Source organism: Pelodiscus sinensis, chromosome 8 (genome assembly GCF_049634645.1).
Source record: "Pelodiscus sinensis isolate JC-2024 chromosome 8, ASM4963464v1, whole genome shotgun sequence".
Lineage (NCBI taxonomy): Eukaryota > Metazoa > Chordata > Testudines > Trionychidae > Pelodiscus > Pelodiscus sinensis.
In genome coordinates this window covers 42,302,406-42,590,763 of record NC_134718.1, presented here as the reverse complement: position 1 = coordinate 42,590,763, position 288,358 = coordinate 42,302,406, and the positions used below count along the sequence as shown (strand labels likewise).

At 42.3% G+C, this 288,358-nt stretch overlaps 3 protein-coding genes and 1 long non-coding RNA gene across 9 annotated transcripts; all 4 read left to right on the top strand.

Moving 5' to 3' along the window:
- The first annotated feature begins 45,110 nt into the window (after positions 1-45,110).
- On the top strand, positions 45,111-258,045 carry EXOC6 (exocyst complex component 6). Of its 6 annotated transcripts, XM_075935163.1 has the most exons (24): positions 49,467-49,552; positions 58,311-58,371; positions 92,944-93,115; positions 94,431-94,478; positions 94,578-94,668; positions 95,664-95,709; positions 113,124-113,328; positions 118,072-118,227; positions 122,410-122,478; positions 130,194-130,277; positions 130,377-130,423; positions 130,821-130,941; positions 135,110-135,181; positions 135,492-135,589; positions 136,857-136,962; positions 142,508-142,617; positions 153,074-153,185; positions 157,353-157,487; positions 179,715-179,894; positions 183,514-183,543; positions 194,875-195,016; positions 214,226-214,299; positions 255,493-255,605; positions 256,838-258,045. In XM_075935163.1, exons 3-24 carry the CDS (start codon positions 92,984-92,986, stop codon positions 256,968-256,970), a joined length of 2,304 nt encoding a protein of 767 aa, XP_075791278.1. In that variant the 5' UTR covers positions 49,467-49,552; positions 58,311-58,371; positions 92,944-92,983; the 3' UTR covers positions 256,971-258,045. The 6 variants fall into 6 exon arrangements, with proteins under 6 accessions (XP_025035574.1, XP_025035571.1, XP_006113240.1 ...); XM_025179786.2 differs by lacking the exons at positions 49,467-49,552; positions 58,311-58,371 and adding an exon at positions 45,112-45,306; XM_075935162.1 differs by lacking the exon at positions 58,311-58,371 and having other exon boundaries at positions 49,395-49,552.
- On the top strand, positions 95,723-107,941 carry LOC142830417 (uncharacterized). Its single transcript, XR_012905634.1, has 2 exons — positions 95,723-99,519; positions 101,573-107,941. It is a non-coding gene; the product is annotated as an uncharacterized LOC142830417 (long non-coding RNA).
- A 292-nt stretch (positions 258,046-258,337) lies between the features above and the next one.
- On the top strand, positions 258,338-279,165 carry CYP26C1 (cytochrome P450 family 26 subfamily C member 1). The gene is made up of 7 exons (XM_014581831.3): positions 258,338-261,047; positions 261,650-261,930; positions 262,340-262,564; positions 262,814-263,089; positions 267,231-267,386; positions 273,237-273,857; positions 274,905-279,165. The coding sequence occupies exons 2-7, from the start codon at positions 261,727-261,729 to the stop codon at positions 275,292-275,294; spliced, it is 1,872 nt and encodes a 623-aa protein (XP_014437317.2). The 5' UTR covers positions 258,338-261,047; positions 261,650-261,726; the 3' UTR covers positions 275,295-279,165.
- A 2,304-nt stretch (positions 279,166-281,469) lies between these two features.
- On the top strand, positions 281,470-285,337 carry CYP26A1 (cytochrome P450 family 26 subfamily A member 1). Its single transcript, XM_075935165.1, has 7 exons — positions 281,470-281,938; positions 282,124-282,348; positions 282,456-282,743; positions 282,979-283,128; positions 283,761-283,895; positions 284,207-284,362; positions 284,552-285,337. The coding sequence occupies exons 1-7, from the start codon at positions 281,750-281,752 to the stop codon at positions 284,891-284,893; spliced, it is 1,485 nt and encodes a 494-aa protein (XP_075791280.1). The 5' UTR covers positions 281,470-281,749; the 3' UTR covers positions 284,894-285,337.
- Positions 285,338-288,358: the final 3,021 nt, after the last annotated feature.

Here is a 288,358-nt window from a genome sequence, read left to right as displayed (position 1 = left end):
ATGCTCTGCCAGAGTCCTTTCTACTGCATATATTCAGTGTTCACCTATATCATATGGTACAGCTCAAATGGTCCCAGGCTTGTCTCGGAATAAAAAACAAGTTGCCTTGCCTTATAGTCTGAGGCCTAATAGGCTCAGAGCAGCACATTTGATAATGCATAAAATACCTCAAATCTGTGGGTCAAATTCTCTTTGTTGCTGTGTTCCTGGCATAGTCATTTAAAGCAGAGACAAGTGAGTGCAGAATGCTGCTAAATAGAACTCTGATTTAGATTCACTTTGCACTGACGTAGGTTGCTACCCAAGATGCGAGGCAATGGAAAATCTGGCCCTTTGCACTTGAAATTTGCCATTCTGTCAAACACAGACACCCAGCCCCCACCTCCAACTGGTGCTGGAAACAGTTGTCCTGCTGATATGGACAGGGTCAACCGAATTTGACAGCTAGGTGTGTATCTAAGTGGGCTAGAAACCTGGGAAAGTGGAGTGTCTAGTATGCTTTTCCTATCATTGAGTTTTGAACTCAGATGATTCTGTTCATGTGAGTGGCACAATTTCATCTAACATTGGCATAGCAAGAGAAGTTGCTGTGGTTGTTGCCCAATATCAAGAATATCAACGTTACCAGTTTTACATGGCAATATCCTTAAACGTAAGCAAGGGGAACTACAATTATAGCATTTAACAATATGCTTAAGGTCAGGACAGGGCACAATACGAAACAATAAAAATATAGTGCACAGAAAATACATTACTTAAAAGTATCTATGCTATTGCATAGTGAAAGGACAAGATAAGCTTAATAAAGTTACAACCCCCCATGATTTCTTAGAAATCATGGGCTGAATTCTGTCTCAGGAAATGACAACCCTACTCAGCCAGCATGAGTGAGAATAAGAGGAACCACCTGGCCTTTCTTTGTTCTAGCTAATTTACTTCCTCTGGCCCATTCCACTCCCCCCGCCTTTCTTCTGGAGGACTGAGGTGAATGCCGTTGCATCCTTGCTGCCTTTAAATATATATGATTGAAGGAGGAGGTAAGTTTATGTAGTTATCACCAACTGACTTCATCATGTGCTTAGGGTATTGTTTTCTTATAGCTGGGGTCTAAAATTCAAGAATGTGGGGAAGCCTAGCTGTTAATGGAATTTTTGCCATTTGTTTGCAGTTTTCACAGACGTTGCTCCATAATGAATTCACTCTTCAGCTATTCAAGACTTCATCATATCATTGGAACCAAAAGGACCACGAGGAAATTATTGTAACATTGGGCCAAGAAAATTAAAGACTTACCATTGTCTGTCGTAGATGATTTTCAATTGGTTTAGTTCTACTAGGAAAAAGAAAAGTAAAAAATTACAGGCAAAAGTCATATAAAAGTTTATGAAATAAAAAGTAAAAAAACCAAAATAAACAAATCAACAAAAACCCTACCAACCACTAACTGGAACTTCAGAAAAATCATGCAACATGAAATTTAATATGAGTAACACTTCCTGTTTTGATTCAAATGGCTCAACAAAGACGGAGCTAGCAAATAATTTGTAGTGTAGTTAGTTTGTCTATTCTGCTCAAAAAACTAGTTTGACTCTTTTATTTTTAAACATAGAAAATTTACTCTGTTTAGCACTGTTCTATTGGCCAATTGAAAGCTACCATAAGTGTGAAAGAATATATGTCCTCTGCAAAAAGAACAAGAGTTTCCATAAGCACTAAATATTGTTTTATTCAGGAAGTTGTTCTTATGTGTATGTTTCCACAAGAATTATCAGTAGAATTAGAGGGTAGCAGCAATGTCCACAAGTTGTTTGGTTTCCTTCCCACACTATCAGACACTGAAACAACATAGATGAAATGCTGTGGGAAACGCCTTTAATTGCAACACATGTGGCTTTCCAGAAAAGATTTAAGGAAATTGTCTTTAAAGTAGAATTGCTGAAGGGATATGGGAGAGAGTTTTGCATGAAATGTTTTATTTGGGTAGAGCACTGTAAGGGACTGTTGGGCCAAATTCTTTCCTGGTGTGATACTACAAAAGACATGTTTGGGCCATGAGTATATTCTGATGTTAGTTATGCTAGTGTAAATTTGGAGTGACCGTTTTCAGAGGAGGTTTTTCTGGATTTATGCTGAGTTGAAGCCAGCCAAACATTTCTATATCTTATGGGTCATCTCTGAAAAAAATGATTTGTGTGAGTGGTTTAATTAAGATGCAATTGATGCTTATAACCTCTGTTGTGTCAGAAGTTACTGGCTGTGGTGCATAGCAGAAAAGAACTAAACTTGCTTTTCAGATCTCAGGTTGATTTTTCAGGGCTCACAGAAAAAAAAAGTTACTTGTAAATGAAGCTAATTTGATAATGGAGTAATTAAGAAACAATAAAAAAATGGAATGCCACTGTACTATTTTACAGATTAAAACAACATTTTAAACTATCATTCTAATGAGACATTTTCATATTATAAGTTATAAAACACAGATTTAATTATGGCTTTTCCTGTGTGCGTGTTAAGCTCTTACATGCATATGTAGCCTTACTGCATTACTTACCTCACCTGGCATAGCCCTTATTTTACCTTTCTGAACACTATGGCTCTGGTGTAGGGACAGAGAGGATGAAGCTTGCACGTGCCTTATTCAGAGGTTATGAGGACAGAGTGGCTTCCAGAGCAGGCTAGGAACCTCAGAGGCTACAGTAAAGTGTCTCGTTCTTGAACTGGTCCTTGGAGTCTTTCTAGGGTGCAGAATTGCTGGGGTGCAGATCTGTCCTGGCCATGTTACTTTGTGCCCCACCTCCAGCTCATTCCTCCCATCCCCCTTCCACTGCAGGCTGCAGCAGAGGCAGTGCAGGGACTGGCTGAAGGGTACTTATATTGGACTTGACTTTACACAAGCCAAAGTGGCATAAAGAGGTCCAAGAACAATGATTAATCAGGCCCTATAGATCAAAGCTGCCTTTTTATGTTACTGTCCCTGGCAACTTCATACACTTATATACAGCCATGCCTTCTTGTACAAGACATTTCTAATTCTTCCTTAGTGTCCTTCAACTTCCTGGCCACTAAAACATTGACATTACTCCTCCACTGGTAGCTGTAGATGCTGTTGACAACCACTGAAGAACATAGCTGTATATACCCCAGCAAATAATTAGCAGAGTATATTCCAGGAACAGAAGCATTTTGACCACAAGGCTATTTTCAGGAATGCAAGGACAAGCTAAGGAAACATGTGCGTCTTTGACATAATAAAGCCCAATGCTGCTATTTTCTTGCCTTAAAAATATATGGAGAAAACAATATAAATACGTGTTTTTCCTCTATCATTTCAAGCTCTAAGAATATTGTTTACAATCATGGCTTGGTATCCGTAATAACCTATCAGCTTCTCGATTTTGAGTCTAATTTGTTTAGACCCACAAAGCAGCATATCTACGAAAGCACAGAATGCCATCAATCAACAAGAAAACAGACAAGGTGTGAAATGAGCAGTAAATGCTGGGCCAAACTCTGTTACTCCAGATTTCCTTTGAGCTCATTCAGAGCAAGCCTTGATCCTTTTAAAGATTAAATTTATATCACAAATTGCTCTCTTTGCATCAAACCAGTTAGAAACTGGGGGTGTGGAGTGAGGCGAGAAAAAATATGATTGTTATATGAACAATAAAGTCTTGGTTAAAAAGACCTTTTCTAAAACAAGATGGATGTGCACCCATAAATAAAATGATAAATATTAGAGGTGGGTGAAAACCCATTTGCACGCCTATAATGTTGACCATCTTTACTTGGCTTACTCAGTCCTTGTCACCTCTCTGATGCCACCTCAAAGACTCGGGTTAACTTTTCAACCTTTATGGTTTTCAAGGAAGGAGATTGCTCAATTACTGTACTGGAGGCTCTAAAACCACAAGATAAAAATACCCTAGCGTGCAACATACAAGACAGGCCACACAACAGGTGAATTCTTTACTTCTAACCATCTCCACACAGTGACACTGATTTTTATCAGCTTTTCTGAGATCTGATTCTCCACTGCCATGCCCCTTGAGTAATCATGTAAACCAATGCAAGTGAGTGCAAAGTGAGTTCAGAATACTGCCATTCTTATTTGGTAGCATTTTATACCCACTTTACACTCACTTTGCATTGGTGTAAATGATTACACAGGGTGCAGGACAATGGAGAATCAGGGGATTGGTGTACATCACCCACAGCAGGACTCTGCATCATCTAGATCATCCCTGACAGATGTCTGTCTAACCTGCTCTTAAATATCTCCAGTGATGGAGATTCCACAACCTCCCAAGGTAATTTATTCTAGTGCTTAACCACGCTGATAATTAGGAAGTTTTTCCTAATGTCTATCCTAAAACTCCTTTGCTGCAATTTAAGCCCATTGCGTCAGGTGTGTCTAAACTACATGGCTCCGTCGATGGAGCCATGTAGATTAGGCTGATCAGCAGAGGGAAATGAAACCACGATTTAAATAATCGCAGCTTCATTTAAATTTAAATGGCTGCCGCGTTGAGCCGACAAACAGCTGATTAGCTGTTTGTCGGCTCAGCGCACTAGTCTGGACGCTCCCGCGCCGACCTGAAAGCCCTTTATCGACCTCCCCGTTATGCCTCGTAGGATGAGGTTTACCGGGGAGGTCGATAAAGGGCTTTCATGTCGACAGGGGAGCGTCCAGACTGCCCTGATCTGCTGACAAACAGCTGATTGGCAGAGCGGGGCAGCCATTTAAATTTAAATGAAGCCACAATTATTTAAATCATGGCTTCATTTCCCTTTGCCGAACAAACAAATCTACATGGCTCCGTCGACGGAACCATGTAGTCTAGACGTACCCTTCTTGTCCTATCCTCAGAGGTAAAGGAGAATAGTTTTTTTCCCCCTCCTTCTGGTAACACCCTTTTAGATACTTGAAAGTTGCTATCTTGTCCCCTCTCAGTCTTCTCTTTTCTAAACTAAACAAACTCAGTTGTTTCACTCTTCCCTTAGAGGTCATGTTTCTAGGCCTTTAATTGTTTTTGACATGTCCTCTAGTCAATATAGTTCTGTCTATTTCAGGGGCTAGATCGGTATAACTATGTCATGTAGGGTGTGGATTTTTCCACACCACTGCGTGATATAGTTATACTGACATATGTTGGTAGTGTGGGCCAAGCCTTACTCTCTTAAAATGGTCACGTTAAAGAAAAATAAAAGGACAGAGTCTTTGAATCATAAATGACCTTCAAACTAATCAAGAGTCTACTTTTCTTTCTAGCTGTGGGCAAGGATTTGCATATTTGAGCCTCTGTGTAAAGAAAAGCATTGTTTTCACCTACATGCTTGAGGGAACACTGGGGAATTCAATATTTTTACGTTGTTTCAGGCACGCACTGAAGTAATGCCACAGCATCAGCCAATCATAGAATCATAGAATCATAGAATACTAGGACTGGAAGGGACCTCGAGAGGTCATCGAGTCCAGTCCCCTGCCCTCATGGCAGGACCAAATACTGTCTAGACCATCCCTGATAGACATTTATCTAACCTACTCTTAAATATCTCCAGAGATGGAGATTCCACAACCTCCCTGGGCAATTTATTCCAGTGTTTAACTACCCTGACAGTTAGGAACTTTTTCCTAATGTCCAACCTAAACTCCCTTGCTGTAGTTTAAGCCCACTGTTTCTTGTTCTATCCTCAGAGGCCAAGATGAACAAGTTTTCTCTCTCTTCCTTATGACACCCTTTTAGATACCTGAAAACGGCTATCATGTCCCCCCTCAGTCTTCTCTTTTCTACACTAAACAAACCCAATTCTTTCAGCCTTCCTTCCTAGATCATGTTCTCTAGACCTTTAATCATTCTTGTTGCTCTTCTCTGGACCCTCTCCAATTTCTCCACATCTTTCTTGAAATGCGGTGCCCAGAACTGGACACAATACTCCAACTGAGGCCTAATCAGTGCAGACAACACCTGTTAATGCACCCCAGAATCATGTTTGCTTTTTTTGCAATAGCATCACACTGCTGACTCATATTCAGCTTGTGGTCCACTATAACCCCTAGATCCCTTTCTGCCATACTCCTTCCTAGACAGTCGCTTCCCATTCTGTATGTGTGAAACTGATTGTTCCTTCCTAAATGGAGCACTTTACATTTGTCTTTATTAAACTTCATCAGGATAATTTCATGCCATGAAGTCACTCCAAGAAGTAAATGCCCATCAGGTTGTTGTTTTCTGCAGTATCACTTTTCAGAATAACTATTTTAGGGTGGTCAGTACATCAGGTAGTCTGATTCCTTGAACCACTTGCAGATGCTCAGATTCACTGTGATTAAAGGTACCCATCTATTTTTTTCTGATCTGGTTTATTAGCACCAGACTGTGCTAATAGAAATAGGAATTTGAAGCCTTTCCCCAAGTGAATCACCATTACCGAGCTATATTTATTTTATACATTTATTATGATGATCCCTTGGAGATCTATTTGTTTCTAAATTACATGAAATGTGCATTAAATGGGAGGGGGGAAAGGTTTTAAACAATGCTCGAATGTATTATGAGAGCTATTTTAAATAAAGAGGGCATGGTCTGGTAGTTAAAACACAGAACTAAGAATCAGTGTTCTGTTCTAGCACCCACACATGATGTTTCAGTTTCTCTGGGTTTGTCTCCATGTACTCCATGATCTATGCAGAGACCAATCTCCTAGGGTTTGATTTAATGGGTCTAGTAAGGACCTGCTAAATCATCTGCTGATTGTGCCCCCATTGACTCTAGTACTCCACTGGGTCGCAAAGAGTAAGGGAAATTGATGGGAGTGCCTCCCGTCAACCTGCCACAGTGGAGACAGCACGTAAATTTGATCTGAGGTACGTCGACTCCAGCTATACTATTCACATAGATGGAATTGCATCTCTTAGGTCATCTTTCTACCCTATTGGAAATATTGTCTCCATCTACACAAGGAATAATATCCCAAGGCTTGTTGTGAGCTTGGTAAAGCCATGTAATATCCTCATTAGGAGGTGACATAGTGCATTATGTAATTTCAAAACAGTTCAGTTGCAAGTTCTCTTATCAAACGTTAGCAATACACTAGGGAATTAAATACTTGATAGTTCTCTGACTAGCTTGCTTGAGCCGGCAGATTAAAAGCATGTGTTATCCACCGACAACCTGTGCACTGGTTACATTTATCTGATAGCATCATCAATCTTCAGTGGCCCCAGACCTGCGATCTTACATCTGCTCCCGAACACCGACCTTACAGTGAGTAGGGAAACTACTATATTACTTGACTACAGCATGGTTCCACACAATTAAAATCTATGCTACTGTGTTATTGTCAGGAGTCTTCTTTTGTAATCCCTTGAAGTGAGTAATCCCTTGATGAATTAGGAAGACATTATCATCTAACATTTTGAAAGCCAAGGTTTGAAAGCCTTTCAGACATCACTTAACACTTCAGATACAGTTTTCTGGAACAGAAGGCTAAAAAGAACATGAATAATGCCTATATTTGCAGATGTCCCCACTGGTGAGGGCTCTACTCCAAGATAACTGAGATAATGTAAATTATGCATTCTGAGCCAACATTAGGGGCACCGAATGCTGCCAAGGTCAGCTAGCTTGTGACCATTACAAAGGAAGTCATTTCTGAAAAAGTTCACGAGGGTTAAAGGACCATTGTTTGTTACTAAAAATTTCTTATGCTATTATTAAAAATACTGATAATATTTTTGTGCTCTTTAAATGTTTTTTCAAAAGTGTGGACAGCCAGTGTCACAGAGCAGTTCACTACATGAGTATACTAAACATATTTTTAACACATACTAAAACTTTTCTGGAAATGAAATGGGATTGATAGATTCTGTAAATAAGTATTCTAATCTGTAAGAGATATTAACAAACATTCCCAAATAAATTAAGATACATTGCCAAGGCTCATTTTATCTCTATAGTTCAGCTTGGTCAAAATAGTCTTCTGGAAAGAATTCTTCAGAAGATCGCAGTAATTTTAAGCCCCAATGTATAAATGCAATGCACTCTAACCTTTCATTTACAATGCCTTTTGTATATATAATTATCTATAGCAAGGAGAGCTAGAAGGGGAAGTTCCATCTCTGATTAAATAAAAACTGCTGCAGATGCTGGTTCTGCAAAAACAACTCCTGGGCAGTGATAACATTTTTTTTACCTCAAAGAAAGCCCTTTAGTATGTATAAGAAACAGCTAATGGCATTCAATTGCACTGTTGATGGACTAACCTACTGTGACAGAACTAATGCAGTGCTCAAGCAGAGCAACTGGTGTACTTAGGTTCTCTTCATCTTTCAAGGAAAATAAGTAAAAATAATAAGACAAATCCTATGAAGTCCTTACAAAAGCATTTGGTACCTATCTCATTGAGCTTTTAGGAAATGGCACTTGAGTGTTTAAGGAGAAGAAAGTTCCAGGATGAAACATATAAATAAAGACTACAGTCTGAATTCTGTTCTAAGTTAAACCAGAATAATACATCTGCAGTAATGCCATTGAAGTCTGTATACTTGAGAGCAGAATGTGTCCCTGTTTATAAAAGTGTATATAAATAAGTTCTGATGAACTTTCAAGCAACCCTATTGTTTTATCAGTTTTGTAGCAGCATTACTTCACCATTGATTGCACTGGGAGAGTCTTAACAATTGAAGACATGATATGACCCCAGATATTGAGATAAATGAAAACTAAAAACTTAAAAAAAAAAAAAATGTGGCCAGACGATATCTGTTGTTTTCTTACCTGCCTACCATATGTCAAGGATCATAAAGATATGTGTGACTCTTTGCTCAATAGAATTGTGAAAAATGTTGCTTTTTTATTTATGCTTTGGATGGGGAGAGTATTCATGTATTGTCTTTTAAAGGAACCTTAAAGATTAGTGTGGGGGTAGGTTTTAATTTTCCATGGAGATAGAGAACCAGTTTATATCACAGCTGTTTCATTATTCTTTTATCTTCTTGATGACTTGTAGTAGAGGACAGAATTTGTTCCATGAGAACTACGGTCAGAAAGTGCTGTGACAAAGCTAGATAACTGAACTGTGTAATTGCTATTTGTACAGGTAAAATGTGTGAGAGAAAGGAATACTGCTTGTAGATGATCTTGCTTCTTAGAAGATGTATACAATTAACTATTACTTAAAATTCAGCTTGCACTCAGCTGTCAAGATTTAATAGTTTAGAAATGTTTTTTTAAAAATATTTTTATAATGGAGATTGCCTATCTCCTAGAACTGGAAGGGACTTTGAAAGATCATTGAGTCCAGTTGTCTGCCTTCACAGCAGGACCAAGTACCACCCCAGACAAATTTTTGCCCCAAATGTCTAAATGGCCTCTGCAAGGATTGAACTCATGACCCTGAGTTTAGCAGGCCAATGCTCAAACCACTGAACTAGCCCTCCCCCCAAATGTATGTTTTGCATAACCCCTATTTCACTATATTTACAAAATTAGGATGTGTAATATGCTCTTATTTTAGATGAGCTAAATCATTCATTATGTCATCTTTTTCCTCTCATTGAATGGAAAATTTTAGGTAACTTCTTACATTGATAATACCCACCACATGATTTGACATGATGGATTACAATGACTTTTCTATACATTGACATGCTGTGATCTTACAACTGGACATTTTTACAGGTGGAAGATCATGCGTTCCAAGACATAGTGACACTTGTGTTTTGTTTGAACTTGGCAATGGTAAGAAATAGGAGACTGTTCTTTACCTTGGGAGGTGAGGGAGAGAGGAAATTAAAAGCTAAGCATATTTGATTTACCCTACATATAACTAATATTACCTACAATGAGGACCTCCTACAGCTGTCATCAGCTCTGATTCACATTAATTACTAATTTGTTATATTACACCTAGAATGCAAAATTAGTAAAATAATTTTTGGCAATTTGAACATTCATATATCTCTCTTTCAGTGCCTGGCAGCAATGTTCTTTTGTGCATCCACTCAAATGCTGCCCTGCTGATTTGCACATACCTAGGTGCACATACAAAATTTATTTCACACATGAATGGAAAAGGTTATAGAGGGGAACATTGCCTGGCAGCCATTGCAGCATTGTAATAACATATTAAAAGTGTTCTTTATGAGCTTCCCGAAGGTTTCTGAACACTATGATTAAAATTAATGGGATAGATTCTCTGTTCCAACCAAGTTGAACTCAGAGAAGAATGAGAACAAAAGTGGCTTTAAGCCACTCTTATATACCCAGCTCCTAAAGCTGGCCACATGTAAACCACTTTATACCCAGTTATCAATGGCACGGAGGAGTTGTGCCTGCATCCTGAAATCTCTGCAATGTAGTCATGGTCTGAGCATGCTTCTTTTCTCCCAGACGTACCTCTTGTTGCACAGTCAGCTGGGACAGAGTAGGAGGTGCTATTATGGCTCTACCCAACCTAAGGAATCCTATATGCAGGACCCATTTCTGTTGGATTTACGGCTGCTTTGCGTGCTAAAGCTGGGCCCTGGAATTTGGAACCAAGAACTGTAAATTCCTTGGCCTGTATGCTCCTTGCCGTACTCAGGTGACTAGTTCCACTTAAGTTACTGTGTGCCACGTGAGTGTAGAGATCTACACTTGCTTTTCTTTTATAAGCTATAGCATTTTGCAATATAATATTAAAACAGATTCAAGCAAGGGAAATTGTTGATATTCATGAAAAGTTTCTTTTATGACAAAAGCTCCTCACGTGAAAATGATTGAAGGGTTATCACAATTAAAACTAAATATAAGGCCTGGATAGAAATACAATATAAATATTCCCAGGAGAGATTCTCAGGGCTTCTCATGGAGAGCTAAGATCTACTTCACCACACTCTAAGACTGTTGGCAAAGTATCCCATTTGCAACACTAATATTCAAATGTTTTCTTAGCAATTTTTAAGTGACATTTTATTTGCTTTCTTAAGCATAAGTTACTGACGCACAAGACACTTCTCTGTCTACTGATTCACATCAGATGAGTTTTCTCTCTATAGTTGCTGCTGTCTACTTTGCAGAGTTTGTTTTGCAACTGAAAAAGCGATAATTCATTCACAGAATGTCTAGATAAAGGGCCAAAGCTCATTACCAGATTACCATCGCTGCAAGGATTCACAGTTGTATTCATGTTAAGGGAAAGAGAGGGGAAAGGCTGAAAGCATCTGCTACTATAGTTCTATTTATCTATTGTAGCTTTTTCTAAGGTGTCCATCACTACGCAATCTAAGTATGATGTTATAGTCATTCAAATGTTGTAATACTTTGTTTTTCACTTTGTTTTTGAGATAATCTACTTCAGTGAAATGAAACCTGTTTTGAAAATGATAAAATGTTTAATTTATTTAAAATAGTCTCTTTCTCTTGTAATTCACGTGATTTGAAACCAAGTGATCAGTACTTCTGGACTCAGCTGGAAAAGTCTGTGAAGTCATTGCCATTTATCATCATCCAATGCGTGAAATCTACTAATCATTACCCAGCTGATTGCATTGTTTTATCTGCAAGTGAGATCACTCCAGAGGAGGGCATGTACATGAGCTCAGAATAAAAATAGGAAATATCTGAGAGTAAAGGGGAAGCAATCACTTTTAAATTAGATTACAAATGATCAAATCTCCATTTTTGCAAAGTAATGTCCAAAGCATGGAAATCGTATGTAAATCCCTGCTAGTTTTGTCCTTTTCTATCTATGAAGCACCACTTTCACCCCATAATCTTGGGACAATGGTGTTTATTAGTACAGTAGAAGTCAACATGTCTATATAATTTAGTTCTTTGCTTGAACACTAGCATCATCCATGATGTAATCAGGAAGATTTACAGCTCTCTAGGGAGTATCATTTGTTAAATCTGCTTTGGTGAATCCATGGGAGTGAAAGATCCCAACCTAAGCCCCAATCTCCCCTATAAAATGTAACCATGTCTGAACTCAGTTGCCAACAACTATTTTAATTGATCTGGGCCTGAACACAGGTCAATGTGGATTTAATCACAGCTAGCTGATGTGATTACTCTTGTTAAGTTGTAGGTCAGCTCGCATGATTTTTTTACAGCAGTATTTAGACATGGTAAAATTGTGTGTTGTGGATTAGTATTTGTAGGAGTCCCCTAAAATAGAGTCTAGAAAGAATCTGTTATCTACTTGCTAGTGTGGTGGAAAGAGGACTTCCGGGGCCTATTCCTGGTTCCAACAACTTGCTATCTGATTCAGGGCAAGAAATTTCATCCCTTTCTTATATTTCTGCAATCTAAAAAATGAGCATAATAATATATCTCTAAGCATACAAGTAATAAAAAATTCAGCTGTAGAATTTTGCCTCTCTTTCTGTCCATATTATGCTTGTGAAATTCTCAGATTTATTTGATCAAATTATTTGTGAATTTCTGGTGTTCTTCTGATCTGAATACCTTGTAAACAGGTCTTTGTGAACTGTTAATATTTGAAATTCAAAATTTGTAGTGTGTTGCTTAGGCATGTACCATGTAGTAATCTTTCCACTCCCTGATCAGTTGACTTATGTAACTATGTAGCACCATACAATTTTAAATTTCAAATATTATCACCTAATATGCAATTTAAAATTCATTAATGCTGTATAATAATTCCTCATTTAACACGGTAGATACGTTTCAGAAAATGATCGTGTTAAGTGAAAACGTGTTATGCGGGGTCAATTTTCCCATTGAAAATAATGGAAAAGGTGGGGGTCGCGTTTCAAGCGCACATGCACTCACAGCTCCAGCCTGTACTTGTTAGCAGCTGGGACCGGAACATAAGGTTGAGGGAGAAAGGGGACTGGGTTATAGCAGGGAGGGAAGGTGTTTGGCTCTGGAGAAGGGAAGGGAAGGACAGGGGAAGGGGCTTGCAGCCGGTGGCTGGGTTTCCCCAGCTGGCCGGTCACCGGCAGCTGCGCGGGGCTTCCTCTGCCTCCTTACAAAGTGGCGGAGGTTTGCCGCTCACTGCGTAGTTTCCCGGTGACCCTCTCTGGCCAGATGCCTTGTGTCCAGCCAGAGGGGGTCACCGGGGAACGGCGCTGCGAGCAGCAAACCTCTGTTACTTTGCAGGGAGGCAGGGGAAGCCTTGCGCAGCTTCTGGCCACTGTCTGGCCCTAAGGGAAATCGTGTTATTGCGGGGACGGGGTCGTATTGTTTGAAAAATGTTCCCTAAAAAAAAATCATGCTATCGTGAAAATGTGTTAAGCAGGCACGTGTTATGTGAGGAATTACTGTATATTTGAGCATCATGCTCAAAAACTCACTTTTCCACAAGAATCTATCTAAACTTGGAAATCTTGGCTGCCCAAATGTTCACAGATTTTGAATGGCAATTGAACATTGCAAAGAAACTCTTTGAGGAGGAACTAGTGGAGTTTCCTGTTGCCTATGAGGGTTTTTCTTACCAAAAGGACAATCTGGCCTTACATTTCTTGGTTTTCTTATCACTTTATTTAGCCAAATGGAGCTCTTCTTAAATGGAAAGGAAAATATTCAGTGCCAAAAAATACCTGAGATTTAGAGTTTGAACTGCATCATACAATACCTCATTAGAATATATATTTAAACAACTAACTATTTAACATAGTTCATCAAAGAATTATTTCAGAAATGCATGAGTGCAACTGCTCTGTAGTTTGTTCAATCTTAGTCACTTGTGCTTAGACTTTTGCAATAGCCACGTGAAAAAATAAAGGGTTATTTATTAAGAGTAGAACAGTTCCCTTTTAGTTCTGTAGCAATCATGTCTCTTTTTTTCCAGTCCATGGAAAGTGTTATCTCAGGCAGCTTTGTGCAGGAAGTTCTGTTTATCACTTCCTCACAGTTGCACTTTGTCTAGGACTTAAATATATGATATCAGATTGCATCAAAATGTGGGCCTTTGTGTGCTTAACTCATCAAAGGAGTGGACCCTCAGGACTTGATATCACTTCACTGCATATGCAGTCATGTAGCATAACAAAAGTCTATCTAAACAGGACAGAAATATTTCTGTTGGTGGTGCAGCAAAGCTAGCTGTAGAATTGGTATAGTTTCAGGTATCTGCACTGTTTCACTTCTTGTTTTTATATTTATCACTTTTTAAGAAGCGATATATGGTTTGTCTGCTTTTACTATGTAAACTAAGACAAAGACCAAAAGGTTATTTGCACAGAAAAAAACAGTTGTTTTGCATTTTATAACTCACTGAGAAGTCTGCTTATATTACAGAAATATACACTAAAACTTTGATTCTACTTCTACCAGTGACCGTTTCAATAAATCCAAAACAGTTAATGGTCATCTACTCAGGTATGTGTCAAATAAGGGTAGCATATGGCATTCAACAGCAAATAAAAACAGCAACCTTGAGAACTTTGGTGATAGTTTATAAAGCTGCTCTTTCACCTTTGTGGTTATGCTTCTCTTTTCTATCACCCCGATAAAGGAGTTCCTTATTTAATATAGCAGGCTGCATTGCCAGATGCTAGCCTATATTGGCAGCCACAGGAAGCCTATTCAACTGTGTAGCAATACTTCTGCTCTAATCAGCAGCTCCTCCCTGCTGACTCTAGTTTGTAGTGCCCGTGCCTCCCCCTAGCCCTTTCAAAGTCTCACCTAAAAGGTCTAGCACAACTGCATTCAGTTTGTAGGGATGACAAGTGTCTGTCAGTTTCAGATCCTAATTTCTTCTTGGCAATCAGAAAAGAGAGATGCTGTCTGCCTGGGTTCCGTCTCTATCCCCTCCTCCATGTTTGTGGCTGTATGTGTTAATTATGTGGTACATGCAAAAGCCCAGTAATCAAAGAATGTGGATTCTACTTGACAGCAGACACCTTCATGTTCATGATGTTACACACCCTTTATTTGCCAGCACCAGCTAACACTAAAAAAAGGAAGACTCTTAGATTTACTGAAATTACTCAGCAGTAGAAGACAATATGGACAGAGAGGAAAAACTGTCATCTTTAAGTCTCTTTTCTTACCTGGAATAAACTATATTATTAGTAAACTTGGAAGAATTTGGTTTTTATTTTAATTACACTGGATATTGGAATTTGAAGCTACAATGAAATCTGTACAACAGAGATTTAAGAGACTGCCCCGAATTAGCATGCCCTTCCACACATGATATTGATCAACTGCAAGGGCAAGTTAATGGCAATGCAACTCCAGTGGGAGTTATATAGCTATGTTAAGAGGAGCCAGTAGACTTATATATGCAAGATGGCTTCTAGCTTCATGTAGAAGGTGAAGGTCCCTTCCTGGTGAATCCCAGAAATCTGCATGGTTAGGAAGCAATGAGGCCTCCCAATTCCTCAGCTCTGTAATCACTTCTCTTGTGCCAAGGAAACTGTGAAGGGTTTCTTGCTGAGTTTTCCTCCTTTATCTTGCTGCCTTCTGCAATTTTTTTCCACTGGAAGGGCTGATTTAGGCCTTAGCTATCATCGGTGACTGCCAATTTGGAGGCAAATTCAGAAGTGAGTAATATAGTTGATCTTTCTCACAGCTTTGTGGGGAAAAAAACTCTCCGCTTGCCCAAAAGCAAGCCAATCCTCAAAATTCAGGTATTTTTTCCCAAGTAAGCCAGACTTTTTCTCTTCTTTGTCTCCCTGACTTGATTATTTAGAAAAAGCAAAATTCAGTTGCTGAGGTACGATCCTGTCATTCAGCTCTACAATAGATTTGCTCTGAAAATAGTCATTCTTCACATGGCTGAATGTTTTTGCCCCCTGATAGAATATTTCCATTTTCACTATTGAAAAAAATAGTATTTGTTTGTAATATGGTGAATCAATGCTTTGGATCAAATTTACAGATAACATTTTTCATGTGCATACATTTAGAAAATGAAAGGTGGACATTTTTACCTAGTTCTGCCCCGTGAAACTTCATACCACGGGAGACTTGCTGCCTTACGATCCGATCCAGCCACCTCTTGTTTAAGGTAGTTACGATGAGTTTAGTAACTTTCCTGTTGTCTGTAACTCCTTGAACATGCAGTCATATACACAGACTAATCAGTTCTTCTAAAGCATCAGAAGGCTTGGATATCTGAGTGGGCAGACATCTAGGTATTGTGCAATCTGGTGGGGGAGCTCTTCCACCAACATGTGTTCCTCAGAAGAATTCTGGCGCAGACCTGAGCAATCTCTCCTGAGAATCCTATGGCTGCATGGGTCCACGTCTCCCCTCCAGTGCAGTCTGCTGCATAGACTCACCTGTATATAGTTAATAAGGTACCAGCATACGGGATCAATCCTGATCCCCCTTTGTGGTCCTAATTCAGGAATGCCTCCCTATTCAGGAAAGCACTTAACAAGGTCAGAACATGAAGGAACATGTGTCTAAATCCAATTGAGGTCAATGGATGATTCAGCACATGCTTAACTGCTCTCTCAATCCATGTGTTGAGCTCTCATGAGTATGAAATCATGTTATATCTTGCTGGTAATAGAGAGAGCATGGAATGTACGTATGGTATCTAGCTCTTGTACACTAGCAATTCTTAATTATTATCGCTGGGGCTGCTGGCTGTTATAAGTTGTTTTTGTCTTCCTGGGTTGTTACAGTAACTGGCACAACAACTCACTTTGTAATTTGTTGCCACTGGAAGCCAAGCACTGGAGCTTGTTTGGTCATCACAATGTCAATGAACCTTATTGTTCATGGGTGTACTCTATCGGGGGTGAAGTTTGTCAGCGATGTATTACTGTAATACACACCTGTCATAGAACAGCTGGTGCCAAAGAGGGTTTCCTAAATTACTTGTTGTTGTAACAGACTGGAAAAACACCCTTAGCACGTAAAAGGAAGGAAGAAATCTGTGTAAGCAGTCTAGAAGATAGAAGCTATTTATTTATACTTCTGATCAGACTTTCCTCCCAGTGTCTGGCCATGTAACTTCACAGTTCCTTGCTTACTTTCCCTTTTGTGTTGTTTTGGATGCAGCTTCTTGAAAAGGAAGAAGTTTAGACCCCAACTCATTAGGTTTTCCAATTAGTGATGGGTCACTACAATTAGTGATGGCTCAGATTAAATAAAATAGGTCCTGAACTTTCACCTTGACATTTGAACCAAAGTTTTTTTTCTCTTCTTTTTTTGAGGTTGAAAAAGTTTGGTTAACTTTCTATTTGTTTCATTTTCACATGCTTCTCCACTTCCTTATTTTGGCTGAAATACTTCCAACCCAGATAGAACCAGGAAGTATCAGAAATATACCAGAGAGATTGCTCTCATAAAGGAAGGATGTTCTTGTATTTAAGGCACTGGAATAGGACTCAGGAGATCTATGTTAAATTCACACCTCTGCCACAGGGTTCCTGTGTGATATTGGGTAGGTCACTTAATAAGATCTTTGTGTGCCTCAGCTCCCCATCTATAATATGGAGATAATACTTCTCTACTTCAAAGGAGAATGGTGAAGGTAAACTCATTAATGTTTGAGGTGTTCAGAAATTACAGTGGTAAGAGCTACAGAAGTATGTAGAGAGAGATTTCCCGAACAAAAAAAAAAACCCAGGTATGCTTCTGAACAGCACCATGTTTATCTGAACATATGCTTTTTTAAGGTTCACTCATCATTACTTTATTTTGGTTTAACCTGTAAAGAATAACGGATATAATTTAATTTTGTATATTTCTTTAACAATAAATAAATAGTTTATATTACAAAGTATGTTGTGATGCAGTCATAAGATAATTCACTTCCATGAGAAGCATTTCCTTCCCCTAGTCTTATTCCTTCCAATCACCATACATGGACCCTCATTAAACCTGAAAATGAGGTACATTTAACAAATATATGAGCTAATATGTGTTAGTTGACAGTAGGCTTTTACACCATACCTCTTTTATGGGGAGCCTAGAGTCAATCCCAATCAGCTAACCTGGGACTTAAACTGGTAAACACTAAGGCTATGTCTATACTGCAATGCTATTTTGGGATACCAGAGGTATCCCAGAACAGCTATTCCATGTCTTTTGAACACGTCTGTTATTTCAAAATATAACAGGCTCACTATTCTGATGTCCCTGTAAGCCTCATTCCATGAGGAGTAAGGGACATTTCAGAATAGCGATTTATTTCAAAATAAGTATTGTGTAGACAGCGCCATATTTTGAAATAAGCTATTTTTAAATTGACTGGAAATGAGCTATGCAATTTGCGTAGCTCAAATTGTGTAGCTTATTTTGAGCTACGGGCACAGTGTAGACACACCCAAAATCAATCTATGCTATGTCCTAAATGGTGTTTCAAAGAGGGCTACCTAATGTACTGTTTCCCCAAGTCTAGACAAGGCCTGCAGGTTAGCATATCTTGAGCCAACCAGGATAGACATGTTTCACATGTCAGTGTAATCCAAAGGTAAGAGTCAGTGTGTGTTACATGTCACACCCTCTGCATAATCCACAAAGGCTGTATGCCCATTACAGCCTTCACCTACTGCTCCTGTCTGTTTATATCAAGCTACAGAATCTAATGCTTTCAATTCTGGAGGCCCTCGCCTCCCCCTTCATTCCCTGGTGTAGCAACCAATATGCCAGTCATCACAGCAACTCGTGATATTACACTACTACATCACAATCAAGTGTAATTTGGAGGAAACTGAGGTTCCTTAATGGATAACAATCATTCAGTCCCAAAAGGATTCATGTCAGTTCCAGGTCACTGGCCTTGTATGTTCTAGAGAAGTTAAGAGTATTAATTCTTGGCCTGCTATTAGGTTTGTGGCAGCCCTAGGAGATTGCAGGATGAGGGGTTCTGAGAAGTACTATTTCTCATGACTGCGGCTACTTTCACTCTGATAACCCACAAAAGGAGCGGAGCTTGTCGTAGGTGATCCACAGATGGCTCACTATAGGTGTTATTTCGGGGGAGGGGGGGATGTTGGAGAAGCGATAGCATCATCTGGAGGAGCAAAAGGTACATTTCCCACCAGTAATCCATCTGGTGTTAGAATGGGGGCACTTCTGGGGCTGGGCAAATGAAGAAGACTTGCCAGCTAAGGAAGCTGTTGTCATCCATCTACCCTGCACTTCTTTCAGTGACTGGTCAGCTCCTACAGGTATAAAAAACTAGTCATTCCTTCTACTGGGGGTGGCTCTGAAGCAAGAAGCAGAGAAAAGCAGTTATTAAGGGCTGGGCAACTGCCAAGTTTGCTGAAATGGAGAATGTGCCACATTGGTTTAACAGTTGCCATCTGCAGCAATGAAGAAACAGGCACACGTGGTACCATGTGGTTCCTGGTGGAGGAGAAGGTGCAGAAGAGAGGGGAGATGGTGCTTGTGCACTCCAGCTTCTTTTCACCAATTCCTAGCTGCTGTGGTTGAACTGGCTGGGGTGGGAGTGTGAGGATTTATCTTGCTTGTAGGTAGTGTTGGATGGGCAGCCAGCAGATTGTGTGTTAAAATAACAACTTTTCAATCCAGGGGATCCCTGTACAGGACACACTCATCACGTGCACTGTCTGTATCATCTGAAAATGAGAATCAATAAAGCCATTACAGCACTGCCAAACAGCAGCATATTCCTTCTCAGCAATACCTTGCTCCAAGGAGCAGACTCTTCTGATACCTAAATGGGCAGAAGCTATGAGATTATGAGATAGCTGCAGAGTATCTGCTGCACTGTCTCCCTATTTTGTGGTATTGGTTCATGGATATTTACTACCTGATAATGTTAGTAGTAATCAGCACTCTTCCACTTTTTTGGATTATAACATTTATTCAGGTCAGCATCCTCTTATTCATTGCAAACTGCATTGGACTGATGTCCATCACTCGGTGAAGTGAGAAGCATCAGTCTGGTAAGTCAGAACCGTATTTGTATTGCATTTTCTTAATGCTATTGAACAAGTGTCGTAAGGTGGGCTTTTCATTCATATTTTTAACTGAGAGATACCTCTGGAGAGTAACTCACAGTGTGACCTGTCCCTTATTAATGATAAAGCACCTGGCAGACTGGTCATATGAATGCACATGCAGTAGTTTATTGGAACTGAAAGAATTCTAAAGTCAAACTTACTTCCATCCTTGAAGATGGTTTGTTTATTTTTCACTTCCTCGCTTAATGAATACAATTAAACTGATCTGGTCTGGTGATACCGATGACACTGATCTGTGGATTAGATCTGAGATACATCCCATTTCTGGGGGCAGTTGAAAGATACAATTCAAATGAAAAGATGTGGGCTTCTTTGGTTTGGATAAAAAGCATTCAGACTTTTTGTATAAAACCTTTCCTGGAAAGTGAGGACTGGGGAGTCCTCATGTTCAGAGGAAGCATTGCTAGAGAATACTTGATTGTTGGCATGTCTGGATGCTTCCATCTCTCTGCTCAACCACACCATTCAGAGCACAATGGCCTGAGAGAGGGAGTATCAACTGGAATTAGGGCACATTTGGCACAAGGAGCACATGCTGTTAGTGGGCTCACTTTTTTGTAAGGCATTTACCACCATTTCTGGATGTCTTGCAGAATATCAGCTCTGGCCAAGCTTATGCTAAAGAGAGCAGAATGTGACTAAGCTACGATACTTCACACGAATAAAGCTTTCACTACTTTCTCTCCATTTACCTCTACAATACATACAGGGCTGGATCCTAATCTCTGGTGCACCTGGGGAAGGAGGGACAAATGTGTCTCTACCAGAAGGGCTGCCAGGGGCTGAACTGGCCTTGGTTCAGGCTGAATATTCTGAAGGTCCTGCAAAACACAAGTTGTGGTTTAAACAAGTGTAGCCAGGCCAGACAACAGGAGGAGGGGCAAAAGGGGCAACTGCCCCAGGGCCCGGCAATTCAAAAGGTGGCTCCCAGAGCCCTGGGTCCTTTAAATTGCCACTGGAGCATCCTGCAACGTGCTCCAAGAAGCTCTGAGGGCTGGAGGAGGCATGCTGACATCAGGCAGTGCTCAGGGGTGGCTGCCCCTGGTCCTGCCCGAGGCCCGGAGCACAGAGCCATCCCCCCTTGCCCAGGAGCAAGACTGACAGTTCCCCTGAGTGTAACTAGAACACCTAATCCCACTCTTAGGTACCCTTGCCATGTGCCGGGTAGCTCGAAAGCTTGTACTTCCCACCAAGATATTACCTCACCTACCTCATCTTTCATGAATTAAAAATGTAATCCATAATCAATAAAGCCATACAGCACTGCTAGACAGCAGCATGTTCCTTCTCCCCAGCTCTTAAAATATATTGTAAAACAAACTCTTTTTGATCTTTCTTCAAATTTCCAAAATTAAATGTCACCACAATTGCCTCAGCCAGTGGTCCTCAGATGCTTGTTCAATAAAGATAGGTATTAAAATGACTAAGTGTTACTAAATATCTAGAATAGTTAGCTATTTCAAAGATATCTGGCTTACATATTTGCTTCCCTCTTTGTGTCGAACATGAACTCCAGTTGCTTTTGAAAACTATTTTCAAATAAAGTAAACACAGTGACTGTTTTCTTATGCATCTGCAGTGTTTTATACACCCATTAAAAGAATCATTTTACTTCACCATTGCACAGTACTTTGTCAGTTGTTCATATAAGTATGACTGCATAATTATAAAGCAAAACAATACAAAAATGGTAATGAAAATAGATATTTATCTTTACAATTACATTTTTGTTTTCTCAGAACAATGTGTCTATAAAACTGTCTTTGAAAAGGACACAAAGAGAGATCAGCTATCACTACACAAGTTTAGAAGGGAGGATTAATGTGGAATTATTAGATCTGACTGGATGCTGTTCTAAAGATGAACAAAAAGTTACCTGTGAAAAGAGTAAATTGTATGACCTAATTCAGTTTTATTTCCAGTTGTGTCTACTGGCCACAGACATAATAATTTATGATAAATGCAAACTGGATATTAGAATGTTTGGTATTTGGAAGTGTTGAGAAACCCAAATGCTGCAGTGAGTATGTATTGGCACCCCAACCCATGCTGCCTCTCTGTGCCAGGTCCCATAATCTCCTGGCTTGCATTGATTGTTTGGGGAAGGGGTCAAGGACGCAGATCAGGGGTGGGTTGTGGATAGACCAGGAGCAGGGCTTGAGGAAAGGGTAGAGCAGGAATGGGGTAGGGTTGAGCAGAGGCAAGGCGGGGTCAGTGCTTGCAGAGGAAGGAGGTTGCCCCCCTGCTGGCGCTAAAGCATTTTTTTGCTTTAACAACTGACACAGCAAGCCTTGAGGTGCCAAAACGATGAACTGCCAAGTGTTGGGGTGTCGGAGACTCATCCCTGATACAAATTAAGCACTGGGTTTGCATCCTGCTCGGCATTCACCCCACACTGGTGGCTCCCTTCTCCTATGTGGTGGGGTTGGCTCGCTGCTCAAGGCTGTACAACCACCAGGGTTGCTGCACTGCACAGGTTTGGCTCAGCCCACCTGACTGGACCAAATGTGTGAGTGGGCTAGTGAGCTGGCCCATACAGTTACAGAAATATAGAATATAAATATAGCCTGCCTGACCTCCCGTCAGCATGTCAGCTGAGCCAGCTGAGGTGAAGCAGGGAGGCTAGTGCTGCCAGCCCTGTGGGACCAGTGCCACAGGAACTGTCCCATAACCCTTCAAAAGATGCTGGTCAACCAATGCAGGTCCTGACCCCGAGTTCAGAAACCCGGCCTTACAGTACCCATTCTTGCCTGAAATACGGGATTTGTATGCCACGTGCTTGGTTTAGTGTTGGATGGCTCTGATTTGCAATGATTGGCATAAGGAAGAAAAACTATGAAGGTGCTTTGGACCCATAGAATGTGCTCACATGTGTATGTTCATAGTTTGTATATGATTTACCTTTTAAGATTCACTTTTTAGACAATGCACAAACAATTCCTACATGCACCAAACTGCCAAAATCAGCTGAAATGGCCAGTGTTCTTTCTGATATTTTTTCCTATGGGTCCTGCATCTAGTGCTGGAACACTGCCTTACGGTAGGAGGGTAGGAACGCTCCCGGTGCTTCTGCATTTTACACAATTGAACTCAGAAATCTGTTACAGCGTTCTTTCTTTTCAGCCTCTTTTGAGCCAAAATTAGGAGTATCTAGTGCCCTCTTACCTCTCAGCACATTGTAATAAGCAGCATGTATACAGAAACCAGTTGTCAGTTAATTGCATAAATGCCACGGGGGGTGAGGAGCTCATCTTTGGGCCCAGAGAGGTGTGCTCTTACTTCTGGTTAAAAAAAAAAAGAAGTGAAGACACAGTAAATCATCTTTAAACAACTTAGTATTTCAAGTTCAACCCCAAGCTACCCTGTGGGCTTAAACTCATGCTACTAACTCCAGTTAAAAGCTGAATTGACAGGTATCCACTGTTACTTTAATACAAGTTAACTAAAGGATCTTCACTAACCCGAGTTAGAGAAGTGTCTTTTTTTTTCTTCAATGTAGACATGTTGTTTGGTCAACTAGCGTTCCAGCAGAGGGAACCAGTGAGTAAGTATGGTCTGCCTGTCTATCAGCAGAAGGCAGTAACTCAGATACACACCAGCCAACATCCCTCCTTCAGGACAGAGTGAAGAGGATACGGGGTTTAGCTGTGCTGTGCGTTGGTGCATAGGTATGACATCATCAACATCTTACTTGCCAATTGGAATATGGCTTTAGGAAACCAGTATCCACAATAACACCCTCCTAACCATTAACTGTGAGAGGCATCAAGCACATAGTCAAACAGTTCTGATTTAATCCAACAACATACCCTCTTGTTTGTTCATTGCTACATTCAATCCATCTGTATTTTGGCCTGTAGACAATATTACTTTTGTATTTATTTTTATTGATATCTGCATTATTTAAAAAGCTATGTCTGACTGTTACCTTTAGAGTCTATTCATAGTGACTTTATAAAGGAGAGATTACTATTTATTGAATTTCATGTGCAGAAGCAACGCTTTAATGAATTATGGAAAATCATAAATCACCTGTATTATTAAATGAAGAATTGTTTATTGGAACATCACCGATTCATTTTTACAAAACTAGATACCAAAGACTCTTGATAATCACTATGCAATGAAGCTGCTAAGATGAGTACTAAGTCAATGCCATACCATTATAGTCTACTGGTAATGTGAATGCTTTCTGTTAAAACTGTACATTATATTATTACCCTTATGAAACACTCTGATGTTTCTGTCGTCAGCCAGCTGTCCCACCAGAACTCTATAAAGAAGGATAATCTGGCCACAATAGGGATTTTTAAAAGATTTTTGATCCACAAATGTGACTTTTACTATCTCAGAATTTGTCATGAAGATCAAGTTAGACCAGTAGTACTCAAACTTTTTGGCCCACAGCCTACCTCGCTCAATGTAGACCTTTCTGCAGACCACCAGTCAACCACCCATGATGATATCTCCTGGCTGGGAGATAGGGCGCAGGAGCAGGCTGGAGGTAGAGGTCTGGCAGGGAGCAGGCTGAGGGTGGGAGTCTGGGAGGGAGAGTGCAGGAGCAGGGTGGGGTTGGAGGTCTGGAAGGGAGGTGCAGGAGTGGGATGGGGGTGCAGGATCTTGATGGGAAGGGGTTGCTTGAGGGAGATGGGAATGCAGGGTCTGGGCAAGAGGGGAATGTGGGGCACTTATCTGTCTCTGTGCCTCCTGCCACTCCCAGGTACTGCCCCCTGCTGCTCCCATTGGCTGGAGCAGTGGGGAAAGCCTCCAGGCAAACAGTTTCCCGTGCTGCAGTTCCCCATCAGGGGGAGGGGGAGCAGCAGCACATGGAGTCATTTCCTTTTCCCCAAGCCAGATCTGGCCCATGAGGCTCACTTCCTTCTCCCCCTTCAACATGAAGCTGGCACTCGTGGGAGGCGTTAAGTAGGGACAGGGATTTTTTAATAATTGCTGTACACCACGCAAAACCCAGACAATTCTAAGTTCTGCCCCTAAAATGTTTCCTTTCATAGTTTTGGTAAATGTGGCATGTATGGAGTAACTGGGTGGTCTGCTTCTTTAAGAGCCAGAGGCATGGAATAAGCTATCCATCTCCAATTATCCCAGCCCATCACTCCTGTGATGAGTGTGGGGTTTAATTAGTAGAACTAGGTGGGTATGGAGGAACTGTTCTTCTATAAAGAGCAGCAGGAAGCTACAGAGGGGAAGAGAGATGCAATTGGTATAAGAGACTTCAGCAAAGGCAGGGAGGGGCTGCTAGAAGTGTGATATCTGGTGGGAATTGAGAGAAGTTGTTGGAGTGAAGATATAGGGTAACCAGGTGTCTGGTTTTCAACTGAACACCTGGTTGAAAAGGAGCCCTCTGCAGATGAGAGCAAATGAATGAGAGTGGATAGAGTGACAGAGGTGGGGTCTCAGAAAGAAAGTGGGATAAGGGTGTTTGCTTTTGTTTGATTAGAAAGCTGGCAACCTTAAGTGCAGGAAGGCTTTAGCAAGGAACACTGCTTTCAGAGAAAAGGCTCCAGAGGTGGCAGGAAAGACTGAGAGTAGGGACTTGAAAGAAATTGGAGAAATTTATTTTTCTGTCTCACTAAATCTGGTTCCAGGGAGGACTGTTGCTGACCTAGGGAAGAGCTTGTGTTGGTAGCTCTGAGTGCCCTGAAAAGTAGGGAAATAGTGGCTAGGTTCTACTAGGTGACTTCAGTAAAAAGGCATCATATAGTGGAGGTGGGGAGATAGGGGGTATGCCCATTCATACATGAAAACAATGGGGCAACTAATTTGTGGTTAATCCATCCAATTCAGCTGTAGTGGGGCAGAGATAACACTTAACATGCCATGATATTACTTCTGTAATGTGGGATTATGGGGTCTCACCCTGATTGCTATTGTGTTGCAAGTTTCCCTTTTTGTCCTCAACCATTAGAACTCCGAGGGCTGTTGCTCTATCAGTTGCTGTGTCTATGGGATTTTTTTTTAAAATTTCTCAAATCTGTCTACTTCTTTCCTTTTTCCCCTGTAGTGGATATCTGAAATACTCTTGAACCTGGGAGAACTGTTTCTTTGGACTGTGACTCCTTGAAAAGTCTTTATCTGACTGACCTAATGTCAGAACAGGGGAGTTGACAGCCTCTGTGGGCAAAATGTGTGTGGGGGCAGCTCTACCCTCCTGGGAGGGGTGGGGCTGGGGACCGTCAGCCTTCAGAGCTGTATAGGGTCAGGTGGGGGTGTGGCTCTTCCCAAGCCCTCAGACCTGCATTGATTTAAAGGGTGTAGGGCCCTTGCTGCTGCAGTGGCAGCAAGCAGGAGTCTCATGCCCTTTTGAATCACTGGGTTCAGAGGCAGCAGCTCTTTGTCCTCACCACCTCCTTGGGGGCCTGTTTTCGAAGTCAAGATTGTGAATGTGCTCAGTGAACCTTAAGCACCAGGACATGAATGACCAGAGAGAGCTTCCTCTAGCTCTCTGCTCCCTTAAAATCTGTGGCACTTCCAAGGGAACCAGCCATCACCAAAGATCTGTTGGGTCCTCAATGCTAACCCAAGCTACTCTGCTAGTTTATGGCATTTCTCTTAGAGAAATGACGGAGAAATCCCATTGGGGCTGTGCATTTGACATGAGGTAAGTGGGATACACACAAACTTAAGCAAAATGCCTTAGCTCAGGATTTGCAGTGTTATATGTTATATGGATCACAGAGTGTACTGAATTATCTTTAAAAAAACCTCACAGGACTAAGTGGTACAAGTGCCACTGCTGAGGCAAACCAATATGCTTCAACATTGAAAGCACCAGTTTTGAAAATGGTAGAATTTGACCCTTGGCTTCCCCCCCCCCCCCCCAAATGTATGTGTCTTTTAATAACCAATTGATGCCAGAAGTGCACAGGATACAGTGTGTGCCTCCTCTGAAAGGAGGGAGTCTTTAAATTCCTCTTCAATTACCCCTGTATCTCCACAAGAATTGATGGGTTCAGTAGGGTGTTCTATCCTGCCCTTCTCACCCTGTGGGAATCACTGTGATCTGGAGCCTTGGAGGACCCATGGAAACAATTCTGCGCCATATTTCCCTTTTTTAAATTTGCAAATGGGTAGCCTGAACTTAGATCTGATAGAAGTGGTGAACTAACAGCTCTGGAACCGAAAGACATTAATTTCCTCACAGAATAGAGGCCAGTTGCCCATACTGGCCCACCAATATTTTTTCAGTCCTGAAGTAAAGGATCACCTCTAAGCCTCAAACGGTAATCCTATCTTGCACCACCTCAGGGAGTACCAGTAGTCTTTTGTGGACAGCCGGTTCATTGGGAATTGAAGGAAGGTCACCAACTTTATTTAACTTGCACCACTAAATAACTCATTTGCTACTAAACACGGTTGGATTTGAACCAGCAACTTAAATCTTAGGACAAAGGCTTTTTCTGTTCTACTCCCAATCCTGCTGACACTTAAATATTTTAACCAGTAGTGGTTAATGACTTCTTTCTTACTACACCAATAAACAGTGCCTCTCCCCTCCTCCAGTCATGCACCATAGCACTTCACTGGCTAAGAAGAGCAGGTAAGGAGACAAGGCTGGCATCTCACCAAAAAGGTTTTTTAGCTAGTGATTCATTAGTGTGTGTAAAAATAGCTAACCTTGTTTAAAGGCACTTCTTACACAAAAAGAAAAGGGTTCAATTACCATAACTCATTTAAAGTGAAGATTAAACATTTTAACCAGGACAGTACCCTAATCCTGTGAATCTTATTTATGTCCAAATGCAGTGCTATTGGCAATAAACAGCAATTTGAGAAGTCATAACCCAAGAAAATCATTGTCAAGTGACTTTAGAGCTCCCTATAAATTTCTTCTTGTTGACCTGTGCACGGTGGACAACTGCACAGTTAAATATTTGTATTAGGTACTCCTGCCTTTAACTGACTAATTAAAAAGATAGAATCAAAGAATGCCATCTCAAATCGTTTTAGTTCTAATCTCTCTCAAGCAAAGCCTCTCTATAAATTGAACTAAAAGTATTTTTTTCCTGAATAGGGACTTTACAGTGTTGCAATAAATTCAAGCACTGGGAAACTAAATGTAACTGAAGTACTCTTAATGATGCTATTGTGTAGATGTTATGGTTATAATACTATAACCCAGACATTTACCTTGAAGGTTATAAATTCTTTGAGAAATTATTATAATGGGGAAGAGCCTTACTTAAGGAAAGCAGTGTGTTCAAATATAAGCAAAAAGGGGTTAGTTTAAGACTTGGAATAGGAAGTTACACAGACTGAAGTAATTGGGGAGAAATTGACTTCCTGTCCATCCTATAATCTGTCCAAATTTACATTCTCTCAGAAATGTTTAATGGGAGTTGAGAGGTCACTGAGAAAAATCTGTATTGGATTAATCAGTAAATCACAGCTCCAGGTAAATGGATGCTTGAAGATACAGACTTGCCTACAGTCTCAAGCAGGGGTGTAGCCATGAATGGGTCTGGGTGGGCTGAGGCCCACCCACTGAGCATACAGGCCCACCTACCCCTAGCCTTTCCTCTGCTCCTATTGGAGTGTGGCAAGCTTGCCCTTCTCCGTGCAGTGCTCCAACTGGGCCAGAGAAGTGGAGCTAAGGGGCTTGTTCTGCCCTGCTCACTCCTGACAGAGAGTGGAGTGTGGGGGCTTGCTAGCCGCCGAGTGCCAACCCCACTTTCCAGCTGGAGCGCTGGGTGTGCAGGGCAACCCCCAGCCCGTGCTTCCCTGCTGGAGCGCTGGACAGGTTCAGCAGGGCGAGCCCTGACACCCCTACCACCTCCTCTCACTCTGCCTGTTGGGTGCTCCTGCTGGGGAGGGAAAGTGGGAAGGGGGTACAGGATCCACATTTTTACAGCACCTTCCAGTCAGATCATCGATTCCTCCCCTTCTTCCAAAGCCAGATGGGAAGGAGAGGTGGCCCCATTGGTCCTCCCCCTCCCCCGAGTACTGCCCATCCACCCAAAGTAAGGCCCACCCACCTCTCCTATTCTGGCTTTACCACTGGTCTGAAGAGCTGCAATTTCTCATTTGCGTCGCAGGATGCCTGGAGGCCCAGTCATGGGTCAGGGATCCATTGTGTACTGCACTGTACACACACAAAACACCCCCGGCACCTTACAGTCTAAAGTCTTGATCCAAAGCCAATTGAAGTCAGTGAAAGACTTTCTGTTGATTTCAATGGGCTTTGCTTCAAGCCCTTAAGTAAATATTCTTGAGATGGTACCACTATTGGGCACAATTGATTAATATTTTCATGTGCTTCTATTGGCTGCTTTGCCATTGGTGAGAAGACTATTTGTTACGGACAACATCTGAATTTTTAACAAACTGATTTGACTTACTTTATTTTTTTTAGGCCCACAACAGCTCATATTGACAAAATGTCAATTTAGCATGAGATTAGTTACTGAAAATGGTTTAATTGTCACCCACAATGAATTAAAAAAATAAGTGGAGCATCATTCTAACCCAGTTTAGTTATCTTTACTTATAAAGTTAGGCATCTCTTCATGTAAAATGAGGTGTATTGTGTTCATTGCATGTATAGGGTTTCTTTTTGCACCTATATAAAAACCACCACAAAAAGGTTAAATAGTTTGAGGAAAAAGACCTTGAATTTGCATTGCTGTAGTATGATTTGATCTTATGGCTATCTGTAGAAGTGATAGTGGAAGATTTAAGAAAGTTCTTCTAGACTGTTGCTGTCAGTTGCAGAGTCAGAGCATTCATTGGCACATCAGTAGCTCTCCTGAGGGGTGAGAAATAAGGAGAGAGTGGAGGAAATGGTGACAGAACTTAGGGAAAGGTAAAAATCCTACAGGCACCCTTGACAAAATTATTCCATTGTGTTTCTGGTGCCTGATGATAAAAGGAGACTGATTCTAGAGATGAAAAAGCAGAAAATAAGAGTTGTCCTTTAACTATGTTATAGCATTCCGAAACCACTATGGTTAAATATAATTTAGCAAACTGTACTAGGGGCTTATCTTCATGGACTGTTTAGTGTGTATTGAAAATACCTGCATGTACATGTCATGGACACTGTCATAATTTTTTTTATTTGCTGTGAATTCTGAACTCTGATTTCAAAATGGAAGAAATTTGATACTTGAATTCAAGTGGGCTGTTGATGTGCATGGAATGCTTCTGTACATTATGCTGACAGTCCTCCAACTGGTATCCCACACTGCTTTATTGGTGTCCTGGACAAACTTGTCTGTCTGTTCCACTGCACTGGAGTCTAGTTTATCAGATATCCTGTCTTCCATTTTTAAAACTGAGGGGCTGGGATCTGCCCACTTGGCTCCTGGAATCCAGTATATGAGCATTACACAATATTATTGCAACAGCCATAGTGAGATCCTTGGTCTTTTCACCATCTGTGGTGAGACATGCAATATAATCTTGTGATTAACCACTACAATAAACAATGATCTCAAAGTTTCAAAACAGATGGCCGAGAAGGGTCACAACTGGGATACTGATGGTGCCATATAAAGTGCAAATACCTCAGGAAAATATACATGCCCCCCCTCCCGCCATACATACACACACTTAGGGATGATAGAAACAAGTCTGGCAGTACCTGTTTGTAACCTGTTTTATAAGGGTTTTTTTTTGCTGGCATGCCACTACAGAATCCAGCGCCCTCGAACAGAGGAGTCCCTGACACTGACAGCTGAGGAGGCTGCCCGCAAGGAGGACCAAGAGTCATTGGGGGGAGGAGGAGCAGGACTGTTAGGGGTCTCCTTCATAAGCCAACCTCTCTTCTGAATTCAGGGTCCTGAGGGCAATCGTGTAGGAAGCCAACCTGATTTCAAGCCCAGCTCATAGGAGAAAGTTGTTCTTGAAGGGAGCTAATGTACATCTCTATCACTACAATTTATTATTACGCTCTATTAACTTTCTTGCAGGTGCCCCGTGGCTGCTGACGTTTTGGGTAGATGTGAGCTTGGAGCCTCTTCACGTCTCTAGCTTCTGATTCCCCTTTTCTTACACTGTGCTGTTCCTCTTCAGTTTACTCCTAAGATGGTTTTTAAAATGGTGGCTGAGCCAGGCAAACAGCTTCTCTCATGTTGTAATTCCAACCATCAGATGTTAACCTATTCCATGTGAAAGGAGCACACACCTATCTTCCTTTCCTGTGTCTCTCCTGCCCAGAATGCTGCCCTCCTCAACCCTGTTTGCATGCTCAAAATGATGGCCTCACAGTACAGCTGAAACCTCTACTTCTACCTTCTTGCTTCACAGATTCAAATGGTGAAACTACATTTTGTGATATTTAATCATTTGAGAGAGTCTTTTACAGGAAAAAATGGTCTGGTTAACTTTCATTTTACATGAGATGTATGTGCAGGCATTACAGGACTGCAAAAGCAGTAAGGGTACTGTAGCTGGAACCTAAAGTCCTGTAGCTGGGAACTGTAGAGGGAAAGAAGAGGTTAGGAACAGCATAGCCATACAGCTTTTAAGACAACTGGCTGAGCTGTATCAAATACAAGTTCATCAATACTGAAGTCAAATCAGGGACTTTTCACAGGCATCCATATTTCATATTGACTGAAAGTGTAACTGCTCCTAAATCAGTACAGAATTCAGTCTACTTTTCTCTATACTTTTTGCAGGGGAGGAAAAGTAGCATCTAAAACTGAGAATTTTTAAGTATAGACATTCAACAGAATTGGTGCATGATCACTGTCCTCAGTTCAGCTTGTGACTCCTTTCCATTCCTGCAGTACTTCTGGGGGACCATCTTGATGAGTAATATCACAGTGTATCTCAATGGTCTGCCCTTTGTGGCAGGTGACTAACTAGGAGGCAGATCAGTGTAATGTCATCCAGAATCAGGACTGTAAAAAGGATCACTATCCAACCCCCAATGCCCATCTCCTGACACCAATCTTTGCCTTATCAGGACATTTTTGCACCTATACAAGCTTCTCCAAGGCACAGTGGGAACTGTAAACCACACACTGGGGCGTGCACATCCTGACTAATGTCCAAGACAAACATAAAGTGTAAACCGAAACCAGTAACCTAAGTCCCAATATCCCAGTCTAGCTCCCATGCAGAGACATCTCTGAGGTGTCCCAAGACTGCGATGAATCTTGGGGGATGGAATTCATAAACTACAGATTAAAAAATGCTGTCAATGCTTCTAGGGAAATGGTGGTAACGAACAATAATTTCTCTACTCCTAGCTGCAGCACCTGTATCCGTAAGGCTCTCAAGGAATGGGCCTTTAACAATGGCTAAGAAGAAATACAGTGTAAGAATGAGGTATTTGGAGCCTTCTTGACAGACATGCAACCCCCCAGAAACCTCCTGAGAAATGAAGGGTGGAGTTGATGTCTGAGAGGGAGAAAGACAGGCTGCTATCCAGGGTCAGTACTGAAGTAGTATGGAACAGCATTGCCATGGCCACAGACACTGGGGATAAAGATGGGGATATGCTGAAGTGATTCTTAGAGGCAATGCACAGGCAGACTGCTCAGCTGAAGTGCACATTGCTATTAGTGCACTTCATTGTTTGAAGGCTTCACCCAAGACCCACCCATGTTCTGCAGCCCATGGAAAACATAGGATTAAGGGGAACACCAACAAATATTTCCTGCTGTAGCCCTGCAGCTTTGCTCCTAGAGGCAATTCCCCTCCCTGACCCCAGCACAAGGCAGTGAGAATAACAGCATGCAAGAGCCCAGCACATTTGAGCCTTCCAGTGCACCTGGCAACTTTAAGCCCTAGCATTTCAATCAAGGAGTAGAAGTAGTAAAATCAGGATGTTCTCCCATCTGTGAAGAGAAGCTCCTCACCAGGTTATGTACTTCCCCCTTGAGCATACTTTATTTGAATCTGAGCTGGTCTGTTTTAAAGCTGTTTCATGTGGCTTTAATCACTAGGAACAAAGTTTAATATAAAGTTTTTTTTTTAATTTAGGTGGAAGATTACTGGCATAATTTGTGTAATAGTAACTGCTTTAAAGAATCATAGAATCTGCCAGTTCTGGTTTACAAACCACATGTTCTTTTTTACAAATGCAAAAAAGTACACAGTCACATGTGATAAACAGCACAATTTCTAGTAATCAGAAAATCAGTTTTGATGCTTACTCTAACCACTACTCCTTTGGAAACAATAGTTCATACTGTTTTAAGATAGTCAATTAGTAGAATTCCAATATGATTACTATTCCTCTAATAAGCAGCATACCCATGATTTTCCCATTCCGTACAAATATTGCCTTTTGTACCTTTATTTGGTGTTCCTCTCAATTCATTATTCTTTTGACAAAAAAAAAAAAAAAAAAAAAAATGAAACAAATCTTTTTCACAAACTTTATTTCCTAGAAGCAAATGTTAAGTCTCTTAGAGATTCTCTGGTCCACAAATGTAAACTGCAAATATCACCATTTATAAAGTAACATAGTTTACATGTATTCATAACTGCCAAATCAATGCAACAGGCTAGCTTTTTTATTGAATCTATATAATCATTCATCATACTGCCCTCTACTGTAATATCTTTAATGGCTCAATCAATCATAACAAAAATGCAAATCCCATGTAAATCTTATCAGCACCACTAAAATAATGGTTTTTTTGTTTACAAGGTGTCGATTGGGTTTAGAACCTTTGATAATGACTCCAGACAGTCAATAAATACAGAGACTTTTACATTGCCAGTAGGAGCCTAACTAAACTATCTAATCTTTAAAATGACAGACTACACAATGAACTCTGAACTTAATCCCTCCAAATACGAAGGAGACAGCTTAGTGTTTAAAGTACTATTCAACCTGAAAACCTACATAGAGGAAAAGAAATCATTAAAGGGTCTGACTTTAACACAAAAGACAAGTGAAACTTATAAGTCTGCAGCTCCCAGCTTCCTATCATTCCCATTGTGTCTAGATACTGTAGAAGTCTGGTATTCATTCTTGATGGTGACATGGGCTAGAATATCAGCCATCTAAGCACCATCTTATACATTTTCAGGTATCTTTTTAAAGCAAGTTTTGAACATATAAGAGGGGAACACAATGCATATGGAACAACTTAGCTATTTTGTTTCCCGACAATATAAAATGGGAAAATAGATTTTTTTCAAATCTGGTAAGGAAGGTAAGAGCAGGGGAAAGAGACCTATGTGGAAAGTTTATGTGACAAGCTTTGGCCAACTGAATTTATACTGATCTCTTAAACTCTTAAACAGGAAATTGGCATCATACATGACAATGCTATAACAGCAAACTAATAAGTTTGTCTTCACATTCTAAAAGGACATTGTTTTAAATGGTTTGATTTAGGGGGGAAAATCACATCTCCTTTCAATTTGTCTGTAACAGAATGGTTTGCTTACTGGGTAAATCTGAAACCTGTTTTTGTTCAGAAAAAATGGCGAGAGAGGTGATCTATGTAATTTTTAGAAAAATTGGAATTCTTTCAAAAAATCAAAATGAGACCTCATATATGAGACTGGATGGCTCAGGAGTTTGGTAACCAGTGTGTTATTGGTTCAAATCAAGGCTAAGTCAGTAGCATGAGTGTATGTCTATAGTACAGAGACTATACCAACATAGTTATGATACCATAACCCCATAGCATAGGCAAAATACCCTCTATGGGCCACATCCAGCCTGTGGAGATGCCAGATCCAATCCACAAATGCAGCATTGAGCCTCAGGCAGACTCCCTATCTACCGCGCCCCACCCCCTGGCTGCTGACAAAAGCAGCCTTGCAGGGCTCTTTTTTTGAACAGCTGGGAGCCCAGGGGAGTGGGCAGAGGCTTCAGGTACTGCTCCTGCCCCCAGCACAATCTCATTGGCTGGTTTCTGGCCAATGGGAGCTGCCTATTGTCAACAGGCAGCTTGTGACTCACTCCCTCCCTCAGGTCTATAGCTGTTCAAAAACCACATGACCCCTGCAGCTAGTGCAGGGGTGGGGCTGGTAGGGAGTTTGCTTGAGAAGGCTGCTGGCTGTGAGTCAAGAAGGTAAGTCTCCCCACCAGAGCCTGCCTCTGGCACCCCAACCTTTTGCCTCCTCTATCCCATTGTGACGGGGCGCGCCGCCCCCGCACCCCATCCGGCGGCTCGCCCCGCACTCAGCCCGCGGTCGCGCTGTCCCTCCTGGGCGCCACCCAGGAGGCGCGGCGGTACTGCGGGGCCTGCTCCCTTGCCGCGGCCCGGATAGCAGGAGGCGCGGCGGAGACGGGGCTTCGTCCGGGCAGTGACGTAGGGCGGGGGCGGGGCCTCGGCGGCGTGACGGCTGACGTCACCGGGCACCGACGCACGGCGGGGGCGGAGCCTGATGACGTGGCGCGTTGCGTCGCCCCGGCTGGACGCCGGCGGGAAATTAAAAAGGAGGAGGGAGCAGAGAGAAAGGGGGAGGACGGAGGAGCAAGGAGGAGGAAGGAAGGAGACATAGAGCTAACGGAGGAGGAAGGAACAGAGAAGGAGGAAGGAGCGGAGAGGGAGGAGGAGGAAGGAATAGAGGAGGAGGAGAGAACAACGGAGGAAGAAGGCACGGAACACAGAAGGAGAGGCACGCAACACAGGAAGGAGGGAAGTGGGGTAGCACCAGGGGTAAGGGGGACTACGTAGAAGGTGGGGGAAAACAGAGACAGCGGGGAGCCGGACGGGCGCACCCGTTACACCCATATAATGCAAACCCTCTGCCCCCATATCCCCTCCCTGATCCTGCACCCCAGACTCCTGTCCCATTTCACAACCTAAGCCCCCTGCACTCCCTCCTAAATCCTAGTGAGTTCCCCCCAGGTCACAATCCTCTCTTTGACCAAGGTCACAACCCAAACCCCTGCACCCTAGTTCCCTAACCCAGGTCACAACTGCCTCCTTCACCCAAACTCCCTCCCAGACACCCACCCTTTCCTGCACCCTAATCCCTTACCCAAGCTCCCTTCTGCACCCAACCTCCATCCCAGACCCTGCACCTCCTCCATTAATATGTAAGAGTGTGGCCCTTGACCACTTTCCAAATTCTTGGAGTTCCGCCTCCATCAAATGATTACACACCCCTGGTCTGCACTGACAGAAGGGTCTTTCTGTCAGTGTAGCAACACCACCTCTCTGAATGCCATTACATATCTCTACTGAAGCGTTCTTTCAGCAGTATAGCTGTGTCTAAACTGGGGGCTTTGTTGGCATACGTATCTTATTTATGGGTGTGGTTATAGCACACTTCTGACCAGCGTAGCTATGTTGATGTTTTTCAGTGTGGATAAGAAAGAAGCTGCTATCTTATTTTTAAGAGACATTGAAACGGTCCCTGCTTGGGTTCAGGTGGCCAGTGTACAGCTTCATAAGCCACGGCACAAGGGGGTAGGCCACATCCCCCATGATGCACAGTGGCATCTCCACGTTCCCAACCCTGACGTTGTGCTCGAGGAAGAAAGTGCCAGCTTCCAGCTTCTGGTACAGGCTGGAGTTGTGGAAGACACGGGCATCATGCGCCCTCCCTGATCAGCCAATGAAAATGTCAGCAGTGGTGGACTAGGGCCTGCAGAATCATGGAAAAATATCCTTTGTGGTTTATATACTGGGTAGCATGGTGTTCGGGGGCATGGATGGGGATGTGGGTTCCATCAATCACCCCATCCCCCACAGTTGGGGAAGCCCAGGGCAGCAAACCCGGCCACGATGGGCTCCAGGTCTCCAGGCGGATGACGCTGTGCAGCAGGACAGTGGATATGGCCCTCACTACCTGCAGAAGGAGACAACAAACACACAAAACAGAGAATCAAAGGGGGTGCCTGAGTCCTTGGGAGGTTCCCTTCACCCCAGGAAGCACCCCCTATGAAGCCTGCCTACCGCTGCAGGGCTGTGTGAGGGTGGGACTGCAGAACACCCCAGAGATAAGACTCCCCCCACAAGCCCACTCTTTGCACCCTCAATGCCCCCTTTCCCTAGGATCCCCCTTTCCAGTACTCCCCCCCGCCCAGGGACTGCAGCCTGAGAGTGCCTTACCTCCATGAGGAGGGCCCCAACGATGGACTTTCCCATGCCGAACTGGTACACATACTGGTAACTATCTGGCGTGGCAAGCTTCCAGAGTATGATGGCAACCGGCTTGTCCAGGGGGTGGCGGGTCACATCTGGGTGTCATGTAGACAGAGGGAAGGGGTAAGCCAAGCACACTGCTCCATGAACATCTCCTTCCTCATACGGAAGTTATGGAGTCACTGCTGGCTCTAGTTGGCTGCCCGCAGTGTAGACGCCATGGCAGTTTGGCTTAAGATAAGCCGATTCCAGTTCTGCATTTTATGTAGCTGTATGGCATACCTTAAGTCGAACTGTCTGGTCTAGTATAGACCAGGCTCTAGAGAGTGGCAGTCTGCAGCATGGATGGCAGGCTAGGCTGCACTGTGTTGGTACCCAAATCCTGCTCCTTTGGAATAAAATTAATACCAGTTCTAATGCATCAGTTAACTTACATGCCCACAAGAAGGAAATGGGTGATGAAACAGATTTTTCCTCTGATAAAAACGATGGCCATCTCACTGCTTAATTACCAGCTGCACTATAATATTGCAAATAATAGTTCTACTTCTTTAATTGATAAAAATCTTTATTTTATAACCATGAACTCACTTTGTTTTTGTAATGTTTGTGTTTTTCATAAAAAATTAATTATTTCCTCAAATGTTGTGAGAACAATACTGTATTGGAAAGTTATTTTATATGAAAATACTGTTGATTGTTCCTCCCCTAGAAATCTTGCTTGGCAGTTTGCTTCCTGCCAAATGAATCAGCAAATGCTGCTAATGGGAAAGTTTTTACTTTATAATACAACAGCCAGTGCTGCACTTGTTCCTCATAGCCCTTTTGTGATCAATGATTCACATCACCTTTTGAGTACAGTTTGAGAGCAAACAACTTCTTAATCTAAATTAATGGCCTTGGTCTTTTTTAAGTAAACATTCCCTTTTGTTTAGCACTATTTCCTATTTTGTTAACAAAACAGTTTTGTGGTAATTGTTCAATCTAAGTGCTGGGAAAAAATAGCCATGTACATGGTAAAAACAAGTGACTAATTTCAACACCAGAAAAAGGTGTACAAAATCTCACTTATTATACAAATATAACTGGGATGGTAGATACATTACCAAAAAGTAACTAGCATCATGTTACACTTTGTCAGAAATAATCATTGCCATTCCTTTAGTAGAAAAAGAGTCTACATGAATGGCACTATGCTAACATGGTACGCAACTCCAGCTATTCATGGATAGCTGGAATCGGCTTACCTTAAGCCGAGCTGTGGTCACATCCACACAACAGGAGGCTGATGGGAGCACACACTCCTCATTCTGCAAGGAGTAAGGGAAGCTGACAGGAGTACCGGGCACTTGTGGAGCCTACATTTTACATGGCTGCTAAATCGAATGCCTGAAGATCGCCCTCTAGAAGGTCTATCTTCACGCTAGTGTAGACATGCCCCTGTGTACCTATTCCTTGTCTAATATAACTTCTGTATGGAAGAAAACTATGAAAAGCCAGCAGGAATTTAAAAAACCCACATATCAGCTGTTTGTGAAATTCCCATCTAAACATTTTCAACTATTCTGAAGAAGAAAGAAAAATTATTTCGTAGAAACTCAGTTATTGGTAGAACCCCCCCCCCCCCCCCCCAAGACTATCTCAAACAACTTGATACTCTATTGACATATGTCTTGCATCTCACCGCATGGAACTCATGTAACTAAAGGTTGTATGCTGCATGTAGTAATGCCAATAGAAATTGTGCAGCCCCAATGAATGTTGTATGCATCACTCAGTAGGATAGGACAGAAGATTTACTCCCACTGGAATGATAGTTTCCCTTGACTGAAACACTTTTTTCTGTGTATTTACCTAAAAAAATCTGGTAACTGGCAAATACAATTTTTTTTTGTAAGATAGAGATTGTGTCAGTGGTGGTCTAACTGTTCAACATATCAGTTCATCTTCTTTATATAGCCACTTAAATTGCCCTCATTACCATAGTATCAGAGTACCTCACAGTTTAAGAAAAGAATGTGAACAAAGTAAATTTTCTCTCCTCTATATGTAGGAATAGTTGGAACCATTTGCACGCACCGAAAAAGAATGCATTTTTGCTAGGACGCTGCTTCACTGGCCAGCCTTCTCTGGTTCCAGCAGTATCTGGGGATTCCTTTGACCTCCTAATTTGAGGTGGGAGGAGCAGAAGAGACAACACAGATTTAGATATGAAAAGGCAATACATGTATTGATCCAAACATAACATAAAAATTCTATGCATAAGATTTGTAAACTCCACAAGGTTCATTTTTTTGACCTGAGACTAAACTAATTCCTTCAACTGACTGTACTCTGGCAAGCAGTAACAGAGTGCGTGGGCTTCATAATAATATAATGTATGACAAACTAGAATATAGTATCTCCTGCAACCCCTTATCATGACAAGGTGCTACTGGAAATAAGTTATGATTCATCTCTAACAAACTGCTATGAAAGATACACCCCTCTCACACTCCAGAGGACTTCTAACCAATATTTAAAAGGTTATCTGTGTAGTTCCTACAGGTTTAATATTAAACTTATTAATTTGTCCAAACTGTGTTAATCTCAAAAGCAATGGATTGCAGAAATCAAAGTGTTACAAATACATAACCAACCTTCCCTGTCATGGAAGTGTTTACTTCATAATTAAATCCTATTCTTTATACAATTTCAAGCTTTGTTTTTCAAAATCTGTTACTTTTAGAAACTCACATAACATATAGAACCCTGACAAGTATGAAAGATATGTGGCTAAGTAGCTCACCTTTAACAGTTAACCTTTTGATTTGCCCCTCTGTTTAAAATCTTGTGATCAGTCTCATTCAAATTAATGGAAGTTTTCTGTGCAAAATAGCTGTATGAAGTAGTCAAGAATATTACAGAAAATGCTCCTGGCTAGGAATTTATCTTTGTTGCATTGCTAGTTTGAGTTAGTACACTTGAAGTACTCCACTTGAGCTAGCCTTGTTTGAGAGAGACAGACCACACTGGAAAGGCTAACTCAAGCCATCTTTGAGTTATTGTATGCACATAGTCATGCTGACTGAAGTGAAAGCACTTGCTTTCTAGAGGCACATCCCATTATGCTTAGTGCTGCAGTACTCTGGCTGCTCCTTCCAATGTCCCTAGTGTATTTAAACCGTTCTTGTCATGTGGGTAGAAGTGGTGTTCCCATGGTTACTTATTACAGTACACACCTTCCACTTGTGTTCATTGTCTATTTTGCTGGAAAGCCATAAATACCACACAGAATACTTGGAAAAATTCTGGGTAAGTTCTTGGTCTCTTTGCCTGGCTTATAAGGGCAGAGGAGGTCTTTATGAAGCCATAAGTATCAGCTCCAGGAGGCCAGATTATTTTTACTCCATGCAGATCTTGGTGCCCCTGCTACCTTGGAGTGGCAGGGATGGCTGGTATGTTCTGTATCAGTGTTCCTACCCAGGAAATTTTGACTGTGGATTTATTGTGATAGTGTTGCTAAAATAAAGTGGCGGTTATTAAATACCCTTCCCACCTTAATGCTATCAAAAACAAAGGGATTAAACAAAACAATATTTCATTCCAAGTCAATAATGCTATGGCTATGTCTACACTGCACTCTAAACTCAAAATAAGATACACAATTTGCGCTATGCAAATTGCGTACTTATTTCGAGTTTATTTCGAAATAGGCTATTTTGAGACATCCCTTAACCCTCGTGGGATGAGGGTTACCGAGATGCCGAAATAGCATGCCTGTTATTTCGAAAAACATTTTAAAATAATGGGTGACTTGTGAAGACGTGGGGGAACTATTTCGGGATACCTCTGGTATCCCAAAATAACTTTGATGTATAGACATACCCTATCAGTGCAGATGCTTCAAGAACAGAACAGGGAACAATGCTAGCAATCCTGCTGCTTTAAACAGTTAACATTGACACAGCAAACAACTATAGCTGTCCCTCTGCCTACAGCATTTGTGATGTGCACTGGGGCAAAATGCCATGTCACACATACGGGAAGTGCACTAGGAATGTAAAATCACGTTTAATCAGTTAAACGTTAGGTTAACCCTAATGTTTAATTGGTTAACTGACTAGGCAGGATTCCTGGGCAGGAGACCGTCCAAGCCCAGCTGGAACAGCCCTCAGCCCCATGCAGGGCACTCAGCTCCTGGCCCTCTGAGGGGCTGGAACAGCTATCTGTTCACTGCAGGCCATGGGCAGCAGGGCTGCTTCCGGGTACCAGTTATCTATTACCTGGTGAGCATCAACCAGTAAGCAGTTATCTGTTCACATCCCTAAAGTGCCTATAGTCAGGATACCCCTTCCATGCACAGGAGTGGAGTGTTGAGTGTCCCTGGATTGGCAAATTCCCCTACCCAGAGATTGTTAGCTGCAGCTCATTGTATTGTGCAGAGAGTTCATGGTTTCAGGATGAGGCTGGATATGAACTAGGAATGGGTTGTTCTGGCACCTCATAGCCATAATGCCTAGAGGGCATTCAAACATGGCCATTACTGCTGGCTGTGGCTGGCAGTCTTTCTCTTCCAAGGCATAATTATGGATGAAGGACTTAACTAGCATTCACTGCTCCCATTTTCTCAGGTGATTTTTGCTTCTCTCCACAGCAGTCGAAGTCCAGCTCTGTATTTCTGAGAGACTTTTGGAGTTACATAGACTTTATATAAAAATGGCTTTACACTAGCCATATCTGGGACACTAGTAGCTTTAAAAGTTTGGGCTGCCCCTTTAAATGCTCAAATGTGTGCCTGAGTGACAGAAAGCACACTGCTATATATGCACTCCATAACTGCTTGTGCCTACACCTAAGCCTGCACTTGCAGGCATTTGTACATTTGTATGAGTGCCTGCTTTGCACATATGCAGCCAGTGGCGCTGGAACTACGTGTGCTGGGGGTGCTGCTGCACATCCTCACTTGAATTAGTAATAACTCCCACCAAATACATGGTTTCCATGGTTTCCATCATCAGCACTTCCACTTGCCTACAGGAGGGTGCTTTACAACAAAGCTCAGTTAAAATGTTTAATGTTTCCCCCAAGTCTTGACCTCCAGCTTGATGGCACTTGCACACTGTGGGGTGGGGAACAGTGCATTCTGGGGGATGGGTGCAGGTATGGCAATTGTCACAACAAACAGGGAATATCAAGCATCACTGCTTGATGCCAAGGGATGGGGAGAGATGCTGGGGCAAATGGAAATGCTGGTTCCATTAGATCAGTGGTCACCAACCAGTAGATTGGGATCTGTGGGTAGATCCTAGAGCCTCTGCCAGGTGATCCTGACTTGTTTGGCAGGGAGGCTATGAAATGCCAGCATTTCAGCTGTCCCTACCCCCACTTCCCACTGCTGTCCTTCTCCCACCCTCTGCCTTGGAGCTGCCCCCTGAGAGCCTCCTGCACAGCAAGCAGGATGGGGGAGGCAGAGAAAGGGGAGCTGGTGTTAGGGTGTCCCTCCCTGCTCACCTTATACCTCATCTCCATAGAGTGAGGAGGGCGGACCCTTGGATAAGGCGTGGGGCAAGGCAGGGCCTGGGAAAAGAAGTGGGGAAGGAGATGTGGGCAAGAGTATTTGGGTTTGAGGTAGATTCTGGACGGACAAATTCAAAAAGGAATCTTATGCAGTCTTCAGTAACTTTTTAAAGCACTAGACCTGCCCTGCGTATATTGGGGAGGAAGGATGATACTTAGGGGCAGAGTTAATGGTAATTTCCAGGACTAGCAGAGACCACAGAGACAGCAATATCTGAATCCCATTCTCTGACTGTCAGGGTGGGATTAAGAAAGATGCAGGCTGTGGAGTAAGGGGTGGAAATGTCAATTCCTTTCCCAGAAGGGAAGCTACAACCAGTATTTGCCTGCCCTCCATCTCACAATGAGGCCTAGTACAGATTAGTCCTCTACAGCATTGGTTCCCGAACGGGGGGTGGGGGGCGGGTGCAAAGAAATTCTAAGGGGGTGCGTGAGGCTGAGAAATCTATGAATTGATTTTTTTATTAAAAGGGGAGTTGGAGGATGGTAAAGAAAAGGTGGGGAGGCATGAGGATTTCTCAAAAATTAAAAAGGGGGCGTGATTCCCGAAAAGTTTGGGAACTGCTGCTGTACAGGTACTGATGGGTCTTCTATGCCATTCTCTCCTCCTACCTTCCCCCCGCCATTAGAGTTAATTGAGTCCTCACTTAGGTGAGATAATATTGGTTCCTCCCTGGCCCATTCCTCCCTAATCTGTTTCCTATCACCTCTCCAGAGACTTGATCTATAAGTAGGCCCTTTAATTTCAGGTACTTAACACAGCCCAGATAGATATCTAACAAGCAAAAAATGGATTTGTACATTATGTGATAAGAATGTTACATATCCAGTGAATCCATTAATCAACAGTAGGTGCGCTTATCCTTCAAGAATAGACAATAACATAGATGTGAGTATAAGATGGATGCAGAGACCTTTATAAAAATTAACCACATTGATTTCTGGACACAGTCCTAAGTGGCTGGATCTAATGGAAGTTGGAGTCCTGTTGTTTCATTTATTATGTCTTGTGACCTTGAATCAGAAATGTACTGTAAGTAGGCAAAACCAGAACAGGTAGTTGTGACTAAGGGCACTAACTAATCATTTTAATAACTATTGTTAAGTATTAAATTAACTTCTAATGTCCTCAAATTATTTTAAAAAGTAAAACCTAATCTCCCTTCCTATTGTTCAAGATTAGAACTCTTAGTCAAGACAGCCTTTCATCTGGATTTGTGTGACATCCAGTGGCTGGATGGGTCAATCACAAGTGCATATTTACAATTAATGATCCAAAAGATGACTCCCAAACATTAGGTCAGGTGTGGAGAACTTTTTTTAGAAGCCACTGACCCACAATAAAATTAGTTGGGGGCTGCACACAAGTGACAAACAAACAAACAAACAAACAAACAAAAACCTAAACTCTTACTGATGTGGCTCCCGACTGAGGGGCGCAGGCTAATAGATTCTGTGTGCTGGAGGAAGAACATCGAGTCCCAGGGACTGGATCCAGGCAATCCAGAGCTGAATTCAGCACCCAGGCCTTAGGTTTCCCACTTTTGCACTAGGTGTTACACAACAGTGAACACCTCGAATGTTTCTTACAGAGCAGTTAATTTTTATTTAAAAAAATAAAGGCAATAGATAGAGAAGAAGCTTGTGCAAGACACTGCTGTTTTTAGACAACTAGGCTTTTTATAAAGTGTCATTAACTGCAGCAAAGCACAGGATTTGGATCAAAATCAAGTTTTTATTTAAGTCTCTGAGTGAGATACCAAAATTGGTAAGCTATAAAAAGACTGCCCTTTCCATGCAACACTGCCTGTTGGCATTAGGTTTGATTCTTGATGAATTTAGCACTTCATTCTCAAGTCTGACAAAAATGGATGAGATTGAGATTCATTTGAGGAAGTTGTACCAAATATTTTTCCATATTGTAGATTAATGGTCAGACTATGACTTTAAGTAAGTGGTGCTCTGAGTCTGGAGTCTCAATGCAGGATTGAGGCCTACATAATGTATTAGTGTGAATTTAATTTATAGAACCAAGGGACACCATGAACTTAAAAGCCACATTTCTATTTGAACAGTTTATCTAACACTGTAAAAATGACACCTAAAATTGCTGGAGCTGAAAGAGAAAAAAAAGCATAAACATTTCTCTGCTTTTTAGTGGACTTTGTGCTTTTCACAGCCCTTTTCCCTAAGGAGTTTCTGTTTGTGTGGGTCTCATGCAAAGCAACAGGGACAAGACAAACATTTGGCAAATAGGAAAATAGTTTTCAAACTGACAATAATTGACAAGATGAACTCAAAGGTAGGTGTCCTGTATGAATTCACGTGTAAATTATAATTTGAAGATAATTAACTTACAAGATGAAAGGGGACACCAAAAATCTGAAATACTTTTCACCAGTGAACTGTTTTAAATATGTTTATAAAGTGTTATATACTTTTCACAAAATCTCCCTTCTGTTTTCAAGAAAAGACATTAATTAAGTGGGAACAGAGTAATAGGCACATGTTACCAGAAGATAGGAAAACAGCAGCTGTGCAGCATGCTTGGACACAAAGTCCTCAGGAATCACAAGGTCAGCCCAGGGTCTAGTTTTTCACTGCTCTTTTGCTGACTATGGAATCATTGTGGTAGTGATCGTAAGCAGAATAAAAGTCCTGCACTAAAGTTAGAACTGTTTCATGCTCTGCAATGGCTAGAAAAAGCAAATTAAACTTGTTGGAGCTTTATTCAGAAGAAAACAAAGATCAAATATATGAAAATGTCTTGGCTGAGATTGAGTCGTTTGAGCTGCCTCTTGGAACCAGTTTGAGGTAGGCATGGTTTATATAATATTTTATTGTACAAACTGTTTTTGTTGTATTTGTTGGCTGTTGTTTTCCCCACCCTCGGGTACTGGAGACCTAATTCTGCACACACTGAAAGCCATAGGAAAACGTCCTTTGAATTCAATGGGAGTAGGATTTGACCTTAAAGGAACAAGCATAGACTCTACTCAGCCCCTTCTCACCAGAACAAAGAGTGACTTTACAGACTTACCCAGGGGTGGGCAATAAGTTTTGCCCACTGGCCGCTTCAAAAAAATTTTAAGTGGTCACGGGCCGGCACGGGGCCTAATTCGGAAGGGGCGGGGCCAGAATGCTTCTGGGCTTCCCCACCCCCAGACCATAACTGGTTTGGGGGTGGTAGAGCCCATTTGCCCCTCCTTCCCACTAGGCACCCATGCCCCTGGCAGGGTGGGAAGAGGCTTCACACACTTCCCTGCCTCCAGGGCCTGCAAGAAACCATCCTGCGAGCAGCGCATGCCAGTTTGAAGTGTTGCACACTCTTCGCAGGGCCAGGGCAGGTCGAAGGAAGCTTCAGGCAGCTCTCCCACCCCTACGCCCTGATTGGCCTGGGGGCGGGGAGAATGCACGAAGCCTCCTCTTCCCACCCTACCCCCTGCAAGGAACACGCGGCATTTCAAAGTGCCACACGCTGCTTGAGGGTGGGAGGAGATGTCATGTGCTCCCTCGCCCCCAAGTCCTGATTGGCCTGGGGGTGGGGGAGCGGCAGGGCTTCTGCGGGCTGGATCCAGCACGCAGAGGCCCTTTTGCCCACCTCTGGACTTACCAAGTGCTCCATGAAGAAATAAATTACTTTTATAAATGAAACCAAGAAACAATGGCTGTTTTTCCTTAATGAAATGATTTAATTAAAATGCTTGAAAAAAATAGATGGGTAACTTTTAATTCGGATATTTTAAGACAGACACTACCCTTGTTTATCATCAAAGTCCCCCCCATGCACTACTAAACTTTATTTAGTGAAATTCCCACATGCCTTTGAAAAATTTAGATATAATGCATTTACAGTTTACTGAATTTTTGTGGACATGAAACTTATATATTAAAGATTGTATGTTTAGCTTTACTGGTGTCTGCAGCAGTGTTAGGATAGCTTGTCTGGTATTGCAGATGTCAGTTTGCAGTAAGGATTATACTAAAGAAAGAAACCATATATCTTTATTTAGAAATTTAATTCTTCCTGAAAATTGAATTTATTACCCTATTCTGTAAATAAAATTGGTGATGGAAAAAAGAACGTGGGAAGAATTTCACTATATTTCAATTATTTCTACAGGGAAATAATATAGCTAAGGTAGCTAAAACCTGTAAACGGTTTCCTCTTGAGTTTACGGTTTCCAGCCTTGTGAGTAGGGGGTGTATTTTTTTTACTACTTCCCTAACTGACATAGCTATGCAGCAAAACTTTCTACTATAGACCAGGGTTAACAGTATATTTCTAACTATTGACTGCACTAGTTTGTTGGACTCAGGAGTAAGTAAGTAGGCCAATTTGCAATATCTCTCTTCTGTATCACTGCCTGATCTGTACTTTGCAGGATTTTCTTTACAGTTAGAGAAACTCTCTGTAGCTGACAATGGATGCCACCAGTAGGTTCAGCTGAACATGATTTAGCTGCAACTGTAGGTGACACCCAAACTGCATTCAGTACTGTTTCATTAACTGTGGCCTAGTGCTTGATGATGGCTTAATTACTGTTTGTGCATTAGCTGTAATCATGTTCAGCACCATTTCACTTTCTGGGCTGTTCAGCTGCACCGGATGCTTTTAACTGTTAGCAAAGGTTAGCTTTTCTAGTCTATGAAACACCATAAATTCACTTTTAAGGATGAAATTTTCTAAAGTTGGCCTCCATTTGTGCACAGATGATTTTGCATTGTAAAAATATCCAGGTCTGGCCCATGAATGTTGGCAGTTTTTGGAACTCAAACCCAAATGTATCATAAAAAGAGAAAACAAGTATAAAAGCTCCTACTTCTCTGCAATAATAAGGAGCCTGATTAATGTTCCCTCTAATTTTTTCCATTCATTTGCAGAATAAATGTTCTTATGTGCACCAAGACATGTACAGATGTGCACCATCAGTAGAAACACATGCTTCTGGCTCTGGGTGCTTTGCTAATCAACTGGGCAGCATTTGAATCTCTCCAGGTGGCCACACATGTGCTTATAGGAAACACTAACCCTGATGTATCTGAGTCCAAAAGCAGTGGAAAACATGTATCTAGTACCCAGAGTCAACGGAATCTTGCATATTTTTATACCCAATCTGCCAAATTCTATAGGTTAAATAGAGAAAAAATTAAGCAGTTCCCATGAAAATAAATAACAATACTGAAAAGAAATCTATACTTAAGAAACTGATCTTGCAGTACCAAAAAACACCATCTTCTAACACCTGCATCTTGTTAGATTCAGTTTGTAATATTTTTATCCCACATACAAAATTTCTACTAGCTAAAGTGAAAAATACTACGAGCTGCTCTAATTCCACTGCAAAATGCATCACTGATCAACGGCACCACAGAGACATATATCCAGTAGCTGGAACTTGCTGGAGCCTACAATTTTGGCTGAAAACCCCCAACCTGTACAGGTATTGTCAATATAGACAGTGCATGTTTTTATTTCTGCTTGAACAGAAAAATTCAAGTACCAATAGATCCCGCTGCAAAAGCAACACAAAACTACAGAGATTATGCCTAGATCTTGTTGGCTCTAAGAAATCTTGGCTGCAGGTCTCTAAAGGTACGTCTGCACTGCATGGCTATTTCGGGATACTGAGGTATCCCGAAATAGCTACCCTGCGTCTACGCAAGTCGCCCATTATTTCAAAATATTTTTCAAAATAATGGGTGCGCTATTTTGGCATCCTGGTAAATCTCATTGCAAAGGTTAAGGGATGGCTCGAAATAGCACATTATTTTGAAATTTGGTGCTGTGTAGGCATGTCAAATTTCAAATTTCAAAATAGATTTTAAATAAGATATGCAAATTGTTAATCTTATTTCATGATGTGTAGACGCACCCTAAGTCTACTCCACACTTTAAAGAATCCAAATATAAGTCTGGAGCCAACAAGATCTAGCGCATTTTTCACCTGTCTCCAAAGTTATCATGGCTTCCCCCAAACACAATTAAATCAGATACAGAGTTATCTGATTTTAAAAAGATAGCTACCCCTGCTGTCTGTTTAGAATGAAATGAGGATAGAGGTGAAAAATGGACCCTGTTGGATACTGGTCCATACTTTGATTAAGAGCTTTTGTTCCTGAGTGTAATAGGGGTCCAGATTTTTAAAAGGCTTAGAAGCAGATAGAAATGATCTCTTTATATTGTAGATTTTAGAGATACATGGCAAAAACAAAACAAAACAAAAACCTCACAAACAAGCAAGACAAAACAAAAAACCCACCCACAACAAAAAAATCAAACTGTTGGCTTGGGCACACGTGGGTGTTTGCAGCACCTATGCACAATACTTTTTGGTGCAGAAGGAGTAGCCATTGAATGTCTGGTCACTGAGACAGATTTAGCAGAATCCACGTGCTGGAAGAGAGCGCGTTTGCAGCTGGGCTGTGTGAAGGTTTAGGGCAGCAGGAATAGAGCCGCTAGACCGGTGTATAGACAGAAGTGCAAGTGTATAGACAGAAAGTGCAACTCGCTCGCTGCACCGGCTCTCAGTTTAAGCATTTGAATTCGGAGCAGTGGGCTAAAATTTGGCTAAGTCCAGGTGCTGGTTCCTGGTTTTTGACAACTCGTACTGCGAAGTGTGCCCAGAGTGGACGATGTGCGGTCATCATGTGTTATCCTCTATCTGCCGAGGGTGCGGGAAGTGTGCTGTTTGCTGCTGCATCTGGGAGCTAAGAGCCACAGGTCAGCAGAGTCCCGTTGTGCGACCGAGGCAGGCTTTTACCCTTCCATCACCCAGGGCGCGCACCTCTCCCCCGCTGCACAGCGGGTGGGCTTGGCACTAGCGGCGCCTCCAGGCTGCCCCGGCGGGACCCCGCGCTGCAGCTTTCAGGGTGGGGGCGAGGAGCGCGGGGGCCAGGTCCCCGGCAGCGGCTGCAGCGCCGCCTCCCTAGCGCGTCCCGCGGCGGCGCCGCTGCCTGGTTCCCTCCCACCCAAGATGGCGGAGAGCCTCCCCGAGCATGAGCGGATCCTGCAGGAGATCCAGAGCACGGACCCGGCCTGCGTGGGGCCCACCCTGCGGTGAGGGGCTGTGCAAGCGGCGAGGGGCCTCCCGCCCGGCGAGACCCAGGGACTTGGCAGGGCCCCTGCACTGACAGCTCCCCCCACAGACACCCGGGCTCCGGCGAACGCTGTGGGGGCGCAGCTCTTTGGGGGTCGCTTCCGCTGAGCCTCGGGGCCCCTTCGGTCCACTCGGGGAGGCCGTCCCGGTGTCTACAAAGCCCTGCCCCTTCCTGCTCGGGCCCCGGGCTCCCCGCTCCGGCTCTCGGCGGGGCCCTGCTCGAAGCGCTGCACCCCGGCCTTGCGGGAAAGGGGCGCTCCCTACTGGAGCATCCCCTACTGGCGGCTGCCCCGTTCGCGGGGCCGCGGGAGCTGTCAGAGGGAAGGTGCTGGCGGCGGCAGCTAGAGAGCTCGGGGACCCCAGCAGGTCCGGGTCTAGCTGGCTATTTCAGCAGCACGGGACAAGCAGCTCTGCAGGGCCTGAGCGCTGCCCGGGTCATAGACACGCTGCTAGATCCGTGCCATATGTGCCTGCCGTAGGCTGCAGCATCAGCCTGGCTCAGTAGGGAGAAGGACTTAGCTTGGCACATTCCCTTCCCACTGGGCCGGGGCAGAGCTGGTGCAGTAGGAGGGCCCGGTTTGTCCAAAGTTAACGTACTCTACATGGGGGGAAGGGCGCAAACGTGCCTTCAGTTTGGGGCTTGTTGCTGTTTGTATTTGGGAACTGTCAAAGGCAGTGGGTGTGGCTGGCTGCTGGTTTCCTCATTGGCTTTGGGATTCGGGATGCTCCCTTTGAAGTGGTGTCAGCCTCGCCATCCCATTTCGGATCTTAGCTTTCTTATTGTCTCTGGGTCTGTAGTGACAAGCGGTCACAGGGTAAAATCCTAAACATGTGGTGAAACCATGTCCTAGGGGCATGGTTTAGTGAGGTGCAGCAGTACTCCACTCTTCATTTAAAATTGAGGTTAATTTCTTCACTGTGAAACGCCTTAATCTCCTCTAACATCACCCAAGTGAAAATGATTTCTCTGAAATGTCCCAGCATCTTATGCCTTGGTAGCGTTTTCATCTGGTAGTTTGATAACCTTCAGAAAAATTTTGACTCATCCTGGTGTCAAAACTATTTTTTTCAGCTATCATCTCATTCAAATGGTTCTGCCTGCAAACAGGTTTTGTTTTCTTGGCCTTACTGAGGAGAAGTGTCTTTTGTGGCAGGGGAACATTTTAGGTTTTGTTGCAACTGCAGGTCTGATGGGGTAGTAGAAAAGGCATCATACAGGTAGGCAGGTATCCAGGACATGGAGAGAAAGTGGGAGACCAGGAGGGATATGCCCTGCCTGGAACTGTACTTCCTGATCTCTGACGGAGGGAATCCAAAATTGCTGGGAGGAAAGGGAGCCTGGGAAAGGGCAGGAGACTTGTCAAAGTATATAAGGGGTGAGTATCAGGGTACATGTGATCTGTGGTGGAAGATAGGAAGTGAAGGGTGGGAATAAACAGAAGTTTTCACAGTGGAGAAAGGTGAACAGAACAGCATCCCAAGGATCTGTATTTGGTACCCATGTTCACCATTACTCAGTAGTAGTCTGCAAAAAGAGGGTGAACAGTGAAGTGATAAAGTTTGCATATAACACAAAGCTATTCAAGGTACACTTGAACCTCCTCAATTTGGCAACCCTGGGAAACAGAGGATCCTAGATTATGGAATTCCCCAGACCATGGAGGGCACTGTGAGGTTTGGGCATGAAGGAGATGGGGGTGAGGTGCTTACCTGGTGTCTTGCTCTCTGGGGGTACACATGGTTCCCTACCCCCTACTACTCTCAGGCACTGCCCTCCACCACTATGAGAGTGATGGGAAGAAAAGCCTCTGGACCAGCACTTTGCTGTGCTGTCATTACCTCATTCCTCCTTCCCCACCAGAGTCCAAACCAGGGTCTTTCTGGATCAAGGACACCTGGATCCTGGAGGTTCTAGTGTAGTTAAGTTCAAAGCAGACTGTGAGGATCTACAGATGCATCTCACAGAACTGAGTGGCTGGGCAACAAAATGGTAGATGAAATTCAGCATTGATAAGTGCACAGTAATGCACATTATTTTTCCCTATCTCGATTATAAATATGCAATGGTGGGTTCTAAATTAGCTGTTCCCACTCAAGGAAGATTTCAGTGTCACCATGGATACATCTTTGAAAACTTCTGCTCAGTGCTTAGCAGCAGCTAAAAAGGCTAAAAGTATGTTAGGAACTATTAGAAAGGTCATGGGAAATAAGGCAGAAAATGTTATGCCACTGTATAAATCCATGGTCCCTTAAATAGTGTGGTTAGTTCTGATTGCCTCATCTCAAAAAGAATGTAGTGGAACTAGAAAAGGCTTAGCAAAGGGCAGTAAAGATGATCAAACATGAAATGACTTCCATACAAGGAGAGACTAAAAAGATTAAGCCTTTTCATCTGAAAAAAGCGACAACTAATGGGGAATCTGATAGAGATCTATAAAATCATGAATGGTGTGGAAAAAGTCAACAGAGAAGTGTTGTTTACTCTTTCACACAATAAAAAACAGAGGTCACTCAATGAAATTAATAGGCAGGAGATTTAATACAAACAAGAGGAAGTACTTTTACACATAACTAGCCTATGGAACTCATTGCCATGGTATGCTGTGCAGGCCAAAAATGTATATATACATATGGGGTTCAAAAAAGAACACACACTCTCTCTCTCATATATGTTAAAAATTGTGTAATAGGGTAACTGTGTTCCTGCTGAAAATCTTAGTGGTTACACACTTACCCACGTGCAGCCCTTGCCCACCTGGCTCCCTGCCACAGGAAAGCCAGCTGAGTGTAACTGACACCATTAACCAATAAACATCAGCCTAACAGTTAAATGGTTATACTATAACATTCCTGTGTACTATATATTTTATAGAGTTTGTCTGTTCAAGAATTCCTCTTAAATGGTAAGAGCTAGGACCAGGAATATACAGCTTCTTTTATCATAACTTCTTAAAGCAAGGTACGGGTTAGGTTGTGCCTGAAAAATGAGATGTGCCTAGAATGGGGTTGCTTCTCATACAAAAAAGAGACAGAATCACCAGGCAGGTGAAAGGGACTGGCTGTGGGTGTGTCTCCTCTGTGCAAGACTATGGCAACCCTGGGTCTCCCACCCCCCTGGTGCCCTTTAAGGAGGGTTGGGTGAAGCTTCCCCTCCCCCCCTCAGATTCATATGGCAACATTGCTGGCTGTTCCCCTTTATCACTGTCAGAGAGCCAGGAAAAATGCACAACTTTAATTGAGTAAAGGATCTGCTGTATGTCTCTAGTCCAGTGGTGGGCAATCATTTTTGAAGGGGGCCACTTCAAAATTTTTTGAAATGGTCGTAGGCCACTGTGGAAAAGGTGGGACCTTCTGTGTTAGGGGCAGGGTCTTTAAAGAGAAACAAGGAAAAGAGCTCGCTCCTCCCTTATGGCTCTCAGGCAAGGTGGTGGGTCCCGGAGCTGTGAGCCCTTTCAACTGCTTCTATTTAAAGGGCTTGCACCTTGGCAGCCACTGGGAAGGCGCAAGCCCTTTAAATAGAAGCAGTTGAAGGGGCTCGCAGCTCTTGCACTCCCCCCACAATGTATTGCCTGGGAGCTGCTGGGAAGGTGCATCTCCTTCACTTGTTTTTATTTAAAGGGCTTGTGCCTGCCGGGCAGCTTGTAACACATTATTTGGCAGCCTACCAGCAGGTGCAAACCCTTTAAATAGGGGCAAGTGAAAGGGCTCACACCTCCCCGGTGCCTTCTGGCCCCGCCACTAATGTGTTACCTGTCAACCGTGGGGAAGGTGTGAGCCCTTTCAACAGAAGCAGTTGAAAGGGCTCACACATTCCTGGCTCCCAGGTAATGCATTAGGGGGCAGGGCCGGGAACTGCTGCGCAGGCCAGATAAAAGAGCTAGGTGGGCCAGATCTGGCCTGCTGACAGGCTCTTGCCCAGCCCTGCTCTAGTCCTATTATTTCTGGTATGCAACCTATTTTTATTTTCGAGGTATACAGCAATGCAGTGCTTTAACTTCAAAGATATGATCAACCAAATTGCAAGAAAAATTGGTATTGTATTTATATGATTCTCCCTTACAGCAGGACACCTTTGATGTGTTTTACCAGTACAAAGAAGCCTTAAAGTCTGATTAGTAAGTGTTAGTAGGTTGACCACAATGGAGTGGAAACATCAAATAGCACAGGACCAGTATAATGACTTCTACACCATCCCTGCTCCCCAGAGTCAGTGCAAGTAGGGTTGCCAGGTGTCTGGTATTGGCCCGGACAGTCTGTATTTATGGCCTTTGTCCGGTTAAAAAAAAAGAAGAAAATACTGGACATGTAAAATGTCCGATATTTTTTGTTTTTTCTCGGATGGAATGTTGCTTGGGACATACCTCCCCTGCTGCATCTGGCAGGGATAGCCGGAGTGGTGAGCGAGGGGTTTTAAAGGTGCAGTGCTTCTTTTTTTTTTGTTTGTTTTTTCCTCACCCAATTTCTCCCCCCTCCCCCATGTTCAGTATTTTTTCTGAAGGTATCTGGCAACCCTAAGTGCAAATAAGAAGAAAGGGGGCATGGCAGCGATGTCCCCACATCTAGTGATCTCCATTCAGTTGCTGTAATAACCCCTTAGGGTTGATGGCATAAGTTAGAGCAACCTAGAAGCTCCTGGAATCTACTTTAACTTGCACAAAGGAACCAAACTGTTGTAGAGTGGCCTCAAGATCAAGGGAGCAAAGGTTGCTTAAAACCATCCCTGCACTGTCTTTCCTAACTTGTAATGAAAGCTCCTTAGCTTCAGCTGAGGATCAGCAATCACAGTATATGTCATATAATCATAGAATATAAGAACTGGAAGGGACCTTGAGAGGTCATCAAATCCAGTCCCCTGCCCTCTTGGCAGGACCATGCCTACTGTCTCTAGACCATCCCTGATAAATGTCTATCTAATCTACTCTTAAATGTCTTCAGAGATGGCGATTCCACAACCTCCCTAGGCAATTTATTCTAGTGTTTAACCACCATGACAGGAAGTTTTTCCTAATGTCCAACCTAAACCTCCCTTGCTGCAGTTTATCCTGTCATCAGAGGCCAAGGAGAACAATTTTTCTCCCCCCTCCTTGTGACACCCTTTTAGATATTTGAAAACTGCTTTCATGTCCCTTCTCAATCTTCTCCTTTCCAAACTAATTGAACAGCCAATTCTACTGTATAGAATATTATCCAAGCCCTACAGATTTGTCAAAGTACATAAAATCACCTTGTCAATACTTCATCATTTCTATGGAATGTTTATGACCAGTCCTCCTTTCATGTTATATTATGAAACTGAAAGTACAGTATGTTGACAAAAGGCAGGAAGGACAAATTATGGACGTCAGTAAAATAATTTGCAAATACAGTAGTATTGTAGAATTCATGCGTACCTCAGATTAAGAAGACATTCATCCACAGTGACATTTGTACATTCATCTGTATTAAACTATTGCTTCTTCAAATCAGGAATTGGCTGCTCCTGTACTCACAATAGCTAGTATTAGGAAGGCTCTGAGGACACGTCTACACTACACGGAAGATTGTTGCTGCCGTGGTGAATCTTCCGGGATTCAATTTAGTGGGTGTAGCAAAGATCTGCTAGATTGAACTCAAAGGATGCCCCCATTGGAGCTGGTAATCCTACTCCTTATGAGGAGTAAGGGAAGCCGATAGAAGTATTTGTTCCTGTCAACCTCCCTGCTGTGTGGAGAGGGATTTAAGTTATGTCAACTCCAGTTATGTAATTTACGTAATTGGTCAGGTGTAGACCAGGCCTGAGATTGGAGAGAGGAAGAAAAGAAGCTTTGTCTTCCTTCTAGCAGACAGAGGCTGCACGTTTCAGAAAGCTATTAGCAAAAGGCTGATGCCAAAGATCCTAGCCCAAAAAGGGTCCAAGAATAGCACCATAGAAAGAGCTCAGCATCTTCCATTTTTCCCAGGATAATGTAGGGGAATAGGAGTATGTTACTCATCAGGTTGTCCCAGACCTCACTGGAATTGCCATCCTCATTTTTTATATTGACTCATCGTAGTTTGTATGGTAATTTTTTCAAGTGCTGTACATAATGGATTGTGGACTATAGCACACATACACACACACATTGAGGAGAGAGGGTGGGTAGGAAAAGGTTGACCACATTGTGCATGATTATGTTAGATGTCAAAGTTTATAGCTAACATTTATAGACAGTCATTTATTTTTAAAACATTCAAAATGTTACAAACATAACAACAACAAGCCCTTCAAAACAAATGCAAAAACTCAAATATAGCACACAACATTGTCAAGACAGCTATCTTTTACTCCGCTGTGCTCTGCTGAATTTTCCATTTATTTCGGCCAACATCTCTGTAGTCAGCAGATATACTCCCCTCAGAAGTCTACAGCCTGAAAACTGAACAAGAGGTTGGCTTAAAGATGACTTGTAAAGGGGTTTTAAAAAGAGTTTTTGTCTTTTAAAAAATTCTGTAAAGAAGGCCTAGTAGGTCTTTAAAAATCTTTGAAGTATTTTTCTGTTTGTTTTATACTTTAGAAGCATTAGGAATTCAGAGTCTGGTCTTCCTTGATTTTGGAAAGACCACTGGGAGGCATAGGGGATATTTATTGCGAGTCTTAACTCTAAGGGAATGGGTGAGGATGATGGAATTTTAAAAAACATTTCTATTAATCAAAATTTTATTTAGTCATTTAAGTTAAATAGGTGTTAACAAAACAAAGTTTTTACATACCTTTACAAACCTTTTCCTGCTTGGTCTACACACAAAGTGGTACTGGCAGCTGTTTAAATAAAGGTGTGTTTTTAAGCCAAGCTACATTGGTTTAACTTGCATCGATAAATTTACGGATGCAAGCTAAACCAATTAAGTGTGCCTACACAGAGTTTAAAAAAAAGATTTCAGTTAAACAGGTGTAACGTCTGTGTTTACACAGAGGCCTTACATAGGCCTTAGTAATTCAACGTTCATTCCATTGTAATAACCACTATTTCGCTAACTCTCTGCTTATCCCATCTAGACAGGACCTAATGCAGCAATGAACAACCTACACTAGTGAGTGGGTCACATGAGTGGCTCTCCGTCATCTCAGGGGCTGCAAGACTGTCACAACAAAGATGGTCTCCTGGAATAGGGTAGTTTTGCTACCTCTGCTTGCATACCTAGAATTTGCAAGATGTGTGGACTGAACCATACTTTGATTGAATGTAGAGGGAGCACATGACTCTCACAGTCAATGCTGTGTGCAGTCTGCACACACCTAAGTTCATGTGCCCTTGCTTTACGTGTATGTCATGTTAGTAATATTGTTAGGAAAAAACCTCTGTGGACAGGAAACAGTGGAATATGGCAATCTTATGCATGGAAAGTGGTAAACACAACGTCTCTGGGGCCACACATAGAACCCCAGTGGGCCTCATGTTGCCATCGGGCTGCAGGTTGCCCACCACTGATGCCTGTCTATGGGAAGACCACTATGCTTACACAAAGTCACTTGAAGGAACTGAGCCATATATTGTTTGTCTTTTACACCCACTGTGTTCCAAACATTTTACTCAAGTTCCATTTGATATTATCTGTTGCCATTACAAATTTAGTACAAATATTGCTGCTGTTAGAAGCCCGAAAAGTTGACCTTCATACATAAAATTGTTAAAAATGAGAAAATTTAAAATGTGGTTCCATGTAGTCCACCCCCAAAATAATATATTTGTAAAGAAAGGGGAATAAAACATTACAAAACCCCATGAAATCTATAAATGAGTACTGCTGCCTATAGAGATTTCCTCATTTACCTGCCATGTAGACTTCCTCATTCACAGCCACCACACTTTATTTGCATTAACTACTCAGCCCTTTTCTTTTGCACTGTAATAGGAATACATTATTGTATATTACTTTTGTAGATTATACATGTATCAAAGATTGCAGAAAGAATACTCTAAATTATGTCTGAGTTCTAAAAGTTTTCCAGCAGTGTAATGGGTTAGTGGATTGGAAGGATATTTTTATGAACGTGGAATGGCTGCTTGGTGTTATGAAATCTGGTTATTAAATGGTGTGGTAGGATTATGCAAGTATACGTAGGACTTGCAAGTTTGTCTTTTTATCTGTATTGTGTAGCAATTTTGCAAATGCAGATTTTTCCATAGAGACTAATATTGCATTATATCTTAGTATTATAGTTTACTTGAAATGGGTCCCTTGATCTGGGTATGGAAATGGGGTTTTATAATTTCCTTGTAACGTGACGTTTTAAACTTGCATACCAATTTGCAAATCCAATCCTTTATTAGTGTTGCCTTCTGTTGCTCTAAAGCTATGTCTTCACAATGGGGAAGATCGATGCCATGATCGATCTTCTGGAGTTCGCTCTAGCGGATTTAGTAAAGATCCACTAAATTGAACTCAGAGAGTGCCTCCATCAGCACCGGTACTCCTGCTCCTTTTGAGGAGTAAGGGAAGCTGAGGGAGCATTTGCTCTCATTGATCTCCCACTGTGGAAACCACACAGAAACTTGAATTAAGGTATATCGACTCCAGCTACGTAATTAACATAGCTGGAGTTGTGTGTGTCAATTTTACTTTCCAGGTAAGTATAAACAAGGTCTAAGTACTTACTGTGATTGTGTCTTGAGTGTATTTTGTTCCTAGTTCCCCTTTAAGCCGTACATAGAGGAGCTGGAAAAGTGTTTTATACCTGGTCTCTTAACTTGTGTTTAGATCAAGTTCTGGAGTGTGCTTTGCTGCAGACACAGGCATCAACTTGTTTTGATTAATTGTGGTAAGCTCATATTTTGCTACTGCAGCGTTACAGGACAATGTGAATAGTATTTTTGCTGAGAACAATATATCCTGAAAGACGGGTGGCTTCATCAGTAATGAATGTATATGTTTAACAATGCTTTTGTCATTTGTTGTGAAATTGATGTTAGGTGTCGAGTAAATGACTAATTGTGTACTTGATACAATTTGTATTGAGTATGTGCTTAATTGATAAGGGGCCGCTATGGTTTTGTGGTTTAAATGTAATAGGAGCCAGGCGGGCAGGCAGTCTGGCTCCTCCTACATTTAAACAACAGAGCCACAGTGAGATTAGGTCTGTGATTCACACAGGTCTCGTGCTGCGCCGCTGCCTTTTATATGTAATAAGAGCCAGGCTAATGCTTATTGGTGACATAGGTAAATTCTTACATCTTTAGAATCCACTAACTAGCATGTAGCTTTCTGCGTGTGTTTCTGAGACATTTCTCTAAGAGTCTTTGAAATTATTTCTATGCTTTCATTGTGTGACTGCCAGTGTAGTTTGGTCTAAGACAGGGGTGGGCGATAAGCGGTCTGTGGGCTGGATGTGGTTCGCCAGGGTTAGTCACAGATCTAATCCCTGCTGATGCTTTAGTTACCTTCATGTCTACAGGTATGGCTGCTTGCTATTCCCATTGGCTGTAGATTGCCTTCCCTGGTGAATGGGAGCTGTGGGAAGTGGTACAAACTGGGTCACTGCTTCCCACAGCTCCCATTGGCTGACAGTAGTGATCTGTGACCAATGAGTGCTGCAAGTGGCCGTACCTGTGGACACACCATGTGGTTTGCTGGGGTTAGCCCTTTTGGTCCACTAGGGGCAAACCCTGGCAAACCATGCCCACAAACTGCTTATTGTCCACCTCAGTCTAAGATAAGGCTATTTTTGACCTGCAGGTTAGAGTATTTAAGAATTTTTAAAACTGAAATCATGTCCAGTGACTGTAAGTGCTGCTAAATTAGGTTGCAAGCTGTTGAATGTCTTCATGTTGTATTTCATGGAGCAGTGTACCACTAATAGGAGATTCTTTTGGGCAGAAAACAAATTTTTTTCTTCAATGTTTTTAACTAAAGATGTTAACTATCGTGTATTTGTGTAAATGTGGAATGCTGGATTTTTTAGCAGTTACACATGGTGGGGGAGGCAGGCGGGAGTCAGAGCTCTCAGAGAGCCAGCTTTTCACCTGGCTTCCCATGAGCATCAGCTCCCACCTGCCCCCCTGCTGCCTCTGATAGAGGCAGGCAGCGCGAGAGGCCACGGATATGTGCAGGGAGCCGTCTTGAAAGCTGCTTCCCGTGTGTACCTGTTCCTGCCTGTCCCCACTCCCCATGCTGATGCCTCTCTCTCTCTGAGAGGCAGCAGGGGAGAGGGAGGCAGCTTTGCAGAAGCTAGCAAGCTGGCTCCCAGCATATACTGGCTCCTGCTTTCCCCCCTCCGCACTGCTGCCTCTGTGGGAGGCAGCAGCACATGGAGGGGAGGGCAGGTAGCTCAGTGGGAGCCGATATATGCGGAGAACTGGCTTGAAAGCTAACTCTCTGCACGTGCTGACTCCGCAAAGCTGCCTCCCACAAAGGCAGCAGCAAGGAGGGGCATATGGGAGCTTGTGCTCGGGGGGAGCTGGCTTAAAAGCCATGAGCACCAGCTTCTGTGGAGGCACCTGTCTCCCCTGTGCTGTTGTCTCTGATGGGGTGGGGAGATCAGTCAGGAGCTGACACGCATGGGGACCTGAATTTTAAGCTGTCCCCCTCCTCCCCCCGAGCACCAGCTCTCATCTGTCCCACTCTCAAAGGCAGGAAAGGGAGAGTGTGTAGTTAGAATTAACCAGTAAATTCAGGTGTGTAACTGACTACATGCTAACATCCCTACTAGTAACATGAGCATCAGAATGCGCTGTTATAAAGGAAGCAGCAGTACATTTCTGAATGACTTATACCCATCAGTAAAAATATTGTTCATATAAAAGATTGTGATTTCTGCAAACTTCAGAGTATTTAATCTGTGACAAAATCCCACAAGTGTTTAACTTTTTATGGATTCTGGGAAGTGTTTTATGTCACATTCTTTCTTATATTACTTCCATGGGAAGAATCATGGTCTAGTGGTTAGAGCACTGATCTGGATTCTGCCCTCGGCTCTGCCATTGATCTGCTGTATGAACTTGCCCATCATTTCACCTCTCTATGCCTCTGTTTTTCCCCTCCTGCCCTTTGTCTGTATTGAATATTTAGAGGGCACTCTTATTGGGCTCTATATCTTTGTACAGAACAGAGCGAAAGGTCCCCAGTCTTGGTTGGAGCCTCTCGTCATTACTGTAATGTAAATAAATAAATGTCAGCATTCTCTTTTTTTGCCATGTGCTTTATACTTATTTGGCCCAGGCATTCATCATCAGCATCAACTGATTAACCTCCATCTCTACTCCTGTCGTGGTGTGATCTCTCCTGTGTTTCTAAAATGTTTGAAAATCAACCATGTCCGTGTGTGTTCATAGTTCTTGTACAGATGTGTTTGAACTAGCATAAAGGATTTGAAATGGAACTGCTTGGTGGCAGAAGAAGCTAAGCTTGTAATTGCAAGACTGTAAAGGTTGCACCTCCCTAAATCAGGACTCTCTGGTCCAACAACGTTTGTGGTCCAACAGGACCACAGATGTTCCTGGATAAGAGAGAGCTGGGGCAGAAGGGCTAGCAGCTGGGAGCCTGACACAGCCTAGTGGGGCTGTGGCAGCTCAGGTGGCAGCAGCAGCATGGCCAGGGCCCTGGCAGCAGAGCTGGGGTGGTGGCAGTGGGGTGGGAGCTACAGCAGCCTGATTGGGGCTGCCTGCCACCTGGAAGTGGGGCAAGGGCTGTGGCAGCCCAGCAGGGAGAACAAGGTCAGAGTTGTGGCAGCACAGCAGTGGGACTGACACACGGCAGCCTACCAGGGGAAGCTTGGCTGTGAAGCTGGGGCTGTGACAACCTGGCTGGGGCTGTGGCAGCCTGGCCAGGGCCATGTGCTGCCCAGCAGAGGAGCTGGTGCTGTGGCAGCCCAGTTGGGGCTGCGTGCTGTCTGGCAACAGGGCTGGGGCCTTGGAAGCCCAGCCGGCAGCAGGGCTGAGGTAGCTCGGCTGCTGGGGCTGAGGGCAGCGCCAGCCAGCAGCCAGCCCGGCTGGGCCAAAGGAGCCATCAGCGGAGAGTGGCAATGGACTGAGGAGCCAGTGACAAGGGACCTCCGTTGGTCTGGCAAATTCCCTCATTCGGGACAAGTCACTTCTTCAGATGAATTCTGAGTCCTTCCAAAAAGCAGTTCTGACTGCTGCAGAAAGTAATCAAATTATATTGTATTGTAATACATGGCCTGTTCTGGCTCAGTAGGTTGCTTTATGGCTACTGGCTGCCTGTATCTGAAAAAAATCTAACCCTAATTTTTGTCACCATAAACCTCTGACAAGAGTGCTTGACCACACATTCACACTGATGCTCTGCATTTCTCTTTGGTTTTGCTTCCTTCTCCCAATGAGTTACTTCTTCAATTATGTCCTACCCAGGAAGGAGTTAATAGTCTATGTTGGATGCAGGCTGAAATCCTTCCAGCCTTTGCGAGTAAGATAAAGTCTGGAGGGAACTAAGATACTCCAGCTAAGGGACTAATAAGGAAGGAAACAAATTTTAGAGCTCTGGTGCCCTGATGGAAAAATCTGGAGTTTGAGGTAGAGGAGCAATGAGGTAGGTTGAACTGCTCTAAGAGCCTGCCGTGAAGGCGGTGACTTGTTTATTATTCATTTGTTTGACAGTATGGGCATAATTCAAGAAAAGTTTCGACCTTACACAGGACGCTGGGATTATATTTTAGGACAAGTGGGAATATTACCTGCTCACTAATCCCTGTGACTGCAGATATTGTAGTCCTCACAGATTACAGAGATATCTAAATGTATGTGCTCTAGTAACTATTTATAATGGGGAATGTCACATGAGACATTTCAACATTCTAATCTATTAAATATTTTATAGACACATATTTTAAAAAACAAACAAATATATTGGACACCTGTGACAATTTCAGCATTGTTATGGCAATAGATGGCTATGAGTTTACATCATGGAATATAAACTTTCCTACAAATAGCTTGACTGTGAAGAAGAATGTGTATTAGCCATGTTGCTTTAGAGAGGCAAGGTGGGCGGGGTAATATCTTTTATTGGACCAACTTCCGTTGATAAGATAGAAGCTTTTGAGTCCTGCAGAGCTCTTTTCTGGTCTGGGAAAGATAATCTTAGTATCACAACAAAATTGCAAGGTGAAACAGATTGTTTAGCATAAATAGTTAGCGTATATTGTAAGGCATTGGTTCTCCAATTACAGTCACAACCCAGTATGTGGTTGCAGAATGTCAAGCACTGAGTCTTGTTGCTGCAGGGTGATCTGTGGGGGTGCTAAGGCAGCCTTCCTGCCTGTCCTGGCACTGCAGACTGCCCTGCACCTTAGAAGCAGCCAACAGAAGGCCCAGCTCCTAGATGAGAGCAGAGGGCTGAAGAGCACACAGCACTTGGCACACTGATCCTGTCCTGAGCACTAGCCTCCCATTGGCTAGAACCTGCTGCTGACAGTGTGTGCAGTGCCAGGACAGGCAGGAAACCTGCCTTTGCACTCCTGCTGCAACACTGACCAGGACCCGCTTGAGGTAAGCCCCTCCTGCCCCAACCCTGCTCCAAACTGAAGCTGTCCTCCTCAATCCCACCCTGGAGCCCACACTTTAGTCAAATTATGTTGGGTCATGGGCATCAACAGTTTTCTTCAACTGGGTCATGAGAAAAAGAGTTTGAAAACCATTGCTGTAAGGGGCCATTTAAATTGACATCTTTGCTGTCATAGGTCAAAAAAAGGAGATTAGCGGGTTACAGATTGTTGTAATAAGGCATAAATCCACTGTCTCTAATCAATCCATGGTTGTTACTGTTTAGCAAAGTGAGGAATTTAAGTTCCCAGGCTCATCTTTTGAAAGTGTTGTGCAGGTTTCTTTTGAGGATGAGTGAGTTGATCCCAGAGAGTAGTAATTGCCAGGTTTCACCCATATAGTTATTCCTGGGGCATTTAGGGCACTGGATGAGGTACACCATATTGTGTGAGAGGCAGCCATTGGTTCCACAGATATTAAAATGTGTGTCATGAGGAGTGTTGATCATTGTAGAAGTGGAGATATGTCTACAAGTTTTGCATCTGTTATTCTGGCAGCGTCTGGTGCTGTTTTGAGTTTGTGTGTCCTGGTTGTAGGAGATTGCTTTTGATGATGAGCTTGGAGAAGTTGAGGGTTGCTTGAAAGCAAGAAGAGAGGCTTCAGGAAAGACTTATTTCAGGATGGGATCCCCGTTGAGTGATGATTGTGGTTGCTTGATGATACCCCATATGGGTTCCAGTGTGGGGAGAGAGATGACATTGGAGTGTGTGGTTGAAAGGCTTTCATTTTTATAGTGAAGCAGGTTCTGTTGAGGTATTTGGGAGGCTTGTTCCATAATGCAGTCTATTTCTTTGGTGGAGTGTCCTTGTTTGGGGAAGATGGTTATTAAGTGTGTTAAGGTGCATATCCCAGACTTTTCCTCAGACCATATTCTGTGATATCTGAGTGTCTGGCTGTAGGTAATAGATTTCTTGGTGTGTTTGGTGTAGTTACTGGATCTGTGAAGGAAAGTGTGTGATCCTGGGGTTTATTGTATATGATTGTTTCTGTGTCATGGTGTCCAGGAAGTTGATGCTAGTGTGGGAGTGTTCCACAGAGAGTATAATGGATATGTGATGGTTGTTGAAGTTGTGGTGAAAGTCTTATGAAGGCATTTAAGCTGTCTGTCCAAAGGATGAAAATATCATCAATGTGTCTCGGATATATCATTGGTTTTGTGATGTATCATTGCTGTGTGTGTATGTATGTGTAACTAACATATATTTATTAACCCTTTAAATCCCTCCTAGACATGCAAACTTTTATTTCTGCATAAATCCATTACTTCTGCTATTGAATGTGGTTTGGGTTGTAGTCTGTGGAACACACTGGTGAAAATGTTGCCTTATGGACTTTGCTTTCTATTGTCTGTGATTATGAGATCTTCCCAGTTAATTGCATTATGTGAACATACGTATTTAGCACCAGGGACAAACTTTGTTTCTGGTTACATTTATGTAGCTACTGCTGAAATTAGGGGGAACTCCACAGGAGCAGAATTTTTTCTAGTGTCTTTTATGGTGCACCAATACAGCAGGAAATTAAAAAAATAGTGCAGCACTTGTTTTTCAGTTTCTCATTTCATACATCACTAAGTAGTACAAAAGCTTAGCAGGAAGAGACATCTCCTTGGTCAGCAATGTAAAAACAGGAAGGAGGAAGTCTATTGCAAATCTGGGTTTACTGATTATCAGTTCATGTTTCGCTGCAGAGGATGTCCATTAACAGCCATCAGCGTGATACATTACTTATCCATAGTGAACAATGTCTGCTGTAGTGTCACTACTACAGAATATTGACCCTGGTTATAGGAAGTAATGTTAACTAACAAACTGTACTCAGCCCTTTCCTGCTCATAGAAACAGGATACTATTAGTGAGAACAATTCACAGAAATTGCACATACAGGAAAACAAGGCAAGTAAAGCATAACGACTAAGCTAAAATTAATAAAATCATTTTTGTGATTTGGCCTTAGCTTGAGTTCTGCATTGTTTTGGTATATAATGTGATCTTTTAAAAGAATAGTGACATGTATTTATAAATAAGGATGGCAGAATTGGGCCCATAGGTAGTGTGTGGTAGTAGAAAGTTTGGTTAGGTATTAAGAAATGTACTTATTAGAATAACTTTAGTTGAATTACAGGAAACAGCTGGTCATTATTTTATGAAGCATTTTAAGGGTGTATGCAGCAAACTACATAAAATTACTTAATGGAAAAAATAACACAAAGTTTGCAGTTTATGTAAACACAGAATATCTTTGTATATTATAGGACAAAGGAAATTGCAGTGTTTCCTGTGGAATTGGTGTTCAAATTTAACGTGTGATACAGTATTGCATTAGTGACACTACATTTGTGTTTGAGATGGCATTTCCATTCTAGGGCCTTGGTCCTGCACTGTGATTGAATGGGCCTCTGTTAGGGCATATTATTGTGTCTGCACTGGGCCCCATTGAAATCACAGTACAAGATGGGGCCTAAATAGCTTTATTTTATAGCTTTCTCAAAGTGAAACTTCAGCTTTTTCTCTCATGAGAAGCATCTGTAGTTTATACAAATCTATTTGGACATTTTTTGTTATGTACATCTAGAGGTGTAGAGAGTCCTGATGAACCTCTGTAGCTTTCATAAAAAATTTTTTCACATCAGGAGAAATGACTGACACAAGAAAATACCATATTGAACATGCACTGTGTTAAATAAGGGCTTGCTTTTTAAAATTTCACTTTGAAAATGACTGCAAAATGTCACTGTGGAGTTCCTTTTTGTGACTTCTGTATCAAAAGTTATCAGTGTGAGTTTTGAAAAAGTGATGTTTTACTAACTGTCCACCCTGGAACGCTATTTTACGAGTTGCAGACATTTTGAAGGACAGAATTAGAATTCAAAATGATCTTGACAAATGGGTGAATTGGTATGGATTCAACAATAAGAAGTCTTGGACTTGCTTTCTCAAGGTTCCTTCCAGTCCTACATCCCTATTAAGGATGTAAAAGTTAATTGGTTAACTGGTAAGCATTAGCCTTACCAGCATGCTTACTTGATAACCAGTTCAGTGGTGGCCCTGGCCCAGCTGGATCAACTCCTGACTGTGGTGCAGTAAGGCAGGCAGGAGCAAGCCCCTCACCTGTGGTGCATCCAGGCTGGATCAGCCAGAGCAAGGCCCCCACCCACAGGACTCCAGCCCTCCACGGTTAACCAGTTAAACATTTTGTTTAACTGGTTGATTTTTTTAATGGGCATTTACATCCCCAGATTCTCTAAAGCAGGAGAAGGAAACCTTTTTTGGCTTGGGGGCCGCTGACCCACAGAAAAATCAGTCGGGGTCACACACAAGTGAGAAGCAAAACAACAACAAAACCCCAAATTCTCACTGACATAGCCCTTGACAGAGAAGGAGAAAGACTCTCCCCATATTCCCCTCACACACCAGGCTAGTACATTTTGCTCCAGCCCCACAGTGGGGCGATGGGGAGGAGGAGGGAGAGGCTGGAGGGTCAGCGTGGGCTTCACAATGCTGGGTGGTAGAGGAGAACTCTGAGCCTCGGAGGCTGGATTCAGGCAAGGGTCTGCATCTGGTCCCCAGGTCTTAGGTTCCCCATCCCTGTTCTAAAGTCACATCATACATCCCTTACAGCCCAACTTATCTTTTCTGTTACATAGGCACAATTCATTCATCTTCAGAGTGTTCAGATGTATGCAATCCCCATTATCTTCACTGTGTTTACATAGATGTAACTGATTGGCACTAAATAAATGATTGTCAGTGCACTAGGAGGAATATGTGTATGCAAGTTTTGAGTTGCTTCATACATCTTGTGTAATCAGGAAACGGAAGTCCTCTTTGACAATGCAACTAGCGGGTTTGAAATTTTTAGCCCCTCCTAGGGATGAAGGGAAGGGTGGTGGAAGGCAGGGTATTGCTAATGGAAAGGTGCTATCTTGCCAACTCCCCTTGCAGCTCTACTAAAGATGGAAGTGACCCCTCTGTAGTTCGTAGATTCGTAGTCATTGTGACCATCTAGTTTGACCTCCTGTATCGCATAGGCCATAGAACTCCCCCAAAAGAGTTTCTAGGACAGATAATTTACAAAGATCCTGGTGTAAAAATTGTCAGAGAGAGAAAATCCACAGTGACCCTTTGTAAATTGTTCCAATGATTAATTTCTCTCTCTATTCAGAACTTATGCCATATTTTCCGGTCTAAATTTTTCTAGCTTTCACATCCAGCCATTTGGTTGTGTTATGCCTTTCTCTACTAGACTTAATAGCCCATTATTAAATATTTGTTTTCTGTAATAAATACTTATAGACTATAATCAGATCACCCTTGAACCTTCTCTTTGTTAACATAAATATATTGAACTCCTTAAGTCTATCACTCTAAGGATTTTTTTCTAATCCTTGAGTTAGTCTTGGGCTCTTCTCTGAACCCTCTCCAGTTTATCAACATTCTCCTTGAATTGTGGACATCAGAAATGAACCCGCTATTCCAGCAGTGTTTGCATCCGTGTTATATATAGAGGTAAAATAACCTCTCTGCTTCTGTTCAAGATTCCCCTCTTCATGAATCCCAAGATTGCATTGGCTCTTTTGACCACAGCATCACACTAGGAGCTCATGTTCAACTGTCGAACCACGGTCGAACCCCAGATCTTTTTCAGTCACAATTTCCCAGGCTTTAGTCCCCCATCCCCTGTAATTATGTCCTACATTCTTTGTTCCCAGAGGCATACATTTACATTTAGCCATATTAAAATTGTATTTTTTGCTTGTGGCCAATTTATCAAATGATGTAGAGTACTCTGTATCAGAAATAACTTCATTATTCACCATCCCCAAATTTTTATGTCATCTGCAAGCTTTGTCAGTGATGACTTTGAGTTTTCTTCCATGTCATTGATGGAGACACATAGTACTGTAGGGCCAAGAACTGCAGTACGCCACTGGAAACATACTCATTAAAAGATTATTTCATACCTACAGTTAAATTTTGAGATCTATTAATTAGTTTTCAATCCATTTAATGTGTACCATGTTACTGTTATATTGATCTAGGTTTATAAACAAAGTGGCATACAGTACCAAGTCAAATGCTTTACTGACATCTAAATATATTACATATACTCTAAAATATATTACATATACTATAAAAGGCCTGGGCAAAATACGGGCCTGCAGGCTGCATCCAGCCCGCCAAGACACCGGATCTGGCCCATGGAGGCAGCGGGGAGCCCCAGATTGCCCCGCAGACCTGCACGCCATGCAGAAATGAAACTGCATGGCTCTGTTTCTGTTTTAAAACTGGATGGGAGGGGGAAGTTTTAGGAGCCACCCTACCCCCAGCACATTCCCATTGGCCAGTTTCTGGCAGAAAACTGCCAATGGGAGCTGCTTGTTAGAATAACAGGCAGCTAAGAAGAAGAACGCTCCCTCTCCTGGGATCAGTTATTCATGAAGCATATGGCCAGGCAGGCAGGCTGTCTGGGAAACATTTTAAACTCTGCAGGCAGGCAGGCTAGTTTAGCAGCTGACAAGTAAGTGGGGGTATGTCTACACTACAAAGTTAATTCAAACTAACAGACGTTAGTTCGAATTAACTTTGATAGGCGCTACACTAGCAAACCGCTAGTTCGAACTTAATTCAAACTAGCGGAGCGCTTAATTCGAACTAGGTAAACCTCATTCCACGAGGACTAACGCCTAGTTCAAATTAAGTAGTTCGAATTAAGGGCTGTGTAGCCACTTAATTCAAACTCCCCAGCTTGCCCTGGTGGCCACTCTGGGCACCACCAGGGAAATTCTTCTGCCCCCCTCCCAGCCCCGGAGCCCTTAAAGGGGCACGGGCTGGCTATGGTGCCCATGCCAGGTGCAAGCCTGCCAGCACCCAGCCAGCAGACCCTGCACCTGGCACAGCTTGAGCCAGCCACCCGCTGCCACCCATCCCTCCACCTGGTCTAGTGCGGTCATCGTGGACCTCATCCACGACCTCCGCACTAGGCACAGGAAAGTGGCCGTCTAGGGCAGGATAGCTGCCAGCCTGGCCACCCAGGAGCAGGTTTGCATGAAAATCAGGGTGGTCCAGTGAGACCCCTGACCCTGAGCCCTGAGCTTAGAATGGCCATACTGGGTCAGACCAAAGGTCCATCTAGCCAAGTAGCCTGTCTGCCGACAGCATCCAACACTAGAAACCCTGGAGGAGATGGACTGAAACAATGACCAAGCCATTTGTCTTGTGCTATCCATCTCCAGCCTTCCACAAACAGAGGCCAGGGACACCATTTCTACCCCCTGGCTAATACCACTCCATGGACCCAGCCTCCATGAATTTATCTAAATTCTCTTTAAACTCTGTTATAGTTCTAGCCTTCACAGCTTCCTGCAGCAAGGAGTTCCACAGGTTGACTATTTGCTTTGTGAAGAAGAACTTTCTTTTATTAGTTGAAGCCTGATACCCCATTCATTTCCTTTGGTGTCCTCTAGTCCTTCTATTATGGGAACTAATGAAGAACTTTGCTTTATGCACCCTCTCCACACCACACATGCTTTTATAGATCTCTATCATATCCCCCCTCAGTATCCTCTTTTCTAAGCTGAAAAGTCCCAGTCTCTTTAGTCTCTCTTCATATGGGACCTGTTCTAACCCCTGATCATTTTAGTTGCCCTCCCCTCTCCAAGCCTCTCTCTTCCCCTCTCCCACCTCCTTTTCCCAGTCTCCCCAGAGGTTAACCCTCCCCCCCATTTTGTTAAATAAAGAGAGTTTCTATTTTTGAACATGTGTCCTTTATTTTGTACATCAGGAAGGGGGGCTAGGGAGGGGTAAGTGGAAGGAGGTGAGGGAAGAATGGGGCACGAGCCCCCAATGGGGAGGACTGGGGTGGCTCTGCGGGTTCCTCGGGGTGGAAGCTCTCCTGCAGCCCCCTGATTGGCCCCCCCCAGATGGCACGCTGCGGCAAGTGCAGCCGGGCTGATGGCCGAGTGCTGTGATGTGCCAAGTGTGGGCACTCAGGGCACTCCAAGCCAGGACTGCTTTGCTGTCCTCCATTGAGGTAGACAAGCAAGCGGGGAACCCTTGAGAACTGTCTGTCCGGGGTGGGGGTCGGGTCTCTTTAAGCACAGCCCTCGGCTAGCCTGAGACAGCAGCTCCACGCTCTAAGTCCTAATCTGATGCCGTGCCGGCACTGCTTCCGGCCATCCTTAACCTCAGTTCAGGGTCCACTCAATGTGGACATGCTAGTTCGAATTAGCAAAATGCTAATTCGAACTAGTTTTTAGGTCTAGATGCACTAGTTCGAATTAGCTTAGTTCGAATTAACGCATTCGAATTAAGTTAGTTCGAGTTAGTGCTGTAGTGTAGACATATCCTAAGTCTCTTGGCCACAGCCTGCTTCTGGCACCCCAGCCCTTTCCTGACCCAGCTCTCTGCCCTCCCCCCCACTCAACATTCCCAAACCGTCTGTCCCCCTCTTACACTCATACCCCCTCCCAGATCTGGCACCCCAATTTCCTGCCTCAGATCACAATCCACTCCAACCTAGGTCACATCCCAAACCCCTGCACTGTAGTCCCCTGCCCTAGGTCAGAACTGCCTCCTTCCCCCGAACTCCCTCCCAGTCTCCAGTCTCTCTCCTGCACCCCAGTCCCTTACCGCAAGCTCCCTTCTGCACCCAACCTCCATCCCAGACCCCTCATCTCCATTAATATAATAGAAGAGTGCGGCCCTTCACCACTTTCCAAAATCTTGGAGAGACCCCGCATCAAAAATTATTGCCCATCCCTGCTGTATAATCTTTATCAACCAAACTTGTAACCTCATCAAAAAAAGATGATGTTAGTTTGACAGGATCTATTTTCCATAAACCCATGTTGATTTCCATTAATTACCTTGCCCTCCTTTAATTCTGTTTCTGCCTTAGCCACGCCTCTTTCACATTCAGCCTGGTCAAGGTGGGGAGGGAGGCTCCACACTCCTAAAAGGAGTGGGGCAGGGCGGGAACAGTTGGCACTTAACCTGTCCCGGATCATGGCATGGCCCTTCCCGCAGTGCTGCCTGGAGCATGCTGCGCCCTGCCTCTGCAGGCAGCCATAAAAAGCTACCTGGAGCACACTATGTGGCACTCTGGTAGTGATTTAAAGGGCCCAGGGCAGTTGTCCACTTTGCTTTCCCCTCCTCCTACCACTCCTACTCCATCAGCGGTCCTGTTCACATTCCTCCTTCCCTCTGTCCCTGATGTATTCTAAATTATTTTCTCCAGTTCCTCACTACCAGCATCTCAGACTTGACACTACTAGCTCATTTCGCTAGACTTCTGATTTATACTCAGTACTGTGTTCCAGTCAGTACTGTTACCAGGTTGTTCCTGGGCACAACCAAGTGCATTTTCTCTCTTTCTCTGTTCTTGTCCCCACACACTAACAAGTTTAAATTACCATGCATTTTCCAAATTTCCTAATCAGTCCACTAATTCTTAAAAGTATATCTTTGCTACATCTATTCTGCTGCTATTGGAACATATAAATATTAATGCCCAGATCTCTAGGAAGAAAGCAGTCTATCAAAAATTTAACAGGCCAATTGTCCATTTATAAATCTTAAAGGGAATAGTAAATTGCAACATTATTTTTAACCCTGTAAAGATTTACTATACATTATACTTTCCTAATAGGCTTGTCTTGGCACATTTTTTTAATTGGGTCTTGATCATTTAAGTTCAGCCGGGAAGTTGTTCTGTCCTCTGAATGTTCTTGTTCAGCCGAAAGTCTGTAGTTTCTCCCTTTCTTGATATTATCTTTTTAAAATCAACATATTTTTGCATCCAGTCTTCCTTTTAGATTGTGAGAATGATTAGACACGCAAGTCTCTCCACTCCCGCTACAGGCTTTATAATAACACCTTATCACCCAAAGGTGAATTTACTAGAGGCAGAAATAATGTCCTATGAATGGCTATAATCTCAACTGAGATGTTTTTCTCTTCTTCCTTTGTTTCACAACAGTGAGCAGTAGATACTTCTCTCTCTCTCTCTCTCTCTCCTTTCCTCTCTATTCCAAACTATTTTGCAGGCCTCTTTAGATCTCATAATGTATGTCCTCCTTGGCGTCAGACTTCTAATATTCCCTCCCCCTCACTTTTCATTGTTTCAGAAAGTTAGTAATTTTAAGAATTGTGTTTCCACTATATCCACAGAACTAATTGTTTGAGATATTGTAACTCAAATATATTTCATAGAGTTACACTGTAATCAGTTGTAAAGTGGTCCATGATATGTATGAGTGATACTATGCACGAATGAAATATCTGACAGTTTGTCTTGTAATAGCTCAGATGAGCTGAGAAGTGAGTTTTAATCAGCATACCTTCAGTTGGAGTACCTGGGCACGTGTTGGTAGTTCTGTTTGATTAGTTGGGATAGTTATCTGAAATTTAACTCTGTAGTGGTCAGCCTCTTGTAACTTATTATTAGCAAGAAGGTATTTTTGGGTGCAGTGATGCCCTCTAGTGTTCTTATAGTGTGACTCAAGTCATAAAAGATTATGAAAAGTTAAGTGAAAGCATTTATTGAATATACTCTTCACAGCTTGCTATGCACCAGTTTTCAAAGTGAACATCTGTGTCTGCTTTAATAATATTTCAGAATATCCTTTAGTTTACAAATAAATGCAGAATACTTTTAAAAATGGCAAATATTTATTTGAAAAATGGCTCCTTCATTTACTTGCTGAGAGCTGACTTTGAGGTTCTGCATTTGCCTCTCTCTCTCACCCAGCCCAACTGGCCAGAAGAGATAAGAGCAAAAAGGTCCTTCCAGCAGTATCATTGTGGTGCCACTGACGAAGAAACTTATCTACCTTTTTGCAGGCCTTTCAAATAAGCTGTCTCTAAAGTGTGTAGTTTTACACATAGCTCCCCGCTCTGCTCCTGTCCTCTGGAGTCCATAATGATCCCATTCCTCACGCTGGCTTGCAATGTTAAGGAAAGCAGGGCTTAAAGTATGTGGGAGTAGGGGATGAAACCCAGGAGCAAAATGCTGAAGGCTCAAAGGGTCATTAAGGAGCACAGAGCCTTACTTTGAGTTGCTACTTCCTACAGTGCTATGGGCTCCACTCCCCCGTGGGCAGGCGCTGGCCATATATAGGCCAGTATGCCATCACAAGTGGGCATGGTGTCCCTGAGGGAATGGAACTAAGCCAAGCCTGGGGCTGGAAACTGCAGGAGTCTGAGGAGTGGCACGTAGCAGCTCTGGAGTAGGGAATGGTCAAGTACCCTGCCCTAGCTGCTCAGCACTTCGTTAGGGATAGGCTTGGAGCTGGGCCAACAGGGAGGTACAGGGGTGGGAGGGCATGGTGGGACAGCAGCAATGATAGGTCCTGGAAGCTCACTGAGACCTTCCAGTCCCCACAGAGTATGACTATAAACCCTCCTTCAGATATCCCCCACCTCCATTGTTAGGGCACACCCACACCCAGAGAGAGACCCCCAACTGTCACTGCACCTCCACTCCTAGCCACTCCTAGAAAGGAATGCCCAACTCCACTGTCATGGCACCTCTACCATTATTGCACTCCCACCCCCAGACAGGGACTCCAAATCCCACTGTTACTGTACCCCATCCCTATTCACAGAGGCCCGTTCCCACTGTCATTGCACCCTACCCCTGAAGAGAACCCCCCACCCACCCCATCCGTACAAGCTATCACTATGGTCTCAGTCACCTATCTCCAGGGTTCCATAGAGACCCTAAATCCCAGAGACACTGCCATCCCCTGATTGTACCTCAGACCCTATCCGTGTAGACCTCCAATCCCATTGTCACTACATCCAAACCACAGAGAGGTACGCCCAAACCCTCTGACAGTCACTGCATCACAACCCCCAAGACCCTCAATCCCACTGTTACTAAATCCTCAACCCCATTGTTACTTTATTGCCATCCCCAAGAGAGATCCCAACTACACTGACTCTAACTGTACCTGAAGCAGAGACGCCCTCATCACCACTGAATCTCACTGCACACCTCTGTTCCCTGCCCTAGGGAGCCACAGTCCCATTGAATTTCACTACTCGCTCAGCCACCTATGCCCAGAGAGACCCAGTCCTTATTGAACCACACTTCTTCTCCAAACTCAGAGGCAATATTTGTTTTAATACAGTGAAACCTTTGTTATCTGGGAGTCTGTTAACCAGAAAAATTAACTGGCATTGACCCCAGCCACAATACTGTCACATCTTCAGGCGCACAGGCCTGGCTTGGTTTACCATGATTGGTTTACTTTTTTTATTTAAGAAGTACTAATAATCTTTCACTCAAAATAGAAATGTCAGACTAACTGCCTCACACTACTAAACTACCAATATTAAACACTTGAGTTTTACTGTTATTGTCCATTGACTTTTCCTAGGTTGATGGGACCCTCAGATAACCAGAATTTTTAGATAACCGGAATGCCCTAATCCCCGAGCGTGTTGGATAACACAGGTTTTACTGTAATTTGTATGAGGCCTGTAGCCTCAGCTGAAAACTATAATATATGAGTATAAACAAAACAGCATGTGATTGTTTTTATATATGTATAAATAAAACTGTGAATTGTCTGTATAAAGTGCATGCAAATTTACTTTGGTTGAGGTTATAATATATCTCCCACATTTTTCAGACCACTTTAGCATTGAAGAAATCTATATACTTCAGAAATGTGCGTCTGTCTGCCCAATCATTTGAGAGTCCATTTGTTTAAGAACTCCTCCTAACTGGTGAGAGCTAAGACCACCAAATTTAGAATTCAGCTTCCTCTTATTCTAACTTAGAGCAAGGTCAGGGTTTGGTTGTGCCAGACAAATGGGATCTGCCTGGAATGGTATTGTTTTCCATAACATGGAAAGGGAGGGAGCTGCTAAGAGGGACAGTTACACTGCATAGTGACCATAGGGGAGAGGCCACACTACTGACCCCCTCTACTCTGCCATACCAAGTCCTGCATTTCTGCGCCCCTCCCCCCCCCTCGAAAAAACAGGGACCTTAGCAACACTGGGTACATCTGCTAGTTTAAATATAAAATTAAGCTTTCTACTGAGTTTGGCTATTCTTAGTGTTTCCCACTTCAGGACTGTTCTGTCCCAGCCTCTTAATTTCTCCTGGATTAGATAGGTATTTCTCTGTACATCTGGACTGTCTACCTGTCTGGCCTATTTGCTAGAGTGCGTCTGAAGAATCTCTCTGAATCTCTTCTCACATTGCTAGAACCTGACTCCTGTTACATTTCCAACCCAGGAAAGATTCCTTCGACTTGCTTTCTTCAAGGATGGACTGTTTATCACGTAAATTGAAAATGTCAATAGTACCTGCCTCTGTCACTGATTCATACTCATCACACCACTTAATCAGATTCCAGATTTGAATCTGAAGAGATGGTCCTGTGTCTTCCTCTTGCCAAAATCAAGAACAAGCCCCTATTTCATAGCTGCAAAAGTAATAGTTTATCTGAATCCTATCTAACCCATGTTTGTGCAAAACTATATTTCACAGTAACATCCTGTGTGTGTGTGTGTGTGTGCGTGTGCGCTTATGTAATATGTTGGAGGAGTGCAGTTTCCCTGCAGCCTCTTCCAGAATGCCATTTCTCAGGAGTCCCCTATCTCAGTTGCTCATCGTATTCTTGGAAATAATCCGCTCATACCTAAGAAATTGAAATATAATTTCTACTCCTTCTCTAGGACTATTAAGCATAGTTTAGTTTCCTTTAACCTGCCCCTAGTTCCAGAGCTAGGGATGTTATTAGCGGTTAATTAGCTAATCAAGTAGTCGATGGAAATTCCATTGAATACTTGATTAGTCAATAAGGGGGGACACTTGCTACCCCCACCACAGGTCTGCAGTTTAAATGTAGTAGGAGCCGAGTGCGCAAGCAGCCCGGCTCTTACTACATTTAAAATGCAGAGCTGCAGCAGGGTTAGCTCCCATGGGCAGTGCAAGCCAGGACTAAGCAGTCCCGGCTCATGCCAGCTCTGGGGCTACTGTGCTCTGCCTCCCCTACCTGCACCGTGGAGACAGTGTTGTGGGGAACCAGCTTTTAAGCTGGCTCCCTCAGCACTAGCTCCTGCTCCCTCCCTCTTTGCTGCCTTTGATACAGAGGCAGCAAGGGGTGGGGGAGTGAGTAGTCGAGTAGTGACTGGACTACCTGATAAGCCTAAACTTATCAGATAGTTGATTACTGAAGCAGTTGCTGACATCCCTATCCAGAGCCCCACAGTCTTCCTTCCTGGGGCTGAGTGGTTCAAATCCTGGCCTTGCTGGCTTCAGTACTTTCCCTTTTAGTCCAAAGTGTAACATGGTTCTCCTTTTGGGACTTTTTGTGGCAAAGTCTTCCTCTGAGGAAGCTCTACCTTATTGTGCTTGGAGCTTCCCCCCATCTGACCACTCCATTGACCCTTTCCAAGTGGGTATCACTACCCCAAATAACTATCTGGGGGAGAGAGGAGTCTTAGCTGCATCCAGTTTACATGGCTACTGGTCCCAGACCTCTTAATCTGGGCTGGGTTTTCCTGTAATGTCTGTCTACCAGCCACTGTTCCCTAGAACCATCTTCTCACCCAGCATCTGTTATGGTCATTTCTTCAGCTGCCTGGAATAGGGTAGCTTGCTTCTCAAATTACTTTCTAGAGATTGTAAGGCCAAGACCTCTTTATAGTCTGCATAACTAATATTAACTGTATTTAAGTTAATGTTACTAGTTCAGGCAGTTTGACAGCTTTCTCTTGCTTCCTACATTCTATTACAGCTTTCTGTTAGAAACATGGAGCTTTTTAGAGTGAGAAGTCCTCTGAGATTATATCTTTAGAAAAGAGATAATTACCTTTAAATTATTTTCTGAAGACCTGCATGTTCATTGAATGTAATTAATTCATTCTACTCCATGTAAAACTGAGGATCTGTAACTTTCCTAATGTCTTTAAATTTTAAATTTGCTTTTAAGGGAGTATTTTTTCTCATAATTGAAAAGAACTAACTGTTGGAACACTAGGGACTGCCCAAGTACTTAATAACACAGTGCCCAAGTATTGTGAGATGATGTCTCTGTGTACAACAGCTTAGATCTCTCTGGGAGGGCTACGGCCAGAACTGTGTGCAGTCCCACAGAACCCTAGAATGGTAAACCATTGGCATATATATCTTCAGAGAACTATTGCAAGTAAGTAATGAATTCTTTAATTTCTTACACTCCAAATAACATTTCAGATACAAGTGTGGAAGATAATTTTAAATGTCAGATGTGTATAGGACAATACTATATATGCAAGAATGTGTAAAGCATGTATTCATTGCCTAAATTGTTTACAGTTTTGAAATTAAAGCATTAAGTTTTACTATGATTGTCACAATAATTACTATTATAGCTATGTAATCATGTGAGTAGATAGTTGCTTAAAAACACAGAAGAAATACATTGAATAGTTATGATACAGAGATACCAAAATTTTAGCTGAAGTACTTCTGATGAGTGAGAAACTAAACATTTCATTTCATTTAAGTAGATACAAACACCTCATAGGTATTTATTTACTTATTGATTTAGTATGGATACATTTAAGTTTTCCTGATACACTAAAAAATATATTTTGAAACTGTTCAATTAAACTGCTTAAATCATAATGCTGTTTTTAATAATATTGAACACCATGTAAGATGATATACATCAGGTAAGTAGTTTTTAAAACTCGTGAAAATTAATAACTTTTTCAGAGTAATCTTATCTTTGTTTTTGTTACACTTGTTTGTAAAATAGTACAAAGGGAAAGTTTCCATTTAACTTAAATTTTTAGAATAATTAAAGTTCTGTGATCCTGTATTAACATTTATTTCATGATGTCACAATTTGAAAAGTAGGCTATAATTTGATGGGATAACTAAAGGAAGTAGCCAGGTTCTGTAGAAAACGGTGTTTGTTGGTGATACTTTGAGTAGAAGTTTTCTCATTGAGAAGACTACTGTACATCAGTGTCCTAGTGTGAACTGTGAAGGAACATTGTGCTACTGGAGCTATAATCTTTTGAATGAGTCTTGTGTGCTTGTGGTCATCAAAATACATAGCGTTTTTCACTGAAGTAGGACTGTTCATGCAGATTTTTAAATGATTTAGGCACTGCTGCACTCAGCATTGTAATGCTTAACTGATTTAAGAGTCTAAATCTAGCGTTCCAAAGGAATTTAGGCAATTAGGAGCCTAAATCCTATTGATTGTCACCGAACTGCCTAAATCTCTTGAAATGAGAAATAGGCTCCTAAATTGGGTAAGGGTTGCAATGCTGAATGTAGCAGCACTTAAATAGCTTTGAAAATCTGGGCTATCAGCTCTTGGTAAATGAAATATATCTGTGGAAGTTTTGTTCTTCTACTTTACTCATTCCCTTTCTTGAATTCACATGCTAATCTCACCTCTTGAATTCAGCGGTCCTACACCAGTCTGCCTGTCTGTCAGATTGTTTTATCTTCACAGCTAACTTTAGATTGAAAACTCCAGAAAATTTTTCTACCTTTTTTACTGTAAAATGCCTTTTACTTATGGGGTTAACAAAATATTATTAAGATGCTATTACAGAATTCATACTAGACACATAACAAACCAATTGTAATTTAATATGTTTAGGCTGTCATTTACCATGTCTAATTTACACCAACTAAATTTGCAACCTCTTTCAATTCTGACCTAATAAATTAAAGTAAGAGTGATGAGAACCTACGTTTTCAATGTCAGTAACTTAATGGTCTTATTTGAAATTGTTGTAGAGCTTCTATGTCCGACTGAGCAATAATGGATATTGAGGACTTAGAGTACTGAAGTATAGAACATGTATATATCATGATTTATTATTCAAATGGATAGGATATAAATGGAGGACACTGGAAAATATTTATGTATTTGGGTGGTCCAGGCCTGTACTTACAGAAAAATACTGTAGTCATGAGAAGTGTGATGAGACAGATAATTTTTCGGTATAGAATATAGTCATTTTATAAAACATTTCTATGTATGTAGAAGTTATGGCAGGCTTAGTTAATTAAAATCTGTCTTTGATTTTAAAGTATACTTTAAAATAAAAGAGCTGAAGTATTATGGAAATAATAGAGTCTCATAGGATGCGGGAGAATAAAAAAGCCCTCTGCTTTTACTTGGATACATAATTAACTGTAATGAAGTATTAATTGCAAAGGAAAGTGCTTTTCTGTGTTGCACTGTTTCAACTGACCATTAATGTTGATATTCAATAAGTCTTGGAACATGGAGATGTGCCAGAAGACTGGAAGAAAGCTAAAGTTGTGCCAGTATTTAAAAAGGGCGAACAAGTTGACCTGGATCATTTTAAGCCTATTGATCTGCTATTCATCCTTGGCAAAATAATGGAGCAACTAATATTGGATTCAGTTAAAAAATAATTAAAGGAGGGAAATATAATTAATGCCTATCAATATACGTTTGTGGGAAATTGATTGTATCAAATTAATTTGATATTTTTGATGAAATTACAAGTTTGGTTGATAAAAGTGATAGTGCAGGTTGGACCTCCCTGATCTGGCACCCTTGGGACCTAACTCGTCCTGGTTGGACCTCCCTGGTCTGGCACCCTTGGGACCTAACTCGTCCTGGGTGAGGGATTTTTTGGACCGTGGAGGTCATTTCTGGCCCTGATGCTGCTGGCTTCCCCGCCCTGCCCCCCCATAGGCTTCTTGGCTTCCCCTGTAGTCCAGCTGAGCTGCTGCCCACCCCCCTGCAGCCCAGCTGAGCTGTGCACCTACTCCTACCCCCCTGCAGCCCAGATGAGTCACATGCCAGCTCCCGCCTCACCCACAGCCCCGCTGAGCTGCACCCCATCTACTCCTCCCCCCAGGCTTGCATCCCTTCCTCACAAAGTGCCACGCTCCTGGTCCCTCTACCCCCCATAGTGTACCAGGACACTCTCATCCTGGAACATCTGTGGTCCTTTGGAATTACGTATGTTGCTGGATCAGAGAGTTCTGGTTTACAGAGGTGCAACCTGTGCAGATATAATATACTTGGACCTTTATAAGGCATTTGACCTGGTAACACATGACAGTTTAATTACAAAATGTGAAAGATATTGTGATGGATAGGGGAGTGCTGGTCAGCAGTCGGTGACTAACGCGTTAAACTCAGGTAGCTAGGGTATTGTTGGCAGGGAGCCAGAAGAACCAATGGGATAAAGTGCTGAAATTTAAATTGTAAATATATACCTGTTGCCATTTGTCTTTGTATGAGTTTTAAGCCAGGAGTTGGGAGAAAGAGATTGATTTAAACCTAGACAGGACAACCATGCCTCCAAGGAATTTGGAGCATGGAAGTGGACTTGACCATGAAAGGATTGTAAGTGAATAAGGGGAAATGTATATTTAGTCACACTCAGGGTAATTTTCTTTGTTTTAGTTGTTTGGTTAAACTTCTTTGTGTGAATTCATTCATGCCTTTCCTCCCCCATTCGCCATATTTAAGCTACAGCCCAGAGATACCATTTTCTTTGTTTTAACCTGTTCTTTTCTCAGTTGCTCTGGAACACCAAGCAACCAAGCATGCTTTATCAAGTATATTTTTTTTCTTTTGTTAATAAATTCACCTTTTTTAAGGCGATGATTTGATTCTTATGTCGTGGAAGGTTACAGGGAAGTCCATGTGTGTGCCTATCTAGCTTGAGAGGTCAGCTATCAAGGGACACAGTTTTTCTGCTGATATTTTTGTTTCTTTTTCAAGTTTTCTTGTGGCAAGAAAGCCACAAGAAATAAGTATTGTTGGGAAGAATTTCAAGTATTTCTTCCTTTTTTAATTAAAAGCTGGCTAGATGATGGGTCTTACAATGTAATTGTAAATGGGGAATCTAACGGTATCTTGCGGAGATTGGTTCTTGGTTCTATGTTATTTAACATATTTATTAATAAACTGGAAGTAAACATAAAATCATTACTGATACATTTTGCAGATGACACAAAAATTATGGCAGTGGTGAATAGTTAATAGGGCAGATCACTGGTAGCGAGCGCTGGACCTCTTGGTAAGCTGGGCGTAAACAAACAATATGTGTTTTAATATGATTAAAAGCAAATATATACATCTAGGAATGAAGAATGTAGGCCATACTTACAGGATGGGACACTCTGTCCTGGGAAGTCGTGACTCTGAATAAGGTAGTGTGTGTGGAGTGAGGGGAGTTTGAGTTGGATAATCAGCTGAACATAAGCTCCCAGTGTGACACTAGCCAGGAGTGCTCTGGCAATTATTGGATGCATAAACAGGGCACCCTTGAGTAGGAAGTTTATTTTACCCTTATATTTGTCAGTAATGCAGCTGCTGCTGGAATACAGTGTCTAGTTCTGGTGTCCACAATTCAAGAAGTGTGTTTGAACTCTTTGATTTTTCAAGCACCACAAGAATGATTAAAGGATTAGAAACATGTATTATAGCAATTCAAATAAATAAATCTATTTATCTTAACAAAGAGAAGATTAAGGGGTGACTTGATTAGAGTCTCGAAATATCTAAGTGGGAAACAACTATGTAATAATGGGCTCTTCAATCTAGCAGAGAAAGGTACAACATGATCCAGTGTCTGTAAATGGAAGCTAGACAAATGCAGACCAGATATAAGGTGTACATTTTTAACAGCGAGATGCAGTTTTCCAAGAGCTATGGTGAATTCTGCATCACTGCCATCACTGACAGTGAAAATTGGATGTTTTTCTAAAAGATATGCCCTAGCAATTTCTTTGGAGAAGTTGTATGGTCCGTGTTCTACAAGAGATCAGACTAGATGATAATGGTGGTCCCTTCTGGTCTTAAAGTTGATTAATGTATTAAATAAAGTTTGCAATTTATTATGAGTGCGCATTTATGTGTCAAGGAATTGTATTGGTTTTAAAATATGTTAGACTGATCTTTATCTCGGTGCAAAATTTATTCTTTTTCTTGCTAAATACAGAATTTTAACATTTCTAGCTTTTCTGTTTCTGCCTGTGAATGATTTATAAGTGGACGTACCACATGGCAGGATAACACTTGGTAAATATCAATGGAAATGAAATAGAAATCAGTTTGCCTTTTGCTGTAATGATTTATTAAATGATTTTTCTGTAATAATTTTCAATACAGTGTTAAAAATGAAGTTTGAAATTATAAACTGAGAAAATGTTCTTTGAAATAATAACTTTGGTCTGTTCATTTATTATTTAAAATAATTCCTAATATTAACTATTTAGCTATTATGTTTCTAGTCTCTAGCCCCCTTCATTTAATCTTTAGTATTATACATAAAAATAAAGTCTTGTGTTTGGGGATTTATATGTTGAATAAACAAGACTAAAATTTTCTGATGTGGGATAACAATACCATGCCTTGACATGCAGGACTTCGTTGTCTCATTATAATAGAATGTACATGGTGGAGGGAAGGGGAGGGGAGGGGGGCAGATTATATATTTCTGCAGTGAGAACTCTTGGAAGCACAGTGCCCCCAGAAGCATTTTTAAGGACAGCATCTTAAACATCCTTAAGGAATGTTCAATGTAAACTCTTCCTTTCACATCACTGGTGGTCAGTGGAGAGTAGAATATGGCTTTCCTGTCCTCCTTTGCCTCTTTTGAAGAGACTTATTAGTGCTGCTCTGAAGAGTTCATAGACTCCTTAAACACCAGATCTATAGTTGTGCACAATCCACAATATACAATAAACCAAGTTCCTGAGTAAAGTTCTTCTGGCATCCTGGTACTAACACTTTACCTGTCTGTAACACCTTTGATCTCAGGCTATTAAAGCATTTTTATAAAAACCTGAGTAAGTCCTGTATTCCCACATTACAGATGAGGAAACTGAGGCACAAAGAAATTGTTACTTGCCTGGAGTCACATAGCATGTCTCACCTATTTCTCCTGATGCTCAATCCTTGGCATTTTCCAGTAGAATGAGAGTTATAATAGAAATACATGAGGACCATATAATGTTAAATGCTAAAAAGACCTTCTAAAATAATGTTATTTGGCCCTTGAGACTTTAGAAGCTGGAAATTCAGTGGAATGGATGCACTGAGTGCATGCAGAGGGAATTCCTTGAATTACAGGTCAGTGGCCACTTTTATATAATTAAGACTATGGTCTCTTTAATTATCTTCAGTGGCTGGGGCACACCTTGCCCAGGATGTGAGGGAATAAAGATTAGAAGATAGTGGTGAGATCTTCAGGGCTCTAATGCAGGTGTGAACGGCTGTCCAAGGAAAATGATAAACTTAAAAAACAACAAATAGTCTGATAGCACTTTATAGGCTAACAAAACATGTAGATCAGCGGTTCCCAAACTTTTCGAGCATCACGCCCCCTTTTTAATTTTTGAGAAACTGTCACACCTCCATACCTCTTCTTTACCATCTTCCAACCCCCCTTTTAATAAAAAATTCAGTTCGTAATTTTTTACACTGATAAACATTTTTTTCGCTATGAACATTTCTCCATCTCACCCCCCCCCTTGGAATTTCTTCATGTCCCCCCAGGGGGGCGTGCTCCCCAGTTTGGGAACTGATCATATAGATGGTATAATGAACTTTCATGGGCATCGCCCACTTCTCATTATACTATCTACATGTTTTATTAGTCTATAAAGTGCTACCAGATCATTTGTTGTTTTTTAAGTTTATCTGTACAGACTAACTCAACTACCCCCTGAAGCCAAGGAAAATGAGTGCCTCTCACAAGAGGATTTGATGGTAGAACTATCAAGAAATTGATGTCTTTGTATAAGTCTGTAAAGCTTTTCTCCCTATGAGTTCATGTGTGAAACTAAACAGAAGTATTAGGGTTTTGTTCTTGAGCTCCAAACCCTGATGCTAAAGATAAAAAGAAAGTAACTGGTAGAAAAGTGAGAGTTGACATGTACTTGTGCTCTAGAACCTAAGCTGTCATTTAAAATGTAAACAGTTAGCTCCTGTATTTGCAAAAGATATTTTTAAAAATGTGATTAATGCTGACTACACAGTAGATTTAAAAAAGAGAAAAGGAAAGCTTTATAATTTAATATCTAGTTTAAAATGTACTTATTTGGTAATATTCTTGAAGTGGTATATGCCAGTTGGTCAGCAAAGAAAAAATAGATGCAGATTGGATTTCTATGTATACTACCTTATTGATTAATGGTACCTGATAAACATTATGTTTAATGTCTCCTATTTTTTATTTATTTAGATAATAAAGTACATATTTATTTGAAACACTGTGATATAATTATAACTTGTCTGATTTTAGAAGATCACTTTCATGTTTTCTATCACAAATTGGAGAAAAGATTTAATTTATCATCATTCCCACAAGATGGAGCTCTTTACATATGTATCATAAAAACTGTACTGTGATGGTCATGTTAGGGTCATTTTATAATGTAACTTTCTGTGTTACTTGCTGAAGCTTAAAGATAGACTGTCAGATAATGTTTCAGAGAATATATACACCAGCATTTTGTTAATTTGCTTGTATGGAAAGGCATGATGCAGTACAGAGAACAGCAAATATTAGGTGTCCTTATAGAAAGGTAGAATGGTCTTGTGGTTAAGGGACAGTACTAGAACACATGAGATTTGGGTTTTCTTCCCGACTCAGCAACTGCCTCTCTGTGTGACTTTTGGAAAGTCGCTTAATCTGTTTATGGCTCAGTTTTCCTTCTGCAGTATGGGAATAACAATACTTTGCAACCTCTCATGAATGTTGTAAGACTATCCTCTCCTTCCTTCTGTGAATTAGGAAAGTGTTAACCTGAATATATATGAAGTGTTTAGATATGAAGATGATGCGCTCCATACAAAAACTGGTAAATAAAAATAAATACTGAACACTGAACCATTTTGCACCTGACTAGGTGCTTCCAAGAATTTCCTGATTGAACACTGTTTTGTTGTGAATTGTATTGATAATGTCTTCGATATATTGCCAGTCTTTTTGTGCCCAATTATTTCCCTGTTAATGTATCTGAGTAGTAAATATTTAGTGTATGGAGTTTGTTTCATCACATCATATTTCAAAATCCTTTTCTCCTTCTGAGTCTCATCTATATTTTTAGCCCTGCTTTTTATTAGTATTAAATCATGATAAATTAACTTAATAAAACCTCTCATGAACACTGTAGATGAATAACCTTGGAAAAGGAAGTTCTTTCTTAGTCCACATGCTATGTATAGAACTGGCAATGCAAGGTTCCCACGTCTGTCCCTCCAACATGGCAATACAGCCATACAATTGACTGGGTAGCGTATATTACAGAAAAATCTGTACATTTGTACTCCTTCATTGAACAGTCTCGACCAAGAGTTTCACCTCTGCCAATTGAACTTGGCAGAGTGATAATTTTCTTGCTTCTGAGATCCTCCCCACTCCCTAGCCAACTATACTCCTTCTACATGTGACCTTGAAGTCATCTTCTGTTTAGCTCCAGGCAGATGGCTTCAATTTTTCATCGAACAGTCAAGCTTGCTGGATGGGCAGAAAATACCAGAAGTGTGACCATGTCCAAATCCCTTTTAATAGTTTGGCAGTAGTGATGTCTTGGTGCAGGTGTTATGTCCAGAATATCTTCCATGCCATGTTTTGGTGGCTTCTTTTTTTTATCAGCATCTTCATTTCCTGCTTCTGCTTTGCAGGTTCTAGCACTTCAGCTCCTTCCTTTTCTTGGAGAGGCAGAATCCTGCTTAGATTATTGTCCCATATTAGGACCCTGGAGTACCACAGCATTTGCTGTTCCAGGTCAAGCAGCTCACAGGTTTGCACATGATGTGGTAGGGAGGTAGAGACTAAGCACAGTTCTTAGCACCCTGAATTACTTTCTTGAGTGTATTAATGGATAGACTCTCTGGGAGTCCAGGGATTTTCTTGCTCTTGAGAAACACTTCCTGTCTATGCAGAGCTGCTCAATACCTCTCTTACTCCTGATGTCAACTACTTAATCCAGCTGGATATTTGCAGGGAAGGCCTATACTACAGGGGAAGGTCGAATTAAGATACGCAACTCCAGCTAGGTACCTTAATTTGAGTGTCTGTGCAGTCTTTACAGCTTCCCTTACTTCTCACAAGGAACAGGAATACTGGCACTGCTGGGGGCACCCTCTGAGTTGAGTTAGCGGGTTTTTACTAGACTCGCTAAATCAAACTCTGGAAGTTTGATTGCGGCAGTGTTGATCTTCTATGTAGTGAAGACATGGTCTAAGTATAAGTCTGGCTCAAAGTGGGAAACCTCCAGTAATTCAAGGCTCTTCCTTATAAGAAAGTAATAGAGATGTAGCTGTGTTAGTCTGGTCTTGCTAAAACAAAAGACAGGACTCCTGTCTTTTCTTCCTATAAGAAAGGGCAGCTATCATATCTTCTCTGTCCTTTTTCTTGTCTGAAAAGCCATTGTCTTGGTAGACATTTCAGTTCTAGCTTTATTAAGCAAATAAGTTTCTATGACTCTAGTAAACCCCCAAGCTCCACTGTTCCTAGAGAATATAGTCAGAAGAAGGATTTCAGGATGGGAATTCATACTTCCATGCAGCAGTGTGGAAGGATAGGACTCTTCCCCTCCCCATGAACTTGACCAAGAAGGTTACAAAGTTTTAGAGAGCTCCAGATGCTATATCCCCCAAATATTGAACCTCAGACTAACTCTACAGTTTCCTTCTAGACACAGTGAAATACTGTTGGTCTTCTTCAAAGATTAGTCCAGCAGTAGTAGGTCTTTGGGGAAAGAGGAAAATTCGTCACGTTTTAGAGACTAACACTTCCCCTTGTACTCTGGGGACAAATACATGGACACTATCTAAGAATGCAATATGAATCTGCATTTAAATGCTTCAGTAGATTCTTTTAGTATTTTGTTTCCCGGTTTTCCCTCTGTGGATTAAGGAGTTCAACAACGTTTTTTTTAAAAGAATAAAGCTAACTCTCTTTGCCAAAGAATGAGAGAGGAGGGGGAAGGACATTTTTTTATAGCAGAAATACATCCAGTGCAGAAAGCTCATCCAAGGGACTCTGCATCACATTAAGCCCTTTGTTAAGGATTTAAGTGGTATGGAAGATCTTGAGCAGAGCTTGCACTGGGGTGAATTTCACTCACAGCAAATATACTTTTATAAACATTTGAAAGCTAAGTTTTTATAGTAAGTTACAGAAATAGGAAATCATATGCTATCATACATGAAGATTATTTTAACGGCATGTCTGAGAGAGTTCTTTTTGTAAGACAGAAACAGAGCTGGCCAGTCCATAGAAGGGTTTGTGGCTGCCACCACAGGCCTAGTCCTTTGGGGGACCCTGTGGCAGCTGCTCCAACCGTCCTATGAATGGGTTGGTCCCCTCAATATTAATATTAGCCTGTACAGCCCAGGGCAGCTTGAGGGTTACCTGGGGGGCTTGGCATGGGGTGACAGCAAAGATGCCCCCTCCCTGCACTCACTGCAATGATCGGAGCTGCAGAAAGCTGAGCAATGCAGCAGCCTGCTCTGCTGCCATCTCCCAGCCAAGTTGCGTCACTTCACTGCGGTGGCGGGAAGCGGAGCAACTTAGTAGCCTGCAGTGCTCCCCCAAATGATGCAAGATTTGGGGGAGCAGAGACCAGCGTGTTGGGGCCAGGTTGTTCCACATTCCATGGCTCCCGCCTCCACGGTGAGTGGAGGGGTGACCCTGTGCTAAGCCTCCTGGTAATCTCGTGGATCATGTCTCTTGGGGAGGGAACTTCAGGCCAGAGGTACAGTGGGAGAAGGAGGAAGTGTAACAGGGGCTGGAAGAGGTGGGGAGGGGTGGGGCCTGACAAAAGGTGGGTTGGCTCAGGATCCACACACCTCCCTCCCCCCCCAAGGATGGCCTTGGAGAGAACCAAAGTTTGCTTGTAAAATACATGCAGTAAAGTAAAAATGAAGTATCAAGAATATTTATACGCTTGTGTACTGTACTATTTTGACATTCTAGACCAGCAATGGGCAACTTAGGCTAGTAAGTGGGCCGCATGAATGACCCTCCTTCATCTTAGTAGGCTGCAAGATTGTCACAAACAAGATGGTCTCCTGGGATAGAGTAGTTTTGTTAACTGCGCTTGTGTACCTAACATTTGTAGGGTGTGCTGACTGCAGTGCTTTGATTGAATGCCATCAGCAAGCACCTCCCTTCACATGGCAGTCTCTAGGGAAAAAACTTCATGGACAGAAACCAATGAAATCTTGGAACTTTGCACGTGGGATATAGTAAATAAAATGTCTCACGGGCCACATATAGAACCCCGATGGGCCACATGTGGCTCTCAGGCCACAAATTGCCTGTCACCATTCTAGACCATAGTCCAGACCAGCAAGGGGATATGTCATCCCTGCCCTGAATGCTTGGGTGCCTCATAGTACTTGGCAGCTCTAGCTGCTGCTCAAAAACAACCTTCCAGCATGCAGCTAACACCCTGAATGTCTGTGGTTAGATGCATCTTGCTAGGCACACACAAATCTCACTCTGGCTTACATTTCTAATCCTGGATCTCCCTCAGCCCTCAAATGTATGTCCTGTACTGTCCAGCCCTCTCCTGAACACAGGTGTGTTTCCCTTTTAAGGTGTGTGGAACAGTCTCCTACCTTAAGGTTTTAAGTGAGTACATGTGTGACGGCGCGTTGGGGGTTCCCCGTCTCCTGCACCCCGAAATGGCACAAACAGACTGCACCAGCCAGTGGAATTGAGGGTGGTTTATTGCTCCTCCAGCACAGCGCAGCACAGATGTAACCTGGTTACAGGAACTGGGGCTAAGAGGCCTCAGTGTCCCCCCTTGAGATAGGGGAGTCCCAGACCCCTCCCCAGCTCCTTATTCTCTGCCTTCCAGACAGGAACTAAAAAACCCTCTCCAAGCCCTGCCCCCCAGCCAGGGCAGCATTCCACCTTCCTTTTGTTCCTCTCCATGGGGGGTGTCTGGCCACTGGTTCAACAAGTTTGGCATTACCTCTGCCTAGTGAGGCTTTCCCTGCTGGGTCTTGCTCCAGACAGCAGGGGTCACCACAGCCCAGCAAGTACCCCCACTACGTCACAACATGTATAAGACATTAAAGTTGGAAATTGTTGTAAAAGCTATACAGACTAAACTTAACAAACTAGCCTTGATTCAAGGTGAAGTCCCTTACCACATTGTGGCGGGGTAGCCCCTCCACCCCCGGAAACCCCCACGGGCCCGCGGCAACCCGGGGGCAGAGCCGGAGCCGTACCAGGGCAGGCAGCCCCGGCCGAGCCAGGACGGGCGATAGCGGCGCCCGGATGCGGGGATGCCGGGGGGGGCCGGCGCCCGTCCGGGACCGCGCCGGGGGTGACGTCACCAGCGCGCCCCGGGTGCAGGGCGCAGGCCGATGACGTGTGGCGGCCCGTCATCCCCCCGCGCCCAGCGGGGAATTTAAAAATGGACCCCGGACCAGGAAAAGGGGGAGGCCCGAGTAAGGGAGGAGCGGCCCCGGCGGAGGCAGATGGGACGAGGTACTGGCGGCCCTGGGTGCAGTTTAACCCGGGGGGTCAGGGCTAGAGACAGACTCTGGCTGGGGGGGGGAAGAAGTGGCCCAGGGCGGGGCCGTGGAACCCGTGAGCGGGGGAGTTTAGGATTCCCAGACCCTCCCCGTTTTGAGTGAGGACAGGAGTCCTGACTCTAGGGCCCTGGGTCGGGGTCCGGAGCGAGGGCGGGCCCGGACCCCGTTCCCCCCGGCCAGCCAGCCGGGTAGGTTGGTGCGTGGCCTGGGCGTTGAGAGGCGCAGCGATACCAGGCGTAATTGAAGTTATATTGGAACGAGAGGGGTGACCAGGGAGAAGGGTTACTGGGGGGAGGGGGTTCACCCCCCCCCTTCTCCGCTGGGGGGACGCCTTACACACATATTTCCAGAAAAAGTGCAGACCAAACATTCAGGCCAGGACCTGTTGCCAAAGTACAATGGCTGTTCCTTTTGTTGTCTTAGTTGAAAAGGAGAGAGATGTATGGGAAGATATCCCCTGGGATATTTCTTCTGCTCACTTTCATAATTCAGTCATCCTTTTATCGCATTTTCCTGAGGGTTAACTCTAGATGAAGTTCATTCCCACTGTGAGATTGGAGTTACGGTATTTTGTGCTGAAAGATGTTCCATGTTATTGTTTGCTAAGATGCAGATCTGTTTGTTTTTGATCCTCTTCTTTGACAAAGAATGCACAGTTGGTGGATGATGGCCCATCAGCTTTGATGACACCTGCCTAAACGTATCAGGTTATCCTTACGGTCTTTGAGAAACAGATTTACCCACTCCCCAGGCTTGTCTGATAAACACACCTCAGTTATAATTCCACCTCCCGTTTATATCTTTACATATAATGTTACTACACACACAGTCCTTCGTGACATGAATGACTAGCGAGTTATTCATTTTCAAATGACACCACACAACGCATACCTTGTGCAAAGATTATTATAGTAGTTGTAGGATATGAATGAAGGGATGATTTTGATCTTTGCTTATTTTAGCCTTTTCCATTATTTTGGTTTAATTTTATTTCCCTAATAATGGAGGAATAATGCAATAAATAACTATAGTGAGGGAAATGAAGGTTGAGACTTCCATGGAATATGATGTGCCCATGGCTCTCTTTCATGCTATGACTGTGTTTTCCTATAAACGTCAGCAAAATGGAAAACATAGTTAGATTTGTGACTAAAATATTCAAAGTCCAGGTGTATGATCTGTCTGTCTCTACAAATTACAGTATCTTGGTGTTTTTCTTTAAAGCCCAGGTAAGGTGATTATAGATGGGGCGTTAGAACAATTTTTATAGTGGGGTGCAGAGAAGCACAGAATCAAACTGCAAACCCAGAATATAATGGAAACCATTTCAAGCCAGTGGCTGTGGCAGAACCCCTAGTTCCAGCACCTATGATTACCTGAGAATCTTGGCTTTTCTTTTGGGAGGGAAATATTAATTTCCCATCTTGGCTTTCCTGGTGGTGGAGAAAATTTTGAAAATATGAAAAGACAAAAAAATTATAAGGCAAATTAAAATGTCAGTTTTAAAAAAATCTAATTTTTAAGCCATATTTATTATGAGTTTGTGAGCTTGATTGATCATTTTTGGATTCTTTGAGTTGACAGTACTAAAACTTTCTTATTGGCTTCCTCGACTCTTGCTCTGCTCCTTTCAATGTTGCCATTCCAACAGTTACCTGTCTAGGCTGCCATTGTGACCATGTCAAGTCACTATTCTAATCTTTTGATTGCCTTTCCCTTGCTGATCAGGAGTATCAACATCTTCAGATGTGGATGTCCATGGGTGACTCTGTAGATGTGGATGCAGATACAAATTTTGTATCTAGAATCCTACAAATTTGCGGCTATCCACTTTATATTTGTAGATCCTTTGGCAGAAACAGGTACCAATGATGTATCCACATAAGGCTCGACTTGTAATTCTCACTTTGGTTTGCATGTCCCTTCTAGTGAAGCTTAAAGATTAACCACTCAGTATATCCCTTCCTTGTCCATTTCCTTGTCTGTGCCTTCTTCCTGTGACTGGTATTTCTCTGAGCTGTCTCCATTTTCAGTTTTTCTTTAAGAGATTTCTTCCATGAAGTTCATTAATTCTAGTCCTACCTTCAAAGAGTTAACGAACCAACCCCCCCCTTGCAAAAACAGCCCACAAGCTGCAAAACAATGTTTTATTAAAACAGATGGAACTAACAAGTTATCAGCTTCTTGTAATGTGAACAATCTGATTCACTTTTTTTCCTCTTTTTTTTTTCTTTCCCTCTTTCTTTTCCCCCATGCCTTCCATTATTTATTATTGGATCTGGAGTTTTAATACTCCAGGCATCTGAAGAAGTGGGTTATGCTCACTAAAGCTCATGATACCATCTGCATGTTTTGTTAGTCTTTAAGGTGCTGCTAGACTATTTGTAGTTTTTAAAGTTTTTCCAGTTACAGACTAACTCGGCTATGCCACTGAAGCTTTGGAACTAAAGAACTACATTCTTAATTTTGCTTTTTATTGTATCTGCTTCCCTAGTCCTCATTTGTCTGTCTTCTGTTGAATTATAAGCAATTCAGGAAAAACCCAGACTCCTGACTAGTGTGTGAAGTCCCAAGGCCAAAGTTTTCAAAGCTGCCTGAAATTAGGCAGCTAAATCCATAGGTAGGATCCTAAATAAAAACAGTGTGATTATCAAAAGGGCTGACTTCAATAGGAGTGATGGTGGCTCACCACTTCTGAAAATCAGACCACTTTCAGGTGCCTAAACATAGATGTAGGTGGAAACTTTAGGTATCTGTGTTTTAAAATATTGGCCCTGTTATACACTTGGAACTGTATATAACTCTTTTTATGAAGGAAAAGATCACATTTTGTTAGTCATATTGATAGTAGTCCACTAGAGGGCTGAATGCTTCAGGGTATTTCTTAACTGTTTTGCTAGAGGCTTGCAAAATATATTTATTTGGGCAAATATGCTGTTAGGCAGGCATACTAGAAGAAATATATAGTACACACACCCCTTTTTATTTTTAACAAACAGTAGAATTTGATGGAAAAGTGACCCATTCTATTTAAAGTGGTCAGAAAATCTGAGTCTTTTGTACTCATATTTGAGCATAGGGGCATAAGTAACTGACCAGTGAGGCTGAGGTCAACCATGAGATAGTTGGTTAGGCACTGGGATTAATGCCATAAGGGTCAGATTCAGAGCTTGGTTTTGGATTACATCTTTTGTTTAATAATTTCAGCAATGTGGTTTACATATTAGGTAATTGTGGCATCAAGTTTGAATTTAAAAGATGAAAATTATTGAGAAAAAGAAAGTTATGTTTTGTAATTTATATTTAACAGGTCTGTGTACGATGACCAGCCAAATGCACACCAAAGGTTTATGGAAAAACTAGATGCTTGCATACGTAACCATGACAGAGAGATAGAAAAGATGTGTAATTTTCACCATCAGGGCTTTGTGGATGCAATTACAGAACTTCTTAAAGTAAGGGCTGATGCAGAAAAATTAAAGGTAAGAAACCATTTACGTATACATGTGCACATATGTTTATTATTGATTAATACTAGATGAATGTTTCATTTTAAGGGATAAGACTTTTATGATGTACATACAAATCCTGATGTTTACAATTAAAGTTTCAAAAATTAATAAAGGTATTTAGGAATGTCTTGTCTACTGTGATAATACAATTGCCATGTTAATATTTTAGGTCTCATTTTCTGATTTCTTCATTCATATTTTTTTTAAAACATTGCCAAAATCAATTCACCATTTTATGAAGTAATGCTGGAAGACTTTTAGAAGGCAAAGTATTGGTAAAAACAATATTTCTTTTAATAGACCTTGGGTTTTACTCTGTTTGGTTACCAAATTATGTATCAGATCTCTCAATTTAAGATTTGGAAAAAATATTGTTAGAAATCTTGATTCTTTCGGAGGGCCTCCACTTGCAGTTGTACATTTAAAAAAAATAATATTCTTGTGCTCTCTAAAATAGTAGGTGGTTGTGGTGGTGGTATTCATTAGAAGTGAGACTAAGGTTTACTCAGAAGTCAGGTTGCAGAATAGTGAATTGTGAGACCTGTCCCTTTTAGCTCTCTTTACACTTTGGAGAGCAAAATATGCACACCAGACAGAATGAGCGTAGTTCACCAGAGGTTATGATTAGAAGAGCATTATATAAAGGATATTCAGATAACAAGAGACCAAATACAGCGTCAATGAGGTCATTGAGCATCTTTGTTTGGAAATTAATGAGATTTTTAATAAACTAGAATGTGCTTCCTTATTATGATGACCTAATGAGTCACTTAATATGTGGGAAAATCTGAGGTTGAGCTTTGCCTGCACCTGCAGCATTAAAATGTTGCTGTGGTTTGGAGATTTCCACGTTTGATGTTAATCAACCACCCAGTGTTTGCATTCAGCAAAGTATGAATGTTTAATTACCATAAAATGCAATCACCATTTCTTACAGACAATGAATGGCACATAGAGCTTATTGAGGTTATCAAAAAGGGACCAGTGGTCAATTGGGTCAATGATTTGAATTGTTTGACAGACCTACAGAAACAAGTAAAGTTCAAAAATCCCAAGTAAATTTGAGAAGTTTGCCACAGAATCTGTTAGAAAGAACTGTCATAAGTAATTGAAATTAACAAAAGCCCTTTGCGATCAAAAGTTCAAGTTCAAGCTGTAGAGTTAATTTGAATTTGCATTTCTTTGTTCTAAATTTCTCATGAAGCATGATCTAATTACAAGGGTGAGCAGTTACATCAGGGCAATATATGCATATTTGTCTAACAAAGGTGAAATTATTTTTAAGGTCCAAGTTACTGATACCAACCGAAGGCTTCAAGAATCTGGGAAAGAGGTGAGAAAATATTTTTAATTGAATATTTGCAGCAAATTAAATTTGTTTGCATAATTTAATTGTTATTATTATTATTATTTTTTTTACAAAATATCTAAGGTGATAGCCCAAACAGAGGAAATAATCCGATGTAGAATTCAGCAGCGGAATATCACAACAGTAGTGGAAAAACTGCAGTTGTGTCTTCCAGGTGAGTTACAAATATGTGTGTAATAATGACATTTGTCTAACTACAATGGTAATTAAACGATGAGATAAGTCACTATACCTAAAATGCTTCCGCAGTTTTATTTTTCCTTTCCTTTCAATATTCTTTAATGTGAAATTTATAGATGAGTTACTAGACTCTTATAAATATGTCCAAATCTAGGTCTTGTGATGATATATTTATTCTTTAATAATTGTAGTAGGGTAAACATAGGATAAACAGGATAAACATACAGCTTTGTCTAAAAATTAAGCCTGTGCATCTTTATCATACAATAAATATGTTTGTATTTAAACCATTGAAGTTGCAATGTAATATTTATTTTCCTGTGTCTAAAAGTTTAAGGGAAAACATTAAAAAAGTTTGTGAATATTATTTATAGTAATAATTTCAACATTGTGCACTATTACAATAGTATGTTTTTGAACAGCATCATTTTCATATATATAGTTTGAGAACATTGCATTTCATAGTGCACATTTATAATATATATGATATTGGTAGATAGGTTTGAACCTTGTCTTTGTACTACCAAACCTTTCTGTTGTGACTTGGGATAATGACAGTAGATGGTACTGTTGCCTTTCTATGAATTATTCCATTATGGGAATTCATATGAAATTCCCCAGATTTTTTATGGAATTCTGTAAACATAATTGGTTGACAGACATTTAAACAAAAGTTAGTGTGTTTACATTTAAAAATATTTGAAATTACTGTTGCACTTTTAAATTCTTTACTACTTCTCTTGAATAGTTTACTTTCCCTCCTCTTACTCTGCAGTTTGGAACCTTATTTTTGCTACTTTTAGTTGTTTGTTTTGTAATAGGTAATTGAGAAAAGTGTGTAAGTGAATCTAAGACTAAAATAATATACAGTATATACTTTAAAATAAAAAGTATATATTTTTTCTTAACTACAGTATTCAGTTTGCAATAAGATCTAAATGGGTTGATTTTTGTTATGTTTTTATGTAGTACTGGAAATGTACAGCAAACTAAAAGAACAGATGAAAGTAAAAAGGTGAGTGAATTTCTTTCTGTAAACTGAAGTGTAACTTTTTTAATGAATGGGTTAAACTTGTCTTTTATAATTATTGATAGACTACTAAAGACTAGTAAGATCAAGACATAATGAATCATATAGTCAAGTCTTTTTATCATTCAGTGCCTTTATTTCGAGTAGTCTCTTACAAATTAACTGACATTGTGTGAAAAATAAAGCAATTTTAGGATCTTAGTTAAGAAGCTTGAGAAAACAGTTTTTCTACTTAAACAAGCAAGAATGCAAGGGGAATATAGACACTTAATATAAATATTTATTAATACTCTAAAACAATTTAAGAACTAAGAATTTAAAAAAATCCTTAAGGAGTAGGAATGGTAAATTAATGGTTTCTTTTTGGTTCATTAATACCAGGTAATCTATCACACTCCATGGAAATGTATAATTCAAGAAGTAAAGATGACTGATTTTTCCATTTATCTCCTCTAGTGTCAGAAGTGTTGCTACTCTCTTATTTATTTGAACAATTAGTATAATGTGTGAAAACGTTCTCTTTACTATAAGCATGAAAATGCGAGCTCTCTCCACATCAGCATTTGGATTAGTGCTCACTGCTTTCTACCTGTGGGCTAGATCAGCGGTTCCCAACCGCCAGGCCGTGGACTGCTGCTGGTCTGCAACCTGCTGGCTGCCAGCCCATGTCGGCTGCTGAAGCTCAAGCTGGCTGCTCGCAGCAGCTCAGCTCCAGCAGCCATGATGACTGAGTCACGGCAGGAGGAGGCGGAGCAGGAGGAGCCTTCCTCTCACTTCTCTCCTTCACGCCTGAGGAGGAAGGGGCATGAAGGAGGAGGGAGCACGTGCGCGCCAACCGCTGCTTCACCTTTCCATGGGGCAGTAACAGCCATGCTCCCTAAGGGGGCAGCCTCACTCTGGGGAGTGTTTGGAGGGAGCAAAGGGGTGTTGGGTGAGGGCATGGTGAGGTCTCTAGGCAAGAGGATGTTGTGATGGGCTACAGAAGTCAGATTAAAGGGTCAAAAGGCATGGGGCGTAGGGGTGGGGGTCAAAGAGTGTTAGGCACTGGGGATCAAGGGTCTGGGTTGGGGCGAGGTGGCCAAGCAACATTGCATTTGCATTATTTATACAATGAATATGTAAATATGCAAATAAAATGTTACTGGTCCTCCAAAGATTTGAGAATGGGTTTGTGGTCCCTGGCATAAAAAAGGTTGGGAATCAGTGGGCTAGATCACTGGCTTGCAGTCCTCTCAGAGTAAGTGGCAGCATGTTGTTGTAGTGCCTGTGGAGCCACCTGGCCAGGAGACTGACTCCTTGAGTCACAGTCTCCTACTCCAGTGTTCCAACAGTTCTGAGAAGAGGAAGTAAACTCCCTGGACCTACACCCATTGCAGTTTAAACTCTCTAGCATACAGGTAGCACTTTCTGCTAGCTAGGACCTACTGTGGTTTCATCTGTTCTGCAGGGCTTGCTGCTTCCTGCATGCTGCAAGTGGTAAGATAGCACACTAGTTAAAGTGGTCATAACCAGTGTTCTCTCTAAGCTGTGGGGCAGCCCAGCTTCACAGGTGATTAATCACCTCAGCCCAGTCAGAGGCTCAGGGCTACATGCACAGAGCTGACTGGGTGGGGCTGATTAATCACCTGTAAAGCTGTCCTGCCACACAGCTTAGAGGGAACACTGGTCATAACCTCTCACTTCCTTGCACTGTTGCACAGGACAGGCACCGTCTGTCTTTATAATTGGCAGGGATGTTAAATTACTGAGGGGCATCATGGAGTGATTACATAAATCAGATGCAATGGCAGTTTTTAGTGGCATTTTGTAGGGATATGAATGACTAGTCCACATGCTAGTTGCCTCGTTGCTTCCCCCGCTTGCTGCTTCTGTCAGAAAGAGGCAGCAAAGAGGGAGACAGACCCTGGGCTCCACGTGGTGCTGCCACTTTGAAATGCCACGTTCAGCCTGGGGCCAGCTGGGAAGTCCCCCGCTGACCCTGGGCTCCATGCGTTGCTGCTGCTTTGCAACGCCACGGGGAACACAGGGCCAGCGGGGGACTCAAGCAGTCCCTGCTGCACTTTTGCCTTTGAAGTGTAGCAAAAGTCCTGGGGTTGTTGCTACACTTCAAAGGTGGAGGCACCCTTATTGACTAATCAAATAGTCAATGCAAATTGCAGCGACTATTTGATTAGCCAATTAATTGAAATTTTACATCCCTAGCATTTTGATTTCAGGTAATCTATTATTTTTGTAGTTTCACTCATTGGGTTTTGGGGGTTGATTTTTTTAAAACTATTATTGAGAAGTCATCAGCACTTTTCAAAAGTTAAAAATAATCTTCAGTCCTCTAAAGATTTAGGGCTGTGTCACTCCTGTGGAAGAATTTGTAGGAGAGGAAATGCTACATGGGAAACTGCATGCCAAAAATGATGGCATTGCGGATGTATCAGACCGTTAGAGTAGGGGTTAGAACAGAGGTGGGGAACCTAAGGCCTGGAGGCCAGATGCCTTTTTCCTTGATCTGACCCCCCGAGGCTCAGGGCTCCCCCCACAGCATTGGGGAGCCCACGGGGCTGGAGCACACAAAATCTACTAGTCTGGGATTGACTAGGCTCTGGTGTTTGAGGAGAATGTGGAAAATGTCTTTCTCCTTCTCAGCAGGGGGCCACATTAGTGAGAATTTGTTTTTCTGTTTTCTTTTGCTTCTCAGTTGTGTGTAGCCCCCAACTGATTTTTCTGTAGGCCAGCGGCCCCTGCCCAAAAAAGGCTCCCCACAACTGGGTTAGAACATGTCATCACCATCCCACTAGAAGGAGGAGGAGCATCAGTATCCTCAGAGCTGCATTGACATCCTATGGAGGTCCAGAGCTTCTCAAACTTTCTAGACTACTGTAGGTATTCCTTTCAGGAATCTGATTTGTCTTGTGTACCCCAAGTTTCACTTCACTTAAAAATGACTTGCTTAGAAAATCAGACATAAAAAGACAAAAGTGTCACAGCACACTATTACTGAAAAATTGCTTACTTTTTCATTTTTACCATATACAGTAAATTGATTGGAATATTATTATTTTACTTATTTCAGTGTGATACTGTATAATGGTATGTAGAACAGTATAAACAAGTAATGGTCTGTATGAAATTTTGGTTTATATTGCCTTTGCTAGTGCTTTTTATGTAGCCTGTCATAAAACTAGACAAATATGTAGATGAATTGATGTATCCCTGGGAAGTCCTCTGTGTAGTGGGAACCACTGCCCTAGAGCATACAAGCTGAGGAATTGTCTTCCTTCTAGTACAGGGTGTCCTTCCTATATGTCTCCCCGGTATACATCCATTCCACACTAACGTTGTTGAAGCTTGTAGGAACTGATGCATTATAAGTCCTCCCATTCACCACTCTGAAGTTGGGCAAAAAAGCTTCTCCTCCCCTCTCCCCCCCCCCAGTTTGCGCAAATGGAGATCAGCTGCAGGAAAAAAATTCTCTTCATAACTTGTTTTGCTATAAGTCCAAGTTTTTTGGAACATATCTTGGACTTACAGCAAGGACGGCCTGTACTCAGGTACTTTTCTTCTTTGTAGTACAACATTTTCGTTAACTACATGAGTTTTGTTTCCTTATGACTTACTCTCTGTGTTTCCACACAGGGAAGAAAGACTATGGAGTGGTATCCTGTGGAAGTTGAGGTTAATTGTGGTCATTTACTGTGACTTGTCAGGCATCAAAACTAAAGTATAGAACAGGGATCAATATGCTGGATCAATATGCCGACCATTTGGGACTGTCCCGATTTTAAATACTCTTGTCCCGGTGTCCCCATCAAGTAGCGAAATGTTACTTGATGGGGATACTGGCTTGTGGGGAAGAAGTGACTGAGAAATGGCTCCATGCCATTGCTCCTCGCGTGGGCAGCAGCCCCCTCTCCCCACCCCCCGCAGCAGAGTGTGTAGGCAGCTCCATTGGAGCTTTGCCGGCAGGCAGTCAGGCTGGCTTCTGGTGGCACGCATTTTCCAGCCACTCTGCCACGGATTGCCCCACCACTATGTGCTGGCCGGCTCCCTCCCTTCCCCCACGGCACTGCCTCTGTTGCATGAGAGCCCCAGTCCGGCTGCGCTGCCTCCTCCTCCTTCAGGCTGCTTGTTGGTACAGCGGTCGTCTTCACCACTGTTGGAGGGACCAGGTGGGTCCAAGGTAAAACCCAGCGGAGCTGCTCCCGGGCTCCATGACTTGGAGCTTCCGTTTCAGCCCTGGCAGGTGCTGCACAGAGCCCGGCTGGGGTGCTGCGGGTTAAGGCACACTTGGGCTGGGTAGGTGCGCTCCGTGCACTGCTGCTCTCTCACCCCTTCCCACCCTGCTGGGGAAACAGCAGCGAACTGGGTCTGGCAGGGAAGGTCAGGGTTTCTTCACACACATACCCCTCCCCCGCTGTGCTGGGATCCCCGCTGTGTGAAGGAGTGAGGTTTAGCTCCATCCCTCTTCCTACCAGGCTGGGGGAATGGCAGCATGCAAGGGGATGCGAAGCCAGATAAGTATCCCCTCTCATTCCCAGACCCCCACACTCCAATTCCCCTCACTCACTCCCCTCCCCCACCAAGACTCTGTACCCCCAGCTTGCTCCGATACCCTTCCTTGCTCCTGCCTCCTCCCATCTGGCCAGACACACTGCCCCACACCTCTCCTGGCCAGACACCCTACCCCCAGCCTGCCCCTGCACCCTCCATTGCTCTGTACCTCCCCCCTGGCCAGACACCCTACCCCCAACTTGCTCCTGCATCCACCATTGCTCCTTTACTCACCCTCTTGGCCACTTACTGCACCCTACCTTGCTCCTGCTCCTCCTCCAGCCGGATACCCTACTTCTAGCCTGCTTTTGCACCCTACCTCCCACCCAGACCTCGCAACCTCTCCTCCATCCTGCACCCCATCCCTACCCCACTCACTGGCAGACCTATCCCGCACACTGAACCCCTTATTTTTGTCCCCATCCCACAGATTAAGAGGATCCATAAAATCCACTAACCCTGGAACCCAGAAAAGTAAATCTGGTCTATGGGAAGACTTGAACCTCCATCCTCCCTGTCCCGTCCCCTCGTCCTGTGGGGCTAGAGCACCAGAGGAGTGAGGTTTCTCAGTTGGGGGCCATATCAGTGAGAGTTGGGTTATTTTGAGGGGTTTTTTTGCTTCTCATTTGTGTGGCCTCTGACTGAGTTTTCTGTGGGTCAGTGGCCCCCAACCCAAAAAAGGTTCCCCACACCTGCCATAAATAAAGAAAACATTGAAACCTTTTGTGATGGATGTAAATTAATATTTTACTTTATTTAAAAGGAAGTTTGATAAACTAACATGATAAAGTTAAAATGCTTAATCTGTTTAATAATCTAAATTAAACCATTCTCCCCTAGCTGCATCTGGTTCAGAAAATATGGTCACCGTACCCAGCCTGCCCCTATCCCACCTTCCCCTGTTTTCCCCCGGCACACAGATCCTTAAATAGAAGTGCAGAAATTAAATCTTGGCACCCCATTTCTGAAAGGTTGCTGACGCCTGGTATAGAGTGCCTTTATACTAGTTACGGTCCCCTTAATACTGCAGGGCTGCGTCTAGACTGGCATGAATTTCCAAAAATGCTTTTAACGGAAAAAGCATGTATAGATTGGCAGGATGCTTTTCCGCAAAAGCACTTTTTGCGGAAAAGCGTCTGTGGCCAATCTAGATGCGGTTTTCCGCAAAAAAGCCCCAATCGCCATTTTCGCGATCGGGGCTTTTTTGCGGAAAACAGTACCATGCTGTCTACACTGGCCCTTTTGGGCAGAAGTCTTTCGGAAAAAGACTTTTGCCCAAACGGGAACAGCATAGTTTTTCCAGAAAATCACTGACGATCTTACATGAGATCGTCAGTGCTCTTCCGGAAATTCAAGCGGCCAGTGTAGACAGCTGGCAAGTTTTTCCGCAAAATCAGATGATTTTGCGGAAAAACTTGCCAGTCTAGACACAGCCCAATGGTACTGCTGGAGGGGCTTCCATAGGGCCAGTGAAATGCTGCTGTTGTGGTTCCTCTTCCTTCTCTCTAGTAGTTCTGGTCCTATTGTAATGAGGGACCAATGACTTTATCCTATATCTGCCAAGCAGCCATGATAGTGTGTTCTTTAAGTTTTGCAATAGTATCTGACTAACAGGAATTGTCTCCATAGGCATCTTATGTCACAAACTCATGGTGTGTAACACAAATCCAATATATTTACTAATAATTCAGTATATATTGCTGCCAAAAGATTGTACATGGTTCAAGCAAATGCTTATTTTCATACATTAGAATATTTGGAATGTTAAAAATGACCAAAGAGCTGAACAGGTGAGCACTCAAAAATGACATGCTAATAGAAATTCTGGAAGCCATGAGGCACAGGGTTTTTTTTCCACAGTGGAGTGTGAAGGTACATGGCCATGGTTTCCAACCAGTTCTGAACTAGCCACACTCTCCTGGCCAAATGGCCACATGTGGCTAGTGGGTTGGACACCAACGTGAAATTCAATTTGCTACTTTTTCATTTACAGCCATGTTTGGTAACACAGAAAGATATTTCACTGACTTAAAGGCAACAGGCTATGGATTTTTTTAAAATGAGATTTCTCCTCCATTTTTGTCTTTATGATGCATAAAGGAGGTCGGAAGCTTTTTTCCCCTCTCTTATTTTTGTAAACAGTACATATATCAGGTCTGGTCTTCCTTTTTTTTTTCAGGAAGAACTTCTTGAGACTGTCAGAGCTGTATAGCAGGGGTTCCCAAACTTTTTGACATGGGGACCAGTAAATCCATTCACGAACTTTTGGAGGACCAGTAACGTTCATTTGTATGTTCATTAATCAAATGATGAATATTCAGATAAGTTGTTTCTGGTCCTCCCAAAACCCCCAGTGCCAACTTTAGCAAAGCTTTTGATATGGTCACCTGCAATATTCTTGCCAGCAAGTTAAGGAAAATGGATTGGATAAATGGACTGTAAGACAGACAGAAAGCTGGTTAGACCAGGGTTCCCAAACTTTTTACTTTAGTTGGAACCCTTTTTTTTCAGTACTGCTTTTTGCAGCCCAAAAATATAAACACATAAAAAACAAACTGAGAAAATACCAGACATATAACATGTCTGGTATTTTCTCATTAGATAAGTTTTATTATTACTAGATGTATCAGTTTGTAGTTTCGAACTGCCTGGCTGGTAAATGTGCTCAGGCTGCATGAGTGTGTCTACTAGCCAGACAATTCGCAACTACTCGAGGGATGTGTGTGTGGGAGGGGAGGGGAGACAATAGAATTCTGGGCCGGACTAACTTGTGCTTTGTGGTATGCGGGGGGAGGAGGGGAGTAGCACCCCGAGAGCTACATATGGCCGGGTCAATCCCACTCCCCGCAGGCCGATTCATTCCTCTCCCCTGCTTCCCCCCGCTGCGCATCTGGCCAGCCCCAGTTCCCCCAACCCCTTCCCGGGCAGCCAGTTCTCCCCCGCTTCTCCTCCCAATCTCCCTTGGCCAGCCCTGCTGCCCGCATCCAGCCCTCCTTCCGGCAGCCGCTTCTCTCCCCCCCATCTTCCCCGGCCAGCTCCCTGCCCCCAACCTCGCGCCTCCTGGCAGCCCTGCTTCCACTGGCCCCCCAATCTCACCAGTCCTCCCCGATTCCCCCATCCAGTGCTGCTTCTGGTGGCTGGTTCTCTCCTCCTCCTGGTACCTGCACCTTCCCTTAGCCCTGCACCCTCCTGGTGCCTCCCCCTTCCCTTACTGCCCCTGCCCCCTTTGCCCTCTTTTTCCCTGATACCCACCCCCTCACCACTCTCTGCCCCATTCCTCTCCTGCCGGTCTGTGCCCTCACACATGCCTTGCTCCATCCCCACCTCTCTCATGCCCACCCCTTCTTTCAAGCTTTCTCCCATCGCCTCCCCTCCAGCCCTCAATGCCCTTCCCCTGTCCTTTCCTCTCCCAGCATCACTCTGTCTTCCCTCCCACTGACACCTCCCCTCCTATCCTTTCCCTCGTTGTCTGCACTTGGGCCCCTGGCATTTGTCTCTGCTGTACTCTGTCCCTTGGTGTCTTTCCCTCCTCCCGCCCAAGCCCAAGCCCCTTCCCTTCCCCCCCGCAGCCATCGCCGCTGCCTCCTCTCCTCTGCTCTCCTCCCCTCCCTTCCCCCGCCGCCGCACAAGCCTGTTCCCTGCCTTCCACGTTGCGGGGCCAGAGGCTGTGTTCAGGCCCCGGAGGCCGAATCCGGAGGCAGCCCTGCAATGTGCCTCCGAGGAGTTTTAAAATCCCGGGCTGTGACATCACATCCCGCCCGGGCGTCCTCCCCGTGCACGTGCAATGCAGCGCATGGGCAGCAGCAGCAGGCGAGGAGGAGCCGCGCACGGCAGGGATGGGCCAGGGCCCACTTCAGGCAGAGCTGGGGGAGAGACCCAGCTCCACATATTGATGGAGCAGGGCCCCCGACTCTGTAACTTGCCGGCACTTCCGGGTTCAGAGGTGCGAGGCCCGATTCGACCGAATCGGTCAAATTGGCCTAAGGCCAGCCCTGCTGGCAACCACCAAGCACGCTGAGGCCTGGTATTTTTTTCCCGCGGCCCAGTACCGGGCCGCAGCCCATAGTTTGGGAAACACTGCTGTATAGTATGAATTTTCATACCTTAATTGAAAAGATGAATGTTTACTCTTTAACAAAGACATTTTTTCTCACAAGAGTTTGGATAGTAATGTTAAATGAATGTTAACAAAACTAAGGAGTGAATAAAAATACTTTTCCTTCTCAATTTCTAATCTTTCTGTCTTTTTTAAATACTGTAATTTCACTAGTACTCCAGTTTCCATAAAATCAAAGACATGATCAGAATTGTTAATGTCAAAGAAACAAGCAGGAAAAAGGTATGGCATTGTTTGTTTTTAGGACAAAATCCTATTAGGACTTCCTTCTCGAGACATCACCTTTAAGACAGTGCTAAGTATGGGTCTGGATGTTACTTTACATTGCCAGTTTGCAGTGGATTCCAAACAGCCATCTGTTGGTAACAATTTTTTGTCACTACCAACCTGGGCTGGACTTGAACTGGTGACCTAGGGGTGAAAGGCTCTGTATCCCATTTAACTATCTCCTGAGCCATGTATAATGCAAGTTGACAAGAATTATTGTTGTGAGAAAAAATAAATGAGGAGTCTGCTCTAAGCAGACTAGACCGGTTGGAGAGTTTTATGGAGGGGTTAAATCTTGGGAGAATGGGGCTTAAGGAAAGGGGTATTGGTGCTCCCACTGTTTAATTACCCACTATGGGTTTATAGCTTTGTAATGAACCTTCCAGATTTTTTTCTTTTAAAGACTAATTTAAAGTGACTTAATCATATCATGCTTTTCATTTAACCATATTATATCTTAACCTGTGGCTACCTATATGAGTCTTTGTATAAAGTTATAGACTTTATACTCCAGCAGGATTTGTTAGAGAAAGAGATACAAAAGCACTGACATTGTTAGTGTACTGTGAAAAGCACTTACTACTGCAGTGACTGCAATAGAATTTCCTGTAAATAAATAAATTGGTTGCTAAGACTGTTGTTAGACTTCATGTAAGTCACTGTAGGAAATATGGACAGGACTATGATCTTGTGGGTAAAGTTTAGTGCTGGGATTTCTGGGTTCTTTTTCTGGCTTTGACATTGACTTTTTGTGTAACTGTGGGAAAGTCACTTAGCCCTTCTGCACCTCAGTTACCCATAATTTGCCATGGAGACAGTGGTTCCTTCTCTCACACAGAGTTGAGATTAATACATTTTACCAAGAGTTTGAGTTCCTCAGTTGAAAGGTGCTGTATATAACTACAGCACAATGGGAACAAATTCCATAATAGCAACTCCTAAAATTTGTGGCAATGTAAATTTATTTTAATCCCCATTTATCCTGTTCCCATGCAAACAAACATAAACAGTTGAAATATATGAAGTGACCGTAAATCCATTGTTGATTATTTTCAGCTGTGACTGTTTTTGAAGGTGGGTTTTTCATTGTGCTCTCTAGGTGGTCCAGCTCCATGCCACTGTTCCCATGACATTCTCCAGGTAGTCCAGCTCAGAATTTCCTTTCCCAGAGAAGGGGAAAGCTGATAGTTGACTACTGTGGTTAATGTCTGTAGTTGAGCCATGTTGTTTTCTAGATCACTCAGCTCATCAGCCTGTGCATGTGGTTCTTTTGTTTGCGAGCTGGACTGAAACTCTGCCTTCTTATCCACTTCTGCCTAGCTCCATGGAGCAATGCAGCAAGCATGCAGTGTAATTCAAGTAATGGTAGGAAAAGCTGGAGAGCAGGAGTCGGATATAGGCAGGTCCTGGCAGTGCAAGGAGAGGGGGGAAAAGCTGCTGAGATTTCTGGTTGCAGCAAAATGGTGATGTCCTTAAATGCTGAGTTGCATGGACTAGTGAGAAAATACCCAAATTCTGGAGAGCATTGAGTTCCTCTTTAGGATGAATGGGGCAGTTCACACATCTCGAAGTTTTAGTTTTAGACACTTTGCAGACTCAGGCAAGCATCCTTACTTTGGTTTGTGCTTGGTTTGTGTTTTCCATGTCATCTCTACAAGAACTTAGAACCATTATTTTTAAAATGAAAGCTGAGAAGCTGGGACACAATTCTATGGCAACGAGTGAATTTCACAACAAATTATGTGTTTGAAAGTCACAGGATCCTCATAGTATGGTATTAATCATTATACTACATAGTCAGTGTTGTTTTAGAAAGACAAACTATAGGACAAACAAAGTAATAACAGATTTCAATAATTTCACATCCAAGGAAAAGGTGATGGCTTAGTGTTGTAAAACAAAGATACCTAGTAAAGTTTTTAAAATTGATAGACTGATAGTTTCTTAAAATAAATTATTCACAGTGGCAAAAGGTTAAAAAAGTAGGTGCGCCTCTTAAAAAAAGATGATAGTGGGAGTGATCAGGAAATAAAAACAGATTATCCTTCCCCTCCCCCCCCCGAGAAGTTATAATATACGTAAAAAGAATATGACAATGGAAAGTTGGTCAACAAAGAATACAAATGAGTTTGAGATACCTGTTCCTTTAGAAAGGAAGGGATTTAAGGATCTGGTTAAAGAGGAAAGTTTTGAGCAGGACAAAAGTAGGCAAGTATGTTTAACCAGGTGGTGCTTTGCAGATTTTTTTTTAATTTGAGGTGACTCAGAAGTTCAGTCTCTGTGAAGAAAATAGTTGGAAACAGTTGCTGTCTTGGGAAATTTACAGAAATTTCAATCCCTATTGCATCTATCCTCATGGATTTCTTGAATCCTATTTTTAAAGGAAGTGCTTTAAATCTAAAAGTTTTTAAGCAGTATTGTTGGCTGTAGTGTCCCTCAGTGCCTGATCCATGGATAGACGCTAGTCCCTGAACTCTCTCTAACACAGTTTAGGAAGACAGTAAGAAGCATTGCCTCATATCAGAAAGGTTTAGTAATACTGGTTGGACCTCCTTGGTCTGGCACCCTTGGGACCTGACTGGTACTGGGTGAGGGAATTTGCCGGACGATAGGAGGTCCCCTGACACCAGCCCCTCAGCGCACTGCCTCCCTCCCCACCTGCTGGCTCCTTTGGCCCAGTTGGGCTGCCTGCTGGCCCAGCCCCATTGCTGGCTGTGCTGCCCAATTGGGTTACAGCAGCTCCAACCCCCCTGCTGGGTGGCATGAACCCCCAGCAGCGCTGATTCTACCAGCGTGCTGCAGTCCCGGCCAGCTTCCCCTCCCAGACTGCTATGGCTGCAGCCTCAGCCCTGCTACCGCGGCAGCAGGCAGCCCCAATTACATTACCACCACCGTCCAGCCTGTCCTGCCACCGCCTCCCAGGATAATGTGGCCCCGCCACCCCCTGGGCTGATGCAACCCTGGCCAAGCTTCGCCTCCTAGACTGCTGTTGTCCTGGCCCAGCTGCCACGGCTGCAGGCAGCCCCAATCGCGCTCCACCGCCGCCTGGGCTGCCCTAGCACTGCCGCTTCCAGGGCTGCTGTGGCTCCACTGCTACCAGACTCGCAGGGCTGCACCAGGCTCTCAGCTGCTAGCCCTCCTGTTCCAAGATTCTCTCACCCAGGAACATCCATGGCCATGTTGGACCATGGATATTGCCGGATCAGAGATTCCCAGATTTGGGAATTGCAACCTGTACTGGGCTTCAGGGATTCCCTTTATGGTGACTGACTTTTTTTTTTTTTTAAACAAATGTTTGTAGTGTACCTGGGTGATATGGCTTTCTTTCTCTTTTAGCACGGATCATTTTAAAATTCAGCTTATATGAACACATTGAATGTGAAAATCATTTTATGTAAGGCTGTTTTTTCAATTAGTTTTTGTTATTTATATAGCACCAGCAGCAAACTAGTTGTTTTGTAGATTAATATAAGGTGATTTCAAGCTAGTGATAACCATGTGATGTAGAGATCTTAAAATAGCAACTTTCTAGATGAATTTTTTGCTTGGAATTCCTCAGTGACATTTTTATAATCAGGTAGTGGGTTTATGTAGCGGAGTAATGTGGTCAGCAAGGAGACATACACCTTTTCAAACTTTTTTTAAAATGTGTGCGATGAAGCGTCCGTGTTTTCCAGCCCAAGTGAACATTCCTTCTCTGTTAGGGGTCAATTCAGTATCAGAACAAGATGGGAAACTCAGATGTACGTAACTTTTATTGTTTGTTTTCCCATCATATCTGCTTCCTTACATTATTAGAAGTTTATGTATTTTGGAATTCCTAGTGGGAATCAACTCAATACAACTGATAGATTTCTGTCCTTGGGAAGATTTATAAACTCTCTGCTGTCTTCTGTGATATTTTACATTTGTATATCCCCATAGTTTCAAAACTTGGGAATTAGTAAACTTACTCTTGCAAGTCTTGCTCAGAGAAGGCAGTAAAAAGGAATTCTATATCTTATAAGAGGAATTTTTAAGATGTTCAAAATAGTTGCTTAACTCATTTATATTCAACAAGTAGTCCTTTGGCACCTTAGAGACTAACATATATATATACAGGCAGTCCCCGGGTTACGTACATGATAGGGACTGTAGGTTTGTTCTTAAGTTGAATTTGTATGTAAGTCGGAACTGGCGTCCAGATTCAGCCGCTGTTGAAACTGACCAGCAGCGGCTGAATCGGACACGCCTGGGGCAGAGCAGCTGGGGTGCTGCTGGGTTGGTCCAGTAGCGCCGCACCTCGGCGCTATGGGACCAACCTGGCAGCCCCCCAGCTGCTCTACCCCAGGCGTCGACGAGAAAAGCCTGGTCTGCTGGGGGGAGGGGCGCACTAGCTGCGCCCCTCCCAGCAGACCAGGGAGACGCGGAGCGGCTTTTCTTGCCGCGGAGGACGCGGGCGGCGGGACCACGGCGTGTCTCGGCGGTCCCGCCGCCTGCGTCCTCCGTGGCGAGAAAAGCTGCTCCGCATCTCCCTGGTCTGCTGGGGGGGGGGGAGGGGGCGCTAGCTCCGCGTCTCCCTGGTCTGCTGGGGGGAAGCGCCCCCCGCACCGCCAGAGGCGGCGACAGTGAGGGAGGCACCCCACACTAGCGGGGCCCCCCCGCCCCGGTTCGTAAGTAGGGGTCCGACTTAAGTCGGACTGACGTAACCCGGGGACTGCCTCTGTGTGTGTGTGTGTGTGTGTGTGTGTGTGTGTGTGTGTGTGTGTGTGTGTGTGTATATATATATATATATATATATATATATATATATTATCACAAGCTTTTACGGGCAAAACGCACTTCTTCAGATAATACTATATATATTTTTGTTAGTCTCTAAGGTGCCATAGGACTACTCGTTGTTTTTAAAGTTACAGGCTAACACTCTGAGTCACTTGTACAAACTGAAAGTTATTAATATATTTCATTACATTTGCTGAGAGCTATTAACATTGTTATCAACTGTTCATGACAAAGTTCCTTTGGCCCATTATGCATAAATACTATTTTCTAGATAAAAAATTAAAATAACTCACAACCTGAAATGCCATGCAAACATCTGTAGCTTAAATCCTGACCTGCTGGTGACCTTCAGATTAAGTCTTCAGTCCTTTATCAGAACAGATGTTTAAAAGGCAAGGTCCTCTGTGTGAGAGTATATATGCAGCGAGAGAGTGAGTGCACACATACTCAGGACTTTATATATATAATTAGTAAGCAACTCTAGAATGGGTTGAAAATGGATTATGTTAATTATGATCTCAGAGACGGCAGTGAAAACCTTCCAGATGAACTAACTGTGCTCTGATAAGCTGATTTGTATTATTTAAATAAAAACCTTTTATATGATTTTGATTCTGTTATTGACTTAGTCCTCCTTAAAAGCCTCACCATTTGGCCCTTGTGGACATTGCTATTTTTAAAAAAGCAAAAAAACACACATTCACACACAACTCCCCAAACTCTTTTTATTGAAAACATTCCACTTGTTTTATATAAAATAAAGAGAAGGCTCAATAAAGCAAAGGCTCCAAATTTACAATTGAAATCACTTTGTTTGCAGTCTGCTGAAAGCAGTTGTGTTTTTGGAGAGAGAAGAATTTTTCCCATCCTTTGGCTATACTGAGTTCTACTGTCTTTAGTTGAGAACATTTTTGTTTGTAGAATGAGAATTTACAGCGGAAATATTCAGATAGTTTTTGCTCATGTATTTACAAAAGTTAAAGTGATCTCATCAAGTTGAATCATATTTCTGCTTGACAGTGTTTTACCTACTATTATTTTGACATACACTGAAGATTACTATAATTGAAAGTGATTTTTTTCTAGTTTTATTTTGTAAATTTGAAAGAACTTTGTGTATATTGAATATATTGTGTACATTAGTATATATATTTCCCCCATGTAGTCAGTCAATCAATTCCCTTATTGGTTGTGTGGGTTTTATAAGGAGAAGGATGAGCCAGAAAAATGTAAAATTGAACCAAAGGTACTATCTTGCATTTTTAGAAAGGAAAAGATTACATTTGGAAAACATATTAACTAAGCGTGACCTAAACTTGACCCCTTTTCCTAGTTAATAAGGTCTTGAGTAGAAGGTTTCTGTACCACCTACTCTTGAATTATGAAAGTTAGGATACAGCCCAAAATAAATATTTTTTAAAATTTATTTTTAAGTGGCTTAAATACCATTATAAGGTCATTAAGGCTAACTGGCTCTCCCCCAAATCCTTTAAGGTCCACTTACATGAAGAAAGAGAAATAAAAATCCTAATTTTGTCTCTTAAAATTTGACATGTTAAAGGAATACAGATAGCTTAAAATTCACATTATTTTCTTTTTTTGTTACAAATCATATCATATCTAAACTCAGATCTTGCGAACATGCACACTTTATTCATGTGAGTATTTTTTTATGTTAGTGTGGTGGATTATTCACATACATAAGGATAGAATTGTCTGCAGGGAGAGAGGCCATATATAACTTTAATCAAAAGAGTAGAGAAAAATATATTAACCAGTTTATTTTGTGCACTGTCACTTTGAGCATAGAAAGTTTCACTGTATTTCCTATAGTCAATCATTTTTTATTATTGTTCATGTGGGGACTTAGCAGCAACTGAAATTAGTATTAAATCCATTTTTAAATGTATTACATTTCAGTGTTTCTCTTTAAATTCAATTATCCTTACATGAGGTTTCACGACATATTTAACTATTAATGTACTGTAAAACATCTTACTTGCTTCCTGTAAAACATCTTCAACAAATCTTTCCTCTTAATAGCTAAGATAAATTGTGAAGTGTTTTTTCTTTTCTTCATGCCATGAATGTTTTCCAAGCCTCCGCTAACATCAATAGTTTATTTTAAAGTGTATAGGTTGGACCTCCCTGGTCTGGCACCCTCGAGATTGACTGGTCCCAGATGAGGGATATTGCTGGACCAGGGATGGTCATTTCTGGGCCACCTCCTGTCACGAGTCCTCCCACCCCCGAGCCATGGTCTTGCTACCAGCCTCCCAGCCAACTTCTCCCTGCTGCCGGCCCCTCAGTGCAGAGCTCCCGGCCCAGCCCTGCACTGTGTCAGCCCCGCTACTGCAAGCACAGTTCTGCTGCCGGGCTCCCAGCCTCGCAGGGTAGTCCCCCTGCTGGAGTCCAGTTGTGCCACCAGGCAGCAGCCCTACTTGGATTTCAGCCTTGTTGTGCAGGCTCACTGCTTCCCAGCCTCACCTGGCAGCTCTGCAGGGTAGCAGCAGGATTGCTGGGCTCTTTGCTGTGCCACTTGGCAGCCCCACTCCTGGCTCCGTGGCCCCATGCCTCCCAGTCCTGCCGTGCAGCTGAGCCACTGGTGGGTAGTGGAGATGCAGGATTCCTGGTTGTACTGCCGGGTGGCCCCACTTCCAGGTTCCTGGCCCCACCGCCAGGCAACCCCACTGCCTCCCAGTCTCACTGGGCAGTTTTGCTGGCAGCCCTGCACCCTCCCTCTGCAGTGTTGCCACCGGGCCGCAGTCCTGTTGCTGAGCTCCCAGTTTTGCTGCCACAGGGTAGCCCTGCTACTGGGCTCCAGCCCTGCTGCAGGGCTCCCAGCCACCAGCCCTCCATGGGACTCTCTGGTCCTGGAACATCTTCTGGATCAGGGATGTTGCCGGACCAGAGAGTCCCAGTTAAGAGAGGTTCAACCTGTAGTACTGTCAAAGCTTAAGCAAATTCATTGCTTGCAACAAAAAGGTGCACCGTTAAAGAGATTATTCATAGAGGAAAAAGGTGGTGTATAAATATATTTATTTCTTTAAGAAGAAGGATACGTTTGGGGCAATCCTTTCTTTTGTGATTTTTAAAAAAATGTATGGAGATGGTACCCCAAGCACTGGATGCGTGCTCACCATTGTATTTTAAAAAATTGAAGAAATTAATAAAAATATGGTTAGTAGTGCTGAGACAATAAATTAAGCTAAATAAACAGCTAACTAAATTTCCTTATAATATTAAGGTCTTCAGGCATTTGTAGGTAACATAAAAGGTCAGTTTGAGCAGAACAGTTTGAATAGGTGGAGCCTAATTTTGTATTTAAGAGTACTTTTAACTCTTTTGAAAAATGACTATTTCAAATTGACAGGGCCACATTGGCTAACTTTTTGTAACTAAAAACTTAGAAAAGCTTGTCTTGTTAGCTCATCTCTTTCACCAGCTCATCTCTTTCACCAGCATAAGTTGGGCCAATAAAATATATTAACTCACTCACCTTGATTTTATAACTAACCTAACATTTTTCTAAGACTGACCTTTTTAATGTAACTCTTTTGTAAGTACTGTATAAAATACTTTAATCATATACTGTATATGAATAATATATGTGATTCTGATGGATTATAGAAGCAAAAATAACAAAGAACGCTTCCTTAAAAATTAAAATGATGTCTTCATAATCTGTTTTTTAAATTCTTTACAGATATTATTCTGCATTAAAAACAATGGAACAGTTAGAAAATATGTACTTTCCTAGAGTTAGCCAATATCGTTTTTGCCAGATAATGATAGAAAACCTTCCAAAACTGCGTAAAGAAATTAAAGAAATTTCCATGTCAGATCTCAAGGATTTCTTAGAGAGTATTCGAAAACATTCTGACAAAATAGGTGAAACAGCTATGAAACAGGTGAGTTACATGAAATATTTGTTTTATTGTGAAAAATTATTGAATTGTTAGACATAACATCAATGTATTAACCTTCATTTTTTATAGATACATAAAAATATGCTTTTTCCCCTTGTGCTCCTCTTTCCATTTTTTTCAGTTTTTCTCTTTACAAAAAAAATTTAAGCACATTTATTTAAAGAAGCTCAAAATTCAGGATATGGTATGTACAATGATGAGCAAATGTATTCCTTTATAAACACAAAATTCTAATCTCAGAATTTATAATTGCAACATAAAGTGTGAATTTTATAGCTAGTGAGTCTCTTTCACCCTATAATATTTTAACAAAGTAGGAGTCTATTGCTGTTTAAGTAATAAACTTGTTTAAAAGTGACTGAGGTCCTACTCCTGTGAACCACTTAAACCTTGCCTATCCTAAGAAGAATGAGATACATTTTTTCAATTGAAATAGCTAACTTGATTAAGTTAGCTTGACTTGAAACATCTTTTAACACCTATAATATGTCTACATTTCTTGACATACATTCATGTAGTCATGAAGCCATAGCCCATAGGCAACTCCTAGTACAGAATGCTACAAGACCTCTCCTCAGTAGCACAGATGACCTTGATCACTCAAGCTCATCCTCTGTTCCATGTAGTGGCTTTCCATAGAACACTGAATCAAGTGTAAGATCTCAGTTCTTATCTCCAAGTTTCTCAGTGGCCTGGGCCCAAAAGATTTAAAAAATTGCTTAAAGCTCAGGGATGAAGTCTGTGATCAACAACTGTTCAAACTTTGGCTCAACAATGCTTTCTTCCACTAGGGAAAGGTCATGTATGCAGAAGAAAGATTTCTTGCAGGCTGCTCTGAAACTGTGGACCTTCACAAAATTTCTGCTCCAAGTGCAAAGCACATTTCTTTGCCTTCTCTAGCACAAATCAGCTTGTCCATTAAAAAAACCATCCCCACAGGAATAATTAAAAAACCTTACTAAAACAAACATTTTTACTGCACATGTGTTTTTCCCTTGACAGAAGGATGAGAAAGAACTAATCACAGTTGACAGATGTTAGTCATGTTGTTCGGTGTACTACAAGACTCCCCAGTCTGCACTATGGGTTTATTTTGAAATAACCTCAAAATATTTGGTCGAATTTATAAGCAGAGCCTCCACACTACCAAGCCCAATATTTCAAAATAGGGGTTGCTTATTTTGAAATCTGTACTCCTGTTTTTCTCGGGGAATAATTATTATTTTGAAATAGTTATTTCAAAATAGTGTTAATGTGGACACTCTGGTGCCACTATTTAGAAATAATTACTCCTCAGAGTAATTCAGACTAATTACTCTCCAGTGCTTCCTAGGGCTCTAAGTTGAGATAGCGCATCAATATTAATGGAGCCTGCCTCGGAATAATTTGGAGACTTCCCCATAGTGGGGACGCGCTATTTCAATTTTGTAAAATTAGGAGTTATTAAATCAAAATTAGTTATTTCAAAATAATTTCCTAGTGTAGATATGCCCGAAGGTACTCAGATGTTATGGTGATGAGAGCAGTATCTCTACACAGCATGATTAACCTGGGTTGGTGGGCTCTGAGCTTGTGGATTGTGTTTCCAAACCCACACTTCAGTGTCTGTGCTGCATCCTAAAACTGGATTTATACTTACTGGACCTGGGTCTTATCACTGTGCTACTATATCCATACTGCACTACGCAGATCTTCTGATATAGGTCTGTGGCTTGAGCTATGGTCATACAGCTGAACAGCAATGCTTGGCCTCAACTCTCAGTTGAACTCGGGCTCAAACCTACTCTCCTGGATGGGACCAAGGAGCCAGGTCCTGAGTGATTGCCAACCAGAGTCAGACAGATTTATAGGTGGACAATAGGGGACTTTGGGCTCAAACTTGATGAGTGGGCCTGGGTTTAAAATGCAGTGTAGAGCAGAACAGACTTTTTGACCTCATGTCAATTGATTACCAGTTAACATGTTTGTAAAGCTAGTATGAACATTCCCCAAATATCTGTTAAGATTATCAGAATTTGTTTTTTATGCTAGACTGGGTCAACATACATTAAAACCACAACTGCCTTTTTTTAGTACAGTTTTAACACATTTAAAATACACCTTTACTGTAGACTCTGTTTAACATCTGTATAAGTATTTTTGCTAGTCAAACATAACCAGTAGATGCACGTATGTAGTATTAAACTGTGGCTACACTAGGGATTTGTCTTTACTTAGGGAATAAATGTTTTCTTAAGTTAACAAATTCAAGATAAAATCATTTTAGTTTTTCACACAAGTTAACAGATCAAGTTAAAGACTAGGCTCACAAATTTACATATACATATAAAAATTCATAATGTGTGCTGAGTTTCATACTGTACATAATAGATTTTAAAGCCCTATAAATCAGTCTGTCTGTGTACTGAAAGAAAGAATAAATCTCATTTGCGGTACATATGAGAAGTTCCTAGTTGTCATTCCAATGGGAAATTTTGTAACAAAAAACTTTTGTGAAAAATTGCCCTGTTTTTAGGCAAAATATGGACAAGATTTATTTTCTTGCTTACTGATTCTCTATTGAAAGCCAGATTTCTTTTTGTATTTAAAATAGCAGTGAACAAAGAACAATAGGTTTGAAGGCCCAGTTTAAACAAACATTCAAAATTTCATATTCTTACTGAAAGCTTATATGAATGTTTGAGGCTATAGCTCCCAGAACCTAAAATTCATTCTTCATATACCATGATTCAGTTTGTTTACTACACATTCTGCCTACATTGTCTTTTTGCGTGAAAAGGGAGATGAAATCCAAGGTACCTTTTACTATCTCCTATGAGCATCTTGCCTCTTAAGCAGGAGACCGGGACCTACTATTCACCTCCAGCAGTGGAGACCTCGCTGTTTGCTGAAGCCACTGGTTACTATCTTCCTTTTCAGAGGGAGGCCCAAGCTTATATTATCCTGACCCATCAGTTTTCCTTCCTTTTATTTCCCTCAAAATTCCGCTCTTTGCTTCTCTTATCAAGATGTAGCAGAACTTCCAAGTCCTCCACTGTGATACTGCTGGTTCATTTCCTAATCACTTTGAAATGTAAAAGGAACTTGTGAGGTTTGTAGCCCTGAGTGAGGTGCAATATTACTATTTCTTAGAGTAGATAAGATCCTTTCCTCCTTTTTAATATTACTGTTTTTTATGGAAATGGAATGAGAATTGTTGCACTTTGACATTCCTAGTTTCTTTGACATTTTAACACAGTGGCTACGTCTACATTGGTATCCCTTTCTGGAAAAGGGATGCTAATGTGACGAGTCGGAATTGCAAATCCACGGGGGATTTAAATATCCCCCGCGGCATTTGCATTTACATGGCTGCCGCTTTTTTCTGACTTGGGGATAAGCCGGAGAAAAGCGCCAGTCTAGACGCCATTCTCCGGAAAATAAGCCCTTTTCCGGAGGATTTCTTATTCCTACTTGAAAGGTTTGAAAGTAGGAATAAGAAATCCTCCGGAAAAGGGCTTATTTTCTGGAGAATGGCGTCTAGACTGGCGCTTTTCTCCGGCTTATCCCCAAGCCGGAAAAAAGTGGCAGCCATGTAAATGCAAATGCCGCGGGGGATATTTAAATCCCCTGCGGATTTGCAATTCCGAAGTGTCTAATCTGCATCCCTTTTCTGGAAAAGGGGTGCAGTGTAGACACAGCCAGTAAGTTTAATGAAACACAAGGAACGGGATTATGGTATCTTTTTGCACCAGAGCAGGCAGATCCATTATCTGGTCTGATAATTATTAAGACCTAAAGGTAGTTTTGGGGGCGATAGGGAAGATGACTGCCCTCAGGTACCACCAATGGAAGAAAGAGAGAGCAGATTTCTGGCATCTCGTTTAGGAGAGAGACTATAAGAGTCTGGGAGTGAACTCTTAATCAAAGTGGTAGCAATGGTTTGGTGTGTGATGTGGTGGTTGAAATAGGTAGGTTAAAAACTTACCTATTTCAACCACCACATCACACACCAAACCACTGCTACTACTTTGCTCAAGTGGCAGATAATTTTAGTTGTTAACCAAACCTTTATGATCTTCCCAAGTTCAGTTTGCACTGGTTATTTTTTCAAACTAGTTTTCCCTTCTATAATTTAAGCTGCTTAGTTCTGTTTTAGTATACAGGGCATTCTGTGTTGACTTTCAAAAGACATTTCTGTGTAAATGTAGCTATGGTATCATAGATGAAATATGTTTACAAGATTGTACTGAGTCACATTTTCATATTACTTGTAACAGTAGAAAGAATAGCTATATAAAATAAGTTCTAGATTTCTATAGATGACTCTTCTCAGTTAAACTATCTATGGCCAACCTGGAGACATTAACTAGGTAACAGTTTTTATTATATTTAAATATTCATATTTTATATGAAGTATCTGGTTAGAAAGATAATCTCATTATAATATTATGATTATTTCTTTAAAATTACATGTTGAGAATTTAAAAAATGAAAAGGTCAGCCTTTGAACTCATTCTTGTTGCAAGTTGATTAATGGCATAATCTTCTGTATTTGCATGACATGTATGCTTTAGAGTTATACTGATATGTGCCCACTAAAATAAATATATGCCAACTGCATACAACATCATAGTCTGCCTTTATGGCCAGAGAATATATTCAGTTCTGGGATCATTAATGAAATTTTCAGTCCCTCTCTATTGATATTAAATATATGTTTTGCTATATTTTTTGCTAAAACAGGCACAGCAACAGAAAACCTTTCATACAGCTCTTCCAAAACAGAATAATGTAAACTATGGGAAGAATATGTATATAATTAATGGCAGAGTTCCAGAACCCAAGTATGAAATTACATCCAAGCCAACACTTGAGGAAGAGGATGAACATGAAGAAGAGGTAACTTAGTATTAAGTTGATATTGATATCATTTATTTAAAGTGAAGTCTATAGCATTAATTGAATATTTCTGTTGTGCAAATGTAGGCCTTTGGTCCCTCAATAAGCTCAGCATAGATGGGGTTCTCACCCTCCTAACTGAAATCCATTGGGCTCTGTTAAGACATTTGCTGGAGCAAGGTCTTGAAAAGAAACACATCAAGATGTTAATTATATTCATGCTGCTTTTAGTAACAATTTTATTAACATTAACATAAATATAACTTGGAATTTTGTAGGAGATTAATCGTAACTAATCACTTATTGTACCATAAATATGATAAAATATTTTCAAAGGGGCAGCCGTGTTAGTCTGTAACTGGAAAAATTTAAAAAACAACAAATAGTCTTGCAGCACCTTAGAGACTAACAAAAATTGTTTATGGAATCATGAGCTTTCGTGGGCACAAACCCCTTCAGATTATTTGTTGTTTTTTATGATGGAATATGGTAGAATTGTTTGACGTGAAAATATTCTGATGCATCTGTAGACATGATGCTTCTGAGTTCTCAGTGGATATTAACTTGTGTTAAAAGAACAAATTTTCTTTGAGTGCTGGTCCCTAACTGTGTTCCATTGTGAGTGTGCATGCGCATCATGCTTCTGAGACTGGAAGGTAAGAATGTTAAATTTAGATTAATCAACTAATTGAATAGTCAATGTAATTTGCACCGACTATTTGATTAGTCGATAAGGGCACCTCCACCTTTGAAATGTAGCAAGAGCCCTGCCAGCTCTTGCTACATTCAAAGGTGGAAACGCTGTTGGGAGCACGGCCAGCGGGGGACTCAAGCAGTCCCCACTGGTCCCCTGATCCCTGATTTTGAAATGTATAAGAGCCCCAGGCCTCTCAGAGTCCAAGATATGTATAAACCTTTTTGAACTCTGAGCACTCCACAGAATTTGTGAACATTGTCTACTATACATTTCAGCAAGGCATGTGCAAGTATGATTGGACAGCAAGTTGATGATACTGTGTATTTAACAGCAAGTGTTGCAGGATCCGCCCCATTATGCACAAAATGCTACAGGACATTAATTATCCTGATTGTACCCAAATGGTGCTCACAATTCTGGTTCTATAGCATTTTCTAGGTATCAGCACAACCACACAGAACAATTAATTCCTTCCCAGACACACTAACTCTGAATGAGGGCAAGGTTCTGCCCCAAAATTTCTCCTGTTGACTTCCCACTGTGGGGCCACCCCAGAAAATCGATGCTAGGTATGTCAACTCCAGCTATTCAATTCTCATAGCTGGAGTTGCGTATCTTGCATCAATTTTCTCTGCCAGTGTATGCCTGGAAATAACATATTCAGAGACTTTTCAAATCATCCTCAACAATAGTGAAGAAGAATCACAGTCTATCAGCAGCAACAATTAACCTAAGAGAAGGTGGACATTTCCAGCCTTCTAGAATATGAGCTATCCTTTAAGACCCATGGGCTTTCCCATAGTTCCATCTGGCAGCTGTAACCAAACTCTGCCCCCATCACTAGACAACTATTCCGTTTTCTTCCATACAGTGATGTTTCCCTTCCTAAATGAACAGATCAGAACCCCTCCACTTAACGTAATCTGTACCAGCCTGGGACCTAAGTTTAGTCCTGGCAACATTAACAAAGGTCTATTTGAAGCAATGGCCTCTTACTCACTTTTCTGAAAAGATTACATTCTTCATCATGATAAGCAGGGATCATAGAAATCCATTTTCCGTGGAAAAACATGGAATTTGAATATATACCAGGAATCTTTAATTTTTATATTTCATGAAAAAAATAAAAGTTTATATTAACAATTAATAACATTTTACTGAAAGTACCAATATTACTTATTCCAGTGGTGCCCAGACTTATTACACAGGAGGGCCACATAAACCTGAATGCAACATGCTGCTAGCCAAATAGATTCTACAAATTTTAATTTTAAGATTTCTGCTGTCAGTGGAATCTCTGCTGCCTGGGTCTAACAGTGAGAGTGTTATTTTTTGTGCATTTAATTTTTTTCTGAAAATATTGAATACAGACATTTGGTATATGTAAGAACAACAAATTGTATTTCTGTTAATTTTACATTATTATAGTGATTGATGGCACTGGTAGGCTTCAAATGTGCTTAAAAATTGTAACTATATCAGTAAAGCATTGTGTTCAACTGATAACTATATAGTGTGGTTATGGAAATTAAAGCTCAGTGTTTGATTTTAATTGCAGAAAAACATGGATTTTTTTATTGCTTTTTATCAGAGAATTGGGAGGGGCATCATGGAAAACTGGGATTCCTAGTCATAACATCTGCTAGAAGGTTAGGGGAACAGAAAGCCCCAATGGCTGACTCCCCCCTTACACTGTCTTTCATAAAGACTAATTTCACTGAGGTTAAGCCCCAAATTTACAATTAAGGTGATCTCAGAATTTCATTAAACCAAACCACCTGTTTTTTCACCAAAGTCTTACGATATCAGTGTAGGCAGGAGGAGTCCCACATCAGATGTGCAGAGTGTTAGCATTTTATCAAGCTAGAACAAGATATTGTAGAAGTCCCCTAGACTGTTTACATCCCTTTAGGAATTTGTGGAAGTTGAAGCGATTTCTGCACAAAGACAGTCCAAAGGTATCTCTGTTATATCCTGCTGTATTATGAACTGACCAGCATCCCTGCTCTACAAGATGTCAGAATCTACTCTACTAAACACAAGCACTGTTGGTGGACTCTCTGAACTAGGTGCCTCTAGCTGAAATATGCAACTTGAAGTTCAGTTAACATCTTCACAAAGACATTATGCTTTGATACTGGCCTTGGTAGCTGGTGCTCGAGTGGGCTCGGCAGTCTTTCATTTGTTCTGTGGAGTCCCTGCACTCTGTCAGAAGAAACACTGCGTGTTAGTCACTGATAGTTCAATATAGTTACGGACCATCCCTTGAAGAAGGAGGAGAGGTTAGTTTCGTGTCTGTAACTTGAGTTCTTTGAGATGCATGTTTCCGATCTCTATTCCACTGCCTGCCCTTCCCTCCCCCCCTCCTTGCCCTTGTGTTTGTGGTAGAAAAGGAAACTGGAGAGGGAGTCATTCTATATGGCCACCTATATCCTCCATCAGCTGCATGAGGAGAAGAACCATAGAAGAGCGAATTGAAGGACATTTGTAGCAATTTTCTGAGTGTTTCATGATACTCATGCTCACCCATGGTGGAATACCAATAGGGATCCCACATCTCAAAGAACTCATGTTACAGAAAGGTGAGCAGCTTTTCCTTTCAGCTACTGTGCTGCTACTTATTCATGAGTTTGGTCTTGTAAATGAATCATGATGAACCCCCCCACTGCGTTTTCCTAAACCTCAGGATTATTAGAGGATACCAGGATGTACAAATTGGATATTAAAAGAGCATTAAATAATAAGAGTGATACAAGAAAAACATTGTATTGATCTCCATAACTATACTTTGTTTGCATTTGGCTCCCCCTGGGACTAGAATTTCATTTCTAGATTATCTAAATCAGATTGATTGAATAACCAAAATACTTACGAACTAGAAGGTGTATAGCATACCCCAAGGTGAAGAACTCACTTGATCATGAAAATGTTTGAAATCCTAGTCACTGTCAGGCTACTTTTAACCTAACTCCTATTGCTCTTTTGGTAGAGCAGGACTATAGTTTTAAATATTGTGGCCACCGAGAGGGATTTAAAGAAGCGATTTTCAAAAAGAAAAAGAAAAGTTACTCATAACAGAAGTTCTCAAAGTATATTAGTTTTTCAGTTCCACCCTTTTCCCCTCACTTTTCCTAAAGTCTAGTGTACGAAAATGGAAGTTAGTGGAAGTAGAGTCTCTTTCATCATAGCCTTGCTCCACATGTTTGGATCTGTAAAGAGGTGCTCATGTTGCCCCAGTGTTCGCTACTTTGAAGGTAGGTGCTCAAGGTGCTGAGGCCTTGCATCCCAGGAATGTTGAGCTGTAGTAGCTTTGCACTTCAAACTAGTCATTGGCTATTAACCTTCTCATTTGGCCAACCATCTTTAAAATGAGGCAAGCTCCTTACCTTTCCATTCATGTTAAGTATAATCAGCTGTCAAATTTACTGATCAGGTTCTGTTCATAATGCATCAAGTTGTGAAACTGATTTTTTTTCTTCTTGCAGGTTTTAACTGCTCATGATCTTGTAGATTTTTCTCCTGTTTACAGATGCTTGCATATCTACTCAGTTTTGGTATGTATTATTATGACTTAAAATAATCAAGAATGGTTATATATTTAAAAATCTAAGTATACTTTCCTGTACCTTTTGCATATTTTCAGTTTGACTGAGCAAACACATGTGAGCACATTTCATTAAAATCCAACTAGTACTCACAGGACAGTCTCAAATGGTTTATTTTTAAAACGGCTAGCAGTGTAACATTTAGGTAATTACATAAACATTTGTAAAATCACACAATGTATGTATGCCTCAATACAGAGTGATACTAAAAGTCCTAGTCCCTATCTGTTCCCAGTTATCCTTAATACCTAAAGGATAGCAGAGTAAAACTTAAAATAAAAATTTGCCCTAAAACTCACTAAACCCAGGTTCTGGTGGACCACCGAGCAAATGCCAACGATTGAGAGATGCTTGCTACCAGACTCATAAGTATTTTATGCTGTGAACCAAGAGAAAAGGCATGATAACACATCCCACCTGCTATGAGAGACTGAAAAATGATGGGCAGTGCAGAGAGTAACTATGGCTAAAAAGAGTGTTTGTTGATTTCCATATTCACTATGTCTGAATAATTTTTGTACTCATTTCATGTGTAATGTAATTTTTAAAAACTCCAAATCTTGCAAACTCACCCTGCTGGTCTGGTCAGTCTGCAGTCAGCATGATCCCTGCATCCTTACCCTCTCCCCAATCCCTGACTGAAGTCCCAGTCCTTGGCGTCCCCCTCTGTTCCCCATGGGGTTAAACCCTTGATCCCTGTTAGCCTGCTCCCTGCAGGACTGAAGCTCCAAATGCCAGCAGTGCTCCCTCTCCCCACAGGGCTGAAGCCCTGATCCCCAGAGGTGCTGCCTCTCCTCCACAGTCCTGCCAGAAGCACAGTACCCTGCACACCACCCCTACCCAGTACCCACCTTCCCAAAGCCCTACCACAACTACCTAGAACTCACCACTCTATAGTCCAGTGTTTCTCAACCAGTAGTATGAGTACTCTTAGGGTACTCTTGAGATAAGTCTAAGGGGTACGTCATCACAACTGAAATTTGGAGAAAACTGAATTTTTGTTTTAAGTTTTATAGCTCTTTATTATTTTTGTACTTTTTACACCCAAAAATTTCATCGCCCACCCGGCTACGAGTAAGTTGTTTAAACAAATGTGTTGCAATGGTAGAAAAAAAATTGCATGTCTGAAAACTGTAGGTACTGGGGGTACTTATAATTTTTTTTAAAAAAAGGGGGGTACTTTATAAAAAAAAAGTTGAGAAACACTGCTCTCAATACAAGTGTATTGTAGTCCACCAACAAACACATCTTTCCCACTACCTTCCCTTACCCTCCCTCCCCCCAATGCCCTAAAGACCTACTACTGCATGCCATGCCTCCTGGCTGCACTCACTGGCCCTGTCTGGGAGGTAACTTTATCTGCTGAGCTAAGCTGACAGTGTTGCCAGAGCTGGTCCTGGAGCAGGAAATTGCTCCAGACCCTTATCCACTTAATTAAAAGTATATATATTTAATTTTTACCTATTATTAATGTTATAATAATGCAGTATTTCTTTTTATGGGTGCTCAGCCAATTTATTATTTATTTTGAACATTTGTACTGCATGGTTCTGATTGAGTGCCGTTGAACTTCCTTAAATCCGAGCAATTTTACCAGTTGTCCTATATTTGGTATAGGGAAATATAGTCACCCTAACCTGTACAATCTCATTGTCTTCAGATTATGCTCCCCAAAGACACCTGCCTATGCAGTTTTCCCTTCCTCCCTGCTGTTAGTGGGTTTGCACAAGTGTAACTGATTGAAATTTAATAATAAAAAGTCCTGTGATACAAAAGGACTAGACTGTATTGGTTCTGCAGTGTTAACACACATAAGTAGCAGTGGAAGCTTGTTTTGTCACTGAAGTCAGCAGGGTTGAGTGACTGCACAAAAGGAGGAAATGTGCAGTTAATTGCTATTTGTCTATAGTCACTTTTCGTAAGAAAACTAAACATTAAAGAGTTTTAAGGTAGAACCTCAGAGATACGCACGCTTCAAGAGTAGAGGTTCCTGTTCAACGCTTCTGAAATGTTCATCACTTCTGAACAAAACATGGTGGTTCTTTCAAAATTTACAACTGATCATTGCTTAATACAGCTTTGAGACTTTACTATGCAGATGAAAAATGCTGCTTTCCCTTTATTTTTAGTAGTTTGCATTTAACAAAATACTGTACTGCAGGGGTTCTCAAACTTCCTGATACCATGACCCCCTAAAATGCTAGATGAGACCCCACCCTCACTGCCCTGGGTCGCTTTCTCCCCCCTTCTCACCAGACTCCTTGCCCTCCTGGGGTTCCTTCAAGGTGTTTGTGGTCCTCAATGCCCTTCCCCCCTGCAGGCTCCTTCCCCCCGTCTCTTTCTCCTCTGTGCCTCTTTTCCGCTCCACATTCCTTTTCTCTCTTCTCTCCTCTCCTCTCCTCCTCTGACCCCCCATACCCTTATTTATCTCCGGGTTCTCTGCCCCGACCCAATCCCCCAGCCCACTGCCTGAGGGACCCCTCCCTCTCCCAGGTGGGGAAGTGTTCAGTCGCCCGGCAACCATGCCCTGGTCAGCCTCTCGTGCGTCTGCTCCTGTGCCGGTGCTGGCCTCACTCTCCCGCCTCCTGCTGTAGCTGAGATGCGCTCCTGGAGTCCCGTGGTCCCGGCCATGCTGCGCGGCTCGCTGGCAGCTGCCTTCCGCTGTCATGCTGCTCTTCGCGGCCTGGGAGAGAGGGGTCGCAAGTGAAAAACTGAATCCAGCTGTGACCCTCCTCTAATTCAGGGGGGTCGCGACCCACAATTTGAGAAACGCTGCTGTATCGTATTTGCCCTTTATTTGGTTTCTGCTCTCTGATTGCTTCTTTCCAGTTCTGTATGAGGTATATGGGAGACAGGTTAGTTTGTAACTCTTGTTCGTAGCAATGAGGTTGTATTGTACCAGCACTTTGAATTGTGAAGAAATCAATAGGGAGCCTGTACAGAGATTAGAGAACTGTTCTGTGCTCATAGCAAACCATCCCACTTAGATATGCCTCTGCAGCATTATCTGTACTCATGGGTGGTTGGTGAAGGTAGTGCTGGGCGAGGCAATCCTCCAGCTCCACTCCTCCCTGCCCCCTACCACTTGGAAGCAGTGTGCCATGTGCACTCCTCCCACTACCACAGGGGAGGGGGCAAGAGCAGGCACATGTCTTCAGCCTCTCCAGTTCCAGAGCACAGGGAGGGTGGGCGGCACACAGCTCCAGCCTCCCTGACCCTGGAGCACACGGAAGACGGGCGCTTGAGGGCAGCAACACACCACACCCAGAATGCCTACTGGAAGTGTTCTTGTGGTGGACTGTGGGCAGGGCCACTCTGGTGGTTTGGGAAGGCAGTGCCCTCCCCTGCCTAGGATACAGGCTGCCCATGGCTGTACTCCAGCTCAATCACTAAAAAATCTAAGTGAGGATGCTGCAGTGCTTTAAGTTCTGCCTGCATGAGCCTACCTGATACCCCTCCCCTTTGGGTACACACTCATGTGCCCAGATGGTGCTGACGCCCACACCGCAGGATCTTTGCTTCTATTTTTAATGAGCTAGCTGGAGTACAGCTAGGGTAGGACACCTACACAAACTGTAAATCTTACTGCTGCAGTGCAGATATACTCTTGGGGTACAGGTAGTTGCATTCTATATCAGCTGACACTTCTGGGCAATTTGTGAGGCTAGCAATAATAGGTGTGGATACAATATAAGGAGAGTAGGAGACATGGATCTGGGGGTAGCTGCTCAGCAGGTAGGGCAAAGCAGTCTGATCTATTGAATCTAGTCTATAGCTCTTGTCACCTCCCACTTCTCTTTTGCATTGTGGGCATGGTACCTTATCTCTTTCCTTGAACTAATCATCTTCAGGCTCCGTGATTCTGATGTAGATTCTGTTCATGTTAGAGTAAATGGCTAATACAAGGCTTCATAGTTTGAAATAAGAATGTTTAAAGCTTATAATTATACTTATAAATTCCTAAATTTGATGTCTGCTCTGATGTGCCAGATCCTGTGGGACACTAAACTCCATCCTAGGGGTCTTCCAGCAATCTTTATTTTAATGGTGCCATTGTCAGATTTTATTACATCATCCTGTCTCAGTGGCGAGATGGCAGGAATTGATGAGGCCGCAAGATGGTTGAGAAATGTGCAGAGAAATTAAAAAGACTGAGACTGTTTAGTTCAGAGAGGGATTGGCTCCTTTTTTTTTTTACCCTGTCTCATAATACGAAAAGGGAGCAATCAATAAAACTGAAAGGCAACAGATTAAATTTAATAAGGTATAATCTAAATTGAAAAGATCACAAATAGGTAACATATTATAATTTATTTACACAACACATAATTAACCTTTGAAAACTACTGGTCATTAGATATAACTGAAGTAAGTGTCTAAATAAGATTTTTTTTAAAAAGCTTATCCATTTGTATTCTCAAATAATATTGGATAAAACATTAAATTGGATATGGATAACAAATTGGAGAGATGTTTAACCTTCTTGCTTCAGGGCATAAAGCTAATTAACTACTCTTGGGATTGGGAAGAAACTTCCCACTTGAGACAGGCTATTTTCATAATGTCCATTATGAATGTTTTTAGTAATAGCATATTATGAGAATCTTACGCCTTCCTCTGAAATATCTGGTGCTAACTTCTGTTAGAATCAAAATACCAGACTAGATAAATCACTGGTCTAACGTGGTATAGTAGTTTCTGTGTAAGGGAGAACTCCAGTGTAAGATGGCAATTTACACTTATAGCTCTTAACTATGTTCTAATGAAGTTCAATTTTTGCTTTATCTTTTCCTGTCTTTTTTTGTTTATATTTTTAGTAGGCTAGCCTATATGTAGAGTGTGCATAAGCACTCTAAAGTAGCAAAACTACTGCTCAGTGTAGTCTGTAGAATGCTGTATTTGAATTCTATAGGAAGTTCCTGCCCTCTGCATTTCTGTATAAATGCTAAATTCTGAAGCAAATAAAAATCATATGGCAGCATAAAATGGAAAAAATTCTGAAAAAGGATTTCATATATGAGCAAAATTCCAATAATTTATTATCCAACATAAACTGATTAGTTATTTGTATGTATGCAAATTTAGGAACTTTTCAAAGGATGAAAAAGTTGCCTTCATTATACTTGGCATTTTTTGTGTTGATTCTCCTTTGCTACTCCTGTAATTATATGGCACTCCACCATGGCTGTTGCTTTAGTCTGTCATTAGGCAGGCAGAACATTTATTAGAGTATTTTCTATTACCAATTATTATCTTAGCTGCTTCCTAGTAATCCTGTCTATTACATGATATGTTGTGGTGTTTCAACACCCATCGAGTATTTTACATATCAAACTTTATTTTATGCATTTGGAAAGAACAACGGTTCTTTTTCAAAATAGACTCCACTAACTTCATGCATAAATACAATATTAGAAGTAGATTCTACAATTCTCCCAATTACTTTATTCTGCATTTAAGAATTACATCACAACTGTTTGGCTGGAAATTACAGATTTACTTTGATAATAAATGTAAGTGATAATATCCTGAATAAAATATCACAGCAATAAAAAGTGCTCTACTTAAGATTTGTCATATAATAGAATAACTTGCTTTTTAAAAGCAAGGTCCTCCACCCCTCTTTTTTTTTTTCTTGTAAAGCTTTGCTTCCTTCTGTGTTAGGGTATCTGCATTTTGGGGAAAGAAAGCAATATTCTTTGGATACTTGAAAATATTAATATAGAATTTTATTTGGATTATTTCTTAATGATTTAAGAATATCTAGCCTCTTTTATGGTTTGATTTTAAGCTTTTTGGATACCCAAGTAATGGAACTCTAGCTTCAGACCTAGCAATAATCTCATGCAGTAAAAAATGAAACTTAAAAATGCTAAGCTGCTTAATTCTGTTTGCATACAGATTATTTTGCATTCAGTAGGTAGATGAGTCAGTGTTGTAATGGTTTCAAATGAACAGATGGTTTCCACTGAATGAATCATCTTAATGAGAATACTGAGATGTCGTGAGGTTTTAACAATGAAATCAATAAGCATGTTTATTAAATTTTGAGGACTGGGTAGGACTAAAATCCTAATTTTTAGTCATTATATTTACTAAATACCAAGAAAGGATGAGCAAATATTAATCTTTTGTTTTATATTTTGCTCAAGAAAAACCAATGCTTTCAAGAGTCAGGGCTACATTATGAAGTACTGTAACATTTATCATATAACTAAACTTTACAAGTCACAAAAGTCAATATAAACTAAGTTTCCACTATATCTTAAAGAAAGCAATACAGGTAGTCCCCGGGTTACGTACAAGATAGGGACTGTAGGTTTGTTCTTAAGTTGAATCTGTATGTTAGTCGGAACTGGCGTCCAGATTCAGCCGCTGCTGAAACTGACCAGCGGCTGACTACAGGAAGCCGAGGCAGAGTTGCTCTGCCCCAGGCTTCCTGGAATCAGCCGCTGATCAGTTTCAACAGCGGCTGAATCGGGACGCCAGTTCCGACTTACATACAGATTCAACTTAAGAACCCCAGGCGTCCCCAAGTCAGCTGCTGCTGAAACTGATCAGCGGCTGATTCCAGGAAGCCCGGGGCAGAGCAACTCTGCCTCAGGCTTCCTGTAGTCAGCCGCTGGTCAGTTTCAGCAGCGGCTGACTTGGGGACGCCTGGGGCAGAGCAGCTGGGGTGCTGCTGGGTTGCTCCAGTAGCAGTGCTCCTCGGCGCTACTGGACCAACCCGGCAGCACCCCAGCTGCTCTGCACCAGGTGTCCTGATTCAGCCGCTGCTGAAACTGACCATCAGCAGCTGAATCAGGACGCCTGGGGCAGAGCAGCCGGGGTGCTGCCGGGTTGGTCCAGTAGCGCCGAGAGTGGCGCTGCGGGACCAACCGGCAGCACCCCAGCTGCTCTACCACAGGCATCCCGAGAAAAGCCTGGTCTGTTGGGGGGGGAGGGGTGCGCACTAGCTGCTCCCCCCCCCCCCAGCAGACCAGGGAGACGCGGAGCAAAGCCGCGGAGGACCCAGACGGGGGGACTGCCCAGACGCACCGCGGTTCCGCTGCCCGGGTCCTCCGCGGCTTTGCTCCGCGTGTCTCTGGTCTGCTGGGGGGTCTCCCCCCAGCAAACCAGGGAGACGCAGAGCAGCTTTTCTCGCCCCGGAGGACGCAGGCGGCGGGACCACTGCGCGTCTGGGCGGTCCTGCCGCCCGCGTCCTCCAGGGCAAGAAAAGCCCTGTTCGTAAGTGCGGATCTGACGTAAGTCGAATCCGCGTAACCCGGGGACTGCCTGTATTGTAGTGTTTTAAAGCAGGTGTATTTAAGTTACAAAACAGGAGTTAAGAGTTTTTTAATTTTGAGAATTTGTTTTATATTGTTACTCATTTTTAAAAAGTTTGTATTTGTTATCATAGCATCATGATACGACTAAAATGTGGACTTAAAGGTACAATTCTCCTCTCCTACGTAGACTGTGGATCTCTTTCATATGCTTTGCACTCATTTCAAGTATTCAGAACTTCCACTGATATCACATCAGTGGAAGTTCCACATGTGGAACAAATGCAAAATATTTGGTTGTGAGGAACAGTAGAGAACTTTGCCCTTAACTTCAGAAGTGCTTTTTCATCATATGAAGAACATTCCTTTTTTAACCATATTCTGTTTGTCTTGTATTAGGGTGATGGAGATACATTTGAAAACTACTACAGAAAGCAAAGAAAAAAACAAGCAAGATTAGTTCTGCAGCCACAGTCAAGCATGGTAACCTATATTATTTTTATTAAGTTTCATTGACTTGGAATTTTACTTAAATATTTAGTGGTATTTTTATTCTTCAACGTTTTTGTTTTTTATTTAAAGCATGAAACAGTAGAAGGCTATAGAAGATATTTCAGTCAAATTGTAGGGTAAGTTTTCTAAATGGAAATATGTTGTTGTTATTCTTATCCCCCACAATTCTCTCTTCTGTGTAAAACCCATGCCATCTATAGCCCATTGCTACATGGATAATGCATCTCTGGAGTGGAGAGTTCATCTGTCCTGCACCACATCCTTCTAGTGTCAAAGTGACAGATAAAAGTCTGTCCAAGGAGCTGGCCTCCAATTGACAGCTGTTGTGCTTCCCACATCATGTCCAGAACAGCATCAAGGGTCTGATGCAAAACCATTGAAGTCCCAAATGTTCTGTAGGCACGGCCTGCCCATGTTTATGTGCAAAATGGTAGGATTTGCTCCATGTTATAATAATTACTTGAAAATAACTGTTGGTTATTTAATTTAAATTCTTATAAATATTTGGTTTAGTTTTTTTGTAGTGGAAGATCACATTTTACATGTAACCCAAGGACTGGTTACTAGAGCATACACTGATGAACTGTGGAACATGGCACTGTCAAAGATCATTGCTGTTCTTAGAACCCATTCGGTAAGTGAGAAGGCCTCGTGCAGGGTAAATCCATTAAAAAGTGTCTATGTGTTTAAAAGTATGATAATGTCAAAGTGGAAAAATTACACCTACATCATGGGGGCGGGGGGGTTGTAATTAAAATTGCTCGCATTTAGGTGAGAGACTGTCATGCTTTTGTTTTTCTCAGCAGTATCAGGCTGTGAGACACAGCCATGGGCTTTTTGCATAATCCTCCACTGATTTACAACTCTCTAGGTCTTCCAGAAGTGCTCATAGTCCAGCAGTTTAGAATATGCAGAGTTAATCTGCTGTTGTTATTGCAATCTGTCCTCATTAGTTTCAACTGACCTCTTCATTAGATCAGATTGAATAGTTCATCACTGAAAGCACCATCAGGAAATAATTCCTAATTATCATTATAGATACTCTGTTTCCAAAATAAACTCTATCAGTAAAACCCTTAGAGCTATCCATTTAGTGCTCCTAAAGTAGTATGTTGTTGTTGCAGTACATGCATTACTAAAATCTTGAAAACGTTAAAATGTTATAAATTTAATAAAGGTTGAACCTCTCTAGTTAGGCACTCTCAGGACCTGATGATCTCCGAACCAGAGAATTTGCAGAACAGTGGGAGGTCAATATTGTCTAACAGCATTACGCACACTTCCATTGCTTACTGGGCTCTTAAAAGACATTTAGGGGTAAATTAGAGCTAAATAACAGCACAGAACACTGAGAGCCAGGACTGATGGCTCTAAACAAACTCTATGGGACCCCAGGAATCTAGGCTACACCCATGGTAAGTAGACATCCAGTTAACTAAAATCATGCAGGATCATGGATGTTGCAGGACCAGAGAATGTCAGACTAGAGAGGATACAAGTTATGTTATATTTATGTGAATATTTCAGTATTTTAAAAATGTGTTAAAATAGTGAATATTATTTCTCTATTATTCACTCAAAAGAAAACTGGCTACCAGCATGCTATTTCTGACTCCTTTTGAAAAATATTGATTTTGGTTGACTGCATTTTATCCTGGTAAATTACTTGAAAATTTGTCAAAGGGGTCATAGATGGCATGGCATGTTCAGGAAGAAAAATAGATGATTTGTAACCTATACAAAGTGCTCTTACTTCATGTCTTGACATGCCCTTCTCAGTGTCCACTAATCTCCAATCATTTGCTCAAAAATATGTACTTAAATCACATAGTTTGAATTTTGCTACCATTTCACTATTATTTACACCTTGTTTTAGATTTGAAGAATATTTTATATTTTGCACCTATTTTAGGAATGGCAGAAAACAATTTGTTTTTTCAAATCGCATCAGGGACATTTCTGATGAATGCTAGTTTTGTTTCTAATCCACAAGAAATTTTAGAAGGCACTACTAGCAAGTTAAATTGTTTAGAGATTTCTAAGCCACATATTTTTCAAAATAGGCTAATGTTTAATCTGTTGATTGACACACATTTGTAAAAAAAGTAATGATTTAAAGCATTCAAATGTACTTAAAATCTTGTTTCTTATAGAGTTAGGACCCTTCATTAAAGATTTTCTGATATAATTGAAATGGATGTCATTATTTGTTCTCAGGATGCATAACTTCCATCACAATCAATTATCATGCTAGTCTGTATTGAGGTGAAGTGAGTGACCAGTGCTTAGATAAGTGTATCTTTTCTTGTGTGAAAAGTATTTCTTGCAAGAAGCAAAACCATTAATTTTTTTATATAATTAATGAAGAGTAAAGACATTTGGGCTGCTTTTCAATCTGGTATTTTCATCCTGCATTACATTGCATTTCCATAACTATTTTTGTATGTTTCTTTATTAAAAAAGATAATGTTGAAAACCAAAATATTCAAAATTGGGGGCATAAAGATAGAAACATAATTGCAGGATAAGTGTAGCGTAATTTTTTCAGAGATACATCAGCAACTCCCCTTTGATTTCAGTAAAAGCTACAGATGCTCAGCCTTTCTGAAAATAAAATCTTATAGCTATAGCTGACTAACTTTATACTTACAAGTTTGCAGATATTAACGTAATATGCACACATTTTTGCTTACAACTTTCTCTCTGAAATGAGTCTTGAAAGTGCCATAGAGTTAATGTTGGTTAGATTGAGGCTTAGTGTTTGAAAGTACTACAGTGTTAAGGTTCCTGATTTAACAAAATATTTACTTACGCATGTGTTTAGCTCTTATTGACTTCAATGAATGGGCCTCAAAGCATCTCATTCATGGTGTGCATAGGCACCAGCTCCATGGGTGCCTCAATGCTGTATCACTCATGGGGAAAAAAAAGTGGGTGCTCAGTACCCACTGACAGCCACATGGGTCAGCACCTCTCTCTCCTCCCTGTACTTCCTGCCTGCTGACAGCCCCACAAATCAGTTCCTCTGCCTATTGCCCTCTGTGATTAGCAGTTCCACAGCATGCAGGAGGCACTGAAGGGCAGGGAGAAGAGTGAGGGAAAAGAAGAGGTAAGGGAGGGGGCGGATGGGGGCAGGATAAGGGTGGGAAGAGGCAGGAGTGGGGCTTGGACAAGGGGGTGAAGTAGGGGTGAAGTCTGGGCAGAGTGGGGTTTGAGCATTGTCCAGGATCTGAGTCATTAAGCGCCTATGACGTTGTGCATCACTTCTCATAATCCAGGTGGTCTTGTCTTATCTCTTCCTGTGAGATCAAAACTTTTAATAGCTTTGTGATCTGAACAAATACTGTATATAACTGGACTAAATCTAGCAAAGATAAGTTAAGTAGCATCTTTTATTGGACCAACTTCTGTTAGTGCAAGAGACAAGCTTTCGAGCTTTACCAGAAGCTGAGAATTGCAACAGGAAAGGGATCACTTGATGATTTCATGTTCTGTTAATTCCCTCTGGGACACCTGGCATTGGCCACTGTTGGAAGACAGGACACTGGGCTATATAGACCTTTGGTCTGACCCACTGTGACAGACCCCCCCAAGGCAGAAGAGATGAGCCGGGGCTGCGTCCGGCTGCGGCAGCCCCGCTCCCCGGCTCAGCAGGGCCGGGGAGGAGCGGGAGGATGACGCAGCCCGGCTGTGCGGGGGGCAGGCCCACGTTACGTCGACTCTCCCTGGGGCATCACAGGGTGTCGTGGCGCGGGGCGCCATCACTGGGCGCCTGCCCCCGGGCCGCTTAAAAAGCGGCCAGGTGAGCAGGCTGGAGGCGGCCAAGGAAGGAGCTGCCAACCCCCACTCAGGAGGGAGAACATCCCGCCCCACTGGAGGGATGGAGGAGCAGTGGGGGGGGCCCCTAGGACAGCAGCAGGATGGGGCTGAGGAGCCAGATTTGGTGAGTGCCCTGGTCGGGTCCGCAGGGGGGCCGGCGCTGGATGGGGAGTGGAAGGAGCCTGGGGCAGTCCACCTCTGGCGGCTGTGGACAGGCGAGTTTCGGGGAGTAACCCCGCCTGTCGTGGAGGGAACGCACTAATCCGTCCACTTAGGGCCCTGGGCTGGGACCCGGTGGAGAGGGAGGGCTCGGGTCCCCCGCTCTCTTTCCCCCCTAATCGCAACCGAACCAGCCCACCGCGTCATCTGGGTTTCCCGGACGCGAGCAGCCTCAAACAGAGCTCTAGTGGTTGTTGCCCTTATAGGACGGGCATCAGGGGATAGGACCCCAGGACCTGTGTTGGGGTGGAACCTCAAACCCTTATCAGGGACAGGACCCTAAGACCCTTACCGGGGATGTAATGGTGGGTTCGCTGAACCCCGTTGCCAGGCCAGCAACGGGTGATCACACCCACAAACCCCATCAGAGGGGATCGGGCCTTGGGACCCAAAAACCCGATCTAGACGGTGGGTCCACTGAACTCCCCTGCTCACCCGAGAGGGGGCGCTTGCACCCGGTAAATCTGTCACACCCACTATGGCTGCTCTTATGAAGAGTTCTATGTAAGTTTGGAAACTCACTAGCAGAAGTTGGTGCAATTAAAGATACTGCCTCACTCACCTTATTTCTCTAATATCCTGGGACCAGCAACAAAAATGCATACATATATTAGGACACGTAAGACCAAATTGCTTTTATTAGCATAAGAACTTAACTGGTGGTATAAAACTAATAAGTTTAACCCATTGCACCACTGTCATTTTAAAATGTATTTACTGTTTGATTTAAATTACTTTTACAAAATCAATGTTTTTATTTCCAGTCATATTGCACTGATCCTGATCTTGTTTTGGAGCTGAAGAATCTCATTGTTGTGTTTGCTGATACTTTGCAGGTTGGTGTTATTTTGATAATTTAATTAAAACACTGGGAGCCCAATTCTGCCTTTGGATGTGCATGTGCAGCATTTTAAAGAAGTTGGTCACAATTTTCCACAAAAACTTTAGTATGTCTAAAATAAAGAGATTATCAGGTTTACACTTTAGTAGATCATGTTTAATAACACCTTTACATGTGAACTCCTGTAACTTGTACAGGAATGGTACAAATATGATATAAAATAACCCTTCTTAATATATTGAAGCACTGCATGATAAATGATGATAGTTTTTGAATTTTTTGTTCTTTTTATTTTTGTACTTTAGGGTTATGGGTTTCCTGTGAATCGACTGTTTGATCTTTTATTTGAAATAAGAGATCAGTACAATGAAACACTACTTAAAAAATGGGCTGGGTTGTTCAGGTTAGTATTGCAACAAGAAAAAAAAAAGTCTCAAAATACCTTGTCTTTTGGGATTAATTTAGCTGCTAAGTAATTGTGTCTTTGAATCAAATCTACTTTTCTGTCAAATTTCAAATGTCTTTAATTAAAATTTAGAAAATTAGTATTTAACCAAGTACAATGTATTTCTATTATGAATCGACCTGAATCAATGTAGAACTTGCAAATATAAAAATTTAATTTCCTCCAGCATGAACATTTGCATTCGTTTAATGCAAACATTTATATCAGGTTGGGTTATTTTGCTAGAGAAAGGTGGTAAAACGAATAATCTCTTTCCTGTTTCAATAAAGCTATGACTTTTTCTAGTTTAAAAACAACATTGAAAACAAAATATTACAGATTTCCATAGATTCAGTTGGGCTGATGTCATTGTACAATAGTTCTAGGCAATATGACATGGGAAGGCTAATCCTCAGTTCTTACATGTTATGCTATTACAGGAACATCACAAAAGTGATGCCTGGAACTTGAGTGGGAACAAGGATACAGAAAAGGTTATTGTTTTGTTGTTAGTAAGCATTACTTTGTATTTCTCATAACAGAAACTGGGTGCTTTTGATGCATTTGCTCTGCTTCTATGTCTGCCTTAAATTTAATTTGAGAGGGAAAATGATAGACCCAGAATGAAAGGGGTTTGAGCACTTTAGTCTGAAGTTACTGTTTCAGATGGAAAATGACCCGTAAATGTTCCTTGGGTGCCTTTACAGTAGGGAAAAAAATACATCTGTGTTAGAATACGTGTTTACTAACACAATGTTAAATGTTCAGTGTAGACCAGGACTACTGTATTTATTGAGTTAACTATTCAAAGTTAACCATAGGGTAGGGCAGCTAATATGAAGCCCTTGTCAATACCTATTTCTATGACCTGAAGAGAAATAAGAAAGTGCTAAGATGTGTTTTGCATTACATTAATTAAAATCCGTTCTAAGATGGTGTAATATTCCAGTATGGACAAATCCTCCAGGGTCAGGTTAAATGTGGGGGAAAAAAGTCATGGCATGAATAAATATGATCCCAGTGCTGCAATAAGTATTACTCAATTCTTTCAAATGCTTTTTGGCATTCTTGAGCGATATTGAATTCAATCCTCCACTTTTGGAATTGTACATTCAATATAATGTCAGTGAAAATCTTTATATTAATTTATGTATTCACTTATTTGTGATGTTTTTAAGTATTAACATATCTCCTGAGTATGCTGACTTTTGCTAACTCTAAACAGGGATATTTTTGAAGCAGATAATTACAGCCCTATCCCTGTAGCAAACGAAGAGGAGTATAAAATAGTGATTAGCAAATTTCCTTTTCAAGATCTAGAACTTGACAAGGTAAGAACACGTTTTATATTACAAAATTTTACTTAAAACCAATTAAGCTGAGTTAGGACTGTAATGAATTTTGTAATTAAAAAGTAATTAAAGTTTGAATAACAAGGTAGATTAAGAGGCTAAATCACCTTTTTCCATGGGTAATTACCTAGTTATAAATAAACATGAAAATTCAAGCTGTAGTCATTTAATCTGACGTTGTAGTGAGTAATGAAGCCTATAGTTTTGTAAACAAATTAATAATCAACTTGTAATAATGAATACAGTTTTTGTTTAATGACAGCTTTTAAGTTTTGCTGTAGCATATCAGGTTTCATCAAGTCTGTTATGTACTGTAGCATTACAAAATCCAACAACCAGCCGCAAGGTCTATTAAAATGACAGTTTTTGAAAAGTAGTTGTTTGGGTTCTGCTGAGTTTGTGATGTGGGGCAAAATATACCCGAGGTTTTTCCCTGTATGAACTATTTGTGTTCCTTTGAGGCATTTTCACTCTAGCGAGAGTTCTTGTAGATTTCTCTATGTACAGCTACACAGTTCTTAAAGAAAAGTAGGGGCTGCGCTCCCTGCTTGCTGCACTAATCAACCGTCATCTCACGGGGGATAGGCAACCCCGGCTCTCCCCCCGGCAACCGGGGAGGGCTGGGCTGTGGCCAGGCCAGGCCCTTCACTCTCCTCCTCCCCATCTGTGTCACTCCGGACCCCTTCTCCCTCCCCCAGCCACATCATCCCAGACCCTTTTTCCTCCCCTCTCCCCCCGATCTTTGGTCCTTTCTCCCTCTTCCTCACCTGTGCCCTTCCCCCCAAGTCCTTTCTCTCCCTTGCCCCCTCAGCTGCACCAGCCTGGGCCCTTTCTGTCACCCCCCAAACCTCAGGCCACAACCTAAGCCCAATCTCCCCCCTTTCCTAGCCAGGGTGGGCCCAGCTTTCTCCTGCTGGCCGCCGATGGGAGGCAGGGGGCTCCTCTGAGGCCTTGCAGGTCCCATGCTCTCCCCGCCACCGACCTAGGGGGCCACTTAATCTCCATGTGGCAGCTGAGTACTGGGGAAAGGGGTGTGGGGGAGGAGACAGGTGGGATGCAAAGTGATATGATGTCACTGTTGTCCTTCAGAAAAAGTTTTTTTTTAAATTTGCTTCTTCAAAATAAGATGAATAGTATGTTGTGTAGATAGTAGCAGGCTAGAAGTAAAAGACCCAGTGTTGTGGTGTTATTTATATCTCACTAGTTCCTAGAAGCCCCAAGCAAAACTGAGATTCAAGTAGATAGCTATTCCTACTGTTTACCATTAAATAGTTTTCTCTAGGGTTCACTAGAATAGGTATCTTCTTATTTTTGCTGATATTTTGCACCTGCGAGTCAGCTGTTATTTATCTTTACAAGTATAACTGAATACTATTTGTATGTAACTGCAGTGAAGAGAAAAAAATTAGAGAGGGTTTTTATGGAGGTTAATGAGCATGACTCTAAAACATAAGCTTTATTTACCAATGAACATGTATGATGGGCTACAAAAATCTGTTAAAATGTTAGTATGGCCATGACTCTGATAATACTTTTATTCATTGTCATACCATGTTTATCTTTTCAAATAGTTAATTTGTATTAATATTCTTCAGTTTTCTAAGCTATATAATAATAAAGCAATACCAAAATCAGAAACATATAAATAAAACACAGTATCAACAATATATAGTACACCACATAGGCCTTATATTTAATCTTATGACAAGTATTTATCATGACTGACTTAGCTAATAGGTTGCCTTAATTTTATATTGTATTAAACAACTGTAACTATTTTATTACTTATAAAAATACAAAATCTTAGACCATCTGCCATGCACATAAATGAGCCATGAGAATTCAAAAATGAGTATTTTGTCAATGAAGGTAGCTTGTCATTCACTAAAAAGGGAATTCATTCTATGAACCATTAGTTTTCAGTTTGATTTATAGCCCATAAAGGCTCTGCCATTTTATATTGAACAACACTTGGTTTATAGATTTTTTTTTTGCAACCCAAATATTAATGATATTTAGCCTGCAGTCTCGTACACTTGATAATACAGTTGGAAATCGAGAGTTTCAGTTTCTGTTGCCAGCTCTGCTATTGATCTGCTTTGTGGCATTGGAAAAGTCTCTTTACATCTGAGTGCCTCTGCCAATTCATCTGTAAAATGGGGAATCACGATTCCTACACATTTGTAATGATCTTTGAGAATTATATATCTAAAGCACTACATACTCTAGGGTATTTTAAAAAAAATATGCTTTAGGTCATTTTTCTCTTGTGTATTCATTTCTTCTTCCCCAGAAAGAGCTATTGCTCTTGTGTGTTCTTAAGTTGAAATATGCTTAGGTTCATAATAGGGGGCTGCGGTCCCTGTTCACTACACTCACCACCACCCCCAAGCAGCCTGAGAGCCCACAAAAAGTATTTTATTTTTTTTGTGACTGTTTTGGACACATCCTTCTCTAAGGCACAGGGGTTTGCAGGACATTGTGCAATTTGGTTGAATCAGGCTGTCTGTTTACTTGACCACAAAGGCAGGGTATGTTCTGCAGACATGTGAGTAACTTCATCACAGAATACCCTCTGTCCTAGAGGCAAATGCACTGAGCTGAGAGCCAGGGGGCCAAGACTTAAGATACCCCTTTGTTGACTACTCTTTAGTAGTAGTCTTTATATTCCCATATATTTCATAGCCCTCTGCTGCCTAAGGCCTACAAGTCTGTCAGATATTAGTCTGCATCATTTTACAAATAAGTTAACAGAGAGGTTGATAAGTACACTTCAGGCACTAGTTATCCTGACTTAGATTGAGTGTGCTCAACATATACCACTTTGTTAATACCATTTCTAATCACTCCCCTCTCACATTCAGGGCTATGACCCATCATTTCTGATCACTGTTACTCTCCTGCTGTCTAGCAAATACTTATGTAACTCATTGGGCCTCCTATAGAGGTAATGCCAATTGAGAATTATCATTGTCCTTGCAGATGAATTAAATTCTTCAGTCAACAGAAGTCAGTGGTCATTTAGAAAAGGCAATTGTTTGTTGTTTGGGGGTTAATTTCAATTTTTTGTACGAACCAGGACTCTCTGGTCTGGCAACATCTGTTCCAGGATCAGAGTTCCCGTATGCTGCAGTATGGGGGAGGGGAAACCCATGCAATGCAGGGGTTGGGGAGGCTGGTAGCCTGGCATGTGGCCATAGGGTGTGGATGGGGGGAGTCAGGATGCCTGGCCGCATGACTCAGCTGCGCTGCTGGATAGGGGGAAGCCAGGACGTCTCCAAAGGTACACGCAGGGGCCTCCCCCACTGCTGCTCTGTATCAGATGCAGCATCATGGTGAGATGGGCAGACAGGAGCCAGTGCTTGTGGGGAGCCATCTTTTAAGCCGGCTCCTCATGCATACTGGCTCCCATAGAGCTGCCTGTCCCCCCTTCCCTCCTGGTGCTCGCGGGGAGCTGGCTTTCTGTCTCTGCAAGCACTGGCTCCTGCTTGCCTCCCCCCATGCTGCTACCTCAGATACAGAGGTGTCTTTTTTGGAATGGAAAGTGCATTTAAATGATCATCAAACACAAGGAGACTTGTCTGACCATAGAGTTAAGAGCTCAGAGTAATTGACAGCGCCAGTTCCCCCCAGCACCATCTCTGTGGGCAGAAGGGGCTGGGGCACAGCGGGAGTCTTGCTACATTTCAGAGGCAGAAGTGCCCTGATTTACTAATCGAATAGTCGATGTATTTTAATTTGTATTGACTATTCGATTAGTTGATTAATCTAAATTTAACATCTTTACACCACCAGATAGACCTATACTGCTAAATGGAAAATATTTTCAATCTGATGTGGTCACTGGCAGCTGCAGTCTATTGTCATTCAGATCCCTGTTGTTAGACTATTTACCCTTGCTAATAGACTCTAGTTTGGCTATTAGCTTGAGCAGGTTGCAGTTAGTAGTAATTTCTGCCCATCACTCATCTGTTAAAGACTTCACAGTGATTTTCTATCCTATTATGACAATATTCTTCCAAAGTCTCACTAAGGGTTTTCCACCAGAAAGAAACCTTCTCCCCCGCTTGGGATTTTACCAGGGATTAAGGTGTTGAACAACAGGTATCTTAAACCAACTGCATTTGTCTACGTCTCTACGAGAACCTCTTTTTTAGTTGTATTTATATCAGCCAGATGGATTGGGGACATACAGGCCCATATGATGGATCCACCTCATACTATATTTCACCCACCTGAAGTAACATTTAAAACCTGTCCCAAATTCCTGCCCAAGTAGTTAAAGACTTGAATATAAATAAAATAATCTGCTTTCTGTAATTTATTCATAAATCATACCCTAGTAAGGAAAAAGATAGGCTGCATATTCTATATTCAATGATCCTTAGCCTTCTGTTTACAGAAGATTAAACCTTCCAAGGCTTCCCTGAGATTATTTGTTCCATCTGCAGAAAGAACAAAGAGGGTCAGCCAGTATCTGCTAAAGGTTACCTGGATGGGTATAGGATTGTATTAAGACTTATTATGACATGGCTTGTCTAGATCCCATGGTTTAGACTAGATTACATTCTGCTGGAGTTCACTTACTTGCTAAAAGCACCCATTTCAGACAGATGCAAGGCAGCCACTTGGGGTCTGATTCATACTTTTACAAAACACTTTTTTACTGGAAAGGCATCTCAAAGTCTGATATTTCTTTTACAGACCTGTATTGCAACACTTTTTAAACTGTTATATGAAAGCTCAGATCAGGTTGCTGCTTATGAGCCACCAAGAATGCGATGGACATGAATATATGGGCAAGCCCTTGAAGAAAGAAAAGTTGCTTACCTTTTAATAACTGAAGTTATTTGAGATGTGCTGTTTATATATGTATTTTCCATAGTCCTCCCTTCTTCCCTGCTACTAGAGAGTCCAATAACATCTGGATTTTGTGGTAGCAAAGAAACTGTATGGTGGTTGGGCCACATCATCCATTATTCTGACAATTCAGGAGCACAAGAAGCTTGGCTTATGACAACTCCAAAGGATGCACTCCAAAAGACTCCGATCTCAAGTGACTAAGGCACATGTGCACCAAGAATCAATCTGTCTTTCTCTTTCTCTCTGTATATGTGTATGTATATATATAGAGAGAGAGGGAGAGGAAGAGAGAAAAAATTTTGAACAAAAGTTACTGTAGGATAAGAAATATTTTTTATGCTTCTTTCCTTTCTATTCATTTTCTGGCCTATTTAGACTGAAAGTTCTGTGTGTTTGTCTAGTACACAATGGGATGTCAGTCTTGGCTGGAATTGTTAGGCTTTATTGTAATACAAATTAACGATATTTTTCTGTTATAAATTATTTTCAGAAGTGTGAAGATCGGTCTGATACATGTCCTTGTTTATTTTTGATGAAAAGCAAAAACAAAAATAAACTAGATTAATTTCTGGTATTTTTAGATTGCCATGTGTAATACAAAAATATCTAGTAAAAATAAAAGTTTGAATTGTAATGTAGATTTAATATTTTGTTTCCATAGCAATCTTTCCCAAAGAAACTCCCAATGTCTCAGTCGGTGCCTCAGATCTATATCCAGGTTAAGGAGTTTATCTATGCAAGCCTTAAATTTTCAGAGTCACTTCACCGCAGGTAAGCAATGAGCAGTATATATATTATCTTGGCATAAGTATGTTATTTTTGCTTCATAATTGGAATATAATTAACTGTATAATTGTACATATAATGTGATGAAATTTAGCATGTGTATATCATGTGTATGACAGTTTTGCAAAGAAAACAATCTAAAATTTTAGTATTGTGTTAGACAACATTTACTGGTTTGAATTGTGTGGTTATTTTCTTTGTTTATAAAAGCATGCAGTAGTTGAAAAAAGTAACCTGGAACTGGATATTTCAGCAAAAGCTTTGTTTTGCTAATGTAGATGGTTTTTGCTGTCATATGCAATACAGTTGTAGAAATTTTACTGAGAGAAGATCAGTTAGAATAGAAAACTTTTAAATAGAGCACAAGAAGGAAAGGGAAACTGACATACAGATAAATAATTAAATGTGAGGAGGACAGATGAAAATGTGATTAAACGCAAGCAAGTGATCCTGACAGTTAGTTACAAATATATGTAAAAATTGGGTTAATTAATCTTTAACCTGCTCAAAGTTAAGAAAATGCAAAAGTTAGCATTCTAGTAGTAACACTCACTTGGTTATGTTACATACACTGTTTGTTTTGTGGAATATAATTTACTGTATAAACACTAATATGTCAAACTACACATTGTAAACAAAAATACAGGAAAACACTTAATATGGGTACGGTAACCAAGGGTGCCATTTCAGGAGGGTAGGGGGGGCAGCTCCAGGACATGGCTTGCCTTTCATTCTGTTCCCCGGATGTTAAAGGAATAAGGGGAAAGTACTTGAATTCCATGCATACCTCTCACACCTGGCTGATGAGTCCCTTCACCAGCCAGGTGTGAGAGGCATGCACGGAATGTAAGCACTTTCCTCTTACTCCCTTAGGGCTCGTCTACACTGGCCCCTTTTCCGAAAGGGGCATGCTAATTTCACAGGTCGTAATAGGGAAATCCGCGGGGGATTTAAATATCCCCCGCAGCATTTAAATAAAAATGTCCACCGCTTTATTCCGGCTTATAGAAAAGCCGGAAAAGAACGTCTACACTTTGACTTTGAAAGGGCTTTTTTCCGGAGGATCGGGGCCAGTGTAGACGTTCTTTTCCGGCTTTTCTAAAAGCCGGAAAAAAGCGGTGGACATTTTTATTTAAATGCCGCGGGGGATATTTAAATCCCCCGCAGATTTCCCTATTACGACCTGTGAAATTAGCATGCCCCTTTCGGAAAAGGGGCCAGTGTAGACGTAGCCTTAGTGTCCAGGGAATGGGATGAAAGGCAAGCCACATACTGGCTACTACCACCCATCCCCATTCTCCCAAAATGGCGCCCTTGAAAGTAACATTTGGTCTTGCAATTTTTATGATTTTTTAAAGTTGTACAACTTTGGCATAGCATTTATGCATGGTTTTTACATTTAGTTTTCTAACTGTAACGGAAAATTAAAATAAAAAAAAAAATCAGGAGCTAGTTGGCTTGCAAAGTTTACTTTCTTTGCTGGCAAAGTTTGTAACCTCCTTGCTTCCAACAGCTTTTTAACTTTGGAGCTAACAACTCTCAATACTGTTGACTTAATCATACTGCGGAACTGATAAGCTGCCCAGGGTTTTTACTAGTGATTTCCCTAGCAGAATTTTAAGGTTTTTAAACCAAAAGATGATCAAGAATGCATGACGCATCTGCGTTCAGCAGTACACCTGTGGATTTCATAGAGTTTTCTACTGCACAGTCTCACTGTAACAATTTCATTATTGTTTAGTTGTACTTGTTTGGATACCAAAAGATAGAACTTTTGGATACAAAAGTTTTCCTGCCAAAAGACAAAAACAATTTAATCATTGTTTCCAAGACACTTCTTGTTCACCTTCACATCAGAAATAGGGATGTAAGATAGCATGTAATTGAATAGTCGTGTAAATGCATGAAAAGTTAGTGATTACACAACTATTTGTTAGTTCCCGGAGGTGGGGCTGGAAGCCAGTATGCTCCTGGCCCCTTTCTCACAGGAGCCCCCTGCGATCCCATGCTGCTGCCTTTCTGTCAGAGGCAGCAGCATGGGGTGGCAGGCAGGAGCCAGTCCACCAAGGGAGCCAGTTTAAAAACTGACTTCCTGCACAGACCAGCTCTCGCCTACTGCCTTGCGCTGCTGCAGAGACAGCAGCGTGGGTGGCAGACGCCCCTGTCTGTAGGGGGGTCCGAGCTCCCCATGGAAAGAAGCTGCTCCGCAGCAGCAGCCCCTGTCCATAGGGAGTTTGGACCCCCTCCTCCCAGACAGGAGCTGCCGCTGCGGAGCAGCCTCTGTCTGCTGCGGCCCCAGGCTCATCGCATACAGAAGCTGCACCGTGGGATGCTGGAGCAGCCTCTGTCCGCAAGGAGCTCAGACTCCCAGCGGACAGAGGCGGCTTCTTGGCAGCTGTCCTTGGACCACCCTCACCCCCCGCCCTACTATCTCTGATAGAGGCAGCAGGGCAGGTGGAGTGGGAGGAGGTGACACCACAGAGCTGGTGCTGGGGGGAACTGGCTTTTAAGCACTGGCTCCTGCCTCCCCCCCACTGCTGCCTCTGTAGAAGGCGGCAAGGGGGGGAGGTGGGTCCGCGAAGTTGGTACGCACTGGGAGCCTGCTTGAAAGCCGGTGTGCATATCAGCTCCACCTGCCCCCCTCACCCTCTGAACTGCTGCCTCTGCTGGGGATGGTGAGGCAGGCAGATCTGATGCTCGTGGGGAGCTAGCTTATAAGCCAGTTTCTCATGGGCACTGGCTCCTGCCCTCTGCATTGCTGCCTCTGATACAGAGGCAGCGGGATGGAGGGAGTGCGTCTAGACGACAAGATTAACTGATAAGCCCGGGCTTGTCAGTTAATTGTTTAGTTGTCTACACATTTACATCCTCAATGAGGAAAAGACCGACAGTTCATGGGACTAGATAATTATCAAAAAATTGATGGAGTAAAATGACCAAAAGAGATACAGTTTTTTCATATGATGACACAAGACTTCCTTTTGGGCCATCTGAAATATTTTGATTTTTTAGTTAATAGAAATGTAGGGCTATAAAGGAACCTCAGAAGGTCATTTAGTCCATCCCCCTTCTCAGTTTTTCTTAAAAACCTCCACAGCCTCCCTAGGTAAATTATTCCTGTAGTTATATATCCTAACATCCAGAAAGATTTTCTTAACAGCTGAACTAAATCTCCCTTGTTACAAACTAAGTTAATTGCTACCCTCAGTAGACAAAGAGAACAATAAGGCATTGAATTCCTCTGTTCCAGAGAGTGCTCAATCTCCCATGCTGCCTCAGGCCCTGCCCCCATCTGACCACCTTTCTCCAAAATTCTCATCCTGGTTCTATGTCTTCTTATCCCTGCTCCACCCCAAATCCCATCCTACTGCGCCCCTTCACCACTACCCTGCCACTTCTCCACTTCTTCCCACCTTCTTCCTTGAGCATGGAAGATGAGGTTGTTGTCTGCTTCAGACCACAAAATCACAGTAGAGAACAGGCTGAGCAGATCTTCAAGCCCTCATCTTTAATGTGTAGGGAGACAAAACTGTTTTATCATGGGGGGACTTAAATCTGAGTGACATATGCTAGAGGTTTCATGTTGGAATTTCTGAATTATAGATGACAATTTCCTAACTGAAAAAAATGTTGCATCAAATTCTGTAACAGACAGTATACTGGTCTGACCAAGTCTTATTGTTCTCATGTTCTTAACTCTGGCTCTGGAACCAGTTATATGCCTGGTCAAGGAGAATAAGGCTGATGGGTGGGTAATGACCTTCCCTTGTGTTGAAGTTTAATAAAAGTTACATCCTTAATTTTATGCATGTGTCTGGGTTCACATTAACATGATGCATACTATAAAACCATAGCATACTTATATACTTTCTTCTTCCTCCTTGCCTGATGTTTATTTTCCCCAATCATTCTCGCTTTCTTATTTTACTTGGACTGTGAATGCTTTTTGGCAAATAATATATCTTTACTTCCTATACTAAAGCACTGTGCACACTAATGGTGCAGTATGCAAGAATAAAATAATAATGTAGTCTCCCATCCCTAAATCAAGCCAGAATTCTTGAATATATGTCAAATTGTACGTACTTTGAAGATTCTCTTTGAAGTCAACTTTAGAGAGAGTTTCTGATAAAAACAAAACTAAATATAAACTAAAAAGAAACCTCTACAAAATTACTTTTTTTTCTGTGGAAAATATTTCAACACTTCCATTCTCCCCCCTGCTACCCTCCAAAAGCCCAGCTTGGTTTTAATTACATAAAATAACATTTGTAGATGAGCCTTGAAGGCTCAAATTTGCTATTCACAGCTGGTCATCCACTTCTGCTCGGTTAACAAATGTAAATGACTCTCCTTTCACACATTCTTAATTGATACTGTTTATAATTTACACGTACTAATGAGTACCTGTTGACCCCCCCCATAGCTAAACAGTGACTCATTAAACACACAAATTACTCTTTCCTAACTGCTACGCTAACAAACCTCCAAGAGCTAAAAATAAACAGATTTTTGCCGTCAGTGTTGAAATTCAGTTAGTGGTACTGGGTAATTGAGTGGGTGAATGGGGTGTTTGGTGAAACAGATCATGAACACTGGACTTTTTTAAATTGAAATTAGAACTGTTTTCTTGTCATAACAGTCTTTATAAGTATTACCAAATTGTAAACAGATATACAGCCTGGATATCACCCAGGGTATGAGAGAGTCAGCATGGGTGAGGTAATATCTTTCCAAAGTTCATCTCTTCCACCAACAGAAGTTGGTCGAATAAACGGTATTACCTCTCCCACTTTCTCCTCCTCAAAGGTGTTTTCTGACTTTCCACAAGTTTGGGGTGCATGTTTATATATATTTATAGTAAGTGGACTGTGCATATTAGTATTTTATCTTTTTTGAAATATTAGTATTTTATCTTTTTTCCCGGTTGATCTCTGTCCATTGTATTGTTGCAGCATGTTTTTAATAAATGTAAATTCTTTTGGAAACTGTTCTGAGTGAGAAACATTGCATCCAGGTCATAGAGGCTGGTATCACTGAATGTCATTTATTTGAAGCACTAGGTTTGGAGATTTGTTCCGCTACTGTTGAACAAGTTAAAAAAGTGAGGGCTTGGGTTAAATTACATGTCTCTGTAAGTGGAACTAGGACTCTAAGTCTTCCTTGAATTGCCATTCCTCAACTCTGTCTGTCAGCTTTCCAAGACTGAGGAAAAATTGGCTTAATTTCAAGATGTATAATTATTGATATAATGTCTCATAGAGCCATTCACTGTTGTTATAGCAAGGCCTCTTTATATCATATAAAATGTGTATCCCTAGGATTTTGTTATGTGAGACAAGTGTTTTCAGATGATGATTCATTTATTAAAGACACAATTTTTCTTTTAAGTGTTTTGCCTGGTATATTTCTTAAGAGTACTGTAGATGTATAGTACAAATTTAATCTGAAATGGCAACTGCCATTTTCTTCAAATGTAAAATTTGAAACAGTTCAGCGATTTAACACCACGGCTAATTTTGTTCCCATTCACATTTGATATATTGAAAAATAAGTATTTAAAGCTGGTTTGAAAGCCAGCCCTAAGTTATTGCCTAGTGGAAGAATTTGCTGGAAACCAAAGATGCAAAGGCAGCAAGGCTGCATGGCTGATTAGAGCTGAAATACTCAGTTTTAGGGAGAATATGCTGGCTAACATTCATTTGTAGTCTTTAAATTTGAATTCTAGAAACTCTACACACTTAATTTGATTGATTTTGGTGTAATAAAGGGCTATTGAAATTCTATTTGTATTTTTCAGACAAATGAAAAGTTTTGGAATTGATGCTTTTTATGATCTCTTACTATAAAAGGATAAAATGGTTCACCTTCAAATTATTCTTTGTGTTTTGAAATTATATATTTTATTAAGAATCCTGAGATCTAATATATGAGACTTATATATTGTTGAAAAACTCATGGGGGAAGAGAGAATAATTAAACTGCAGTGTAATCTTGAGCACCATGAGTTCATAAATAGAAAATATTTCTTTTTCGGCCCTAATTTCATGTGCCACCGTTCATATTTTCTTCTGCTATTTAAAAATAAAGAATGTAAACGTAACCTAAAAAACTACGGTTTAGCGCACATAAAATGCTGCAATATGGGTTATTATTAAACAAAGTAGAAAACCAACAACCAAAATTTAATGTATTTGTTTTCTTTTTTAATATTTAGTTTAATTTCTTATAGTTTAGTTTCATAGATAATATTACTGAAATTGCTATAGGCTTCATTATTACTATGGATTAATTTGTATTACATTAGCTCCCAGAGGTCAAAAACAAGATTGAAGGCCCCATAACAGCATTTCTTCTGACTGAACAGGAGAGAGGTGTTTCCATGATGATCATCATCAGGATTCAGCAGTAGTATTTATTGCCAAATACATTCTAGAATCTTAGTGCCCATCTCCAATTGATTTTCCAATGGAGAGTCTGAGGGTACGTCTATACAGCAACATTATTTCAAAATAACTAACATTATTTCGAAGTAACTTAGTTGTGTTTACACAGCAGGCAGTTATTTTGAAATGATGTTGAAATACTGTCAAGCTGGAGGACTTCTTACTCCGACTCCTGTAGCCCTCATTGTATGAAGAGTAAGGGAGGTCAGAGGAAGGGGGCTTTATTTTGAAATAAGTGCTGCGTAGACAGCACCAAAACTTGAAATAAGCTATTTTGAAATAAGCTACACAATTGACGTAACTCAATTTGCGTAACTTATTTTGAGTTAAGTCCTGCTGTGTAGACGCACCCTAACTGTGTTAGGCTTCTTGAGAATCCCAGCCTTGATTATTAATTTTAAAAGTAAAAAGAAGCTGAGTGATTCCCTGAAAAGATTTGGGATGTGTATGTTGGAAAGTGACTTTCTTTGAGCAGCCAATAATTTTTAGTCCATTACTTAAATGTGCTTTGCACCCATATTATTTCTTCTTCTCTGTCAAACAGTACTGAGTTTTATTAGCAGTTTGACCAAGTATAGCTCTAGTAAATCAATCCAAATTAGTTTCCAGCAGACTCTAACTCATATTAAAAATGCATCAGAGTAGCACTGTATCTAAAATATTCCAGAGACTCTCTCAGGACAAAAATTTTGAATGTAGATGATCCAAGAGTTTAATTTTAGGACACAAAACATAAGTGGTAAGAATGTAAATGTGTTAGGAGGGCATCCAGATGAAGAAAAAGATATTAAGTGTAAAATATTGAGACCAAAGAGTCTTCACAATTGGAAACTCTAACTCTATGGTGAATCCAGTAAACAGAAGTATACATTTCAGCAGGCTATATATGAGGGAAATTAGGAAGATTTAAATGAATATGAAACAGCAAACAGCTAAAGATTTTAAAATATACAACATTCTTGAAGCATATCAGAAAAAGAAAGCCTGTGAAAGAATCAGTGGGTCTGCTGGATCACTGCTGTGGGGCGGGAGGGTAGCGGGGAAAGGGGAGAGAAAGGGCAGAGGTAAAGGGAGTAATTAAAGAAGATAGGACATTTCTAAAAAGCTAAATGATTTCTTTGCATCAGTCTTCACTTTGGAGAATGTTAGAATACGTACCCCAGGCCTGATTGGTTTTGATAATAAAGATATGATTCTATCAAAAATTGAGTTATCAGAAGAAGAGGTGGAAACTGATGATTTAAAAAGCAACCAGTCACTGGCGCCCAGTGGGTATAGCTCTAGGAGTGCTGAAGAGCTCAAGCTTGAAGTGGATGAACTGCTAGCAAAAGTATGCAGTGCTTCATTTAAAAGAGCCACTATTCTAATCTCCAATCTCCTGTAATGTTGTACCAATTTTAAAACGCCTTTAGGGAAATACCTGGAACAGAATAATTAATATATGATGGCATCTATCCAGCATGATTGCTGCAAAGAAAACATTTATCTCACTAATCTATTAGAATTTTTGAATGTGTCAATAATATTTGAAAAAAGGTAACCAGATTGACATCATTTTAGGTCTTTCAAAAGCTTTTGACAAGATCCCTTGCAAGAGGCAATTAAAGAAACTAAATTGTCATGTGGTCAAAGGCAAAATATTATCACAGATCAGAAACTGGCTGAGACAGAAAACAATAGGAAAAAATGCTCAACTTTCATCATGCCAGAAGGTTAACACCAGCGTGCCACAATATAGATTTTGTATTACTTTTAGCATTTAATATGTTTAGTAATGATTGCAAAGGGGGACATGCAGTGAGGTGGTACAGTTGACAAATGATATGGTTATAGTCAAGACTGGAGAAGACTGTGAGGGACTTCAGAAGAAATTAGGAAAACTGGGTAAAATATGTTGGATTAAGTTCAGTGTCAATAAATATGAAATAATGCACATTGAAGGGGAAAATGTGCATTGATTATATACCTCTTAGGGTTCTAAATTGACTATATCAACTGAGAAAAGGGATCTGGGCATCTCTGTGGACAACTCCATAAAGACCTCTGCTCAGTGTGCATGTGTACTCAAAAAAGCAAACATTCAGTGAAATTGCAGGGTGGCAAATTCAAACCTGATCATAGGAAACACATTACATAGTATATAATCAGATGGTGGCACTCATTGTCACCAGATATGGAAGCCAAGAATTTAGGAAAATTCAAAGACCTATTGGATGTTTAGATGGATAAAAAATAATAATAGTTAGTAACAAAAAGGTATGACAAACTTAAAGTAATCTGTTACTATTCTGGTTTAAGATGAAGCCTTTGTGAAGGAATAGATTATCCCAATTCTACCTACTGCAAAGTTTCTCCTACCGTACCTTCCTTTGAAGCATCCAGTTTTGGCCTCTGTCAGATACTGGATGTGGACTATGGGTCAAATCCAGTATAAATGTTCCTATGTTTCTGTTTTTTAAACTCTTTAGTTGCTAATGACACAGTGCTAGTAGTGTGTGTTCTGTTCACCTGCACAGTTTTCCTGGCCAGTTCTTAATTGCCACTATGGTGTTTCATTACTTGACAGTACATGTAGCAGTTCCTTGATTATCATGTTTGTAATGTTAAATGCTGGAATTAGAGGGAATGTTTTATTCATTGCAACAACAATCTTTGTGTGTGTAAGTGGGGGGGGGGGGAGACAGGGGAGGTGCCATTCTGAAGACCTCTTCCCCCCAAAAAAAAGTTTCTCCTCGTGATTGGCTGGTAAAATAAGTCTCAAACCAGTGACTTCATATTGGAAGCAATTTAATGTCCTGATTGTCCTGATGTCTGCAAAGCTGAATTCTGTTGAAAAGGGTGTTAAAAATACTTTTGTCTTTGTCAAAGGAACAGATTAGTCACTTTAATTATACAGAATCTGATTAAATTTCTTTAACTATTCAATCAAGTCAATAGACAGATTTTATTTCTGCATAACGAATAGTTATTTCCTGTCTCCTTCTTGGCTTCTGATCATCACATATTACCTTTATCTGGTAATGAGGGAAGGGAGCCACTTCACATCTTCACTTCCACCAGTGACATTTTTATGGGGACACTGACAGGTTACTAGTTAATGTGATGACATAGCCTGAACATCTGATACCACAAATATTAGGCTAAGCCAATTAATGCCTTTCCGTAAGTGGCTGTGAAGCACTGTTGATGCAAGCTCAGAAATTCATACTGCATAAGTACAGTGAATTTTTGAGCAATTTTATCCTGGGCTACGTCTACACTGGCCCCTTCTCCGGAAGAGGCATGCTAATTTCTAACTTTGGAATAGGGAAATCCGCGGGGAATTTAAATATCCCCCGCGGGATTTAAATAAACATGGCTGCCGCTTTTTTTTTTTTTTGCAAGTAGGAATAAGAGATCCTCCGGAATAGGGCTTTATTCCGGAGGATCGCGCCAGTCTGGATGCCCTTTTCCGGCTTTTCCCCAAGCTGGGAAAAAAGTGGCGGCCATGTTTAATTAAATCCCGCGGGGGATATTTAAATCCCCCGCGGGATTTCCCTATTCCAAAGTTAGAAATTAACATGCCTCTTCCGGAGAAGGGGCCAGTGTAGACGTAGCCCCAGATTTTGGTGTTAGGAGTTTAAATACATCCATATCATTCTGGGATATGTTGAATATTCATCTGTGGCACAGCCATATGCTGTTAAAGGAGAAAAGAACTAGGACGGAGGAAAATAGCGGGGAAAGGCCTGAAACAATGGAAGGACTGTAAATGCTAGTGCTATTTAAATAGATGCAGTAGACAAACATGAATAGAGAAAGAAGTTGACCAAGGCAGCTACAAGATCAGAGATGAGGGAGAGTCAAAAATAACCTTAGAGTCACCATTGAAGAGAGGATTAGTAAGCCATATTCAATATGCTAAGCATGTGAAGATGTAAAGATGCTAAGTATTTCAATTAAAGTATTGTAACTCTCAGTATAGGTTTAACGGTATCCAAAACTTTGTTTTTCAGTTCAACAGAAATAGATGATATGCTTAGAAAATCTACAAATTTGCTGCTAACCAGAACTTTAAGCAGTTGTTTACAAAACCTCATAAAAAAGCCACACATAGGTTTAACAGAGGTAAGTTATGAAATGCATCTCCCAAGAATTTGTTTATAAAGGACAAGTACTTCTAAACATGTTTTCATAAATCCAGCTATAGTGTAGTACTAAACTTCATATCAGGTTAACAAATTAATTGTTTGGTGTTAAACTGCATGAAACAATTTTATGTGTGAATTAAAGAAACAGAAAAAGAGGAAGATGTATAGATGTATGTTGCCATATGAAAATGACGAAGATGAGAGGGTTGAGTCTAACTATATGTTTATATGGGCATGTATATTGAAGGAAGGATTGCACTGAAGAAATCCTGGTCCACATGACACAGGTGTGCAAGGAATGAGTTAAGGGCTCCAGCCTTGTTGATTGCATATTATTCAGTGCAGAGCATTCATATGCTATGTACAGATAGATCATGGTAGAATTTCATCATATTTTTAAAAAGCCTCACTCACTCACTCACTCACTCACTCACTCACTCACTCACTCACTCACTCATATACGCACGCACGCAAAGCAACCTTAACTTTGTCCAAGAAATAACAAAGTTAAGGTTCCCTACACCTCCTTCCCTTTTTTTTGTATGTGCATGCAATAAAATATTTTATTACATGATCACATTTTTTCCCACAGGAGTCCAGCTTCATTGGATGTGTGTATTAGATTGAAAACAGGACAGGTTTGGAAAGTAAATTAGTGCTTGTGTACATGCCAAGTTAGTGCGCAGCAATTCAGGGGGTGAATATACAGTGTTTTGGCTAACTGTGTCCTAATGTCCCATGTCCAGGGCCGGACAGGACACTGTTACGAGCAGGTGCCACAAGAGGCTTGAGCTTCCCCTCACTGACTGCAGTGGGATTTCACTTGACTGCACGCAGCACAGATTCCTCTCTGGCCCTATCCAGTGCAGAATTGGTGGCTTCCCCCAACTGCAGCCCTCTGGGAAACCACAGTGGTGCAGACCACCACTGCCTGGAATGTAGCAAAGTCCCTACCTGCCAGGCTGTGCTGCTTAGTCTGCTAGCAAGGAGGGGTGAAGGCTGCTGGGTGATAGACCACCTTTATGCAGCCAGTGGCATATGCTTAACATTGCCATGCTGGACTTTCCACATTTATTGACAAATACAATTTGCAGATTTTTGCAAAAGTTTAAAATATTGTACACAGAATTTTTAATTTTTGGTGCTGAATTCCCTCAGGAATATGGGGTAAGTAGTTGTGAGGGAGAGGGGGCTGTAAAAATGGTGTTGAGTAATAGGGGGAGTCTATGCATGGGAGAGTACTGGGCATGGGATTTGCTAGGCCTAAGTGAGTGGGAAACTTGGCAGGCGGGGGCTGTAATGAATTCTGGCAGCGCAGGGTTGGGATTCAGGGTGCAGGTGAGAGGGAAGTATAGGGTTTAGGGGTAAAGTTGGCACTGTGCAGTGGTTCTGGGCAAAGTGGGCACAATGCAGGGGTTAGAGGCAGTGTTCCCATTAACATTTTCTGTCCTTGGGCTGGAATTTTCTTTTAGGCAGGTTGAAATTTTTTATGTGCACCACCAATATTGAGGTAGTGTGTGTGTGGTTGTGCACCTCCAATACAAACAAAACACACACACACATATATATATTTTTAAGCACTCTAAGTGTGGAAGAAAACATATTAAAACAAGGGATATTTAGCAAGCAGCAATGCTTATGGTATTTAATATGAAATCAAATAAAAAAGAAAATTAACACTACCCTGGGAGCACATGTATCATTAACTTTTGTTACAGCTCAAGCTAGTACTTGCTACTTCTGACTTATAAGAGCCAGAACTCTACTACATAGCAAAGATCTGGCCTTAATGCAATACAACATACTTAATGACAATATGTATTAATTAATAACATAGGATTTTAAGGAGCTTCAGGGGGTAGCCGAGTTAGTCTGTTACAGAAAAAAACAACAAATGGTCTGGTAGCACTTTATAGACTAACAAAACATGTAGATGGTATCATGAGCTTTTGTGGGCACAGACGACTTCTTCAGATGACCGGAGTTATGAGTTGGGGATATGAAAACTCGAAATAAATAGGAGAAGGGAAGGGGGAGAGGAGTAGTAGAGAAAGATGCTCTGTCTCCCACTCCCCTTCCTGTTTACTGGAGAATGGGTGATATCATTCAGATCAGAGCTTTAGATATCTGCAACACTCCAAAAAATTCTGTTAAAAAAATCTTTTTCTTTCTTACCTTAAGCCATTAACACTATGTAAGCTTTGTTTGAAATATAATCATGCAAATGTCCTGGCACTCATGCGCTTACAAGCACACCATGCAGCCTTCTTTCTCCCTCAACCCTGCCAGACAGAGAGGACTGCAGCAGGTCAGAATCCCCAAACAAACTGCCCCCTGCCTCCACTTCCCTGCATAGATGCCAGCACCTACTTACCCCATCTTTCCCCACCTACCCTGAAGTCCTCTCCTTATCTCCCCCTTCCCAACAGGCTTGGGATTGCTCAGTTTCTGTGTCTCTCTCTCTCACGCAGTCAGGACTCTGCAAATTCCCCTCCCCTCTGAATCCCCCTCAGCTATTTATTTACTTACTCACTCATTCTCTCGCTCTCACTCTCTCCTCCTCTTTTCCCCTCCCCCAGCCACTTATTCCCTGCTTATCTCCCTTTTTACCTACTTGAACTCTGGGAGCTGCTCAGTTTCAAGCACAGAGCAGCCCCATTTAGATGCTTCCTCAGCGAGAGGACATCTCTCCTTCCACTGGTCAGCTGAGCTCCCTGCCTGCGTGGGAGCTTTGAACTTCTAAGCGGAGCTCAGAAAACAGCTAGGTGATCACACAGGCATGCAGCTTACAGGGAACTTAGGTTAGAGGTAAAGGGGGCACCATACTGGATTCCAGGGGCTGGGGAGCCCATAGATGTCAGGGGAAATGGGGGATGCTATGCTCATGGGGCACAGAGGCGCCTAACACAAGTTCACCAAGGACGCCATTTTCCCGAAGGCCAGCCCTGGTTTTTCATTCTGCCATGTCAGTGACCACATGGGATGTTAGTGCACAGAAAGCTGGTGCACCGTAGATCATGCCCTGCCTTGGGGTGCACACTCTGTGTAGATGAGCTCTTGTTTCATTCCCTGCAGTTACATGCTGTGCTGTGGTGGCAGTAGGGTCCACTGAAAGCTGATGAATGATATTGCAGTTTAAGAACTAGGTTGAGGCCAGGAGATATAAATTCTAGTCTATGGATGCTATATTATCTTGAGAAGTGACATAATCTCTCTGTGTCTTTGGCTTTGTCTACACTTACTGGCACTGTCAGTCTACTTCACCTATGCAAATAGCACAGCTGAAGTTGACATACTCACTGTGGCATCTTGCATGCAGTAAGGTCAGTGGGGAGGGGGGAAGAGGCTGCTCACCCATCAATGCCAGCTACTCTTCTCATCTTGGTGGAGTACTGGCATTGACACGTTCACACTCAGAGATCATTTTATCCTGTCTAAGCAGATGCAATAAATCAAGGGCTGGTGGATCGATTGCTGCAGCATTGATCCACTGCATAGTGTAAACAAGGCCTTAGTTCAACATCTGTAAAATAGGATAGTTCCTGAACTCTCAGGGACAATGTGAAGATAAAATATTGTATTTGAGGTACTTAGTTACTAAAATGATTACGGGCCATAGAGAAGCCTAAAAAGACAGAGATGATTTAAGAAATGTTGAAGTGATGTTTCATTAAACCAAGTCCTATCTGTTTTGTGTGCTGAACAAAGACATGGGTCTAGTAGAGAAAGAATATATCTCATAATATTGGTACATAGTTTATACACAAAGGAGCAATCTCAATTTTGAAATTTTCTACCTTCTGTTTTTTACTTTGTGATCTTAACATTTCATCTAATGCAGAGATTTTTCTGGTATGAAATTATTAATTTGGCTATGGTGATCTTTTTTCCATACAATTTTTTTTAAATTGATTGGTGATTGTAATATTTGTTTTTAAACTTTTGACTCTTTGTGAGTATGCTGTAGTATGACTTACAAGCAGTATTTGCATTCTGACTTTAAAATTGGTAGTTACTCTGTTGTAGCCTGTAAAACTATAATTATCTACTAGCAACGCAGTGACTGAAAGCAATAACTCTTACAAAAAATCAGCTGATATTTATTGATGCAAGGGCATTTTACTGGACATTTGTTCTTTTGTAGCTGGTGCAAATCATCATAAACACAACACATCTGGAACAAGCCTGTAAATACCTTGAGGACTTCATAACTAACATTACAAATATTTCCCAAGAGACTGTTCACACTGCAAGACTGTATGGTCTTTCCACTTTTAAGGTATGTAATATGTCAACATGTAAATTATGAAGTCTAAAAATCTTTGCGTTAAAATCACCATAAATTAACTGTGAAAAAGAAAGAAAGAGGACCAAAAGAGTTTGTACAGTTTTTAACATGAACAGGTTCCTAAATTTTGAGAATTAAAGAGAAATGACCAGTATTAATAGGACACAAAAATGTGTTTGTGTACATTGAAACAATTGGCAAACTCTTGCAGATAGTTCATGCCTGAAACTTGGGGTAACTTGTGGTTTTAGTATTGACCACACCATAAACTTTAATATATTGTATCTCACATACAGTAAAATGTTTATTTCAGAACCTCATATCAAACAGGTTTGCTCAAAAGGAGTGTGTGGGTGTATATAAAGGTTTGCTTTTTCTGCTATATCAGTTCTTCACAATGTATTTTTAAGCATTCTGACGTAATAATGCAAAAGAAACACAGACTTTAAAAAATGAAACTGTTGTAGTATACTTACATTTAAACCTGAAAATGAAAACATAATTCTGATATTGCACTGCTAGAAAACACATTATTATGGAAGCTCTTAAGCAAGCAAAACAAAATGTAGAATTTCACTTGTGCAGTTTAAAAATGCTTTATAAAACAATAATAGTTACATATTTGCCTTGGTAGAATTGGGTTCTACTGAATTTTCATTTAGATTAAGAAATAAGATTAATGCACAATAATAAATGTAAAAATGTATTTATGAATGGCGCTGTACCACATGACTTTATTTATACTGATGTTTGTTGTCCAGAACTTAAAGGTTTGAGTCAATACAATTCAATGATTGATAGTATTTTAAATGGAAGGGGAGGGCAGAAAAACTGGGTTGGGGGAGGCTATGGGCAGAAACAATTATTGATTCCTAAATCCTGATATTAGCTGATCATATGAATCTAATAGTGTACATTGAGGAGTGGCTACCTTATAGATAGATGTCGGTCTTATAGCACACAAAAAGAGCTACGTGTAGAAGGTTAATGAACTTCAAGTCTAGACCCAGAACATATTTTCATGGCAGTTCATCAAGCTCTGAGGGTGTGTCCCAGAACAGGCAGGCAGACATGCTAGTGCTAATTGAACTAGCACACCAGAAACAGCAATGTGGCTATAGAGGCTGAAACTAGCATCCAAGGCATGGGGCAGGATTGTACTTGAGCACCTAGTCTGAGCTGCCATCCAAGTCACCATAGTCACACTGCTATTTTTAGCATGCAACCTGTGTTGCTGTCTAACCATGCTGGGAAGCCACTCCCAGCTGCTGTGTAGTTATACCCTTTGCCTGTTGTGTGGCATCATGGTTCTTCTATTGATTTTAACAAGATGATTTTCCAGGAAGTGTTTATCTTATTGGGAATATTGTGTTCTTCTGAAGGCTGGTTTCTAGTGTCAGGTAAACAGTAGTATAATCTAGATTATAGTCATTATGGCATAGTCCTGAATCACATGTAAAATAATTGTTTTATTATTTGTATTATATTAGTGCCTAGAGGCCACCAGTCAAGCATCATAGACCCATTATCTGAGGTGCCATGCAAATATCATAAAAACAAAGTCCCTGTCCAAAGGAATCTACATATACAAAGCTAGTCTGACAACTTTTATTCTCTATTAGAATACTCATTTAATATGTGAGAATCCAGTAAATTCTGTAGATCTCTCCATTATAGCTTCATGTGTCCATATATCTTTTTTTTGGAGGGGAGGGTACTTTTACACTCATAAATCTGTTTTTTTTGCCACAGTTTGATCTCTAAAATATTCAATTAGACAAGAATTGTCAAGCCAGATTATACCAAAGTTCTGTCTAGTCAGGTATCTTGCCTCTGGCAGTGTCCACTGCCTGATAAATACGTTCTGGAATGTAGGTGCTGGTCAGTTTATTGCACATGTTACTTCAAAGTACATATATCAACACCTTTCCACCTGCTTGAAAATACTACTTCACTTCCACTTGCATAAACTTAATTTATTCAAAGGATGAAATGGGTAAACTAAATTTCAGGAATGTGAAAAGAACCATCACATCAGAGCAATTGATAGATGTAAACTCTTATTCTTGGCCCTTAGAGGGATTCATGGCTCTTTGCTGATAGCCAAGAAATAATGTTGAAACTTGCGGTGAGTGGTCGTGATTAAGCGAACTACCCCCTTCCCTTGAGTTCGCTAGGACTGTGCAGAACTCTGGTCTGCCCCCTTGCTTACCTGGGGAGTTGTCAATAAATTTAGACCAAGTACCAGTTTGTGTTTTAATTAATGAGCATAACTTTATTGATGTTGCCACTTAATGAATAACAAAGTTAAAAGATAACAGCTAAGAAATAAAAGAAAATGAATAAAAAAAGAAAAATACAAAAAGCAAATTGTTTCTGCTGGCGTGATTACAAGGATACTTAGTGGCGTCAGCTAACTCGTTATAAAGTTTTTTAATTTCTTCTAGATTAATTATTTTTTTAAAAGAACTGCAGCTATGAGGATCCTCGATCTTATAGGTTATCAAGATTATTTTGTTTTTCTTGATTTGATTTTTTGACACTTTGTCAGATTTTTTGACTCTTTTTGTTACATTTTTTTTTTAGAGTCTTTTGTTAAGTTTTTTTTGACTCACCAGATCAGGTGTAGCAGCATCTCTCTACTAACCAGGTAGAGGATGACGAATGCTGTTACAATGCCTGCCTCGGTATGGACCTCCTGCCTCTTGTCGTCAGAGAGCAGCACGTGAGTTCAGTTTCCAGAATGAGTTGTAGATGATGAGGTACCTGCAGTTATTACTGCAGGGTATTTATGGCCTGATCTCTCATTGTCTATTCAGTTCTGTGGTTAATTTGAGATGCAAATAATTTTTTTCTTTTAAAGGCTAGCGAATTAGCTGAGGATCTTGTAAGTAGATGCAAAGAATGTTTTTTACTTACACCAAATTTGGTGTGCTACTCAATAGCTAGCGAATGAGATGAAGCTCTTGTAATTAAGATGCAAGGAATTTTTTCTACTTGCACCAAATTTGGTATGTTGTTGAAGAGCTAGAGACTCAGGTGAGGATTTTTACTCTTACAAATTTTACTGCTTATCCTAAATTATCATGTTTCCTAACACATTTCCTAATACATTCCTTCTTAACAGCAAAAAGACAATTCATGTAGTCTGTGGTTAGGCTACTTCCTCTTAAACATAGCTGTCTGTGCTTTTGCTATAGAATTAATTTTAAAGAGCTGCTAAGCACACATGACAAAACTCAGAAACCCTTGGCTCACTTTCAGGTTTTTAGGAGGAGTGTTCCCTAGTGGTTATAAATCTTTCTGCCTCTGTCCATCCCCATCCTGTCTCTGTTCTATCCATTCCACATACCAACTACTACGTCTGTCTCCCTCTGCTCCTGTCCCTTCCACCTCTCTGCTTCTATTCCTGCCTTTTCTCTTCTTCTCACTGCTCTGTATTCAAGTCAAGCTGCATCCTCCTCTTCCCTGCCAGGGGCAAGCAGTGGGTACATTGAAGCACATGAGATGCTGTTTTTTCTCTCATTTCTGGTGCCATGCACCACAGAAGCTCTCAGCTACCAAGAAGAACAATTGCAGGGAAAGTACTGCTCAGCACCTGTAGCTTTGGGATGGAGCATCCAGGTGCAGTTTGTTTGGTACATTGCAGCTATGCAGGGATGGAACATGCTCAGTGCAGATGGATTCATCAAAAGAATTTAGCTGCCAGACTCTCAGCAAGCTTCTGTTGATCATGTATAACTCAAAACATTTTCAGAGGTTATAACTTGGCCAGATTTGAGCTGATTTACATAGCACTGCAGAAGATACATCTCTGACAGTAGAATAATTCCCTTCGCCATCCTGGCAGTTGTCAAGTCCCTGCTTCATAACACAGAGCTTCTCAATGAAACACCTCAAAATAAATAAGATTGACGAAACAACCGATTTCCTCCCCATCTGTGCCTCAGAAATGGCTGGATAATTTTAGCTGAAATGTGCTGATAAAGTTTTGAGGCAGATGCTCATCATGGCAATTTCATCTTCAATCGTTACTTTGACAAAGTTTAAACTACTAGAAAAAAGATAATTTAATGGAAATATGTCCCGTTCTTTACCTCTCCGTAGGTTCTTAAATGGCCCTCAACAGCATAGTAGCAGACTGCCTCCCAGTTAATGAATTTATTGTTGTTCCACAGAGGTAGGAAAGTACTATGTCTATTTTCCAGATGGGGGACAGACACTAAGGGTGTGTCTAGACTACAGGGTTTTGTCGACAAAAGTGGACTTTTGTCAACAAAACTATACCTGCATCTACACTGCCGCTGAGTTCTGTCGACATAATGTTGACAGAACTCAGCAGTTTTGTTGATGGCGCTAAACCTCATTCTACGAGGAGTAACGCCTTTTGTCAACACTGTTCTGTCAACAGAAGGCGTTATTGCATCTACACTGTCCTTTGCGCCTACACTGTCGTGTCGACAAAGCGGCTTGCTTTGTCGACAGAACTGGATGTAGTCTAGACACTCTTTGTCGACAGAGGCTTTGTTGACAGTATCTGTCGACAAAACTTCTGTTGACAAAAGCCTGCAGTCTAGACGTACCCTAAGTGACCTACTGTTGTCACACAGGATGTGTATGGCAGGATGAAGATTAAACCCGTGGAGTCCAAATCCACAACTTGAATCGCAAAGCTATCCTTCCTCCTCAGTCAGAAGTAGAGTTGTCACCTCTCCCTGTTTCACTCCCTGTTTCACTCCCTGGGTGTCTCCTGGAATTGGGCTCCATCCCCTGGAGGCTCCTGAAGCAGACCAGCCACTAAAAGCCCCAAGCAACAACTCCACAGCTCCCCTTGGCTGGGAACTGCAGCTAGTGGGAGCTTCAGGGGCTACATGTAGAACTGTCTGATCTCCAGCCAAGGGGTTATAGGAAGGGATATATGGGCCGCTTCTTATAGTGCCATGGGATCAAGGAGCAGGCAGGGGACCTGCCTTAGCCCTGCTGCACTGCCAACTGGGACTTGGAGCCACCCAAGGTAAGTGCCACCCAGCCAGAGCCTGTACCCTGACCCCTTCCTCCACCCTCACATCCTGTCCCTGAGCCCCATCCTACCTAAACTCCATCCCATACCCTGCATCCCCTCCTGTTCCCCAACCCCTTGCAGCAGCTTTGGGTCCCTTTTTTCACCCAAGTTCCCTCCTAGAGCCTGCACCTCTCCTCCACTCTTGTCTCATCCCTGAGTCCCCTCCCAGATCTTGCAGCGCAACCCCCTGCCTTAGCTCTGAACCCTCCACACCTAAATTTCCTCACAGAGCCTACATCCTTCCCCTCATTCTGTACCCTAACCACCTATCCCAGGCTCAGGCCAGAGCCCCTTCCCACACTCCTAGCCCCTTGGCCTCTTCCCACCTCCCCAACCTCTTACCCCATCTGGTGGGGAAGAGTGAGCAACAGTGGGAGCGGAGAGGGAGTGAGCACTGGTCAGGCCTCAGAGAAAGGATGGAGCAGGGGCTGGGCCTCATGAAAGGGAAGGGGCAAGGCGAGAGTGTTTGGGTTTTGTATAATTATACAGTTGGAAACCCTAGTTGTAAGTCAGATAGGTGTATGTGATTGACTCCAAGGGTAGGTCTACACTACCAAGCAAAGTTGAAAAAAGATATACAAATTGCAAACCACAATTTGCATATCTTTTTCTGCTTTTCTTTTGAAAGAGGCTTTCCTGAAATTTGGCCCATCTACACAGCACCAAATTTTGGAAAAAACTCTTCTTTCAAGCCATCCCTTCTTCCTCATAGAATGAGGATTAAAGGGATGGCAAAAAAACCACGTCCGCTTTTTTTGAAATTGTTCCGAAAAAGTAGACACATTCCTTGGACACAGCATAGCTTTTCCGGGCTACCTCTGGTATCCCAGAAAAGCTCTGCAGTCTAGACATAGCCCAAACCTAGCAACACAAACTAAATCTTTAAAGACAGTTTATGTGAGCAAGTTCCATTCTAGCCAAGTAATTCAAAATGTCCACAACTAAGAAAAATCACACCAGAATCTGGCCCCTGCTCAGAGTCAGACTGTATTGTACCACAGTGACACATAAAAGCCAGAAAGATGTTCACCTGGAGATTCCATATGATGTAGAGCCAGTGTAGTGGCACTATGCTGTAAAGTTTTCTGGTCCTGACATGGGAGCTGAAAAGTTTGTGTTTCAGTGGTCTCTGGCTGCCAAAAGAGTCCCTTGAAATGTGGTCAGCTGTGCATAAAGCAGAGCAGGGTTTGGACTGAAAATCAGCTGAAATAATTTGGTTTACCTGCCATGGTCAAGATCCTTACAAAGTTCGGCAGAAAGTTGACTCATAGGAATACTGCCATCAGTTCTTCTCATACAGTTAAGGAAAATATATATGCATGTATTACTCATATAATTTATGGGTACCTGGGAAGCAGCTTGAAGATGTCAGATACATAGGAGCCATATGTTTATTGGAACTTTGGAGTAGAAATCAGTTTCTCTCACAATAATTTGAATAAGAAGTTAAATGAACATAACGTGGGTTTAGAGATGCTATTTCAATATGATCAGTTGCCTTGTAGCAACTATTAATTTACTTATACCTTTAATTTACAGATAAAATAACATACCCTACCAGATTTTAAAATGAAACAGTGTCTGAAGATTATGTAGAAGTTATTAAATGGACTTACATTAATAATGAGCTTAGCCTTACAATGGTAAACATGTCAGGATATGAAAGTCATGTCTTTCTTGAGAATTACATAGTGCTATAAATTAAAATGTCATGCTTTGGGTGAATGAATAATAATCCCATTATAGATCATTCAGAATGAACAACTGTATCTTTGTAACTATTGATGGGTTCATTTTTTAAGACACACAAACTGGAAGATAGTTTATGTCAAACATCTTTGAAGTTACACCTAAACATTTCTCTGACTTGGTTATGCACGTTGGCTGTTATTTTATATTTGTTTTAATTTTTAATTGTAGTTAGTTCATAACAAAAGAGGAGATACATTAAATGTGACTACTATACTTTATCTGAAAATATATTATAATTGACAAATGTCTGTTTGTTGAGCAGTCTTCCAAATGATAAAAGTCTTTTCTCTCTCAAACTTTAAAAAAACAAACAATATAAATTCATCATAACACCGTGGAAAAAGCAGAGATCTCACCTACATTGTGAGTTACAAGTCAGAATAATTGAATGGAAGATGTTCAGAGCTACTAATAGTGATCCAGTTAACTAATTGTCAATTAAAGTTAAAATAAAAATACAATTATCTATTTTTTAAACATGGGATAATTCATCTCATAATTATCTTATTATGTTTGTATGGAAGCTATGATCTAATAGTTCAGAAGATGGGTGTGGAAAATCATTGAAGAATCCTCTCAAACACTAGAAGCTCTCCTATGAGAGGTGCCAACATAGATTTCTGTTCTTGAGGATAAGTGCTCCTCTTTTAGATCAGCTCCTGGAGAAACAGTTGGTAGTAGCTGAGGTTCAGATGGAGTTCCTACATTTTCTGCAAGCATCATACAATGTCTGTTGTACTTCTGCCAGCTTAATGACTGTGGCAGTTATGTACCGATGCGTGAGAGTTTTTTAGGTCTATGAAGAGAAATGGAAAACGTGGAGAAAGGTCCACAAGAGACATTTCTTTTCTCTGATTCTCTTTTGACAGCTTGTGTGATGGTAGAAAGAGCTGTGAAGTGAGAACTGTATATGCGCTATTCCTATCATGTTTTGATTCTTTGGCAACAGGTATAGTTCTGAAATCCAATATTTAATAATACTTGTCTAATAAATTGTTGACTATTGAAGTAAAAGAAATTTTATTGGGTACAGTTGTGAAACCATAAAGACTTTGGTCGGTTCTCACATTACATTTATACAGACATGATTTGTAGATTTTTATTCTGGAGCGCCATAGTGTGGTGATGAATTCCTTGTTATGACATACATTTTGAATGAATATCTTTTTATTGTTTTGAACATCTAAATGAAAGCAAAGCGTAGTAGGTTAAGTTTATCAAAGCAGAAGTTAAGGATGTTTTAAACTTCATGTATGAGCAAATTTTAAATTTATGTATGTTCTTCTAAACACATCCTGTAAAGTGTGTGGGGTGAGTTTACATTCTCTCCAGCAAAGGCTGGGTTTGTTCAACTTTTATTTTTTTGGTAATTACTGGGTAATTTTGGGTAACTCTTAACCAGTTGCATATTGAATTTTAGGTACATAATAAATTACTTATGTATACATTGGTACACTCAAACAAATATATATATTATGTAATGGGTTGGAGTGGCCACCCACTGACCCCGAAGGGGAGGCGCCCCTCCCAAAGCTGACCATCTTACATATTGGTACACTCAAACAAAGGAACAGAATTTCTTAAATTAATGCAATATAAAGAATTAATCCTGTTGAGTAGTTCTGTCTTCTATACTTCTTTTTTATACCAAAATGCAAGACTAAACTCATCCAATTCTAATATCACCTCTGGCACAGATGTTAAAGGATGGGTGAGGTACAGTGAGATATCATCATTGTAGAGCGGTGCATTTATATTTTCCACCTGGAGGCCTGCAATTTTCCCATTAGCTCACATTTGTTCTGCTTTTGGTTTTGAAAGTAGAGTAAAGAGCAAAGGTGAAGAAGGCTCCCCTGTAGCGGGGCCTTCCAGTTATGTCTCCCATGTGAATGAGCATGTGTGTATGTTTATAGATATACATTTTATTGGATATTGGTATAGATTTCTCCATCCAAGTATTTAAATTACCCATTCAGTCCAACCAAGACTTTCCACGATTCAAGAGATGAGAAATAATTCAGATATTTTAGTCTGGCCAGGTGAATACAGTTTAATGTTCACTCAAATTATCTGCTGATTTCATTCTTACAATTAACTGTGTTTAACTTTCCTATGAATCTCTCAGGCTTTATTAGAATCCATCACAGAAATTTTGTGTCTGTGTTTAGTAAGGTTATTAGATAAGCTTACTAATCCATTAAAATTCATCCTTCAGTTTTGTTTATTCCACACTGCATGTATATTCCTCTGTTTTTCTTATTTATTTGTAACTTGTTCTTAATATTTAAACAATTCTTCTCCGTTAATATATTATAAAAAGAGATGTCACCTGGCCAAGGGCATATTCTAGTTTGTATGAGCATATTTCTACATCAAATTTTTATTTGCTTTTGCTGCAGTTCATTTGGGCACAAAATGTTTATCTAAATAATTCTGTATCAAAGCAGTTTGTTTTGTATATTCTGGAAGTCAACTAAGTTTTTAGGAGCTCCTATTATCACACAACTCTGCTTCCTCCTATCACTATAGTGTCCTTTCTTTAAGTATTGTGGCTAAAGGTTTTAGAACGAATGGTGGTAAAACACTCTTATTCAAAATCAGTATAAAGGCACAACACTGCATTTCTTATCTCAGTTTTTTCTGATTCTTTTGTCCTGGAAGAATTGAGTGCAACCTCCTACCAGAGTACTTTTGCTCTTATTCTTTTTCTAAACTCTTTTTACAGCTTTAGTACAGAAGAGAGACAACAAAAAGACAAAGAAATTCAGAAAGAAGAATATAGGAAATATGGATACTGGAAAAGGAGGGAGTGGAATGTTTTGCTGCAGAGGTCCTTACAGATAAGGTCATATAAGAAAATGTTCTTCAAGAAGTTAGTTGAAAAATTTGCCATCTTTGTAAGTTCCCTCTGGATTCTCTGCCTTGGGATGTGTCCAAAGTAAAGCAGACTCTTTGAAGTAATAAGTTGTTCTTAGGGCTCAGTTTAGTTTCCCTGAAGTGCTTCCTAGCTTTTTTACCTGCTTATTCAGCCTGCCATAAAACTTGAGAGGTGATCATCCTTTTGTGTCCCTCTTGAATCCTGCCTGCCATTCCAGCTGCCATGGTCTCATTCCGGTTTTTTAGACTCTCTGGGCCTCTGGACTTCTAGTGTGATCTCTCCCTCACTTCTGCTGTTACAGGTTGGTTTCCTCCTAACAGGAACATTTGTTGTGCTACTTCTTCTGCAGTGGAAAACAGACTGTAGGATCTACCCAACTGATTTAGTTCTGCTGTACTTCCAAAGAAAATAATTTCATGCTGGTTAGGTCCATGTGTGAATCACACTCAGATAGGGTCCTTTCCTCCTTACCTCACACATCCCAGCTGAGCAACCATCTGTATTTCTTCCAACTTCATGTTGCAACTAATACTTCCTGTATGACTGTCTTCATGACTAATTTTGCATACAAGGACTCTCACTGGCTGGTAAGTGCTTTCATAACCAAATTGTCCAGTGTTTCTCTCTCTCCCCCTTTACCTCCATTCAGGATCCATAACCAGGTTGTTCACAGAGTGGGATGTTCCATTGCTTCCCAAACCCAGCAGTGTGGCTGCTGTTTCTTAGCTATTAGAACTTTCTCTTCTTCCTTTTGATGGCTGTAGTTTAGACCTTCTGTCAGTAAAGAAGATTCTGACTATTGCTGCTACTGAGAAAGAAGTTTGCCTTAGCAGCTCTCATATATACTGGCCTACATCTTTCTCTTCTCACTGGAAGTGTGATGCCTGTAGAGCCAGTGTATTTTAGGAGCTCTTCTTCCTAAGGATACTGAAGTTTGGTGCACAGCTGTCCTACTCTTGCCCCTTCTCAGCACTGTCTTTTTATTTGGTGAGGTGCTGGGCATGCATCTCTTCCCCTATTGAATGATAAAAGACTACTCCAAATTAATCCTTAATGTCAGATCATTAATAACCACCTAAGTAGGGCTTCCAAGTATATAAGGAATGACTGGACGTAGAATATCAAGGAAGTATTTTGTGGCAAAAATTGAGTTTTCTGTCTACAATCTCTAGTAAGAGGTAACCACGGTCATCTTCTAGGGTGGTTCCTTTTACATGGCATAGTTTCTCTTTCAATTGTTTGGTCCAGCTCTTGCTGTGGAGTTAGCAAATTTTCATTTCTGAGAAATTTAGCCTTCTCTTTAACCACAGTAGTTAGTTTTAGTGCCGCATTCAGTCTAGCTTTAAGTAAGGAATTCTACAGAAATGTCACTTAACTTAAATATGTAAGTGTTAGGTTCCTTCAGTTCTGCACTTTGGAATTTCTTGATGCTTGAGGCCACTGTGATTTCCCTAGGTGTTCTATTTTTGGGCTCAGTATTGAGAACTTGAACATATAAACTATCTCTCACTTATGTCAGAATTGTGAGCTGCTAAGCTGCTTTTCTTGGGTTGATTCCCCTTCCAACATTTCTTAGGCAGAACTGATCATGTTAAACTTCATCACACCAACTATTTTTTCTATTCTGCTTTCTCCTGACCATGTTTCTCATTCAGAACTAATTAAATCAGCCAAATCTTCTTCAGAGTGTCAAGCAGGCAAGAGAAAGCTTTAAACCTTCAGGGATGCATATGGGATGATGCCTCTTTTTTCTGTGTCTGAGGGCTGATTAGCTCTTTGACAGAGAAGGCTGGTTATAGTGCAATGTCATTCTCTGGCTCTAACTTTCAATCTTTAAAATTATGTCTTGCTAAATAAATTGTTCACTAAGTCACATTGGAGCAAAATAGGGATGGAATGTATGCTTTTTTGGCAGCTCCACACGGGAATCCTTCCTAAGTCTTAATGTTTGCTGAATTCACAGACTGTAAAGATGTTATCTTAATATTTGGTGTAGGATGGGGATGAGAAAACCCAAAACAAGGGGAAATTATTTATGGGAAATGAGATTGCTTCTCAAATTGTGTTATCTCTTTCATATTTTTCTGTTCTCCTGCTATGGAAGTCTTTTGACTGAAGTTAGAATTAGGAAGATTATGTTAGTTGACTGTTTTGACTGGTGGGCAAGCCTTTTGCTTTTAATGGAAGGACTCTGTCATGGTCTCTCACTTTCCCTACACAATAAATAGAATTTCAGTGCTACACTGTTGCTGTAACCCTGTTGGTCCTTGGATTTTAAAGGGACAAAGTGGGCAGGTAACCTCTTTTACTGAAGCTACTCCTTTTGGTAAGAGAGACACACTTTCCAGCTGAAGAGCTCTGAGTAAGCTTGGCAGCTTGTCTATTGTTTAAACAAAAGATCCAATAAAATATATTCTCATCCATCTTGTCTCGAGAACTTCAATGATGAATTTTTCTTATTCTTCATTTCAGTCTTTGTCAGTATCTTTTTTCTTGTCCATGTTATGGTCAGGTATCGATTTACTAAGTACTCATTTGTACTCTATCTGGAGTGTACTGTACATAGTAAATTCAAGGAATATTAATTTACATGTGTTGTAACTTTTTTATTTGGGATTTAGACAACAACAATATAATTTCTTGTTTATAGAGCAAGATGTACTTCTTTTAATTATCTAGGTGCTCATACTGTGCCTATCACTATGGTATCTAAGCACCGGAAAAAATATAATAGAATTAACTATAAACACAGGCAACAAGATTATAAGATACTCTGTATGGTCTCTCTCCTCAGCATGACATAAAAGTATTATTTTTTCCCTGGGGAACCACATTTTAATATAACATGCTTCACATATACAGGAAAATCCTTTTTTGATTAATCCCTTTTTCTTTTTATGAAAAACTTCATATACCTCACTTCAACCATTCTGCAATTTGGTATGTACCATTGTTATTAAATACATCTCTTGGAGGTAAATTATATCAAATCCCATACATTTTAAGTGATGAAGAATATCGTTTTCTTTGTTACTCTTATTGATCTTACTTACATTCCATAAGATAGGTTTATAAGTGCCTGAACCCTATGTGTTAATGTTTAAAAATACAACCTCAGCAATGTAGAAATTTCTAAGGGAGATTCACATATCTCTCATCCTTTTTAGGGTGGAGGAGTCAGGGAGGAGGTTTTGAAACAAATTGATAAATTAAACTGTAAAAAGTTACCAGGACCAAATGGTATTAATTCAAGAGTTCTGAAGGAATTCAGATATGAAATTGCAGAACTACAGGTTGTATCTCTAAAATCCGGCACTCTCTGGTCCGGCAACATCCGTGGTCCAGCAGGACCTCAGATGCTCCTAGAGCAGAGAGTCCGGGAGCCTAAGGGCAGGACGGCCAGCCGGGCGGGACATCAGAGTTGGCAGCATGGGACTAGGGCCAGAGCCCTCCAGCAGCCCCTGGAAGCGTGGGGCCAGGGTCAGAGTCCTGCAGCTACCCCCAGCTGTGTGGGGATGAGGCGGAGCTGTGTGGGGACAGGGACAGAGCCCTGCAGCTTCTTCCAACTGTGTATGGTCGAATTGGGGGTACGTGGGATGGGACTGGAGTCACGTGGCTTTTCCCAGCTGTGTGGGGCTGGGGTCAGAGCCCTCGACTTTCCCTGGCTGCATGGGGCCAGAGCTGAGGCTGCATGAGATTGAGGTTGGAGCCACAGCTTCATGGATGCACAAAAATGGAGCCTCATGGCAGGAGGCAGAGCCTGTGCCATCTAGGGAGCCAGCAGTAACTGGGCAAACAACCCAGCCAGGTCTGGGGTGGTGGTGGGAGGGCAAGACAGGTTTGCCTCCTGGCGCAGCCTGCCAGCAGCAGATGATGGGCTTGGGGGCCAGTGGCAGGAGATGTCCCCTGGTCTGGAAAATTCTCTTGTCTGGGAAGTCCCTATGATGCCAGACCAGAGAGGTCCAACCTGTACTAACTGTGGTATGTAACCTGGTTTTTAAATCAGCTTCTATATCAGATGACTGACAAATAGCTAATGTGATGCTGATTTACAAAAAAGACTCCTGAGGTGATCTTAGCAATTACAGGCCAGTAAGACTGACTATAGGATCAGGCAAATTTGTTTTAAACTATAATATAGAATGATAGAACAGAATTGTCAAACACATAGATGTACATATTTTGTTGGGGAAGAGTCAACATAGCTTTTGTAAGTGGCAATCAGGCCTCAACAATCTATTACAATTCTTTTGGGAAGACTACTAACATGTGGACAAGATTGATCCAGTGGATATAGAATACTTGGACTTTCAGAAAGCCTTTGACATGGTCCTATACCAAAGACTTAAGCAAAATAAGGAGTCCTAGAATAAGAATGAAGGTCTTTGCATGGCTCAGTAACTGATTAAAAGATGGGAAACAAAGAATAGGAATAAACAGCTAGTTTTCACAGTGGATTAAGATAAATATTGAGGTCCCTCAAGGATGTATACAGGGATTTGTAATGTTCAGTATATTCACAAAGTACTTGGAAAAAAGGGTAAACAGTGAGGTGGCAAATTTGGATGCCAATAATAAAGTATTCACGAAAGTGAAGCCCAAAGCAGACTGCAAAGAATTATAAGGCGATTTCACAAAACTGGATAACTGATTAAGAAAATGGCAGATGAAATTCTATGTCGATAAATGCACAGTAATGAACATTGGAAACATAATCCCAATGATACATACAAAATGATGGGATCTAAAGTAGCTGTTACTACTTATGAAAGCAATCTCAGACTTCTTGTGCATAGATCTTTGAAAATGTTCACTGTGTAGAGGCAGAAAAAATGATTAGTGATATGGAACAACTTCCAGATGAAGAGACTGGAACTATTCAGCTTGGAAAATTGATGATGCGGGAGGGGGGAAATATATGATAGAGGTCTATAAAATCATGAATGGTGTGGTGAAAGTGAATAAGGAAGTGTTATTTACTCCTTCACATAACACAAGAACTAGGGGTAGCCCAATGAAAGTAATAGGCAGTAGGTTTAAAACAAACATAGGGAAGTATTTCTTCACATAACATAGAGTCAATATGTGTTGTTTGTGAATAACAAAAATATAACTGGGTTCAAAAATTAATAATTATATGGAGCAGTGTTTCCCAAATGGTGTTCCGTGGAACCCCAGGGTTCCATGAAATGAAAATAAGGGTTCCGTGAAAAAATTCCATTACAATAACATTTTATGATTTAAAAAAATTAATATTTAAGCATTTATGAATTTTATTGTAAACAATTTTCACTTGTGCTTGCCACGATAAGTGTCACTGTGAAATGACAGCTTAACCAGAGAGTGGGGATGATGATGTTGCTACTCAGCACTGCACGCGCAATGAGTGGTGCAATCGTCTGTTATATATCACTGATATTGGATTGTACACATTAAATGTGATTTTTGTTTTTAAATATGTGCAGTTAAACTAAATGTTGATCTCATGACCTTGTTTAGCATTTGTTTATTATTATCCTTATTTATTTGTGGTCTACTTTTTCAGCTCCATATATAAGACTGTTACTAGGGGTTCTGCAAAATTCTTTCAGGTTTAAAAGGGTTCCATGGCCAAATAAAACTGGGAAACGCTGATATGGAGGATAGGCCTATTAATGGCTATTAGTCAAGATGCTCAAGGACACAACTCCATGCTCTGGGTGTCCCTAAACCTCTGATTGCCAGAAGATGGGACTGGACAACAGAGGACAGCTCACTTGATAAATTTCCCTGTTGTCTTCACTCTCTCTGAAGCATCTGTAGCTGGCCACTGCTGGAAGACATGATATTGAGCTAAGTGGACCATTGGACTAACTCAGAAAGCCATTCTTATTTTCTTAAAATGTATTCCACATTTAGCCTTTTAGAGGGTTACCTATTTCTCTTCATGATGTCACTTTCATGTATATCTATTTGAATTTTTTAGGAAGTGATTAATTCAGATAGTAGGTGAGTGGTTCAGTCTGGGTTAGACAAGATATATACATAAAGCTGAGTGTCATCAGCATATTGAAACCTATGTCTCTCATGAAGGCAGGGGTGGGTAATACTGGTCCACCTGCTGGATGCGGAGTGCCATGGTTTGCTCCTGGTGAGCCCCCACTTCTATATTTACCTTCACAGCCTCAGGTACTGTTGATGACAGTTCCTGTTGGCCATGGATCACTGTTCTCAACCAATGGGAGATGTGGGAAGCGATTTCCTGGTCTGTGCAGCTTCATGCCAATCCCATTGGCTGGAAACTGCGATCTGCAGCCAACAGGACCCCCGATCATTGGTACGTGTGGTTGTTCAGATAAATATAGCAGCAGCAGACCACAAGGGGCTAAACCTGGTGAACTGCCTCCATAATATTGCCTATCCCTTCACTACGGGATTGTCTACATTGAGAAGTTAATTCATCTTAAGGTAGGGTGTGAATTTAAAGTTATTAACTCCCAATGTGGGTGCTCTTATTCTGCGATAGGAATGCTTTATTTCACATTATTGAATCTAGTGGATTAAAGTAATTCAGACTAAGGCATTCTCATTGCAGTATCTGAGCATCCACACAGGGAGTTAATTAGGAGCTATTTCAAAATGAACTCCCTATGTAGTCAAGCCCTACATTTCCTAATGACCCCATTCAAATGTTGAAGGGGATGGTGATAAAATGGAATCCTACAGTATACTACATATGATGCTCCATACTATGGAAGAGCTGCCCCCGGGACCTCTCACAAAGAAAAGAGCAGAGCAAAGCCATTAAAGAAATCAGTCCTTCCCATCCAACTGACTGTTCAGATGGTGCGTAGGAGTTTTGGGGGCTCCCAGAAGTCTCTTGTTAACATTCTGATACTCAAATGAAAGAGAGTTGAGGGGATTTTTCCTTCCTCTGAGAATTGCTCCGTTACTAAACACTCATAAATCACACCTGTTTGATTTATCCTTTGGGATCACAGCAATATTTCTGAAAACTAAACTTTGCCTTTTGAGTGGACTAGATTACCGCCTAATGGCTGGTGTGTTCAATATTTTACCTGGGTGAGAATATGGAGTTGTTATAATATTAGCAGCCACTACTGCTATTGTAACTTGATAACCAAAACAAAATAGGTAGGTGTAACCAAAATCTGGCTGCAAGAGACAAAAAGGGGGAATGGAGCTGTAACTGTTTAAATAGACCTGTGCCATCTGTTAGATCCAGTTATCAGGCAGTAGGCTACAACCAATCCCTCAGTGCCTGCTTTTTTCAAACCATCAGTCACACTAGGTTCAGGAAGCTCATTCCTGCAATAGTTAACATGCAGTTCTTGTTTTTACAGATTATTATGAATTAAATGTAAAGACCAAGTAAAGGTTTATCATTAACTGGTGTTTTTACAATCATAACAATCTACAAAATAGTAAATGTCAATATAATACTTTGACATTTTAACAAGTTGCTAGACTCTTAAATGTCAAATTAAGAGAGCTGTTTGATGCTTTTACTGGTTGTTTTGATCATAAAATGCCATTTTAGGATAAGTTTTCATTTGACATTTTTACACGTTGAGTAAATGCTTTTCCCCCCCATTTAAAGTTCCCCAAGGAAACTCTTAAGCAAAGAACTGTAAATGTAAGAGAAATTAAGATACTCAATTCATGTGCCTTGTATTCTAATGAATAAGAAAATTGTGCAGGGAATAGAACGGTAAATTTAGTTGTGTGTCATTTGATTTATATAATCTGACAATTGAATAATACCTATGTAATATACATTTACCTGTGTTATTACTACTTGTTTTTATTAGGTTTTTCTCTGCACCTACATAAGTTTTGGGCAAAGCTGTATGCCATATTGTTCAATATCATGTGATGAAACAACAAAAGACCATATTGGCATGTCCGAAACTAGGGCCTAATCCTGTTTCTTTTTAAATCAGTTGGAGTTTTGCTGCCAACTTGAATATTGGTTTGTCTGACTTGACCAGTCTGGGCCTGAATGGAGGAAGAGCAAATACTTAATAACTACAAGCAAAAGGGTAGAATTAAGTGTGCATAGAATATTTAGTTATGACTTTTCCCCCCATTTAAAGTTCCCCAAGGAAACTCTTAAGCAAAGAACTTATTTCATGGAAACAATGAGATTCTGTCATTCAGAGAAAAATATTGTTCTAATGAAAATCTGCATATGTAGGTGAGAGCTTTTTTCACTTTCATCCTGGAGCATTTTTTGGAGATGCTTGGAACAGTATAGAGTCATCATTCATTCTTGACAATGGCTTGTTCTTCCATTATCCCTAGCATGGTTATGTCCCTGCCTATGACGTCCCATCATCTAGTTAGTGGTTGGCCTCTACATTGAACTAGCATTATTTACTTTGGTATCCTGCCATCTGCTCGTCTTCTGCAGTGTCCCCATCACTTTAATACTGTAGCCTGATTTCACATCCACATTCTAACTTCTTCATTTATCTTAAAATCATTCCACTTTATAGCTACCATCTTTCAAAAAACGTACCTTCCCCTCTACTTCAAGCCTTCTGAGGTCTGTTTCACATAATGCAGCTGCTTCCAGACCACACAGTAATACTGAGTGCGCATTGGTTTGATACATTTTCGCTTTAGTACCAAATATAATGTTTGTATCAGTCCATAATTTCAGCCATTTCTGTGCAGCACTTGTACTTAAAGCATATTACTTTGTACCTCATCCTTGATGGAACTGTCCACACTGATCAAGTGTCCTAGGTATTCACAAGATTCTGCTTGTTCTATTACTTAGATACTGCACTTTATCTATAGTCCCTTTTCAAAGATACAATGATCGTTATAAAATTGACGACACCAATTTTCAAGGAGAGTGAAGAGTATCATCATTAAGGCAAACATGTCTGCCAGTTGTGCAATGTCATCTGTACAAGCTGAGGACCTTAACTCTAGATCATACAGTGTTACATCCTCTAACTTATTCTAATGTTCTTCATATCCAGTTTAATTACATGATGAACTTTGACTGTAATTCTATGCCCTCTTCTCTTACATCAAACTTTGACTCAAACCAGTTGCTTTAGTCCTCACCAGTTCTTATGACATTGCAGGAATCTTTGCATCTAGTTTTATAACTGCAGTTATCTTATCAGGAACTCAAGATGATTTTGATACTTTCCACAAAGCTTCCCTGAATCAAATGCCTTTGTAAAGTCAAACATCTTTAATTTCAATTTTTGCTTTTTTCATTAACTGTCAGAGCTAAGGCCAAGTCCGAAGCCACACTCTTCCTCATTTCACTTCTTCCTCTAAAATTGTCTTTAATTGTTGACATTTACTTCGTGATTTTTCTGGGTCCCAATCATAAACTTATACCACTCTAATTATTGTATTGGCAGGATTTCCTTTCTTCACAATGGGAACAACTACCATTTTTACACAGTCATCTTATACCGCCTTTTCTCCCATACCTCCTTTCTGTTGTTTTAGCATTATTATGTCATTGTCCTGCCAGTTTTTAGCAGTTCATCTATTTTACTATCCCTGCAATAGCAAGTTAGAGCAGCCTTATTAGATTCTACTTGCCCATTCACCTGACAAAAACAGAGAGAGAGTCCATTGTTGCCTAATTCCAGAGTAATAGAGATCTGGCTTCTGTTGGAGCTAGTCTCCCTGTGATGTCAGATGCTCCAACTTTATTTCAGTTTTCAGATTACGCAGGAAGAAAAACTCTCAGCCTGTCTTGCCCACTTCCATGCCTTTTGGGAAAGAGCAGACAATCACAGCTATTGAAGAAAACTTTTCCCATTCCCCTGAGAGCGCTCAAGAGAGGGGGAAGAAGCAGCAGCAGATGCCATTCCTACAAGAAAGGAAAGAGGAAGTGAGAGCAGAAAGAAATCAGTAGCTCAGAGCAGTTCTCAGTCTCTACGCCTCCTCTCCTGTGAGCAATATATCAGTTCCTCTGCATTCTTCTCTCTTCCATCTCCCCTCTCCTTCTCTCTAATATTGTAACACCAGATCTGGGTATAGGAAGGTGGAATAAAGTGCTTCCAAAGTTGTAGGTGAGCTGGAAATAAAGGGACAGATGTGAGGTTGTGGGACAAAATTATTGTGTGGGTCTATGGTTAGAGTACACATGAAAGATGGGGCACTAAACTGATGTAAACAGCTATAAAGAGCATGACTCCAGGGATGAGGACGGGTACAAATGCCTTTTTCCAAAAAGGTGGCAGCCTCCCCTAAGGCTCACTCCTCTAAAATCTTGAAGATGAAATCTGAACCTGATGTGCCCATGCTGAAATCCAAGATGGCACTGATGATTCATGTAGAAAGGACCATGTGGTCTTTGGTACCATCATCAAGGACCCAATGTTGGCACCATCCACTTTGGCTCCAAGGCCCATTATTGTGGTTCCACCTGAAACCCTGCCTGTGGTCATCCATAAGATTTTTATTTTGGTATAGAGACCTTTCTGAGGGATCTGCAATTGAGTCGCTTACTATTGATAGGTTATTGCCAAACCACCCTTCATGGCCGAGTGAAAGACAGAACAGGGCATTTCTGAGATGATTGCCCCACTATGGAAAGATGTGCGTTCATTTTCCTCTTCCTCAGAAGAACATAGCAAACTTTTCCTTCTCCAAACATAGCCCTGATCCCCATGGTAACACAATGAGTTTTTCCAAATGTAGTGGGAAGAACCCTTGAGGATTACCAGGGCCATTTGTTGTGTTTTAGGGACTCCTCAGAACCTCTTAAATATCTCCAAGCAAACAGGCAACTGCTTGTTAGTTACAAAGAGTGGAGTCTATGTGAACAACGATTCTAAGAAGAAAGAACAGTTATTTACTCTCCAGTAACTATGGTTCTTTGAGATTTGCATGCAGATTGCATAAAATGGCCTCTATCCCTGCTAATCAGGGGCTGCTTTTATGGGATTTTAATTGGTAATGGAACTGAGACAGTTGTGGACACTCCATCCTGTTCCCTGGGCATTGAGGGCTGAGCTGTCACTCAGGGCACAAGCATGGCCCTAGTCGATTTCAATGTTTGACCCAGTCTGATCTTGTCCACTTGGGATGCATGTGCACAAAGAGTAGCGTCTGTGTGGATAACATATTTCAAAGAATCACCATTTCCCCGCTCCCCCATACACATGAGTTGTATGAGAGGTTCAGGTGCTATGTGGGACATGACCTGCTCTGGGATCTATCTTATATATATATATTTGGCTCCTGTTAACATAGTATCTGAGCACCTTGCAGTCTTTAATTTATTCATCTTCACAACACTCTTGTGAAGTTAGAAGTTGCTGTTATCCCCATTTTACAGATGGGGACTGAGGCACACAGAGGCTAAGTTATTTGTCTAAGATCATGTAGAAAGTCTTGGATAGACCAGGGAATGAATGTGGAACTTCCAGGTTCCAGGCTAAGACCTTAATCACTGGACCATCCTTGTGGCTGTCAAGTAATCTATGTTTACACCTCTTCTGGCAAGATAAAGTCAGAGTTTTATGACTGACATGGAAAAAAAAAAGATGTTGCTGAGGACAGATTGATAATGGATGATATATTCTGATACCTGGTGTGTTATACACTGATATTTATTAAGAGGAAATGCAGATTAATAAAATGTGCATTTTTTATTTGTAGGGTGTATATTTTTATTGTAAAATCTTGAGATTCCTAGACGTTCAGCCATAACAGATATGATAATTAGGTTTTCATTATTGGTTTCCTTTGTAAAGGTGGGCAAATAAATTTGTTCCTTGTCCAGTTAATTTACATTATAGTTTTCCAAAATGGAGTTAAAGATTTTCAGTGGAAAGAAGAGTAGCAGACTGATTTTTTTTTTATTCTGACTCCAAGTCTCCTAGATAAGTCTGCAGGATAATGATGTTACTCTGCAGTGAGATTTATCAACACCTTTAGGGTGCGTCTACACTGCACCCTTAGCTTGAAATAAGCTACGCAATTTGAGCTGTGCAAATTGTGTATCTTTTTTCGAGTATGTTTCAGAATAGTTTATTCCATAATTTGGCGCTATCTACATAGTGCCAGATTTTGAAATAAACAGCTATTCCAAAATGTCCCTTAAGCCTTGTGGAATGAGGTTTACAGAGACGTTGGAATAGCGCCTCCGTTATTTTGAAACATATTTCAAAATAATGGGTATGCTGTCGAGACACGTAATAGCTATTTTAGGATACCAGAAGTGTCCTGAAATAGCACTGCAGTGTGGAGGTACCCTTATAGTATACATAATCATAGTATCTGAAAAACCATATTCAGAATGGTACTATGTTGATATTCTTCTAAAAAAATTACAAAACCAAGTATTTAATTAAGTTGTCACTGGCAACTTTGTGCTTTTACACCACAGGTTACAAAATGGATTTTAAAACTAATTAATGTTTTATTGATTCCCAAAAAAGGTCATCTGCTCTGTTAAATGACTCATCTGTCCAGGCATTTATATCCATTTTAATAAAGTTTTGAGTTGATAATTATGCAGTATTGGATTATTTTTCAGGATGCAAGACATTCAGCAGAAGGAGAAATATATACCAAACTGAACCAAAAAATTGATGAATTTATTCAGCTTGCCGATTATGATTGGACAATGTCTGAGCCTGATGGAAGAGCCAGTGGATACTTAATGGACCTCATTAATTTCTTAAGAAGCACATTTCAAGTTTTTACTCACTTGCCTGTAAGTATACAAAACAGACTTTGTTTTCAAATGACTAGGGTTTTATTTTCTTTAAATTTTAACTCTTTCTGATTTGGAAAGAAAATATATTTGAAGTAAATACTTTAGCAGGGTAGCTATGATTTCATATTGTTTAAATTTTAACTGATGCATTATTCAGTGTAGGTTATATATATATCATGATTAACAAGGATTCTAAAATATTGGTGACATATTTTACTTTCAAATAACAAAATAAAATACAACATCTCTAAGCTTTTTTAAAAAACCTAAACTACTAAAGTTTCATACTGTTTTTTAGATTTTAAGAGGTCACTTCAGGCCAGATTTTCAAATAAAAGTTGAACCTCTCTAGGCCAGCATAAATTTACCTAGCCAGATGTCCATTTATCATGGGTGTGTCATGGGTGTGTCCATTTATCATGGGTATATCCAATTTTCCCACGGTCCAATAAGGTTTGTTTACAGCCACCAGTGGACGTATTGGTAATGCTGCTAGACAATATTGACCTCCTGTGGTTCAACAAATTATCTGTTTCAGCATTGGTGAGGTCTCGAGGGTGCCAGGTTAGAGCGGTTCAAGCTATATCTATTTTATTTATGCCTGCAAATTCTGTGGACAAGTCCACTGACCGACAGAATGAAAAACTGATTCAACCCATGTATATTGTGCATGTGAGTTTGAACAGCATCTAAAATTTTAAACCCAAAGTTCTGTTTGAACTAAAATTTAAAAAGTAACTCCAAGGAAATCAGTGGAATTACTTCCCGTTTATACCGGTGCCACGTTAGAATTTGGCCCAAAACACCTACCCTTCATGGATTCATTATATTGTGCTTCAGCTTGTTCCCTGCTCCTGCTGTTTGATGTGTGATTGTTTTACCCATATTTAGTGCCTCTGAATGGCTATACATTCTTTAATAAATATATTTCATATTAGTCAAGATTTTCTGGGTTAGACATTAAATCAAAAAAATAATTTAATCTATGCATATTATAGTACTGTATAATTACAGTAGATAAAAGGAATTTGAAATTTTTTTGCTTTTCTCTGAAGCATCATTTGTAGAGGAGACAAGATATTAGAACTTTTGGAAAAGGGACAGATTTGATATTCCAAATCTTATATTAAAGTAGCTTTGATTTTCCTCTGTCTTTGTTTTTTCCCCACTCTTAAAGTATTGCTTTTTGGCACGTAAGATTAATATCTGTTTGAAATACAAGGGATATGGAACATTTCTAATCTTCTTTTGGGGACTATGCCTCATTAGTCATAACTGATGTATGGTTTCTGGTCGTTTGCACTCATGGTGGGGTGCTACATTTCAGTTCCTTGCAAGAAGTTGCTTCTCTGTGCCAAGATGGTAGCAATGAATGGGAAAGAAGCAGTTATTTCACTTAACAATTGTATAAAAAGAATGGAAAGGATATTAATGTATATTTTAGGGCATAACCTAACCTCTAGCTGAGATCAGGAAGAAACTTCACCTGATAAACAGGTTATTCTATAATTCCCTACTTTGAGATTCTTGCATTTGATATTGGCCATTGTACTAGACAGGCTACTGAACGAGATGGACTACCAGTTTGATCCAGTATTACAGTTCCAATCAAATATAAAATAAAATATCGTTTTTTCTTATTCTTGGTACCTCTAATAGAATAACCTATGACACATTGGCTTGATCTGGTTGATTCATTGATTTGTGAACAAGTCAACAAAATGTGGAAAACTGTTCCATAAACCTCTGTATGTAAATATTAGTATGTGAGAGTTGTACAAAAATGGTGTAGTATTTAATGCTTTTCTTTACCATTGGTATCAGAGTTTGATTTGTAATAGTAGAAAATATTTGTTCTAAAAAGGATGTTTATAATAAAGGTATTTTCAACTGACAAGCCCACAAAACTGCCTCGTTTTCATAATCTAACAAGATAATAAAACATAAATAAAGCTAATCATAGAGATTTTGATGTCTTAAGCAAAGCTAGATTGCAATATGCCATATATAAAATTTTGGATGGGATAATTTTAGAAAGAATGAATTTTCATTAACAAAATAAAAGCATCATCATTTTACTTTAAGAAATATTGGCACCTTATTGCATTGGTAGTAGAAATATTATAGATATTCAGACATACCATATTAATAGTTCTATTTGTAGCCAAACACAATAGAACAAAGTCTTGCTCCTTGGATTGTGGGCATGGTGAGGGAAAGAAGAAGGTACAGGAAACTTCCTTATCCTCCACTGCTTATGTATCCACATAACAACAAGGCAGAATATAATTCAGGTGTTTGCTAGCCTGGAGGCATGGTCACCATGATCCTATGATCTCTCCATAGCCTGATTCAGACGTGATGTGAAGTTCAGCCTGTTGGGAGATGGTTAGACTCCATCTGCTCGTGACTATGCTTTGGTATGTGTATGCACTGCAGAATGTGTCACATTGTGATTCCTGGGAATCTGATATTAGAACCTATTTCATTTTTGGTAAAATCTAATGACTTCTGTGAGCACATGTGCCATGCTTGCATATGGACATATACTTAAATGTGTCTGCATTGATGGGAGCATTGCTTTAAAAAAATGGAATATAATATGTAAAAATTTGTTTTTACGGAGTTATACTATTTCATGTTTGAATGTAGTAATTACAAAACCGGCTCACTATGAGCTAAGTTACTACATCTAGGTACTGCATTGTAAAGGTACGAGGCTTTGCTTTCATAGCAATTGTGGCATAACTGGGATGTCTTTCTAGTTCTGTTTCTCCTTAAAGTTCTCATAGGTGTACAGTACTTTAGCAACAATGTTAGCATAAAAGGCTTAAAAAGGAAAATGTTTTTATATTTGTTATTCCATCCAATTACCATTAATAGTAAAAATTTTGAAAAATTAAATTACTTCTGGAACAGAGACTTTATTTAGCCTTGCATTGTCCTATAGCATTCAGTAAGTATTGCTTGAAGAAATAGATTAATAATTTATTGATAATCATGTGCTTTGTAGATGGGATGCTAAATGTATACAATGAAAATATTTTAGGAAACCATTTAAGTTTTGTTTTAAATATTTAATAAATATATAATTACTTATTATAGTTAAGACTTTCTAGAAGATCAACTCAGAAAACATTATTTGTGGAATATGTTGCTTTGGATTTTTATTTTGACATACAACTCACTCCCACTGAAAAATACAAAGTTCATATGCAGTCCCCTTATTTCAGTTTATTCACCTTTTTGTTTCTCTTTGCACAATAATAGTTTTAAATTTGCTGATACCTTTTTTCCTTACATTTTCCAAGGAATTTTTACTTTCTTTGAATTTTAGAAAATGTATCAGTTTGATCTAGCAAAATATTTTTGTCTTCTGTGAGTGTTAATGAAATCAAAATTTTATATAGCAAATGATGCCTTCTTAAATCTAGATATTTTCATTCATGTAAACTATGACAAAATAATTCTAGTAATTAATAATTAAGTACCAAGACCCATAAATAAAAAGTTTTCTGAAGAGTTTTTTTCCCTTTTGCTGATGCCAGAATTTCTTCTGATGTTGATAGTACTTTTTAACTTTTTGTTTTGATTGCCTTACTGGTTTCCTTCTCAGAATAACAACAATGACCATGCAGCTATGTCGGTAAGTAGATGCAAGATGAAGAAAAAGCATGTAAATTAAAAAACTATGAACTGCCTGCAGGCTTATTGTTTCAAAATTTAATCACTTAAAAAAACTCCTCACCCGCATAAATCCTTCCATTTACTTTGATGACTCACTGGGTACCTTGTTGTGTGGCTGCATGCAAGAGAGATGTTAATTACTAACATAGGTCTTTCCTACTTTGGGACTGACGGAGCCCTAAAAGCCTTGCAGAAACATGATAGGGTGTGCATTGCATCACAAATGAGATAATTCAGAGGAGACTTTAAGACCTTTTGGAAGTGAGGTCAGGTGTCAAAATGCAGCTGTGGGATGTGCATACAGAATAAGTTTAAAATGGAGAAACAGTGGCACAGAATAAAGAATTGGTGAAGTTCTATATCCCTTTTGGTGCACATGCCATCTGGAGTTGAAGGAATGTGTGCACTCAAATGTTTTTGTGTAAAAAGATGATGGATTGCATGTAGGGATTCGTCCATGCCCTGGTTATTTTCAGGTCATCAAGTTTTTTAAAAAACTGTTTACTTTGATCCACCACAGACTATTACCATGATACTGAATAATGAAAATTAATAAACTGATATTGGAGTTGTTAGCAATTGTTTTAGAAAATGGAATTGCAGAATTGACTTTTGATTTTATTTTATGTACATGAAGAGTTTTGATTTCTCGTATCCAGTTTGGTTTTATTTGATTGCATTGGGCTCAGATGTTTAAAAACAGAAGATTTTGTAAGGCATTTATTATGTATGATTTTGAAGTAAATGTTAAAATATTATTTTGTAAGTTAAATACATATTTAATATCTTTATTTTAATTGGAAAATATATTTGAAATAGAGTGTGATGCTGGTTATTTTGTTTTGGCTGAATCTAGCAAAAGTTTTGCTACTGAGTATCCCAAGAATTTCTTCTGTCCTTCTGCCATGGTATATATTTTTTACAGAACATAAATGTAAAAAGATGTGTAGAAAATGCACTACTGAAATTATAAAATATGATGTGCTTTTAGTAAAATAGAAATGAAAACACATATATTAAGCTTAGGGATTATGTCAAAGTTTTGTGAGATCAAAATTATTCCCTTTAAATTTTTTCCTATAGTTTTTAAGGTCAGGATTCCTCAGCATCTCATTCAGAAACAGTCCGTTCAGTGGTGAGATATTTAAAACTCCATCATAGTGTCTATGTGTATATAGTAGTTCACAGCTTTATATCTGGTGCAGCCAAACTGTTGGATTATATTTTAATAACATGTCACTCCTGGAACTGACTGTCAAAAGCAAGTTGGAGGAGTCCTGATCTCCTAAATTGAAGGGGAGAAGAGCTAACCTTTCAAAGTAATTTTGAAGGCAGGGGAGTGCATAAACCTGGATAGTGTCCCTTAAAGTGTTGATTCTTTTCATAAGTGGAAAGGAATTTTTGTTGAATGTGTATGAAGTTATATTTTTTCCTCCACTCTCCCTTACCTTTTTTACTCAAATCTGTTTAGGATTATTTTCATTTTATTAATTTCAGTGTTTAGCATTCATCCCAAGTTTACTGTATTTTATGCAGTTAAAACTAATACTTGATGGATTGCCAGTATTCACCAAACCTCTTTTAATAACAGTCACCAACCAAACATCCCACCATATCCCATCAGTCTGCCTTCCCCAAAACCAAAAATGTGGACTTTGAAGAATGTTCAGAAAGTAGACTCAGACCCAGATTCCTCATGAAAACTGCTCTACCAGCAGCCTTCTCTATTGTGTTTTGAGACAGTTGATGTTTGAGTATCTCTACTCAAAGTCACAGCCTTGAACTCCACCCAAAAATATATTGGTGGGCAGTGTGGATACTGGAACACTGGCAGTAATGTGCATCCTCTGTGAAATGTAACCTTAAATAAACAGGCAGTCATATTCTGCACTGCCTTCAGTTTTCAAATGAGCTTAGTTTATAGCCCAGATGCAATACATTACAGTAATTTAATCTGCAGCTGATAAAGGCATGCGTACCTGTAGCAAGATCTGCTTCCAAAGGGCACTTCTTGCAAGTCACATCTGGAAAAATTAACTTTTGACCAAAACTCTTAACTCAGTATGCAAGATTAGCCTGGAATCTTAACAGGACAAATACCTGCCTTTAATCAGAGATGCTTATATTAATTGATAATGCTTCAGCTGCTTCCCTCCACACCACTCACATTATGTCTGTCTTGTCTAGGTTGAGCCTTATCCATAGGAGAGGGCATCAGCATCATGTTGAATGCACCATTGCCTTTGTCCCCTCTCACTTAACTTCTTAACCATCTCATAACACACACAAACTTAATTTATCTCACTCTTAATGGCTTTGAAATTATTTCTGTAGCAGAGGTCTCACAGCAGCTTCCTTAAAAATAGCCAGCATGTCACCCACTACCCCTAGAGAAACATTAACAATCTTCACCAGCAAAGATGCTCTAGCACTTCCATGCATCACCAGTGAGAAAAGACATGGGTCTGATTTGGTGCCTGCTGGCTAACACTTACAAAGAAAGCTTGATACATGTTGCCTTGAGATACTTTCCTGATCCCACAGTGGTAAAGAGCTCACTCCATATTTGAACAATTTGTTTTCTTCAAAGTAACTTGAAAATTCTTCACAGCAAAAAAAGACTCTACTGTTTACTTAAGTGGCAGAAGTCCAAATAACCAGACTGTCAGCCACTCGGAAGACTCCCCAGGAAAGTCTTTGCATGTTGTTTTGGAGGTGAAGACAAGTTTCTTAACTTTCTGCACAGTCATTGCTGTTGTTTGTTATTTGTGTTATGGCAGCACCTTCATGCCCCAGTCATGAACTAGACTCTCATTTTCATAACAAGGAAGCAGCCCCTTCCTGAAAACATTCCATGGCATAAGACTTTAAAAATAAAACTGGAAACTGGTCAAGTCATCTCCCTTGTCATTTAACAGGTTGTAGGTTATCTGTAAGCTGCAGTAACCCAAGAGGATAAAGACAGCACAGTGGGGACTTAGGTGCCACTATGCAGAGAGCAGAAGATAAAAATTAATTAAACCATTATTCCTATTTCCTTCTTTACTTCCTCATCGTGGATTTTTCTCTTAGCATCTGCTAGAAGGGGTGCTTGTGAGGTGCCTCCTCCTTCTAAATTCTGAGGCCTCTGTAGTATTCCCAGGGCTTCACATTCTAGTCATGACTGACCATGACCCTCCTGAACCATCAATATGTTGAACATTTTATATGGAATATTTTCTATTAATGTTGCTGGTGTAGATGTCTCTAGACAACTATGAATTCTGACCTCACACGTGGAAAATATCCACCCTAAAATTAGATTTGATTGTCTTGTCTGTGAATCCCAGGATGGGGTTAACGTGGGGGCAAGAATTAGCATACAGATTGTTTCGCTGCACATATTCTGTGATGTGGAGTTGCTGAGACCTATCAACCATGGGGACTTCAAATGTTCAAACAGATAACGATTCTTCTGAATCAACTTGGGATTTCATGGCTGACAGTCACCATCTTTACTGGCCGTGTTACGCATGGAAATGAGCATACTGAGTCTGGTCTGGGATTAAATTGAATGGAGTTAACTTTTACATTTTTTGTCATGATTAGACCATTATAATTTTCATTTGAAATTAGGCACTTTCTCCTGTTTGGGCAAGAGATCTGTCATGATGGTCTACCCTCCAAAATTGATGGAACTGATGAGTTTCCAGAAGATCTTCAAGAAAATACTCTGAAACTAATTGACTGTGTGAATACTCAGAAATATTCTCGTTTTTGAAGAGAAGAAATAAAATGTCTTAAAAACCACAGATTATTATGAATTATTTGTATTAAATTAGTGCCTAAAATTGGAAATCCCAGCTAATGGGCCTTGTGCTATGCCATGGAAAAGAGATCCCCTGCTCTGAAAAGCTTGCAATCTAAATTAAAAAAACACAGATAAAGTACAAGAAAAAGGAAGTGTAATTATCCCAGGTAATCCATAGAAGACTAGCTTGTTCAGCAGAAAGTTGCTGTACATTGGAAGAATCCCATTTCCTTTTCCTACACAGGAAACCACAGACAGACTTATAGCTGAAATTCCATGGTGTAGTCCACAGTGCTGGACTCTTGGTTCTTCTTTCATCTACATTCCAAAACCTACCTTCTCTTTCAATGGCAAAAAATATTCAGTCAGCTCCAATTAACATAAAAAATTAATGGCCATATTTAAATTGTGAACTCTTTTCATGGAAACAATCTCTTACTTCAGTGAATCATCTATCATACATTTAGGTGCTATCAATTTATTGTTATGTAGCAGTGAGGGAATACAAGCCTCAGCAGATCATGCAAACCAGCTGTGCCCAGGACTCACTAATCTGGAGTCACAAAAGTGTTCTGATAAGGGCATATTCTTCAGCTGTACATATGAGAGGATTGGATTAGGCAGAGAGTTTGTGTAAATCAGCTTCCCACTATGTTGAAGGAGCTCAGCATGTCTACCACCATCAATACTCTTTGCTGCTGGGGTTGAAGAAATACTAAGGCCATGTCTACACTAGGAAGTTATTTCAAATATACTAAATTCAATGAATGAACTCCCTAATTAACAAATTTCAACTCCTATGTCCTCACTATGGGGAAACATCGACATTAGTCTGAGGCAGGCTCCATTAATGTGGACGCGCTATCTCAGACTCAGAGCCCCAGGAAGCACTCTTTGGAGTTGTGGAAGGCCTCCTGGGGACCAATTAGTTCAAATTAGTGGCACCAGAATATTCTTACTAATGTTATTTTGGATTTACTAGTTTGGAATTAGCATTATTCCTTGTGAAAAGCAGGAGTACAGAGTTCGAATTCCATGGCCTCTTATTTGGAATAACCGGCATGGTAGTATGCACTCTCTGCTTTCAGATTTGATGTTGAAGGGGGATATTTTGGACTAAGGTCCTAGTGTAGATTGGGCCTATGTGATTTGCAATGGACCAGGATCAGGTCTTTTAACTAAAGATATGGTTGGTTTTGCAGCTGTTCAGCCCTTGTCGTCTTTGAAGCGCCTGCTGCCACTGCTTTGCAGAAGCTACTAGGATTGGCCTTTTGAGTTTACTTTATGCCAGAAGAAATATTAAGGAAGATTAAATATTCCATATAAGCTTAATTGTTGTGGTTTATAATGCTGTTATACCTATAAAAACGTAGGTCTTCATCCTACCAAATAATATACATGTAGTTTCATTATATGAATGGGATTTCTTCTGTGAATAAGAGATGCAGACTTGGTTCTGAATTTGGAAAGTTCAGGCTATATTATAGCTTAAGTGCTGAGAAAGTTAAATTTGGAAACAATAGTGAATAATACCTGTTTCACAAGATGGGAATTTTTATCTAATACCATATAGTTGAGTTTTTTCAACAGATATGCATGTATTTTGTTAGTTCAAAGTTAGACTCTTTACTGTTTTAGGGGAAACTAATTGCTAAAAAAAAAGAATTACAAATTATTTCTCTGCATGAATATTTATTTTGATCACCCTGTTGGGGAGGAGGAATGACATTAATAGTAATGAAATTATGTATTTTTAAAATTCTCCAAGTGTTTTAAAAGAGGAAGTTTAATCAGTTTATCAAAAGTTGGATTTTGCTAGTGCAATTTTTAAACAAAACTATTAATTTAATGTGACTACTGAAACACTAAAACTGCAAGAAAACTAAAATATATAACATGTTTAAAATTTCTTAATATCTTTTAGTATTGTTAAATTAATTTTGAAGCTTAACTTTTTAGATTTAACAGACAAGTTTTCTTATTTTCTTTTTCACTGGGGGATGGTACTTTGTGTTTTATTGTTCTTGTGATTGGCAGTGAAAGCCTTATTTCACAGCTTGCAGTGAGGAACTATTGGGTAAAGGGTGGTGGTGCTCCACAAGCTATAGTCAAAAGCTGTCAATCAAAAGCCCACATAGGCTACTTAGAGAATGGGTTTTCTTACTGACTTCTCCAAATGTCGCCTCATGCTGTCTTTGATTGGCACTGCCTGGCAGGGAGGATGGATGAATCTGTCACCGGCTGGTTAATTGTGTTGCCGGTCTTAGCCTGACATCAGGTCTTTGACTCTTAAGTGGCTCAATACAAAACAAATTAGCAGATTGTAGTCATATTTCTCATTCTATATGCTTTGACTTTGTTGAATGCAGTCCATAAATCATATTGACTGACACCCTAGTGAATGATGAAAGCTGCTTTTGAGACAGCTAGCAGGGATGTAGAAAGCAGTACCGTGAAGGTGCCATGGAAGGATGCATATGGCTGACCCTTTGGGAATTTCCTAGGAGCCAAATGTCTCTTTACTGCAATTGTTCTTAAGAGAAAAGCTTTTGGGTACTACAGAAAGGATTTAATATGTCAGCAGATTCTTTTTACAAGCTCCTTTGAAATATAAGAAGTTTGTCTAAAGGTTTTCTCTTTTTCCGAACTTGTATTTCAGCAAAATGTAAAGGGTGGGTAAAAGTAGTTGCCTTTAAAAATTCTTAGCAGGTGTTTTTCGCTTATAGAATAAGGTCCTTGTTTCCTGAAATTTGCATTGGTGAAGTAAAAGAATATGCTTAGTAGCTAGTGGCAATTATAACTCATGTGAAGATGAGACAGTAGTAATTTCTTAGCAGTGTGCTAGAGCAGAATTCAATAAAAAGTTGAATTTCTGCATATCAGATATGTTTATTTAATGTAATTGCTTGACAGAGTAATTTCAAAAAACCCAAAACATACAAATGCTAAATATTAAGAATGCTTTAAAAGTAACTGAATTAGTTTTATTCTGTAGTAATACATTACGATAATATTCATTGACCTCAAGTTTCCTTTTTAAAACATCCATTTTGAAAACTTTTGAAAATAGGGATGAGAAATTGTTACATGATATAAAGTGGAATATAAATACAGTCAGACCTTATTTGTCAATTATGAATATGAAATTATGTTTCACATTTTCTAAAAAAAATTACTTGAATTTTCATTTTATCTTCAATGAATAAATGTTATAGCTCAATGCATTTTGAATTTGGAAATACTGAGTATTGCAAAGTAAATCTATAAAGGAGTTTAAAGTAGTTTAGTATGGGTAATAACTCAAATTCTTGTGAGACACAGACAAGAAAAACTAAGGCTAAATCAATTAAACTTACCGACATTTACAAAAACCTAGTGATCTCACTGAATAGTTATAAATTGTGTACAGTAAACGCCTCACCATATTACTCCTTGACTGTACCATGAGAACAATAAGCCTGTAGTTCATGTGCATAGTGAGAAGTAATTCAAATATTAGGATGTTTGCATTTTGTCATTCAAAATAAGCATTAAATGCACATATATTGATACTTATTTTTAAACATCCAAAGAATTATTTCACATCATGTATTTCTGTATTGTAATCCTTATTGTGTGCTCCAGTACTATTGATATATGCCAGTTTATTTACAACAGTTAAGTTCAGAGGTTTGGTCCAAAAGGTAAAATGGAATCTTTTTGTTTATAAGATACACAATATGTTTGCATATAAAATTAATTGAATGTTAAAATTTTTCTTGACAACCTATTAATCTGCTTATAGTGTTATTACATTATAGTGGCAGCATAAATAGGACATGGAGCTGATTTGATGGAGCAGTACATTAAACTGAAATGCACTAGTTGTTCCATTAAATCAAAATGACATTTCCATTAAATATCTCAAACCTACTACATTGTAATTAAATGAATTGTGTCCCATTGGTTACCCTCCTCCCTTCTCACCCCCCATTCATATTGATGTTGTTTTGCTTGGGGAATAGAGCTGCATGTCTCCCAATGTAATTACTGTTGGATTTGGGAGACTTTTAAGCATGCTGTTCTTGCATTGTTTGTTACATTCCTTGTTGGCAGATCATCTGTTTCGATCAAATGTGTTATTTGCTCTTGCTTTACTTTTTTAAAGCTTTCAACTAAGAAGTTGACATCTCACTTTAGATAGGAAGCTCCTTACTGGTCAAGGTGACTGAATACTAAAGAGATATTAGTGAAAGTTGTTTAAAGTTCCAGTATGACATCAGAACAGAGTATATAATGTAATACCCATGAGCAAAAAGCTGGAAAAGCTCAAAAGTGATAAATTGTATTATGTATATATTGTTTTGATAAATTCAATGATAACAGTAAATTTATGTGAAAGCAAGGCAAAATATTCAGGGCCAGATTTTGCTCTCTGATATACATATGAATACAACTCCCATTGACATGAATAAGTTGTACTTACATAACTAAGGGCAAAATCTGTGTCTTTATCCTTTAGAAAATAATCTTTATTATTTTTGGCCTATAATTGAAATTATAATAATAATTGAAAAGGTAAAGTTGTTAATGCATGAGCCATGTTATGAAATAAATTTATCATTAACAGCAATCATCACATTAAAACATGTTTATTTAAAAGTACAATAAACCACAAGTATAATGAAGCATAACATTACAATTTAACACACACAATCAGTGTTTTAAAAATATTGCAACATTATGGGTAAAAGATGGCCCTAATCAGGTAGTCATAATGAATAATTGTTTTGAAAATCTGAGAGGTAGCCAAGTTAGTCTGTAACTAAAAAATAAAAATAAAAAACAATGGCCCTGTAGCATCTTAAAGACTAACCAAAAAATATATTGATAGTATCATGAGCACAACCACTTCTTCAAATGATAAATATGGAACAAGAAGCACAGAAGTTGAATTATAAAGCAGAAAAAGCAGGGAGAGGGAGAAGGGGAAAAACTATCAAAGTGTTCATGCTAAATGAAGCTAATAGAGTAGGCTGTAAGTGCCTGATACTTAGCTTTTGATGTCATTTGGGTGTTGAATGTAACAGCCCTTCCAGTTCATGTCTTTGTTCAAGCCATGGAGATAGTATCACATTTGCATATGAAGGCTAGTTCCACAGCCTTTCTCTCTAGTTGATTCCTGAAATTATTTTGTAAGAGAATAGCCACCAATAAATCCATTAGTGAGTAGCCGAGCAAGTTAAAATGTTCCCCAACAGGTCTTGTGTGTTACCATTTTGAATATCTGATTTGTGTCCATTAATCTTTTGTCATAGAGACTGTCCAGTTTGCCCAATACACATGGCAGAGGGGCGTTGCTGGCACTTGATGGCATATATCATGTTAGTGGATGTGCAGTTGTATGAGCCTCTGAAGTGGTGGCTTATGTGGTTAGGTCCTATGATGATGTCGCTTGTGTAGATGGAGTTGCTACTAGAGTTTATTGCAAGGGTGGGTTCCTGGGTGAGTATGTTTGAGCTGTGCTGTATGGTTGCTGGAAATAATTTGTTTCAAGTTCGGGGGTTGTCTGTAGGTGAGGATTGGCCTGTCCCCCAAGGCCTGTGAGAATGAGGGATAGTTTTCCAGGATAGGTTGTAGATTGTTAATGGTGCGCTGGAGGGATGTAAGCTGGGGGCTGTAGGTGATGACTAGTGGTCTTCTGTAATTTTGTTTGTTGGGCCTATCTTGAAGAAGCTGATGCCTGGAGCACTTGTCTAGCTCTGTCAGTCTGTTTTTTCACTTCCCCGGGTGGGTATTTAAGTTTTAAGAATGCCTGATAGAGATCCTGTAGGTGTTTGTCTCTGTCTGTAGCACAGCTATGGGCACCCTTGTGGCCCCACAATATGCCGTCATCTTTATGGCTGACCTCGAACGTTTCCGCAGCACTCACCCTCTACCACTCTTACTCTACTTACACTACATTGACGACTTCATCATCATATGCACCCATGGGAAGGAAACCCTTGAATAATTCCACAGGGATTTCAGCAGCTTCCACCCCACCATCAGCCTTAGTCTGGACCAGTCCACACAAGAGATCCACTTCCTTGACAGTATAGTATAGTTAAATGATGGCCACATTTCCACTACCTTATACCAGAAACTATTGACAGTTATACTTACCTACATACCTCGAGCTTTCATCCAGGACACATTACCCAATCAATTGTTTACAGCCAGGCCTTAAGATACACCGGATTTGCTCCTATCCCACAGACAGAGGCAAAAACCTACCAGATATCTATCAGGCATTCTTATTTCAGGAATCAACTAGAGAGAGTGTCTTCAGAACTAGCCTTCATATGCAAATTTGACACTCTCTCTCATGGCTTGAACAAAGACATGAACTGGATGGGCTGTTGCATTCAACACCCAAATGACATTAAAAGCTAAGTATCAAGCACTTACTGCCTACTCTATTCACTTCATTTAGCCACGGACACTTTGATAGTTTTTTCTCCCTCTCCCCTTTTTTTTGCTTTAGAATTCAACGTCTGTACCTCTTGCTCCATATTTGTCATCTGAAGAAGTGGGCTATGTCCACAAAAGCTTATGATACTATCAATATATTTTTTGGTTAATCTTTAAGGTACTACACGACCATTGTTGTTTTTTAAATTATTTTGAAATTTCCTCTTACTTGGTTATCCATCTGCAGCACAACTTTTGTATTTTATGCTTTTAAATTAACATATTTTATAAAATATTTTAGCATGTTCAGTGTCAAATTTGTACTTTGTTTTATTAATCTCTAGTAATGGGAAATAATTTCTTTTGATGGATTCTTTAAAAATTGTAATGAAAAAGTAAATAACTGGATTTGTGATTAGAACATTTTTGTTTTGTATATCAGAAGGCTATTATTCATTTCGTAAGTAGTTTATTTCCAGGGACCATTATTTGAACTGTCAAATACTTAAAATATAGACAGGCTTGACGTTCAAAAGCAGCAGACTTTTGAGCTCCAAATCAACAGTTTAAGATTTTTATAATAATGAACTATCATGGTAAAATACCCAGGTAAAAGCAAATGTTTTGATTCTGTTCTGTGTGTTAAACATATGCAATTTGTCAATTTCCATTCCAGTTTTCATTGTGTTAAAAAATGTCATCGTAAGGTTTACAACATATTTTAACAAGTATTTCTCATGACACTCTTCTAATTTGTATTCTTGAAAACTATTTGAATTTGTATACAAGTCCAGAAAAATTACCAAGTCCTGTCAAATATGTGTTTGGGTTATGTTTTATGCTGCTTTAAGATTTAAATATACTAAGAGGTGATAAAATTGCATCAAATGTTTCATTAACCATTCAGTGACTATTCTAAGTGTTATTGTATTAAAGAGTGTGTGTGTGTGTGTGTGTGTGTGTGTGTGTGTGTGTGTGTGTGTGTGCGCGCGCGTGCGTGCGTGCTTGCCATTATCTGGTGGCATGTAATTTGCTTGCCATCTTACAACTTGTTATCCTTTTTATCAGGGAAAAGTGGCCCAGACAGCTTGCATGTCAGCCTGCCAACATCTTTCTACATCCCTGATGCAGATGCTATTGGACAGTGAGTTAAAGCAGATCAGCATGGGAGCCATTCAGCAGTTTAACTTAGATGTCATCCAGTGTGAATGTAAGTAGATAATTCTGAATGTTACAGTATTTGTATGTTGCACTACAACTGCCATGACACTAAATAACGTTTCTTTAATCCAGGTAGGGATACTTTTCTATATCATATAAAAAATATTTTTTGTGTGCGCTTTTATTTCACCTTTATGTTAAAGTACCTTTTTTGGTTACATAGATGATAGAAAATAATTTTCCAAATGAAGTTAAATTACTTAAATGAAACCATTAATTTATGATATCTTAATTTTTAAAAGGTATTAAATATTCAGAACTCCAAAATGCTGACAGTTAAATGGTTTTAAATAAAGATCCTGAATATTAAAGCTCCTGGAAAGGTTTTTAATGAAACTAAGCATTACTTCTATTGCTTCTTCTAGTAGCATAATAATCACTATGTAATACAAAGTTATAATCTACTGTACAATTATACAAAAAACACTGTGTTAAAAGAACATTGATATTGCATCATCAGCAACTGAAAACTTAGGAAATGCAAGGATACAGGTTGTCTGTGCAACCTTAATTAGCTCCCTTATGCATCTGTAGACCCCAGGGCCGGAAGCAAGTCCCAGCTTGCCTGGATCCAGCCCCTGAGGCTTAGGGGCCCCCTGCATTGGGGAGCCTATGCTGACACTCAAGTTTTGCCTCCCTCCTCCCCCCTCCCCTCCCCACTGTCCCACCACAGGACTGGCGCCCACACAATCTACTAGGCTCGGCTCCGCATGGTGTGCAAGGGGAATGTGGTGAGTGTCTTTCTGCTTCCCTGCCCCTGGTTAGATCAATGTTCATTGGCTTCCTGGGGATGCTGCACACCAGTCTTCTCAACGCTAAGAGAAAGAAATCTTTAGATATTTTGAGTGATAATCTTTTAAAAAGTCTTTGCAGAGAACGTGCAAACTGGATTTTTTTTCCAGAGGTTTAAAACTTGACTAAATTTGGGCAGACTTTCACAGGAATATCAAAATACAGATCTTGATTCATATATTACCCCATGGCAAAATTTAAATACTTACCCCACAGGAAAGGCTAAATACCTATCTTTTCAAAGGAAAGGTTACCCCTCTGAAACTTTTGAACATGCAAGGCACTGTACACAACCATATGGAGTGGAAATCCATAGACTATTCATTGCTTTTTAAGTTTTTCACGATTTTTTGAAATGTCTAAACATATTGTCCCTAGCCCTGTTCTCAAAATGGCTGAAACATTTTGGCTGAAAATTTCAAAAAAGGTATTTTTCCAACTTGGATAATTCTAGCCCAAGCAGTAAAAATTTGACAAAGTTATAAACTGAAAACAAGATCTAAAAGGGGTATGCTAGTAATAGGAGGTGCTACCAAACTCTGTCGATAATAAGATGTAATGTATATGGCTTCATGGTTCAGAAGTCGAAGGCTATTTTATGATGTGTAGTATAATATTTATTATGGCTGAAAGTGTTGCCCAAGGAACCATTACATATAATAGCCTGGAAGTTCCAACCATTCAAGCAAATGCATTAGATTAAACAGAACTATATTGTAATACATTTCATATTCCCAAGAGAAAAGACATTAATGGGAAGTATTTTGTCGTGTTCATTGTTAGAGCCCAGTGATTTTTTAATTTATTATTTTTGTTTGATTTTGGGAGAAATATATTTAATTTTATCATGGGAAAGTCCCAAGGGACTGAGAGGATGAGGAGACGCTGCGGGGAAGTTGGGTTCTACCCAGGGGACTGGAAAGTCTTTAATGTGGAGTCAGTGGGGGTATGTCTACACTACCACCCTAGTTCGAACTAGGGTGATAATGTAGGCAACCGGAGTTGCAAATGAAGCCTGGGATTTGAATTTCCTGGGCTTCATTTGCATAAAGCCGGGCGCCGCCGTTTTTAAATGTCCGCTAGTGTGGGTTCAAGAAACTGGGAGCCCTGGTCAGTACCTCCATGATAGCTTGCTCAGCCCGAGCATCCCAAAGCATTCTAGATCTATATTTTCCTGAGTACTCTAGGTTTTAGTCAGGAGGAGAGGATGGAAGAGGATAAAGTATGGGCCAGATCAGATTAAAAACATTCACATAAAAAAGAATCTGACACATCAGAAAAGGGCAGACAAATAAACAGTGACAAGTTTTTAAAGTGCTTGTACTCAAATTCTAGAAGTCTAAAAAATAAGATGGGTGAACTAGAGTGCCTCATGTTAAAGGAGGATACAGATATAATAGGCATCACAGAAACCTGGTGGAGTGAGGACAATCAATAGAACACAATAATTCCAGGGTACAAAATATATTGGAAGGACAGAACAAGTTGTGTGGGTGGAGGAGTGGCACTATATGTGAAAGAAAATTTAGAATCAAATGAAGTAAAAATCTTAAATGAATCAACATCTTCCATAGAGTCTCTATGGCTAGTAATTCCCTGCTCTAATAAGAATATAACAGTATGGATCTATTATCGACCTCCTGACCAGGACAGTAATAGTGACTATGAAATGCTAAGGGAGATTAGAGAGGCTATCAAAATAAAGAACTCAATAATAGTGGGGGATTTCAACTATCCCCATATTGACTGGGTTCATGTCACCTCAGGACGAGATGCAGAGACAATTTCTTGATACCTTAAACGACTGCTTCTTGGAGCAGTTGGTAAAGGAACCCACAAGGGGAGAGGCAATTCTCGATTTAGTCCTGAGTGGCGCTCAGGATTTGGTCCAAGAGATAACTATAACAGGACCACTTGGAAATAGTGACCATAATATAATAACATTTAACATTCCTGTGGCGGGAAGAACACCTCAATAGCCCAGCACTGTGGCATTTAATTTCAAAAAGGGGAACTGTGCAAAAATGAGGAGATTAGTTAAAAAGAAATTAAAACATACAGTGACTAACGTAAAATCCCTGCAAGCTGCATGGACACTTTTCAAAGTCATCATAATAGAGGCCCAACTTAAATGGATACCCCAAATTTCAATACATAGTAGAAGAACTAAAAAAGAGCCACCGTGGCTTAACAACCATGTAAAAGAAGCAGTGAGAGATTAAAAGGCATCTTTTAAAAAGTGGAAGTCAAATCCTAGTGAGGTAAATAGAAAGGAGCATAAACACTGCCAAATTAAGTGTAAAAATCTAATAAGAAAAGCCAAAATAGGAGTTTGAAGAACAGCTAGCCAAAAACTCAAAAGGTAATAATAAAATATTTTTTAAGTACATCAGAAGAATGAAGCCTGCTAAACAACCGGTGGGGCCACTGGATGATCGAGATACAAAAAAAGCACTTTAATGATAAAGTCATTGCGAAGAAACTAAATTAAGTTTTCATGAGATTAGAGGGAAGATCCTTTCATGGACTGAGAACTGGTTAAAAGACAGGAAACAAAGGGTAGAAATAAATGGTAAATTTTCAGAATGGAGAGGGGTAACTAGTGGTGTTCCCAAGGGTCATTCCTAGGACCAATCCTATTCAACTTATTCATAAATGATCTGGAGAAAGGGGTAAACAGTGAGGTGGCAAAGTTTGCAGACAATACTAAATTGCTCAAAGTAGTTAAGACCAAAGCAGACTGTGAAGAACTTCAAAAAGATCTCACGCAACTAAGTGATTGGGCAACAAAATGGCAAATGAAATTTCATGTGGATAAATGTAAAGTAATGCACATTGGAAAAAATAACCCCAACTATACATATAATATGATGGGGGCTAATTTAGCTACAACTAATCAGGAAAGAGATCTTGGAGTAATCATGGATAGTTCTCTGAAGACGTAGAGAATAAGACGGAGAATAGCTTATTGCCCTTATATAAATCCATGGGATGCCCACATCTTGAATACTGCATACAGTTGTGGTCTCATCTCAAAAAAGATATACTGGCATTAGAAAAGGTTCAGAGAAGGGCAACTAAAATGATTAGGGGTTTGGAACAGGTCCCATATGGGGAGAGATTAAAGAGACTAGGACTTTTCAGTTTGGAAAAGAGGAGACTAAGGGGGGATATGATAGAGGTATATACAATCACAAGTGATGTAGAGAAAGTGAATAAGGAAAAGTTATTTACTTGTTCCCATAATATAAAAACTAGGGGCCACCAAATGAAACTAATGGGCAGCAGATTTAAAACAAATAAAAGGAAGTTCTTCTTCACGCAGCACATAGTCAATCTGTGGAACTCCTTGCCTGAGGACGTTGTGAAGGCTAGGGCTATAGCAGGATTTAAAAGAGAACTAGATACATTCATGGAGGTTAAGTCAATTAATGGCTATTAGCCAGTGTGGGTAAGGAATGGTGTCCCTGGCCTCTGTTTGACAGAGGGTAGAGATGGATGGCAGGAGACAGATCACTTGATCATTACCTGTTCAGTTCACTCCCTCTGGGACACCTGGCATTGGCCACTGTCGGCAGACAGGATACTGGGCTGGATGGACCTTTGGTCTGACTCAGTATGGCTGTTCTTATGTTCTTACGTTCTCCTTCAGTGACTTACAAGTAACGAGGCTACAGTGGATGTCAGCCTCCACTGGGTTTCTAATCCATATCCTACAAAGGCAGGCAGGGAATAGGTGGGCAAGGACAGAGGGTGGGAAAAGCCTTTGTCTTATGCTCTTCAATCCTCAAACCCCACCAGTCTGTACAGCTGAGCGGAGGCAGAGGAAGAACTAATCTTGTTCAAAGATAGAGCTGGCACAAATTACCCCCATTTGCATAGGTGACACATAGTGGCACTCAGGAGGTGCTCCGTTTCCCTGTGCCCCCGCCAAAATTTTAATTGCTAAATGAGGTGCCCCCATATGCCTCTTACTGCTTTGGGTGGTCCTCCCTGCACCTCCTCCCCCTAAAGGCATCAGTTACCCCTGCCTATTTGCCTGCTTCTCCTCCCCTCTCCCAAGCAATGGGGAGCCAGAGACCGACCAGATTGTTACTCTGGGACAATAATGAATAATGGAAAGTGTTAGGTAGCCTTAACTACAGGCATTTCTAACAGCTCTGCCTATAATTCCTCTACAAGTCTTGCAGGTGTTTTCTATGTATAATTATGTTACAGAGTTTTATTTAATTCTTTGAATAAATTCTTCCCCTCCATTCTTTCCTGAGATGTTTATTATTTCCAGGTAGAACTTTTGAGGATATGCTGTTTACAGCCAGATTATGTAGTTTATGACTATAAGACTCAATGTGTATGTATAAAAGCAATAACTGACCATGTGTACCTCATTCACTTTGAACTTCCTTCCCTCCTGAAAAGTTGTACCTGAATACGAAGATGGATTAGTAGGAATGCCAGAGCCAGTACCATATTGCTCATTGTTTAAATGCCATGGGGTTGGCTGAACCAGTGATATAGTGACTTTTTCTCTTAGGGTATGGCTGGACTGCAGGGGGGTTTTGGGATACCAGAGGTATCCTGAAAAAAACTCTACCGCATCCAGGGAACACGTTTGCTCTTCTGCTTTTTTTTTGCAGAAGAGCAAACACACTCTTTCAGAGCCCCTGTATTCCTCATTCTAAGAGGAAGAAGGGGGCTTCAGAAAGAGGGAGTTTATCTGACATTTGGCCCAGTCTAGACAGGCCAAATGTTGGAAAAGTCTCTTCTGACAAAAGAATTGGAAAAAAGTACGCAAAATGCATAGCGCATTTTGCGTACCTTTTTCTGACAAAAATGTGTAGTCTAGCCATACACTTAGATACTTGCACAACATAATGATCTGCTCAGTGCTTGCGACCCAAACTCTAATCCTGAATATGGGGTTTCTGTCCTCTGTTAGATTAAGAGGGAAGCATTTCTTTTTCTAACTTTTACTCAGCTAGGCTAATTAATTTGCCTTTTTTTTATATGGACATACTTGTTCAGAGCAAAGGTCTGTCTAGCCCAGTATCCTGTCTTCTGACAGCGCCCAATGTCTTGTGCCCCAGAAGGAACAAGCAGACCAGACCAGAACAGACAATCATCAAATGATCCATCCCCTGCTGCCCATTCCCATCTTCTGACACTAGGGACACTAATGGCTAATAGCCATTGTTAGATCTATCCTCCATGAATATATCTAGTTTATTTTTGAACCCTGTTATAGTTTTGGCCTTCACAGCATCTTCTGTCAAGGAATTCCACAGGTTGACTATGCATTGAAGAAGTACTTCTTTTTTTGTTTTGTTTTAAACGTTCTACCTATTACTGTAATTTCATTTGGTGACTCCTAGTCCTTGTGTCACTGGAAAGAGTAAATAATTCTTCTTTATTTATTTTCTCCACACCAGTCATGATTTTATAGATCTCTATCATATCCCTACCTGGTCATCTCTTTTCCAAGCTGTAATAATCTTCCATGCACATGGTTTTTTTGGCCTTTCTTTTAGATTTCATTATATGAGACTTTTATAGTCTGCCTCTGAATATTCTCCCAGCAGGAGCCCCTCCCTCCTCAAGGAGAGTGTGCTAAGATGTCACAAAGAAGGCATGGTTCCAGTAAGCTGTTTTATTATCTTAGCAGCTATCTTGTGAGAATGTTCTCCATGACTTCTCAGTCAATATAACTTTATTTTTTACTTTATCCTAAACCAATTGATGGATTTTGTTTTTAATCAGGACTATATCACTACAAGTTATAGCTTTCTTGCTTTTGTCCTGCTAAAAAAACTCATGAGGTTAGAATGTTTTCACAATGGGAAGTCTGATTGTTAATTTTTCCATAACATAAAATTAGCCAAAAGGACGTTGTTCTAAGTTTCCCAAAAAATTAATTTCAGACCAGAATATGAATGTTTCCAAAAGTTGTGTGTGTGTGTGCAAGAGGACGAGGTGAGGAACTAGGAGAGTAGTATTTTGATGGAAACTTTTTTATTATTAACTTTAATGGGTAATCACAGATGCCCTGTAGCATTTTTATATAGCCATTGGTAAAATTTTAACTCTTTCTGCAAAGTTTTTAATGTAAAATATAACAGTTTCTCTGAAAATCTATTTGATCAAATATATTTTCTTTGAAGCATTTAGCTATAGTTAAATAAGAGTGTATGTAATGTTTGCTGAATAAGTATGTTACACAAAAACCCACCATCTTATAATGTGCAGAAGAAAGGGGTAGGCACCACAGTCTGCCCAGAAATTGCTTTGTTGTGGGAGTTTCATTCATAAGGTCTGTCACAGACACATTCCAGGCATCACTGTGCTGGCTGTGATTTATGTTCTTGCTCATCGCCCACATCCAGCTTTATTCTTTGACATTTTTGGATTAATGGCTATGACAGTGACATTTCCATTAGCACTTGGGATGTGCAAATAATTTACAAATGGCAGGTAGCTTCCTACTGTATTTGATAAATGGATTTGATGTTTTACTGACATAGGAGGTAGAGGGGATATCAAATGCATTCTGAATTTGGAAGTTTTCAGGTGCGATGCAGAAAGTTCAGTGATGCTAAATAGCCATTTTAATTATTAGCAACATTCCAGTATCTAAACATTTCTTCTGATTTTAATTATACTTATTTATTCTTTCAGGTTTAAAAGTAGAATATTATATGAATAGGAAAGGGAAATAACAATAGCAAAAACTTGATTTCTTGTAAAATTTGCTTCTTAAAATATTGTTATTGAATTTAGTATTTGAAAAAGATTCTGTATTAACTCCCCCTGAAGACTGTAGTTTTGTTAGTCATAGAAATGAGTACAGGGTCTAGTGGTTCTTGTGGGAATGGATGAAGAGCTCTTGAGGCATATTCTGAAATCCTGCATTGCCTTTGGAGGATCCATACTGCTTTATATTTTTAAGAGGCAGATCAGCAGGAGTTGGCAGCAAGGTTACTTGGTCTTGATGCCGGAGAACAGAAGGAGCATATAAGATTACTTGGATGCTTCAAGATGAAGTTCCTCTGATGCTGGAAGAGGAAATTATATTGCCTGGCCTCCCCATTTCCAAGGAGACAAGTGTGGGTATGTCTACACTACAACGTTAATTCGAACTAATTTAGTTCGAACTAACGGATCCAGACTAAAAAACTAGTTCGAATTAGCGTTTTGCTAATTCGAACTAGCATGTCCACATTAAGTGGACCCTGAACCAGGCTTAAGGATGGCCTGAAGCAGTGCCGGCAGGGCATCAGAGGAGTACTTAGAGCGTGGAGATGCTGTCTCAGGCTAGCCGAGGGCTGCGCTTAAAGGGTCCCGACCCCCATCCCGGACAGACAGTTCTCAGGGGTGCCCCGCTTGCAAAGCAGTCCTGGCTTGGAGTGCCCGGAGTACCCACACTGGGCACATCACACCACTCGGCCATCAGCCCGGCTGCACTTGCCGCAGGCTGCCATCTGGGAAGAGGGGGCAATCGGGGGGCTGCAGGAGAGCTTCCACCCCAAAAGCCCGCAGAGCCAGCCCAGTCCTCCCCATCGGGGGCGCGTACCCCATTCCTCCCTCACCTCCTTCCACTTACCCTTCCCTAGCCCCTTTTCTTGATGTACAAAATAAAGGACAATTGTGTTCAAAAATGGAATCTGTCTTTATTGAACAAAACTTGGGGAGACTGGGAAAAGGAGGTGGGAGAGGGGAAGAGAGAGGCTGGGAGAGGGGAGGGTAACTAAAATGATCAGGGGTTGGGAACAGGTCCCATATGAAGAGAGGCTAAAGAGACTGGGACTTTTCAGCTTAGAAAAGAGGAGACGGAGGGGGGACAGGATAGAGGTCTCTAAAAGCAGACTTTGGGTGGAGAGGGTGCATACAGAAAAGTTCTTCATTAGTTCTCATAAAGAAGGACTAGAGGACACCAAAGGAAAGGAATGGGTAGCAGGCTTCAAACTAATAACAGAAAGTTGTTCTTCACAAAGCAAAGAGTCAACCTGTGGAACTCCTTGCTGCAGGAGGCTGTGAAGGCTACAACTAGAACAGAGTTTAAAGGGAAGTGAGATAAAGTCATGGAGGTTGGGTCCATGGAGTGGTATTAGCCAGGGGGTAGAAGTGGTGTCCCTGCCCAAGGTTTGTGGAAGGCTGGAGAGGGATGGCACGAGACAAATGGCTTGGTCACTGTCTTCGGTCCATCCCCTCCAGGGTCCCTAGGGTTGGCCGCTGTCGGCAGACAGGCTACTGGGCTAGATGGACCTTTGGTCTGACCCAGGACGGCCATTGTAAGCTCAGGGCTCAGGGTCGGGGGTCTCAGTGGACCCCCTTGATTTTCATGCACACCTGCTCCTGGGTGGCCAGGCTGGCAGCTCTCCTGCCCTAGATGGCCACTTTCCTGTGCCTACTGCGGAGGTCGTGGACAAGGTCCACGATGTCCGCACTAGCCCAGGCAGGTGCCCGCCTCTTGTGGTCCCAGGCAAGCTCCCGTGAGCCGCCAGCCTGGTCCCGGGAAGAGGGGGAGGGCTGGGGGGCATCGGGTGGGTGGCTCGATCCGTGTCAGGTGCAGGGTCTGCTGGCTGGGTGCTGGCAGGCTTGCACTTGGCACGGACACCGTAGCCAGCCCGTGCCCCTTTAAGAGGTCCGGGGCCGGGAGGGGGGCAGACGAGTTTCCCTGGTGCTGGCCAGAGTGGTCACCAGGGAAAGCTGGGGAGGGCTAGCCTCCCACTAGTTCGAATTAAGGGTCTACACAGCCCTTAATTCGAACTAGTAATTCGAACTAGGCTTAATCCTTGTGGAATGAGGATTACCTAGTTCAAACTAAGCGCTCCATTAGTTCGAATTAAATTCGAGCTAACGGAGCGCTAGTGTAGCGCCTATGAAAGTTAGTTCGAACTAACCTCCGTTAGTTCGAACTAACTTTGTAGTGTAGACATACCCAGAGTGAGGAAAAGGAGGAATGTTTAAAAATGGCATGTTATAACTGCTCTATCTCCAGGAGAATTTTGGGGAGGAATCGTGGGGGAGGGGAGTTGGAGAACAAAATCAAACTTTTCCAAAATGTTAAAAGTTTTGGATTTGACTCACAGATCGAGTGGAGTTTTTGCAGGTGTTCTTATTGGAACTGAAGTAGGAGTTTTATTCCGTATATATGATACAATGTGAAGAGTATTATGCAGTCTTATATATCTCTGGTTATCTGGGAAGGGAGATTACTAGGAGAGATTGAACAGTGGTTCTGGTGGAGAACGGCAAGAACACAGAAAAAGGTTCAGGAAAGCATCCAAACTTTCGGATTTTCTGACTTATAAATATATTAATGGTGTGCCAACCATTAATCTGTAGAATCGAATGTATATGTATTTATTTAATATTGTAAAATAACTGTCATTGATAAGACTATTTGATAATTAATACTGCTAAATATAAGTAGAAATGTTTCCTAAAATGACAGGAACTAAAATTGCTTTTTGAAAATAAACATACTTTCAGATATAGTTTTTAAGTCCACAGTAATTGAAATCATTTTTATATATTACAACTGAATAAGACCTGGAACAAAAAAACTTGACTTTCCATGGAGACTGTCTGCTGAAATATATATTTAAACTATCAGATTTACCTGACATTGCTTGCGTCCTTAAGGCAATCACGTTTTTTTTTAATAAAAGGAAAATGTATGTGATTTAGTCAAATGATTGTATTTTTCAAAAATATAGTGTTGTTTTAGTGAAGTTAGTCTTTATTTCAGATTTCTTACAAAAGGATTTATCATTTTTCCAGTTAATTTTTTAAAATGGGAATTCCATCAAGAGTGTATTTTTCTTCATCCCTGTAAACTCTTATCACTCACTATCTTTTAACAAAAGAGGACTATAGTCAGTTTGGTTTCCAGTAACATTTTCTTCTAGTTTTCAAATCTTAAGCATCGATTTAGCTTTGCCAGAACAGAGCACAACTCTCAATTTCTCACTTTTCTGTAAGGTTTATTGAGAAGCAATCCTTTTCCAGATTCATCATATTTTTCTGGCTCATCTTGGTTCACTCTCAACATTTGCTCAGTTATGTCAATTTTGAGAACTGTACTTGATTTGGTGGCTCTGTCTCTCTTCTGTTTGGTTTTATGAGACGCAATCCCATTCTAGGCACAACCAAACCCTTAAGTTGCTTTAAGTTATGACAAGAGGAAGCTGTATAACAAATTTGGTGGTCTGAGCTCTTGCTGTTTAGGAGGAGTTCTTGATCAAACAGACAAACTCTAAAATATATAGTAGATCTGAGCCTATGCTTTGTGTAATTGTAGAACTTTGTGGTTTAAGGGGATGTAGAGTTTTAATTTAAAACATCATTCCATTTGTCATATATTGACAGCAGCAATTTTCTAATTAAATTGTAAATGATTTAGCAATATTGGTGACTAGAAAGTTACCAAGAGTTGCGCCATATCATTATATTCAAAAGTAAAGAGCTAAATCCTGATGCAGGATTAAATGTCAGTAAGAGGCACACATGGTTTAGCAGGCCTCATAACCCACTTCTATCAACCTGACTGATTCTCAGGCTAGTTAGGCTTGTGTGCATGAGTGATTACAGAGATTTGCACCCAGTCCCTAAAAGGATATAGAACTGCTGACACTGCCACTCCCTTCCAATCACTCTCTCATAGATCTTCCCCTTTTTCCATATTGTGCCTGAATACGGTTGCAGTAGCCTTAGGAGGAAGAGGTAATCTGGACCCTCTTACACTTTATTTAGCATGTTTGCAGAGGGTCTTACATACAGACATGAAAGAGGTTGAGGAGTCTAAGCCCTGTTGTTTCTTTGCAGGAGACCATCTCCTGCTCCATAGCCTACTCAGTCTGCTGGGTGAGCTCCCCTCTCCTGGGAAGTCATGTTAGTACTAACTCACCTGAGGTTCTCCTTCCTGGCGGTTTGAGGGAGGAGAGTGAAGACATGCATTTGGTGGTCAGGGTTGGGTGATGACTTTTAAGTGCTGGTTAACAGCCTCAGGAAAGGTCCCCTCAGGGTATGTTTGAGCAGCTGGGAAGTCCAAAGGGACTGCAAAGCTGCTAAAGGCTTGGTGATGCTAAAATGACTTAGGTCAGGATTTGGCTTTAAATCTTCGTGTTCTGGGGTAAGAAATTAATTTACAGCTTTGCTGATTTGAGTTAGACTCCAAGAAGCCATGCTATGAAGGTGATGAAACAGCTGTGCTCAGTTAACTTATGACCTTCAACATGTATGCAGATTTCAGTTTCTCTCACTTAGGTGCAAACTTTTCATTTATGATCTCAAAGTACATGCTGAATTTCCAGTCCTGGACACTGAACAAGTCATAGACATGAAGTGATGATCGCATATGCTTAGGGTTTGTCAATAGGTAAGGGATTTTTTATATAAAATAAACTAAATACAGAATTACTGAGAGGCTCAGTATTATCACTGTTTGCTGTTACAGATAACCTAAATTTCAGCATAGCAGAGATGTTCTTTGTCTTAAGATATATATTAGAATGATTGTTGATGTACTTATTGGCTCTGTTTGTGAGGCCTAAAGAATCAATTCAGTGGCATTTCTGTATTTGGATATAACAGAATAATATTTGAATATCATGTTCAATCAATTCCAGAATTTCAGGAATCATCTCAGACATAGGATACAGCAGAATCCTGTTGGTTTTGATGGGGGGGGGGAGAGAGAGGAGGGTAGGACTGGAAAACAAGAAGGAGAGACATGGGAGACACATACAGCCCTTCCCATGTGTTTAGCAGAGCCACAGCTCCGAGCACCTCTAGATGAAAGAACTGAAGAACTGGTTAGTACATGTAGGACCTCCCTGGTCCAGCACCCTCGGGACCTAACTGGTCTCAGATGAGGGATTTTGCCACACCAGGGAAGGTCATTTCTGGCCCAGCTGCCGCCAGCCCCTCCCTGCCATGCACTCCTTGCATGCCAGACTCCCAGCCCCACTGTTGGGCTCCCAGCCACCAGACTCCTGCCGGCCTATTGGGGTCCCAGCTGCCAGCCCTTGACCAGACTCTCTGAAACTGAAACATCCATGTGTAAGCAGGGTCAGGATAAGCTCTACCCTGGTGGTGAACTGTGGCGAGTGGTGCAAAGAGACTTCAGGGGCTGATCTCATTTTGCATAGATGCACCCAATTTGCATAGAAGCACCCACCCTGTCTAGTATGTGCTCACAGCAGACAAATGGTCATTTTGGTCACTGTGGGATCCCCAGTCTCTCTGTTATTGAGGCAGGTGGGATAAAAGTGTTGTTACCCTGATTATGTGAGTCAAGGACAATGGAATAGTGGAACTGTTTATGGCGGAGGGATTTGCCATAAACTAAGTAGCAGTCGCTAGACAAGGGGCATGGGTTCCAAACCCAGTCAAGCTGAGAGAGGCTGGAGACAGGTCTTTGTATGCGGTGGTGGGACCCTGTCTGAGGGCTAAACACTGATTGCACCCCCTGCTCTCTCTACTGTGGAATATCAGAACTAATTTGGATTCCATTAGGAGTCTAGTTGTGAGCTGTGGAGTTGGCTTCACTGTGGGCCAGTGGAGCACTAGTGCTAAGGCTCCTCTATTATGAGCTGAACTTGCTGAAGAGCTGAAATCATCATTGCTGTGGGGAGCCTGATGCTATGCTGCTGAGCTACTAGCAGAGCAGCTTGCAGGGACAACCAGCAAGCGCAGGCGGACAGCAGAGCGGTTTGCAGGGACAACCAGCAAGCGCAAGCGGACAGCAGAGCAGTTTGCAGGGACAACCAGCAAGCGGATAGCAGAGCGGTTTGCTGGGACGACCGGCGGGTGCAGGTGGACAACCAAGCGGCTGGCGGGGACGACCTGCGATCGGTAGGAGCCGCAGCAGACAGCCAGTGGAGCAGCTGCAGGAGCAACCAGCTGGCAGCCAGGAGTGTGGACCGAGACAGCTGGCGGAGCTGGACAGTTCGTGGGACAGCTGAGGCAGCTCATGGGACGACAGGTGGAGTGTGGCAGAGTGACGCGTGTTGACGGCGGCAGCAGAACCCTACGAGAGGCAGAGCCATTGGCAGACCACGTAAGGTGTATCAGTCCCCGCCCCCTGCAGGTTGGGATGGTAAAACCCTGCTGGGTGAACTTTTGAACCCTGGGGTGGCACTGACCCGGGGCAGAGACTTTTGGGGTGTTGGACTTTTGGGACTTTGGATGATTCGTGGCTGGGGGGAGGGTCTTTGCTCATGTTTGGTCTATGAATCCGAGTTGTGGTGTTTTCCCAAGTTAATGCTGATGTCGGTTACCTCATGTTATTAAAGGTTTGCTGCTATACTTAACCTCTGTGCTTGCGAGAGGGGAAGAATTGCCTCTTTGAGGCGCCCAGAGGTGTATATAAGATTTCCCAGGTCACTGGGTGGGGACTCCAGCCGGTGTTGTATTACCTTGTTGGGAGGAGACCCCTAGATATTGAACCCGGCCCTTGCTGCTATTAACTCGGCCTGGCAGAAGGGTTACACATGGTCCTGCTGGACCACAGATATTACCAGATCAGAGAGTCCCTGTAGTGCCAATTAATATTTTTCAGAATAACAGTACACTTATTTCATCTCTGCCAACCCTCCAATGGAAAAAGAGGAATGGGGAGAATTGGAGCTTACACAGAGCCCTTGGCATGAGGAGAGAGTGGGGGACTCTGATAAGTGAAAGAGGGGAAGAAGGCAATAAGTATAGGGAAGAGGGGAGTACACAGAATCCCTGGCAAGAAGAGATTCATGGGCCCTAGTGTGGAGGAGAAGTGGAGCCTGGGGAAAGAGGGAAATGGACTGCAACCAGGGTCCCATGGCATGGAGGCATGCAGACCCTGTGACAAAGGGAAGAAGGGGGACTCTAGTATGTGGGGGGGAGGGTGAATAGGGTACACACAGCTCTTCTCACATGTGGAGGGAGAATAGGGGAATGATGTTGAGGGAAGAGGAATGGGAGATACAGAGCCCAAGTATGAGGTAGGTGAATGGGAGCATGTTGCATGGAAACTCTGAAATAGAATGAGGATGGGAGGATGGCAAAGAGATAATTTGTTGGGGGGAATGGAAGAATTCAAAGAGTCTCAGATTATGCACTGAACTTGGCCTGTAGAATCTAAAAGGTTTGTGACTCCCTAGAATGTATTATTTAAATGCAGATCCATTTTTATATATAAAAGTTACTTAAAAGAAAAAACATTCACACCCCAAAAATACCAGAGTTGAAGTTGTCTGCTCAGTCCTAAAACTTGGCCCCCCTGTGCATACATTTTACCATCCAGTTTATTACATAATTGCAAATTATTTTTCCTTGCTCCCAAGCTTCATTAAATACATGGGCTGGATGTTGAATGATGAGGGGTTGTGTGGTGAATGCACTCAGATTGTGTATATACACGCACTCTCAAAGGTCCTAGTCCATATACACACAGGAAATAGAATTTCATTCTGTTTACATATTGTGATAAACAGTGCCATTGATATGCTGGGAGACCTATGAACAAAAACAATGTCCAGCTTCTTCTAGACTGCAAGCCTCTTTCGAAAGAGGCTTTTTCTAAAGTATCTTTCGAAAAAGCCTCTTTCGAAAAAGAGCATCTAGACTACAACTAGTACTTTCGAAAAAGCAAGTCGCTTTTTCAAAAGAGAGCACCCGGGCAGTCTGGATGCTCTCTTTCGAAAAAGCACAGTTTGCATTACATAGCGACTTTTTTCAAAAGAGCCCTTTCAAAAAACGGCATTCTTCCCCATAAAACGAGGTTTTCTGTGGTCAAAAAAACTGCTGCATTCTTTCAATTTACTTTTGAAAGAACATGGCAGCAGTCTAGATGCAGGGGAAGTTTTTTCGAAAAAAGGCCTTTTTTTTTTTTTTTTTCAAAAAAACCCTGTAGTCTAGACACACCCTCCATGAACTAAATATGGTACATTTTCTTATGGCATAACCAGAACAAAAAAGATTTTTACCAGCCATCATAATGCATATATGCAAGTTAATGCATTTTTTAGAGTAGCAAATCTTTGAAATTATTAACACTATTCATACTATATAAAATGGGTCAATCATTTTTTGGTCAGATTTTAAAAAATTACCTTCTGGCTGAGAACAAATATGGCAGATTTTTTCTGAAAGATGAAAAATATGGCAACATTTTGTCAGCATCTAGAAAAGACCCTTTGTAATGGATACATTAAAAGCTTTCTTGCTAGATGTTACTTTCTGTCCTATTAAAACATTCTGCAGTATAACATGGTCATCAAAGTGTGGTAACCCAAACAAAATCTACTTGTCTGACCTTTGCCATAACTAAGGTCCCTTCTGGCTTCAAAATTATATATCTATTAGTACATTCATTTGGTGTTGCTTGGGTCCTTAAGAAGGGGTTCAGGAAGGAGGTCTGCGAGTGCAGGGGTGCAGGAGGCAGGGTTGGGGATGAGAAGGGGTTCTGGGCAGGGAATTGTGTGTATATAGGGGGTTGGTGGGGAGGGGCATGAGATTTGTACCAGGACGGCTTGATGCTTGCCATGTTGCAGTCCAGAGAGCCCCAGTGGGAGGCTCCCAGCAGTCGGGGGGTGGGAGCAGAGCCAGGAGCCCAGTGCCTGGGGCTGTCAGTGGTGCAGGCCCGAGGGCAGAGAACCAAGCAGCCAGAGCCAGGTTGGCAGCAGAGCCCGGCTAAGAGCAGGCAGACTAGGAACTGGGGCCAGCAGCCCATGGACAGGGAGCCCAACAGGAGCAAAGCCCTTACAGTGGCCAGAAGAGCCAGCCCGGCAGCTGGAGCTGGGAGACCAGGAGAGAGGGGAGCTGGGTCCCGGAGAGCCCAGAGTCCATCAGTAGTGGGGCCAGAATTGACTTTCCTTGGTTTGGCAAGTTCCCTTGTTTGGGACTGGTCAGGTCCCAAGGTAGCCGGACCAGGGAGGTTCAACCAGGAGTAGTATTTATTAATAATATGCTTCTTTGTTTGAACATCTCTAGAATAGCAGTGGTACATGGCAAAAGGTTGACATTGGTGGGAAGACAATCTCCAGGCTATAAATGTGCTTTTGGTAGCATGATAGAAACTGGTGTGAATATCAAAATTATATGGGTTTCACAAATATATTTTGTGTGTTTACACTGGATTTTGTAATGGGACCTTTTATTGGCCTGCCATCATTCTTTGGATTCTGTGCATATGTAGTTAGGAAAGTTCATAGACATTTCTGAGAAAGTGTGTGGGTAATACTTCTGCCTCCTGCTGTACTGTAAGTGTGGATGTAAATGTATGGAGGGAGGCAAGATTTTTCCAGAGTCCATAGGGTGTAGAAAGATGTGTATGGAATGAGGCACAGGCCCTTGCCTCTGTTGACTGGTCATATTGAGCAATACAGAGCATTCCACTGACATCTAGAAAAGAACTGGGTATGGTGAAATAAAGTCTTCATTTTTCTGTTTTTAAAACTACAAATTTCTATATGTAAAAGTAGAATTACTAGGATGGAATGTTAACATAAAAAGACACGTAGAAGGCAGGAAATGGCAATGTTAAGGTGCATGTAGAAACATGTACATAGACAACTTGAGGCAGTCCTTGCCCCAAAGAGCTTAAATAAAGACAGGATGCAGCAAGTGAATGTAACAAGAAATAGTAAAAGGATGAGGGAAGAGTGATAAGATCTTCTGGTGCAGTAGCCTTGCAATGTGCACAACTCTTTAGCTCTGAATCATTTAAGCTTTTAAAAATGTGTCAAACCCATCACCTTTGCTCTTCCTTAAGATTCCCGCTTCCAGAAAATGCCTGTTATCTGCTTGGTTAGTTTTTACTCCTTTATACAATAGACTATTCCCCACTTCCAGTCTACTTGGTATCATTAGTTCTTTTAAAAAATATATAAGCTATCCTCTCCTTTTTGGGCAGTTATCCTGGAAGGACACCATGTACCAATGGTTTTCCTACTCTGTTGCTGTGTAGTGGTGCTAAGCTGAGATGCTAGAAATTCTTTGGATCATATATGAAGTGTATGCTCTGATGTCCCTTTGGTCTAGCTCTGTGCCAGTGCCCGTAGAGGCTTAGCATTCAGTTATTCCCCTTTCCCATACCTTCTGCATCCAAAAGTCAATCTCACCACCCCACGGACAGCCCAGAGTGTCTAGAATTGCTGACTCATTGGGGCACCTGGGCACTCCTTCCTCCTTCAGTGCTACTATTGTTCAGGTGGATGGGGTGTGCTGCTGCATCATGTGCCCCCAGAGTTCTATCTCCATAAAGGGAATTGCCCCGATGGCAGTGGGTGCTGCTGCTGCATCCAGGAGCCACCCAAAAATGGTCATTCCTGCTGGAAATTCGATGGAGGGCTTCAACCCGTGTGTTGCTTCTGAGAGGAAGAGAAGGAACTGCTGGAGCATTGTGCCCCAAAAGCTCTGCAAGGTACTGCAAAGGGAAAAGCAGAAGTGGGTCTGGCTAGCACCTTTGTACACTGCTGGTAGTGGCTGCTGCTTTCTGCTTTCTGAAGGATTCATCATCTTCCACTGGACAGTTTTAATTAGATCACATCATCCACTCTGCCTTTTCCCTAATTGTGGGTTTATTTGAATTGCATCTTGTTATGGATAATTTTTTATTAATTTGAAAGTTCCTTGTAACTTTTATAAAGACAAACCCTTAAATAAGCTATGGCCTTTTTCTGCTTTCTTTCCTAATTCACTAACACTATTTTAAACAGCAATAAAAATAAGTTGTTAAAAAGAAATCTGTTTGATTTTTAGAACACTTTCACAGCAAATGTCATTGGTCACACATCTTACTGAAATAATGCAGCTAGTTTTTTAATATACGTTTGCACTTTTTTTTGCCTTTTAAACATACTTCGCCCTTCCAATTTTGACAACCTACTCTTGGCTTTTTAAAGAGCAAAATTCCATTATCAAAAAACTTGTTAAAAGGCATGAGCAGACATTCCTCCTCTGTCCTGATTATGGTGCTTAGAACTTTCCACCTGTTGTCTGCACATTAAGCTGACTCCCACCTAAGTGTCTGCCTTTTATTTCTATTTGGCTAGAGGTGGGATTTTTATAGAGCAGATGCTATGACAAAAGCAGATGTTTAAAAATACGTTGACAGCCATGTAATTGGTATAGTTTCAAAATACTTTTGTAATCATTCACCTCAGGACAAAAGTGTAAAGTCTGCTGCTCACATGATTGTAGCATTATTATTAGTTTTGAACTTTATGTGGGATAAGTGTGTCATAATTGAGGATCATAAGAGTTTAAAATGATGGAGAATGTGAATTAACGGTTATAATCTCTTTGATTTCTGTCAAAATAGTTAATGTCTACTCCTTTGTAGTACCCCACATTTGTAATGAATAGAAGTTGCTGAGTTTTGTTTGTTTATTTATGCCTCCTTAATATTTCTCAACTTTGCTTACAGTGTTCGCTAGTTCGGAGCCTGTGCCAGGATTCCAGGGGGACACCCTACAGTTAGCTTTCATCGACCTCAGACAAGTAAGACCTTAGGTTTTGTTATCCTATTAATTCCTGCCTTTGGAAAACCGCCGAAGTCGTTACAATTCAGTGATCTCTCATGTTTTTAGACTTCTCTGTGTAACCACTTTAGAAAAACATCAGTTATTTTAAGTGATGTTAGTGGGACTCCTCCCTGTGAGTTAGTAATAAACTGTTTCCCCAGCATGTTGTGTTAGGGGGCACAGTGCTACCAGAGGTGCCATCTTGTGGTTAAAATACTAAATTAAGATTGTTGCAACTTGTTAAGATCTTATGTCACTTTTTGCACAAGAGTATACAAGTTGGTGTGCTGGCCTGATTCCATTTCGGGCAATTACCTTCTGCCTACAGAATTACATCCTGCATTTTCAATTTGACATAGTATTGTTCCCTACTGCCTGTCCCTAAACTGTTATGTACAAGTGTTTTCCCTGCTAAACTGCTGCCACATTCCACTCTAGTGATGGCTTATTTCTAATGCTATGTCCACTTTAATTTTAAATATCTTCAGTGACAGGCTCCAGCCTCCTGCTTTGGGAAGACTGTTCCACAGATCTCAGCATAAGGAAAATTTTCCAGACTTAATTTTACTTATCTTCGTTTCATCCCATTACTTCTATTTCCTGTTCTCGTTAGTGTGTTCATCACTAACAATTCATCTTCCTCAGTTTTTTATTTGATAGAATCTTTTAAAAATGAATTGATCATATTTTTGCTTTTTGCACGAATATTGTAAAAAAGTTACTTGTGCTGTGAAATGATTAGTTAAGCAAATAACGAAGGGATTAGCATAAGCACTTCAATAACATTATTCAGCAATGTTGCCACTTGACAAAAGTCACGTAGGGGAAAAAAAAGGTAATTAAGAAAGGGCCTATGACAAATTATCTGTATTTTCTGAAAGTTTTCAGTTCTGCATAGCTTTCTCACAGCAGTCCAAATTGACTCTAAAAATGAAAATCCTGTTTGAAAACTGCCTTCCTCTTTTGTGCTAATGAGCAAAAAACTGGGGATAGGGCAGCTTTTTCTGTGATAAAGTTAAAAGGTCAGATTCTAAGGTCACTTTTACAAAGGTCTAAATACAGAATGACTCATTTTGCAATCAGTGAAGTTACAATAGTGTAAAATTGGAATAGATGAACAGCGGATGAGACCCATGGCTTGCATTAAAGCTATACAAGAGAAATATAATAGGAGAAGTAGAAGAAGAATTTCAGAAAGTGAAATTCGGTATGTGGAAATGTAGTTCTCCTTTTGTTATTTTATGTCCTAGGTCCTGATTTAACAAGTAGGCTTCATCCTTTGGATGTTTATATCCTCCCTTATTACTGGTGTTACGGGTGATTAAATGCCTTCCACTTTGTACTATAGTAAGTAGTTTAGTTGAAGGGAAGAGAGGTTTAAAGATTGATTTCTTTGTGGCACAACTTCTTTGCAACTTTCATTATCATAAATGCTGTAAATCCTTGAAGAGCCTACGTTTCTTTCAGGGAAAAAGTAATTTCCAGCTGTGCAGGAGCATGGGGCAAGGGTGTATTCATTTACTATAGGAAGTAAATAATATTTGTGTTGTTTAAGTGCCAGTTGTTGAATATGTTAAATACTTATGGTACTGCTTATACATTATAATTTAAATTGTACTTGGATTGGCAACCTGTGTCTAGAATTTTCATGCTGTATAATACTTCACAGAGTTCTTTTGCACATACCAAGAAGCTACTAAATATCAGATATTTTATAAGACACCATAGTTTAAGCAATTAGCTTTATTAGCTTGTTACTGACCCTCTAAGTGTTGAAGTTATATAGAGTTATTTTGTTTATTTTTTTCTTATATGTCTCATGAGAAACTCATAGGGATGCAAGTATTCATAAAGAACAACAGTTACCTTTTAGTAAGGATTTAATACTGTTTTCCCTCTTCCTTTTTTGTCATCCGTTTCTCTCTTAATAGGTTAGATGACAGTTCTTTTCAAGAAAACTTAGAAAGGCAACATAGCCTTTTTCAGAAACTTCTTATAAAAGGTCATGCTTCTGTTTTTTAGTTTGAATTTGATACTTCTTCATGAATTGTGGGATATGAAAGATAAGGAAGTCAGTCCACTGGTCAGGTTTTACCTGCCCACCCGGATTGTGCCCTGAGGTCAAACTCCTGATATTTGCTGTTCAGTACAGAGGAGCTGATGACAGGTAGGGGCTGATACAAGGGGGAAAGTTTGAACCATATCAAAGCTAAAAGGCAGGAGAATTGGGACTCAGTGAGAGACTGTAGCTAAAAGATGGATCAGCAGGATTGCCCTCTTTTTAAAAAGTAGCTGACCTGTGATGGAAAAGACTTTATCATCCTGCCAATCACATGCTTGCTAATGGAAGCCAGTTATTTCAACAACAGCTCACTCCCTCTGTGTCATATCAGGACAATGTATAAGATTAACAAGGATAGGGCAGTGTAGTGTTGGAACATCCTATCACAAGAACTAAATCTAACTTACAAAGGAATCAGCTTTGGAAGAACCAGGAAGATAACTAAGCTTTTATGGTTACTGCAATGGGTGCAAAGAGCAGACAGGGCAGGTAGCTCTTCTAAAAAGCACACTGAAAGTGCTTTTCTCTTAGCCATTTCTGATCAGCTCTCTCTCCTTCCCAGTAATGGATCTTAACAGTCAGTTCCCAATCCTGACATCACAAGACCAGTTCCTCCAGATACCCTCCCCACAGCTCTAGGGGAAAAGCTATCAGGAAGAGCTGCACTACTAGTAGTGGATTTCCACAGTCAGATCCCATTCCTCTTCAGGGTTGTGGCACTCTCGTTGTCTTACCATGACCTCATATACGTGCAACAACAAAAAAGTCACAATCTTATTCCTTAGGACCATGTTTTTTCCATTAGCACGCAAACACAAACTCGACTGTGCTTGTATTCTTATACCATTTCTAGCACAATGGTATCTGTGTAACTTCCACCAGTGCATTAAGTGACTAGCATGGGTTGAACGTGGTTCTGTTATTCTTCCTTTCATCTCTCAATGGAAGAAGTTGTGTGTGTGGATCTTCTTCTAATTTTTATGTATTCTGCTTTTGTATGCTGTGCTATGTGTGTTTATTAGTGAAGGTATGCCAAAGAAATGTGTCTTGAACTTGGAACAGTCAAGTGGTGAGGGTTATAGTGGATCTTAGCATTTACCTGCACTTAATTTTTAATTCTGTTATTTAGTATAATTGCAAATTACTTGAGCAGAGTTTTCCCATTAACCTCACTGCTATCAAAAAATTATCCGGTAAGAAATTTCTGATTCTTCTTGAAGCGTATGTTCCATTGGGGTGCTCCTCCACAGGATGTGAACTCACCTGTGAATTCTCAGTTGAAGACTGCCAAGTACTCCCCACAAGCCTATGCCTATACAGAGCAGTAAGCACCCTTACTTTTACCCAGTAAACTCCTCCCTCTAAGAGGTACCTTTGACAACTTTGTAAAGGACATTGAGCAGTCCTTTCCACCAGGCCATGGATTGTGTCACTATCTCCCATTTGGAAACCAACTACTGTATCACACTACCTACCTGCCTGGAGAATACTTTATTTCAGACAAGTGGAAATTGGAGGTCTTTAAAGTGTGCTACTCTATCAATTTCCAGTCTGTTCCTCCTTCTCATCCTCTTTTCAGGAACCCTTTTCATGAGGAACTCTTAAAATAATAAGTTTAATTCTGTCCTCATTCTGGGAGAAATAGAACTCTTCTCACCTGTGTTCATTGGAAGAGGGCTCTATTCCAATTAGTAATTTGTTCCCAAGAAAGAGAGAGGTTGGAGAGCTATCCCTGACCTCAGGAACCTGAACAACTATGTTCCAACATAATACTTCAGAATTGTGACATTAGTTACCATAATTCTATCATTAGATTCAAGAGAGATTCTTTGCCCTTGACCTGCAGGATTCCTAAATTCATGTATCCAACCCCCGCTCCCACAACCATTTCCTAAGGTTCATGATAAGGACAAACTATCACGTTATCCGTTTCAAACTCTTCATATCACCAAGGCACCCACAAAGATGCTGTCGCTGTTCACATATATGGTTAACTGACTTCTCAGAGGCTGGTCTCCCCAAGAGATCCAGTTAGCAATGTCCTCTGCATCAGCCACAAAAAAAATCCATGCTAACTCCAGTGCACAGTACAGACTCTTTAGAAGTTACTCTAGACTCCGCAGCAGCAAGAGTCTGCCTGCCCTAGGAGAGATTCTCCATTCTGTCCAATCTGTCAGTTCCAATCTAATGTCAATTATAATGCAGCCCATAAACATCAGTGAGGACATATCTACAGGTCTTGGGATACATGTTAGCCTCCACATTTGTGACTCCCTACATGAAGATGCACTGAAGATGCCTAAAGAGATGAATAACAAGTATGCCACAAATAGACAAAGCTTGTCCAAACTTGTCAGAACTAAACAGATTTGTACTGACTTTTGTGCTGGAAGGTCTGTATTGGAACCGCATTTTTACATCCAGCATTTTTTAAGACCCTCAAATAGATGCATCTCTTTTTAGATTGGGGAACTCACCTAAAGAGAGAGACAACACAAGAAAAATTATTGGCATTGGAATTAGCACTCCATATTGTTATCCTGGATCTGAGAACAATATGTTTATCAACCCTTCCTGGTTCACACCACACAAGGCCACTCATAGTGATGCTGGAGGACAGGGCAGCAATTTATTACATCAACCACTGTGGTGAAGCAAGATCCCAGTCCTTATGTGAAGAGTTGCTTGTCCCTCAAGGATGGAATTAACCTTCTGGATAGAGTTTACCCAGTTCTTTTATCCAGTAAAAGTGCTGTACTAATAAGACTTATCTCCAAAAGTGAAAGCATCTCTAATCCTAGTGCTTCCTCCCATCTTCTCGAGCCTTGGGAGTGCTCTTTCCAAGATCACACAGTATCTATTACAGTTAAAAACAGAGGCTCTCTCAATGAGCTCTATTGGAGTACATCTTGCCACCATGTAAGCCTTTCATTCACCCATCCAGAGCTTTTCAGTCTTTTTCCTACCCTCCAGCAACTAAATTCCTAAGGGCCTATACAACTTTACTCCTGCTTGACCGCCAATCCCTGCAGTAGAACATCAAGCCTCTGACAAACAGAGGCTAGGGACACTATTCCTACCAATCCTGGCTAATAGGCATTGATGGATCTAACCTCCATGAAATTATCTAGTTCTTTTTTTAACCCTGTATAAGTCCTTGTCTTCAGAACATCCTCTGGCAAGGAGTTCTACTGGTTGACTGCGCTGCATAAATAAATACTTCCTTTTGTTTGTTTAAAACCTTCTACCTATTTATTTCATTTGGAGGCCCCTAGTTCTTATATTATGGGAACAAGTAAATAATTTTTCCGTATTCATTTTCCCCACATCAGTCATGATTTTATAGACCTCTATCATATTCCTCCATTGTATCCTCTTTTCTAAGCGGAAAAGTCCCAGTCTCTTTAATCTCTCTTCATATGGGACCCATTCCAAACCCCTAATCATTTTTGTTGCCCTTTTCTGAACCTTTTCCAATGCCAATATTTCTTTCTGAGATGAGTTGACTACATCTGTATGCAGTATTCAAGATGTGGGTGTACTATGATTTTATATAGAGGCAATAAGATATTCTATCTGACAGTCTATCCCTTTTTAAATGATTCCTAGCATTCTGTTTGCATTTTGACTGCCGCTGCACACTGAGTGGATATTTTCAGAGAACTATCCACAATGACCCCAAGATATCTCTCTTGAGCAGTTATAGCTATATTAGTCTCCATCATATTGTATGTATAGTTGGGATTATTTTTTCCAATGAGCATTATTTTACATTTATCAGCATTACATTTTATTTGCCATTTTGTTGCCCAATCACTTAGTTGTGTAAGATCTTTTTGAAGATCTTCACAGTCTGCTTTGGTCTTAAGTATCTTCAGCAGTTTAGGATCATCTGCAAATTTTGACACCTCACTGTTTACCCCTTTCTCTAGATGATTTATAAATAAGTTGAAGAGAATTGGTGCCAGTACAGACCTTTGGAGGACACCTCTAGTTACCTCTCTCCATTCTGAAATAACAGCAAAGGGATCATTTGATGATTACTTGTTCTTTTCACTCCCTCTGGGGGTAGCAAGAATACGACTGGTAGGCGATTGGCTCGCCGTCGTAGCTCCCCCTTCTTTACCTGCTGGCCTGCCGGCTTAACGTTTCCTAACCCTGTGCACCCAAATTGCCTAGCCCCAGTAGGCCAAGTCTTTAGTCAACTCTCAGTCCGTCATGTTGTGCGGGGCGAGGGCGTAGCTCCACAACGCCAGGCCTGGCTGTCCCAGCTTCCTCGTCTCCGTCCCCTGTTGAGGAGAATACTGCCAGCCTTTCCTCGGCTGGAGAGGGGAGGGGGATACCACCCACTCTCTCTCCCTCATTCTTTACCCGCTCTCTGGGTTTTAAACGTCGTGCACCCTGCGTCTCCTGGAGCGACGCCTTTTGTATCTCTCCCTGGGTCCTAATGTCCGCCGGGATTCTGGCAGCCAGCGCACATGCACCACAAACCCACCGTGGGGCTGGGGCTCCACGCTTGAACGTGCTGGCGGCACCACAGGAAGTGCACGGGGGGTGCCACCGTAGTAAGCAGGAGGCGACCCCCCCCATCACACACCTCTCTCCCTTGTGCGTTGTCCCCTTCTGGCTCTTCCCCTTCCTTCAGGCACTGGGGAAAAAAAGTCTGCGTTCCCATGGTCTTTACCCGCTCTATGTAACACCTCAAATGTATATGATTGTAAGAATAAGTACCACCTCATAATGCGTGGATTTGCTTCCTTCATCACTTGCAGCACGTGATCTGTTTGCAGCTGGAACAGGTTGCCTAGTAGGAAGTTGTGCAGCGTTTCTACTGCCCACTTCATGGCTAAAGCTTCTTTTTCTATAGTCGCGTATTGTTCTCTGGGCAACAGTTTCCTGCTGATATACAGGATGGGATGCTCTGCTCCCTCTTGCTCCTGCGATAAAACAGCTCCCAACCCCACATCCGATGTGTCAGTTTGCACAATGAAAAGCTTTACAAAGTCTGGCTGTGCCAACACCAGGGCCTGGGTCAACCATTGCTTCAATGACTGAAAGGCCTGTTCACAGTGGTGGTCCCACTTTATCCTCTGGGGTTGTCCCCCTTTCACAAGGTCAGTTAGGGGCACAGCTATTGTGGCAAAATGGGGTATAAACTGTCTATAATAACTGGCCAACCCCAAGAACTATCTCTCTTGTTTTTTTGTAGTGAGGGTTTGACACACCTTTACTGCCTCCACCTTATCTACTTGGTGTTTTACCTTGCCTCCCCCCACTGTGTATCCCAGGTAGGCCCACCTCCCTTTTCTCAAAAAACACTTGTGGGAGTTAGCCATTAATTGGGCCTCCGCTAATGCTGTAAGCACGGCCCTGATATGCCGTAGGTGTTCCTCCCAGGAGCCACTATACATAATAATGTTGTCTATATATGCAGCTGCATACCCATGGTGGTCGCAGAGTATTCTGTCCATCAGTCTCTGGAAAGTAACTGCCGCCCCATTCAGACCGAAGAGCATTGTTAAAAAGTGGTATAGCCCGAATGGGGTGGCAAAAGCTGTTTTCTCTTGGAATGCAGGGGCAAGGGGAATCTTCCAGTACCCTTGGGTAAGTCAATCGTGGCTAGAAACTGTGTTCTGCTCAACTTTTCTAAAAGCTCGTCCACCCTCGGCATGGGGTACACATCAAACTGGGAGATGGCGTTGACTCCTCTGTCGGGAGGGGGGTGGTTCTCTTCCTTGCTTGCTTGTCCTAGGGGTTCATGCCATATCATCCGGACTCCTTCTCCAAACGGTTTGGGTGACCGGGGACTTGGCCCCATTCCTTCTCGTCCCCTGTTTTGTCAGGCTCGACCGTTGGTGCCTCTCCACTCTGGAGGCCCTAGTGTCTTCGGCCTTTTTCCTTTGTCTCTCTCCATGGCCAGATAGTTTTCCATAAGGGCCATTGCTTCTCCTGGCATGGATGACTGGTGGCGCTGGACCCAGACTCGGCTTTCTTTGGAGAGGATCTGCAGGAATTGGTCTAATATTACCATCTCAGCCACTTGTACCCCGGATTTCTTCTCTGGTTCTAGCCATCGTCCTGTGAGGTTCTGTAGTCATTATATCACCGCTCGCGGCCGCTCTCCTGGGCGGTATTGCTCAGCCCGGAACCACCTGCGGTGGGTCTCTGGGGTCACCCCGGTCTGGTCTAATATGGCTCTTTTACTTTGTGGTAATGCATGGCGTTGCAGGATGGCAGGCTTCTGTATGCCAACGGTGCTGGGCCAGCGAGATACGGTGCGAGGAGGGTGGCCCAATGTTCTTCAGGCCAATGCGCTATCGCCGCCACCCTCTCAAACGTGATCAAGAAAGCTTGTGCATCATCTCCTGGGCCCATCTTCATCAACCTCAGTGGGAGCACCAGGGCCGACCTTGCCCCCTCCAACGATGTTGCCCCTGTTACCAGCAAAAGGGATCCTCTGCTGAGCCCAACTTTCTTGTAGCCTTTGCTGCATCTCTAATAACTCCCACATTAACTGGTTTTGCTCTCTTTGCTGGTTTGTCATTTGCTGCATCAGCTGAACCTGCTGTTGCTGCTGCTGGCGGTGGCTCTCCGCCAACCATTCCTTATTGGCTTCCATAGCCTCTACCCTCTCACACCCCACCACTCGGTATCTCTCTACCATTTTTATAACCCTAAACCCTATTCCTTAAACTACCCACATTCTCCACCAGAGTAGCAGGAATATGACTAGTAGGTGGTGGGCTTGCCGTTGTAGCCCCCTTTCTCCTCTACCTGCCGTCCTTCTGGCTTAACATTTTCTAACCCCGTGCACCCAAATTGCTTGGCCCCAGTAGTCCAAGTCTTTAGTCGACTCTCAGTCCGTTGAGTTGTTCAGGGCGAGAGCGTAGCTCCACAATGCCAGGCCTGGCTGTCCCAGCTTCCTCGTCTCTGTCCCCTGTTGAGGAGAATACAACCAGCCTTTCCTCGGCCGGAGGTGGGGGGGGGGATACCGCCCGCTCTCTCTCTTCCCTTCTTTACCTGCCCTTCCGGGTTTTAAACATCGTGCGCCCCACATCTCCCGGAGCAACGCTCCTCTGTATCTCCCCCCGGGTCCTAAAGTCCGCTGGGACACTGGTACCACAAACTCACCGTGGGGCTGAGGTTCTGCACTTGAACGCACTGGCAGCACCATGGGAAGTGCAGGGGGAATGCCGCTGTAGTAAGTGGGAGGCGACCCGCCCCATCATATTGGGGCATCTGGCATTGGCCACTGTTGGAAGACAGGATACTGGTCTAGAAGGACTTTTGGTCTGACCCAGTATGACCGTCCTTATTTTCTTATGTTCCTTAAAATTATAATATCTCCAAACGTGATTTAATCAGTAGAATTTTTAATTTGATGAATAATATAATAAGCCCAGCAGTTTATATGAATTTACCCTTTAAATTACTTTTAATTCATTCTGATTGCATCCTTCTCTAAATTGTCTGTCACTCATGAGTAGTATTTATAAGTATATCAAGACCAAGAATCAACAGATTGTTTTTCTTCTTCACTTCAGCAATTTTCCTTTTTTCCTTGTGGAGACTGTTACTTTGGCAGTCACCAGACTCTTCTCATCGGGCCTAATGCAAAGCCTACTGAAATCTTCACAACAAGAAGTGAGAACAGCAATGTAATGTGTAATGATTTTCAGTTTGAAAGCAACAGTAAATATTTTGATGCCCTGCAGCCTGAAAAAAAGATACATAATTAATGCTTTTGGGGGACAAACTATTGCTCTTCTCTGCCTCTTTTTGCTACCATAAAACAAGCGGTAAATAATAATCCTGAGGTCCATGACTGGCTGCCATCAATAACCTGAAATGAAAACTGACTTCCTTCCACATCTTCTTTGTACTGGCTCCTTTTTTGGGGTCACTTGTGCTTTTATTGTAAGTTCCAGTGCAGGGAGTACAGGAACTTTTTGTGAAGGTGAGGGCTTGCAGACCCTGAAATTAAATCCCTGAACTCTTAGAACTGGCTTAGCTCCGAGCATGGACAAAGAGGTCATACCAGCTTGAAGACCGTGCAGTCACAGTGGAACTCAGACAGAGAAATTGGAAGAGGGGTGAAAGTTAGTGATGGTGGGGAGCCAGAATAGGAAAGATGGGAAGAAAATACATGGACATGAGGAGACTAGATGTTAGGAAGCTGAATGCAGTAAATGGTGGAAGAGAGAGTGAACATCTTAAATATAAGGGAGGAAAGAGAGAAAGACTCACATAGAAAACTGTTTTGTTCCTGCCCTTACATGCACTTTACTGCTGTTATCGTTATCTTTTTTCTTCTGTCTGTACTTACCACTTTTAAAATGGTATGTACTGTGATACAATAAGAATATTCTTAAAAAGAAAAGAGGAGGATGAAATGAGATTGGAGTCTGTGAAATAATTGTTGCGCAGGTGATAAAGGAGAGCCTTTTCAGGTCAATTCTGGCTTGGGAAGGGAAAAGTTTTTAGACTATTTGATCCCTGTAGCTGGTCAGTCAGTTGACTAGAGTTCGCAGGACTCAGGCTTCCAGGCTATAAGATAGCAATGTAGATTTCAGGCTGATACTGGGACCCCATCTCAGGGATCCCAGAGATCCTGGTTGACTCAAATGTCTATACTAAGCCCCATAGCCTGAACCCAGTGAGCTTTCCCAAGGCAGCTGATACATGCCAATTATGGACATTGTAATTGCAGTGTAGACATACCCATAGTTTAAGTATTATGTGCCCAGTTTTGTGCTTGGGAAGGAGTACACTTGCCTAGACCTGTATTATATGCACTTCCCCCAAAATGCAGCATAGTTTATTCTGTACTTTGCTAGCTCATCCAAAGAAACAAGAATGGGAAGTTAATTTTCCTCTTTCCAAGGTGTCATTCATTGCAGACTGAGATTTGTAGGTGTGTGTCGGGTCACACTTTGCCCTTGCGGAGGAACATGCAACAAACATACAATTTGATTTTTAAAAGCAACTAATTTGAAAATATTGAACCACCTTATTTTTGTTAGTCACTTCAGAGATCTAAGCTGTGGTTCGATAAATCAACCTAAACGAAATTTTCCTAGTGTCAGTGATGCCACATTGTTATTTTTATTTCAGTGAAAAAGGTGATTTTTAGGAATGCTGCCAATATGAAGTTTAAAGTGAAGACTTCTTAATTCCTCATTAGCAGTCCTCTTAGGGATTGTTGCTGTTATTTTTAAGCACCAACAGGATACAAACATAGGTGACATAGACCCCACACCACAAATGCCACACAAATCCCTACACATATAATACTCTGGTGCCTAAATCTTACACACATTGAACTTGAGAAAAGTGTAGAGCTCTTCACAAAAGGGAGAATCATGTTGAATATTTAGTTCACAGATACATCTGTATGGAACTTGAAAGAAAAATGTGTCTAGTAAATAATATTTTAATAGAAAAGGCACAACCACGGTATTAAAAATAAAACCAAGCTAAAAATTGAAAAGACAATGTAAAACATACCCAGTAGGCTTAATTAATTAAAATCAGTAATAGACTTAAATATCTTCAAATTACTTTAATAAGGGTGTTAATTACTAGGGGATTAACATTGCTTACATGTGATAATAGACCATAGTCAGTCGATAAATGGTGAAAATAATATGCATTTAAGAACAAGAATCTAGCACAGGATTACATGTTCAGAATGGATATTATATCAAAGTGTCAGGAACACAGTAGAAGAAGGAAAGAGTCAAAACTCCAATTTTTAATAGCTGGATGCCAGGCTAATTCTTGCAAAGTTATAGATTACATAACATGTCTTTTCCTGTCAGACAGCATAACTAAACAAATAACAAGAATTGAGCCAAAATATTGTTTTAACAAAATATGTCCTCTTGGGATGAAGATGTTTCCAAAGGAAAAAAAACTTTCAACTTCTAAGGTAATGAAACCCATTGAAGAATTGTGATTTCTTTGAAGAAACATAACATCAGGCTCATTAGAGACACTGAAAGGAAGGAGATCTTTAAAATGCAGGTTAGTTTAGCACAAAAGGAGAGACTGCATGACACCAATTTCAAGTAGTGTTGCAAAAAAGCACAAATTGTCACCCTCATCTCTACGTACTGCAATATGTATGGTTCATAGTTTCCTACCATAGCAGTTTGAGCAGTAAAGAACTAAGAATTTGCTGTGGGACCCAGAGCTTGCTGAAATGTTTGTTAATACAGGTTAAAAAATCTATAGAATAGAGAAATCATTGAAGATAGTCAGCCAACAGCTACATTATTATGCCTGGACTAAGTGGCTTTAGCTTCACTCACAGTTTGGCTAGAATCAATCCCAAAACAAGTGATTTTGGTTATTCTTGCATTCCTGGTCCAGTGGTTCACAGGACTTTTGTAGTTCTGCCTAAGGCAGGTCTGCACAACTCGGAAAGCGAAGAGGGCCATCTTACTCCAAAGAAAACAGCTGCAGGCCACAAGTAGGATGCTCTCCCAAAAAATACCAAACATTCAGCTAAAAAATTTTGTTGAGGGGGGGGGGGGGGGAAGCACATCTCCACCTGGCCCCCTGGCATTTGTCCTTCACCCTGCCCCTTGGTGTCTTCCCCTTTCTCCTGACCTGTTCCCCTCCCCTCAGCCCAAGCCCCTTCCCTTTTCCTACCTGACTTTTGCCTTTTTGAATCCGGCTTCCGCCCCGCCTCCTCGCGCCAGAGCTGCACACAGGCAGCCCAGCAGTGAGAATCGCTGCACTTCCCCCTCCCCGGCGGTGCTTTGCTCCTCCTCCCAGCTGGCAGATCGGATGGGGCCGCACCACCCATAGTTGTCACGGGCTGCACAGTGAGCCCCTGCGGGCCGCATACAGCCCTCGGGCTGTATGTTATGCAGGCCTGGCCTAAGGAATGCAATTTCATCACCAGTAAAGTAAGTGGAACAGTTTAACGGGGTTGAGACTCACTACGCAGTGCCTTCTATTGGCCATTTTGGGAATTAGCTCTTACTCTCAGCAGGTCACCCTTTGACTCATGTCTCACCTGTCATCACCCTGCATTCTCTCCACGCTCAGACGCTGGACCCATGCTGCTCTCAGGACCACGTTGTCCTCTTCAGGACACTGCCTCTGTCAGTGTGTGACGGAGCATCGGGGCTCCGCACTGGGTCTACCTCGGCGTGATGGAGGGGGTGGGGATGCGCCACAAGAACCCGGCCGGGGAATGGAGGGGAGCACGGCGACCGTAAGTGTGGGGACACCGGGCGATGACGTCACATGGCGTGCCCTGCTGAGAAGGCTGGGTGCGCCACACGTAAGGGTGGAGCGAGAATGTCAGGGGGCATGACGGCATTAGCTGGTGGTGCACCACAAATTTTAAAGGAGAGCCGGTGCCCAGGAAAGGGGGAGCAGGGAGTCCAGGACCGGAAGGTCCAGAGGCATGTGGGGCAAGGCCCGAAGGTGGAGAGACCTAACCCCCGCGACCCTGGCAACCCGAGGTGGACCAGGGGAGGGTAGGAAGTGGTCCAGGGCAGGGTACCGTGGAACCCATGGGTCGGTGTGTTACGGGTGGCTGCCCCGCCGACCATAGGGGAGGGAACGAGGCTGTTCTCCTCCTCTTAGGGCCCTGGGTCGGGACCCGGTTGTGAGGGCGGACCTGGGTTTCCCCTACCCCCCAACCCCATGCGATTGTGTGCGTGGAAGGAGCCGACAGGCACAGTCGGTCTGTAGAAGAAGTGCCTCGGGGATTGTGGTTGCATCTATTAAAGGTGGTGATAGCAGACCATTTCCTATGTAGCAATTTTCATTAAGACAGAAACTCTGGGACACGGGTAGGAAACAGGGTGCGTACCCCATGCGCCTTTACACAGTGTCTGCTCCTTGGTTTCTCACCTCCTTTCAGGAATATCAATAGTCCTCAGTCTTGCACCTGCCACAATGGCCAACTGCAGCCCCAAAGTCTATCCACTTCAGGTGCAAGTCTATACAGGCTACTCTCTCACATTGGCTCCCTCTAAGCCCTTTCTGATTGGTCAGGGCTCTACGCAATCACTACGGGCAGATATACCCTGAATTACTAACACATGCTTTTCATGAGGCAGCCCTTGAAGAAACTTCAGCTAGTGCAGAATGTTAACAGGTTTTTCAAATGGCATTTCACAGATTGCACTGACTTGTGTTTGGTTTTTGGGTGCAACTCATGGTGTTGATTTCTGACCTATGAAGTCCCTGAAGTTATGGTATGGTGTGTGTTCACTCATGGTCTAACTCAAGATGCTGAGATCAGCTGGACACTTCATCTAATGAGTGACATAGATTTATTGACTTTAGTTTACCTGCAAAAGGGTCTCACTGGAAAGCCTCCAATTTTAGAAATTGTACTTGAATCAACAGAGCCCAAGTTTGTTGACCTTTAAGGTGTATTTCAAGACTTAGACATTCATTCTGGTTTTCTGCAAAGGTTTGGCTGACTTGGTAGGATTTCTGTTGTCTAGTTGGTGGAGTCTTTAGTTAATATTATTGGCATTTGGTCAACTTATTACATATTGCTATATTTGTATGGGCGTGCTTAGAGGCACTACTGTACCATAGATGTGTTATATAAATTGAAAAATAATGTAAATAATATGCATCTGGAGCAGAGCTTCAAGGAACAGACTAAAATAGACAGACTGAAGAGGTGGTAGAATCTGGTCTTAGTGATGTATTGTACTAATTCTGGAGTCAGACATTGGAGGCTTTGATAGCCATCTAACAAAGGAATCCAGCGCTGGACCATGTTACATACCTAAGTGTGAGTCTACTTTATTTCTTGCATTTATATTTACAGCTTTGAGTGCTGCAAGTGAAACAAAGGCACTTGCTTTTTAGAGAAAAAAAATTAAAAAGACTCACCCACCAAAACAAACTACTTCCCTCCACCTACTGTCGAGCCCCAATTAACCTTTTCAGAAACAGATAAACTCTGTTGCATATCCAGAAGGTCACTGAACTCTTTGGGAGTGGGAGGGCAGGACATTCCAGAGTTGAGCCCCCTCAAAGAAAATGCCTAAAAGAATCTGCGTAGACATCTCATCAGCATCCAGTTCTAGGACAATATAATCATGAACCACCATAGCTAGCTCAAGCTCAGTATTCTTCCTAGACACAGCTCCAGTTTATACCTTGGTCTGGTTTATGTACATGTAATTTGATCTGAATCTGAAAAATCTGATTGCAAAAAAAAAAAAAAAAAAAAAAATTGAAACCTTTTCTTCCTTTCCCCTTCTCCCCAGAAAGATATTCTGAACTCTGTCACCAGATATAGACAGTCCATATTAACGTGACAGTTCACCTCCTGGAGCAGTTCTGCAAATTTGGGACTTTGCAAAGGGAAGTGAAGAAATCCTTTTTTCTTTTTTCTCCTCCTGTGCAGTCTCAGTTTCAGTTTTTTAAAGCTTCTCGTGTCACAGTTGGTCACATCAGAACCGAACAGTGCTGAAACTGTCCTCCTCCTTCTGTCATTTTACATAGCTATGTTCTCAGATCATAACTGTCTTCAGAACTAGGGATTAAGTGACTAGTCAAGTACTCAACTACCTCATAAGCCTAAGAATATCAGGTAGTCAAGTTGAGTACTCAACTACTCACTTCCTCCCCCCCTTGCTGCCTTTGTATGGGGTGGGGGGAACAGGAGCTGGTGCTGGGGGGAGCCGGCTTAAAAGCCAGTTCCCCCAGCACAATCTCCGTGGTGCCGCCTGCCCCTCACTTCCTCCCTCCCCCCACTGCCTCTAACCAGGACAGTGAGGGGGATAGGAGACACTGCTGAGAAGCAACCCCTGTCTGCAGGGGTACCAGTGGGGAGCTGGGCCCACCTGCAGACAGGGGCTGTTGCCACCAAGCAACCCCTAGCTCTGGTGGCCAGGGCTGGCCACGAGCAAGGGTTGCTCCAGCTGCAGCCCCTGTTGGCTGCCAGCTCAGGCTGCCATGAACAGGAGCTGCTGGACCCGGCACGAGCCAGGGCCAAGCAGTCCCGGCTTGCACCAGTCTAGGAGCCACCCACGCTGCAGCTCTGCATTTTAAATGTAGTGCTCTTCCTACATTTAAAATGCAGAGCCACAGCGGTCCAGAGCCAGCGCGAGCCGGGACTCCTCAGTCCTGGCTCTCGCTGCCTCTGGGAGCTACTACCGCTGCAGCTAATTGTATTGACTACACGATTAGCCAAATAACTGCTCTTTAACATCCTTATTCAGAACTCTAAACTTTGGATTCCTAGAAATAACCTGACTGGAGTTTCAAACTTCACACTAACACTTTAGTTTCTGTAGTACAGTAGTTTCACTTTTTATATTTTATGTGCATGTATATAAAGTCAGATTGGATCAGCTTATTCAAAATGGTATTTTTCCACACAATTTGACTTATTGGTTAAGAATCTGTGCATCCAGGTTTAGTTTAGAATAAGTTACTAGAACTGTAGACACCTAGCGAGACCTACAATGATAATGTTGAATTTCGGGCAAAGCGTAAGCCCAGAGACAATAGCTCTGTGTTTTAGGGTAGAGTCACAAAGAACCCATTCACCAATTATGTTAGCAGTTCCCAGTGGCTAGTAGTAGGATATCCAAATGGCATGCCAACAGTGTCCACCAACCACTTTGAAAATAATGGATGAAACAGTGAACGTGATTTGTACTTAGAAACAGCATGTTCCACTTACACCCAATTTTAGAGCTTAGAGAAAAGCAAAGTGGACCTGGTTAAAACGGTGGATTTTATTGTTCCTAGATATCAGCAGCTGTAAATGCACATTTTATAAGACACCACAAATGAAACTTTATCTAAAAGGTTGAAGCACCTGATACATTTTTAATAGAGATACAACACATGTTATTAAAAGAAACTTATGTGCCATATGTGTAATATGCCACTTGTCAATCTAATTTTTCACAATCAAGTGTTTCTGATTAGGAATAAGCCAGTTTTAAACCTGATGTAGTTAAAAAAGTTACTTATAGAAAAATATAGCCTCTTATTGAAGAATACAGCCATAAAAGCCTAATTTGGATAAAAATTCACTCTCTAGATCAGATATTACATGCAATATTTCAACCTAAAGTAAAAATTATAAACCCAGGAAAAAGTCTTTATATTAAAATTATATCTTTAATTTCTGCTATAATATTATGTTTCATCAAAATTATAGCATGTCAGTTAGGTTTTGAAAATATTGTCAAGTACAGAGGTATAAGTTCTGTTTTGGGGAACTGCACATAATTCCCTGCATGATCTTTGACAGCCTATGCCTTTGTGTTATAAGATCAAAAATTGGTGAATGACCTGAAAAGTGCATAATGCACAATTTTTCATTACCCAAATTTTATCATTGACATAGTTTTAGGCTTTGTCTAAAGGGACTTCATGTACAGGCTAACCGACTACGCAGGAACAATTTGGCCAGAACCCCTGCCCTCTGGAGACTGACTGTCTGCCAGACTGCTGCTTTTGAAACTCTTGTCTCTTTCTGAACTCAAAAGACAGCTTTTTTGTTGTTGTTGTTGTTTCGTCACTAGTCCATTATTCTTTAATGATGAGGAAGAAGGCACTTTATAATAAAGAATATTTGCACTGTAATTACACAAATCTTTGTATTGCATTGCTATTATTATATATTGTACTGGCCTGGTTACCTAATATTTGCCTCAATTACTACTTCACAGCAACTTTCTTCAGAAGACCTTGACTTAAGTATTAATGGGATTTGCAAAAGTTGTAGGAGCTGAATGTTTTTCCGGTTATGCTAACAGGACACAGTCTTATTCACATAACTCCAACAGCATGCATTTTTTTCCCTCTAGACAGTCCTAAATTCATTTGAAGTGCCAAAGAATTAGAGGTGTATTTGGGTTTACTCATGAATGGAACAAGACCAGGCATCTCTCAGGATATACCTCAAGGTCCAGATTTTAGTAAAGTATTCTGCCCTTGGAGAATTTAAGTTATAAAGGATTAGTTTGAACTTTTGGCTTTTTCTAAGCAAAACAACAGTTCCCTCTGGTTCAGATGTCATAACCTCTGAGTTTACATATTATACACTTACAAATGTGAGAGATTATAACCTAACATTCAAGATAGCGTCAGCTACTATCTTCACTTATGGACATAAATATGAAACAGATGTAAGTATTTAAATGTAAAAGTAGAGCTTAATTTTTTGGTAAATGCCTAAACCTTCACTTACAAGTACAATTTGTGAATGTAATCTGTAAGTTTTTTGAAAAGCATCAAACTTAAATGAAGTGCTCTAAAAAGTGCAGTCTCAAGACATTGCCTTTTTAACACACAAACTGCTTTACTTTTGAAAATCTAGAGGTCAGTTTTCAAAGCAGTGCCCAGGAATTTACCCTGCGACTCCCATTGACACTAGTGGGAATTGCATAGCTAACTCCTGGAACATCACTTTGAAAGCATGTTTCTTAAATGGTGAGCGATACAGAAAAAAGAGTAGCATAAACTAGAGAGACATTCACTGATCAAGAGATCAGTTTACACTTTGAAATATTATACTAGTGAGTGTTATTCCTGTTATGTGATCAGTGAGAGGATTTTAAAATTCATCACAGATGCAAAATAAGTCATCAGGAGTAAATAAAAAATACTTTGGCAAGTGAGCAGGCAGACTTGCTAACTAGGCTAAAGTGATTTTTGTCAGCATTGAAGAGATCAAGTGATAATTGGAGCTGTTTGATGCTGGTATTATTTTACATTTAGTGAACTTATTGCTTGTTTTCAGCACGTTTAAATTGCATATCTGTATTTTTAAACATGTATGTTATTTATTTGTAGTAAAAAATGTCTAAATCTGCATCCTTTTGCTCCCATGCTTTTCAGTTCTCTTTTAGAAGATTATTTCATGGTATTTGTGTTTCAATAAATATGGAAAGGATGCATTTTGTGGACTGATATTATTTATTGTCTGAAGCTTTTTTCATATATAACCTAAAAATATTGTAACTGAATTTTTATTATTGTTGTTGTTATACGTGTACATTGTGCTTATTTATATTTTATTCCTACTGACTAAAGAAGACATTATTATTTTATTATCTGTATTATGGGCATACGTAGAAGCCATAATCATAGAGCCACATTGTGCTAGGCACTGTACAAACATACACAAAAGACAGTCCTTTCTTCCTTCAGACTTTACAAATCTAAGAGTGTTCTAATTCCATTGAGATGTTTCAATTCTCTCCTGCTTCCTTCAGATACTATTGATGTGGCCAGGTCTTTAAAGCTCCTCCAAATCAGCTGTGTTTTGAAAATACTGTTTTGAAAATACTGCTTGCGCTGAGTTGAGCAAGAGTAGATGGTACACGTTTTGATGGGATGAAGCTTTGTAATTCAGTGATGTGACATAAATACCAAAGTATGTAGTTGGAGTCTTGTAATTCAGAGACATGATATCATACTTCCTGAGAAGATTTTTTGCACAGTTTACAGAATAACACTAGTAATCAAATCCTGATTAATTAATCACACAAGTAGCCCCATTGATTTCAGCAAGCTCTTCTAATAAGTGAAAAAATGTTTTTGCTGGGTATGTTTAAAATGTTGGGTTTGCAAATATATTCACGTGCACATTCACAGTGCAAGGGATTTTATTTGCTATAAAGCAGTTTTTCCTTACACTTTTATCCTATGATTATCAACCTGGTATCATATAGTGATATTGGTGCAGAATGCCTGGTGCCATCCACTCACAGATTGTCTTGTTGCTAGTTGAAATAGTTTCTGTCTTCTTTGCACAGTTTTGGATCCTTATGAATGAAAGACAGTGTTTTTATGTAGACTGTAAGCTCTTTTAGGCAAGGACTGACTTTTTTTTTTTTTTTTTTTAAGAGATGGGCTATGTGTCCATGTGTGCACATTGCCTGGCATGACCAAGCTCAATCCCTCATTGAAGCCTCTAAGCACTTCTAGAATTAAAATAATAATAAATGTGTTATCTATACACTTGCAATACTTATTTTAATTATTTAAAATAGACAATAATTTATAACAATTATATGCAAATATTTAGATTAAAAGCTATATATCTATATTTTAAAATGCATATATGTAGTTAATCTGTATTCACTATTCAAAGTGTCTTAGTATAGCTCATAATTATATATGCTCAACAGCGTTATTTTCCTGGAGGAGCTCATCCAGCCTTTTAGGTTCTGGGGTTTTTTAATTAAAAAGGTCACAAACCATTATATCTAAATTTCAAAGAATTTACCAATTAGCTGTAGTCTGCAATGCCCAGCAGGTGGCTTTTATACTATTAAAAGGAGATTGTTTCCAACTCTGATCAAAGCAAAAACAAAAGTAAGGAAAATGTAAAGTATTTTGTTATGTAGCGCAAACTGTATAGTGTATAAATTATAAGTAAATTATTGGGGGAATTAAATTGTAGCATTGCAAAAAATAATTTCTTTTGTACATTTTAAACATTATTCTCCATGAGGAGTTAATGGCAATTATTAAATATTTGGTTAGATTACTGATTGGCTAAGATGGTTAAGCAGCTTGTTTTTTGTTAAGATGAAGATACATGTTTTCACTATTTAAAAATAAATATAAATGCACTGCAGTAGTTTAAACTATGTATATAATGTCAAATTAGAGTAAACTGGGTAAGAAAAGCTTTTTTCCTCAAGATACTGAAAACGTTCTAATTTGTACTTTTCAGTTCATTTAAACTTTTCAGATTTGTACCTACTTAGAAGAATGTTGGTGGCCTTTTGACCCTTTTGTTATCCCTAACTCAGAAAGGCTTTTATTCTGTAGGGCTTAGGTATAAAAAAATAAAAAGGAACGTTAATGGCATAACAGTCCTTTCTGATCACCCTGTGTAAGATGTTTATGCAAAGTGTCAATAGAAGCAATTGGCCTAACAGTGTGACAACCTACTTTGCTTGGAAATGGGCTAATCTCCTGTTTGGGTTATCCAGAGGTCAGGTGGGGATTTCTTTTTGCACTCCCCATAGTGCATGGATACACAACTCATAAACACCGTTGGGAAGAAATTGGAATCTTCTGAGGACTGATGAGTCAGAGTTAAAATCCCAAGAATAAAAGTCTCAGCTTTTTTTAATCATTTGAATCCTCCCCCACCCCATATCCATTATATAATTTTAGTACCATGCCAAACTCTGTACTTAAACATATACATATGACACTGACCCTCATGGAAGTTCTACCAGTATCATTATCTGGTGCTTCACTTTCATTTTTTTCAAGTAGGCATCATCCCACCCCATTCTGAAGTTCATGTGGAAATTTACGTTAAATCAGTGTTACCACTGTTGCCCTGTCACAGCAGGTTGGAACTCAATAAGCGCGCAGGCAAGCATGGCAGGCCATGAAATAGGCCTTGGCGGGCTGCATGCTGTGAACTCCTGCCTTCGTGAATCAGCTTCTGTGTGTTTTTATAACTGCCTTTTTTCTCTGTTAATTACGCCCCAAGGCTGTGGAAAGACAGCATTTATCTGTTGAAACAGACTAAGCAGCAAGTGTTCTGACATGTTTATCAGGCAAATTGTACCTGACAAAAGGTAATTACACATGCAATCAAGTCTAGAAGTAACTTGGCGATTAGGGGTTAATAAACTGTTTAGCATAAGAGATATCCTTGAGTTCAAAGAAAGTGGCTAGAAGTGGTATAACTAATAGCAATGCAGTAAAACAATAACTTTACTTTCAGTATGTGGATTTAAGTTCACAAATATTAAAACAGGCTAAATGTGCAGCTCATCTTTTTCACAAACTCTCAAATAGTTTGTGCTTAGCTCGGTAAGGCAGAACTATTTCTTGGTTATGTTGTTAGTAAAATATAGATAAAGGCACTACTGCATCTGTACCCATCTATTTAGATCATTTAAAATTATTCTAAAATTATTCCAGGAGAAATTATCTATTTTGTTCTCTACGGATACATCTACACTTGCTCCCTAGTTTGAGCTAGGGATGCAAATGTAGGCAACCGAAACTGCTAATAAAGCGGGGATTTAAATATTCCGCGCTTCATTAGCATGATCTTGCCAGCGCGTTACTCCTCTTAACAGCTGATTCGAACCAGGAAGTGCGTGCCGGTACGCGTTAGTTCGAACCAAACCCCAGCACAGCAGCATACATTCGCTTCTATGCTGGACAGCTCTGCACTAGCTCTAGATGTCTCACGGAGTCTCCCAAGCAGGATTGTGCCCAGCTCTTGTCCAAAAGCAAAAGAGTGACAGCTCATATGCACCTGTATAGAACCAGCCACAGTGGAGACAATAACATTTTGCTGATTACAGTATAAATATGCAGCTATATAGTATTAAAAATGAATATTTGAATGTAGGGAGACTGATTCTCAAGGATAGTACAAAGATTAATTCAAATCTCACTGACAATCATTGCAAATACATTTTCGGAGTAAGGTTTAAACTGAGTTTTAGAGTCTACATGTAGAAAGGAAGATCCTAAAATATATTCAGAGCAGATGATAAACACCTTAACTACCTCTTAAAAAAAAGTCCTTGATTGTGATGTATTTGAGAGGTGAACTAGGTTTATAGACTGATGCAATTCCAAGAATTACTTACACACTGAGCATAAATTATAATAAATCAATTTCCAGTTATTGGAAGATGGCAAGAGCTTTGAAACCATGACATATGGTTTGAAATCTAGTTAGAGACATAAAGGTTAACAAGAACACATTCTACAAATATATTAGAAGCAAGAGGAAGACCAAGGACAGGTAGGTCCATTGCTCAGTGAAGAGGGAGAAACAATAACAGGAAACTTGGAAATGGCAGAGGTGCTTAACAACTTCTTTGTTTTGGTTTTCCCCAAGAAGATTGATGGTGATGGGATGCCTAGCATAGGGAATGCTAGTGGAAGACTGGAAAAGGGCAAATATAGTTCCCATTATAAAACGGGAAATAAGAACAACTCAGGAAACTACAGACCAATCAGTTTAACTTTTGTGCCAGGGAAGATAATGGAGCAAATATCCAGAAGATAATAAGATGATAGGGAATAGCCAGTATGGATTTGTAAAGAACAAATCATGTCAAACCAATCTGATAACTTTCTTAGCTTTCATGTCTTGTGAATAAGAAAGAAGCTGGGAACATAGTAAACCCTGACTTTAGTAATGCATTTGATACAGTTTTGCATGACCTTCTTATCAATAAACTAGAGCAATGTTTGTTAAACTGCGTTCTGCGGCACACCAGTGTGCGCCACGGAAACAAGTTCAAAATGGCCATCCTTAAAGGGGCAGGTGACCTTTTTTTTTTTTTTTTTTTTTTTTGCTCAATAACTTCCCCCTGACCTTTTTTTTTTCTTTGCTTAACAAAAAAATCATTGTTCTGCATAAAAAAAATTGTTTGGTGTTCTTTGGTCTTAAAAAGTTTAAGAAACACTGAACTAGAGAAATACAACCTAGATGGGGCTACTATAAGGTGGGTGCATAACTGTCTGACTATCCATTCTCAGAGAGTAGTTATTAATCGTTCATAGTCATGTTGGAAGGGCATAACAAGTGGGGATCCTCAGGGGTCTGTTTTGGGATCGGTTCAATACCTTCATCCTTGATTTAGATACTGGCATACAGAGTACGCTTATTAAGTTTGCAGATGATACCAAGCTGGGAGGGGTTGCAACTGCTTTGGAGGATAGGGTTATAATTCAAAATTATCTGGACAAACTAGAGAAATGGCCTGAGGTAAATAGGATGCAGTTTAATAAGGACAAATGCAAAGTACTCCACTTAGAAAGGAACGGTCAGTTTCACACATACAGAATGGGAAGCGACTGTCTAGGAAGAAGTACTGCAGAAAGGGATGTAGGGGTCAATAGGAGTCAACGGTGTGACACTGTTGCAAACCCCCCCCCCCCATGATTCTGGGATGCATTAACAGGAGTGTTGTGAGCAAGACATGAGTAGTCATTCTTCCACTCTACTCTACAGTGATTAGGCCTCAGTTGGAGTATTGTGTCCATTTCTGGGCATCACATTTCAAGACAGATGTGGAGAAATTGGAGAAGGTCCAGAGAAGAGCAACAAAAATTATTAATGGTCTAGAAAACATGAGCTATGAGAGAAGACTGAAATAACTGGGTTTGGTTTAGTTTAGAAAGGAGAAGACTGAGAAGGGACATGCTAGAAGTTTTCAAGTATCTAAAAGGGTGTTACAAGGAAGAGGGAGAAAAATTGTTCCCCTTGGTCTCTGATGATAGGACAAGAAGCAATGGGCTTAAATTTCAGCAAGGAAAGTTTAGATTGGACATTAGGAAAAACTTCCTAACTAAACACTGGAATAAATGGCCTAAGGAGATTGTGGATTCTCCATCACTGGAGGTATTTCAGAGCAGGTAGGAGAGACACCCGTCAGGGATGATCTAGATGGTGCTTAGTCCTGCCCTGTGGTCAAGGGACTGGACTTGATGATCTCTTAAGGTCCCTACCAGTTCTATGATTCTATGATTCACAGCTGCTTTTACTTTCAGTTTGTGGATTTAAGTTGGAATCTGAACCTTATCCCTAAAGCTCTTATGAACTTTTTATTTTTTAACCTATGGGATCAGTCTTACTACAACATTTCATGTTGATCAAAACAGCATTCCTGATAGCCATCAACTGACTGAGTTAGGAACGCTTTTAATTGAGGAACAGCTCAGTATCTTCTACAAGTGGTAGCTAAGATATCAGAAATTTTTCAGTTAAAAGAGCCTGCATCAGTCCACATGAAGCAAGAGGTGGCATAGCTTTCCTTTTGTCCAAATCCAGCTCACCTCAAAATGCAGGTGTAGGGCAAGTGTTGGATGTGTGAAGAGCATTTGGAAAATACGTACGACCAAGACTCTCAGGAAATCACAGCATCTTTTCATAAATATAATCCAAGATGCAGGGATGGAAAAGTAGCAGGACTACTAATATATATATAAAGCTGGGAACAAGATACCTCTGGTAGGTAACATAACAGACAGTAGATTCTTTGTATGCAGGAAGAGAATGTGCCTCAACAGAGAAAATCATCAGTGATGTTCACTAGAAGTTGGACCAGGAAGGACTCCTCCTCATACTCACTTTTTACATAGGCAAATCCTCCAAGAAGTGGCAAACATAGTTACTGACATTTTATAATTGTATAATGTTTTTGTTAGTTTCTCTCTCTGGACATGGAACTTTTCCTTTTCTCTTCCTCCTTTCTAATGCAATTATATGGGGAGTTGTTTCTGTGCTTTCCTCTTTTCCTCCTTCTTGTTAGTTATGTCACAGACTAAGGGGCTGACAAATATGCTCTAGCTTGATATTTCTCTTATATATTTGTTCTGCTTACCTGGAAAATTCCCTTATCAAATGTTGTGAGACTTGCTGTTTTGGCCCATTCTTGTTTTGCATGAAGGTTACAGGAGAAAAGCTTGGGATAAAGCATTTACAGCAAGATCTTCCTCAAGTCAAAGTAAATGAACATTGGTATCTTTGTATGTCTGACCATATCTGTCAGCTTTGTGTCAAGTCTGTTCTGATAAGATGTAGAGAGAGTGGATCCTCAAGTATGCATGATACTGGTGAATGGAAGGAAGCTGCCAGTTACAGCTCTGCATTACCTCCAAGCTGGAGAAAGGAAGGACTCATTCAGTTTGAAGGATTGCTATGCATGTTGTCTATGAGAAGATAAATTTACATTCTATATGAACAAATTTCACATTATACTTTTAAAAGGAAATCAGATACAGGTGATTACTTACAACCTAATTGGTTCCTGGAGGACCGTCACAAGTCAAACCGTTGTATGTCAAACCCTTATTTCCCATAAGCACAATGTTATAAACGGCAGTTCCATTCCCGGAAACCCATTTCATACCCTAAAAATAGCAAAATTGACTATGAAAATGGAGGAAAAGTAAATAAAACACTAATATATTCCTTTACAAATGTTTATTTACTTAAAACAAACATTCAGTATGAAAATAAAGCACAGAAAATACTTTCATCTCCTTCAATTGGAGAAAAGCAGAAGAGGAGGGACTGGGACTGCCTCTGGGTCATCTGGATCGTCAAAATCTAAACTTCATCCAAGAGGAGGAGGGCTAGATTGGGGGAGCTTGGTTGAGACAAAGTTAGTTTCTGGGGGGCTTTTCTCAATGGACTGGACTGCCTGAGGCTTCTTAAAATAGGAATCCAATGAGGTTTGGACTGAAGATGCCTTATTTTCATAGAAAATCTCCCTGTAGCAAGCGTAGGCATTCTTAATTGTTAAAATGACCTTCGAAATGCGTTTTAAATGAGGATCATCTTTCTCAAAAATTTTCAGCGCTGACTCGAGACCCTTGAACACCGCCGAAAGTCTTTGAATGGTAAATGCTTGGGGGGGAGGTAGTCTCAACGGTAACCTCTTCTTCAGTGACCAAATGATTGACCAAATGATTCAGTGACCAAACCTCTTCTTCGATTTCCAAATGATCTTCATTGGTGAGCTTCTGAGCATGAGAATCCAACATCTCAGTTATATCTTCAGGAGAGACTTCAAGATCCAGTCGATTTTGCCATCTCGACCACAGATCCAGGGACTTGTGCTAAAGGATTTTGTAAGTCTTCAAAATCCTGAACAAATTCAGGGCAGAGCTTCTTCCAAACTTCTCTGAGGTCGGTTTTGGTGACTGCATTCCAGGCTTCTTTAATGATTTTCACAGCATTCAAAAAATTGAAAGACTTCCAGAATTCTTTGATTGTTGGTCCGCCTTCTTTGTCAACTGCTTCTACCAGCCTCTTGAAAGTCCCTCCAAGATAATAAGCCTTGAACGAATTGATGACCCCCTAATCCATTGGTTGAAGCAATGCAGTTATGTTAGGGGTCAAGAAAACAATCTTGATGTTTGGATTAGCTTGTTGAAGAATTCTGGGATGGCCTGGAATATTGTCCAATATGAGCAGCGCTTTAAATGGAAGGTCATTTTCAGCACAATGTTTTTGGACCTCAGGAACAAAATTATAGCTGAACCAATCTTCAAAAAGAGATGCAATCACCCAACCTTTGGAGTTTGATTTCCAAATGACCGGAAGGGTTCCCTTTACCCAACCCTTATGCCCCCTTGGTTTCTCAGTACGGTAGACAAGCAAGCATTGGTTTCAATTTGCAGTCCCCTGCAGCATTAGCCCCCAACCACAAAGTCAATCAATCTTTAGCTGCTTTGAATCCAGGCATTGACTTTTTTTCCTTTGCGATGTAGAAATGAGGCTCAATGGCATTCATCACAGTTGGGCTCAATTGCATTTTCTTCTAATAAAGTCCATTTTTGTCGATGTTGAACACCTGCCGAGAACAATAGCCTTCCTCTTCGATAATTTTGGCTAACTTCTGTGGAAAATCCTTCGCTGCTTCCATGTCGGCACTGGCTACTTCTCCCTGGACTTGAATGTTAAACCAACCAGCTCTCTTCTTAAAGCAGTCAAACCAACCCTTGCTAGTGTTGAAAGAATCGTCCTTGGATGTTTCACCATGTTTATTCTTAAGCTCCTCAAAGAGATGTTTAGCCTTAGCCGAAATCATTGCTTGATTGAGAGGCATATGGAGGCGCTGCATCTGATCATTTATCCACAAAATTAAAAGTTTTTCCATCTTGGGAATGAGCCCATCACGTTTTCTAATCAGTGTTGTTTGCATTGGCTTTGCACTCTTCACTTTCATAGATATTTAATCTTGTCCTTCAAAATCATGCTCACAGTTGAATGAGACAATTCAAATTTATTACCTAATTCATACACTTTCATGCCCGAATCGTGAAGCTTCAAAATTTCATGTTTGATTTCCAAAGTAAGGGCTTTCCTGGGCTTCTTGGTCGATTTTCCACTCTCTGCATCACTTTTCCTTATTCTCATGGTGAACCGATATGGCAGAGAGACGCTCACTTCAGGCAGCAGCTACAGACTGGCGAGTCTGACTGACCTTGGGCATTTCCTGTTTTGTGATGACACGTGGAGTCTTCATCGTATGCCGTCGTAAATGCAAGCTGTGGATGTAAATTGGAGGGATTTAGGAGCTATCTCGCATGAAAAACAGGTCATAAATGTGGGGGATCGCAGGTCGGGCAGTCATAAGTTGGGTGTCACCTGTATTACTTATCATAGCCCAGTGTGTATGTGAATATTCAACACTAGAAATCTGACTATATACAACTATTTATATTTTAAGTTCTTGTTAACTGTATTTAGCTGGTACTTCATAAACAGATTGAAAAATAACACTTAATTTCCTTCTGACATCTTTAATTACATGCATTTATTTCTCTTATTCTTATGCCTACCACTGTGGTCCATTCACTATTATACAACCACTCTTCCAGTCATAATTATATAATGTTCCTGTAGCAACTACAGAAGCTACTTTAGTGGAGAAAGTAGCACTAAGAAAATACTGCATGTTATCTTAGTTGTCTTACATGTGCTGTGGCAGCTGGAAGCAAGGAGAGCTGTAAGATCAGGTGACCAGCAAATTCTCAATAGACTTGTGTCCCATAATTTAGAAAGCACTGGGTGGGATCACTTAAACCTATATGGCAATTAACAATTATATTTTAGTTGGTTTCCATTTTTGGCAGAATTAGCCTTTTTGTGATTAGACTTGCCCTCAATACATTTTGTCCTGTCCCTTGTTAATATTATTACCGGATTTAAATCCCCAGGGATTACAAACCTCCTTTATTTCAGTGCAATTTAGCATATTTAACATATTACATCTGCTGTATTATGAGTCATGTCAACATCTTAAACCAAATCCAAAAAGAGTATTGCCATTATATCTTTACTTTGGTGAGGCATCTTGGTGATTGCATAACTTCAACACATGTTTCATCTTTATTCTTATTGTGGTTTTGCATGCCCCTAATCTGTCACATTAAAAGATCATTTTAATAAGCGTCCTATTGTGAACAAACAATAGCTAATATAGGAAAAGTCTTGTTCTTTTTCATCTTGTTTTTTTATTGAAGAAGCAAGCAAATGTCAGAATTTCGTGACATCTTATCTTTATATAGATGTATTTATGAATTGAGAAAAAGATGTAGTGTAATTCTGTTTCTTAATAGATATTGTAGATGTAAGTCTCAATATGTTTCCACTCTGTAAATACAAGAGGACCCTCCCTGTAGTTAATTCATTGCATATAAATTCCTATGCTTTTCTGTGAAATACTGCATAGGCTAGTGGAGAGCTGTCAGCTGCATGTTTCAAAAAGTGAGTAAAATGCCATAAAGTCTACAGTACTCATGAAATTGCTGTTATTGTTTTTGTTTAGATTATGGAGATAGTTTATGCTCCAGACCATCCCCCAGGTAAAAACACATCCATCATTCAATGATGTGCCTATCTTTGTATCTGTCATATTGTAAGAGGAAGAGGCATCTAAATAGTCAAGAGTTTAAAAAAAGGAACCAAATTTCATGCTTTTTTGCAAGAGAAGTAGTGATTGTCATGCACAAGGAAGTAAAAGTTGAATGACAATCTAAGTCTGGAACCTGTGCAGTGCCCATGTACTCCTGGCCATATGCTTGAAGGAGTCTTAAGAGCTGGATAAGGGTTGATATGAAGATACATTTTCTTTCATCTTATGCTGCTGAAATCAGCTATCTGCCCTGCTAGTGTGTTGGCTGTTAGCTAGCTCTTGTCCCTAACAAACTGTCTGCTTTGACAGTATATTTGCCAAATAGCAAATCAGATGCTGGTGACATGAATGGCCAGAACACGGAGCCAAAAAATTGCACACCAGGCAGTTTTTGCCCACGCACGTTGTACAGTACATGCTGTCAAACCCCTTTATATATAGCAGTATGTCACAACAATACATGTAGCTGTGAGTGGGGCAAAATGCACAGGGATGGAATTGTACACAACACCCGTCCAGCCTTCAGCAAATTCTATCCTTATGTCCAACTTACTGTAGCAGCAGTGCATAGTTATTACACTGTCGCCCCGAACCTCATCAGGAGGAGAGTTATGATTGGATGGCATGTGTCATTTGATTGTAGGTCCTTCGTGGTTCTCTGCCACAATGTAGTGGTAGCAGCTGTAGCTCAATAAACTTATCAGGATGAGTTGGCTGCTGTGTAGCCATTTGACCATGTTAAAACCATGGGAGTACTGAACTAGCACCTAACACTCCCTTTACTGATACTCCAGTTTTTATCTGTCTCCATAGTATACAAGCACCTCACAATCTGTTACATATTTATTCTCATAACACTCCTGAGAGGAGGGGGAGTATTATCTCAATTTTTTACAATAAGAAACTGAGGCATACAGAGACTAACTGATTTGCTCAGGGTCACAGAGGAAGTCAGTGATAGAGCAGGGACTTGAAACCACGTATCCCAAAGCTTATGTTAGTACCCTAACTGATGGACTATTGCAGTTGTATCCTCTATGTATCTTGAAACAAGTTTAGAGAGCACAGGGTGGGCACTATGACAAGAGCTTGACACTAGACAAGGAAAATAAGACTTTTGGGTGGGAAATATGTGCATGCAGCCTGTTTTTAGGAATATGAGCATGTTTGCCTTCTTAATTGGGCCCTAATCTTCCAACCGGGCCTTCGCTATCACTAAGATGAAGTGCCTGGAAGCAATCAGCAGCTAAAGCAAGAGAAATTGTCTGTAGGAAAGACTAAGATGATGGTACCATCATCACTTAGCACTTTAAAACTCTGACCTCATCAATGTCCAAGGGCTTTAGACTACAAATTGTCAAAGTGACATAAAGCCTCAAGGTCATTCTAAACTCAGCATGAATGCAGGTTCGCTACAGATTACAATAATGATAAGGAATGCTACCTTCTACCTTTGAGTGGACAGCAGACTGAGCCATATTCTTTCTAACATGGTCCTAGCCACAGATTAGATTATAATAGCTCACTGGGGCAAAAACAATCACTCAGAGAAGGCTGAAATGGGTCTCTTAAGAATCACCTCTGTTGTGATGCCCATGGTAAAATGCCTACTTGTTAGAAGCAGACAGGAGAGATACTAATGTGTTATTAATATATCTTGTTTGCTTATGTTATTAAGAAGGCAAAATCTCTAGATTGTACTGTTGGCTAATATGTGTCCTTATTGTTATTATCCTTGTCCTTCCTTTCTCCACCTTGATTCTCCATCTACTTGTGGCATCTCATCCCCCTTTGGACTGTAAACTCTTTGGCATAGAGACTGTCTTTTATTATAGCTTTTATAGCATTCATCACAGTGGGGCTCCAGTACAGATGAGGGCCTCTGGGCACTTATAAAAGTAAGTAAAAACAAACATGCAGAAGCAAGCCTACCATGCATCAAAGGCTGGTCTGACCATAATCTGGGCTTCACAAACTCCACTGATTGCCAATCTGCTTCAGAATAGAAGTCAAAGTTTAGTTTTAATCTACAAAATCCTTAAAGTACTGGGATCTAGCTGCTTCAAAAACTCACCTATTCGACCCTCCGAGGCAGTTGGTTGGAATCCACGAAGGTACTTATATACCTAAACTCCAGATTTAGGCACTTTATATGCAGTTTAGGTGACTACATTCCAGACTCTCAATCCACAAAAGTCTCACTGACCCCTGTAGGCCAGTGGTCTCCAGCCTTTTTGTGCCCGAGGTCACTTTCTGAATTTAAGGGAGGGGTGGGCAATAATTTTTGGCCGGGGGCCACTTCAAACAGGCTGCCCCAGAAGGGACGGGGCCTAAACTGGAAGAGTCAGGACAAGGATGCTTCTGGGCTTCCCCATCTACAGACCATGATTTGTCTGGGGGTGGGGGAGCCCTTTTGTCCCCCCCTTCCCACTAGGCACCCATGCCCCTGGCAGGGCGGAAAGAGGCTTTGCACACTCCCGCACCCCAGGTCAATCATGGCCTGGTGGTGGGGGAGTATACGAAGCCTCCTCCCACCCTGCGAGGAGTGCATGGCACTTTGAAGTGCCGCATGCTCCTCGCAGGGCCGAGGCAGGGCAAAGGAAGCTTTGCACTGCTCCCGCGCCCCCAGACTCTGATTGTCGCTTCAAAGCACTGCGTGCTCCTGGCGGGGTGAGAGGAAGCTTTGCACCCCCCAGACCCTAATTGGCCTGGGGGCGGGGGGAATGGCAGAGCCTCCACAGGCCAGATTAACCTGCTTGGCGGGCTGAATCTGGCCCACAGAGGCCCTTTTGCCCACCCCTGATTTAAGGGTAACCCAGGATCTCCCCTGCTCCTTCCCCGATGCCCTGCCTCATCCTCAAAGCCTTGCCCTGCTTACTTCATCCCCCCTCTCTCTGCCACTCGCTGACCCCCACCATCACCCATTTTCACAGGGCTGAGGCAATGGGTTGGGGTTCAGGAGAGCATGAGGGCTCTGAGATGGGGCTTAGGGGTTCAGCTGCAGGAGGGGATGAGGGGCGGTGTGCTGGTTCTGGGAGGAGGCTAAAGGTGGGGTGAACTCTCGCTGGGCAGCACTTATTACAAGCAGATTCCAGTTGGCAAAGTAGGGCTAAGGCAGGATGCCTGCCTGCCTCAGACCCAGCTTACTCCCAGAAGGGACCAGCAAGACCCTTTGGCGCCTGGTGGTGGGGGGCACATGGTTGTGAGCACTCCCCCTCTCTGCTGGCACCGCCCCCTCATCTCCCATTGGCTGCAATTATGCGTTCCTGGCCAATGGGCACTACCAATAGAAACAAGAAAACTAGATATAATGTATATATTTTTTAAAGTTACCATATGGATAATTACTCCAGCCAGGATTCTAGAACTTACCATTCATAGAATTAAATTTAAGTGTAAGAGAAATAAAATGTATGAAATGCACAGACCAATCAGAATACTTCGAAAGAATAAAATTACCGAAAATGTATGTGCAATGCAGGAAGTACCAAGCAGTGACAACAATAATAATACAAGTATGTGTTGGGAGGTGATATGGAAGAGACTGTGTATGTGTGTGAGTAACCCAGAGAGAGCAAGCTGCTTGCTGGAGAAAGCTCAGAAATAGTGCACCGCCTCTGGCATTCCTCTTTCAGAGTAGACCTAACACCACAGCAGCTCCCAGTCCTCCTGTCCGGACTCAGGCTGTCTCCTATCCCCTGCAGACATGGGGTCTGGAGGCAAGAGGAGGCGGGAACAGGGAAGAGAGAGAGTGGGCGCATACGAGGGCACACCTGAGAGAGATCGGTTGAGCTGGCTGCTGAGGAAATCCCAGGAAGAGCGCACTGTCTCTTCAAGAAATGCAGACAGTTTGTGTTGTGCTCAGAATGTGTTCGGAGTCTGAGCCAGTCAGGCTGGCCTCCCTCCTCTCTGTTTTATGGAGATGGGGGCAGATCCAGGGGGACACCCTAATACAGCGGAGCCGACAGCCATGCCGGGCTCTGGCAAGGTGTGTGGGGTGCATTCCTGAAAGGGATGGGGCCTTGGGCAGAAAGGACAGGGCCAGAGGAGCCAGTCCTCAGTGATGCCCAGAGCATGCCATGCTGGGCACCCGGCCTTTAGAATTGCCTGGAGCTCATTGTGTGGTGCTCTAGCAGTGATTTAAAGGGCCCATGGCTCTGGGTATCATCACTGCCTCAGTCTCGGTAGCAAGGAGCCCCAGGCCCTTTAGAATTGCCAGGCCCTAAGACAGTTGTCCTCTTTGTCCCCTCTCTCGGCAGGCCTGCCCTGACATCAGAGCCCCATCCCCACTCAGCACAGCCAGGAGGTGGGTCCTTTCCAGGCGCAGCTGCAAGAGAAAGCAACATGAAGGGAGGGGAACCTGAACACATGCTGTTGGCTATGGAGCTCTGCTTAATGCCAAGCCTGCCTTCCTACCAGAGACTGTGATCTGCTAGGAGAGTCTCGAAAATCAACCTGTCACTTGTGGTCAATGGGTTGGTAATCACTCCTGTAGGCACTTAAATTCACGCAGTTTTCAGAGTTCAAGTCCTTTAAGCACCTAGGTTTCTGCCTGTGAGCATTTATACTGCTGCCCCCTCTAGGCATCTAGACACCCGCCTTCTGCCTGAGCCCCAGAGCAAGTCACAAACCAAGACAAGGCAGGTGTGGCACCTCATCTTGTAGGCAGCCTCTCAGCATGCTTACTGGATCAGGTTGATTGTGTGAAGTGCCTAATTTGGTCCCACAAGAAACTCCAAAGGTGCCTAAGCCACCTGACTCCAGGCAGTGGGTTCCCGTTCATGGATCACTAAGCAGAAGTAGGCACTTCCCTGCAACCTAAATTTAGATGCCTGTCTCCAAGAAAAGATTGGGGTTTAGCACACACTCCTCTCCTCAACCTCATCCTTTGACTAGCTTGGGTAGCTCCACACCTCTGCCGAGTTGCCAGTCCTTCTGGTTTTGCTGAGAGTCTGTAGGAATCAAAAGCTACTGCAGCCAAACCAGGAGATTTGGGGAACTAACAGTCCTGCAGTACAATGGGGCTAAGGTAGACTTCCTGCCCACCTTCGCTCCATTCTGCTCCTGGAAACCCTGCAGCAGTGGGGAAGGGGACAGAGGGTCTCCACTCTCCACATATTGTCCCCATTCCAAGCACCAACTCTGCAGCTCCTCTTGGCTGGAACTGCAGCCAATGGGAGCTGCAGGGGCAGTGCCTGTGAAGAGAGGCAGTGCTTGCTGATGGGCAGCATGCAGAGTTCACTGCTCCCCCAGCCTAGAAGCCATTGCCAAAAGGGACATACTAATCACTTTTGGGAGCCACTCAAGGTAAGTGCCTCCACTCTTACTGCACCTAGAATCCACATTCCGTACCCAAACTCCCTCCTGGAGCCCAGCCCCTCACCCACAATGCACTCCAACCACCTGCCCCAGGCTCAGGCCAGAGCCCTTTCCCACACCCAAACTGCCTTCCAGAACCTGCACCCCCTCTTGCACTCCAAACAACTTCCCACACCCCTCCTGCACTCAAACACCCTCCCACACCCTGCATGCCATTCTGCACCCCAGCCACATACCCAGGCTCGGCCTGGAGCCCCTTCCCATACCCAAACTCCCTCCCAGAGCCCACGCCTCAGCCCCTTGCCCCAGGGCAGTAAAAGTGTGTGTGGGTGAGTGGAGATAACTGACAGGGAAGGGAGCTGAAGTAAGTGGGATGGGAGACTCAGCATAGGGGTGGGAGCTTGGGAAAGGAGTAAGGCAAGGGTTTGGGGGTTTGTTCCATTAGACAGTTGGAAACCCTGCCACCTAGTGTGCTAGCTTTTTTTGGATTTCATTCACAGGCAGCTCTTCTCACGCATTGCCCAGAGAGCTCTCTCTTCATGTAAGCTGAGTTGGATACCTCAGAACTGTTCCTAAGGGGCAGCAGTGCCTGGGGCAGAAGTGACAAATCTGTCACTACCAGGACTGAATAGTCGCATCAGCCTGCAAGGTCCCCCAGAGTGTGGGGCCCAGAGTGGTCACCCAGATTCATAGAATCATCGGGCGAGAAGAGACCTCAGGAGGTCATTGAGTCCAGCCCCCTATCCAATACAGGACCAACCCCAATTAAATCATCTCAGCCAGGGCTTTGTCAAGCTAGGATTTAAAAACCTCTAGGGATGGAGATTCCACCCACTCCCTAAGTAACCCATTCCAGTGCTTCACCACCCTCCTAGTGAAATAGTTTTTTCCTAATATCCAGCCCAGAACTTCCCCACTGTAACTTGAGACCATTGCTCCTTGTTCTGCCATCCGTCACTACTGAGAACAGCCTCTCTCCATCCTCTTTGGAACCTTCCTTCAGAAAGTTGAAGGCTGATATCAAATCCCCCCTCATTCCTCTCTTCTGCAGGCTAGATAAGCCCACATCCCTCAGCCTCTCCTTGTAGGTCAAGTGCTCCATCCCCTAATCATTTTGGTCACCCTCTGCTGGATTTTCTCCAGTGCATCCACATCCTTTCTGTAGTGGGGGGCCCAGAATTAGATGCTGTACTCTAGATGTGGCCTCACTAGTGCTGAATGAAGGAGAATAATCACTTATCTAGATCTGCAGGCAATGCTCCTCCTAATGCACCCTAATGTGCCATTAACCTTGGCTACAAGGGCACACTGTTGACTCATGTCCAGCTTCTCATCCGCTGTAATCCCCAGGTCCTTTTCTGCTGAACTGCTATCTAGCCAGTCCTACCCTAGCCTGAAACAATGCTTGGGATTCTTCCATCCCAAGTGCAGGACTCTGTACTTGTCCTTGTTGAACCTCATCACATTTCTTGTGGCACAATCCTCTAATCTGTCTAGGTCACTCTGGACTCTATCTCTACCCTCCAGCGTATCTACCTTTCACCCTAACTTAGGCTATGTCTACACTCGCGGCTCCTTGCGCAAGTATGGCCATTCTTACGCAAGAATCCTCAGAGCGTCTACACTGCCCGCCCACTCTTATGCAAGGAAATTTACAGTACGGCGTGGTAAGAGAGGGCTTCTTGCGCAAAAGCTATGCTCTTTTTTAACAGGTGTAAGCCCTCTTGCACAGGAGCTCTTGCGCAAGAGGGCAGTGTGGACGCTCAGCAGGGATTTCTTGCACAAGAAAGCCCTATGGCTAAAATGACCATTGGAGCTTTCTTGCGCAAGACAACATCCACACTGCTATAGGAGCTCTTGGGCAAAAGCACAGCACGCACGTGGCAGTGTGGACGTTTTCTTGCACAAGGCTTCTTGCACAAGAACCCTTGCGCAAGATGTTCTTGTGCAAGAAGCCGCGAGTATATAGACATAGCCCTGGTGTCATCCGCAAACTTGCTAAGGGTGCAATCCATCCCCTCAACCAGGTCATTAATGAAGATGTTGAATGAAACCAGCCCTAAAACCAATCCTTGGGGAACTCCACTTGAAACTGATTCACCATATCCCAGGGACAGTTCTGTGGGCAGATATTCCACTGCCTTTCAAAAAGACCTGCATCTTCTGTGTTTATCATGGAGGCTCTCCAAAGAATGCATTGCTTGACTAAAGAGTAATGTTATGCTGCCAACTTAAATAATCAGCTTTTGAGTTAAACAGTGTGAGTATATGCTCAAATTGGCATTTGACCCTGAGCAGGAGTAAAGTGTGTTTTAACTATATCTGGTTATGCAACCAATAAGAAATAAATTCCAGTCCTTGGTTTTTACACAACTTTCACTTAAATGAAAAATTTAAACATAAAATCACTCATGGACATTATTGTGGCTTGTAATGCTCCCTAGAGAAGTTTGAGGCAACAGATCAATAAATACGTCACAAATCCATTATACATCTATCTATGAAGAAGTATAACAAACATTAATATTTTAATATTAATTCAAGCATAATTGATTAAATGTAAGTAAAATTTATTCTTTATTTTATGTAACAATATAATTAATATAACTGATTTTTAAAAATTAATTTTAAATGTCACGATTTCACCTTTTGTGATACATAGTGGCAATTTATGTCTTAGTTATTAATTCATTAATATATCAAGACTTTAAAAAAGGACTTGGGTTCCCAAATTTAAATATGTATCATGTAACTGTTCAGGGTGGGCCCAGCCTGCCTTTCACTGTGTTTGCACAGAACCCACTCTAGTGATCCCTGATATCGGTTGGGGACTTTGGGCATTTTTGTAATACTATTGCTAGCAGCTTGTCATACTTACATAGCCTCCTTAAACCAGCTTAAACATACCCCCATCTGGCTACCTTTTTGAAAAAAATGAAAACAACCATGATTTAGTTTTGTCCAGGCTAGTTATTGTAACAGAACTTAATTTTAAAATATTTTAATGATCTGAAGTGAGTTTCGGAGTAAACAGCCACCAGAATTGTCACACTAGTCTTTTATTTGGGTAATGTTCACTCCAGATAGATGGGGAAGCCCTTTGTTGTAGGAACTTGGTTCCCAGATGGTGTATTTTAGAGAGGAAATTGTATAGAGGAAATTTTAGTCTGGAATATGCTAAAATAAGGTCTAGCAAATGAGAGATTGTATTATTCAGCCTTTTCTTGGCTCTGCTCTACAATCTTCCCTTGTGCCATCATTTGATTTTCAAAACTTGACATCCTGTCAATAATATAGTCTGCTTTGGTGAAGTTAGTTATCCCATTACTTTACTTCCATCATCTGACCTTGATTGGTATGTATTCTTTGCTGGAAATAGTATGAGAAATCAACTATGGTGGATTATTTTTCTGTTGAAGGATATGTTTTAATATTGTAACAAGCCCAGACCAGTGATTGGGTGATTTTTTTTTCTGTAAGTGGAAAGCAGAGAGTAAAAGGAGGAATGAGAACAGAGAATTGGAAGTTTGTTCCCCAAAGCAAATTCTGGAAAAGATTTTAAACATTTGTCATTATGGTTGTTGTTGTTGTTGTTATGATGGTTATTTTATGTTGTTACACCAAACCTACTTCCACAGAGTTTGGTTTGAGACCTTGTCTACAGTGCAGATTTGAGCTATGGTGTGCTGAACTGGTTCAAAGTCTGACTACAACCCACTACTTGTATCAGGGTAGCTGACCCCTGCTTGAAACCAGGAATTGTTTTCAAAATTATTCTGCAGCAAAGACTGAATATCAGAAGGGCTTGAGGATGCTGGGGATGGAAAGAAGAAATTGGATTCCTGTTGGCTGACCCTTTCCTAGGACTAGTGAGCACTGAATTACGCTAATAGGAACCATTGGGGGAAAATACAGGATTTTAAAACAGAACACAAGCTGCTGTAGTTGACTCAATAAGCTACTTTTGAGAGAGTGTTAGAAGTGTTTTATTTCCTGTTCACATCCACTCCCAGAGAACTTCTGTCAAGGCAATGTTGGGGCCCCTAAGCAAATGATGCACGGGTGGGGAAAGGAGGGTGTACCAAAAATGAACTTTGTCTTAAAGCTGCGGGATGAGCTAGCAAAGCCTAATGCCGCCTGAGAGATACGATCCGACTGCGGAAAATAGCCAAGATTTTCATCCCTGAGTGCAGGGTGGTAAATGTGGGGGTCGAGGAAGCACAGGCTCGTGTTGTTTTCTTATGGATTTTGTAATTATGGCCTGAATCTAGTTTTTCACGTGAACTTGAGGGCGTTGCGTTCTGCTCAGTAACAGACTCGGGGCAGATGTCTCCTGCCAGCGGCCCCGGCCCCGCCTGCTGGGTGTTTGCGTTGTAGGGTCCGTTTCAAAGAATAAAATACTCGATCCGGTCCATCCGACCTGCGGGGCTTGCCCGCCTCGCCCTGCCCGGGAGGACTGGGGGGCGCTTGCAGCCGCAAATCGCTAGGGAGCCGCCTTTCTGCGGCCGAGGGAAAGGCTCGCAGCGCCGCGGCTCTCGGCGGGTCCAGTCGGTCAGCGCCGGGCTCTGCTGAGCCTCTGGGCGAGCGCCTGGTCCCGGGGTGATTCGCAAAGCGGCGGCCGCGTTTGTTTGGAACCCGCCACAGCCTGGCCCGGCCCGCCCCTTGCCCGCGCCTGGTCCTCGGAGCCCAGAGCCCTGCCCCGGACGCGAGCGGCAGCGCTTCCCGCGGCTTCCCCGACCACGCAGGGTTGGGGCCGGGCATGAAGGCAGGTGCCCGTGCTCCGGCCGGCCCTCCGCCCAGGGAGCGTGGTGTCGGGGTGGCCTGGTCACCAGAGCACCCAATGGCAGCCGCTGCTGGACGCGCCCCTGTGCAGCGCTCGGCCGGGGCTCTCCAGCCGGCGGCCCCGTCCCCTCCGCGGGACGGTCCGGCTCGCTCTGCTTGCAGCGCGGCCTCCCTTCAGATGCTTTCCCCCTACGGAGCAGCCGGCAGGGCACCCGCCTTGCCTTTGCGAAGATGCTTCGTTTGTCTGGACTGAGTAAGCTCCTGAGCAGACTCAGGCAAAACTCCCATTGATGTCAATTGGGGGTTTGCCTGAACGAGGCCTGAAAAATCATCCTCCCCGGCGGGGTTTGTCCTTTGTTTCCCAGGTAGCCAGGGGGGAAGTGGAATGGGCCTGGGAAACTGGGGTTTGCGCCATTTGTATCTGACTCAAGCAGGGCGAGGTAGGGAGTGTAATTGCCAGCAACTTCGGGGTCGCCTGGAGCTACAGTCCCAGGCCGGGCCCTGCCTCCTTTGCTTTGGAAGGCGGCCTGGGTATCTTTAAGTTCACATCGCAGTGTGGCGGGCACTACCGGAGGATTCTCCCGTTTCCCATCATTACAGAGCCAGTCAAGTGGGCAATTACAGATTGGCTCGCGCCAATAAATCATGGAAGTGCTCTTTTGCCCTCTGTGTTGCTTAAAGAAGCAAAAACAAAACAAACGCCACAACAACTCCTTGCTTCCAAGGGAAATGAAAACAACAAAGCTCAGGCATAGGAAGCCGAACTGACGGCAGTAAAGTATTTAGCTGTTTGAAACAATTAAAACGTGGATAGGAAGTGGGTTTTAACTGGCTTAAAGGGGATTATGGTTTTAAAATTGGATAAAGGGGTTGCTGCTTTAGTTTAGATCTCACATTAGCTTTTAAAAGATTACTTGTATATTTGACAACAGCTCTGACGGGAGATTATAAAGCAAATACTCGATTTTAAAAAGCTACCGAACACAGAGCCTGTTTTTTTTCCATTTGTTTTATTTTTGTTTGGACTAAGAGAGCTCCCAGGGCTAACAAGCAGAATCTTGAAGCCGCCCTTTTTCAATCCCGGGGAGGATCAGTCACCATGGAGAATCCAGCGGGGGTTGTTTAATGCACTTAATTAAGATTATCTGAACCTCTGGTTTAAATTACTGCGGAAAAAAAAGTAGAGCTGCAAACTCTCTTTCAAAGGTAAAATGTTCTGAAGGGCCCGCAAAATGGGAAGCTTAAAACACTAACACTCTCCTGCTAGGTTGGTTTATTTCCGGAAGACCAAGAAAACCTAAAGTAGAGCCAACCACGCCAGTGAAATGAAATATTCCTTAGGCGAAATTAAATGGTTAAACAGTTAAGGTGTTTGCAGCCTAATCCTTCGCTTTTAATTATTTATTTCTGAGGGAGACTTGTAAGTGACTTGTGCAGAAGGTTTCCGTGTAAATGCAAATGATGTGAGAACTGCTTTGCAAACACCACTGGGCTGGTCAGATTGTTTCATGGACCTGTCTTAAAAAGCACCATTCTCCCCTCTGCAGCACGCGAGGAGACACAAGCATAGGCCTAACCTTAACAGAGGATCTACATCTTGTCTTTCTGTCTTCTCATATAGCTACTGGACCTTTTCATGGTGTGGGACTGGTCAACCTACCTAGCTGATTATGGTCAACCTACTTCTAAGTACTTACGAGTAAATCCAAGCACTGCCCTTACCCTCCTGGAGAAGTGAGTATGTAGCGCAAGCACTTTGGGGGGAGGGGTCCCTTTTTCCTTGCCTTTAAGATTAGCATAGTCTGTACCATAAAGATACCGATCGTGTTAACCTGGACAGCAGAGCGCTAGCTCTGTTACGCTGTCAGGCTCTTTTCATACAACTGAATCTAGAAATGAGCGTTTCAGTTTGTTCTGTGTCCCAGTGTTAAATAGCGATGTCAGTGCCAACTGCTACTGTGTTTTATGAATCCATACTATGTTACACTGATTGTAACGCGATCTGCCCAGCGTTGCTGTGCCCAAAGGGAAAATTCAGGTATCTCGAGTTAGGAAATTAAACCCCAAACACCACTGAACAAGAGTTAGGTCCCAAAATGTGTTCAAAGCTCACAGACTCATTCAAACTTTTCCGGTGCCTTGTAGCTCAATACACTAACACCGTGGTTCCCCCCTACCGAGTTGTCACTTTGTCAAATAAAGCATTTAAAACTCTCGGTGTTAAATCTATGTGCTGCACATTCTCATATTTGAAGCTATAGTAGATATTTAGATTTGAGAAACAGACTGAAAGGACCGCATAGATACATTTTGACTAGAAAGAAATCGTCAATTTCCTGTATATATCCGAATCATAAATATCTTCTTAGTTAAATATGTTATCTGATTTTGTTTCCTTTCTCCGCAATGAATGCATGTTTTGCAGAGTGCATAAAGGGTATGTATGTATTTCCATATCATGTTATCTATATGCCATCTTTTTTATTTAGACATTAATTGTCAGTATTTCGTTTTTAAATCACCATTATATTTCATTTTAAGTTTAGCAATAAAAAGACTTAGGATAATTTTTCAATGAATGATGACATACCATTTCATTCAGAATAAACTAAAAAATGGAACCAGATGGAGAAGAATCTAAACAACCTTCAGTTTTGTTCATTTGCAAATGTAATTTTAGTGTTATGTTTCCTGTTTATATAATGTTTAGCTAAATGATTTTAAACGTTTTTTAAGTAGTATTTGTTAAGACTGGGTCTGAATGCCTGGGATTTACTCTAAAAACACAGCGAGGCAGTAAAAGGGACCCCCAAAAGATTTTTTTTGTAATCTCTTAGCTCTTGTTAATGCAAAGAGAACACATCTAAAATAGAAAACGTAGTGCTGAATTTATTTTAGCCCGTCCGATTTTCTCTCGCTGATTGCATTTCGAACATGCCTATGTCTTCTACTTTTTTTTTTCCCAGAATGAAAGACTCTAGCAAAAAGAACAATATTTTTGCACAGTTCAGGAAGAATGATCGCGACAAGCAGAAGCTAATAGAGACAGTAGTAAAACAACTTCGAAGTTTAGTGAACGGTATGTCCCAGCACATATAGACCTGTTAGGTCTCTTGTGTCTCATCCTACCGAGATGTATTTCTTGGCCACTGTTTCTACATAACAGGCAGCGCTGGAGATTCGGACTTTCGTTTGAATAAAGGAAAATGTGTAGAGGTGGCTCATATAGGAAGACTGCAGCAAACAATACTTTGTATGTATTTTAACGAATTGAATTGAATACTATTTTATATATTGTAAACAAATGGCGTAATTGGGACTGTAAAATAAAAAGCTGGTCACTCATACTGAACATGCAACAGCTGAACTGTAAATACATTGCTTAGAATTGGTAGCTGTTACATACGGATTTTTGCTTCAGTTAGAAATTACTTGAAAAAGTTTTGCTATAATCCTTTAATTGGCGTTTTTCGAAAAAAAATCATAATTTAATATTTTTAAACCTTAAAATACTTGCATTTCAGATGTTGCCTATCATTTTCTTTTTAGTAATTGTATATTAGCCTTAAAGCGATCGGCACATAATTTTGTATGCCAAATTTTGTAGTCTGGAGGTACGAAAAAAATCTTCTGATTTTTTCTACCCTTTAAAACTACCTGGAAAACTAAACTTTATATACATTCAGTGTTAGGGCTTATTGCTTTTTTCTTCAAAAGTGGTTTAATCTTGAGTTCATGAATGTAAATAACCAGTTGAATTCTCTGCCGTGTGCTTTGGTTTCTGTCCTCAGGGGTAACATTTATAACTGTACTTTTGTAGATGATTCCTGGTCCCGTTTCCCCCTTCCAGACTAAAGTAAGGGATAACAGATTTACGCTATCTTATCCCATACCAAATCCCGGTGCGGCAGGAGGTCTGCTTATACAAATAGAGCCATCCCAATAATTAGAATTTCCTCTTACAACCCCCTAGTTATCTCCGGCCTGTAAGTGTTTCCTGGCTATTTTAAACATAACGAGAATGTATAATAAATACAAAACGAACCATCTATGGAACATGTATAAAGAATGTACATTTTGCTGTATTTTTAAGTTATTGGCAGTCTAAATACAGTAATATAAATCTTACCCTTATTTTTGAATTTAATGTATTAAAATGCATCTCAGACTTAAATTTCGCGTCGGACTGAACAGCAGAGGTCATTTCCCCTCTTTTCTAGCTCGGAAATGATTTACTCTCCTTTTCCGTGGTAAGCTAAGGACTGGATAAGCTCCTCTGTACCCGCCTTCACCTCCGTGATGGAAATATTAAACACGTGCCACACACTGTCCATACGGTGTCATTGTCCGCATCCGTGTTTGTGTGTCCCGGGCGCGCGAGGAGCCCCCCAGCAAAGGAGCAGGAAGAATTTCTCTTCGCCCTGGGGATTTCCTGGGTGTGAAACGAGCTGAAAATTCCCAGCGAAGTGACTCGGGCTCGGCGTGGCCTGGAGATCTCGCCCCCATCTGAGCAGCAGAGTCAGGAAAGTTCCTATGGGGTCAGTACTTCTCCTAAAGTGCATTGTTAGGTGTTTCCCAGCAGGGATGGAGCAGTAATGGCCAAAGTGGGGCACGGAGGGATTAGCTTTGGGAAGCTGGACCGGGCGCTGTCGCTTCGGCTTTGCGGGCTGCCTCTCCAGTGTCTTCCTTCCTGTCTGGTGTCCCCTCCAGGCGCAAGTGGCTGCCATGGAAGGGGTTTCAGCCCAGGTTCCCGTGGGAGGCGAGCAGGCTTGGGGGGCTCCCTGGCTAGTCCTGCGCTCCCCGTGTGGACTGAGGTGCTCTACAAAAGGGTACTGACCCCCCTCAGATCCTCAGATGATTAACGCTGAAGGAGCCTGCTCAGCCCTTTTAAAAGCCATTTTGGGGAGGGGGGGAGACTTTCACCTGGCAGTGCCCGCGAGACGAGGAACTTGGCAGGCGGGGTGAGGTGCGGTGCGCAGAGGAGTTATAATTTCGGGATCATTCAAAGAGAAGGCATTTGGCACCTGAATGAAACAGGCTCTGGGGAGTTGCTGACCCAGCTCAGACACTGCCGTGCTTGTTTGGGGACTTCCCGTGGCTTTGGAAATAGAGAGGGTCCCTGTGAATTGAGAAATATCCAGCTACCCGAACCGCCCTTTAAAGAGCAATTTCCCACCCACCCTGCCTCAGCCCCCACAACGGGTTTGTGATGCGCCCTCCTTAGACCCCGGCCCATGTGCTTCTGTGACTCTTTCAGCCCCTTTGTAAAGGCAAACCCGCCCTGTCTCGGTGCAGCCCTAGACTGACCAGTGACATTTTCCCACCGAATTCCTTCTACGTTGTTAGGCTTTGCTGAACCACCCTAACCTCTTTCCTAGGGGGGCACAGGGGCGCTGGATGTAGTGACATGGGCTTGTTAGCTGTACCTTCAGCAAACAGGCTTAATCAGGCCTGGAGCAAAGGAAAGCGGAGACAATTCTCCAGAGGGGCCTCTAAAATTTCAGGGAAGGGAGCGCCACTGAACCTTGGCATCCAAACAAACAACAGGTGTCTCCTGTAGGCTGCAACGCCAAACGCCAAAGGATGCAACTGGAGCTGCGTTAGGAGGCGGGGATGGGGTGCGGGGCTACCAGGAAAGTTGGCAAACTGCTTGGCTGCCGGCCGAGGCCAGCGCCTTGGGAGGTGCATGTTGCTGCTGTGCATGTGGTGTATGAAGATGCTGTCCTGACGTAAGGAGGCAGAGTTTTCCTTTGGACCAAGCGGGTAAGAATAAACAGAACCCAGGGAGCAGTGCTCCCACTGACGCCAATAGGACCCATCCTGATGCCTTCGGATGGAAGCAGGAGCCAGGCCGGCTTTGAGCCAGCAAGGTTCTTCTGAGGAGCCAAATCCAAGCCTTCCTGCTGCGCAGGGCTCTGCGTGGGGCTAATACAGCTCCCAGGAAGGACTGAGCGGAGAAACTGGCTCGGATCAGAAGCCCTGGCCCATTATTAGCCTGATCCCACACTGCTCACGCAGGCAAGGCGCTCAGTGACATCAGGCAGAGCTTTGCCTACGTGCGGAATAGGGCACGTTAGTGTCACACTCGGCCCAGCGCTCCAAGGCCGTGACAGTGCCGGTTCGGATTTAAATAGCGGCCCGTGCTGGGCTTTCGGCAGTAGGCGCCCTGCTCTGCGCGCCCCTCCCCTGGCAGGGCAGCCTCCCAGGCAGCACTTGCCGAGCCGCGCGCAACATAGAAAGCTACAGGTAATGTCAGCAGCGACCGGCTCTCGAACAGCTGGAACGTGCAGCTCAGTGGAAATCTTCCCCCGCTTGCTCCAAAACACGCCGCGGCCGGCCCCGCGCGCTCCCCTGGCAGCGGTTTGAGCCCTGCTCGCGCTAGGCAGCAGAGGGCCTGGCGGGCGCTCCGGGGGGCAGGGAAAGGGCGTGTGCAAGCGACAAACGTGCTCTCCAGCTCAGCTTGCTGGTGTGAGGCACCGTCCGCCTGGCAACCTGGGCTGCAGGGTGCGCTCCCAGTGAGCCGGGAGGGGTGGGGACGGGACTCCCGAAGCACCCTGGGAGGGCAAGGAGCGCGAAAGAACCGCGCTCCCTTTGAAAATAGCGGCTCAGTTCGCGCGGAGAGGTTTGTCCCATCTTGGGGAGCGTGAAAGCCAAGGAATGGGACGGGCCGGTTCCATTCGCAAGGAAGCGCTCTGGGGCGAAGCGCCCGAGGGTCCAGCCCGCTCTGGGTTAGCGCTGCAGACCGGGGGAAGGGGTGGGAAGGTGCTGTGGGGGAAACGTGAGGGGTTGGCAGGCCGCTAGTCCCGCTGGGCTCCAGGGGCGTGCGGGTTGGCCGGTGCGGGGCTGAGAGTGGGAGTGAACTGTGGCTTGCCTGTCATTGGTTACCTGCGTCCCAGCCCTCCAGCTGCAGGATCTGTCACCGCAGCCCTCTCCCCTCCGCGGCTCCCCACATTCCTTCAATCAATACCCGCACGTCGCAAGGCTCCAATCATTGCACTTCGTCACGCGCGTGGAGTGTGCAGCCGAGACGTCATCCCCGAAGGTGGATCGGGCCGTCCGCAGCCACTATCCTATAAAACTCGCTAAAAGGGACGGGGGCAGAGGAACTGGGCTGCAGACTTGCCCTGGCGCTGCGGATCATTGGCTTTATGAGCGCCGCCAAAGTGCTGCGGAGCCGTGAGTATCCGACACCCCCTTTCTCTGTGACAGATGTCGCTCTGCCGGTGCCCCCGGGGGAGCGGCGCCGCTTTCCCTGGCTGGCTAAAGTTAGAAAGTGCTCAGGATGCTGGCGGCAGCACCTGGAAGTGCGGCTGCCCCAAGCCAGGGGAGCCGCCTATTGCCAGGAAGTTTCTCCAGCGGAGCCCTGGGTTGCTGCGCTCAGCATCCTGGCGCTCTGATTCCTGGGACGCGCGAGAGAGTGGAGCGAGGGGGACACGTTAGCTGGGAGGAGGGTCCCTCGCTCTCTAGTGTCTCTGTTGAATGAGCGGGGCCGCCTTTGCTAGAAGACAATGAAACCCCAGCCCGCAAACTGCCGGGCGCTGGAAGTGCGGGGCGCGGGGCTGGCGGCGAAGCTGTGGCGCCAGCAGCTGAGATTCTTTTTAACTCCAAATAAATCATTTCTGCCAAGTGGCTGCCTTCACCTTCCCCTCACCCGCTCCAGAGCGTGAGCACCTTCCCTCCACCCCTGAACTGCTCCCGAGCCGGGCGCGCTGTCGCGGGGCTTTTGCAGACGATGTGAAACCGAGGGCCAGTGTCTCTTCTTCCTTCCCTCCCGACAGCCTAGTCCCCTGCCCCGCTCGCCAGCGGCAGCGGCGCTTTGCCGGGTGACAAGCGACACGTCCGGCGGGAGCCGAAGATGTTGCTGGCGGGGATGAGCGTGTGGTCCTGGCTGGAAGCCGCGCTCACTGCTCTCCTGGCCCTGGGGCTCCTCCTCGCCGCCTCCCGGCACTTGTGGACTCTCAGGTGGACTCTGAGCAGGGACCGGGGCAGCTCCCTGCCGCTCCCCAAAGGCTCCATGGGGTGGCCGTTCTTCGGGGAGACCCTGCACTGGCTGGTCCAGGTAAAGGAGAAGGAGGAGCACGTGCCTCCTGCGGCAGTCTCCGGGCTGCAAGGCCAGGGCTGGGGCGGGCAAGGGGTGCCCTGCAGCGGGGCTTACCCCAGCGCTACCGATCCTGCGGAGCCTGCCCCCTCCCTCCCCACGGGGATCGGGCCATTCCCGGCACTGGCTGAAACGTGGGGAAGGGATTGAAATGCTTCTCATTCCTGAGCCACGTGGGCTCGGGAGCCGAGCCCCCCAGCCCCGGCGGCGCAGCGAGCTCCTCTCCCGCTCCCGGGCAGCCGGGGACGCGTTTGGGGCTGGGGGGCTCCGCAGCCAGAGAGCCTGAGCGCGGGGCTAGGGGCGGGCTGGCGGGACCCAGCGAGCGCTGCCCCGGCGGCGGCTCCGCGCTTGACCCGCCGGCTCCTTGTAGGGCTCCAGCTTCCACAGCGCCCGCCGGGAGAAGTACGGCAACGTGTTCAAGACCCACCTGCTGGGCAAGCCCGTGATCCGCGTGACCGGGGCCGAGAACATCCGCAAGATCCTGCTGGGGGAGCACAGCCTGGTCAGCACCCAGTGGCCGCAGAGCACCCAGATCATCCTGGGCGCCAACACGCTGCTGAACGCCAGCGGCGAGCTACACCGCCACCGGAGGAAGGTGAGCTCCGCTCGCAGCCCCGGGGCGCTGGGGGGCCGAGGGATGGGGAGTGACCCCGGGCGGTGGCGGGGGAAGGGGCGCTTGGGGCCGTGTCTAACTCCGCCAAGCCCACGCTGCTTCGGGCCAGCCTGTCGTCGCTGCTCAGCCCCTTCCAGCAGGAAGCCAATTGGCGCCCCCGGGTCCCTTGGCAGGCGCAGCTGCCAGCAGCCTCTTCTCCTTTCTTAACGCTCTGCCCTTCCCTCTCCCCAGATCCTGGCGAGAGTCTTCAGCCGCGCCGCCCTGGAGAGCTACCTCCCTGGGATCCAGAAGGTCGTGAGCAGGGAGCTGCGGGGCTGGTGCCGCGAGCCTGGCTCCATCGCGGTCTATTCCTCCGCTAAAACCTTGACTTTCCGCGTTGCAGCTCGGGTTCTGCTGGGCCTCAGCCTGGAGGAAAAGCAGTTCAAGGACCTGGCCAAAACCTTTGAGCAGCTGGTGGAGAACCTGTTCTCCTTGCCCCTCAACATACCGTTCAGTGGGCTGCGCAAGGTACTGTGCCCGAGTCGCTCCGCTTTGCTTCCCTCTGCTTTGCCTCCAAACTTGCAACCTACCGAGTACAGTCTGCCTTGCTTTACACACGTCCAGCCACAGTAGCCAAAATAAGACGAGGTTTTACCCAGGAAAGCTCCTGATTCTATATATCTTGATAGTCTAAGGTGCCACAGGACTCTCCTTGTTTTTAAAGTTCCAGACTAACACGGATACCCCTCTGCGACGGTCCGGGTCCATGCTTTGTGCTCTAGCTTTTGTAACGAAAGGTGGATCGCTATTGCCATTTTAAAACACAGAGAATCGCCTACTCCCCATCCTTCCGTCTGGCCAAGAATTCCCTCTTACCTTGGACATGCCCCTGAATGGGTGACGAGTCGCGTTTTAAACAGATTTCATTGCTGTATTAGTTGCAGTGATCAGTTAGCTTCTCCCCCCACACACACTTCTTTTGCGCTGGTTTCTTATATAGTGTCAGATTATTTTCTTAGTACAGATTATTCTCTAATTACACCTCGTAGCCAAGTCTTTTCGTTTTGTTTTCTCATATATTTGCTTCCAGCACCTTTCCGTGTTGGCTTCGATTTGTTATGTTACATGCAGAGTTTTCCCTGGAGTGAATTTCAGTTCTGTGCTGCTATATTCTCAGCAGGCTAGTGATCTGTCAAATTCCTTTCCACAGATTATTGCCTTTGCTATTATCACGGTATTATCGTCTCCGCACACGTGTGCTGGCTCAGAGAATGCCGTTTCCTTCGGCTGAGATAGTCCTTGCTAAGGGCTATTTGTTGCCCTAATAGTACACAGACTGTTGACTTGTTTGTGCCATAGTTCTGTGGGTATGAGGGAGAAGAGGCTAACAGAGATTCGTAGAATCTAAGTACAGAAGGGACCATTGCCATTTTCTGCTCTGACCTCTTGTGAAGCACAGGCCTAGAACTTCCCTCAGAATAAGACCCTGGGCAGATCATTTAGAAAAAACAGACGTGGTTTAAAAGTGTTCAGTGATAGAAAATCCACCAGGACTTGGATACATTGTTTCAAAGGCTAATCACTTTCACCATTAAATATTGGCACCTTATTTCCGGTCTGAATTTGACTAACTCCAATTTCCGTTGGATTATGCCTTGGCTTTCTCTGGAATAGTCCCCACGGAGGTGCTTACAAACAATAATCAAGTCACCCCTTCACCTTCTCTTTGTTAAATTAAATAGAGTTTCTTGAATCTAGCACTGTAGGAAGCTCCATCTCTATCCAGTTGGTGACATTGGATGATCTCTTGGGTGTGTCCTCTTCCTAGGAGTTTGGAAAAGCAAATTAAGAAACAGAGTTTTTGTTATGTGGCATCCCACTGACATTCACATGGGTCATCAACAGAGTTGGACCCTTCACGTCCACTCACAGACCTCTGCCACTTGACCTAACAGAGTCACTGACCATTCTCTGCAGAGACGACCAGTAGGGGAGGATGAGACACCCACTGGGCCAGTGGGTTTCAGAGATATCTGTAGGCTCTCTGAGGAATGCTGAGATTCTGGAATCTTGGGTTCAATTTTAGGCACTGGAGGGGAGTATTATCTAGGGCATAGACTCCTCTCCCTGTCCCTCCCCCCACACAAGCTTTATCCTTTTTACCATAATCCTTTCTATTCCCAATATCCCCTCCATTCCCAATCGCCTTGCCCAGTTTGCCCAAGCCCCATGGTTCCTTATCCCCCATGTCTTAGTTTCCCTGGGTCCTGGTCCAGTCTTCTTCTCTCCCTCCCCACCCTAGTCTGTTTGTTCAACCAATCCCGCTTCTTTCCTAGAACCCTGGTTCCTTATCAGATCTACCTTTCCTCTCCTCATGTCCTTCCCCACATCCCATTGCTTCCCATTTTAATTTTCCAGCTAGTTACAGTCTCCTCTGAGGTCACATTAGATTTAATGGTTCCTCCTGGCCTTAAAATCTATGAACCCTCTATACATAAGAACATAAGAACGGCTGTACTGGGTCAGACCAAAGGTCCATCTAGCCCAGTAGCCTGTCTGCGGACAGTGGCCAGCACCAGGTGCCCCAGAGAGGGTGGACCAAAGACAATGATCAAGCGATTTGTCTCCTGCCATCCCTCTCCAGCCTCTGACAAACAGAGGCCAGGGACCCCAATTCTATCTCCTGGCTAATAGCCTTTTATGGACCTAACCTCCAGGAAATTATCTAGCGTCTCTTTAAAGTCTGTTATAGTCCTAGCCTTCACAGCCTCCTCTGGCAAGGAGTTCCACAGGTTGACTACACGCTGTGTGAAGAAGAACTTTCTTTTATCAGTTTTAAACCTGCTACCCATTAAACCCTTTCCCATCTAGCCTTCTTACCCCACCTAGCTGCCAATCCTAGTCTCTTTGCCCAACCAGTCCCAGTTTCCCATCATTTCACATCTAGTCCCAGTTTACCCTTTCCTCTCTTCCCCAGAGGACAGCCTTCGGTCTCAGTCCTGTGTTTTCTCTTCACAGCCTCCTTCTAATCTACTCTCCCTTCTGTGCTTTTGTCCCCTCTGCATATAAATCCCTCTGCTTTCTCCCATAGGCTATCTTGATGTCAAAAGGGGAACAGGGCATTGAAGTCATCTCAACTTCCTGCCGCCCAAAGCTGGAGCGTGCCCAGGGAAGATGGAATTCCCAGAGTTTTTAGCTGTAAAGAGCTAGCAAAATTCCAACATTTATAACTTGTCCAAATGTGGGTGGATTTTTACAGAGATGGCAAAAGTTCCAGACCCTGAAGGCTACGCCCGGCCAAATTTCTCATCCTGCATCAAAGCCTGTGAGAGCTAGAGACTCAAATACAAGGATGCCAAATTCTTTTAACAAGGACAAAACAGCCTATTTTTCACTCAAACAATTTCGATCAAAAATGCTAAAATACTTAAGCCTGATGCAGACATGGAAAAAATTTCAGCCCAAACACTTGAAGTTTGGCAAAGCTTTACACTGCAAGAAAACAGGGTCTTGTAAAAGGAAGTGTCGGGCAACTTTGGTAAGAAGTGTCAATACCAGCCCTATCTGGCACATCACAGGTTGTGTGGGTTGAAATACTTCGTTGTAATTTTGTTTGTTAGGTTTACTGTTCAGGTGCTGGACGATGTTAATGGCCTGTGATGATATTGAATCATAGCGTTTAATGCCGGAAGGGACCACCAGCTCATATAGTCTGACCTATATATGATTATAATACTATCCTAGCAAAATCTGTGAATGGATTTTTTTCAGTTTGGATTACCCTGCCTCTGGGCTTCTACAGTACGGTGATCTATAGGAGGAGGTTGGCATAAGACAACTTGCTTGTCACAGAACCAGACACCCTGCATTCTGAATGCACTTCTACTTTACATACTCACAGCTTTGGAGCTGATTCCCCCTTATCCTTAGATATTTGGTTGCATGGAGTGTTGCTTTAATGGAAATGCAGCCATCTGACACACATTTACACACAGTAAATTGGGCATGATTATCACATTATGCTTATCTGGAATAGCTAACCCCTTTGTCATTGCCTTTAAAAAACTCCTGGACCTTTCCTGAGCCCAGCATTCGACTGGGGTTGGCTTGTTAAGTCACCCTTTCTTAGCCAGGTACCACAGAACCCCCGTTGCTCTTAGAAGAAGCTGAGTTTGTTCATGGCAGTCATCAAGAAGTCACTGAGGCATCAGCTTTCCTGTCTCACTGCTTTCACCCTACAAGTGTTCCCCGGGCAGAAATTCCATTTACAGGATGCGTTGGAGTAGCACAGGGAGAATTTATTCACTTCCCACCAGTCCAACAGCCTCTTGCCAAGTGATGTCAGCAAAGACAAACCCAGACCTGAAGAAGAGCTCTGTGTGGCTCTGAAGTTTGTTTATCTCACCAACAGAATTTAGTTCACTATCATATATTACCTCACCTGCCTTGTGTCTCTAGCATACGCAAATTAATTTGGCCTTCCTACTATTTTAGTTGCCAGCTGGCAGACTAGAACTCCACAGAGCACAAAAGGGGTCTGGATTTGAGCCATATAGAGTAAGAGCGGTGGGATTCTTGGGATCCGTGAGTGTCATTTGTGGAGATCTCTTCTTATGGTGTTTCACTGGGGCTCGACAGTGCCTGATCAATCATGTCTGACTCTTCGCAGGGGATCAAAGCCAGGGATATGTTACATGAGTACATGGAGAAAGCCATAATGGAAAAACTGCAAAGAAGGAACTCAGAAGATCACAGTGATGCTCTGGATTTCTTATTAAACAGTGCCAAGGACCATGGCAAAGAATTCACCATGCAGGAGCTGAAGGTAAAGAGACCCTTCTTTGATGTTTGGCTTCTGTGTTTAAAGCTGCTGAAGGGAGGGATCCCTGATATCTCCACCTTTGTTTTACCTACTCTGGGTGACTCCATCACAAACAGTTCCGAAAGCTTGTAGTCAAATGTCTTCCTCGCCCTAGTGCCCACGGGTACTAAACCTCGCTTGTCCACCTTGATAAAATAAGGGCCTGGGAAAACATCTCACTAGTTCTCAAGCCTAAGCATAGAGCAGGTGAAGCAGACATTTAGGAAGAGTGCTCCGGGGAGTACAAGAGAGATAGACATCCTTTTCATGGTTGCATTGCTTTGCATTTGAGATGAGTTAATATTTTAAAAGTAAATAAATGCCTCTGCTGTCCTCCTACCTTATCCTCTTGGCTTTTCTTCCAGGCATCTGCCTGGTTTTAACAGATGCTGCTAGGTTTGGCCAGCTCCAATGGGATCTCTTGCGAATCCATGTGTTCTCAATGCACTTCAAAATACTATCTTTGATATGATAGAACTGATTGTACATTCTTCACACTCTCCCATGCCTATTATAGAGGGGCCGATGGATCATGCCACTGCTCCAGGGGGCGGTAAACAGAGATCTTTGAAACAACATGACTCCTGGGATGGAATGATGGATTCTGGGGCACTTCTTAGGACCAGCTGGTTAATTGTATTACTGAGAGTGTGGATGTGCTCTAAACATGAGACAGCTCATTATTTAGGGCTAATTCGTGTCGTTCTTGGTCAGACAAAGCTTCCAATTAAAAGCAATGTGAGTTTTCCGAAGAACTACGAAAGTATTTGTCTTTAATAGTGAGTCACTTCCTATCACCATGCTGTTCTGGTCACCATAGATATAATAGACAATACTGAGCATGTTCAGTAGTTGACTGAAGTCTATTTGTAATTGCGAGGTTTTAAATATATCTAGGTATCCAGGAGTTACTAAACCTAAACTGGGTAACTGACCCCTCTTTCTCTTCTCCAGCTGAGAACCAACTGCTATTCTTACTGCCCTGGGTTTCCAAAACCAGTCATGTTTGGCTGCCCACCTGAGAGAACTGCCAAAATATTGAGGTCTTTCTAATTCACCTTCTTTCCCGAGCATCAGCCAGTGTCAGATGGTATTATAAAAATTATGCTCGTCTGGGATGAAATCCCGGCTCATTTGACTCCAAACTCCCATGAACTCCAGCAGGGTCAGGTTTTCACCCAGGATCTTTATCGGGTAGGAGCAGTTCATCTGTTTCTGTAAAGTTTCTGAATCTTTGCTGCTGAAAATCTGGAAGTGTGTGGATGGAATGGCATTGTCTAAACATGGAAACGCAGCACTGTCTATTGGCGTCCCTTCCCCACCCCTCCCCGATACCAGCGGTAAAAGTAATGCGTTTCCTGAGACCCTGAGGCATTTAGTGTAGGCAGAAAAATTGATAGAGACAGATCACCTAGCTCCTTCAGTTTAGTTTATGCTACAAAGCAACAATATCATAGCAAGTTAAGTAAAAGAGAGCTTATGCCACAAGGCCATTCCAACAATCCTGCTGGCAGGAGAACAAGGAACTCTTATGGAGTCTTTTCTGTCTCCAATCTCCCCTATTTCTGGCATCTTCTCACGTGAGTGCAAAAGAGCCCCGTTTGGCTCCGAGCCAGGAAGCAGGATTCCTTGTGGCCGAGCAGGGTAACCGAGTAGATAAAACATTGGCCTCGTACCCAGGAGACTTGGGTTCTGCTACTTTCTAGTCCCCCCTGTGTGCTTCACTTTCCCGGTGTTTAACGTGGGATGCGGGTCTCCGGATGAAGAGGTCTGGAGCCTACGTGGGACTCCCCGACAGGGAGTCTAGTCTGCACATCGAGAGGTATCTGCTACTTTTCTGCTGAATAAAAGGGCGTGTTGCTACTAGTGTAGCACAGCAGTTTGTGGGGGGACCCCACATTTTATAACTTGTTTACCCTGGAAATAGTCTATTTTAGAGATTAATTAACATGACCAAATACATTCGATCTCGCTGTTTAAGAAAATCTAACCTATGGGGCAACAATCATGTACTAATTTGTAACTCGTGCTAATCAGTATTCTTCATCTAGATGTGACTGGAATAGGGGTCTGTGACATTAGTCAAAATAGATGAACATAACTATCGCTGTGAATTGAAGCACGGGGATCGGTACTGTTATATTTGTGGGAGTGTACCCAGACCTCCCTAAGGTATACGAGCAAGTGGAGATCCCAAGATGGGCAGAGCTGGCGTGGCTCACCCCATTCGAGATAACTGTGATGGGGAAGGGAGTGAGCCTGTCTTAATATTAGTACGCTCTTCGGTATGCTGTGCAGGTAGGAGGGTGTTTTCCTGTGTCCGATGCATTTAAAGAACCTTTCCTGCGTATTATGAACTAATTTACGGTTACTGACGAATGTGACGGCGTCTTTTACTAAAATAAAAGAGGCAGCGGAATATTAGTGGAACGGTCTTCCTAGGTAAAGAAGTTGCTTTACAGCAATGGATACACATCTCCGAGGGTCTTTCCAAACCCGAATGTACACTAATTCTGTCTTGCTTTGCGTGTAAATAATTTCCAAAGAGTACTTTCTGCTCGCCCGAGATGCTGTAAATTATACTCGGGGAATGAATGCAGCACGTGCTTCACAAAACCAAGACTAGTAAAATCCCGGTTAAAAAGTCCCCCATTTTATCGAAATTACCAGAAACAGCTAAGAGTCCCAGAATGGGAAAGAGCGCCTCCTTTAACACAGCGGGGTAGGGCCCTCGCTGAAGGCAATGAGAACAGAATGAAGGTGCTACAGGGCGGTGGCAAATATTGGGCATATTGGTTTCTGAGGACGCACTAAACTAACCTGCAGTAAAGTCACAGTAAAGGTGCAATTAAAGCTGAAAGAAAACAGGTTAATCCTGAAGATTGTTCCATAACGAACCAGACTAAATAAGAGTCCAGATGAAGTCTACAGGACACCTACATTCCAGTGGCTATAAAAGAAGAAATAAAATCACAGATGACTGTAATGTCTTAGCTGCAGAAAGCCCTTGCCAGCCGCATTACTACGCGGCGCGCTGCTTTATTTTCATCCTTTGTGCGGTTACACAACACTCAGTTCAACAGCAGCATTGTAGAGGCTAACAAACACAAAGTGAGGAATCCTCGCCACTGACGCAGCAGTGACATCATCAGTTCCGAGGAGGAGGAGGAGGATGTAGAAGGTGTTTGTTACACTTCGCCGCGAGATTTCCCCGTGGAACTTCGCCTCGAAAGAACCAAGACGTTGCTGTAGCTAGTACCTTGGGGTACCTGGAATGCCTGTTCCCCCTACTGCGCACAGGTAAAGGGGAAAGCAGCCCTCCCCCCATCCGAGAGGTGTCCTGGGGAGCCGGGACACTGACAACCCCCTCCCCCGCCAGCTGGACAATGATTCCTCCTTCACCCCTACCACACCTGTTGCTGTGCCTAGAACTGATAGCAAAGGAGCAGCCTTGCTATGGGACCCCTGCAGTGCCTCTGCCCAACCGGATTGGCTCTGGGTACTTCCTGTGTGCGTGGCTTCCCTTCCAGTTCAGAGGAAATAAGACCCCGGGGCGCTGCGAGCTGTTCCCAGCCCAGACGTGTAATTGTAAACTCCGAGGAAATCCTGCAGCGGGGCCGGTTCGCAGGGAGAAGAACCTGCACAAGAGTCACAGTGCGTCCAATCAGCTCCTCCACTAGGACTTGCTCCTTCCCCCCTGCAGCCCGCTGTCTTTTCTACCCAGCCTTTGCAAGTCTCTGTCCGGGTCACGGCGCCGCCAGCTCGCCGGTGCCTATGCTGGCAGTGTGGGAGAGGCTCTGGAAAAGCCTGGAAGAGGGAGGAGATCCAGCCTCATTGAAGGCAGTGGTAGTATTGCCATAGACTTCAATAGGGCAAGGATTTCACTGCTGTGTTTTGCACTCACCCCTTCCCTTCTTACAGTCTTTAACCTAGATGGGAGACAGCTGGAGTCATTTCCACCCTTAGATCACCCCCAAAGCCCTCTTTTTGCCACTAGATGGTGACCGGCAGTCTCTTGGAAGCCCAAGTTCCGGATACACTGTCTGCAGGGTTGTTGTAGCCCCAAAGTTTGTCTGTCTTTCCTGCAGAAGTGGGGAGGTATTATCTCTCTTCCTTGACAGCCCTTGGGGATGCCGGGGGCCTCTCCTGTGTGTATTCTGCGCACGACTGTGTATTCTAAACAGCACCTGGGAGTGTGATATTGTGCCTTGCAAAGACCAAGCAACAGGACAGAAACAGCACAGACAGCGTTACAAAAAGGCAGGATAGGTATTGTCAAATATTTCGGTCGTAGTTTTAAATCCTGGATCCTGAGGTCACATCCTCAAGATGCACTTTCCCTTTTATTTGCGGGTGGGTGGGAAAGAGAAAGGGGAACTAAGAAACTTTCAGGATTTCACCTTGCATGAATTAGCTAGGGACTCGCTGTTTTCCTGTGAAATTGTAATGGAGGTTCCTAGAAGGCCCTGATTGTGCAGTTTGGGGGAGCCGTGGCTTTGGCTACAAGATCTGATGGATATTTTGTCTACTGTCTGCACATATAGCCCACTTCGATATCTTTCTGTGACTTGGCTGTTTGCAGAGTTGCCAGAGCCACACTGTGACAAATGTGTGTAAAGCACCCTATGGACATAGTACATGTATAACACTAGAGCCGGGTGTTTTCCTCTGCTAATACACCTCCGTTTTTGCTTCTAGGAATTCCTAGGTTTGTTTTGTGCACGGAACTTAAAATGCCTAGGAAAGAGGCAGGCGGGGAACGGTGTCTGGAGTTCTTCCGTGGTTGTCTCGATACTTGTTATACAGGGCTCTGTCCTGCCAGGCGCTGAGCACTGTGATGCAACCAGCAAAGCCTTTACCTTTACGCATGTGAGCAGGAATATCCCCTTAAAGTTTAGCTTCAGGGCCTTGCAAAATCCAGCCCATGTGGCGGCACATGTTCTCTTTCTCTGTGCGCGGTGTAACCGCATGGGGCAGAGGCTGATGGCCTCAGGGGATTTTGAGCGATCGAAGATCACTGACAGGATTTTAGATGTTGTGTCACTAATGTCACTGAGCAATAAAAAAGCTTGTTCATCTACAAACTCTGACACGCAGTTGCCTCTGGGGCAAGCGAAGAATCCGGGATTTATCAAATACCTGTAACCAGGTAACACTCTATTGGCTACAGAGCAGAGGAGGTTCACGTGCATAATGTATGATGCCCACAGCAAGTGTCTTGTTACTTTCACTCACTGTCGATATGAGTCCAGTTCTATTCAACTACATGGGCTCTTTACATTGACTTCAGGGGGCGTTTGAACTAAAGGTACCTGTTTTAGATGATAGCATAGGAACCTAGCACTCGAGGATCAGCACCCACCTCCATACATGCAGAACACATGGCTATCTGGTGGTGATATTTAGAGAGTGGAAGAATCTGTGCAGATGAAGTGTAGTGTCTTGCTGCCGGAGATCCCAGGCCTGCCTCTGAGGACAAATCTCTAAGGCTAAGTGCGAAGATAACCTTTATTCGCAAAATCTGCAGTCAGACTCTTTCTCCCTTTCTTTCTCTTTCTACTGGTAATGTTTGCAGGTTCGCAGGGAGTAGTGGAACGAGGACATATGTGCTACGGGTGCAGTACTGTATAATGCTCAGTTAGCAAAGGAGAGCAACTAAAGTTATAGCAGTTTTAGTTTCAAAAACTCAAAGAGTGGAAATGAAGACAGGCCTCCTGGGGCTAGACAGCGCTGCCCAGAGGGAACAGGTGTGAGTATGATTTGAACATTAAAACACACATGCATTTAAAACTGTCACCTTTGATTATCTCACAGGAGTCAGCGATTGAGCTGATATTCGCTGCTTTCTTCACCACTGCTAGTGCCAGCACTTCTCTAATCCTTCTGCTACTGAAACACCCCTCGGCGACAGAAAAAATCAGACAGGAACTGGTATCCCATGATTTGAATAGGCAGTGCCATTGCCTTTCGCCTCGAGTCTCCCAAAAGAAGCACCCATATAGTGAACCTTGGGAAGATGCACCGAAAGACAGTGACTCCCAACAGCTACTCCTCTCCTGGCCAGAAGGGACGCCGAAGAATCAAAGTCAGAAACTTGATTTAAAAGCAGAAGGAGAGGTTGAAGGTCGTTTTATCCGACAGACTCCTTTCCAGAAGGAGCCCACGTTAAACAGAATGACACAAGACACAATTAGTTTGAATACAAATTCTCACCATTCAAACCACAGGCAAAAGGAAGCCAGCCAGCCTCCCAGCAGGCTGTCGGTGCCCACAGGGCCAATGACACCTGGGGCAGAATGTGATTGTCAACCGGAGATAAACTTGGAAAAACTGAGCCGCCTGCGCTACTTGGACTGCGTGGTCAAGGAGGTCCTTCGTGTGCTGCCACCCGTTTCTGGAGGCTATAGGACTGCCCTGCAGACCTTTGAGCTGGATGTAAGTGATATGTGTGTTTGCAGTTGCTTAAAGACTCGGGTACAGCTTTGAACCAAGCAGCTTTTGTTCATTTATGTGTCTCTGCAGCGTGTGTTATCAGACAGTTTTACACCAATTTCTTCTTCCTCTCTAGTGACCTCTGGGTATTTCAGAGGGCTGATTTCCTAATAAGGGCAGCTGGGCAAATAGTAAAACTTATCTGCAGGAGGAATTTAGCTTTAGTATGAAACACCGACTAAACAGTAAGAGATGACATTTTGCCTCCTGCAGGTGCACTTAAGTTAGTGCAAAATACATTTGCACCGAGTTTTGCGTTTTACCATTGTAGAAAGCACAGTGCACACTAACACCAGAAATTGGAAAACATAAAGCATCTAGAACCTAAATAACTGGTTATTTATTTGTAATAATGCCCAGCAGGGTACTGGCCGCTTTCCTGAGCTACAGCTAACAGGAGAGTAAGCCTTGCTGGCGCACGGTCGCCCCAATGAACACAGCAGGAGGCGGGCTGCTTGTCCGATTAAGAGCTGAAGAAGCTGGCTCTAGATCCAGCTGGCCCCATCGCACGAGTCCTACGGGCCACTGGGGCTACTGGCGGGAGCGAGGCGACCCAGCACTGAGCGCCCTGCCCGGCCCGGCCCGGCCCGGAGGACAAACACTAAGTCATGTCCGTTAACCCCGGCGCCCTGCAGGGGGGGTGTGTCTGGAGCTGCCGCATTGGCAAGGTGTTTAGGGAGCATCCAGCGCCCCGCCCCCGACATAGCCCCCCTCTTGGCCTGCATGGAAAGAAACATCCTGCCCAACGCCGCCCCCCTTCCTGGAGAAAGCCGGAGCCGGTCTCTAGAGAAGGCCGGGGCGGGCCGGGTCTGGGCAGGGCGGAGCGCCGCCCTCTGTCGGCCGACCCTCGGGATTGCTGTGGCGGGGAGCAGGGAGCGGGCGGGTTCTGCCGAGGGAGCCGCAGAGCCGCTGGCGCCTCAGGACCCGCACTAGCCGCGCCGCAAGGCCAGGGCCCCGTTCGCTGATGTGCCTCTCCCCCCTCCCCTGCAGGGCTGCCAGATCCCCAAGGGCTGGAGCGTGATGTACAGCATCCGAGACACGCACGAGACCGCGGCCGTGTACCAGAGCCCCCCCGAGAGCTTCGACCCGGACAGGTTCGACTCGGCCCGGCAGGAGGACGGCCAGGGGGCAGGACGCTTCCACTACATCCCCTTCGGCGGGGGGGTGCGGAGCTGCATCGGCAAGGAGCTGGCCAGGGCCATCCTCAAGCTGCTGGCCATCGAGCTGGTCCGCACGGCCCGCTGGGAGCTGGCCACCCCCAGCTTCCCCGAGATGCAAACTGTGCCCATCGTGCACCCCGTGGACGGGCTGCAGCTCTTCTTCCACCCCTTGCAGCCCGGCGGCGCCAGCCCCAGCCGCCAGGGGTCCCGGGAAGCGTGAGCGTGCGAAGCCGCCTCTCTGCTGCCGCGGCCCCTCGCTCCGGGGCGGGCAGGGCGAGGAGCGGGAGCTTCAGAGGGGCCGGGCGTGGGAGACGCCCCAAGATTTGTTTCCACGGGCCTCCGGTTCCGTTTCCTTGCCGCAGCCCCCTGCTACGGGGGCTGGGATCCGGCTGCTGAGAAGGCCCTGCCGCCGGGCCCAGCCATTCTCTCCTCCTCGGCTCCCTGCTGCTGCCCAAGGCAAAAAGGGGTTCGGGATGCAGCTACCGCCCGGGCTGCGCCTTCCAGTGCAGAGAATCCCTGTTGTCCGCTGGCACATTAGAAAGGTTTTGCTTTGTCCCACGCGCCCTGCACTCTTGGAGGGGGCAGCCGGGCGCGGATGCACAGACTCTGAGGGGTAATGAAAAGAAAAAAAGAGTCCAAATTCCTTAAACTGGAAAGGGTTGGCTGGCCTAGAGGTGATGGCTGGGGAAAGAAACCAGCCGGTTCTAGATTTTAAAACAGAATCCCTAGGGATTTAGATTCACGTGCTGCGTCTCACCTGACTCCTGAAAGTTCAGGGGAAAGCCCTATCTTCTGAGCATCCTTCTGAACCACACTAGTGCCCTGGGCAGCCCCCTGCTCTCTTCCTTCTGACCGCATAGAGAGTATACAGAAAACGGGAGAGAAAAATAGCTGTCTGTAGCACATGTTCATTACAGCCGCTAACTACAGGTGGCCTGGGATTTCCTGTTCCACATGTAGAGGAATTTAATTATGCCATATGGGATATTTGTAAGGGAGGTTGGAGTGTATCACACTGGGAAATAGGTTTTAGAAATTCCCATGGTCAGTGAAGAAGAGAAACATATAAGGGGTCGCTGCAATCTGACAGGTCCAAACCTGTCAGAAACATCCCAATTCTGTAACTTCCTAAAAACTCTTTAGCTTTCCATAGAGTAACCTAAAGTGAATGTATTTCATCTCACTCCTACTCTTTCCCTTTAGAGTGCATCCAATAAAGATGTATTCTGGTCCCTCAGATAGTACTGTATATGAATATTGTACATTATAACACTATTATAGTAAGGACTGTGCTGCTATTATTAGGGTTCCTCACTAAATCCCATTTTGAGGATAAACGTGCTCTAGACTGCAGTTTAGTTGCAGGTTGAAGCCTGCACGAGAGAATCAGATTGCAGTAGGGTAGTGATCTTTTAAAAACAAACATTTAAAGAATCGGGACATTTAACTATTTGATTCTGACGGGAAAATTCCAGTTTTAAAAGGTCGAAATCCATTACTTGTGCATACACTGTGGTACCTCTTGCAGAATAATGATTTTAATATCGATAGCGATAGTGGCATTAAAATAACTATCAGCGGCACTGAGAATTAGATCATTTGTCACACAGCATACGGTGTACAGTGGTGTATATATGTATTCACATGGAATTAAGCTTGGATGCTGACTGGCCTATTGGAGGGGCATGGCCATTTCCTACACTTCAATTCCAGAATTTTGCTTTTTCCCCTTGTAAAGGAATTTCTCACAAATATTTTATAATAGTAAAATGAAAAGTGAAATAATGCCTACCTTTTATGTCCAGGAATGGAAATGGCAGTTACATGGGAGCATTGGGAGGAGAGTTTAGGCTAGTACTAAGCATGATTTGTGCAGCTGAATGAACACATTATTTCATTTTCACTTAGGGGCATGATGATAGCATCACTGGGCTTTGGGTCAGGTACATAGGATGTACTGGAGTTTCAGGGGGTAGCCGAGTTAGTCTGTTACAGAAAAAAACAGCAAGCAAATGGTCTGGTAGCACTTTATAGACTAACAAAACATGTAGATGGTATCATGAGCTTTCGTGGGCACTGCCCACTTCTTCAGATGACCAGAGTTAGTATGTACTGTCTGTCTAAACGATGAAGAAGTGTAAACATCCGATAATTACTTTTCACGATACAAAATATGGCTACTATTCTAAGTCAAGATATCAAACATCGGAGGAGTCGAGCAGAATACCTACATCCTAAACCTGTAACCCTTAGGATGAAATTTCCCTTTGTGAAGGCTGACACATTGGGTGGTGGGATGTGTTCTCCAAAGACGCTTCTGCGCTCAGTAAACTTTCTTGTAACTTGTGTAATCCCCCCAAAGGAGAAAGTAAAAATATTTGAGCCCTCTTGCTGTAGATGGCGACCCACCGCCCGAAAACCAAGCGGAATAATTTATTAACGGTGAGCCGGTGTGGTAGCGGCCATCGCCCAGAGAACTTACCTGGAGCAGCATTTCTAATTAAACATCAGAAAATCACGTAATATAATTTCACTCCCTGCAACATCTCAGCTACCTACAGCAAAAACATGGCTGCCAAATGTGACAGGTCAAATCTGGAAAAGGTTGCAACTGAAAGTCGGAGTTAAGTGCCGTTGTCAGGTTGACCCTTTAGTGAACCAGAAGCCTCTGCCCTGCTGACCTTGTCTTTAAGGTGAATCTTTGTGCTGAACGGAGGAGAAATCAGTAGGCGGTGGATACAAGTGTCAATGACTAACTTGAATTAGCACAACCACTGAACTGAGCCATCCAAACGCTACTGACGCTATTGTGAGCCTCTAAAAACCCGCGAAGCTTTGATCCACCTCCAGTTCTGTTTTATTTCGGTGGGACCTGGCCGCTCACCTAGGCGAGAGCCGGCTGGCAAATGCAGCTCTGTAGCCTCCTGGCTCCAGCTTGCATGAGGAGTAATCATCCAACAGGGGAGGATTCTTCAGGACCAAGCTAAAAATCACCCGAGCACTCTAGCACTGTAACCGCTTTGTTGAATGATGTAATTAATGTGAATCTAGTTAAAAAAAAGACTTGAAACTGTTTTTCGAATAAACATGAGCATTTGCAAGTGAAGTGTAGCAATTACTACTTGTAATCAAAGTTTGTTCCTATCAGGCTGTTAATTTCTTGACCCCCTTCCAAGATATCTTTAATTATTCTTTTCACTCTTTACTACTTGATTCTTTTCGGACTGACGACTGTAGAATAGATGGCTGTGGCGATAATAAAGGTTTCCTGTGGTAATTATCGGTGCTCAGACCACCGTATCTCGTTATTTGATGGACAGTGAACTTGGCGAAGTTGCTCGCAGAGTTCATTCAGATGTCACGGTCCGTGTTGTAGGTCACAAGCAGGTCAGAGTATGGGAATGGGAAAGAACCCCGAGGTCATGCCACTGCTCCCAGCGCAATTCACTGACGGTACGCAGACACCGGAAAATGGTCATCCCTATTAGGCAGAAAACAGCCGTGCCAACTTTGCAGGGCGCAAAAGCCGCCAACATAACCCCTGGTTGGTTTATATAGGTCAGAGGAGGGGTGGAGGGATGGGAACAAAGTGAGCGTTTAGAACACAACATAGGGGAAATGATCAGATTAAATTTAGGCTACAAGTATATTATATATCACTTTTGGGCACAGGAAAACCCCCCACAAACTCATATGTACATTATATGCAGGCATGTGTATAATAATTCCCGAACGCTTAAACCCTTTCCCGGTAAATGTTTTTAGCATAGATACAGGAATTAGGACTTCATCTACATGTTAATTACACTCCAAATACTTTAAACGCTCTTAGCCCTCCGAGGTCAGCTCGTTTGCGGAGACTGAACCCTTTAGAAATAAATTTTGCGTTTTTAAAATTGCAAATGCCTTCTCCCAGAACTGGAAAATAGCCAAATAATGTGTATGCGGGACAGAAATATTGCCGTTCAACCACTACATTGCCAGGCACTGTTGAAGCAACCAAGCTAATAAATATTACAATTTCTCCCCGAGTCACGTCTTCCAGAAAATATAAAAGGGGATACATTACTGGATAATATTTAGATTTTTTTTTTTAAAAAAAACGCGCTTCAGTGTTTATTGTGATTGGGCAGAGAATCGGAAAGTGAAATTGACTAGCCAAAAATAAAGCGGGCTAGTTCACTTGTACCGTCCAAGTTGAGCGAAGTAGGGTAAATAAATATATCCATTATAACACACAACAGAGTTGTTGATTTTGAAACGTCTATTTTAATATACCTCCAGTGCTATTGATATTAGAGGCAAGGACATTTTCGAGATACTAATATTACTTTGAATCTCGGGGTGCCCCTTTAAACATTTCTCAACGTAGCCACCAAATTATAAAAGAAATTGGGAGGGTCATTTCAGTCATGCAGTGAGCAACAAACACCGGGAGAAAAAATTCTGTAATTCGAAGGATACCCAAGATCTTGTTTGTATTCATCTGCAGTATGTCTACAAAACAGCGCTTAAGCTAGCTATACATGTAAAACTCTGAGAAGTGCTGTTTTCAACTGGTTACTGCTGCATTTATTGCAATAATGGTAATCGCGAGTCGAGGATTTCTGGACAGGTATTACCTGTGGAGGTGTTAAATAAAGTGTCCTCGGAGCTCCCTTGTTTCCGACCATCAATGCCTGCTGACTGTGAAGCTACCGGGTGCAGTCAGGGGGTATAAGGACAGTTCAGAGATGATGCACATGACAGAGCGGGAAAGGAGATGGGTGGTTTGGAAAACTTTTAGCAGCTGGCTGCTCTTTTGGCGCACAACCAACGTCCCTGGCTGCACAGAAGAGAAATTCAACTTTTCGCCAAAACCTTTTTTAAGGTTTCGCCAAGGATTAAGGGCAGGATCCCGCAGTGGACTGGAGAACCCTTTTCCCCTCTTACAGAAACCTCTTATACATCTACAGCCCTGGGTAGGAGGAGCGAAGGATCCGTGACAACCTTTTCCAAGAGTCAGCCCTACCCTTCCGAAGGGCACAGCAGCCGATACAAAGCGGTTTAGCATTAGAACATGTCCCAGCGTTTGTACAGCGGTCCTGCCTCCTGGATGCTCTACACCGGAACATCAGACCCCGGGGACTCTCTGCCCGGTTGCTGGGAGCACACCGCCACGGTGTTCACGTCCGCTTTCCAGGCACACAGAGCTATCTCCCAATCTCTGTGCCAGGGGATTTACGGTCCCCCCTTAAACTACTGGAGGGAGAGGTACGCAGAGCTCTTCTGCCGTTTTCCCATAGCGCTGTGGCGGCCTGTGGTTTATTTACCCATCCTGGCTACTGGCTCTGTTCGTTAAAAACGTAAACTCCCCACCCCAGGTTGCAAAAGCAAAGGCTTGCCCATAGCTCACAGCCCTTACACGCTACGCCAGGGCCCAGGGCGAGCAGCCCCAGAAACCTCACACGTCCGCGCAGGTCTGCGGGCGCTGTGGTCTAGGCTATAAACGACTATAAAAGGCTGTAGGTGGCAGCAGGCTCGGTGTTTACTTTCGGATATAACCTTTCCTTCCCTCGCTGACCTGCGTTTGAACCTGCCACTAGCGCTGCATCGTAAGTTTCAGATTTTACTTCGCCTCGATGCTTCTTCCTCCCGGGACCCTAAACATAAATACAAACCGGGCCTGGGAGGTGAACGTCAGGCCAGGCGCGGCTTTCAGAGGCCAAGGAAATCTCGGCGAAGCAGCGGCTGGTCCTGATCCAGCGACATCAGTCGGTTTCTGTCCTGTAACCAAACCTGGCCTGCTTTGCAGCTGGAGTTGTGGGAACGCAGCCCTAGCGAGGGATCGCCTGGAGATGTCCAAAGCGCCAGCACTAGTGCTGTCCAGGGTCTGCGCCGCTTGTTCCCTGGGCTGGAGCCCACTGTGCTAACGAGCGATAGCATCAAGCCGGAACAAGGCGAAGTCTAATTAATTACTCCTTGCAAATTCGCGGAGCAGATCGGCTCCTCGCACTCAGCCTGGGGCTCCGGTCTTTAAAAAACGCTGCGCCGCGAAGGGCTGCAGGAGAGACTAACACAGACCGGGTATAACTCGTGTGTCTGGTGTTATCAAACCCCGCACAGCAGCAGCATAGACGCAAGGTCCGTGCGCTCCGTTCCCTGGAACTAGACATAAGGGCGAACTAAGAGCGGCCTTTCTCTAACCTAGGTCAATAGATTCGTACTCGATTGAACCAGCGACCAATAAAGGTACAAGGGGAAGCGGTTAATTAGCTGGTCTCCGCTGCTTCCTGACGAGCTGAACTAGCAGCTGTTTGCAATTCTGCCCCCGTCCGAGCCTTTAATGATTATTCAATGAGCTCAAGCACCCGAGCTCCGCGGCCCCTATTGTCCGGGGGAAATTAGCACCTTTTCAAAGTCAGCTCGGGGGCTTGTCTGTAGCCCCGGGAGGAGGGCGGGAGACAGACCTGGGGAAGCCACCGCGCAAAACAAACAGTTAAAGATTTCGGGGGGAGGAGCCAGGCCACAATCCGTAATTAAAGATGAACTTTGGGTGAACTAATTGATCTGACCAAGGTGGAGTGGGCAGCAACCTGGGGAGGGCTATAAAAAGGGCTCCCGCGGCAGAGCTGGCCCTAGGAGCTGCTGCGCTCTGCCGCGACAGGTAGGGGCTGCAGGCGCTGCTCACGAGCCATGGGCTTCTCTACCTTGCTGGCCAGCGCGCTCTGCACCTTCCTGTTGCCCCTGCTGCTCTTCCTGGCTGCTGTGAAACTGTGGGGGGCGTACTGCGAGCACGGCCGGGACCCCGGCTGTAACCTGCCGCTGCCCCCGGGCACCATGGGGCTCCCCTTCTTTGGGGAGACGCTGCAACTGGTGCTGCAGGTAAGACAGGCGAGCGCGCCCGGCCCTGGGGAGGGTAAGCCCCTAGTTTGGAGAGCATCGGGGAACCAGCTTCTCCTTTTGCGGGGCCAGGCTGGGGCAACCGTGATCGCGGTTCCCCGGTCCGCTGAACTCCAGTGCCTGGGCTGGGGCTGGGACCGGCTGACCCGGCCCTTCTCTCCCTCCAGCGGCGGAAGTTCCTGCAGATGAAGCGTCGGAAATACGGGTTTATCTACAAGACCCACCTCTTCGGGCGCCCCACCGTGCGGGTGATGGGGGCCGAGAACGTGCGGCAAATCCTGCTCGGGGAGCACCGGCTGGTGGCGGTGCAGTGGCCGGCTTCGGTGCGCACTATTCTGGGCTCCGGCTGCCTCTCCAATCTGCACGACGGGCAGCATAAGCACCGCAAAAAGGTACCGAGAGGCCTGGCTGGAGCGGGTGCGCGCGCCCCTCCGCAACCCCGGCCGCTCACCCCGGGCCGGTGCCGAGCGGCGGCCTGAGCCTGCCCCTTGTCCCGCAGGTGATCATGAAGGCTTTCTCGCGGGAGGCCCTGCAGCACTACGTGCCCGGCATCCAGGAGGAGGTGAGCGCCTGCCTGGCGCGCTGGCTGCGCAGCGCCGGCTCCTGCCTCCTGGTGTACCCCGAAGTGAAGCGCCTTATGTTCCGCATCGCCATGAGGATCCTGCTGGGCTTCGAGCCGGGCCACGCGGGCCGGGACAGCGAGCAGCAGCTGCTGGAAGCCTTCGAGGAGATGATCCGCAACCTCTTCTCCCTGCCCATCGACGTGCCCTTCAGCGGGCTCTACCGGGTAAAGCTCCCGCCCGGGCTCGCTGTGGGCTGGGCTGGGGCCCCAGGCACCTCCGGGGGATGGGTGAGGCTGTGTTTCTAGGCGGCCGGGCCATGCCGCGCGGGGTGAGGGGGGGGGCTGGCAGTCGGTGCTGGGCAGCAGCGGGCAGGGCTTGGCAGCGTGCGCCCGGGGTGGGGTGCGGGAGGCCTGGCAGCGGGATGACCCGCAGCACTTTGGGTCCCTTCTCCGCCCATAGGGACTGCGAGCGCGGAACTTCATCCACGCCAAGATCGAGGAGAACATCCGGGCGAAGATGGCCCGTGGGCAGCCCGCGGGCGGCTGTAAGGACGCGCTGCAGCTGCTGCTGGAGCACACGCAGGAGAACGGCGAGCAGCTGAACATGCAGGTGAGGCTCCCCCCGCGGCCCCAGCCCGGTTTTTACTTCCTTTAAACTCAATGGCAACGGGCCTGCTGCAGAAACGGGGGCAGGATTGGGCCCTAAGTGTTCTCTCCCCCTGCAGTGCGGCAGCGGGCGAAGGAAGATGGGGGCGGGAGAGGAAGGGGCCCTCGAGCTTAGCCTGGGGAACCCTTCAGGGCCTCATTTCTGACCACCTAGTGGGGGCAGTTCTCGGGTTACACTGGAAGAGTCTCGTACCTGGAGCGCCCGGGATCTGGCGCTACCTGAACCTGGCCCCAGCTCCCAGGGCACGTCTTGCTCTCCAAAGCCCCCCTTGTCCTGAGCCCCTCTGTAATGGCCCAGGTGCAGTGGGCAAAGCCAGGGCGCCCCTTCCTCTAAGCCATCTGGACTCCAACATCGCGTCCCCGGAGAGGAGTCGATGCTCCTTCCCCCCCCCCCGGCGTTTTGCTGCGGAGTCGTCTTGCTGCTTTACTCGGCATGCAGTTTTAGAAGAGCATCTGGGCAGGCCATGAGGGCAATGCATCGGGCCGGGCTTAACTCTGGCGTGCAGTGTGGCCTCGAGTACCTAAAATAACAGTGTTTTAGTTAAACCCAACCAAACAGCCTGCTCTCTGTCTCAGGAGCTAAAAGAATCTGCAACAGAACTTCTGTTTGGCGGCCATGAAACCACCGCTAGTGCGGCCACATCTCTCATCACCTTCTTGGGGCTTCATCGGGAGGTTCTGCAAAAAGTGAGACAGGAGCTACAAACGAAGGTGAGCACTTCCACAGAGAAGACCGACTTCTCTTTATGCAGTCTGTGTTCCTCCTTCACCATAAGCAGTTTTAGGGATATGACTTTGCTCAAATGAGACTTATTCTCTATGCTCCCTTGTCAGGAAGAGCTGAATTTCCTCCTTTTTGAGAAATGAAGTTTGCAGTGATTCAAGCTTGTTTGGTGGAGTCCTTTCTCTTGTGATGACTAGTACACCATTACTGACAGCAATGCAGTGTCCTGTGATCTCAAATTGTGGCTTGACCCCTTTTTAAAATGTACCTAGTGTTAACTTATGTTAATCTCTTCTAGGGCTTATTGTGCAGCATGAACCAAGACAACACCCAACTGGATATGGAAGTCTTGGAACAGCTGAAATACACAGGCTGTGTTATCAAAGAGACCCTCAGGCTGAGCCCACCAGTTCCCGGAGGATTTAGAGTTGCTCTCAAGACTTTTGAGTTAAATGTAAGCTGGACTTTACATCTATTAAATCCCTTTCAAGGCTAGAACTTTCTCCATAGTAATTTTTATCTGAATGAAATTCTGACAATGTATACAAGGATTTTATTTCTCTGTAAAATCTTTTTGCCATCTGCCTCTGAGCTGATATCTGCGCATATAGGAATTTCCTGACATTTTATATTTTTTTTACAGGGTTATCAGATTCCTAAAGGCTGGAATGTTATCTACAGTATCTGTGATACACATGATGTTGCAGACCTCTTCACAAATAAGGATGAATTTGATCCTGATCGCTTCATGTCTCCTTTTCCAGAGGATTCCTCCAGGTTCAGTTTCATCCCTTTTGGAGGGGGCTTGAGAACCTGTGTGGGCAAAGAGTTTGCAAAAATCCTTCTCAAAATATTTATGGTGGAGTTGGCTCGGAATTGTGACTGGCAGCTGTTAAATGGACCTCCTACAATGAAAACTGGCCCCATAGTGTATCCAGTGGATAACCTGCCTACCAAATTCATAGGTTTCAATGGCCAAATCTGAGATTCAAGATTACTTCTAGATGAAATTCTATAGCTTTTTAAAAGTACAATAGCTTTATATAGAAGCCTAAATTCAATATTAAATATTTAACTTGTAAATGGTATAGTTATTTATGTATTTTTAAATATATTACATCTCAGAAGTTTGGTTTGATGTTCAAGCACTACAATTATGGGCCAGTGCAGTCCATAATCATTTCTATAGGAACTAAATGTTTCCTTGCTATTTAAGAATCTTGTCAATTTTAGCATTTGAAGGAGATTAAGGACAGGTTTTTGTATTCAGACACTTACTTTTTAACAGGTCCCCATGATTTCATATGCTTAACTGCACATCTTGTGACCAGAATATACACCTGGCTTTTATTTAAGCAAGGAGAATATTTTTTGATACTTGGTTTTGTGTTCCAAGTTTGACTTAAAATAAAGTCTATTTTTGAAGATGCTTTGCTCCAAATGTCTCTTGCTCTTTTTTGCATATACAAACTTAGCTGCTCAATGGTGTTATAAACAAGACTTCTGGAAAGGGTTTTCCCCCATATCTTGTGAAGTGGCGAGGTTCTTTAATTTTAGCTTCCATCTTTAACTGCACTTGCACCTCTGAGACACCATGTAGAGTCAAATAATTATTCCCTTTTAAAGATCTATGTAGGCTTAACCAAGCCAGCCTACTAAATACAACTTGGACTGTCTTACACACAGGCTGACTAATCCTATACCATCCTCCCCATATTCAAATTTAGAAAGCATCCCAAATGGATGATAGACGTTTAAGGAGAACTTAATATAGTTTTGTAGCACCTTAGACTAACAACAATGTAGATCAGCAGCCCCTAAAGGTTGGGGAACCTCCAGGGCTGAGGCCACTCACACACCGGCTGTCCGGGGGTGGGGCTGGCACCGTGCATGGGCCGTGCACTGGGGGCGGGGCCGGCCCCGATGATTCGGCAGGAACACATACATGCCCCGGAGGGTGCCATGGCACCCACAGGCACCGCATTGGGGACCATTGTGCCCATGAAATCTCACAATACCATCTACATCAATCTGCTTCTTCAGATGAATGGAGTAAGCGGTCCAGGCTACAAATAAATAGACCAACACTCTAAGGAATAAGAGGAAATCAGACAGGCAAATTTCCAACTCTGCTAGTAGTATAGTACATCTGAGACAGACATCACATTCAGTCTCAGCTCTCTAGAATAAACTCTTAGTTGCATAGTCTAGACAAGTCTAGAATAAAACACCATTAGCTCATCTCCTCCTATAGTATTCTTACCCAGCCTTCTGCATGTTGTCTCTGACACCACTGTCTCCAATTTCTCTGCCTGTTGAAGGTGTTAATAGCTGCTATTGCTTGCTGATAGGCATCTTTCTATATATGTAAAATATTTTTGATTACAATTGTAAATGCTGGAAGGAAGTGCCCTTGGGCTATGTCTACATTGCAGGCTTCTTGTGCAAGAACAGTTTTGTGCAAGAGTTCTTGTGTAAAAGGTCTTCCACAAGAGCGTATCCACACTGAGATGTGCTTTTGTCCAAGAGCATCCATGGCAGCGTGGACACTCTCTTGCGGAAGAAAGCTGATGGCCATTTTAGCCATAGGGGTTTCTTGCGCAAGAAATTCATATTGCCTGTCTACACTGCCTTCTTGTGGAAGAGCTCTTGCACAAGAGGTCTTATTCCTCTATGGAGAGAGGAATAACTCTTCTGGAAGAAGCCCTGTTTTCTCATGCTGTACTGTAAATTTACTTGCACAAGAACACGTGTGCAAGTGTAGACACCTGGCAAGTTTTTGTGCAAGAACAGCCTGCAGTGTAGACGTAGCTGTAGAGAAAGACTCAACAATTCTGGAATGTATTAAAAGGCAAAATACAAAAGCACCTAGTGGCCCTGTCAAATGTACTAGAATGAGCAGTTTGAAGGAGAGATGCAGTTTGTTTGGTATGACTGTTCATCAATCTTGGCTAACTTTACAAACTAACTTCAGAGAGGTAGCTGAGTTAGTCTGTAACTGGAAAAACCTAAACCACAATGAATAGTCTAGCAGTACCTAAAAGACTAACAAAACATGTAGATAGCATCATGAGCATTTGTGGGTATAACCCACTTATCACCTGACTTGGGTTGTACCCACAGAAGCTCATGATACCATCTACATGTTTTGTTGTTAGTTTTTGAGGTAAAACTTAACGAATAATCTAGCAGCACCTTAAAGGCTAAATCCCAGTGGCATAACTGTGTTAGTCTGTAACTTTAACAAAGTGTAGTCCTGTGGTACCTCAGACTAACATATAGTAGTATGAGCTTTTCTGGGGTAAGACCCCACTTCAGAACTAAGTTTCAGAATACTGCTCTACAGCCAAAATGCTTCTGAAATAAATGTAGTCAAACTTTACTAAATCTGGGTCACTGAGAACAAAAATGATGCTTAAAATTGTTGATTAGCTCTAGTTTTCAAGATATGCTATTGGGTCAGTATATATGACCCTTGACTTGTGAATGACAGAGGATAAGTGAGTTATAAAGGGAAGGGTTCTCAATTTAAACCAGAAATGACTAAAATACATCTTTGACTGGATCTATGAATAAATCTATGACTGGGTTTGGACAGTACTTGCTTTTTAGGCAAAACAATGAATGATGCAATCTGAAGCTGGTATTGCGTCATACATTATATGAATTGCATCAAGTTATTCCTAGAAGTCATGGATGATGCAATCATAATGAAGCTTACATCACTCTGCTGATCAAATTGCCCTATATCAGCTCTAGAAATCATACAGTGTCATGCTCTCTTATTTGTCAGTGTTTGATTTTGCAAAGGACACATTTCTGTTTAGCCAAAGTGAGCAGAGATGCCTCGTACTTGTGTGAACAGTGCAGATAACTTCTGCTATGTTTGTGGTGAAGTGAGTTTTGCAACACAAAAGTGCAGTATAACCACTATGGTTAAGAAAGCCTATCACCTTTATTTTGGCTGCAAAATTGGAGATCAGGACAAGAGGTGGGCCCCACACACATGCTGCAACACTTGTGCAACAAATCTTTGCCAGTGGTTGAACAGGAAAAGGAAATCTATGCCTTTTGCAGTGCCAATGATTTGGAGAGAGCCAACAGATCATGCCAGCAATTGTTACTTCTGCATGGTGCCTCCAGTTGGGAAAGGTGTGTCAAAGAAGAAAAAGTGGACTCTGCATTATCCAAACATTCCATCAACTATACGCCTAGTACCCCACGGAGAAGGACTGATGGTTCCTGATGCACCAGAATCATTCTCACTTGAGTCAGACGAGGAAGAGGATGAAACTTCTGGTCCTAAACCATCAATGTCACAGGACCCACATTTTCTCCCATCCTCCTCCTCTGAACTACACCTCATAACACAAGGTGAACTAAATGACCTTGTCAGGGATTTGGAACTGTTGGGCAGAGCTGTTGGGCTCCAGACTACAGCAGTAGAATC

Excerpts from the sequence above, each read along its gene's own strand:
- CYP26A1 (XM_075935165.1), top strand. The coding sequence starts at position 281,750 with ATGGGCTTCTCTACCTTGCTGGCCAGCGCGCTCTGCACCTTCCTGTTG. Across the intron at positions 281,939-282,123 it reads CGCTGCAACTGGTGCTGCAG|CGGCGGAAGTTCCTGCAGAT; the intron begins GTAAGACAGGCG and ends CTCTCCCTCCAG. Across the intron at positions 283,129-283,760 it reads GCGAGCAGCTGAACATGCAG|GAGCTAAAAGAATCTGCAAC; the intron begins GTGAGGCTCCCC and ends TCTCTGTCTCAG.
- EXOC6 (XM_025179786.2), top strand. The coding sequence starts at position 45,185 with ATGGCTAGAAAAAGCAAATTAAACTTGTTGGAGCTTTATTCAGAAGAA. Across the intron at positions 94,479-94,577 it reads TTCAAGAATCTGGGAAAGAG|GTGATAGCCCAAACAGAGGA; the intron begins GTGAGAAAATAT and ends AAAATATCTAAG. Across the intron at positions 183,544-194,874 it reads ATGACCATGCAGCTATGTCG|GGAAAAGTGGCCCAGACAGC; the intron begins GTAAGTAGATGC and ends CCTTTTTATCAG.
- CYP26C1 (XM_014581831.3), top strand. The coding sequence starts at position 261,727 with ATGTTGCTGGCGGGGATGAGCGTGTGGTCCTGGCTGGAAGCCGCGCTC. Across the intron at positions 261,931-262,339 it reads CCCTGCACTGGCTGGTCCAG|GGCTCCAGCTTCCACAGCGC; the intron begins GTAAAGGAGAAG and ends GGCTCCTTGTAG. Across the intron at positions 263,090-267,230 it reads CGTTCAGTGGGCTGCGCAAG|GGGATCAAAGCCAGGGATAT; the intron begins GTACTGTGCCCG and ends GACTCTTCGCAG.